Source organism: Acomys minous (assembly GCF_964271855.1).
Source record: "Acomys minous genome assembly, chromosome: 4".
NCBI lineage: Eukaryota > Metazoa > Chordata > Mammalia > Rodentia > Muridae > Acomys > Acomys minous.
In genome coordinates, this window is record NC_140486.1 from 87,095,054 (window position 1) to 87,383,411 (window position 288,358).

Consider the following 288,358-nt stretch of genomic DNA (forward strand, 5'->3'; position numbering starts at 1 on the left):
CTAACTGACCAAAGCATCGTGGTAAACCAGTGAGTTCATTGAGATGACCATGTGAGTGATCCCATGTTTACGAGGGCCTCATAAGCAGGCCCTTTACTGGCAGATCCCAGCAGCCCTGGAAAGCTGCGTCTCTGGAGCTCCCCTCAGGTAACCTGAGACCACCTGCAGATGGCAGGCAAGGAGGGGTTAGTGGAATCCCAGGGGGCTTCACCCCCCAACCTTCCTCAATGAACCATCAACACTGTCATTACCGTTACTATAGACTTAGCTATCAGTGTGTTGCTTTATTTAGTGCCGGGACAGAAGGACAAAGGTCACCATCAAAATCTCTGCTCCTCGCTGGCCCATGATTATGTCCTAAGAAGAAGAAAAGACTATATATAAAACAGAACAACAAGCCGGGCGTGGTGGCTCATGCCTGTAATCCCAGCACTCGGGAGGCAGAGGCTGACAGCTCACTGTGAGTTCAAAGCCAGCCTGCTCTACAAAGTGAGTCCAGGACAGTCAAGGCTACACAGAGAAACCCTGTCTCAAAAAAAAAAAAAAAACCTCTCTCTCTCTCTCTCTCTCTCTCTCTCTCTCTCTCTCTCTCTCTCTCTCTCTCTCTCTCTCTCTCTCCCTCCCTGCCTCCCTCCCCCCCTCCCTCTCCTGCCAAAAGCAGGATTAAGTATGTTAACTGGAAGGACGCAGAGAGAGATGGTGATGACACAAGTGCCCCTGAAGGGCTTGTGTGCAAGTCTGGACTCACCTTGAGAGTCAGTGAAGGAATTTAACCATCAGCTTTCAAAGCAGCTAGCCCTATGGGTAGTATAAAGAACGAGCTGAGAGGAAGGGCACTGAGTAAAGTCATGGAGACAAGCACGGGCACGAGCGAGACAACAAGAACCTGCCCCAAGCTGAGTCAGGGATGGGAGGGAGGCAGTTGCAGACCAACTCAGGGTCCATGAGATCAGAGGGACCCAGTGTCTGGGTTCTCATTAGGCAAGAGAATGACCATCCATCCCTCACCCCATCCCATAGGCGAGAGAAGTCTCAGAATGTTGAGATGACTAGCCTTAGAAGCTTGGGTGTATTATATCCTGTTATTACGTCATATGTTTACATTTTTGGCTGTACACATGCTTTTCTGAGTAAGCCATACAGAAAGTCAATGTGCTTTGAGAAGGCCTATTGTTTTGATAGATGCATGTCTTGATAAGTTACCTTGTTTCACATAGTACATTAAGCATGGGGGGGGGGTGCTCTATGCCCTGTTTTTTTTTTTTAGGGAGAACAGCCTTAAATTGGGAATGGTGGCACATGACAACCACCTCAACCCTTAGGATGCAGAAACAGGACTGCCAGGGCTACATGGCAAAATTGTTTCAGGAAACTAAAAGAAGAGCCAGGTGGTGGCACATGCCTTTAATCCCAGGATTCAGGGGGCAGAGGCAGAGGGATTTACAAATGTTCGAGGCCAGCCTGGTCTACAGAGTGAGTTCCAGGACATCCAGGGCTACACAGAGAAGTCCTGTCTCCAAAAACCACAACAGCAAAAATAAAAAAGGGAGCTGGCTATACACACCTGGTGACCTGTGTTTCACAGACACTCCCTAGAATTGTCCTCAAATGTCCCCAAGCACCTTGTGGCATGAGCCTCCCCACCACCATTTTCTTTTTTTTTTTTTTTTCTTTTTTTTTTTTCGAAAATGGGTCAGAGCACCGTAAAAAGAACAGCAAGGCTTGGCAGATGTGACTCAGTCGCAGGCGAGCCCTTTATATGCATGAGGCCACAGGACATAAAGCAAGCAAAGTTGTCATGAGGTGGAGATGGGGTGGTCCAGCATCCCTCAGTCACCTGCCCCTCCTCGTAACTGGGAAGGGAAAAACTCTGTTCAGGGAACGAACAGCCTTGGAGTGCTTGTGGGTTGGTTCTTTGTTTTGTAATAAATGGGACAGAAAAAGATGAAGTTCTTATCAGTTTTTCCAGTAATATTTAAATCATCATATATAATGTCATGGAAAATATGCTTCAGTTCCTAAGGGGGTAAATATTTAAGGAAATACGTTATTGTCTTTAGAAATCATACAGAATTTCAGAAATAATCCAGATCTGGGAACAGTATACATGTAGTACACGGGCATACACAGAAAAAAAAATTGTTTAATCAATGTCTTTTCACTTTTAGAAAAGTAATTTTTTAAAAAATGGGCATGGTGGTCCAAGGCCTATAATTGGGAGACTGAAGAAGAAATAGCAAGTTTGGGATAACCTGGGGAACCTAGTAAGACGGTGAAAACTCTTAAGAGATCTGCTTTTATAACACCGGATAAAGCTCAGAGGATCCAGATGCACTTCAGGAATGCTGACTTGACCATAGTAGCAACACAAGAGATGTCTTTAGGGCAACGGAAGGCCAACACATGTCTCATCTGTTACGAACCTGTAGGGGGAAAAAAAGACATACACACAAAAGGCATTGGAGAGATGGCCCAGCAGTTGAGACCACCAACTGCTCTTCCAGAGGACCCGTGTTCAATTCTCAGTACCCACATGGCAGTTCACAACGGTTTGTAACACAGATACATGCAGGCAAAACACCAGTGCACATAAAATAAAAATAAATTTAAAAGATACAAAAAGATCAGCCTTTCAGCGTCTCTGAGTGGCTTGTGTACTTCTTCCACAGCTTACGTGAATATGTGCCAGGAGAGTTGCTTATTTTCTAGAAACACTACCTTAGTGAAGAGCTACAATGTCCACAGTGGGGCATAAAAGATACAGGATAAATAAAAATAACACCTTTGAAAGCGCTAAGAGGTGATGATAGGATGTTTGCCTAGCATGTGTGAGGCTCTGGGCGCAAGCTCCCTGTACAACAGAGGGGAGAAAGTACAAAGATTATGTGTCTGTCTTAACTCTTACTGGTCTTAGTTGTGCTGAAAACTCAGTGTGAGAGCTAGTCTTCTCTCTAAGCCGTCCAATCTGAACTCCCAATTGTCTACCTGTGGTGGCCACACACATGTCCAACTCAGCCTTCCTTCACTCTTCTGAAGTGCTTGGTTGCTTGGTTGGTTGGTTGGTTTTTCCAGACAGGGTTTCTCTGTGTAGCCCTGGCTGTCCTAGAATTCACTCTGTAGACCAGGCTGGTCTCAAACTCACAGAGATCTACCTGCCTCTGCCTCCCAAGTGCTGGGATTAAAGATGCACACCACTACCCAGCTCCTTGCTGGAACTACTAGCTTTTGTAGGTAGTAGAGTCCCATCAATTTTCTGTCTCTGAAATAACAATGTTTAATTGACTGCTGTGCGAATGCCAAAAATACTATTCTTCTTTATTTCATTTTAAAAGCATGTTTTTGTTTGTTTGTTTGTTTGTTTGAGATAGGGTTTCTCTGTATAGCCCTAGCTGTCCTAGACTTGCTTTGTAGACCAGGCTAGCCTCGAACTCACAGCCATCTGTCTGCCTCTGCCTCCCAGAGCGCTGAGATTACAGGTGTGCACCACTGCACCCAGATAGTCCAAAAAAAAATTTTTTTTTTCTAAGACAGGATTTCTCTGTGTAGCCCTGGCTGTCCTGGACTCACTTTATAGACCAGGCTGGCCACGAACTCACAGAGATCCACCTGCCTCTGCCTCCCCAGTGCTGAGATTAAAGGTGTGCACCACCACACTCTGCTAAAAACACATGTTTTTATTTAGCCTCTACTAATCTGGCTTCTTGGGCTAAAGATGGACGTCAGTGGTGGAGTGTTTGCCTGGCAAATTCCAGTCCAAGTACCACCTAGGCACATGCATACATGCATGCACATGTAAGTCAGGCATCAATCCTTCTGTGTTATCCTGGGTGCCTGAAAGCAACTTAACTGCAAGTCATTTGTGAATTAGGAGGCATGGCGCATCTTGTTGGAGTCAAGTTGGACAGTGATCGGCACTGAAGGAAAGTGTGGCTGTGAGACTGCACCACCCACAGACTGCACCCAGCACTGTGGCTTTCAGAAGAGTAACTCTGGGTTTTCAAATGTTTCAAATGCTTTTATTTTATATTTTATTGTTATCATTTTTTCTCCCCTCCCCCATCATATTCAGTAAAATGGAACCCACGCAGAATCACCCACCTTGACAGATCTCCATGGATGTAGGAAAAGAAGGAAAATTCCTCAACCTTGACATAGGTCAGTTGCAACACCCAGTGGTGACTGGTAATCACAGGACCAGACTCCATTCCCGAGATAGTTTTACAAGATGTCTTCATCAAACGACAGCTACCCTCCAGGCCATGCTACTAAAACCACAGCAGCAAGTCTGTGTGTTGCTTGACCACTAGGTGGCGCTCTTAGTTCATGTTCTATTTGCTGGAGTGCTTTCAAAAGAGTACTGTCAAATTTTGCTTGTCGTGTTTTCTGCTTTGTTACATTTATTCATTGTGAGTGTGCCTCTAGCACACAAGTACTGTGCCTGCATATGGAGGTCAAAGGGCAGCTTGTGAGCTTGTGCTTTCCTCCTACCATGTAGGTCCCAGGAATGTTTTCTTTTTGATTATCAATATCCAGCTAGCGGGGCAGGCTCTGCGGAGCACAATGTACAGTTAGGTCCAGTGCTACGGTTTGAACTATGTGGAGAGCCTAAGATCTCTATGCCTAAATGCACACTTTAACACGATCTCATGGCTTCACTTGAGCTTCTCAGAGAAATGTAAATTACAACGTATTTATTTTTGTGCATGGATGTGTGTCTGTATCTGGCGGGGGGGGGGGGGGGCGCAAAGGTATGCTATGTCAAATGAAATACAGACAGCAACCTGGAGTGTCAGTCCCCACCTTCCAACATCAAGGCAACGTGTTTTTTTGGTTTTTTTGGTTTGTGTGTGTGTGTGTGTGTGGTGGTGGTGGTGGTGGTGGTGGTGGTGGTTTTTTGAGACAGGGTCTCTCTGTGTTACCCTTGGCCCTGGACTCACTTTGTAGAGCAGGCTGGCCTTGAACTCACAGACATCCCCCTGCCTCTGCCTCCCGGAATGCTGGGATTAAAGGTGTGGGCCACCACACCTGGCAGCAACAGCCTTCTTGTTTGTTTGTTTTTTGTTGTTGTTGGTGGGGGTATTTGTTTGGGGCTTTTGTTTTGTTTGTTTGCTTGCTTGCTTTTTCGAGACAGAGTCTCTCTGTGTAGCCCTGGGTATCCTGGACTTACTTTGTAGACCAGGCTAGCATTGATCTCACAGTGATCTGCCTGCCTTTGCCTCCCAAGTGCTGGGATTAAAGGTCTGTGCCACCATGCCCGGCTTGGCAACGTCTTTCTTGTCTGCACCTGCGCCATGTACTCTAGACAAGCTGGCCCATGGACTTCCGGAAATTCTCCTGTCTCTGCCTCCCATTTTGCCTTAGGCGTACTGGACATACAGACAGGGGCCACTGAGTCTGGCTTTACCATGGGTTCCAGGACCCAGAACTCGGGTCATTAGGCTTGCACAATGGGCACCTTGGCCAGTAAAGCCATCTCCCCAGCCCATAATTTACAATTTCTAGGATCTCTGACAAGGTCTTTCATAGAACCCTAGCATTTGGCAGAAATCTTATTGAAGTTTACCCAAGTTCCTGGGAATCATTTATAAGCAAATTAGTCCTGGCACTGTGGAGTACGATTTTAGTCCCAGACGAGGCAGAGGCAAAAGGGGCTTTGAGTTCTAGGCCAGCATGTTCTACAGAGCAAGTGCCAGGACTACATAGAGAGACTGTCTCAATTTTTTTCTGCTACTACCTTAAAATTACATACGCACCAACATCATGAACAGGACTGCGCAGGTAGCGCCTGCCTTGCAGGAATGAAGACCAGAACTCCTAGAACCTACATAAAGAAGCTCGGTGTATGGCGTGCACTTGTAATCCCAGCTGCGGAGGCAGAGGCAAGAGATCCATTCTTTGAGGCTTGCTGGACAGCCAACCTAGCTGGCCTACATGACAACCTACCACCCAGTCAGAGACCCTTCCTTAAAAAGTAAGGTGGGGGGCTGGAGAGATGGCTCAGAGGTTAAGAATACTATCTGCTCTTCCAGAGGTCCTGAGTTCAATTCCCAGCAACCACATGATGGCTCACAACCATCTATATTGTGACCTGATGCCCTCTTCTGGCCTGCAGGTGTACATGTAAGCAGAGCACTGTATACATAATAAATAAATAAAGTAGCCAGGTGTAGTGGCACACGCCTTTAATCTCAGCACTGGGGAGGCAGAGGCAGGTAGATCACTGTGAGTTCAAGGCCAGCCTGGTCTACAAAGCAAGTCCAGAACAGTTAAGGCTACACAGAGAAACCCTGTGTTGAAAAACCAAAAAATTCAAAAAAAAAAAAAAGTGGGCATGACTTAGAAGATAAAAGTGATTTATACCAATTTAACAACCTGGGTTGGAGCCCTGGGATCCTCATGGTGGAAGAAAAGATTCCGAATAGTTGTCCTTCCCTCTGCATGTTCACTGTAGCATATCTATACCCCTGTCTCCCCACCCCAGACACACTCAAATAAATGTAAAAGAAAAAATAGACATACATGCATGCACACACACATACATACATTCATATAGACAGATAGAGAAGCAAGGCAGAGGGCTAGCGTGCCCAAGGTTGCCCTCTTAGCCTCCACTTACATGACACAGGCACAGCACACACTCTCATACACAAAAACACACATGTGCGCTCAAATCACCGAACAGTGTTTTATCCGGCTTTCTATGTCTGCAACAGAATACCTGAGGCAATTAACTTATAAAGAGACGTGGCACCTGTTAAACCAAGACTCCTTAAATGATACCGTCCCCTCTCTCCATCTGGATCTGGCTCAGCCAGTAGTGACTTGTAACCTACAAAGAAAACTTCCCAAAGAGGTTTACAAGGAAATGTTTTCCATTTCCCAACCCAAGGCAGATTAGAAGAATCCAGACAGGACACTAGAACCTGGGCTCTTCCTTTCAGCTCGGATGGAATTCTTAGAATTAATTACTTTTAACTTTCCGTGTCATTTACATATGTGACATATAAGAGTGGACATGTCAGTGGTGTCTGTTCTTAGGAAGAGACTACCGTGATGAGCACAGGGGCGGAACTGGCCAGATGCAGTTTGTTTGGTCTGTAGAATATCTGAAATTTGTTTTTATTTGGATGCCTCTTATGTGGGGCCTGGACTTTTCCCAAACCCAGTAACCCTCTTAAGTTACATTTTATAAGATTTATTCATTTATGTTACTTCCAAAACTTTGTAAGCTTTTGGCTTGTACCTGCTCCAAAACCTTTATTCCAGACATTACATGAACACGAAACCCAGAGGAAGGCTTGGCATTTTCTTTTTTTGTTTTGTTTTGTTTTCTGAGACAGGGTTTCTCTGTATAGCAGCCCTGGCTGTCCTGGAACTCCCTTTGTGGACCAGGCTGGCCTTGAACTCACAGCGATCCACTTGCATCTGCCTCCCAAGTGTTGGGATTAAAGGTATGTGCCACCACACCCAGCAATACTTGGCATTTTAAGTATGCTGGAGAGGAAAGCCAGCTCTTTCTTCTTCACCCTTCTCCTTTTCCATAGGACACTTCTCTAGTCTTCCCTGTTTTCTCTGAAACCTGCATGTGTACAGGACACAGAACACCTTCATGAGCATTGACTAGTGAAAAAGAAAAAAGGACAAAACAATCACATTATCCTATCCCCAAATGGATTATCTTAAAATAAACATTCGGGGCTGGAAATGTAGCTGGGTCATGGAGTGCCGGCCTAGGAAGCACAGACCTCAAGCTCATTCCTAACATCCTAAACAAGCACCAGAAAGGACCACATTCACTATGTGAGCATCACCAAGCAGACGGGGCTCTCAAAAATCAGCCCAGCTGAGCTGGGAGTGGACATATGCCTTTACTTGCAGCATTTGGGAGGCAGACACATGAGGATCTCTGAGTTTGAGGCCAGCCTGGTCTGTGTAATGAGTTCTGGGATAGCAATGGCTATATAGTGAGACTGCCTCTAAGCAGGGAGAGGGCAGGGAAGCCAGCACATTTGCAAACTCGCCTTGGTTGTTTTTAAAGAAATTCCTCCAAAACATTAAAAACCATGGCCAGAGGAAACAATTGAGAAAAGCAGAAAGCCCAGCACTCAGGAGGCAAACGCTGGTGGATTGCATCGAGGCAAGCCTGGTCTATAAAGTGAGTCCAGGACAGGCAAGGCTACACAGAGAAACCCTGTCTCAAAACAAAACAGAACAAAAAAAAGGCTGGGCAGAGATGGCGCACACCTTTAATCCCAGCACTTGGGAGGCAGAGGCAGGTGGATCTCTCTGAGTTCGAGGCCAGCCTGATCTACAAAGTGAGTCCAGGACAGCCAAGACTACACAGAGAAGCTCTGTCTCGAAAAAAACAAACAAACAAAACCAAAAACCAAAAAATCTTAAAAACAAAACAAAGCAAAAAAAAAAAGACAGAAAGAAAGAAAGAAAGAAAAAAAAAAGCAGAAAAGGAAAGTCATTCTGGAGAAGGGAAAATGAAGCAAAGGCTTTCAAGTCAGCCTTGTGGAGAGGCTCAGAGATAAAGGAGGCCTTCAGAAACCTTGGCTCTAGGTTAGCCGCTGGCTTTATGACAAACTGAGCCAGAGCCATGAGGAGCTCTTTGCTGTCGGCCTCCCAGACTGCCGCATGCCCTTCACCTCCACAGCTGAGACCTGCAGTTCCTATCTGCTTATAGCTCTCTGCTGTTTAGTCTTAGAGTTGCCTCTGCCAAAGAAAACAGTAGTGATAAGCTATTTTTAAAATTAGGGGGAAGTCCCCCACACAGTGTTCTTCTCCAAGTTATGAAATCCTTCTGATTAGCCTCATTCTCGCACAGGGTATTTTCAAGACCAAAGTGCCAGGGTCTTCCAAAGGTGTGTCTTACATTAGAGAGCACCCAGGTGTGGCACTTTAGATAGATCTGCTATCTGAAAATCCCAGCTTTATACACAGGCGCAAGCTGTTCCCTAATACTTCTCTTTTAATAGGCTCTTCGCTGGTACAAATAGTCTTTTCACTAGGGCATTTCTCATGCAAATAAGCATGTTCTGGAGTAATGTGAGAAGAAAACTGAGTAATGCAGGGATGAGAGAGCTGCCAACTTCATAGAAAGCAGCAGTATGCCACACGCCGGGCAACTCCACTCCACCTGCCTCTGGCTTTCTGGGGGGTTTGCTTTTTGGGTGTTGTTGTTGTTGTTATTGTTGTTGTTTTAAGACAGGGTTCTTCTGTGTAGCCCTGGCTGTCTGAAACTCACTCTGTATTTTTTGGTTTTTGTTTTTGTGTGTGTGTGTGTTTTTTTTTCGAGACAGGGTTTCTCTGTATAGCCTTGGCTATCCTGGAGTTGGAACTCACTCTGTAGACCAGGCTGGACCTCAGAGATCCACCTGCCTCTGCCTCCCGAGTGCTGGGAGTAAAAGAATGAACTAACATGGCCCCTGCATCTTTCTTAATAATGCAAGAGTAAAACAGAAAGGGGCTTGTTTGTGATCCTCTACAGCCTCTTAAACATCTCTCCAAACAGATAGTGTGAAAACAGAAAGGAAATTAACTGTGCCACCACCGCCCAGCTTCAACAACTATTTCTTAAGTGTCTGTCCTAACATATTTAAAATCCAGAACAGGGAAAAAAAGAAAGAAAGAAAAAAGAAAAAAAAAAAGAGGCCGGGCATGGTGGTGCATGCCTTTAATCCCAGCACTCAGGAGGCAGAGGCAGGCAGATCACTGTGAGTTCGAGGCCAGCCTGGTCTACAAAGCAAGTCTAGGACAGCCAAGGCTACACAGAGAAACCTTGTCTCGAAAAACAAAACAAAAACAAAAACAAAAAAAGAGTTGGAAAGGATATCAAACTTCACCCTTGTAAAGTCCCACCCTACTGCCCTGGGGAAGATCTGCTCAATGTTTTGGTGTGTGTTAATGCTGATGGGCCCTTTCTGTTGTTTGACATAAGTGAAATGGTTTGGCTTTCGTTTCAGTGGTTTCAATGATAGTTTTCACCTGCCATATACCCAAGAAGTAATTGGCATACCGGTTAGTCATTGTTTTCCATTTGCCATGCTTCCCAAGAAATAGCTGCTCGATGGCTGAAGGGATCGGTGACTCAGCTCCCTCGGGGCTGTTTTGAAGATCGCAGGCCTCCTCCGCCCTCTCACCATTCACCCAGATCTGCTCTTCCTCTGCTTCTTATAGAGTTGGGAGAAGGGTCACCGGATCCTGAGATAAGGGGGAGGGGGGAGGAGGGGGAAAGCTGCCAGGGTGCTAACTCTGCTTCGGCCGAGGCCAAGAGCGAGCGGAGACCTCACACATCTCCCCCCTGCAGGGTCACTAAATTTGCACTGTCTGCAAAGTCCCCTAGACATGTCTTGGCAGCTTGTCCTTTGCCACTTTCCATTCTTCATGCCTACACACCCAGGAACGAGAGTCAAGAGATCAGCTTTCTGCCTCCCACTGAAAGGATGCCCTGTATGTCAGAAGCAGACTCCTGCCTGGTTCTGGAAACCACCCTGATGCGCAAAGCTGCAGGTTGCAGAATTACCTATTACCTGGACTTAAAGGAACCAGGGGCCAACCTTGGGTTACTTTACCCCTAACAGGCTTTTCTTTCTTCCTGTGGTTGCTCACACCATCAGTCACTAGACAACATTATGAAGCACTTGCCTTAAGCCTGGAGAAAAGGCTGAAGAGGAAGAGAAATCAACATCTCTGTCCTTGAGGCCTAAAAGACTGCTGTTGGGAGAGATTGCAGAGAGATACTAACTCTCTCTCTCTCTCTCTCTCTCTCTCTCTCTCTCTCTCTCTCTCTCTCTCTCACACACACACACACACACACACACACATTCACTCACTCACAGGCACACTAATGAAATCCAGAGGGTTTGCAGACATGTTCAGGCACTAAGTGGCATACTCCAACCTTGGGTGGAGCTCATCAGAGAGGCTGTGTTGCAAGAATAGCTCCTGCAGATTTAATTGAGCATATGAATTTAGGGAACCAAGCGCATTTAAAAAAAAGATATATTATTTGTTTTGTTTTATGACAGAGTTTCTCTGTGTAACAGAGCCCTGATTGTCCTGGACTTGCTTTGTAGACCAGGCTGGCCTCGAACTCACAGAGAACCACCTGCCTCTGCCTCTGCCTCCCGCCCAAGTGCTGGGATTAATGTTGTGTGCCGTTAAACCCAGATTGCTTTGTTTTTCAAAGACAAGATTTCTCTGTGTAGACCAGGCTGGCCTTGAACTCAGAAATCTGCCTGCCTCTGCCTTCTGAGTGCAGGGGATTAAAGGGGTGGGCCACCACTACCCAGATCAAAGGCATTTTTAAAAGGTGGATTGATTTAAGAAAGTACTATTGTGCCATAGTCTAGAAAGACAAATGGCAGAAAGTAAAGAATACATGGTAAATTAAATATGTAAAGAGTCATGAGTAGAAAGACGCCTCGATGCTAACCCGTGGAATCTATGACCCACACCTGAGTGGCACACATGTGGACTTGATAGAAGTATTGGTAGAGGTACTGGGGGCTCCTGAGTGTGGATGACACCTGTGGAAGTGCCACCTGCCTGCTGTGTGGGAACAACAAGGGAAGATCAGAGCCCAGGTTAGAACGGCAGCTATGGAGATGAGGCGAGAGGGAGCCGTGAGCAAGGCTCCATGAAGCCTGGAACTGGAGAAGCCAGCATCCATGGAGGACTTGCTATGTGACAAGCTTAAGCTTATCGCGTGAGTTAATGAGCCGCACCTCAATGGAATGCTATGAGATGGTGCGTAACAGGCTCCAGCTTATGTCGTAAGTATGGGAACAGCATTGAACGGAGACGCTGTGGCTCCAAAGTCATTTAGTCACTATGGTGGACTACCCCGCTGAAGTCAAAGAGCAAAGGCGGAAAACCACGTGAGTGCAGAGGTTCAGAGGTTGACCTCTAGAGTCAGGCTTCCTGGCAATTTCTAGTGTTTTCTATATACTCTTGGACAATCCAGTTAAAAATTGACCTCTCCTTTTCCTCATCCATAAAAAATGGTAAAAGTAGTAACTGTATAGTGTTTCTGTGATGTGTGGGATGGTGTGGGATGGTGTGGGTGGCGCTCAGCCCAGTGACTGGTACACAAGAGCGTTCAATAAATGTTAGCCACTAACAGAACCGTTGCCATCATCCTGTGTGCCTTAGAGGCTGGAGTCCTGGCAGCACAGGTTTATAACTGCGGAATAAGAAGGGAGCCAGGTGTGGTGGTGTGTCTGTGACGTCAGCAGTTAGGAGGTGAACAAACGGACGATGGCCAGGAGTTCAGGGTCATTCTCAACTGCATAGTGACTTTGAGAACAGCCTAAGCTATATGAGGCTAACTCCAAAACAAACACACCCCAAACATATACATATAGTGTGCGCGCTCACATACACATGGCCAATACTATATAGGCATATTATACATCAGAGGGCTGCTAAGCTGCCACTCCACTCATTTCAAGAGGCCATTATGCCTCTGTGTAATAATTACTTAGGGGCTGAGGCCGGGCGTGGTGGCGCACGCCTTTAATCCCAGCACTCGGGAGGCAGAGATAGGCGGATCGCTGTGAGTTCGAGGCCAGCCTGGACTACAAAGCGAGTCTAGGACAGCCAAGACTACACAGAGAAACCCTGTCTCGAAAAAAAAAACAAAAACAAAAACAAAAATAATTACTTAGGGGCTGAATCAAGCAGAGCTTTGCTTTGGTTTTCTAAACACACAGTCTGGGAAGGCCTTTGTTTCCAGTAAAAGGGAGGAATCAACTATAGTTCATACCCGCCTCAAGCCAGGGTCTCACTATGTAGCCAAACTTATCCTCCAACACTATGCTTTCCAGGCTGACCTCAAACTCAAAGCAATCCTCCTGCCTCAGTGTCCTGAGTGCTGCAGTCATAGACGTGTACCACCACGGCTAAGGTTATACTTTTTCAGTCGTGATAGTGTGAGCAGTTCCCTTTATTCTCATGTACTGGCCTAAGTCACTTCTTTGGGTACCATGGGTCAGGTAATTTCCTCAAGTGACAGCGGACAGCCTACTTGGGGGCTAAGATACACCTGTTGTTCATAACAGGAAGCTGTGATTAGACACTCTGCCCTTTTAATTCATTTTGTGTTCTGATTAAGTGACATTAAGAAAAGATGGGGTGAGGGGGTTGAGGGAATGGACACTGGAGAGATGGCTCAGATGTTAAGGGCACTGTCTGTTCTTCCAAAGGTCCTGAGTTCAATTCCCAGCAACCACATAGTGGCTCACAACCATATACAATGAGATCTGGTGCCTTCTTCTGGCCTGCAGGCTCACATGCAGACAGAATATGTATAAACTATATATATATATAATATATTTATATATTATATATATATGTTGTTGTTGTTTGAGACAGAGTTTCTCTGTGTAGCCTTGGCTGTCCTGGACTCACTCTGTAGACCAGGCTGGCCTTGAACACACAGCCTGCCTCTGTCTCCCGAGCTCTGGGATTAAAGGTGTGCACCACCACTGCCTGGTGTTAATTAAATAAATCTTTAAAAGGAAAGAAAGAAAGAAAGAAAGAAAGAAAGAAAGAAAGAAAGAAAGAAAGAAAGAAAGAAAGAAAGAGAAAGAAAGAAAGAAAAAGAAAAGACAAAGGGCTGGAGAGATGGCTCAGCGGTTAAGAGCACTGTCTGCTCTTCCATAGGTCCTGAGTTCAATTCCCAACAACCACATGGTGGCTCACAGCCGTCTATAATGAGATCTGGTGCCCTCTTCTGGCTTACATGCAGACAAACTATTATACAAATGATAAATAAATAAATATTTTTTTTAAAAAGTGGCTGGGCATGGTGGCGCATGCATTTAATCCCAGCACTGGGAGGCAGAGGCAGGCAGCTGTCTACAAAAATGAGTCTAGGATAGCCAGGACTGTTACACAGAGAAACCCCATCTTGAAAAAAAACCAGAGGCCCCACAAGATGGCTCAACTGCTAAAGGCACTACCCACCAAACTTGAGACTCTGAGCTTGATCCCCAGGGCCTGTGTGGTGGAAAGAGAAAACCGATTCCCACAAATTGTTCCGCACTCTTCACATACACGTCCTGGCACACCTATGCACCTATATACACAAACACACACCAAACAAACAAACAAATAAATGTACAGATTCTGTTTAAAAACAAAACCCACCTGGACCGCCTTTAATCCCAGCACTTGGGAGGCAGAGGCAGGTGGATCACTGTGATTTCGAGGCCAGCCTGGTCTACAAAGAAAGTCCAGGACAGCCAAGGCTACACAAAGAAACCCTGTCTTGAAAAAACAAAAACAAAAACAAAAAACAAAACCCAGCAATGGTGGCGCATATCTTTAATCTCAGCACTCAGAAGGCAGAGGCAGGCTGACCTCTGTGACTTCAAGGACAGAACCCGGTCTGGGGGTAGGGCAGGGACGGGACAGTACATAACTTATTGTAGTGTATACTGTCATTGTAGCAGAGACAGGAAAATTGCTGCAAGGTCAAAGGTCTCGCCCCTATATATAGTTGGTTCCAAGCCAGATAGGGCAACATAGTAAAAGGCTGAAAAAAAAAATAGTTCTAATCATTAGTGGGTGCAATTGTAGTAGTGTTCTGAATATCCTTCCCTCTCTCTCTAAGGAAACTTAGAGAGAAGTGCTTTGTTTTATTTATCTGTAGGAAGCTAAGGAATTAACAACTAAAAGAAAAAAAGAAAAAAAAAAGGTCTTAGCTGGGCAGTGGTGGTGCACCCCTTTAATCCCAGCACTTGGGAGGCAGAGGCAGGCAAATTGCTGTGAGTTTAAGGCCGGGACAGTCAAGGGTACACAGAGGAAACCCTGTCTCAAAGCCCCCCCCCCCAAAAAAAAGGTCTTTAACCTACAGGACCTTTGGTCACTGATATCTGAGTTTATGACTGCACTGTTTGCAGGGATCTGCCCTCGAGGTAATGAGAGGGCCACAGGCAGAGGCCCAGGTCAGCAGACTATAGAGCTGAGTTATAGCCAGGCCACAGCTGACCTGTCCTAGCTCACCCAACCTGGAAGTGAGGTTTTCCTTTCTTAAAGTTGCTGCTCATCTCACCCCCAAAAGGTCACTCCATGTTTGTCTTAAATTCCACATGACATAGCAGACAGTAAGAAACCCCATAAACTCCAGAGAGGCCAGGCCTCCGCCAGAAATAGACATTTCTTTTCCAAAACATTTAGAAGGAAGTCTTTACGTTTTCTGTCTCTATGGCGACAGTTGAGGACTGGTCTATGCAATAAGCCTTGCCCTTTCAAATTCTGTAGCAGCAGCTCGGAGAGCTCCCAGACACGGGGCCTGAGAGAGAGCTCCCAGACACGGGGCCTGGCTGTGCAGAGAGAGAGAGAGAGAGAGAGAGAGAGAGAGCTCCCAGACATGGGGCCTGGCTGTGCTGTAGAGAGAGAAAGAGAGAGAGAGAGAGAGAGAGAGAGAGAGAGAGAGAGAGAACACGAGCTCCCAGACACCGGGCCTGGCTGTGCTGTGGCACTCACTTCACCATTGCCAAATGGGAGCTGGGACTGACAAAGAGCAGCACGGAGGGAGAAGCAGGAAACCACATCCAAGCCACAGAGCGCCTAACCCAGTCCTCCTCCCTGATCCTTTTAACCTGTTGCAGACGCGTTTTGCTATGCAGTTAAATGCTGTGTGTTAGCAAATATACAATGGGACAGCATTTGAGATTCTGTAATCCCAGCACTGGACAGGCAGATGCAAGTGGATCACTGTGAGTTTGAGGCCAGCCTGGTCTACAAAAGCAAGGCAGGACAGCCAAGGCTACCCAGAGAAATCCTGTCTCAAAAACAAAAAAGAAAATAAAAGAAATAAGAGAGAGAAAGAAAAAAAAAAGCACTTCATTAAATTATACTGACATTTAAAGCTTATAAATAGTGTTTTCTTGGTTCTTTGTAACCACTTTAAACTGTTTTTTTGGATGCTTCCAAAATTGCATTGGAACCTATCAGATTTTAAAATGCATACCAGTGGCAACCACAGTTTCAACTCAAGGCATTTCTTCCAGAAAAATATTCCCATCCACTTTAGTCCATCTTGGCCTCGAGGGGCTAGGCCTAGCTCCTGTGTTTGGTCCTAAGAGCACTAGGCAGGAAAGTGGGAGGTGTTCTCCTGGTCAAATTCAACGCCAAAAACAAACACAACACAACACAACACAGCACAGCACAACAAAACGTCATTTGGAGGTCCTGGGTGAGTCGGAGGGACCCTACTTGATTCCAAAATTGGATTCCTCCCCTAGGAGACAAACCTCATCCGAGTAGTCAGGGTTAGCAGTCAACTGTTATGTGGGAATCCCTTGACATTTGAGGAATGCGTCCATCCTGAAAGCAGACACCAGACAAAGGGATTTTGAGAAAGCCGCCAACAATGCGGGGAAGACCAGTTTATCTCCATGGTGTGTGACTGGACGGTGGGGGAATGCTAGAGCAGAGACTCACAGGGGCCAGCGGGGTGGGTGGCTCAGCGGGTAGGGTGGCTCAGTGGGTAGGGTGGCTCAGCGGGTAGGGTGGCTCAGCGGGTAGGGTGGCTCAGCGGGTAAAGGCGCTTGCCGCCAAGCCTGCTGACCTGAGTTCACTCCCCGGAACCCATGTGTTGGGAGGAGAAGACTGACATGCACACGCATAGACACAGAACAGTATTATATGACTCTACCATGCCACTGATGGTTTCCAGGAACCTGAGGGAGTGGGGGTGGGGGTGGGGGTGGGGGGGTGAGGGGGATGTTCCAGGATTGTGAGATGGTTCCTCTGGAGAGCGCTGTATAGATAGTTATGCAAAGCTCACTGAACTGTAGATAAGATAGTATTTTTGAGGTGTCCTGGGTATCAAACCCATGGCCCCACCACACGTGGTAGGTAAGCGTTCTCTCACTGAGTCATCTCCTTTGCCCTAAGGCAATACATTTTTAAGATTATTTATTTATTTATTTATTTATTTATTTATTTATTTTATGTGCATTGGTGTTTTGCCTGATGTGTTATGTCTGTGTGAAGGTGCCAGATCATCTGGTACTGGGGTTAACAGACAATTGTGAGCTGCCATGTGGGTGCAAGTTATTGAACCCTGGTCGTCTGGAAGAGCAGCCAGTGCTCTTAACCACTGAGCCATCTCTCCAGCCCCTGGTGATACATTTTCATGTTACATGTATTTCAGTACGATTTTTTTAAAATCTGGAGAAAATCAGTGAATAAAAGAGATTTGGATATGAAAAAAAAAGTATGGTTGCTGAAATAAAGTCATGGAGGGTTTGGGAAACAACACAAGGCAACTCCTCACAAGGCTGACTCAAGAGGTGACATTTTGGTGGAAAGCAGAGGTCACAGATGAAGACTAACCTAGGTTATTCCCAAGAATAACCCTTATTTCTTGGGAAACTGGAGATGAAGGAGAGAGAGGCAGCTGGGGGAGACAAGGGAGAAGCAGATTAGATCAGAATTCCAACAGCAAACCTAATTCCTCCCACATGGCCGCAGGGAGGCTTTGGTGAAGGGACTCCTGAGAGCTGTGAGTGGGCGGGATTAAGGAAACAACCCAGGGCGCTGCTGCCTCCATGCCCGGGAGGGCCAGAGGGGAAAGGGAACACAGACTGAGTCCAGAAAGAATGAAGCCAGGGAACAGAGGCCTTTGTAGTGGTTACAGAGTGCCTGATGAGAGAAATCCATGGAAAGAAGGTTCGTTTTTGGCTTATAGTTCGAGGGGGCTATATTCCGTCGTGGAGGACTAGGCAGGATGGCAGGAGCAGGAGGTGGCTAGCATCCACGGTCAGGAAGTGAAGAGTGATGGTCACTATGCTTCATTTAGCTTTCTCCAGGACTCAGGCAGTGGGATGGCGCTGTCCCCCCCACCTCAGTTAACCTCATCCAGGCAGTTTGACACTGGGTGTGTCCAGAGGCTAACACCATTGCTACAACACCTCCCCCCCCCCCCCCCCCCACACACACACACACAGGCTTGTTTCTGAAGAGATTCCAGATCCGCCCAAGTTGTCCGTCTTGACCGTCTCAGCCTGTTGGTTTGAGAAGAAGCTAGTGCCTCTAGATGTGGCTGACAAGAGGGACACAGCGGGAAAATGGCTGTGCTAGGCAGAAGACATCAGGCAAGGCAGGGATGTTAGTCTGTAGTTCACAGGGTCGCTTGCAGGGCAGGGCAAGTATGTGACAGGAAATAAATTATCAAAGAGTAATACAATAACATTTTCCCATGAGGAAAACATCTGGTGTCCATCCCCGAAAATTAACAACAAAGCCATATTATAAGGTATAACACAAATATCTGGGGGGAAAAAGCTAACAAAGAAAAGATACTAAGAGCTTGCAGAAAGGAAAGAAAAGAGTATACGTGGATCAGAAATGGGCATGGTATTGGGTTAACCAATAGCAACCCAGAATTCTGTGTGGTCATGGAGATGTTCCTTAAACTATCTAAGGAAACATTATTTCCAAGCCAAAACCAATCCCATCCAGGCAGAACAAAGACTTCTGCAAACATTCACTGCTTACAAACTTTGACCTGCAAAGTCCTTTCTTAGGCGTCAACTGCAGAACAAGGATGCAAACAAACAGACAAAAAAAGGGAAGGCACTGGGCTGAGCGAGAACAGGATGTATGCTCAGCCAAGAAGGGAAGAAGGGAAATCCAGGCTGACAGCTGTGCAGACATCCGAGAACATGGTGGGAGGCTCCAGTACGATGCCTTGAGGAAAAAACAAACCACTAATCATTTTCAGAAGGCTCAACAATTCTTTGAGGGATTTTTAAAGGGCAATAAAAACAAAGCAAATGGCTATTTTTAAAAATTAGCTATTTCTCTCCCTTTCCTTTTTCCCTGAGATTGAGGACATAATCCGTGTGTGTGTGTGTGTGTGTGTGTGTGTGTGTGTGTGTGTGTGTGTTTGCATGCATGTGAGTGGAGGTCAGAAGACAGCTGGAGTTACAGATGATTGTGAGCCGGCTGGCTAAAGCACTTTCTATGCAAATGTGAGGGCTAGAATTTGGATTCCCAGAACCACTTAAATAGAGGGTAGGTGTGTTGACTTCCCTGTAATTCCAGGACTCAGGAAGTGAAGAAGAGGTATTCTCTGGGCAAAGTGGGCAGCTAAACTAGCCTTATCAGTTCAACGGAGAGCCTCTGCCTCCATGGATAAAGCTCAGAGCCACAGAAGAGACTCTGACCACCAATCTCTTGCCTCTACATACATGTGCATAAGTGGACCTGCCCTCTCACAGACATATGCCCACACATATGCAAACACACATGCCAACACACCACATACACACACACATTTTTTAAAAGCCTAAAAGGTTGAGGCTGGCCTTGGTTACATAGTGAGGGTGAGGCCAACCTAGGCTAGACCCTGTCTTAAAAGACAAGGCTTCCTGGTGGTGATGGTTCACACCTTTGATCCCAGCGCTGGGGAGGCAGAGGTAGGCAGATCTCTGAGTTCGAGGACAGCCAGGGCTACAGAGAGAACTCTGTCTCAAACAAAACAAAAACAAAACAAAACAAACAAGCAAGCAAAAAGACAAAACAGACAAATTAAGGAATAAACTCTGACTTTTTATTAGGGTGTGTCAATTTCCTCTATCATGTGCCTCTGCCTTCCCAGCCTGACCTCTGAATACCCTCACCTTCCAACACTGGCCTTCTTCAGCTTCTTTGAACACATACAGATTTTCTTTTCTTTTTCTTTTAAAAATGTATTTATTTCTATGTACATTTGCTGCTTGGTCTACATATATGTGTATGTGAGGGAGTCAGATCCACTGGAATTTGACTTACAGACAGTTGTGAGCTTCCATGTGGGTGATGAGAATTGAACTTGGGTCCTCTGGAAGAGCAACCAATGCTCTTAATTGCTGAACCATCTCTACAGCTCCCATATACAGATTTTCCTTTTTTTTTTTTTTAATTCCAAACAGAGATTTTGTCTGGAATATTCTTTCATAATAGCTCCATTTTTTAAGGTCTCACCTTAAAAATCATACCTTGTGAAAAAATTTCTTGCCTAGCTTAGCTATTTATCCACTGTTCTCTTATGCCTGTCTAATTTTCTTCATAGACGTTTGCCATGGGCAATCACTTACATATCTAGCTATATTTATGCACATGTTTTTAAAATTAAGTAATTATTTATTTTTTATGTTATATACATTGGTGTTTCGCCTGCATGTATGTCTGTGTAAAGGTGTCAGATGCCCTGGAACAGAAGTTACAGACAGTTGTGAGCTTGTGGTTGCTGGGAATTGAGTCTGGGTCCTCTCGAAGAGCAGCCAGAGCTCTTAACCACTGCACATCTCTCTAGTACTTTTTAAAATTGTTTAACTCTAGACACATGAAGCATGGAGCATGTGGTGCTGCCCACCACTGAAGTGGAAGTTTCTGGTTTCTTTAAAAACTCAGTTGGAAAAAGCTGAGTGTGATGGTGCATGCCTGTAATTCCAGCACTCAGGGAGGCAGAGGCAGCCAGATAACTGTGAGTTCGAGGCCAGCCTGGTCTACAGAGTGAGTCCAGGACAGCCAAGACTACACAGAGAGATCCTGTCTTAAAAAAAACCAAAAGACCAAAAAAACCAAACCAAACCAACCCAAAAAAACCAGGTCAGTTGGGTCATGTGAGGTTTTTCTGGAAGCTGTCTTATAAGAGGGCATGTGATGTTTTGCTGAAAACAGGCAGGTGAGAGGGCATGTGATGTTTAGAAAGAATATAAACAGAACCCCACAGACAGTGAGGCAAGGCTTTTGCATTGCTAGGCCATGCAATGCTTCCCTGGTCTTGGCTAGTCTTCACTTTGTAGAAGAAACATGGCATCTCGTAGAAAGAACTTCTCAGGATATTCTGCCTGTTTCTGCTGGGTTGTGCCACTGCTGCTGATTTGTGTTGCTGTTTGGTGTTTGCTATTGGACTGGACTGCGGCTATCTTGACCAGGAAGAGTGGAATTGCCCCATGGAACTACTTCTAAACAGGTACAGAATTCCTAGTAACCTTCTTTTTTCCCCTTCCTCTGCTTTTGTTTTGTTTTGCTTTTGCTTTTTCGAGACAGAGTTTTTCTGTTTAGCCTTGGCTGTCCTGGACTCGCTTTGTAGACCAGGCTGACCTCAAACTCACAACGATCCGCCTGCCTCTGCCTTCCAAGTGCTGGAATGCTGTGGGCTGACTCAGTTGGGTTATAGGTCCTTGGGGTTGGGCGTTCTCGAAGCGTTGGTGAGCAGAAGATAGGCGAAGTGACAGTCAGACTCAAACTCCCCTGAGTTGGTCTGTTTGTCATTTCGCCTAACTTCTGCCCACCGACGCTTCGAGAACTCCCAACCCCGAGGACTTATACCTGACTGGGATGGTCCACGGCACTGGAATTACAGGCATGCACCACCACGCCTGACTTTGGTCCGTGGGCTAGAACGTAGGTAGAATCATTTAAGAACCCCAAGTAAAGTAGGTTTTGAAAAACTCTAATTTGGGGAAATGAGGAATGTCTGCGGGGCTGGAAGTGACTGAGGATGAGTTAGGCAGAGGAAGGCCTTGAGAGGTATGGTGAGTCCCAGTTCTGGGTGCCTCCTCTGAAGAGAAACAGAAACTGTGCGGTGGTGTAAGGTATCTTGTGTGGGTTTTTCTGTTTGTTTTGTGGTGCTGGGAATAGGACCTGGTATCTGAACATGCTGGGAAAGCGCTATGCCGCTGAGCTATCCAACCTCAGCCCCAACTCTAGGCGTGTGTTGTTTCACTCTGTCTGCCTTTGCCTCCCCAACTCTGAGATTGCAGGCTTGTATGCATCACTCAGCTCAAGTTTGGGTTTCCCAAACCATGATAACAAGCTGGGAGTGGTGGCGCACACTTTAATCCCAGCACTCGGGAGGCAGAGGCAAGAGGATCTCTGTGAGTTCTAGGCCAGCCTGGTCTACATACTGTGTTCTTGGATAGTCAGAGCTACAAAATAGAGGTATTCTGTCTCAAAACAAAACAAAAGAAAGCACACGAGCAGTTCCTGTAGGTGGAGGGGATTAATTCTGGCTGGGAGGAAGAAATTTGAAGAAATGGGTGCTTGGAAAAGCAGGGCTCCTGAAATACTTTCCCAATTTCAAGATTAGAGTGCACAAGCCATCAGGGCTTTTTGTTTTTGTTTTGTTTTGTTTTTTCAAGATAGGGTTTCTCTGTGTAGCCTTCACTGTCCTGGACTCACTTTGTAGACCAGGCTGGCCCTGAACTCACAGAGATCCACCTGCCTCTGCCTCCTGAGTGCTGGGATTAAGGGCGTGTGTCACCACTGCTTGGCTTTCAGACAGACACATTCCAATATGTTGCTTCTTGCCTATAACTTCATGCGTTACATTTCAACCTTGGGAGACCGTGTAGAAGTGGAATCAGCTTCCGAGAGGAGTGGGGTTCAAGCAGAGGGGGCTGCCTACTTTCCTGATCCTTGACAAAAGGGACAAACTCTTCTGAGAGAAGCCACAACACTAAGACCGGTACGGCAAACACCTTAACAGATTGTTTCCTTTGAGGATTGTTTCCTTTGATTCTTCAGCAGCAGACAATGAAGTCAAGGACGAGAGTAAATGATGCTTTTATTCGTTTCCATTCAGCCTTAAAACTAGAAGCATTCCAAGGTACCCAACTGTCCAGTTCTAACCATTTATATTTTGATTGCTAAGATTTTCTGATGGTTTCATAGCTTTTATTTACAAAAAAAACAAACTACAATTATCCTCTGCAATGATGGATGCTGGTTAGGTTGATGAGTTATGGGGGTTTATTAAATGAGATGCAGGGATGGTATTTCTTGGATCTGCTGGATTTGTGATCCAGTAAGAAAGACAGCTGGAAAAAAATATGAACAAAGGAGGTGTCTGTTGGGACTCAGACCCAGGACAAGTAGGAAGCGCCTATTTAACATACCAAAGCTGAGCTGGCCGCCAGGTTCTCCCAGCATCCTTCCCTGAACTTTCCAGCCCAGGGGCTTATCACTATGTAACCCAGACATTTTACTTTCCGTTCTCTCTCCTCTCTCTTTGAACTCTCAATCTTTTTTTGTTTGTTTGTTTTTGTTTTGTTGGTTTTGGTTTTTCCAGACAGGGTTTTTCTGTGTAGCCCTGACTGTTCTGGACTCACTGTATAGACCAGGCTGGCGTTGAACGCACAGTGTTCTGTCTGCCTCTGCCTTCCAAGTGCTGGGATTAAAGGCGTGCGCCACCACTGCCTAGCTTGTTTTGTTTTTTGAGACATGGTTTCTCTGTGTGGCTGTCCTGGACTTGGTGTGCGCCACTGCACCTGGCTTCTATCCCTTAATCTTTCTTCCCCACTCTCCCACTTCTCTGCCTCCGTTGTCTGCATGGTGACTCCCCTGGTGAATCCACGGAGAGCGGCTCCCGATAAACCTGCCTTTATACTTTACATTGGCGTGAACTGGGTCATTTCCTCGGTGGAGAATACCTACCAGTGTTATTCGGTTTGGAGTCCCAGCACTGCACAAACTGCACGAACTGGTGGCACAGGCCTGTATCCTTAATAAGGCCATCTTGGGGGAATTTCAGGCTAGCCTGAGCTATATTCCACTCTACCCCAAAACAAAAACAAAACCACAACAACAACAAACTCAGTTCTTTAGCTTTAAAAAGCGGAGTGGTCTTTAGGCCAGTACTGTACAAAATATTATCAGAGAACCTAGGATAGTAGAATATTCCCCAAAAGGAAGTCATTGGTCATTTACACTTGAGTAAGACTGAAAGACTTAATAACAGACAGCATCCCTCATACCTAGCTGAAGAGTAAGTACTCACTTTCCTGAGGTTTTGTTTGTTGGGATGCACACATATCATAGTACAATGATGAATGAATGAATGAAAACTCGAAAAGGAGAACTGCAGTCAAGCAAGCTGGTTCACACACGCCTGTAATCCCTGCTCTCGGGAGGCAGAGGCAGGTGGATTGCTGTGAGTTCCAGGCCAGCCTGGTCTACAAAGCAAGTCCAGGACAGCCAAGGATACACTGAGAGGCCCTGTCTTGAAACCCAGGCACTCCCTGGACCGTACCCCTGATCCCACCCACCCCCCCCCCAAAAAAAAAAGAAAAGAAAAGAAAAAAAAAGAAAAGAGAAGGAGTATTGGGGACTTCCTGCCCAGAACATTCTCATCAAATGCTGGTTAATAGTCAGAACTGTATGCAGAAGATGGTATTGCTTAGGGTTAGGGCTAGGGAGATATTCTTAGAATGTACATCTATTAAAGCAGCAAAGGGATCAAGTACATGTGCGCGCAACCTGTATATCCTTACTGTGAGGCACGGTGTTTCTGCGTAGCTCTGCCTGTCCTGGTACTCAATTTTAGACTAGGCTGGCCTTGAACTCTCAGAGATCGCCTGCTTCTGTCTCCCAATTACAGGGATTAAAGGTCAATTTATTTTTATTTTTTATTTTTTGCTTTTTTCGAGACAGGGTTTCTCTGTGTAGCCTTGGCTGTCTTGGACTCGCTTTATAGACCAAGCTGGCTTCAAACTCACATAGATCCGCCTACCTCTGCCTCCCCAGTGCTGGGGAAGATTAAATTCTTGATTACGTGAGATCTATATAGAAGGGTAGTAGCAACACCATCTGATAACTGAACCCCACGACACCATCTAAACTTGCTTTCTAACCTGCAAATGTAATTGGTCTGAGATTGGGATCTTTGTGTAGAAAAAAAAAGAAAGAAAGAAAGAAAAAAGGAAAAATACTGTAAGATTATTATTTTTTGTTTTCAAGCCCTGCCTATAGGTAAATGGAATTATGACAGAACAAAAAGATTGCAGGGGTGAGGGGACTCCCCAAAGAGATGTGCTTACGTGTTAACTCACAGACAGCTACCACTGTTGATGAGTTAGAGGAGAGGAAAGGCTCCTTTCAAGACGGTCCCCAGGGACACCGTGGTCCCGCACAGTCCGTCCCCCTGGACATATTCCAGCCTTGAGTGTCAAGTGATTCCCTCCAGCGGGACATAGGGAACGCGCGTGTCCGGGCACGCGCCTACGCGTACACGCACGTGTATACACACACACGCGCGCGCACACGCACGCACCCACGCAACCCCCGCACAAGCGTCCCTACCCTTCCCGAGCTGCCCCTCCCGCCACGGCCGGCTTCCTCCCCCGCCAGACCCCTCGGGGGCGGGCCTCTTTCTCTTTAAAGAGCAGACGCAGCCTCGGGAGCCGAGCTGCACGCAGCCAATCGGCGAGGCCGAGCGGCTCGAGCGCGCTGACGCTGCACCAATGAGCGGCGGCGGGGGGCGGGGACAACGCAGGCGACACTATTGTTGATGAGGCGCGGCGGCGGCGGCTGCTGCACCACCTCGTCGCTGCCTGCCCGCCGCTGCCCGCGCGTGCCCCCCGGTCCCCGAAGTCAGGCTCCGTCACCCGCCGGCCCCGGCCTTCCCTCGGGCCCCGAGCACCCGGTTCCCGCCGCCCGGCAGCCCCCGGGCGCCCGCGCGCCGCCGTCTTTGGGGCGGGGGGAACCATGTCCCAGCGGGTGAGGCGCAATGGGTCTCCCACGCCCGCCGGCGCCCTCGCGGGTGGCGCGGTCTGCCCGGCCGGGGGCCCCGGGAGCCGCCTGCAGCCCATGAGGGCGACCGTGCCGTTCCAGCTGAAGCAGCAGCAGCAACATGGCAGCCCCACGCGGGGCAGCGGCGGCGGCGGCGGCGGCGGCAACAACGGCGGCTGCGGAGGCGCCTCAGGCCCCTCGGGTGGCGGTGGCGGCGGCGGCGGCGTCCCGCGCACCGCCTCGCGCAGCACCAGCCCCACGCGCGGCGGCGGGAGCGTGGCGGCGCGCACCAGCCCCACGGTGGCCACGCAGACGGGCGCGTCCGTGACGTCCACCCGCGGTACCAGCCCCACGCGCGGCACGACGCCTGCGGCCCGAAGCAGTCCTCCGCGACCGCAGCCGCCGCCGCCCCTGCTGGGCACCGTGTCGTCCCCCAGCTCGTCGCCCACCCACCTGTGGCCGGGCGAGGTGAGTGCCGCCCCACCCCCCGCCCGCGTCCGCCACCGGAGGAGGTCCCCAGAGCAGGGCCGGCCCTCGGCGGAGAAGAGGAGCCCCAGCGCCCCGGTGTGCAAAGCAGGTAGGTGGAGGGCAGGGGTCCCGTGTCGCCGAGTGGGGACTGCGGCGCTCCTGCGGGGCGAGGAGGGCGGGGCGTGCGATCCGCCACCCCGTTGTCGTGCCCGCGCCGGTCCTCGCGGTAGAGGTGCAGCCGCTAACCTTGGGCCTGGGCCCAATTGTGGAAATCATAAACCCGGGGGGTCTGGCCTTGCGTCGCTACTGCTCATGCTCGCTCGAGGGTGAGGCTAGGGCTAGTCTGTCACTTTTGTTTTAGTGACGCAGTTAATGCTTGCAAATAGCACATATGGGCTGCTCAGTTGTTTCTGTTCCACAAAAACAGTTTCTGATCTAGAGGACGGAATGCATCAGCCAAGGCGGATTTGGATCATTGAAGAGTTGTGAGGCTGGGAGCGGTTTTTTTGCATTTCGTAAGACTTAATGAATAGCAAGGAGGGAGAAGTTAAGCAAGATTGCTTTGGGGTGTGTGCATAAGTATATACCCATGCACACATGCGTTCACCCATATACGTAAATGGTAGATAGCTAGCCTGAGGGGCTGAGATACCGGTTTTATTTCTCTCTGACTTTGTCGTTTGTTTGCTTTTTATTTTTCCTCCCGGAAACAAGGGTCTCACTAGCCTTGGCTGGCTTGAAACTCTCTGTGTAGACCAGGCTGGCCTTGGTTGGTCTGCCTGTCTCTGCCTCCCTAGTGCTGGAATCAAAGGCATGACCATCACGCCTGGCCCCTCTTCCTCTTGTGTGTACCTGACCGTTTTCTTTGGGAAGATCCTGAACGGAGATGTTGGGTTCCCAGGGAATCAATTCAGAAAGTTATTTAAAGGAGAATTTGAAATTGTAGGAAGTGGAGAAGGATAGCATTTCTTATATGGCTGCTGCCATCGGTGTTGTGAAAAAAAGAATGAGTAGTCTTCAGTTATGAATTAATAGTGCCAATACATACCTTTGTTTTGTTTTCCTATCTGGAGAATTTTAGCTAAAACCTGACAAGCAGAATAATTGAGGTTTTCAGGAAACTTAGTCCTGCTGTTTCCTAGCCAAGTCAGTACGATGATGTGATTTAGTAAATGCAGAGTAATGTGAACCCTTCTTACGTTTGTTTTATGAAAGGTTTACAAGTTACTACATTTCATATCTCCATTGTGTGCGTGTCCATGGCCTGCAAATGGATGTCGGAACACTCTCTGGAGGAGTTGGGTCTCTCCTTCCATCGTGTGGGTCCTGAGAGCCGTCTCCTCACCCCTGGGAAGGGTTTTAGACAATGCCGCTTTAAGGAGGATTGCCCAGAAAAAAGATTGCTAGTGTTTTCTCATTAAAACCAGAGAACAGTGTCAAATCTTTTGGGACTACAAAATGCTTTAGGATGTTTTTTGAAACAGGGTCTCCTGGTCTGGAACTCACTTTGTAGATCAGCTGGCCTCACCAGCTGCCTCTGCCTCCCCAGTGCTGCAATCAAAAGCATGGACTACTTTATCTGGCTACAAAATACTTATTGGTTTTTCGAGACAGGGTTTCTCTGTGTAGCCCTGGTTGTCTTGGACTTGCCTTGTAGACCACTCTGGCCTCGAACTCACAGTGATCCTACTGCCTCTGCCTCCTGAGTGCTAGGATTAAAGGCCTGCACCAAAAAACTTTTTTTTTTTTTTGAGACAGGGTTTCTCTGTATAGTCCTGAATGACCTGAACTCTGCTTTGTAGACCAGGCTGCCCTCGAACTCAGACATCCACCTGCCTCTGCCTCCCAAGTCTGGGATTAAAGGAGTGTGCCACCATGCTCAGCCAAAAAACATTGTTAAGAGGATTCCCTTGTTTGCAATTATGGACAAGTGGTTTTCATGCAAGGCCTTGTTTTAATTTCACATTGGCCTTTACACAGGTTAAGGACAAGTGGTGACAGGTGAAATCTGGCTCTGCTTGCACTCCACTAAGAACATATCTTCAAATTATATCAAGCAAAGTTTTCTAATATATAAGACCATCTGGGAAGTAGATTTTACACCGAAATTACATGTATGTAGTGGTTGTATCTGCTGAACAGGATTTCTGCACTTCCTTTGGCTTTGTGGAGCCAGGACAGTGCATGTGGTGTATGGAAGATGAGCTGCCCAAGTGGACAGTAGGCAGGAGCCAGGGCCCCTCAGCCTGATCACAGATCTCAGCACACTGTGAGGAGAGCTTGGATAGGATAAATAGTCAGATGTGAAGGAGGCAGTCGTTACTCTTTAGCTACATGTAAGGGATGCTGGTTGTTACTAGAGTGTAAGTGTCTGATGGCTTCTTTTTGGAATATATTCTTGTTTCACTCTAGTTACATCCATACAGATGGAAATGCTTTCTCTTTCAGATTTTTCTAGCACAGACCACTATGATTAAATCATTCAGTGTTATAGGACCAAATCTAGAAAGAGATATTGTAGTTACCAGACCCCCTTTTTGGTTAAAGGGAGATTATCAGTAGTTTGCAGGCTTGGTGAAATGTAAAAGTTCTTCCTGTAGAGACAGGTACTTCTTTCTTTATACAGTTGAGTAACCCTCACAGGCCCCCAGTGCCTGCCTTCATCTTCAGCTGCCAGCTTCTAGGTGTCTTCGTGGGTGCACAGTGACCCACCTGGGCCAGAGCCCCAGCATTACAGTTGTAGAGTCCCGAAGTTGGAGGTTTTGGGATTGCTAGCTGGCTGATTGTTTCTCTGGGCTTGAGACCATTCTCTCTGCTGCAGAATGCCTTCCTCTCGACTGTGACAGAGTCACCACACACTCCTCAGTGGCAGCTGTTAAATGCCCGACTTGAGTACCTGCTGTGTTCACAGCAAAGTGGCTTGTCTGGGTAAGGTGCACTTTCAGAAAATAACTAGGCAATAGGGTTAATTGTGAAGCTTTTTGGTGTGCTTTCCTCTCCCCTCCCCTTTTTTTTAAATACTTGATTTTATCTTATTTAGATTAAAAGTGAAGAGGCAGCATAAGAACAGTTAGAATAAGCTTTGAGTAGACACTGAGTTTAATGCCTGTGTGTACTCACGCACGAGTCACGGGATATGGAGAAGTGAAGAGTCTCAGTTGGTGATAGAGTCCATGCTTGTATGGGATTCTTTACAGGGTCTCTCTGTGTAGCCTTGGCTGTCCTGAACTTGCTTTGTAGACCTGGCTGGCCTCGAATTCATAGTGATCCACTTCCCTCTGCCTCCTGAGTGCTGGGATTAAAGGCGTGCGCCACCAAGCCTGACGTTCTTTAATTTTTAAAAATAATTTTATTTTATAAACATTGGTGTTTTGACTGCATGTATGTCAGTGTGAGGGTCTCCTATCCCTGGAGCAGGAGTTAGAGACATTGAACCTGGGTCCTCAGGAAGAACAGTCAGTGCTCTTAATCATTGAGCCATCTCTCCAGCCCTCTTTTGACTAATACTTGTTTATCCTCATTAGATACCGTTTGTTTTTTAACATAACTGCATCGTAAAATGATCACATTCGGCTTGATATATCTACCATTTCATACTCAGTTTGTTGTTTGTTTTGGCTTTTTGAGACATGGTTTCTCTGTGTAGCCTTGGCTGTCCTAGATTCGCTTTCTAGACCAGGCTGGCCTTAAACTCAAAGAGATCTGCTTGCCTCTGCCTCTTGAGTGCTGGGATTAAAGGTGTGTGACCACTCACTTTTCCTAAACTTAACTACTAAAAACAGCCTGCAGTATTGGAAGGCTTACTAGAAATAAAAACATTCAAGTTAATTTACAGTTTATTACTTTTTGTTTGTTTTGTTTTTTTGAGACAGGGTTTCTGTGTAGCCTTGGCTGTCCTAGGCTTGCTTTGTAGACCAGGCTGGCCTCAAACTCACAGCAATCTGCCTGCCTCTGCCTCCCGAGTGCTGGTATTAAAGGCATGCACCGCCACACCTGGCTTGTTACATATTTTATATATAAGAACGTAGATAGCTTTTTACTGTCACAGGCAGTGTACCAGAGAGATGAAGGACTCACCAAAGTGGAGGTGACCACATCACTCTGTGTTCCAAAAACTTCAGTTCACTGCCATAGCAACAGAAGGTGGGAGTGCAGTAATGGCACGGCTGAGTGTATGTGGTTATGGTTTAGCCCTGCACACTCACTGTTATCTATACTGCTCTCGAGACTAGAGCCATGTCTGTTTGCATGGGCAGGGCCTGACAACTGTTCACTTTCTATAATAGATTTGTGTATATTTTATAACAGTGATAAAACAGACTATCACTTGTAGACAACAGTAAAATAGAGGATACACATATTTTAGGCATCTGTGATAAAAACCAACATTTTAACTATTGTGGTATTTTTAGGCCATGCAGTGGTTCTGTGAGCTTTTCAAACTGTTGCAGAGTCTCCACCAAAATCTTTACTTAAGTGGACCTGAGCAGTTCAGACCTGTGTTATTTAGTATCAACGGTACATTATTAATAGCTATAGCCACCTGCATATCTTGTCCTATGAGTCTCTGTCATCTGGCTGTGTCTATTTGTGTCCTTTATTATAAGTTGTTAATATGTGTAAGTAAATTATTATTATTTTTTTTAGTTCTGCTAACCACTCTAGAATATTTGCAAACCTTAGAAGTGTTTGTGGGAACCTGTGGTCTGCAGCCGGTTGATGAGAAGTTTGGGTGGCCGGGACTCGCAGCTAGCATCTGGAGGTGGAGGCATCTTCTGAAGCCAGGCCCTTGTTGTGTGAGTGTGACATGCTCCTAGCTGTGGTGCTGTTCTGTAAGAGCGATCTGGCTGGAGGAAGAGGTTGCCTTGAGCTGTATCTTTGTGTATGTCTTACTCTGACCCCTTCCTGTATTCCATTTTCTCTGCTTGCTGGCTGCCATGATATGGAATTGGGTGCTCTGTCTTGTCCTCCTTGCCACAATGGATTAATACCTCTGACACTGGGAGCTAAAACAACTTTAACTTCCCTTATTTTGTTCTGTCAGGTATTTTTTTTGCTACAGTGATAGGAAAAGAAACTGTGGGACCCCGTCTGTGCAAACTCAGGGTAGTTAGAATCAGAATTGGGTTGTTAAATTTCCATTTGGTGAACAGAGATTGGCTGATAACTTGAAAACACCCCCAGGGTGCTTGTTTTTGTTGTTGTTGTTTGTTTTTTGTTTGTTTGTTTGTTTTTTTAAAAATCAGTTTCCAGGTCTAATTTTAGACCGTAAAGTCTCTACTAGTGATGTTACTATACTCTGTATTTAAAGACTAGTTGCAGAACCTTCAAGAACACAGGACAAAAACAAACAAACAAAAAACCAAGCATCAATTTAGTATTTTTGTGACTTTTGTGGTGTGGCTGATCTGTTGATAGCAAGATGTGTTCTTGAACATTGCATGTCTTCTAGTGTGTAAATTTTAACTATTAGGTGGGAGAGTGCTAAGAACATCAACAAAAGATGCACTTCCTTACAAACATACATGTTAGATTATGCATAGCACACAGGGAGATTATATGCCTGTGGAGGCCAAAAGAGGATGTTGGATCCCTGGAGCAGGAGCTACGCGTGGCCACGAGCAGCCTGGTGTGGGTGCCTGGAGCTGAATGGAGCCTTCTGCTAGCCCCAATAGATGGACTTCTTTGAAGTTGTAGGCAGGCTCAGAAAGTAGGGCAAGTGTGATGTCTGTTTTCTAGTACCTTCTGAAGTAGAACTCTGAAAATTCAACATTTGGAAGACAGTTGCTGTTTTCACACCTTCAAAAGACTCCTTTTGAGCTAGGTGTGGTGGTGCATGCCTTTAATCCCAGCACTTGGGAGGAAGAGGCAGGCAGTTTGAGGCTAGCCTGGTCTACAAATCGAGTCTAGAACAGCTAAGGCTACACAGAAACCCTGTCTTCAAAAAACAAAACAAAACAAAATATTCCTTTTGGCTTGTGAGACAGGGTTTCTCTGTAGCCTTGACTGTCCTGGACTCGCTTTGTAGACCAAGCTGGCCTCAGACTCACAGAGACCCACCTGCCCCTGCCTCCTGCTTGCCCCTGTTACTGCTCTTGTTAAGAGTGAATAACTTGGGGCTGGAGAGATGGCACAGTGGTTAAGAGCACCGTCTGCTCTTCCAGAGGTCCTGAGTTCAATTCCCAGCAACCACGTGGCTCACAACCATCTGTAATGTGAACTGATGCCCTCTTTTGGCCTGCAGGCACACATGCAGGCAGAATACTGTGTATGTAATAAATAAATAAATCTTTAAAAAAAAAAGTGAACAATTCGCTGGACTGTGGTGGCGCATGCCTTTAATCCTAGCACTCAGGAGGCAGAGGCAGGTGGATCGAGGCCAGCCTGGTCTACAAAGGGAGTACAGGACAGCCAAGGCTACACAGAGAAACCCTGTCTTGAAAAACAACAAAAAAAGGGGGGCTGGAGAGATGGCTCAGAGGTTAAGAGCACTGGCTGCTCTTCCAGAGTTCAATTCTTCCTGAGTTCAATTCCCAGTAACCATATGGCTGCTTACAACCATCTGTAATGAGATCTGGTGCCTCTATTGGTGTGTAGTTGTACATGCAGACACAACATTGTTAGACATAATAAATCTTTTTTTATTAATTTATTCATATTACATCTAAATTGTTAGCCCATCCCTTGTATCCTCCCATTCCTCCCTCCCACTTTCCCCTTACTTCCCTCCCCTATGTCTGTGACTGAGGGGGACCACCTCCCTCTGTATATGTTCATAAGGTATCAGGTCTCTTCTTGGTAACCTGCTATCCTTCCTCTGAGTGCCACCAGGCCTCCCCATCAAGGTGATGTTGTCAAAAATGGGGCACCAGAGCACACATGAAAGTCAGACCCCATTCTCCACTCAATGGTGGAGAATGTCTTGTCCATCGGCTAGATCTGGGTAGGGGTTCAAAGTTTACTGCCTATATTGTCCTTGGCTGGTGCTATAGTTTGAGCAGGACCCCTGGACCCAGATCCGTGCATCATAATGTTCATCTTGTAGGTTTCTAGGACCCTCTGGATCCTTCTATTTATTTCCCCATTCTTCCATGCTTCTCTCACCTAGAGTCCCAATAGGATGTCCACCCCTCTGACCCGCTTTCCTGGTAAGTGAAGACTTTAATGGGACATGCCCCTTGGGCTAGCGTCCAGATATGAGTATATACCATTTGACTCTTTTTGCTTCAGGGTGAACTCACTCGTTATGATAATTTTTAGTTCAATCCATTTGTCCACAATTTTTGGTAATTCCTTGTTTTTAATAGCTGAGTAGTATTCCATAGTGTAAATGTACCACAGTTTCTTTATCCATTCTTCTACTAAGAGATACTTAGGCTGTTTCTATGTTCTGGCTATTATCAATAAAGCAGCTATGAACATGGTTGAGCATATATCCCTGTTGTGTGCTGGAGCATTTTCTGGGTATATTCCAAGACCCAGACACAATAAATCTTAAAAAAGAAAAAAAGAAAAACAAAGAAAAAAACAAAAACAGTGAATAATTCGGGGCTGGAGAGATGGCTCAGAGGTTAAGAGCACTGTCTGCTCTTCCAAAGGTCTTGAGTTCAATTCCCAGCACCACATGGTGGCTCACAACCATCTGTAATGTGATCGGATGCCCTCTTTTGGTGTGCAGGTGTGCAAGCAGAGCACTGAATGAATACATAATAAATAGATAAATATTTTTATTTATTTATTTATTTATTTTTAAAAGATTTATTTATTATGTATACAGTGTTTTTCCTACATGTATGCCCACAGGCCAGGAGAGGGCACCAGATCTCATTATAGATGCTTGTGAGCCACCATGTAGTTGCTGAGAATTGAACTCAGGACCATTGGAAGAGACACCAGTGCTCTTAACCTCTGAGCCATCTCTCCAGCCCCAGTATTTATTTTTTCCGAGACAGGGTTTCTCTGTGTAGCCTTGGCTGTCCTGGACTCGCTTTGTAGACCAGGCTGGCCTTGAACTCACAGCGATCCGCCTGCCTCTGCCTCCCAAGCGCTGAGATTAAAGGCGTGTGCCACCACACCCAGCTGGATAAATATTTTTAAAGAAGAATAATTCTGCAGGCATGAGTCTCTCAGAGAATGTGGCTTCTGACTTTGGTTGGAAAACAAAGAGCCAAACTTGTCTTAGAGAAGTGATAGTGCATGCCATGTTCAGTTGTATGTCACTTAAAATTACACAATCTAGGGGAGTATTGCAGTATGAAAATAGTAAAAGGCCATACTTCAGAATGGCCCTGTGTAGAATAATGTGAATTATTTCAGTGTGAACTAAAATCGATCAGAATATTGTCCACAGCTAATACTTGTTTTGGAGCCAGGCTTCCATGGTTCAGAACTTGCCATTGACATTTACTGACTAGGCTGGGCGTGGTGGCGCACACCTTTAATCCCAGCATTTCCAGGAGATGCAAAACGACAGATCTCTGAGTTCCAGGCTAGCTAGAGCTACACGCTGAAACTCTGTCTATAAAACAAACAAACATCCAACAACAGCAACAAAAATGAGTAAATAATCTGAGTAGAGTTTTTTCAAAAACTACAAGCAGTCATTAAACAAGTGGGAAAGATGTTCCATGTCATTAGCCATTAGGGAAATGTTAAAAGCACGTCTGTAATCCCAGTACTCTGGGAGGCAGAGTTCAAGGCCAGCCTGGTTTACAAAATGAGTCCAGGATGCCCAAGATAACACAGAGAAACCCTGTCTCGGAAAAAAAAAAAAAAAAAAAAAAAAAACCAAACCAAACCAAACCGAAAAAACCAAAGACACTTACTGACTAGGTGTTTAACTTAGGCAGGTTCATGACCTGTAAAAAGGAATACTTTGGTCCTGTAGAGGACTGTCACGAGGATGCAATCCTTGTAATCTGGGTGTGGTGGCTCATGGCTTTACTCCCAGTAGTTAGTAGACAGAGGAAGGAAGTTCTCTGTGAGGTCTGGTCAGCCTGGACTATGTAAGGAGTTCCAAGGCTACATATAGAGACATTATCTCAAAAAAAAAAAAAATCCTTGTAAACCGATAGGCCTATCTCAGTGTTAGGTATTTCTACATCGTTTTATTTATGTTCTTAGAGTAAGGCATGGGTTATATTGTAGGTTTAGGATGAATGAAGTAAGATGGAAGAATCTGGAGGTAGGAATTTACAGACATTGAACACATGAATTAAGATGTGGGCAAGTCAGCCTTTTGCTGTACTAATGCGTTGGGTGTAGGGATTGAGAAAAGGTGTTGAGGTGGTAGTTAGATTAGTTCTACAGGTTCTGCATAGTGGGGAAACAGATTTGGGGCAGAGAAACAAGTTCAACTCAACTCTTAGACATAAGCTTGTATCCTCAGGAAATCCATGTGATTTTCTATATTGTGACTGATAACACTTTTAGAACTTATGGATGACATTTGAAAATGAGTAAGAAAGTGGGACCCACTTATTTCGCTTCAGAATGCACCCACGAAACACTTCCTGTTAGGTATTTGCATATGGGCAGCACCTGAAAGGAAAGTGTTGGACTGTCTGAGATGATGGAGAGATGTTAGGAGTAGAACTCTGGGAGAGAGCAAGCATGGCGGGTGCTTTGGTTTTGTTTGGTTTCGTGTGACCGGGTTTCGATATGTAGCCCAGGTTTGCCCTTGAATCACCAGCCTCAGCTTCCCAAGTGTTGGGTAAGGTCATGGCCAGCTTGAGAACAAGCAATTTAAAGCTAGAACAGGCGGAGAGGAACTCTGAGGACTCGTAGGTTGAGAAGTAAATTAGTATTGAGAAAGTAAAAAGAAAGCCTGCATGTAAGGGAGGCATGTGACAGAGTTGTAGATGCTGTGAAGAGAGCAATTAGCCAGAGTTGGCAGAACAAGCATTTGAATTGGCATGGAGGCCAGTCGATGATGGCTGACAGTAGTTTGACCATCAGCGTTGGGCCACAAATCATATCAAAGTAGTGAGTGAGGGAATTGAGTTTGTCTTTTTCTTGTTACTAAAGTGTCAGAATACCACAGCATCTTAGGAAAGGAAGTTTTTTTTTTTGTTTTGTTTTTTTTGTGTTTTGTTTTTTTCTGGTTGTTTGTGCCCCTTTTTGGCTCACAGTTTGAGGGTATGCTCCATTGTGGGGACATTTTATGGTCTTAGCATATTTTATGGAGGGGACTAGAAAAGAATGCATCCTTGAGGTCCAGGACTGAGAAATGGGAAGTGCCAGAGGAAATAGTGGAGAGGAGGGGGTAAGGATTAGCTGTAACAGGATGGAGTGGGACCACCGCAGAGTTGAGTAGTCGGACATCTTGAACCAGGCCGTCAGTTCCATTTGGCTTCCCCCCCCCCCCCCATCTCTGTCTGTCTGTCTCTCTTTTGCTTGCTTTTGTTTGATTTTTGAGACAGCGTTTCTCTGGGTAGTCTTGGCTGTCCTACACTCCCTTTGTGACTAGGCTGGCCTCGAATTCACAATGGTCCACCTGCTTCTGCCTCCCAAGTGTTGGGATTAAAGGTGTGTAACACTCCATTTTGGAGTGTTAAAAGGAGAGGAGGTCGGGTGGAGGAGGTTTTTTCTTAGGAGTTCAGATATAATAGGCTTAAGTTCCCTAAGGCTCTCAAGGCTGAGTGAGTATTGGGGTTGGGTGACATACTGGGGTGACCACAGGGGGTGGTGTCTAGCAGTAGAGGAGTTTTGGCCATCCCAGACTTGGGGGTCCACTTGAGAGGCTGGTAGAGGTAACAGCTTCTTAGAGGTAGGCTGTTAGCTAAGAGAAGGAAAACTGAGGCTGCAGACAAGGTTGGGATTAGGCGGATTGGGGGAGCAAAGGTGATAAATGCTCCCAGTTTAACTAGACGGTCCCTTCCCAGCAAGTTGACTTTACTAAAAAAGGATGGGTTAAAGGAGTGCCCCTGAAAACACACTAAGAGGTGGAGTTTGGTGGGGTTGGCAAGGCTGTCCTCCTACCCCAACAATAGGGGAACTAGAAGGAGAGGTGGGTCCCCAATATTCTATCAGGACCAAGTAAGGGGCACCGGTGTCCAGAAGGAAGGAGATGAGTCGCCCAGGCACCATCGTAATTACCCGTGGCTCCCTATTGGAAATGGCAGTGGTCAGGTCAAGGGAGCCCGGGCACCTCAGTTGTCTATGTGAGGCCTAGGATATAGGCTGGAGAGTGATCTGGGAATGAGCCCCCCCCCCAACCCCCCCATCATGAGAGACATGGAGTCATCTATCAGCCCAATGTCCCTCTTGAAGGCACCTCGGACAAGGCTTCCGTGGCCTGCGGGGGTTGGGGCAGGCCCAGACCCAATGACCGTTTTGACCATATTTATAACAGGGACCCAGTGGTCCTTGTGTCCTTGGGCTGCAGGAGGAAAGGGAGCATGGGTAATTGCCTGAGCTGCTTGGATGGCCTGGGCCAGCATTTGGTATTTCTGTTTGCGGGCCTTTTCATCTCTCCCATGGTACACCTTAAAAGACAGTGCTAAGACTTCTGCCTGTGAAGTTAGGGGTCCACTCTCCAAACTTCTAAGTTTAGCCCTGCTGTTTGGATAGCTCTGGGAAAACAAATAGGTCATCAAGAGTCATTTGCCCTCTGGATTCTCAGGATCTAAATTAGTATATTGTAGGAGGGCCTTTGTTAGACGCTCTAGAAATTGGAGTGGGGTTTCATCTTTTTTGTTGAATGACCTCTTGGGGTTTTTTCAAAATTTATTGGCTTAAGGGAAGCCTTGTGGAGATCAGCCAGTAGGCAGGTTGTGAATTGGCCTCTCGCTAAATGCCTTCTGGAATATTATAATTACAGTTTGGATCTTGCCCAGGAACTGTCTGAGCTCTGACCCGGTGCCTTGTGTTAGTCTGATGACCTTCACCTGTGTGTGTTCTCACCTGTTCCCCAAACTCACCTGAGATCCTCATGTAGTAGGTTGTTAAGTATCATCTATGTATACATATTATCATGGAAATAAGGCTATAGGATTGAGTGATACATTGAAGCTGTTTAATGAAAGAGGTAGGGTTGGAGGTATAAGAACCTAGTTTATTTTCTATTTGAGAGAGTTCAGATAGTGAGAAAGGAACATGCACCATAACTAAGTCATCTACCCCGGCGACTTCCGGCAAAGGAAGAACTGAAGCAGGTTTAGGCTGAGTAGAAGGGAAGACTGTGTAGCTGCAGAGTGAGTGGGAGGAGTAGTGAATGCTGTTGGTGGAGTGAAAGTTGGTGCCAAGGTAGGCGGGTTAGTGTGGCTTGAGGTAGGAGTGGGGCTGAGGAGGCTGAGGAGGCGGAAGAGGAAGAATTGTCTTGGGAGGAAGAAGGGCTTTGAGGAGAGGAGGCCGGAGAAGGGGTGCCGATGGGTTGACTAGGGGATGAAGGAGTTTGAGGAGAGCCTCTAGGCAGACAGTGGAGAGGCCAGGGCTCGTCAGCAGGGTCAAAGATGTCTGAGGTTTAGACTTTATAGTTAGAGGGAGTTGTGTGGGAGAACAGGAAGTGCAGATGGAAAGTTTGGAGGACATAAGATAGCTCCTTCCATCATCCTGATTCTTGGCAGCAGTTAAAAAGATCCCATATAGCATTGGGATTTAACGTGCCATAAATTGGCCATTTTGGCCATTTTCTAGGGGCTATAGAGGCCGGGTTTGGTTACATAGGCATGTAAGCTTAGACGCCTTTAAGGCAGGTGCTGGATGCAAGGGTTTGAAGTTCTCTAAAAGACATCTCATAGGCGTGCGAGGAGGAGCAGGTGACTGGACCTTTCCCATGGGGAGGTGGAGCCAGTAATTCATTAGGGCGTACCTGACTCAAAAAACAGGTACACAGATCATCCCAGTGACTGGTCAGTACTGGACAACGACCAAAAGAGCACAGCTCAGTGCATGAGTGGTCCTGGGGACACAGCCACATAGTGCACTAGGATTTTTTGCAGGCCAGATGGAACTATGTTGGAGATCTCACCCAGTGGGGAAAGTCCTAGTTGCAGTCAGAGAAGAGGACCAGCCTAGACTGGAGGTGAGTTAGCTCAGCTCCCCGTGAATCAGAGAGGGCTTGTTCTGAGTAAGGGAAAACTCACCAATCAGCTGGTGTGTGTATGGAAGGTCAGGAAATGGATCTGTGAGAGGAGGAACTAGAGGACTAGCGGGCAGCTGGGTCCGTGATTAAACGGGAGGATTCCAGCAGGTCTTCTTTACCTGGGGCAATCCAGTTGAGATAGCCCGCCCCAGTGGTGGTGGTACCACTGCCAGAAGTGCCTCCCTGTCTGGGCCACAAAATATTAGGTGGAGCTGTATGGTGAAATGGAACTCACGCCACACAGCACGTCCACTTAAGAGGTTTATGGAGGGAAGGAGATACAGAGACAGTCTCTGGAGGCACACAAGGGAAGAAGAGAACGGGGGATGGGAGGAATTCCCTTTATAAGTGACCTAGTGCAAGCACAGAAGTGCACACACGTGCAGAGGGTGCACACATGACTTAGGGGACCTGAATCCTGCTGGCAGGCATAATGTGCTTCCAATACATGTTTCTGGAGCGACTTTGGTGTTGTTTCATCAGGGCCTTTAGGGGTGGCTGTATTGCTGTCTGTTTACTAACACTAGTGACTCTGAGACAAGATTCCATTCCCCACACTCTTAAATCTTTAATGTCTGCAAAACCATGTGCATAGTGCCGTGAGTTCTGCTCGAAGCACACACATTGCATTAGCCTTTGTCTGTCTTCCAGGCTGACTTTGGGCAAACACTTTCTAGGAAAGGGATTGCTGGCCAGCCATCTCTTCAGTGGCATTCTTAGTTTAGGCACTCAAGTGCATTTAATGAGATGAAACTTCCAGAGGTCTTGCCATCAGGGGGCCCCTTTCCTGATAGTCCATGTGTTTAGCATCAACTTTCTCTTGAATGAGGGCTAAACTCCTTAGCAAGACAACTGCTTTCAAAACTGCCTTGTCTGTCCTTTCATAGATACACTATTTCCTTGCTAAATTGCATGTTTTCTCATCTTTCTGTCATACCTGTTGCTCTTTATCACTATAGCCCTGAATGAGAGTAGTGAGTAGTGACTGTGACACAACCTGAATTCTATTCCTGCCTTGAAATTTCCTCTGCCAAACACAGTAGTTCACTACTTTTGAATTTAGTACTACTCAGTCTTAGGACATAGGCAGAATGTAGGTTCTTACCCATATTTTACCTGAATGGACTCTAGCCCAAATCCTAAGAGTCCTTATTCTCCTGTGCGCCTCATGAGCCGGGCCTTCATTGTCCCTGCTTAGCCAAGTTCCCATCAGAATGACTTACTGGGATCTCTGCATACAGCATTCGAAAGTGTTGTAGTCCAAGATTCTAAACTCTTTCCTATTCCTGCTTCAGATCAGTTAAAAGGTCAGTTGTGTCATAGGGGGACCCTCACCTTAACACACAGGTCACTTCCTCGTATTAGTCACTGGCTGCTGAGACAAAACACCTGACAAAAGCAACCTAAGGTGGGTGTGTTCTGCCTTACAGTGTGAGGTTCATTATGGTGGGGAAATGACAGGGCACCTGTGCGAAGCAAGTGGCCACATAGGGCCTGCTTTAAAGAAAGACAGAGATGAGTGCTACTGTCATTGGCTGCTACCTTTATTCGGTCCACGACTCCAATCCATGGAATTCTCTGACTCACAACTAGGGTAATTTTCCCACCCCAGTTAACTCACTCCAGACACTGCCTCATAGACATGCTCAGCTTGTCTCCTAGGTGATTTTAGATCTGTCGGGTTAGCGGTGAATACTAACTGCTATAAATGTTTCTGATGTCAGTGGAAGGAAGCAAGTTGAACAAAGCATTGTGCTTGGATCCGTGTATAGGATGAAGAAAAATTCATCATGTTTTTTTGGTTTAGTAAAAGTATTAACAGGAAAAAGTGCATGCAGGTCAAGGGAAATGGTTATGGAAAATGGACAGGCGATGGGTCCTACTACATAGAGTCTGAAAGTTTCAAACCATTAACAGCTCCTCTTTTATTTACTAAGGAGGGGAAATGGGTATGGGTGTGGTTCAAGATGACAGATAACAGCAATAGAAGGGAAGGAAGTTGAGAAAGGCAGCGACTTCTGTCTTTACTTGGAGAAAAAATAGCATGCTTGTGGTTCCCCCTTCCCCCCACAGGGTTTCTCTGTGTAGCCCTGGCTGTCCTGGAACTCACTCTGTAGACCAGGCTGTTCTCGAACATACAGGTCCACCTGCTTCTGCCTCCTGAGTGCTGGGATTACAGGCATATACCACCACCACTTGGCAGCATGCTTGTTTTAATGCTACACTTAAAAATCAACCTTTTGAGCCAGGCGTGGAGGTTAAGCCATGCCTGTAATCCCAGCACTCAGGGGAGGCAGAGGCAGGTGGATCTCTGTGAGTTTGAAGCCAACTTGGTCTACAGCGTGAGCTCCAGGACAGCCAAGGCTGCACAGAGAAACCCTGTCTGGAAAAATAAAAAGCAAAATAAAAAAATTAACCTTTTAAATCAGAGTACCTGTAAATAATAAAAAATTACACATAGTAGTATACTTGTAACCAGATCATACCTCTATTTGTTCTCACTCCTGTGGCCCCTAGAAATAATAATTTTCAACCCTTAGGGTTTTTTTAATGTTGAATATTCATACATGCATATAATGTGTTTTGATCAAATCTACTCTCATTTCCTCTCCTTGGGGTTTTTTTAAAGTGCTTATTTATTGATGCTTTAAGAAGATTCCCCCACAAAGTTTTATGTATCATGACCTAATTCTACAGAAAATGCAGGCTTGCCAGTGGTTACTTAGTATTTTTTTTTAATTTTTTATTATTAATTTATTCTTGTTACATCTCAATGGTTATCCCATCCCTTGTATCCTCCCATTCTTCCTTCCCTCCCATTTTCCCTTTATTCCCCTCCCCTATGACTGTTCCTGAGGGGGATTACCTCTCCCTGTATATGCTCATATGGTATCAAGTCTCCTCTTGGTAATGGTTACTTAGTATTAATGTAACTGTTTGTATCAGAACCTCGAGGTGTGCTGTAAGTATCTTTTCTTCCTTGATAACTTTTTATGAGCCTGGAGATGAAATGTGCTTTGTTTGTTGTCTTTGTTCTGTGTACTTACTTAACATGAATTTATTCTTTAAATTTGAAAATGAAAATTTTTTAATACTTTAAAATACACCAGGTTTCCACCTGTCTTGTCACTATCACTGTTCTGTTGCTGTGAAGAGACCCCATGACCAAGGCAATTCTTATCAAAGGAAGCATTTAATAGGGGCCTTGGTTACAGTTTTAGACCTTAGTTCATTACCATCATGGCAAGGAGCATCACAGTGGGCAGATACGGTGCTGGAGAAGTATCTACATCCTGATCTGCAAGGGGGGAGACAGACAGACAGACACAGAGACACAGAATCATATAGAGAGAAGCAGACAGAGCAACAGACAGAAACTGACTGAGAGAGACTGGGTCTGACATGGGCTTTTGAAACCTCAAAGTCCACCTCTAATGATACACTTCCTCCAACAAGGCCACACCCACTCCTGCAAGGCCACACCTTCTAACCCTTCTAACCCTTCTCAAATAGTGCCACTTCCTGATATATGAGCCTGTGGGGGCCATTCTTATTCACACCACACTACCCTTTCCTTCCTATATTATAAACTGGCCTGTGAATTTTTAGTCTATGACATAGTTACTATCCTGGAGCTTTCCTGAGAATTCTCTTTGTATCTTGTATTTGGATACTCTTTCTTATTTACTTACTTATTTTAGTATGCAGTGCTCTGCCTGCATGTTCACCTGCAGGCCAGAAGAGGGCATCAGATCCCATTGTAGATGGTTGTGAGCCACCGTGTGGTTGCTGGGAATTGAACTCATGACCTCTGGAAGAGCAAGCTCTTAACCTCTGAGCCGTCTCTCCACCCCCCTTGGATACTGTAATTACAGGTGTGTCCTGCCACTCATGGTTCATGCATTGATGGGATCAAACTCAGGCTTTCACGAGTGCTAGGCCATTACTTTGTCAATTGAGCTGCACTCCCAGCCCAGTAATACTCTTCTGCATTAAAGTTACTGAACTCATTTCTTTGTAATTAACAACAACAAAAGAGCTGGGCGGGTTGTGCACACCTGTAATCCCAGCAGTCAGAGAGGCAGAGGAAGTTGGATCTCTGTGAGTTAAAGGCAAGACTGGTCTACAAACTGAGTCCATCCAGGATAGCCAAGGGTACGCAGAGGAACCCTGCCTTGAAAAACAAAACAAAAAAGAAAGAAAAAAGAAAAACAAATGAACAAAAAAACCTGAAAATAATATAAATGTTCACCATTATCTTTAGTCTGTAATACACTTACGTGGCAGCCATGTTTGTACAAATACAGAATCGTCCTAGAATTATGAAAAGCAATAGTCAACTGTATTTCTATGGAAATCAAACAGCAGTATATGTTTGTTGTATTCTTCACTATTTATAAACTTTAACAACATGTAACTGTGAAGAAAGAAAAGGGGTGGATGAGAAAAATCAGAGAGAAGGAGACACTTGATAAGCAAGTTAAACTGCACAGTTACAGTGTTAGCTCTCTGGAAGCCAGGGTTCTAAAAAAACTTCATTACCCCTCCCCAAAAAGTATTACTTTAAACTCACATAGAAAGGGACCAATTTTTGTTTGTTTGTTTTCGAGACAGGGTCTCTGTGTAGCCCTCGCTGTCCTAGACTCACTTTGTAGACCAGGCTGGCCTCTGCCTCCTGAGTGCGGTGATTAAAAGTGTGCGCCACTGTGCTTGGCCCCCATATTTTGTTCTTAATTCTCCCTCCTCGCCCACCCCCATTCCTCTCCCCCAGATAGTTTGCCTATTTGCATATTTCCCAGTAAGCAGCCCTCACCCCATTTTGGAGACAGGGTTTCAGCCTTTTCTGGCCATAAACTCACTATGTAGTTAAGGATGGCCTTGAATGCCTTAGCTTCTGTCTCTGCCTCCTAGTGCTTGGGATTGTAGGTGTGTGCCACTAGCACTATATTTATGCACGATAGACAAGCACTCTGCCAGCCAAGCTGCATTTCCAGTCCACTCTCCACTTCTGTTTAGACAGGGTCTCAAGTGGACTAGGTTAGCCTTGAACTCAGCAGGTAGTCTCTGCTTCTCAAGTGCTGGGATAGCAGGTGTGCATTACCATGCCCAGCTTTATTATCCTCTTGTTCCTTTACACTGACTCTTTAGGGCTCTTTCTCCTTTCTCATAGTCCCCTTTATGTTGCCATGTCCAACATGTATACACATATTTGTATGCATATGTTATAGAAATGAGGGGATTGGAGAGATGGCTTAGAGGTTAAGAGCACTAGTTGTTCTTCCAGAGGTCGTGAGTTCAATTTCCAGCAACCACATGGTGGCTCACAGCCATCTATAATGAGATCTGGTGCCCTCTTCTGGTCTACATGCAGACAGAATATTATGTAAGCAATAAATAAATACATCTTTTAAAAAAATGCTGGATATAGTGGTGCACCCCTTTAATCCCAGCACTTGGGAGGCAGAGGCAGGCAGATCGCTGTGAATTTGAGTCTTGGACAGCCAGTGCTACACAGAGAAACCCTGTCTGGAAAAACAAAAACACAAAACAAACAAACAGAGGTGTTTTTCTTTCTAAATCTGGCTTATTTTGCTTAACATCTTTTTCTCCAGGTCAGTCTGTTTTCTGAATGTCATAATTTTATTTTTCCTTTTAGCTGGATGGAATTCCACATTGCATATCTACCACATTTTCTTTATTCATCTGGTGATGATCATCTACACTGATACTTCTTAGCTATTTTGAACATTGTAGCAAGAAATAAGGATGCACACATATCTCTGTGGTGTGCTGACTTAAAATCCTTTGGTTTGGAGCTTCCGGTCTTATATTAAGGTCTTACAGGTTTTTTTTGTCATTTTGTCTTTTTATCATCCTAATTTTATTAGTGCCTTTTTCTTTCAGGTAGATTGGCTGGTGATTGTAAAGTTTATTTGTCAAAGGACCAACTCTGGTCAATTGTATGTATTCTTTAACATTTTTAAAGAGTTGTGTTTATGTGCATTGATGTTCTGTCTGCATGTTTGTGGGAAGGTGCTAGATCCTGTGGTGGAGTTTCTGTCAGTTGCGGGCTGTCATGTGGGTGCTGGGAAGTGAGCTCTGGTCTTCTGGAAGAGCAGAACAGCCAGTGTTCTTAATGGCTGAGCCATCTTTCCAGCCCTGATTCTATGTCTTCTTCTAGTCTCCATTTCATTAATTCCCAGCATGACCTCGATTTTTTTTTCCTTTTCTTTTTTTTTTCCTACATACTGGTTTAAAGTTTGGCTTCTTTTTTGATTATGTGTGTGTGTATATATAAATATATATATATTTAAACCTAGAAATACATCATTAGGTTATTGTTTAAGCTCTTTTGGATTTTCAATGTAAGGGCTCATAGTAATAAACTTCCCTCTTGAAATTTTATTAGCTATATCCCAAGCATTGCATTGTGATTAAGATGTACTTGTATTTTCATTCAATTGTAGGGATTTTTAAATTTCCTGGTTTCCTTAATAACTTGTTGGTTATTCTAGAGTGTATTGTTTAGGCTCTTGAATATTTGCCTAGTTTCTGTAGTTTGTCTTTTTAGTTTTATTCTGCTATGGTCACAGTCCCTCATTGAAGGAAGTCATGGCTGGAACCTGGAGGCAGGAGCCATGTAGGGGACAGCTGCTTACTGCCTTGCTCAGTCTGTTTTGTTGAAATCCCAGGATCACCTGCGCAGGGCAGCCCCACCTACATTGGGCTGGATGGCAGCATCAGTCACTAATTTAGAAAATGGTCTACAGGCTGCCTACAGGCAATTTTTATGGAGAGTTAGTCTTCTGAAATGATTCTAGCTTATGTCACCTTGACCTAAATCTCCTCAGCATACTATCTACATCATTGTGCAGAGCTAAACTACATGAAACCTCATCTATTAGAAGTACATGTAAGAAATGTCATTTTTCAAAAAGTTTTGTCAGCCAGGCATGGTGGCACATGCCTGTAATACTAGCTCTAGGGAGGCAGAGGCAGGTGGATTGCTGTGAGTTGAAGGCCAGCCTGGTCTACAAAGTGAGTCCAAGACAGTCAAGACAGAAAACAAAACAAAACAAAACAATCCCCAAACTTTTGTCTATTAAAGTATATAGCAGGACTTTTTAGGACCTGCCAGTGGTAAAAATAATGACATGGTGGCTTATGAATGTTTAAAGGCTTAGATGGGCTGACCCTCAGCGAGCTCTTCTAACTTAACCAGGCCTCTCCAGCCCTCCACCAGCCACATGGCTAGTTCTTTACCTCTCTGCTGCTGTGCACCCCTGGTTCCTGCTGGCAAATCTCTGGCCTCTGATTTTTTTCTCTCAGAGTCTCTGTCTGGACGTCCCACCCCCTCCCCTTCCTGCCCAGTCATTGGCCACCAGCTCCTTATTAAAATCAATCAGTCTAGAATGCCTTAGGCAAGTGAGGAAGGAACAAATATTTAAAAAATATGTGACAGGTTAACGGTCATAACTCTCAACCCAGGTACAGAAGTAACAATTGAATATACAGAGACATACCTTCAGACAGTGTACTCCAACATAAAGAGATCAGTGGAGCTGGGTGGTGGCGGCTGCCTTTATTCCCAGCACACAGGAGGCAGAGGCAGGTGGATCTCTGAGTTTGAGGCTATCCTGAGTGAGTTCCAGGACAGCCAGAGCTACACTGAGAAACCCTGTTTGGGCGACCGTGGGGGTGGGGGTGATTGATTGATGAGTAGTAATTCTCTTTCTTCATGAGGATTTATTTTACAAAACACTTTTGATTGGCTGGAGTGGTAGCTCAGTGGTGAAGATTACTTCCAGTTCTTCCTAGGTGACCCCAGTTTAGTTAGCACCCACAGCAGGTGCCTCACAAGAGCTTGTAACTCCAGCTCCAAAGGCTTCGATAGGTTTCGATGACATCTTTTGGCCTCCTCAGGAACTTGCACACACATGGCATATATTTTCACATACAAATGCATACACATAGTAAAAATAACAACATAAAAAAGCTGTTTTGAAAGTGCTATATTGGGCCAGGCGTGGTGGCACATGCCTTTAATCCCAGCACTCGGGAGGCAGAGGCAGGTGGATCGCTGTGAGTTCGAGGCAGCCTGGTCTACAAAGCGAGTCCAGGACAGCCAAGGCTAACACAGAGAAACCTTGTCTTGAAAAACAAAAACAAAACAAAAAAAAACCAAAAAAAAAAAAAAAAGATATATTGGACAGTAGATTCTGAAAGTTTTCTGTATCAGCAAAGAACAAGAAGGGAAAAGGATAATATAATTGGATGTATATTTCTAAATTAGGCTCTCATTTCATAAATGAAAATACTTAGGACCAGAGATCTGAGTGGTAAGAATTCAGTATTACACAAGACTGGAGAGGTGGCTCAGTGAGTAAAGGCAGTTGCTGCTAAGTCTGTTGATCTGAGTTCAACCTCTAGGATCTGATGAGGGATTATTAATATTTAATTATTATTTTAGTGAAATTAGCAGTTACTCCAGCTTTATGCCCAAATACCCACACAGACCAGGATCTATTTAATTAGCCTATAGCACAGTGCTGGGCAGTAGTTACTCCGTCCTAAACCTCCATGCTAGTATAGTTTTTTCCCATTCTGATTTCCTACTTTGTACTTGTTTTTAAATCATCTCCTAGGCCTGGCTCATTTCTCCTAATGTTTCCCGGTCTTCTCCTCTTGGCTCCATCCTCTCCTTTTTCTCTTTCTCCTCCCCTCACTGGATCAGGATGTCCCACTCTGTTTTTGCCCAGCATTTGGCTAGCTTGTTTTATTGGCAACACAGAGAACAAATGGTAACATGTTTACACAAACGTGAAATAGGAGATACTTAGAATAAACATCACAATGCAATGTCCAGATTGATGCAGATAGTGGGGTAGAGAAAGCAGGATTAATAAGGGTAAACTGTACGTAGTCCGCATGCACATTATGCCAACAGGGATCCATATGGTGGAAAGAGAGAACTACCTCCTTCAACTTGTCTTCTGACATGTGTACACACATATTGTTTGTTTTTTACAAGTCTTAGATATATAGCCTTGGCTACCTTAGAATTTGCTGTGTAGATTACGTTGGCCTTGAACTCACAGAGATCCTACCTCTGCCTCCCAAGAGCTGTGATTAAAGGCATGTGCTACCATGCCTGGCTCAATTTACACCTTATTTTGAGGACTATTTCAAAACCTTAGAGTATTATAATGATAGAATTTGTCCATTATGCTCCTATTAAAGAACACAAAAATAAGCCAGGTGTGGTGGCACGCACCTTTAATCCCAGTGCTGGGAGGCAGAAGCAGGTGGATCGCTGTGAATTCAAGGCCAGCCTGGTCTACAAAGTAAGTTCAGGACAGCCAAGGCTACACAGAGAAACCCCGTGGGATGGGGGGAGAACATAAAAACAGGACATTCTATAATTCCTTCTTGAGTCTCAATTTCTTGTTGAAGCATAATAGTTAAGTATAGTGATAAATCAGGGCAGAATGATCGGAAAAGTTGGTAAACTTGGGAATGTTAGATAAAAATATTTTTCGGCCTTTTAAGTCTGCGCCTGTGTTTGGTAAACAGACTCTGCTGTGAGAATTTCAGAACAGCCTTAAAAAATAAAGTTGTGATTGTCCACCTTTGATCCTGGCACCTGGGAGGCAAAGGCAGGTGGAGTTCAAGTCCAGACTGTGTAAGTTCCAGGACATCTGGTGCTACACAGAGGAACTGCCTTTAAAAAGAAGAATGAAAGAAAGAAAGAAAGAAAGAAACTAAAATTAGTAAATAAAGCAATGGTAGCTGGTGTGGTGGTGCACACCGTTAGTCCCAGCAGAGGCAGTTAAGTCTCTGTGAGTTTGAGGCTAGCCTGGTCTACAGAGTGAGTTCCAGGACAGAGAAACCCTGTCTCAAAAAACAAAAAGAAAAAGGAGAAGGAGAAGTTGTTTGCTGCTTGTGCGTGTTTGTGGGGTTAAAGCAAAAGACATTTTCCTCTTAAATTCTCTAGTTTGTTTTTCCTGGAAGCTATTCTGTTAACTGAATTAAATTTGAATTAAAAAGATTATTTTTGGAGGTATTGTGGCAAAGATGGAACATAACTAAGGGAAATTTTTCCTTATATTGTTTTAGATGGAATTTTTAGGCATGTCATTGTGAAAGTATTTCCTTAAACCATCCTTGTGAAGGAGGGAAAACACCCAGAAACCAAACCAGCTGAACAGTGCCCCTTGTTTGTTCTGGAGCGGGCAGGGTGGGTGGTGTGCCTAGCTCTGAAGCTCAGGCTGGCCTTGACCTAGGATCCTTGTACCTCTCAAGGGAAGGGGCCTCAAGTGTGTGCTGCTGTGCCCTGCGCCTTTCCCTAGTTATTCTTTGAAATCTTGGACCTTGAGAGCTTTATTGGGCCAAAAAACGGAGCAGTGTTGTAGATTACCTTATGATTTGTTTGACTCTTTGTCCCTGGTTAAGGTGGTGGTTTTCCAGATCTGTGGTTGTGGATGCCAGTCTAGCCTTTAAACTCAGCAGTATGATAGGAGGATTGGAGACTGAGTAAGAGTGGGTAGATCTGGTGACAAGGACAAAAATGCTTTCTAGGATACTTTTACTGAATGAGTCATGTGCCTGTTTGCTTCATTCTGAACTACTCTTTAAATTCACAAGTATTTTCTGAGTTCCTGTTAAAAGTAACAGCATGAAAGATCCCACTTTTGTTGTCTAGGAAACAAATGATAAAGGCAAAGTCTCCCTTCTCAAGGAGTTTATTTTCTAACCCAGGAGCTTTTTTTTTTTTTCTCCAGAGAGGGTGCAGACGTTTGTAGGCTAGTGTTTCCATCTGTGAGTCCTGTGAGGCAGACACACTTGTAACCACTTCCAGGGAAGGCAGACTGTGTGCCAATCCCAGAGCCAAGTCCTATGCCTAGAAGGATGCAGTATAGTTAGCAACTGATCCTCATCCTGTTACTCACCCACTTGCTTGCCGGGAGGGCGAGGGGTGTGGGGGGGGGCAGGAGTTTGTGGGAAGAGCTAGGGGAAGAGAGTGCACTGGGCAGGCAATGCTCTTCTGCAAGGCTGTGCTTTGAAACTTGATTCATTGTATCTGACACTCCTGAGAGGGCTTGCTGAAGTCTGCCTCCCTCTGGCATCTTTCCTCTTCAGTTTAGAGCAGGGAGTTTCTCTTTAACACGCACAGTTTGTATCTCAGTGCTCCTTAGCTGCAACTTCAAACTTCATTAAGCGCTTTTCCTCAGCAAACTACAGGTTTTTGTTTGTTGGTTGGTTTTGTTTTGTTTTGGCCCCCCAACAAGGGTTTCTCTTGTGTAGTCTTGGCTGTCCAGTAGACCAGGCTGGCCTCAAACTCAGAGATCCACTTGCTTTTGCTTCCCTGAGTGCTGGGATTCCAAGTGTGTGCCACGGCTCTTGGCTAACTACAGTATTTTAAAAACTCTTTCTGCCATACCTGTTGCTCTTTTTCACTATAGACCTCAATGCAAATGGAGAGCATTAGCCATGACACAGCCTGAGTTTACCCTGTCTTGAAATTTCCTCTGCCAAACAAACAACAAAATATGAAATGAAAATAAAAATACAGTTATCAAGCCGGGCGTGGTGGCACACGCCTTTAATCCCAGCACTCGGGAGGCAGAGGCAGGCGGATCGCTGTGAGTTCGAGGCCAGCCTGGTCTACAAAGTGAGTCCAGGACAGCCAAGGCTACACAGAGAAACCCTGTCTCGAAAAACCAAAATAAATAAATAAATAAATAATACAGTTATCGAGGGTTAACCAAGTACCCTGTAGTTTCCAATATCTAGATAATAAGGGAATACTATAAGTTTTGTTAGTCATTTTTGTGTGTGCTTGTGTGAATGGGTGCGTGGGTGTGTGGGTGTCTGTGGAAGCTAGAGGACAACCTCAGGTGTCCACTGCCACCTTTTGTTTCGTTTTTGTTTTTTGGCCTGGGGTGGGGCCAGTGGGGTCCATCACTCACTGGCCTGGAACTCATCATCTGAAAAGCTGTTTGGCTGGCCAGTGTAACCTTTCTCTACTTTCTAGGTGCAAGGGTTATAGTGCTCTCCACACCCAGCAGTTCTACATGGGCTGATCCTTGTTGCAAAGCAAGCATTTTGACACCAGGGCTCTCGTCCCAGCCCTCTAGAAATCACATTGTTATCTGGGCATCATAATACATGCTGATAGCCCCTGTTCTCACGAAGGCTAAGGAAGGGAGGATCCAAGGGTTTGAGATCAGTGTAGGTGACATAACTAGGTTCAGCCAAGGCCAGCTTGTGCTACATGAGTCTCAGAGAAAAATATAAAATGACATTTCTTCTTCCTTATTGGTAGCTTAATCACAAATAGTAAAAGGCAGGTGTTCTTGTTAGTTTTAGCTACCCACTTGGGACAGCCTAGAATCACCTGAGAAGGGAGTCTGAATTGAAGGACTGCCTGGATCATATTGGCCTATCAGTGTATCTGGGGCATTTTCTTGATTGTTAATTGACTAAGGACTAGCCTGTTGTGGGCGGCATCATTCCCTGAGCTGAACAGGAGATACGTTGTTTTCTTGGTGGGTGTGGGTGTACAACTTTATGTGACCCCCAAGGTCAAATTTTACATTTAAGTGAAATTTTGTTATGCTTAAAAAAAAAAAAAAAGTACCGGTCACAGTAGTGCACGCCTGTAACCCTAACACTCAGGGAGGCAGAAGTAGGTTGATCTCTGTGAGTTTGAGGCCAGCCTGGTCTACAAAAGTGAGTCCTGGACAGCCAAGGTTACACAGAGAAACTGTCTCGAAAAACCAAAAAACAAATGTATATTTGCATAAACTGTCAAGAAGTATAGTTGTGATTTCTATGACGATCTACAGTGAACATAATAGGCGTTTTCATGTAAATAGAAAATTATATTAAGTATACATTCTTGTTCTAGAAAATGATATTTTCCTGCCACTTGCAAATTACTAAGGTAATAAGAAAACTGTTAAAAAGACAAAAAGCAAACCTTTGCTGGAAAGAATGTGATAGTAAATATTTTGAAATTGTAATTCATCCATAGTTTTTATAACTACTTCTGCTGTTTGTGGTAAGAAAACAACCATAGATGTTAAATAAATAAATGCACATGATCATGGCTGGCTACACAGTTTGCGGTGTAGCTAAGGTTAACCTTGAATTCCTGATTCTCTTGCCTCTGCTTCCCAAGTATGGCCCGCTATACCTGGGAACTGAAGTAAAGGCAAGGCATCTGATTCAGGAGGCTCAGGTATAGACGACTGCATGGTAAGCATTTTTATAGAAAGTGGGAACTGTACATTTTTCCTTTCTGTGGCATGATCTTAAAATAATATGCTAAAGTGACAGCAGTATAGACATACTTCTAAAATCTATTTTTATTTTGGTTTCTTATATCTCTTTCTCCTTTCTCCACCCCCCATCCCTTCCAGTACCACAACACCAGGTAAGAGAGAAAGAAGGTTAGTGGGAGAAAGGAAGTATTTCTCTTTGGCTATTTCCTGCTGTTTAGGGTCTTTGGGTTCTTTGAGACAACAGCCATCTCTGTTGTCAAGATATTCAGCCAGCAGCAGCACGTACAGCAGCGGGTTTCTCTTCCTCTGATCTCCTCCTTCAAGTGATCTTCTGGAAGCCCTCCTTCCCCCCTCTCTCTGTGGTCTTGTATTTATACCCTCTCAGAATCCACCCAAGGATATTTTCCAGATGGTAAAGACTATGCCCCTGCACGAGGTAGTTTCCTGCTGACAAAGGTCACTCACCCTCTGAAGAGGCTGTTACCAGTTGTGGACAAAGAGGAGCAGCCACCATATCCCACATCTAGGATTAAGCCAAAACTTCTTCTTTTTTTTTTTTTTCCCCGAGACAGGGTCTCTCTGTGTTAACCTTGGCTGTCCTGGACTTGCTTTGTAGACCAGGCTGTCCTCGAACTCACATCGATCCACCTGCCTCTGCCTCCCGAGTGCTGGGATTAAAGGCGTGCGCCACCACGCCCAGCTAAGAAGCCAAAACTTCTACAACATAAAAGATATCTTTTTCTTCAAGGATTTTAAAGGCCAGGACGAGGTCAGTATACTTCAGAAGTGCTTGAGTGTGTATACAGAAGAGATTCCTGCCTTGAGAGTCAGGAGAAATTTCTTTGAAATGATACTTGAATTTAAGAGTTCATAGGGCTTTGTCACTGGAATAAAAGGAAAGGGCACACTCTTTCTTTCTGTGGCATGATTATATTGCCTGTATTTTGGTTTATTGGGTGCTCTCTTCTGCTTATAGCCCTTTTACTCTCCTTGCTAGAACCACTTCCCTCAACTAACCAGCTCATCCCTGTCAGTTCTTCAGGTCTCAGCTATGACTTAAACTTCCAGGGCAGTCTGTATTTTTCTTTTCTTAAGACTCATGAGACTTGATTGCTGTTCAGAACCTGCCTATTAATTACATCAGAGTGTACATACAGAACATGAAATATTTCAAATAAGTTTTGAATTTTAGAGGATTTAAAAATACTAAATGTATTTGTGTGTATGCATGCATTTGTACACGAGTGTATGTTTGCCTCAGCATGTGTGTGAAGGTCAGAGGACAACTTGCCTAGTTATTTCTCTCCTTCCACTGTGTGGGTCCTAGGGAACATGCTCAGGTTGTCGAGCTTGGTAGCAGTCATGTTTACCCACTGAACCACCTTGCTAGCCTTTTAATTTTTAAAAAGATTTATTTGTGTATATATAAGCACTATTTGCATATATAACCACATGATAGAAGAGAGCATCAGACAGAAGAGGGCATCTGATCACAGTATAGATGGTTGTGAGCCACCATGTGGTTGTGAGGAATTAAACTCAGGACCTCTGGAAGAGCAGTGCCCTTTACCGCTGAGCCATTTCTCTAGCCCTAGAGCTTGTTTGGGATGAACTGTGTTTACCTTAACTCCCCCTTTTCATTATTGTGCTCATGCTGTCAGGAAGCATCCTCGCTCACTCTTGCACCTTACTCTGTGAGGCTGGCAGGGTTTGTGAGTGAAAGCCAGAGCTCTCCAATATGGCTGGTCTTGCTAGCCATCTTGCTCTAGGAATTCTGTCTTCACCTTCTGAGGCTGGAATTCCAGGAGGTGGCCGTGCTCTATTGGTATGTACATTGGTATGTTTCTGGGGATGCCCTCTCATGGGTATGCTTGCACAGCATGCACTTTAACCACAAGCCATCTCCTTAGTCCCTGTTTTACTTTTTGAGATATAAACTTAACAGAACAGCCTTTTTGTTTTTGCTCAAATTCTGTTTTCATATAGTATCACAACTGAATATATATTTAATATATAAGAAAGAGGTGAGAGGGAGGTATATGTATAGCTTAATATTTCAAATCACTTTTTGTGTGTTATGGCAGACAATTTTAATTTTCATTCATTTTAAACAGATTTTTATTACTTGTTTGCGTGCAATTGCATGTTTGTAGGTGCCCTTAGGGCATTGGATCCCCTGGAGCTGGATTTATAGGTGATGATGGTAAGCTGCCTGATTTGGGTGCTGGGAACTGAACTCTAGTCCTGAAAGACCAGTACGCCTCATAACTGTTAAGTCATCTCTCCATTTCCTAGCTGTATCTGGGGGTGGGGTCAGGCATGGCATGCTGTGCATGTGGGAATAAAAAGGCAACTTTGGAATCTATTCTCTCCCACCTATGTATGGGTTGCAGGGAGCAAACAGGTGGTCATTGTATGCAGCAAAGGCCTTTACCTACTGAGCCGTCCCCCAGCCACTGTGTGTGTGTGTGTGTGTCTGTGTGTGTCTGTGTGTCTGTGTGTGTGTGTGTGTGTCTGTGTGTAGGAGGAGGAGGAGTGCCTGTAAGTTTTTCAAGGCCAGCCTGATCTGATCAGTGACTTCCAAGCTAGCCTAGGCTACAAATGTAATAAGACCCTGTCTCAAACAAAATCTTAAAAACCTAAAACTCCAGAAGAAAGGACCACTGTACCACCTTCATCTTACAGTGGAGGAGACTGTAAGTGCAGGTAGAAGGTGCACACCCACAGCCAGGAACTTGTGTTCAGGATTAAATAGCTCAGGGGATTGCTTCCCTTTTATGTATTTATTTTCTCCTTTTTCTTCTCCTTCCCCCTTTATCCTTTTTTGGATATTATTTTCGAGACGGGTCTATAATGTAGCCTAGATTGTCTCATTTCTCCTGGGATGATTTTTTTTTTTAATCTAGTCTGATATTAGAGCCTGTGTTTTCACCACTGCATTCTATTGCTTGTTTGTAGGCGTACCAGTGGGTGAGGTAGGAAGGGTAAAATTGGTCAGGGCCAGATGCTGTATTAAGATAAACCATTTTTAAAAGATAAGTATGTTAATTAATTCTCTATAGGCATTGTGCAGAGTATAGACACTTTGTAAAATATTGTGTATGATAAATACACACTGCATTTTTTGAAAAAAGTGAAAACTGGAAAAGCAGCCAGTGCTGTTAAGCACTGAGCCATCTCTGCAGTCTCAGAACTTAAACTGTGTTGATTGTGGTGGTTGCAGGAATCGTGGTGGTCAGTGGTGGTCAGTGGTGGTCAGGCACGCTCTCAGGATGCTTGCTTATCATTTCTCAGCTGAGTCAGTCTGCAGTTACTTTTGCTTCATTTTGGTTTCTGTTCTTCAGTTCTTTTTGATATTACCATGTCAGATGCCTTCTGTCACATGTATGTAAAGTGACAACCCCATGTAGAATGCGTGTCCCTTCCTGTTCTGCTCTGAGTGTTAGTACCTGGCATATTTGCCGACTGTATGTATCTCACTTTCGCTGTTAAAACAGAAGCTTTCCAATGGCAGAAACCCCTTTCTTTCTTTATTTCTGTATCTTTAATAGATGCTCAGTGAATATTCAGTGGACGAATGCCGACGGACTTAGGCAACCCTCAAAGGTCTGATTGTGGCTTACCTCTTTAGACATACAAGGCAAGCAGAAGGTCTCATAGAACATAGAAGAGAGAAAGAATTGAAGCTAAAGATGTAGATATTAACATGCACAGTGTCACGGGTACATTGGCTGCCCCATTCTAAAAGTGCCTTTTGAAGTATGAAATTTAAGTTTTGTTGAAATTGCTGGGCGGTAGTGGTGCAAGAGCTTTCAAGCAGAGGCAGGCAGATCTCTCTGAATTCAAGGCCAGCGTGGTCTACAAGAGCTCCAGGACACACAGAAAAACTCTGTTTCAGAAAACCAAAGCAAAGCAAAGCAAAAAGTTTTGTTGAAATTGCACATATTATTTGTCTTTTGTTCCTTTATGATCATCTTTAACAACTGATGTTGACACACAGCTTTTTTTTTTTTTAGTGCTAATGGGTTTATTAATACAGTGTGTGTTTTAAATTTTATTTTTAATTCTTTGCAATATAGAACACAGAAAGTGGACTTGGCATACATGAACTAGGGTAGCATGTGCTTTGATTATATTTGGCTGAAACTGTGTGTGCTAGAGGGCTAAGTCCATACTTCATCATAAAACATTTCCTCTTACTATTTACTTTATGTTTTAATTAGTGAGAAAAACGTTGCTAATGCCTGTTGTACAGTGATGAATTAAGGGCTAGTCATTCTAGGTGTGATGGCACCACCCTGGTACTCTCTTCTGTGACCAAGGCAGGAGGCTCATGAGTTCCTGCCTGGGCCTCATAGCACCTAGGGAGCTAGCACCAGTTTTAAAAAGTCAAGTTGGGTAGCTCACATCTATAAATCCCAGCCCTTGAGAAGCTAAAGTTGGAAGAGTACAGCAAGTTGGGGGGAAGTCTGGTTTACAATTACAGACTAGTCAGGGCTGCATAGATAGACCGGAGGTCAAAAGAAATAAGCCAGGCCGGGCGTGATGGTGCACGCCTTTAATCCCAGCACTTGGGAGGCAAAGGCAGGCGGATCGCCAGCGTGGTCTACAAATCGAGTCCAGGACAGCCAAGGCTAACACAGAGAGATCCTGTCTCGAAAAACAAAACAAAACAAACAAACAAACAAAAAAGTAAATAAGCCAAAACAATAAAAGGGCTCATCATTGTAGATTTTGTTTTTTGAGACAGGGTTACTCTGTGTAGTCCCGGCTATCCTGGAACTCACTCTGTAAGCCATACTGGGCTCAAACTCACCTGCCTCTGCCTCAGGGTTGCTGGGATCACAGGCGTGCGCCACCGTCCCCCCACTCTAGATTTTTTAAAGCTTTAACTTCATTTCTTTCTCTTCATAAGAAACCTTGAAGAGATTATGTCTACCTTTTTTCTTTGCCCTTCAGATTACCTAGCTAATATGATTTCTACTTAATAATTTTTATTTACATCTGTCTTTTTTCTGTTTATTTGTATATATACACATACATGTGCATGTACATATGTGGAATATCTTTTGTTTATTCTTTGACAATTTCATACATGTAGACAATGTATCCTCATTGTATTCATCCCAACTACTTTCTCCTACCCCTTTCCCCCTCACAGAGCCCCAACACGCACTCTTCCCTTTGTGTCCTCTTTTTTTTTTTTTTTTTAAGTCCAGTTAGTGGTGCCTGCTGGAATGTAGATTGCTTTTGGTTAGGTAGCCATAGCTGTAATGAGTTCAGGAAAGCAATGGCCATGCATGTCCAGAGGACAGCATTTTACAGCTTCCCTTCTTATCTTATGTCCTGTCTTCTAGGATGTTCCAGGGTGCGTGCGTGCGTGCGTGCGTGTGTGCATCTTGATATAGATGTCTCAGGGCTAAACACTCAATAGTCACTTACTCTGAGCACTTGGATTAGTTATAAGTCTCTACATTAGCCCTGACACTGCAGAGAAAGCCTGCACACGGTTGAGGGCATCTCTAATCTGTATGTCAAAACATAAATATTTAGATGGTAGTTTGGTAGCTTGTCCATTTAACAAGACAACAGTAGAGATTCCCTAGTTATGGCTTACAACCTCCTAAGCCATAGTAGGATTTTGACCAAGTTTAAAGTACCAGACAAAAGCTGGCCGGTGGCGCATGCCTTTAATCCCAGCACTTGGGAGACAGAGGCAGGTGGATTGCTGTGAGTTCGAAGCCAGCCTGGTCTACAAAGAGAGTCCAGGATAGCCAGGGCTCAGTTACACAGAGAAACCCTGTCTCGAAAAAACAAGAAACAAAAACAAATAAAAGTACCAGACAAGAATTCTCTCCTGTGGAGCAGGCCTGTAATCCAATCCAAAAGTGATCAGTTACCCCATAACCTTCATGTGACTCTTGCACTGGTGAGTTCATCTTACCTGGCAGGCTGGCATTCAGGGTTTGCTGTTGGGCAGTATACCAGGTTTTTTTGTTTTGTTTTGTTTTGTTTTTTCTGTTTAATTATCACAGCAACTCAGCAAATCTGTAATTTCTCTTTAGTTCTCTGGAGGAGAATGTTTTTGTTTCTTATAGTTTCTTCCATTCAGTACTTTCTTTAGCTATGTCTGTATGTTTGCTTGTAGTTTCTCTCCATTTGCTGTCCAGTAACTATCAAACTGAGCTGATTCATTTAATTCATTTAATCACTTCAATCAATTTATTCATAATCAATCATTCTCTGTCTCTCTTAGACATGCACTCGCAAGCACAAATATACACCTCTGTCCCAGTCTAGTCACTGTTAAGTTTCCCATTTTAAAGGATGTTTGGATCAAGTGCTGATTTTCCGTGAATTGCGTTTCCTCCAGACACACCTCACCCCCATACTGGCTTCTCTGTTGTTCTCACTTCTTGGTATTTGCTTCCCTTTTTCATTATCCTCCCCTTGATGATGAGTTGGACCAGGTGACAAGTCTTCCATTTTGTTTTGTTTTGTTTTGAGATAGCATTTCTCTGTTACATAGAGCCCTGGCTGTCCTAGACTCTGTAGATTAGGCTATCCTTGAATTCACAGAGATCCACCTGCCTCGGCCTCCTGAGTGCTGGGATTTAAAGGCCCATGCCACTACACCTGGCTCAGATGACAGTTCTTATGAAGACTGTATCTTCATAAATGTGAGATGTTGCCTCTGAGATTAAATTGTCAAAGTTTTCTTGCCTCCTCCTTTTTTCTTTTTTGTTTGTTTTTGCATTTCAAGACAGGTTGAGGCTGAAGAATTTTGCCCACCATAGTAGACAAATTCTTTTGAACACAGACTACTGTTTAAGATCATACCATCCTGAATTTACCTAGTCTTGTCTGATTGCTGAAGAAAAACAGGGTTGGATGAGAGAACAATATTGTTGATACAGTTCTTTTTGGAATTTGAGGAAGATGTGTGTGAGGGCTTAAAGAGAAATGAAAATCATATTCTTAAAACCTGGAGGAAGAGGCGTATCTGCTATATGGATGCAGAAAGTTCTGAATGCCTACTCAAGTCACACAGCAGCACATTTGCCTTGGACAAGGCGGTCTGACTAAGACAATGTGTGGAAGTGTTAAAGGCATCGCTGGGTTTCTTTTTGATGCTTATAGCAAAATGCAGAAGTGCCCTGAGTCACACTGTGAACATACCCTTCCTACATTATTTGTCAAATTTATGTACTTAATAAGTATCTGAGCCAGGCATGGTGGTGCACTCAGGAGGCAGAAGCAGGTGGATTGCAGTGAGTTCGAGGCCAGCCCGCTCTACAAAGTGAGTCCAGGACAGCCAAGGCTACACAGAGAAACCCTGTCTCGAAAAACCAAAAGCAAACAAACAAACAAACAAAACCCTGTATTCTCATTTGGCGGTAAATGAACTTTAAACTTTTTTAAAATCTTGCAGTAAGTAATAGAATATAAACTTCTAAGGACATTGTTTGTTTATATTTGTGTACACTACTGTATCATCAGCACCTACAATAGTCTTTGTTCATAATAGATGCTTAATAAAGATTAGTGGGGTGTCTTAGTTTCTTTTCTGTTGCTGTGATAATGATTCCCTCCCTCCCCACCCCACCCCCCATGGGAAAAGAATCCTCAGGGAGGAAAGAATTTATTTATTTCAGTTTACACTTCCAGGGCACAATCCGTCATTAGGGAAGTCAGGCAGGAACTGAGGCAGGAACCAAGAAAACTGCTTCCTTGCTTAGGTAGTTACCTTTCTTTCTTTGTTATTTTCTTTTCTTTAATTAAGGACCTGGAAATACCCACTGGAGAAAAGATATCGTCTTCAAACTGATCAAATTGGATGGCCACATGTAGATGAGTCCAAAAATAGACTCTTACATATCATCCTGCACTAAGTCAACACCAAATGGATCAAGGACCTTGTAGTTTGAGTAGGACCGGCCCCCAAAGGCTCATGTATTTGAATGCTTGGTCTTTAGGGAGTGGTGCTACTTGAGAGGGATTAGGGGACGTGGCCTTGTTGGAGGAAGTGTCACTGCATGGGCTTTGAGGTTTTGAAAGCTCAAGCCAGGCCCAGTGTCCTTATCTTTCTGTTGCCTGTGGGTCCAGATGTACAGCTCTGAACTGCATACTGCCATGCTCCCTGCCATGACAGCAGTAGACTAAACCTCAGAAGCTGTATGTATGCAAGCCTTCTTTAAATGCTTCCTCTAAATAAGAGTTGCTGTGGTCATGGCATTTCTTCAATAGAACACTGACTAGACAGACTTCAACATAAGATCAGATACACAGAGCCAGGTACAGTGGCACAGCCTGTAATCCCAACACTGTAGGAGGCAGATGCAGGTGGGTTGCTGTGAATTTGACACCAGTCTGGTCCAGGACAGCCAAGGCTATACAAAGAAACTCTGTCTCAACCCCACGCCTCCCCCCTCCCCCCCAAGAAAAATCTAGTGTTTAGGAGGCAGAGGCAGGTGGATCTCTGAGTTCACGTCCAACCTGGTCTATGGAACTAGTTCTAAGACAGTCAAGGCTGTTACACAGAGAAGTCCCATCTTGAAAAACCAATAAATAAACAAACATATAAGTTTATTTGCAAATTAAATAGATGAAGCTGGCGGGGGGGGGGGGGGGAACATCCTGAGTGATGTAACTCAGATAAAAAAAGACAACTATTGTGTTTTCTCTTACGTGTTTTCTCTTTAGTGTGCGTGTTACAGCCCGTATAACCACAGAGGTCAGATAGCTAGTAAAGGACTAGAGGAGGGGAGGAGGATGTTCCAAGGAAGGGGAATGGAATATATTGTTGGGGGAAGACTGGAGAGAGAATGGGGAGGAAGATGGAGGAGAGGGAACGGGAGGAACAACTAAGGGCATTTGAGGGGCATATGGAACCTGCTACTATAGAAGCTTCCATCATTTATGCACATATGTGTGTGCAGACACATAACATGAATGAGTGAATAAATGATTGAATGAATGAATGAACGAATGAAATGTAAGTGGAGTCACCAAATAATGGGGAGACAATGCCTCAACTTGGCATCTTAAGTCACCAAGTGAAAGCTCTAATGCCAGGAATGGATTATATCTAGCTTGAGTCGTCAGCCAGAGGGGCCCCATGTAAGCCCCCAAACATCTCAAGTCGCTTTCCACAAATTAATGGTAAGGCCCTATTGCTGAAGCCAACATTTAAACAATTCATTCAACACAGAGAAGTCAAGCTGGTGTCTAAACAGAAGCTTCACTCTTACTGACTAGCCTTTGTGGTACTAGATGGTACTCGGTATACTACTAGAGGACAAAGGCAGTCATCAGCCTCCTGTAAACTCTGACCACAGCTGTGACCTGCCTGGGAGGCAGTCTGCTGCAGTAGTAGAAACGCAATGCAAACACTGTGGGAGTTACCGTCCACTCTGATTGGATTTAAGGATCACGCCTTGAGATGGGATTTATGACTGACAGTGCTTGGGTTGCCAAGAACCTGAGACTGGATAAGGGGAAAAGCGAAAGGTAATATTCCACTTAAAAAGCACAGCAAAAAATGACTCCCAGTGACCTCTGCCTTGCTCACCCATCATCAAAGAACCTGCTTCTTGCAAAAGATGGGAACTAACTCAGAGACCGACAGCTGGACAGTGAGTGTGCAGAGAGTGAGAGGACTTGCAGCACTCAGTCCTAAGTGGAATGTCTTTATCCAACCCCCTCCTCTCAGGGCTCAGGGATATATTTGGAAGAAGAAATGGAAAGACTGTAAGAGCCAGCGACGATGGACTCCCAAGAACACAGCAGACATGCTTGTATGAACGCCAAGATGCTGGCAGTGTGCGCAGATTCGAGCCTGACTAGGGTTCCAGTGCTGAGGAGAAGTGGATAAGGCTTCTCACCCCTAAACAAGAAGCTAGCTGTAATTGACACCCACTTGCAAAGAGAAAAATTAGTCTTTTCCAATTGGATATCATGGGTATATTAGACTCCTGTGCCTGGGAGTATTTAACCAACACAAAACGAACTCAGTGTGGTATTTTGTAGACTTTTTGTCTCATTGTTGTCTGCTTTGTTTTTTTTTTTTTTCGGGGTGGTGGTGGTGGGTGTCTTGATGGTCCTTTGATTGTATGTTTTTGTTTCTGTCCCTCATCCTGAGCCTCCCTCTCTGGCCCATCCAGTGTTTCTCTCTGTAGTCCTGGCTGTCCTGGAGCTCTGTAGATCAGGCTGCCCTCAAATTTAGGGATTCTCCTGCCTCTGCCTCCTGAGTGCTGGGATTAAAGATGTGCACCACTATACCCAGTTTAGTTTAATCCCAGCATTTGGGGAGGCAGAGGCAGGTGAATCTCTGTGAGTTTGAGGCTGGCCTGGTTTACACAACAAGTTCCAGGACAGCCATGACTACACAGAGCAACCCTGTCTCGAAAAACAAAACAAACATCTTAAAAAAGAGAGAGGATTTAGCTGGGTGTGGTGGCGCACGCCTTTAATTCCAGCACTTGAGGAGGCAGGGGCAGGCAGATTTCTGTGAGTTCGAGGTCAGCCTGGTCTACAGCAGTCCAGGACAGCCAGGACTACAAGAGAAAACTCTGTGTGGAAAAAATAAGAGAGAGAGAGGGGCAGGGTCGGGGTGGGGGGCTCGGAGCTGGAGAGATGGCCAGGCAATTAAGAGCACTCGCTGTCTGTTCTTCCAGAGGTCCTGAGTTTAATTCCCAGGAACCACAGGCGGTTTATAATCATCTCTACTAGAATCTGATGCCCTCTTCGGCCATGTGAGTGTACAAGCAGATAAAGAACTCAGACATAACATAAATCTTTTTTTTTTTTTTTTCAAAAGAGAAAGAGGTCTTAAATAAAAGGGTATGGTGGCCTGGGGTAGGTAGGGAAGATCTGGGAGGAGGTGGGGGAGGGGAAAGCATGATCAGAATATGTTGTTTGAAAAAATGTTTTCAACTAAAAATTGTGTTGGGGCTCCATGTGTGCCCACATGTAAGGGTTATCAGATAGCTTTGGGGAGTCTGCTCTTTTTTTTTCTTTTTTTTTCTTTTTTCTTTTCTTTTTTTTTTTTTTTTGTTGTTTATCATGTGCATTCTAGGGCTCCAACTCATGTTGGAACAACTCATGTCAGAGCAAGTACCTTGATCTGAGAATCATCTCTCTGGCTGGCCCTCAGCTCTCTTACCTCTCAGTTCAGGACCATCTGCCTAGGGATGCTAGACCCTCCCACATTGTCATCAATCAAGGCAGTAACAGATGGGCACAGATGTACCCACAGGCCAAGATGATTGAAGCAGAGTTTTTGTTTTTTTTTGTTTTTAATACTACTTCATGTAGTTCTGTCCTGGGACTTGCTGTGTAGATTAGGCTGGCCTTATGCTAACAGAGACCCTCCAATCTCTGCCATCTAAATGCTGGGTTTAATCTCGGGTACCACCACCGGTAGATTGAAACAGTTCTTAGCTAGGTTGTATCAAGTTGACAAAAACTAAGACATGATGTAATATCTTAGTTTAAGGTATTATTGTGACAGTTAAATGAAGTAATTGGTGGAAAGGAATTGTTTAGTGTCTAGTAAGTGTTAATTGTTCAATGTTGGTTGTATTCAGCTGTTTGTTTTGCTCTTTATTATATAGTCCCCGATTCTTAGAAAACTACGAGTAACACAATTCCTAAAGGGAAAGATTTGCTTTTAGCTTTGGATGATAAATCATAACTCAGTCAAATTTGAAGTACTTGGACATAAAGGTATTTTTGTTTCTGGCTATGATGGTGAAATTATCTCTCCTCCAGTAAACAGGGAGAAAACTGGACAAAAGATAGGAAGCAGCTGTATGTTTGCAGGTGTACAAGACAGCTTATTGCAGAGAAAAGTGGAACACGCTCAGGTAGGCGAGGGGGCAGTGTTTAAAGGGGATGCTGGGGAAGAAAGCTCCAAAGGACTGAGTGTGAGGTGATGCTTAGGTGACAGTGGCTAGAGAGACTGCTGTGCTAGTCCACATGCTGGGAGAGCTGTGTACTGTTTCTTAAAGCTTTGGACAGACTGGTTATCTGAGGGGTGATGAGTCAGCTGTTTTTAGATACTACATAACAGCCTGTAGGAATGTGATTCCTGAGAGGAGTGCAGCGTGTGGTAAGGTGAACTCTGACTGTCTGGATGTCTTCCGGAAGACACTTTGAGACTACAGTGTATGCAGGGTGTGTCGTCAGGACACGGTACCTGATTAGACTGATGAGATAGAAGGAGGTTTGAGGGGAGGGTGCGTTAACTGTAAAGCTCTGGACCAGGCTTCACAGGAGAAGAGAGTTGCATAAAAAAGATGCATTTTTAGAAGAGTCTCCTTCAGTGTTTGCTAAAGAGAAGGAACTCCCATGAGGCTGGACAAGGAGTGACTGGAGGGACCTCTAAGTTGAGTGATTTTCCAAGCTGGGTGTTGTTTAGACACTGATCAGACAGAGTGATATTTTGATCAACCACATGTTTAGTAGAGCCTCTAGAAGGACCCTGCCTTAATAGTAGGGTTAAATTCTAGAGAAAGGATTATTTTCTTCTTCTTTCTTCCTTTCTCTTTTGGTTTCTCAAGATAGGGGTTCTCTGTGTAATTCTGGTTGTCTTGGACTCGCTTTGTAGACCAGGCTGGCCTCAAACTCACAGAGGTCCACCTGCCTCTGCCTCCTGGAGTGTTGTGCCACTGTGCCCAGCTGCCATCTTTTTCTTTTCTTTTGTCAGTTTTTTTGTTTGGTTGGTTGTTGTTGTTGTTGTTTTTGGTTTTTCAAGACAGAGTTTCTCTGTCTCTGTAGCCCTAGCTGTCCTGGAACTCACTCTGTAGATCAGGCTGTCCTCAAACTCCCATTTTTTTCTTAAAATAAAACCAAAACAAGCTTTAAAAAATCAAACTGATCTACAGGTTTTGTAATCAACTGTCAGAATAAAGCCCAACAATCTAAAGAACATTTTACTGTTTTTGGAATCTAATAAAGTAATTTATTGAATGCAGGACATAGGTGAACCGCAATGAAGAGATGGTAGAATCAAAGAAATAACAAAATAAGCAAGATTTGTTTAGTGGTGTGTGCATGTGGGGGAGAGAGAATGGCAATGAGAGAGGTGTGTGTGTCGGGCATGTGTGCGGGGCTCAGAGGACAACTTGGTGGAGACTGATTCTTTAAAACTCAGCAAATTTGAAGGCATAATAATAGAAACTACAAAAAAGTAAACTAAATACGAAGACACAACATGGATGTAGCTGTACTTCCAGAACAAAGGTAGGAAAAGAGAATTTAGACAAAGACAGGTGAAAAATTTTCAACTTTATGAAAGCTGAACTAATTGATTCAAGAAGTTCGGTTAATCCTAAGAAGAATAAGTGGGATCTGGGGAGATGGTTCAGAAGCTAAGAGCACTGCCTGCTCTTCCAGAGGTCCTGAGTTCAATTCCTAGCAGCCACATGGTGGCTCACAACCATCTATAACGTGATCTGATGTCCTCTTCTGACCTGCAGGTGTACATGCAGGCACAATATCATATAATAAATAAATAAATAAATATTTAAAAAATTCTATTAAGAAGTGTACAGAAGATAATTTAAGGCAGATTGTAATCAAATAACTGAGAACATGTGAGAAAATGTGTTATTGAGGAGCAATGAAAGATGACAGATTTCTTGACAAAACCAATATAAGGCAGAAAACAGAATGGCATAGTAGGTAAAACTGTAAATTCGTATGTAATGCCACACACAGCCCAAATATCCTTTAAAGGTAACACACATTTTCATGTGTGGGAAATTGTCCAACAGGAAATAATACCTTTAGGTTCTTCGTGGGGAAGGAAATGATATCATATGTAACCTAACCTTAAAGAGGAATAAAGGGCACCTGAAGTGGCAGATGAGTAAGATAAAAGCATATTTTATTTTTTGATTTCCTTAGAAGATAATTGCTTTACAACTGAATTGTAACATACTGTGGCTCTATTCTGTATACATAGGATCTATGACAACTGTAATACAAAGGACAGAGAGCACTAGTGGAAATGCATAGTCTTAAGGGTCTTATATTGTATGATGTTGTATGTAAAGAGATATAATTTAACTTGAAGATATATTGTGATAACATAAATGTGCATATAGTAAAATGCCCTAGCGCAATTAAGCAGTTTCAAAGAAATACAGTTTCATGTGTCTGTAGATGTTTAACTAGCCAAAGTTATGAAAAGAATAGACAGGGCAGAGAAAAAATAAACAGCAAGGTCATAGATTGATATGACAGTGTATTAGTTGGTCTAAATATTTCAGTTAACATACAGATTATCAACTGCATGCGGTGGTGCATGCTTTATAACCCTAGCAGCTTGTAAGTGGACACCTGAGGGTCAGGAGTTAAAGGCCAGCCATTGTTACAAAGCAAGTGTGAAGCCAGCCTGGCCTACAGGAGACCCTGTCAAAGGAAGGAAGGAAATAACTTTAGTGTAACATTATCAGGCAGAGCGAGGACCATTTCTGCTGTAGTATCCTGTACTTGTATTAGACCTGTACTGTGACCTGTATTAGAGGTTCAAGTATAGGGCTACACCTTAAAGTCTTCATGTGTATGGATGTTTTGCCTCCATATTTGTGTGTGTACCACTTGCAGAGGTCAGAAGAGGCCATTGGATCCACTGGAACTGGGGTTAAAGGTGTTTCTGTGACACCTACTGGGTGCTGGGATTGAACTGAGGTCCTCTGGAAGAATAGACAATGCTCTTAACTACTGAGCCGGCATTGCTTCAGTAGGGCTACACTATTGAGAGGTGGGGGCTGGTGGAGCGTTTTGAATTGTTGGTGGTGTGCTCTCAAAGGGGATTGTGAAACCCTGTCCTCATCTGCTGAACTCTTCTTAGTCAGCACTTGGGCACCCACTGCCATTTGCTCCTACCAAGATCTCTCCGCTCTCATAGACATAGGGCGATAGATAATCATTCATGAACGGAAACCTCCAGAAACTGTGAACCCAATAAGACCCTTTTTAAAAAATTGACATATATAACATTTCTTACAGTAACAAAACTATTTAAGTAACATCAGCCTGTTCCCCTTATCCCCCCAGATTTCTTTGTATAGCCCTGGCTGTCTTAAAACTCACTCTGTAAAACAGGCTGGTCTCAAACTCAGAGATCTGTCTGCTTCTGCCTCCGGAGTGCTGGGATGAAAGGTGTGTGTCACCACTGTTCAGCAGTCTCAATAGAATTTTTTTAAAAAGAAAGAAAAAAAAAAGAAAAGAAAAGGCTATAAGAGGGTTAGGCATTCATGGTGCACAGACATACATGCAGGCAAAGCACCCATACATATAAAGTAAACAAAAATTGAAATTTAACCCTGGAAAGAAGTAATTGTTAAAGTGGTTGTTATCACTAGAGGATGTCCTGTTGGAAATTCAGGGTGTGGGCACTATTAGATTTAATTTTTACACTCAAAAAGAAAGTTTCCCATTTTCTAAACAAATGGATCTACTTTGTCCTTTCTACTTGTTGATTTTTGTTGACAATAGATAGCATGGCTTTGAAGCCATTGCTTAGTCAAGTTACACAGCTATTCAGGCCTAACACTGTGGCAAGGCCCCTAGAACTGTTTGAAGGGACATCTAGTGGCCATGATTTCAGAGCTGTGCTGGTGTCATTGAAGTTACAAGGAACCAGTTTTTCTGGAGCTGATAGGTGGGAGCTCTAAATTTCAAAGCCCAAGGCATTGATTGAAAATGTGAGTGCCACACCCTGCTTTGTTTTTTAAAGAACAAGTGAAGCATCTCTGAGCTGTTGTTTGGATCTACTTTGAATAGAAAGGTGTCTGAGTTTGTTGCACACACATATCAAATCCACCACATTTGGGATAAGTGATTTTTCCCTCATAACCAGGAGCATTAATTTCCCCCATTGGCCTTTTTTATGAGATGCTCTCATGTCAAGAGTTTTGGCACTGGGATGAAGCAGAATTGCTTATTTACTCTTGTTGTGTTTGAGACACACAAGACCTTTTCCTGGAGCCACCTTGCAGCAGCACAGGGGAGTGGGCGCTTTTGACCTAGCTTCTGTTTCTTGGCTTTGGGTGACCGTTGAAGGAAGATTTTCTAGAGGAATGACTTCTGAGCTGAGATTGCAAGGTTGAACATGAGTTAGCCTAACTCAGGAAAGGGAACTGAGGGCGATCGTAGCCGAGGAAAAACCCCAGAGGCATGGCACACACTGGGGACTGCCATGGACAAGGCTGCAGAGGGGATTGAGGCTGGAGAGAATCTGCCAGATGGTAAAGGGTCTTGTCAGCTGTCAGAGTCTCTTCCTCTGTGCCCACTACACATGCAGTCTTCGTTCGCCGAGGCTGGGAGTTTTGAGTCATCTTTCAAGATTCCCTACCCCCTCCCATAACCTCTTCATAATTATTTAGGGCAACAAATCTGTCAGTTTTTGCAACTTGTACTGAAAGAGAATAATAAGATAGATGTATAAACTGTTCTCAGTAGGCTGTGATTTATTTTCCAAATTTTCTAGGGGTTACCATTGCCCCATAGGCCTTTAGTAAATGTTAAATGAGTAGTTTAAGGAACATGGGATTCACACCAGAAATGTTTTTTAAAAGACTTATTCTTATCATTTTAAATTATGTATATGTGTTCAGTGTGGGGGTCTTGGCACAGGAGTGCAGATCTGGTGAAGGCCAGAGGCATCGGATCCCCTGGGGCTGGAGTTACAGGCTGCCAGGGGTGTTTTCTGGGACTTAAATTCAGGTCTCTCTAAGACAAGTATGGACTTTGACCTACTGAGCCACCTTCCCAGCCCCTGTTACAGCTATTTTTTCTAGTTACACTTATTTATTTGTGTGTGTGTGTGTGCATGTCGAGGTCAGAGGACAGATTGTGGGAGTCAGTTTCTGCCTTCTACCTTTTGAGTCTTGGTGTCAAACAGAGTCATCAGGCTTGGTGGCGAGCGCCTTTATATGATAACCACCTCTACAGGTCGAGCCATCTCATTGGCCACAAGGAAATGTTTAAGATCTTTACTTGTGATCATATGTAACTCTGTGATGCTATAAAAATGAAGATCCCAGTGATTTGGGGAGGTTTGGGTAGTTGGATATTCTTGAGTTGATTTGATTAGTGTGCTGCTGGGAACTGAAGCAGTGATTGGTAGTGTTGGTGAGGAAGTGTGCCAGACAACTTTAACTATTCAGCTCTCCACAAATATACACAAGTTTGCATAATTGTGATGTTCTTTTTGCTCCTGGATGACACAGTTTTCTTACAACTATCCCCTGAAGTAATTATCTAAAGCACACATGAACATGTGTATTTATTGCTTTTCATTTCTCATAATAGGTACATATTTCCTTGAATATATGGACATGACTTATTTCTAGTCTATCAAACATGCTGTAAGAGGAAGTTGAATTTACATGAAGAAATAGTTAGCCCCCCCCCCGCCCCGCCCCCAAGGGTTCTCTGTGATAGTTAGCTTTTTGGTTTGGCCTTCCTTCCTTCCTTCCTTCCTTCCTTCCTTCCTTCCTTCCTTCCTTCCTTCCTTCCTTCCTTCCTTCCTTCCTTCCAGACACGGTCTTTCTGTGTAGCCTTGGCTGTCCTGGACTTGCTTTGTAGAATAGGCTGGCCTCGAATTCAGAGAGATCCCCCTGCCTCTGCCTCCTGTATGCTGGGACTAAAGGCCGATAATTGACTTTTATAACAGGCCTTGCTTTAGTGAAATAATTGCCACTGTGTGCTGAGAAGTGGTGGCACACACCTTTAATCCCAGCACTTGGGAGGTAGAAGCATGTGGATCTCTGTGAGTTCGAGACCAGCCTGATCTACAGAGCAAGTTCCAGGACAGCCAGAGCTGTTATTCAGAGAAACCCTGTCTTGATCAATCCCCTGCACCCCCAAAATTAATTGCCACTGTGAAAACAAATTATTATCTGAGACGTGAGTGTTGAGGTAGCTCCTGTGGTGATCACCAACATAGCTGTAACTATTGTGTTGTTGGAGTTGAGTCTTTTGAAGCTAACTCTTATACTTAGAACTATGCAAGACCCTTATTAAGACAGTAGCATGAAACAGACTTGTCAGAAGTATTCTCACAAGTACATGACCTTAAGAACAAGGCCTAGAGTAAGAACACTGTCAGTATGTCTGTACATGGCTCCTTGTTTGTACCCATTTGTGTGTGTACACATGCATAGGGAGTAACCTTAGTTGCCCTCCGCCTTTTGAGACCATGTCTTTACTGAACCTGGAACTCCTTTGGCTAGGTTGGGGCCGCCAAGCCATAGGATTCTTCTGTCTCCTTCCTAGCTAGCACTAGGATTGCAAACACACGCCATCATACCAGGTTTTTACGTGGAGAGGTGAACTTGGGCCCTCATACTTGAATGGCAAGCGCTTTACTGCCGGCTATCTATTTCCCTACCCTTTATTTACTATTTAAAAACATAAGTATGGTGTACATCATTGACCTCAGCAGTGAGAAGCCAACCAAGAGGATAGCGTGAGCCAGTTGAGACCGGTTGGGCAGCACTGTATCTCAAAAAAAAATTTTTTTTAAGCCCATGTTAAAGTTGCACATAAACTAACCAAGCTCACCCTTTTTCTGAACCCCCCCCCCCAAAAAAAAAGGAAAAACATGATTTTAGATATTTCAGTATTTCTAAAGAAACCAAGACACGTAAAGTCAAGCATTGTAAACCAGGGACTAGGCAGAATCCAGAAATACTATTTGTTCTAGTTAGGGTTACTGTTGTTGTGGTGAAACACTGACAAAAAGCAAGTTGAGGAAGAAATCATTGAAAAAGTCAGGACTGGACCTAAGCAGGGCAGGAAGCTGGCGGCAGGAGCTGATGCAGAGGCCATGGAGGGTGCTGCTCACTGGCCTGTTCCTCATGGTTCTTATAGAACCCGAGGTGACCAGCCCAGGGTGGCACCACGCACAGTGGGCCGGGCCCTTCCGCATCAGTCACGAGACATGCTCTACAACCAGAACTTGCGGAAGCATCATCTCAATGAGTCTTCCTCCTTCCCAGTGACTTGTGTGACGCTGACATAAAACCAGCCAGTACCTTAATTTAATAATGTGGATGCTTACATGAAAAGAACTTCATGGAATTTCAGAATGTAATAATTAAATACATTACAATTTTACTTGGTGTCAGGGGAAGGGGGCTGTCAGCCAGAGTGTACAGGTTGTCAGCTTCTGCCAGTCGGTTTTCTCCATCAAGTGGGTTCCAGGAATCACATTTATCTGTCATGTTTGGTGGCAAGTGCTTTTAACCTGCTGAGCCTTCTCTGCAGACATTTTAGTAGAAAAGGGTTGGGGGATAGTCTTTAGGGGTAACGCTTTGCTTAATTTTGTTTCAGAGTTATGTATCAGTGGATCAGTTTTACTGTGCTCACCTGTTAAAACTGATCAAAGATAGCATTTCACTATTACCTTCTGTATTGGCTGCTTTTCTCATTGTTGTTAAACAGTGGGTAACGAAGTAAAGGGGAAGGAAAACCTGGGCACGGTGGCACACGTTTTTAATCCCAGCACTGGGGAGGCAGAAACAGGCGGATCTCCAGCCTGGTCTACAAAATGAATCCAGGGTAGCCAAGGCCACACAGAGAAACCCTTTCTCAAAAAAAGTGTAAAGCAAAGCTTCAACACAGCCTGCTATAACCTCAAGGAGAAAGACAGCTCAGTGAGAAACCACAGAGAGCAGGAGCGCCAGATACCAGTGAGCTTAACCCTTCAGTCAGCAGGAGGGTCAGAGCAAGCAGAGTGCAGAGAGAACAAGGTCCTCCCCTCCTCGACGTGGATCTCATCAACTGAGAACAGCCCTGGAGTTGGACAGCACTGAGCATGAGTTCAGCATAAAACCAGCCTCCCATTCATCAAGCAGTGTGCTTGAGACCCTCAGCTGCATTCCTCCGGGAGGTTAAGACTCAAGAGGTTGAGCTGGAGAGATGGCTCAGCGGTTAAGAGCACTGTCTGCTCTCCCAGAGGTGCTGATTCAATTCCCAGCAACCACATGGTGGCTCACAACCATCTATAATGTGACCTGATGCCCTCTTCTGACCTGCAGGTATACATGCAGGCAGAGCACTGTATACATAATAATAAATAAATCTTTTTAAAAAGTTGGTTTTTTTTTCTTCTTAACCATTTGAAAATGTACATGCAGATTAGTAGTATGAGGACCAGATTTGGCCCATGGCCTGTAGCCTCCCTAAACTCAGATATAAAATATGAAAAATCTCAAAACCTAATAATAAGTTTTATATCTTTTCATCATTTTGTTAGTTTAAAAAATAGTACTTAGGGCCGGGCGGTGGTGGTGCATGCCTTTAATCCAACACTGGGAGACAGAAGCAGGTGGATCGCTCTGAGTTCGAGGACAGCCTGGTCTACAAAGTGAGTCCAGGACAGGCAAGGCTACACAGAGAGACCCTGTCTCAAAAAACCAAAAACAACAAAACAAACAGCCAGGTGTGACAGTACATGCCTTTAATCCCAAGACTTGGTAGAGGCTGTTCTATAGAGTGAGTTTCAGGACAGCCAGGGCTACACAGAGAAACCCTGTCTTGAAAACAAACAGTCAAGCAAGCAAACAAAAATCACATGTGTGGTGCTAAAAGGCACTGAGGTTTATTTTGGTTTACCAAGGTTTGGTCTGTTGTGTTACAGAAAACAAAACATCGTTTTGGCTACCAACTGGAATTCTGGGATTTGCACTCTTGTAGGTTTCTTTATAGTGAACACTTTTCTTCTGTATGTATAGTGATTACATTTGTACACGTGAGAGAGAGAGTGTTTGTGTACACAGATGTGAAGGCCAGAGGTTGACGTTGGGTATGTTCAAGAAAAAAATTTGCTGGGCACCAGAGAAATAATCAGTTTTGTAGACAACTGCTGGGCTCACTCCCTAGAGATTTTGATTTGGTAGATTTAGGGTGGGGTCCAGGAGCGTTCATTGGTGGAAAGAATCCCAAGAAACCTGGATTCGCATCTCATATTACAGCAAGTAGTTAGATATTCAGCAACAGGTTACTGTCTCTCCTCCCTCTACCTCATGCCTACCATGCCATTCTTTTTCAGAAGAGGAGAAAATCCTGCTTAACGGATGCTAAATAAGTGATGCACAGATGTGAAAAAGGGGTATTAATGATTAAATTAGGGCTGGCTTTCTGTAATCCCTTTGATACCCTGAATGCTTTATGTTTATATATAAAAGTGATACTCTTTCCTTGTCTAATTCTCCCTTCTGTAGCCGTCCCATTACGTCTGTCTTCGGGTGTGCCCTATGATGGCACTCTTAGCACTTGCCTCCTCCCCCCTGCTCTGGCTGGCTCTCATATAGAACCACTGAGCCCCTTCAGTTTACTTGTGTAGCATTCTCTTACTTGTGATTCCAAAGAAACCCCAGCTTTGGCTTACACCATGGCCAAGGCCCTTTCAGGAAATAAAAAGCCGCTGAATTCTTGGGGCTAACACTTGGGGGAATTTACTAATGGAGTACAGTTTGAAGCTGAACCTTAGCCCTTGCTTGCTGTGTATCAGAGTTGGTGCTGAGAGTTGAACACTCCCTAGGTGGAATCCTATGTTTTGTGTTTTTCTTTATTCCAGAATCCCTCACACCCCCAGACAGGGTTTCTCTTGTAGTCCTGGCTGCCCTGCCCTGCTCTGGGCTCTCTTTGTAGACCAGGCTGGCCTCGAACTCACAGATCCTCCTGCCTTAACCCACCAGGTGGTGAAATTAAAAGTGTGTGCCATCACTACAGGCCCACAATTTTTTTTAAGCTTTATTTAATGTCTACATGTATTTATTGGGCTTTGGTTTTATTTATGTAGTTGGAACCAAAGCCTCATGCATACTAGGTCTGTGCTTCATTTACTACTGAGCGGTATTTCCCACTCCTGAAGCCCTTTGAAAGGTTTATTATTGTTATGTGTGTATATTGTATGGGAGCTATTATAGACATATATACGTCACAGCTTGTGTGTGTGTGTCAAGATCCACAGACAACTTTGTAGAGTTGATTCTTTCCATCTTTATGTGGATTTTAGGAATGGACTCAGGTCAGGCTTTTCCAGAAAGTACTTTAGCTGCTAAACCATTTCACTGTTGGTAGTTGATTGCCCTTACCTTTCCCCAGTTGGAGACTTTTGCACTATACTTTTAAAGAGCTTTTATTCACATTTGCCTTCTTAGAGTCAGACTTAGTGTTTGCATAGCTAGCTGATAAATAAATGCTTGGCTGAAGGCTAAAGGTTCTAAGCTAATAGTTAAACACTTTTCTTTTATATGCAGGTGACAAAACACGCCCGCCTTCCTCAAGTCCCTCCAGCATTATCCGGCGCACTTCCTCCCTGGATACTCTTGCAGCTCCATACCTTGCTGGGCACTGGCCCCGAGACAGTCGTGGGCAAGCAGCACCCTGCATGAGGGACAAGGCTACACAGGTAGGTTTCTTATTTGTTGTACTCTGAAGCATTGTGAACATCAGAATTTCCTCAGAAGTGCAGGTTCCCAGGCCTACCTTCTAGATGCTCTGCTGGATTCTGTTTGACCTGGGAGTGTACATTTGTAAAAATTCTCAAAAGTAATTCCCATAGTGATAGATAATAGTGGACATACTTTCCTGTTTATTACTTAGAAGCTGGGCTAGAATCTCACAATATTTCTGTACCGGGAATTTGGACTTGAAAATTTATAATAATAGGGCTGGGGTTAAGAGCACTGGTTGCTCTTCCAAAGGTCCTGAGTTCAATTTCTAGCACTCACATGGTGGCTCACTGCTATCTATAATAAGTCTGGTGCCCTCTTCTGGTGTGCAAGTGTACATGCAGGCAGAGCACTGTATACATAATAAATTAATAAATCTTTAAAAAAAAAACCAAGAAACCAACTGTAATTAGAAACTACATTCTACATACAGGAGTTATTCCAGGAAGTTGCATTCCCTTGGTTAGGACAGGATAGGCAGCTTTGAGAAGATGAAGTCTGGCCCCAGCCACTTCAGGAAGACTATTCTGTACTTGGAGTGTTTTGTGTGCCACAGCTGCAAGACTTAAAGAGTAACTAGCAACTGGCCTAAGTTAAAAAGCACCTCAGTGAGCCTGCGAGGATGGTGGGGCAGCGAGGCAGGCCCCGTGCTGAAGCCACCGAAGAACCACGGTGTGCTGAGGGAAGACTGGTGTCCCAGTGGTCCGTGGTCCCGGAGACGCCTCCATTTCCTTTTATTGTTTTCTGTAGAAGCCTTTTGCTTAAAGTTCAGGAACTTGAAGACATTTTGAGCCTTTTCATAAGGAAATGATTCTCCTGAATATTCATGAGTATATTCCTAGATACTCGTAGATCTGAATGTTCTCAGCAGTAGTCAAGTCCTGAAGTCTTTGCCACAGAAAGTGCCTGTGTGCCCCTAGTTCCAGTCCATGGAAGAATTCATGTACTAATTTTGCTTTAAAAAAAAATCATTTATTGCTTCTTTATTAAGTTGTACATAACTTCAAAGAGATGCTGTGTAAAGGATTGAATTGGAGCTTTTTTCATAACCAGGCAGTTGGAAAAGAGTTGTCAGGAGACAAAACTGTGTAACCCATCTCCAAAATAAGCTATTGTTTTGTTCATATTCCAAGACAGGGTGTCTTTATATAGCCTAGCTGACCTGGTCTCTCTGTAGACCAGGCTGTCCTAAACTTTCTTTTAGATTTTCATTAAAATACCCTGTGCCTATGGATTGTAAATGTCCAACATGAAATTTTCTGGCACCATTACATGAACTGAATTTAATGCAACCATCTTCTGGGGAGGAACAGAGAAAAATTGACTCTTTGATTAATATTTTGAGCTGTCTTCAATTTCTTGTTGTAGCAGTGCCTTTGGTAATAAATCTGTTGATTTTTATTTTGAGGTTTAGAGTCCTGGGACTAGCACTGGTTGCACTTGCTGCTGCATCACATTTAAGCTTTGCTGCCAGTGTGTCGCTTTGAACTGGAATATCTATCTGGTCTTTACTGGTCCTTATTGTTGTGTAGTAAGAAAGTCACAAAAAGCTGAAAAGATTGCATCACTAGAAAACACACAGATGGCGATCACTGGGTGCTGAATTCGTGCTGGTCTTACTCCCCTCTACATTTTCTACCCCTGTGCCAGTGTAGAATTTACGACCATCTATTCCTGGGCCAGGAAGATGGCTCAGTGGGTAAAGGTGCTTGCCACCAGAACCTGGTGACTTGAATTCAGCCCTCAAGACCCTTGTGGTGGAAGGGTACTATTCATGAGGTTGAACATATTTTCTTATGTCAAGAATTCGCTTATATTTCTATTTTCTGAAACTTAAATTCCAATTTTGGTATAGCCATTAAGGATTAATGTTTTTGAGGCTGTCCTCTGCACAGTCTCAGGTTAATATTTCAGGCTTTGTGCCAAGTTTGTTTCTAGACCTCTCTGCTTCCTACCCATGAGGCCTTCCTTTCCTTTCCCTTCCTTTTCCTTTTTTCAGACTGGGTCCCTCTATGTAGTCCTGGAACTCACTCTGCAGACCAGGCTGGTCTTGAACTCACAGAGATCCACCCGCTTCTGCTGGGATCAAAGGCATACTCCATGAATCCTAGCCTAAAAGCTCAGGAGTATTAACTACTGCTACTGTGCCTCTCTGTCCTATGCTCTGTGTACTTACACATTTAAAGAGATAAGAATGGCCTTACTAGTAATAGAGATGAAGGAAAGGTTAAATATTGACTATAATCAACTGGTGCTAAGCGACTTTTGGGTAGTTCTTGGTGTTTAAAATATGCTGGAGAAGCCGGATGTGGTGGCGCACGCCTTTAATCCCAGCACTTGGGAGGCAGAGGCAGGCAGATTGCTGTGAGTTCGAGGCCAGCCTGGTCTACAAAGTGAGTCCAGGACAGCTAAGGCTTCACAGAGAAACCCTGTCTCGAGAAACACAAAAACAAAAAAACATGCTGGAGAACTAGCTCAGGGATGAAGAGCACCGTTACTGAAGAGCACCCAGCTTTGTTCCCAGCACCCACATGGCAGCTCACGGCCATCATAGACACACGGTGCATATACATATATGCAGGCAAAACACTCACACACACAAAATAACAGAATCTTGACAAATTTAAAATATGTCTAGTATCTCTAATTTTTTTGTAGCATACATTTTTAGTAGAAAAGGTCTAGTGTGTTAAATGCTTTTTTGTTAAAATTACTTCTTTTCCTCCTCTACAATAGACGGAGAGTGCATGGGCTGAAGAATATGCTGAAAAGAAGAAAGGGTCTCATAAGCGCTCAGCATCCTGGGGCAGCACAGAACAGCTCAAAGAGGTCAGCAGAATGGTCTGTGGCAGCAGAAACTTGGCTTTTCCAGTTGGCTAGTTTCTTAAAGTTGTGAACTGCAGATATCACTTTTCTTGGCAGTATATAGTGTGCATGCATGTCTGTGTGAGGGTATGTGTGCCTATTCATGAATGTGTGGAGAGCAGAGGTCAATATGTCGGCTACTTTCACTCTGTTTCTGAGATAAGATCTCTGACTGACTGAACCTCTCACAGCTGTTCAGTTGTGCTGACTGGCCAGTGAACCCCAGGGATCCACCTGTCTTTCTTCCACCTCCTGTCAATTCCACTGAACAAGAGTAAACACCGTCACGCAAATTCTTTGGTCAAATTAAGCAAGCTTTATTTTCCATCAAATGGGGTTATCTCTTTAAAGTGAGCCTTGAGGGGGCTGGAGAGATGGCTCAGTGGCTAGGAGCACTGCCTGCTCTTCCAAAGGACCTGGGTTCAATTCCCAGCAACCACATGGCAGTTTACAACTCCAGTTTCAAGGGATCTGACACCTGTATACTAAGGCACATAAAGTAAAAAAATAAATAAAAAGTGAGGCTTGAAATATATTTGAAAATAAAGCATTGAACATAGGAAAAAGTGAGGCCCAAAAAACCTGCAAGGCTAGTGGGGTTTTCAAGGGCTGTGGGATTTCCAGAGCCTGTGGGAACTTAGCTGAACATTTCAAAATGATTTGGCAGAACATCAGGGTACAATCAAGGTGTGAGTCAAACTCCACAAGGGTGGGGAGCATGTCAACCTGAATTTTGCTGCAAACAGAAATAAACTTGTTCTGGCCTTATAACAAAACAGTTTGCCTGCTTATGAGGAAGTCAGGCTGGTCCACCCTAGCGCAGGGTGCACACCACCACACACCTACCCACTCAGGGCATCTCCACCTTCCCCTCTTTTACTAGAAAATAGTAACAGAAGAAGTTACTGTGTTGATTTGATAAACTTTTTAGGGCGTGAAGCTAGATGTTAGCATAGAGCATACTATAAGTAGTCAGGGTGTTGAGGCAGGAGGATTGGATTACTCTGAGTTCTGAGCCAGCTGAGCCAGTTCCCCATCACCACCACCACCACCTCAAAAACCCCATAAGATAAAAAGATTTGAATAGGACGTTAGGGATTTAGCTGAGTGGTCAAGCACAAGGCCCTGGGTTCAGTCCTCGGCTCTGAAAAAAAAAAAAAAAGGAAAAAGATTTGACTAGGAAAGGCACACCTTATAAACCTGATGCTGCAAGGCTTGTTTTAAATAGGAGAGTCTGTGTGTACTTAGAAATATATACACACATCAGACTCATAAAATTAGTGTGACTGAGAAACTGACATTTTTTCTGCATATGATAATATTTTTGCAATTTAGTTTCTTGGTTATGGATAACTCTGTTTATTGTTTTCTGTATTAATAGTTAACAGCATTGCAATTTATCGATAACAGAAGTAAAAGAGAAATTCAGTCAAGGATAATAACGAATAGCCATTGACATTGTATTTGCAGCCAGGCATGTTGGCACATGCCTTTAACCGCAGCTCTTGGGTGGGGAGGCAGAAGGGTCAAGAGTTGAAGGCTCCCCTTTCCGTGGTGGTTTGGATGAGATGTCCCCCATATTCTCCTGGGGACACTGCTGGGGGATAGGTTTAGGAGGTGTGGCCTTGCTGGGAAAACATCTCACTGGGGGGCATGGGATTCGAGGTTTCCAAGTCATGACGCCGTTCCCATTTTTTTCTCTGCTTCATATTTGAAGTAAAACATGTGAGCTCTTAGCTTCTCGTTCCAGCCACTGTGTTTTGCTCTGCCATCATGGACTCCCTCAAAGATGCAGTCCCACATAAACGTCCTTCTTCTATATTACCTTGGTCCATGATATTTTCTCACAGCAATACAAAAGTAGATAATACACTTGGCTGATGACATCCTGGCTCAGAAAACAAGAAATTGCATTTGCTACTTAAAGATTTTTATCTTAAGTGTATTTCATGGCTTGGTGTCCTTCTAGTTTCCTTCCTGTTGTTGTGATAAAACACTCTGACCAAAAGCAACTTGGTGAGAAGAGGGTCTTTTGTTGGTTTGTTTTTTGAGACAGGGTCTCTCTGTGTAGCCTTGACTGTCCTGGACTCGCTTTGTAGACCAGGCTGGCCTTGAACTCATAGTGATATACCTACCTCTGCCTCCCGAGTGCTGGGATTAAAGGTGTGTGCCACCACCTCCCAGCTTTTATCTTTATTGGTTTTGTTTTGTTTTATTTTTGGTGAGAAGAGGTTTTATTTGGCTTAAGGTGAGAGAGAAAGGAAGGGGAGGAGGATGAATATGGAGGCATGATGCATTTCATCAAAACATAGGGAGCAGAGAGATTGGAGTAAGCCTATAAAAGCTCTAGCTTCCTCCAGGAGGGCTCACTTCCAAAGGGTTCCAGAACGTTCCCAGACAGTGCCACCATCTTGGGACCAAGTGCTCAAATACGTGAGCCTATGGAGGATATTTCTAACCAGCACACTGGGCTTGCTTTGTACATATCATTTAAAATTTGTATTTGTAAAGGCAAGAAGAGAATAAGTTATTTCTAAGAGCATAATTTAAATGCTGAAAACTATATACTACTTGAGAAGCTTCAAGACTAAGGAAAATGTTGACTATACTTCTGTTTTTCTTTAAATCTATACATATATATGTGAATGTATGCATAAAATACTGTTCAATTAGATTTTGTAGTATGGTTTAAGTTTTCAAAGTACTAAGGATAAATATTCTTGGTTCTTATTAAGCAAGAATGTGTTTTTATTTAGTGTGGAAAACACTCTTTCCTGCTTGTTCTCCTTTTTAGATCGCAAAATTACGCCAGCAGCTGCAGAGAAGCAAACACAGCAGTCGTCATCATCGAGATAAAGAAAGGCAGTCTCCATTCCATGGCAACCATGCAGCTATTAACCAGAGCCAGGTGAGGAAGGAAACCGCTTTGCTTCTAGGTTGTTTGTGATTGCTTAGGACAGAATGTCCAGAACCATGTTTGAAACAAGGTTTAAGTACTAAATCACAGCCTTTTCCCTCCCCCAAGTGTACAGAATGGTATTTCATCTAGGAGACATAACCAGTTACACATTTTAAAGAAAGTGTCTTTATTTATTTACTCTGGGACCCTCCCACCCCCACCCCCCGCCAGGGTGTCCTGGAACTCACTGTGTAGACCAGGCTGGCTTTGAATTCACAGAGATCACTTGCCTCTGCCTCCCAGGTGCTGGGGTTAAAGGCGTGCACCTTGACCAGCTCCAGCTACACATTCTGGTTTAACCCACTTTGCTGGAGCAAGATGCTACCATATCATTGGCCATGGAACAAACCTCCTCTCATAGTTTCAGTTATATTACCTGAAGATTGGGAGTAATAATTTTTGTCTCAGTGTCTTTTAGGATGGAAAATGAACAGCTTTAGCCCATGGAGGGCAGTAAGTGGCTCACCCATAGAGCTTTCTCTGTCTGGATCATACTGGCTAGTGTTCCTTGGCAAGGAGAGAGCAGGTTTATTTCACATGCCATGATTAAATATTTCAAATCCCAAAAGCAAAGCTTTGGGAATACAGGCTCCTGCATCGCGTCTTTATGGGAGCAGTAAGACAGTGACCTGGGAAGGTGGAAGGAAACTAAAAGGTTAGTCCCGTGACTTCCAGATCATATTTAAGACCCAATTAGCATGCGGAAGCCAGCTGCCTTGCCACCTGTTTGTAAGTAAAGTTTTACAAGATGTAGACAGTCTTGTTCTTTATATACTGCCTTTGACTCCGTTCTTAGTACTAGTTAAAACCCCCTACTTAACCTCTCAAGAGCTGCAAGGTCTTACTAGAATGACTAGCTCTCAACACTCCTCTTTTTTTTCTCTTTTTCCTTTGCTTGAGACAGATTAAACTTTTGATAAATAGTGGCTGCTAAGGAGATATTATTAAGAAAATCTGTTTAACTTCTTATCCTGCTTCGAGATACAGAGGGCATAATCAATGTCTGGTCTTTTCTCTTTATCATGCTGGGTTAGCATCATACTTAGACGGAAGCTTATTAGACCTAATATTGATGTTCCCTGTCTGCTTTCGTTGCTTTATTCTTAGTTAACTATTGTAACTAGTTCTTTCAAAGTCTGTAAACAGTCATACTACTGTTCTAAAAGAATAAAGTTCATGTTGCTACTGCAAAAAAAAAAAATAAGAAAAAGAAAAAGAAAAAAAGAAAAAAGAAAAGAAAATATCATCAGACCAGGTGTGTGGAGTCAGCCACTTGACTGCCAGGTTCCTGGCTGTGCCTTTCTCAGCATGGCAAGTTCTTACACTTCCTTTACCAAACAAGCTTATTAATCATTTGTCTTTATGCTCCTAATATCAAAGGTCAGCATTTCGCAAAGACTGTGACACATTGTCTTCCTCACAGTCTCTTTCCCTGTTTCTGTAGCAGATGCATAGCTGAAAGCCCAGTGTGAGGTCTTGTTGATATTGTTATGGCAGTTAGAATAAGTTAGGAGAGGGAGGGGGGAGGAGGAGGAGGAGGAGGAGGAAGGGACTTGGTTTAGAACACATGTTTATAGTCCTGAGTCTTGAGATTGCTCTTAGCCTGCTCTGTTGTGTCACTGTGTCATCTCATTACACACAAGAGGAACCCTGACTTAGGAACGATGGCTGCATAACAAACACACACACACACACACACACACACACACACACACACACACACACACACACACAGAGAGAGAGAGAGAGAGAGAGAGAGAGAGAGAGAGAGAAGTGAGAACCTGGGAGGGAGACTGGTATAGGAGAAGAAAGAATGCAACAGTGAAGAGAAGACCCCATAGAATGGTAGTGTGTGGTCTTGCCAGCTTTGTGGGGCTTGTGACGCGTGAGGAAGGTTCTGTTCTTGTCAGTGACTGAGAGAATGTTACCTATAAGTCTTCCATCTGAAGAAGGAAGAATATAATGACAGATCTCTAATGTCAGCACTGAAGATGTTGAGGCAGGAGGATCATGAGTTTTACTCCTACCTGAGTTACATAGCTTAACTCAATTAACTCATAGCTTGTCTCAATTGTTGTGGGTTGCCCCACCTCACCCCCCCAAAAAAACCTCACAACTCACTATTAGCAACAACAATTAAAAAAAAAAAAGAAATTAAAATTGAGTAAATATTGAGAAGCCATAGAGTATAGTGAAAAGAAGACATGTGAACGGAAGGATTAAAAATAGGGAAGACAGCTGGGCATGGTGGCACATGCCTTTAATCCCAGCACTCGGAAGGCAGAGGCAGGTGGATCGCTGTGAGTTCGAGGCCAGCCTGGTCTACAAAGCAAGTCCAGGACAGCCAAGGCTACACAGAGAAACCCTGCCTCGAAAAACAAACAACAAACAAAAAAATAAATTAAAAAAAGGAAAGACTAGGCCGGGTGGTGGTGGCCGCACACCTTTAATCCCAGCACTGGGAGGCAAAGGCAGGTAGATCTCTGTGAGTTCAAGGCCAGCCTGGTCTACAAAACGAGTCCAGGACAGCCAAGGCTACACAGAGAAACCCTATCTCAAACCTCCCCCCATGCCCCCCAAAAAGGAAAGACTACTTAAGAAATAGTGTGTCCATTTTGGGAAGAACATGGGGCCAAGTACTCTTATCTCATTTCAAAAATCATAGATTAGGATGCTGAGCCCTTCCTTATAGGTGAAGAAAGGTCCCTGCGCAGGAGGTAGGATGCTGAGACCACCTTGAAGGTGAGGGCTCTACACTAACAGCCAGGAGTCACTTCAAAGATTGATTTTGGCTTCTTTCTCACAAATTTCCTGTTTCCCAAGGACCTTTGGGTCCCAAAGACTGTGCTTACTCTGGTTTGGTTTTGTTTGTTTATGTTAAAGATGAGCAGAAGTAAAAGAGAAGAAATAAAACTTGTACTACTTTGTATGCGACAGTAAGATCACCATTGACTGAAGCTGTAGGTCAATGACTGGAGACACGCCAGCCTTTGTCTCTTTGCCAGTCTCCTAGGAGATGAGAGTGAATTAGTCATAGATCCCTGTCAGGCAGCAGGACAGTGGACTCTGACTCGCCGTTGCTGTTAACTTAGACAGATAGCCCCATTAACCTTGTTCTGTATTTTATTTTGAGCATCTTATAGGGGAATAGGTAATAGTCTATATTCATTTAGTATGTCACTTTTGGAAAGTAATACTGTGACAGTGAAAAAACTTGTAATTAGAAAATTAAGAAATGGATATTGGAAAAAAGAGGAAAAAATTTTTTTTTTGTTTTTCTGAGACAAGGTTTCTCTGTGTAGTCCTGGCTGTCCTAGACTCACTTTTAGTTCAGGCTGGACTCAACCTCACAAAGATCCACCTGCCTCTGCCTCTGGAATGCTGGGATTAAAGGCGTGTGCCACTGCACCTGGCTGCATTTTATTTCCTGGACTGAACTTATTAAAACCATTATAGTAGTGGTTTAAAGGAATGTTATAGGAAATTTATCTGCAGTTATGCAGTCCTGTTGTTATGTACAGACTTGAGAATGGATCCTACCACGTGAATCTTGGGTGTCAGACTCCAGTGCCAGGCTTGGTGGCAGGCACCTTTGCACACAGCCAACTCTCTGGCCCCGAGAAAGCATTTCAGAGGTTGACATTCTTGGGATATTTGCTGTTTTCTTAGTAGCCTTTCTAGTCTGTGACAGCTATGGGCACATTTCTGAGAGTCTGGTCTTCACTGTTTGGGCTTTGAGGTTTAAATTACATTTCATACCCTAACATACAGATTTGGTTGTTCTTGACTTATGCCCTTGAAAACTTCTCATCACCTCTTCACCTTCACTTAAGGCTCCAGCTCCAAAGAGTACTCTCGTTCCCGCTGTCCCCATCACCAAGTCTTCAGGCTCCAGGTTCCGGAACAGTGTGGAGGGGCTGAACCAGGAGATCGAGATCATCATTAAAGAGACGGGGGAGAAGGAAGAGCAGCTGGTTGTAAGTAGTCTTCACCCTCACAGCAGCCTTGCTGTGAGCTCCAGAGCTCTGAAACAAATCCCTGTTTTTGTTGGCTATATTTAAATTTGTTCTTATTAAGAAAATGAAATTTTCATTTGTTTAAAAAAACAAAAACAAAAACACAAAACTGTGGCCATGAAAGTGATTGAAGAATTTTAATTTCTTTGTATTTCACAGAATGAACTGGCCTGACCTAGATTCAGATCCTCTAACAGAAACTGGTTTGGTTTGGTTTGGTTTTGTAGAAAATACCAGATGGGCGCCAGGCCCACACCTTTCAGGAGGCAGAGGCAGATGAATTTCTATGAGTTCAAGGCCATCCTGGTCTACAAATCAAGTCCAGGACGGCCAGGGCTACATGGAGAGAAACTCTGTCTTGAAAAAGCAAAACAAAAAAGAAAGAAAGAAGGAAAATAAATATCAGATGGGCAATATCCTCCTCCTTTGTTATAAATGCATATAACAAGTGCGATTAGTTCTGTGGTGAGTGGGGCAGTTAGAGCAGCAGATTGTTTCTGAAGAGGAGCCCGACTGCTCCATGTTTGTCATGGTGACTTGATTTGAATTGACATGCATCTTCATAAAGTGCGCTTAGAAACGCTCTATGAATCAGTGGAAGTTTCTTTATCTCAGCCTCTGTCCTTGTGTGAGGGGAAAATTAGTTTGGAGAAATACTTGACAGATGTGTGAAATTCTCTCCCTGAATGTGAAGACTGGTGTGCTAGCTGGCCTGTGATCCCAGTTACTCTGGTCTCCAGTTTGAAGCTGGTTTATATAACCGAAATCCAATCTCAAACAAACAAACAAACAAACAAACAAAAGATAAGAGCTTGGTTTAGCTGTATTGTTTGGTTTTGGAGACAGGGTTTCTCTGTGTAGCCCTGGCTGTCCTGGGTTCACTCTGTAGACCAGGCTGGCCTCGCACTCACAGAGATCGCCTGCCTCTGCCTCCCGAGCGCTGGGATTAAAGGCGTGTGCCACCATTCTTGGCTTGGTTTAGCTTTGAAAACACACAACTTTCCCACTCCTGCCTTCCATTCTACAGGATGGATAGAGTATGCTTTCCCTGACTAATCAAAGCTAAGGAAATCAAGGTTGTAGAGGGAGCTGGCTTGTCTGCTAAGTGAGCTTTCATACGTGTCCCCTTGATTCTACTGTAACTAGAGCTGCTGTCATCAGCCTTTCACTCATCAGGAAGAGTTGTGTGAGAAAAAACAGAAACTTTGAGGAGGAATGGGCATGAGGGCACAGGAATCAAGGGCCACCTAATGTCACTAATATCACTTTACCTTGCCTCTTCTAGGAACCGTGTGTGTGTGTGTGTGTGTGTGTGTGTGTGTGTGTGTGTGTGTGTGTATGTAATAATTTTATAAATAACAGTAAATGGTATCCTTCAGTGCAGTACAGTAGGAGAAGTGTGGATGCTTGCTTGTTTGCTATGTTGCCCAGCTGCCCTAGAAATCAGAATCCTTCTGTGTCGGCCTCCCAAGTACTAGGAATACAGATTTGTGACACCATGCCAGGTTTAGAATTTGATTTGTGAGTTTCTGGCCACACAGGAATGTTGACATTGGGTGCACTGCTAGTAAATTTCAAAATCAATGGTGTAAGCATCTATATTTAAAATTTTGTAACAGCCACAGGATATTCCAGATGGTCATCGTGCGCCTCCGCCCCTTGCACAGAGAAGCAGCAGCACTCGCAGCATTGACACACAGACCCCTGGGGGCGCAGACAAGGGGAGCAACAACAGCAGCCGCTCTCAGTCTGTGTCCCCCACGTCCTTCCTCACCATCTCCAACGAGGGCAGTGAGGAAAGTCCCTGCTCAGCTGATGACCTGCTTGCAGATCCCAGAGATAAAGGTACCGTGGGGCCGACTTGATCACTGGGTGATAATGGCATGCCTCCTGTTTGCTTCTGTTTGTTCTCTGTGAGACACACACGTTAGAGGAATGGGGTCAGAACAACAGGTCACAGGAACTGGAGCACAGTGCAGCTTTGCTGAGGTGTTCTGATGGTGTCTGCTTAAGTGGATGCATGGGCTTTCATTTGAATGTTTTATTTCTCAGCGTTTGTGACTAGAACAGTGGTTTTCAACATTCCTAATGCTGTGACCCTTTTATATAGTTTCTCATGTTGTGGTGACCCCCCAACCATAAAATGGTTTTTGTCATTACTTCATATCTATGATGGTGCTGTTATGAATCATAATGTAAATATTTTTGGAGATACGGGTTTGCCAGAGGGGTTGCGATCCACAAGTGAGAACCACTAGACTGATTATTTTTTCTAAAAAGCACTTTGTTTTAGTTCATTTGGCTAGTTGGAATTTTATTTTATTTTAAATACTTGTTTATTTATTTACTTATTTACTTACTTACTATGTATACAGTGCTCTGCCTGCATGTACACCTGCAGGCCAGAAGAGGGCATCAGATCACATTATAGATGGTTGTGAGCCACCATGTGGTTGCTGGGAATTGAACTCCGGACCTCTGGAAGAGCAGACAGTGTTCTTAACCTCTGAGCCATCTCTCCAGCCTGACTAGTTGGGATTTTATTACTTTAATATTTTCAGTTAAATGTGAAGCCTTCAATTTAGTGCTGTTTAGGATACTTCTAAAACAAAGCTTACCACTTATCTCTGAAAAATGAGTGTTAAGAGGCAAGCCTTCAGTCAACGGTTGGAGGGCACTGAGGCTGGAAGGATGGCTAGTGGGTAAGAGCGCTTGTTGCTCTTGCAGCAGACCACGGTTCAGTTCCCAGCACCCGCCGCCCATCAGCTGGTTCTTATCCTTCTGTAACTCTAGTTGCAGGAGACACTTGGGTTTTCTGCAGGTATTGCATGCATGCAGGTGCACATAGAAACAAGTGGGCAGACACATCCTTGTGAAAAAAAAATTAAGGTTTTTTAAAGGTTGGAGGTACTAACAGAGTAAAAATCAGCCTAAAGTCGGAAACAGTATGAATATTAAATACAAAGTCTTAGCCTTTTAAAAGAAAAACAATAATTTTTTGTTTTGTTTTGAAGACAGGGTTTCTCTGTGTATCCCTGGCTATCCTGGACTCACTTAATAGACCAGGCTGACCTTGAACTCACAACTCTGTCTGCTTCTGCCTCCCAGAGTGCTGAGATTTCAGGCATCTGCACCCCTTCCCGCCCATACTCATGGCACTAATCCTAGTTCTTGTGTGTACTTAAAAGCAGTGATGGAGCCAGTTGTGCTGGTGCGCACTTTTCATCCAGCAGCACTCGGGAGGCAGAGGCAGCAGATCTCTATGTGTTCAAAGCCAGCCTGGTCTACAAAGTGAGTCCAGAACAGCCAGGACCGTTACATAGAGAAACTCTGTCTTGGAAAAGAAAATAGCTGCTAAAATCTGCCTGTTGATATCTTATCCCTTCAGTTTTCCCTGGCTGTATGAAGTCTATAATTTTGTTTTTTTGATGCTTTTGATTTTTAGAAAGGAATGACTGATGGTGTCTGTCAACCTTTTTCATTAAGAAACAGGGTCACAACACTACTTTCAGTAAGGAATTTATAGTTTAGTGACAGATTGAAAATTTTAGTACAGTTAGATAACATACCAAGAAATTTAAATTACTGTAGTATGAACTGAGGACGGCAGCACTGAACAGACGTTAAGAGTAGTGAGATGTCCCCACCAGTGGGGTGAGTTGGGAAAGATTTCAGAAGCTTTGAAGTAAGCTTGGAGAACGTTTTGTAAAATGAGTAGAACTTAGTTCTTGTAGGTTATGGAAGCTTGTGGGCAGAAGGGAGTGTTTGGTGTGTATAGCAGCTTTGACCTAAAGTAGAGATCCAACAGAGGAACAGCAAGAAGAGATTGGGGACTTTGCAGGGCAGGCCAAAAGTTAATAGCAACCAGCCACTGAAGAGCATTTTAGATACATGTGTTGAGGAAAACAGATGTTGTCTGAGGGTATTTGCCGAGTACTGAGCATATAAATAAGGTAGTATGTGCTCAGTCTGAGCAGTACGGGACACAGGCCTAAGCTAGACGAATTCTAAGGAGAAAACAAACAAAGGTATTTTATTTATACATTTAGTTTTTCTTAAAACTAAGAATGTGGTAGCTATTAGGGTGATGTTAATGAAGAAAGCACTCTCCCTGCCTTCAAGTAGTTCTGTGCAGAAGTCCAAGAATATTTATGGTGGTTTGATGCATTTTATAATAGTATTTTTAGTAATCCAATGCTGTTTCTTACAGAGAATGGAAACAACTCTCCTTTGCCAAAATATGCAACTTCACCCAAACCTAATAACAGTTACATGTTCAAAAGGGAGCCTCCGGAGGGCTGTGAAAGGGTCAAGGTCTTTGAGGAATGCTCGTAAGTACCCCTCCTAAACACACAGTATTTAAGTTAGAGTAAGTTGAAAGAATAATGCAGCAATGCAGGATATCTGATCCCCTGTGAACCCCGAGATTGTGAACTGTAAAATCCTGTTCCTTGTTTGGTGTGGCTCCCCTTTAATCCAAGAACTTTCTGCTTATTGTAAACAGGTGGTTGTGGTGTGGCTCAGCACTAGCATACACCTTTATCCAAGAGCTTTCTGTACACAAGATTTAATAAAGTTAATCCCAAGTCAAGAGGTGGAGCAAGAAACCAGCTGACAGGGAGTAAAAAGAAAGGGGGGACATTGAGTTGAGGGTATTTAAAACTGTGGAGGAGAAGGGGCTTTTGGCCTTTTCCTTCTGGGTTGTGAACTGAGTAGGAAGGCCAGCTAGGTGCTTTTCTCTGCCTCTGAACTAGTAGGTTTCCACTCCAGCATTTCGCTCCTGATTGGGATTTTCTTTCTGTAAAACAACAGTGCAGTGATTACTTAGGGATCTCCACTCAGATTATATAACTGATAACTATTTTGCAGTGGTTTTGTTTGATTGTGTTTGTTTTTCAAGACAGGGTTGTGCATGTCACCCACATTTGGGGAGATCAAAGGACACTTCGTTTTTTTTTGTTTTTTGAGACAGGGTTTCTCTGTGTGTATCCCTGGATGTCCTGGACTCTTTGTCTTTGTAGAGAGGTGCCACCTGCCTCTGCCTCCTGAGTGCTGGGGCTAAAGGCATGCACAAAGGACACTCTCTGGGAGTTGGGGTTCCCTCTTACATGTGGGTCCTGCGGGTTGGGCTCAGGCTGTCAGGCTTGGCTGAGCCATCTCACCAGCCTCCCTAGAGCATCTTCTGTTTCTGCATCTGTAGTCATCAAGTTCACATGGTCGGGGTAGCCTCTTAAGGTGAAGCACAGATTTCACCCAGTGTGGTTCTTTTTCCCAAAGACCTCGTCATCCTTGGGGTTTGCCTACTCTTTTAGTCTCCAGTAATTTCACCCTTTTGGGGGGGGAGGGGTTATTTGCTTCTATTTTTTGTTTTTCAAGACAGAGCTTCTCTGTGTAGCCTTGGCTGTCCTAGACTCCGTTTGTAGACCAGGCTGGCCTCCAACTCACAAAGGTCCACCTGCCTCTGCTTCCTTAGTGCTGGGATTAACGGTGTGCACCACCACACCCAGCAGCTTCACATTCTTAAAATACTTTTGTCTGCCGGTACACTTTAGGCTCAGTCAAACAACTGTGAGAAGATAATTTAAGCAGTGGCAGATTTTTGTGTGTGTGGTACTGAGGAAATTAAACGAAGGGCTTTCTTCACACATGCTACATAAGTAGTCTGCTGATGGACTATTCCCCTAGTTCCTAGAAGCATATTTTTATTTATTAATAATTTTTTACATATGTGAGTGTTATGTCTGCACCATTTGGGTGCCAGGTGCCCACAGAGGCCAGAAGGAACAGGTTTGGACCCTATGGAACTTGAGTCATAAAAGGCTGTGAGCTAGGATGTGGGTGCTGGGAATGGAGCTTGTGTCCTCTGTAACAGCAGCCAGTGCTCTCATAATGTCTTAGCCATCCTTCCAGACCCAAGAAGTAGAGTTATTTGGCTCTGTTTCCCATTTCTGCTGTTTTGCTTAGAATGTAGGGTTTTCATTATGTGTCTCCTTACTTTGTAAGTGATGACTTCAGGGTTTTATATATATATGCAGTTGAACATTACTTGGAAATATGATGATAGTATTTAGGCCTCAACCTTAGACTCTTGGGGTATTTCTTGCCTTGGGGATCAAATCCAGACCTTGAGTATGCCTAGCAAGCAGTTTCCCACTAAGCTGTGCCCCTAGCTCCTTTTTGCTTTGCTTTGCTTTGCTTTGCTTTGCTTCCTTCCTTCTTTCCTACCTTTCTTCCTTCCTTCTTTCTGAGACATAGTCTTACTTTGTAGCACTTGGTGGCCTTGAATCACAGAGGCAGACCTGCCTGTGCTTCTTCCAAGCATTGGTGCTAAAGGTGTGTGCCACCACACCCAGAGCATCTTCTGTTTTCTTTTAGTGAAGCCTGAAATACCCTATGGAGATAGCCCTTCCTGTTTCACTCAGATTGCCTTGCCTTCTCATGAACGTCTTGGAGTGAGCTGGAACACGCTTCCTTTGGTTTCTGCTATGCTCCTTCCCATTGATGCTTTAAATTCTGAATAGCTCTGCTGTTAAAAGAGCATAGTCTCTAAGTGGGCTTGTTCTGCACTAGAGAGCACCATCTGTTGTTGCTGCCTGCTTCTATGCAGGAATTGAAAACTGTTGTTTTAGCAACTGCTTGTTGCAGGGTTTTTAACCTTGTCAGCTATGAGATTAAGCGATGGCTGCTGAGGGCCAGAGCTTCTGCAGATCTGTTCTTGGCCTCTGAATCACAATCACCCAGGGAGACACCAAAACTGCAGCTTCTATCTTCTCTGGGTCTAATCAATCAGTGTGTGGAGATAGGATGAGTTCGGACTCTTCACTAAGTTCCTTAATTAGTGCTCAATTTGACAAATGCTGGTTCCTGTGAAGAGACAGCAGGACCAAAAGCATCTAATAGGGATCTGGCTTACAGTTTCAGAGGTGCAGTCCCTTATCATCACGTGGAGAGCATGGGGCCATGTGTGGTCTTAGAGCTACATCAGACACAGACTGAGACAGGCTGACACAGAGCTGGGTGTGGGCTTCTGAAATGTCAAAGCCTTCGCCCCCAGTGACTTTTTCCAACAAAGTCACACCTCCTAATCCTTTTAATCATAGCAAAGAGTTCCACTCCCTGGTGACTAAGTGTTTAAACATACGAGTCAATGAGAACCATTCTTTTTTTTTTTTTTAAATATTTATTTATTTTTATGTATACAGCACTTTATCTGCATGTACACCTACATGCCAGTAGAGGGCGTCAGATCACATTATAGATGGTTGTGAGCTTAAAGTGTGTCGGGCATGGTGGCTCATGCCTTTAATTCCAACAGAGGCTGGCGGATCTCTGTGAGTTCAAGCCCAGCCTGGTCTACAAAAGCGAGTCCAGGACAGCCAGGGCTATTACACAGAGAAACCCTGTCTCGAAAAAACAAACCAAACAACAACAACAAAAATTGTTTAAGTGCATAGAGATGGTTGTATTTTCCTTTAGAAAGGATTTTGTAATATTTCATACATGGAGATGGTTGTGGTGGCTCACAAAAGTAATCCTAGCACTCAGGAGTCAGAGGTAGCAGATCTCTGTGAATTTGAGTCCAGCTTAGTCTACAAGGACAGTCCAGGACAGCCAGGACTCCGTGTAACAGAGAAACCCTGTCTTGAAAAACCAAAAAATAAAAATTTGATGCATGGGTTCGTGTCTTTCGTGTGTTGTTAGTTGGAGAGATCGCTCAGGACTCACTGCTTCGGTTACGTCTATCACACTGTTCCCGTGGGGTGAGGTGGCTAGTATATGGTTTAAAAAAAAAAAAGGTCAATTCCACTGATCCCATGGTTTTGTTTGGTCATTTTTATTCTGAAAGGAGCAGCAGTTACTCAGGGTCTCTGATGACTCAGAATGATGACTGGGATTCTCAAGGGTACTTTAGGGTCTTTAGCGTCTGCATTTTCTTATTCTTTTACAATTTGTTTTATATTTTATATTTGAGATAATATATTATTTCCCCCTTCCCTTTCCTCCCTTTAAACCCTTTTCTACATCTCTCCTTCAAAGTCATAGCTCCTCCTTTCGTTAACTGTTGCTCATTATGTATGTGTATAGATTCTTACATATAAGCTGCTCACAGAGTATGTCCCCTGTCTGTGTCTGCAGGGCTGACCGGCTGAGGTTGGGTAGCCAGTTCTGGAGTGTATGTCCCCTGTCTGTCTGGGTTTGCAGGGCTGACCAGCTGAGGTTGTGTAGCCAACTGGTGAGCTTTTTCTTGAGGAGGATGCATTCCCTGCACTCAGCTTTCCTTTGTGTCCTGGAATTCTTTGTGTGGGGTTGGACCTTACGGTCTTTCTCCTGTGCACTTTGGCATGCCTGTTAGTGCCATCTTTGTTCAGCTTGTGCTTATATAGTAATATATATATCCACAGGCAGTAGGGCTAGAGCATGTGGTTCTGTGAATAATGTTTGAGTTCTTTGAGGAACCTCCACACATTTTTTTATGGCTACATTTGTTTACCTCCCCACCAGTCCTAGGTTAAAATCATGCAGGGCCCGTCCTCTTGCTCAGCATTCCTTGTTTTCTTGGGAATAAATGTTCTGAATAGAGTGAAATAGAATCTCAATGTAGTTTTGATTGTCATTTCCATGATGGCTTTTAAATTTCTGTCATTTTTAAAATATATTTTCTAGAATTAGAACTTTACAGAAGGGTGGGAATTTTGTTGTTGTTATGTTTTGTTTTAAGAATATTCTTTGACAACTTGATACTGTGAGCAGTGTGTGTTGATCATGTCCACCCCACCTCTGGCACCCTAGCACTGCCCCTTCTCCTTTTTTTAGAACTTTTTTTTTTAAATAAAAGTTTCAGCTTCAGGAAGCACATATCTTACTTAAGCCATTTATTTATTTTAAACTAGAGATAGCACAAACATCCCTAGCCCTGTCTTAAATAGCTTTAAATAAGGTAACATGAGGCAAGTAAATTAATGACAGGCCCAGCCCTTTCTGCTAGGGATATGGCTCAGTTTCTAGAATGCTTACCAATGTGAATGAAGCTCTGGTTAAGTCTTAGCACTCTGTAAGACCCGCACAATACCCATACCTATGATCCCAGCACTTGGGGAAGCAGAGGCAGGTGGATCTCTGTGAGTTCAAGGCCAACCTGGTCTACAAAGCATGTCCAGGACAGCCAGGGCTACACACAGAAACCCTGTCTCGGGAGGGAAATTAACTGTGGTTCTATTCATAAAATACCCAGGTGCATTTGTAACACTGCTAGTTCTTGACCTGTTATTTCCATTGGTTAAATACTGTGCTTCTCTCTGTTCCTTGGCTGTACTGCCCAGTGTCTTTGGAGGATGTTCAGTGTCAGTCAGTGGAGTCAACTTTGAGGACTGAGATATAACTCGTTGGTTAAGGTCCCTGGGTGTTTTCAAAAAGGAAGAATGTCAGCTCAGGATACCCCAAGACCAAGTTCTCAGCACAAAGAAGAGTTATTTGCCCCAGAGGGACAGAGAGCAGGGAATACACAGAATACAAGACAAAGATAGGAGATAGAGGATGAGGGAGAAGAGGAAAGGAACAAGGGAGGGGAGAGGGGCATTTGTGCTGGAGTGGGGACAAAGGATTGCCTCTGGATAGAGAGACAGATGTGGCACATAGGCCAGTGACAGTTTATAAAGAAACCCCATTTTAGGATGACGTGTTTAATTTTTTTTTTTAAGATTTATTTATTTGTATGTTTGCTTATTGTGTATACAGTGCTGCCTGCATGGACACCTGAGGCCAGAAGAGGGCACTGTATCTCATTATAGATGATTGTGAACCACCGTGTGGTTGCTAGGAATTGAACTCAGTACCTCTGGAAGAGCAGTTGGTATTCTTAACTTCTGAGCTATCTCTCCAGTCCCTGGGGTGTTTAATTTTAATTAATTGGCCATATTAATTAAATGAGCCACAGGGACTTTTGATTGCTGGACTTCAATGCTTTGATAGCTGGACTTTGGTGGTCAGCTTCGGGATGAGGAAGTGGCCAAATAAGGGAAAAGATCTTGGTGGTGGCTAGCTTTAGGAATGCAGTCTAATAGGTGTTTGTTTGTTTGTTTGTTTGTTTGTTTGTTTGCTTTCGATTTGGTTTTTCGAGACAAAGTTTCTGTGTGCAACACCAGGCTGTCCTCGAGCTCAGAGATCTACCAGCCTCTGCCTCCCTGAGTGCTGGGATTACAGGCATGTGCCACTATGCCCAGCCAGGCTTAATAGTTTCTAGGAAGGCAGAGGGAGTGGGGAGAAGAGCGAGGCCTGCCAGAGCTGTGCTTATCACAAGAGTCCTTTCAGGTTCCATTCCCAACATCAAAAACTTGAAGCAACCCCACAAGCTCTCAATTATTTGTTTGGATTTCACATTTAACTTTTGTTTTTCTGAAAATCTGTATAAGTGGCTTAGAAGGATACCTAAGAAATTTTTAATTGTATTTGAAAAAACCGGGTGTGGAAGTGGATGCTTTAAGCCCAGCACTGTAGAGGCGGAGGCAGGTAAGTCTCTGTGAGTTCAAGGTCAGTGTGGTATACATAGCAAGTTCCAGAACAACCAGGGCTACATGGTAAGATCCTTTCTCAAAGAAAACATAACAAAAAGACCCCAAAATCAAACAAGCAAAAAAGAATACCTGAAAGCCATTGGGCTGGAGAGGTGGCTCAGCGGTTAAGAGCACTGTCTGTTCTTCCAAAGGTTCTGAGTTCAATTCCCAACAAACACATGGTGGCTCACAACCATCTATAATGAGATCTGGTGCCCTCTTCTGGTGTGCAGGTGTACATGCATGCAGAACACTGTATACATAATAAATAAATCAAAAAGAAAGAAAGAAAACCATTGCTTATCAAGGCATAGTCCTGTAGGGGTGGAGTTTAGCAAAAACAAAACCAGATGCTTTATATAGTTGATTTCTTAATCTTCTGCCTTATAATCTTGAAAAACTCATCTTGGAAAGCATTTGCCTCCATGCATGTGGGTTTTCCTTTGCTTTAGGAAATCCATATTCCTGTTGGCTATCTTGTAGATCCTGTTAAAATGCAGCCATGTAGCTGGGCGTGGTGGCACACGCCTTTAATCCAAGCACTTGGGAGGTAGAGGTAAGAGGATCTCTGTGAGGTCAAGGACAGCCAAGGCTACACAGAGAAACCCTGTCTCCAAAAAAATCAAATCAAAACAAAACAACAACAACAACAACAAAACAGCTGTGGCTGTGTCAGCCTGAACCTAGGCTTGGTCACAGGGCTCTTGAAGGGAGTACTTGGCAACACTGAATCAGATGTCTGATAGCATTTTGGTGACATAGCTTCAGTTGTAGTCCTTTTATAGTATCTCTCATGTACTGTTTATTTATTTATTTATTTATTTTTGAGACAGGGTTTCTCTGTGTAGCCCTGGCTGTCCTAGATTCACTTTGTAGACCAGGCTGGCCTTGAACTCACAGCGATCCGCTTGCCTCTGCCTCCTGAGTGCTGGTATTAAAGGCATGTGCCACCATGCCCAGTCCTTACCTTTTTTTTAAATGATAGGTTTATATCCAGTATTAAGTGACTTACAGTACTGTGTTGTCTGTTTTGTATCCAGGCCAAAACAACTTCATGAGATTCCAGCCTTTTACTGTCCCGACAAAAATAAGGTGAATTTCATTCCTAAAAGTGGCTCTGCTTTCTGCCTCGTGAGTATCCTCAAGCCACTTCTCCCCACGCCAGAGCTAACCCTCAAGGGCTCTGCTCACAGCCTGACCGTCAGCACTGGCATGGCCACCACCTTGCTCCAGCCCATCTCCATGGCCTCCCTGTCTACAAACACAGAGCAAGAGCGTGTGTCTCGAGGAACCAGCACAGTCCTGCCGTCCACCTCCCTCCATGCACCGCCAGAACCCATTGAGGAAGCTGAAGGATAGGGCCCAGGTCATGTGCTGCAGGTCCTGGAGCTGAGAACCCTGCAGATCACGTGACTGTGGTGGTATGGTGTCCTCCTGGTCGGCCGCGAAGTGCTTTGGCTGATGTATGACGTGAGGCTGCTGGAAGAACGCGTCCCCTGCGAGTGCTCTGCCCTGCGCATGAAGGCCACGACAGTGCTTCACCCACTCGGCCTTGAAGCACTGGCTGCAACATGAAAAGTCTCTTCTTTGCTTTTGGAGGAACAAAATTACATTTTCATTTGTTTTCAAATTAGACTTGTTTAAAAAACACACACACACAAAACCTGATCCCTGCAAACATGATTCTGAAGGGAGATGTGATTGATGCTGCAAGAAAACCATCTTTTATATGAAAATGACTATTTTATAATACCAATGTTACATTTTCTGAAAGTAGCAAGCAGGATGTTCAAACGATCCTTTGGTGGCCTCTGCTTCCTGTTTCCCTTTTCTAGATATTGCTTTTCTCGGCTGTTTTCAGCTTTGGGACCAAAGGGATTGTTGACATTTCCCCAGCAATGTCAATCTCATGACTGTGTTCTTCTCCCAAGTAAGAATTGATAGGTAAATGCATTGAACCAAGTATAGATAAAAGGTAAAAAGCAATATTCGTACATTATGTGATTTATGTTTCTTGATGTCAAAAGTTTGTGATTTGGGTGAAGTATTTGTAAAACTGCTGTTTTCTGAACTACTCCTGTTCACATTTCACCGTGTGCTCAGTTACAGTCTGAAGACAGGTTGCTTTAACACGAGAACTTGGTTTAACAGTCAGTGAGCCAAAAGAAACTCTGAGGTGTGGATTGTTAGCTAGGAGTGTGGCGCTCTCTGGTTTTCTGTGAACTGTGTGTCCCGTGGTTACTCTCCCTCGCCGGGTGTCATTCCTACCTTTTATCATCACTGTATCATAGCCCCCAGAGACCCTGACGTGGCTGTGCATGGATTTCCTCTTCTGCTTTTGTGGTGGTGTTGTCTTGTGGACTTGGTCAGGGTTCGTAGTTTGCCGGGAGTGTGAATCCATTGAGTAGCAATTGGGAGCTGCAGAATCTTGAGGACTGACTTTCTTTATCGGTTGGCGCTGAGATTTGCTGCATATAGATTTTGCTAGTTTCTTCTCCAACATTCCACACACTGGGGGAAACGGTAAGAGGTTTGGAACTTAAACAACAGGTACCTTTGGAAATAACTATACAGTTTTGGATTTGGGCTCGTCTGGTAACCATTGCCACTGTCACATTACAGTATTTAATTTCTAGGTGGGCTATAAGAAAATTAAGGAGCCACTCTTTAGAAATAAACTCCATCAGTGTTGGTAAAGCATTGTTTTAATACATGCTAACTTAACACCGGTACATACAGCAGGCAGACAGTTTAAACCCTTTTTAAGAGGGCCACCATTTTGAAGGCTAATTCCATCCACCGGTCAGTCCAGTCGGTCCATCAAGGGTACGTCTCCTGCATGCTGTTTGTTACCTAGACTGCCTAGCAAGTTAAAGTAGTCCCTACTTAATTTTAAATGAGGGTAATTTAGGCTAATTGGATAAATTTGAACATCTAAGAGAATCTATCAGTTTTTGGTTGGGAAGACTGATAAATTTTAGTATGTTTGCAACCCAAAGCTTACTTCTTGGGAACTGGTAAATCGTAGCTTCTAAGTTAGTGTAGACTTTTTGGTTGGTGATTGGGTTTTGTTTCTCAGTTTGGGTTTTGTTTTTGTTTTTGTTTGTTTGTTTTTTGTTTTGTTTTGTTTTATGTTGATACCTTTTGACTTTGCTATTTTACCAGTTTCAGAAGTATGAAGAAAGGCAATGGCAGTCCATTGAGTTGCTCGGAAGGGAGAAGGAGGCATCTAAAAGCAAGGGTTCTTGGTTGGTTGGTTGGTTGGTTGGTTGGTTGGTTGGTTTGTGAGAAGGCTCTTGTGTAGCCCTGGCTGGCCTGGAACTTGTGATGTAGACCAGGCTGGCCTGGAACTCAAGAGATCCACCTGCCTCTGTTTCCCAAGCGCTGGGATTTAAGGTGTGCGCCACCACGACTTACTTGTTGTCTTCTTTTTAATCCTGCGGGTTTCCACTCCCAACTTGAATTCTGTTCTATTTATGTTGTTTTCCCTTTGTCGTACACCACCTCCCTCTGGCTTTACAAGTAGAGTCACTCTGTCACAGATCTTCCCTGTCCTGTGACTCTTGTTTGGCATCCTTGAAGTAACGCAGAGATAGGGACAAATTTCAGGTCAGCATCTGCTCCTAGAAATAGAACTTTAGTCTGAGGTTTGACTGGAAGATGTGAATTTGCAAATAAATGAATTGTATGGTGACCAAACACTTTTGAGTTTTGGAGAAATAGAGCCTGAACTCTCAACTGCCAGGGCCAAAGGGCTAATTTTTTAAGTATATGAGCTTTATTGCAGTCTTAAAATATATTAACCATAGGTCCACCTAGCTGTTTTTATTTAACTCTTTAATTCCCAGGTGGTTGGTTTTAAAAATGGTCTGTTCTCAGTAGGGTAGGTATGATTGCGTTGACAAACCATACTCCATAATTATGGTTACTCTGTAGAAAGTGTACAGCGTAGAGTAGCTTCAATAGAAATACAGGTTGGGTTTTTTTGTTGTTATTGTTGTTTGTTTTTTGTGTTTTGTTGTTTTTTTCTCCCAGTGCTGGGGGTCAAACCCAGGGCCTCTGTGCAAGTGCTCTGTCACTGGCTTCTTTTCCCCAGTCCCTAATTTAAATTTTTAATTAAAAGAATTTTCTTCATTGTAGTAAAAGTGGGTGGGGTGTATTTTTGGCCAAAGGAGCTGTTCTGCTAGTTACTTGTTTGTCTTAGTTATTCTTTCCCCTTAAGCAGTGTCTTCCCTGCGATGATAAACTGCAGGCTTATTGCTTCTGCTGCTTATCACTGCTTTATGGACAGTTGTGTTTAAAAAAAAAAAGTAGTTTTGCTTTGGTTAAATACAGCGTGGATGTCAAAATTCTTTGTATACCAGAGTCTTTGTTTTGTTTACAGTGTTTCCTAGACGTAGGACCATAACCAGGTCTGCCTCTCAGAATATACTGTTGCTGACTGGGTGTACCGGGCAGCAGGGAAAGGCTCCTTTTTATTTTTCTTTTTTGTGTTTTGATTAAAGAAACAGTTGGCTTTTCCTAGAAGGTCTTTTTTAAAAATGGCAGAATGTATAGCTTTCTCTGTGTCTGGGATTCAAACCGAGATGCTATGGTTTTCTTTCAAGGAAAGTAAAGTGTGTCACTACTAAATTTGTAAAGTTGAGATTCATTCCTTAGCATTGGGTTTGGGGTGTGTCAAAACTGGACCAATGGAAGTGCTGACTTGCAAAATAAAGCCAAGATACTTAACTCTGCACTTTAAGGCTCCTGGATACTGTGCCCTCATCAGCGACCTGCTGAGTGGCTCTGGACAGTATTTTGTTTATACAGTCCTGTTGGAGATATATAATTTATGTTTTTTAAACTCTGCATCTTTGTCTCTGTTGATGTAAATCTTTTTTAATGCAATTTTTTAAAGTTATAACAAAATTCTCCCCCCAAGACAGCATTTCCAGCGATGGTCAGTATTGTTGTGGACTGTGTCCCTGCACCTGAGCACTTCCTGCTGTGTCACAGGGAGTAGGACTTCCTATGCTCAAATAAAGTCTGTTGTTCTTGAGTTTTTTCCTGTGTATTTTTATGAATATTACTGCAAATTGAACTTTGATTTATTTTTGGGCATTTCCAGCCTGATGTAGCATATGAATAGTATTTCTTCCCCACAAGTTGGTCGATAGATACGCTCACACAAGGCTGTTCTCTGCTGCCCCTGACTGCCCTAGAACTGGATGTAGCCAGTCCTTGTGGTGGACTCGTGGACAGAAAGAGCACACTGGCAGGCTTCACTCGGAAGCAGTCCACTAATGCAGTCTGCTTTTGTAGATTATGTAGCTGGAGAAGTGAGTGCTCTGTGGAACATGGAGGTGACTGTTGCAAGATTGTGTGGTCTCAGGATGTTGAGTCTGTGTGGAATAGAGCCGGCCAGGTCAGCCTTAAAGCTTATATTTCTGATACGGGCATGGTGGCACGCACCACAATCCTGGCACTTGGAAGACTGATACAGGAGGATTACAAATTCATGGCCAGCCTGGGCTGTGTTGTGAGAGTATTTGAAAAGATAAATAAGTGTTAGAAGCACTGAGTTCCGTTCCCAGCCCCACATGGTTTGCTCCCAGTCACACTAAAGCTTCATAAACCTGTTATTGACCGCTTACTAAATGTTCCTTTCTGCCAAAAGTGCTAACACACACCTTTAAATCCCAGCACTCAGGAGGCAGAGGCAGGTGGGTCTTTGAGTTGAAGGCCAGCCTGGTCAACAGATAGAGTTCCTGGACAGCCAGGGCTACAGAGTGAGACCTGTCTCAAAACAAGAAGATAAGTAAATAGAGAACTCTGTGTCTGTGCGTGTGTGTGTATGTTGTTGCAAATTGAACCCTGGATCTTGCACACACACCCCACTTCAGTTTAAGACACACCTTACTAAGTTGCCCAAGCTAGCCTCAGACTGACTGTGCAGGTCAGGCTGACCTCAAACTCATGATCCCAAGTATGTGCCACTACACCCACGAAAGATTTGTCATGAATGCTGTGATGATTCAAAACTAGTTTGTCTCAGCCTGCCTGAGGGTTCAGGTGGCCTGGAGAGAGACAGTTTGCGTGGTAAGCTCCTCCACTAGTGCTCAGTGGTCATGGACCTGGAACCAGCAGTCACGTTTTTAACCTCCATTTTTACTTGTACGATTAGGAAACTGCCTTCTCCTCAGTGGGATAAGGGAACTTTAAGTAAGCATTTTGCTGATTTTTTTTTTTTTTTTTTTTTTTTTTTTTTTTTGTCAGATAAGTTTAATCTTCGTAAGAAAGCCACGAGGGAGAGTTCAGTCATGGAGATGAATGGTCTCAGATTCATTTTAGCTTGTCAAGTATAATCTAGTCAGAGCATGCAGCTCAGAGAGTTTACTAGCTCCAAACCAGTGCCAGAGGCTGTTACTTCACTCTGATCGCCCAAGAACTGTTGTGCGGATGACTAGGTTGGAGTTAAGTAAGCAACCCAAATCATACGTGGGAAGTGTCAGTCTGTCTGTCTGCTGTGTCTGTCCCCAGAACTCACTGTGCACCGTGCAGCCTGCCAGTTCCAAATCACCTAAGTGAGGATGTCTTGTATGGCAGCCTGCTTCAGAGTGCCGGGGAAAGAACGCCACCAAGATACCAATGCATGACCTAAGGAGTTAGTGACGCATTCTTTGTCATAGCCACAAAAAAATGAGACATTTTTCTTTAATTTGGGGAGTTTGCCTTTCAGAGTCTGAAATTCAATCACATTTTACTTGTTGGAATGCTTACTCTAATGGTGCTTGTACTGTGGAATGAGTACAGCCCCCTGAGCTAGCCCAGCCTCAGAATCACACCGTAAGAGCCAGGTGTGGTGGCGCACGCCTTCAATCCCAGCACTGGGGAGGTAGAGCAGGCAGATCTCCGAGTTCAACACCAGCCTGGTCTACAAAGTGAGTCCAGGACAACCAAGGCTATATAGAGAAACCCTGTCTTGAAAAACTAAAAATCTCTACTTGGTCTGTTATAGGGAGAGATGACAGTAAAATGGTTCGTGTGTGTGTGTGTGTGCGCCTAACATGGTAAAGACATGAATAATTTTTCTCCCTTTAAAAAAAGTTTTTTTATTTTTAGATGGATGAAAGTTCTGCCTACGAGAACAGAGGGTATTGGGTTCCCTAGAACTGGAGTTATGAACAGTTCAGAGCAACCTTATAGTTACTGAGAACTGAACCTGGACCCTATAAAAGACCAACTGTAGCTTTTAACCTGAGTCATCTCTCCAGCGCCCAGAGTAGGTGAGTCAGAATCTTACTCTGTTGACCAGGCCAGCCTCAAACTCACAGACACCCTCCTGCCTCCGCTGGGATAAAAGGTGTGTAGCCACTTTTTTAGGTGGTTATTTGAGGCTCGGTCTCAAAAAGAGATGGGAAAGACATAGGGCAAAGTGTTCACTAGAACCAGGGCAGTCGCTGTACACTGAGGGGAGGCAGGATGGAATAGAGCACCATGGGTCTTACCAGGCTGTGGGAACTGTGCACTGGCTCCTGAGCGCATCAGCCTTGGGGCCAGTGAAGAACAGAACAGTGAGATAGATTTCTCACCTAGGCATTTCAACCTTTAAGGTCATGGATTAGAGTAGGAATGGACCACACTGGTATACCTAGCTAATGGGGAGTTTTAAGTGTACAATACAAGGGCTGGAGAGATGGCTCAGCAGCTAAGAACACTGTCTGCTCTTCCAAAGGTCCTGGGTTCAATTCCCAGCAACCACATGGTGGCTCACAACCATCTGCAGTGTGATCTGATGCCCTCTTGTGGTCTTCAGGGGTACAAACAGGCAGAGTACTGTATACATAATAAATAAATCTTTTTTTTAAAGTGTACAATACAAAACTAAACACTTAAAATCTTAACTGTTTTTGAAGACCTTATTTAACTATTTTACCTTATGTATCTATAGAATCATATCTATCTGTTAGACCTAGGATATATATTCTTGTGATAAGATTAGTGTTTGACATGACCATGATTTGCGTCAATACACAAAATTCTATACCAGTGAATTAAAAATGACCTTATTTGTGAGTAATAATTGAGGTCTCGGGTAGATTCAGTAATCTACCTTTTGTTCTATCCTCCCTCTATATTTCTGTATCCCCCCTTTCTTTTCAGCTCCTATCTCCTTATCTACGAAAGAAAGGTAAAGGAAAAGAGAGATGTCCTTGAGTCCAACCTCACTTCCTCTCTGTATAAGATCAATAATAACTCAGAACCAGCTCCTGATGAAAATAAGCATCTGTAGACCAAGAGAGCAAACCTCAACCCCCCTTAGAGGAAATAGGATATCGTTCTCTTAACATTTCTTCAGGCTGATTTAGGACAAATAATACTTTTGAAGGCCCCCACCCCCAAAATTGGGAAAAATGGTTAAGCAATCCAGGGATAGCATTGTGGTCCAGTTTCTAAATGCTGAGAAATTCCAGGCTTAATAGGGAGTCCTGTGTGGGACAGTCTGAAATGCTGAACCAGTTGGGATCATATGCTTTCTACAACGCTGTCCTGGAAGCTGTCCAATTCTGATGGGTGACAGCAACTGAGGCGCCTGGGGCTGGAACCTGGTGGATGCAGGATGTTATAAGGGCACAGCATGCTGAGAGGAATTAATCCTGTCAAGTCTGATCCAGCGTCAGTGTCCAATTCTTTGGTTCTGAAAACATAATTTCTCACAAGCGTTACATAGTTCAAAAGCCTCAGAGACCTACAGAATATGGCAGATTCTTTGACAACAAGACAAGTTAACTCCTGGCAACGCCCAGCCTAGCTCAAAGAAGATGGTCAACATCAAAGAACCTCTTTATGGAGTTGGTTTCAAATGAGGCAAACAAGCCACTAAACAAAATGTCCTCATTTCTGCTACAGACAGAATTCTGCCTAAAAATGGGCAAGCTTAGATCCAGGCAGAGTCGACAGTCCAACTCTGCCAAGACAGGGTAAGCAAGACCTGCCTTGCAAATATGTCTGTCAGAGATGTGGGGCTAGAAGGCCGAAGATGATGCTCCTACGTTATAGAGAGTGTTGGGTGCCTGTTCAGGCAGCAAACTGTCCAAGTCATTTTTTTTTTTCACTTTGGAAGGCGCTAACCTGCACTTCTGGTTCACTCAGGTATTTAAGTTTTATTTCTTCTCAAGTCTCTGATGGGGCTGAAGACCAGATAGTTTAGTCTTACAATTAAGCTTAGTTGGTTAGGGGTTAAGATGTGTTTAGATCAAGATAGATGTTCTAAGTTAATAGAGATATTGATTTTTTTATTCAGAAATTTAGACCCGACAAGATAGGAAAAATGCTTTCTTCAAGTTTGACAGATAAAAATAGCCAGATCACTATGAATGTAATATTTATATAACTCCTGATTGTCTCATGGTTCTTTCTGCTGTATGTAGTTTGTTTTATTCATGTATAGTAATAATAATTTTAAAATCTTAAGAGTTAATATCAAGCAGACCTTTTAGTTTGATTTTGTATTTACTCTGGCTAGGAGCTTGTTATTTTACACCAGTGAGTGCAGAAGTGTGGTGTTGACTAAATGCCAAAGACATGGGTGGTACCATACCCATGGTGCATGCAGAGTCCATGGGTGCCGTGCTCCCTCAGCACCAGGAAAAGGATGGCCATGAGTTTTCACTGTGCTTTGTAGCCTTTTAAATGGTTCATAGGAGATGGAAAAGTTACAACTCGTTTTACCAAGCATTTTCTCCTTAGCCTTTACATAGCACTGTGCTGTTTTGTTTTTGTTGTTTTCATTTTTGAAACAGGGTTTCTCTGTGCAGCCTTGGTTGTCCTGAACTCTAGACCAGGCTCACAGAGATCCACCTGCCTCTGCCTCCCTGAGTGCTGGGATTAAAGGCAAGCACCACCATGTTCAGCAAAAACTTTTCTTTTCTTCTATATTTTGATTAATTTTTTAAAAGATGATGTAGTCAGTACTTTTGCCTGCATGTACGCCTGCAAGCCAGAAGAGGGCACCAGATCTCATTGCAGGTGGTTGTGAGCCACCTTGTGGTTGCTGGGAATTGAAAGTAGGACTTGGGAAGGGCAGTTGGTGCTCTTAACCTCTGAGCCATCTCTCCAGCCCTGTTTTAATCATTTTTTACTTTCTGGTCTTTTACTTGTTTTGATTTTCACTGTTGTGCTTTGTGGAGTTTTGTGCTCCTTCCTTTATTGTTTTTGTCTTCAATAAATGAAGCTCAACATCATGACTAACATTTCACATATTATTCCTAGACTGAAATTTTGATAATTGATTCTCTTCTCATACTTTAGAGGACTCTCTTCCGGGTTTGTCTCACAAATAAATTGTACTTTTTATTTTCATTTTAAGGGTTTGTGTCTGACACAGGGCAGGGGGCTTGAGGCGTAGGGCTACATGTTGTGTCTACCTCTTACTCTTCATCTGATACTTATTTTTTATTTTTTTTTCTAGACAGGGTTTCTCTGTGTCGTCTTGGCTGTCCTGGACTCACTTTGTAGACCAGGCTAGCCTTGAACTCACAGAGATCAGCCTGCCTCTGCCTCCCAAGGGCTTTGATCAAAGGCATACGACACCACACCTTTATTTTATTTCAAATTGTGTGTCTGCATGTGTGAGGGCAGATGCCCGCAGATTACAGAAGAAGGTGTCCGATCTCCCCGTAGCTGGAATTTTAGGCAGTTATAAGCCACTTAATGTGGACTCTGGGAGCCAAATGTAGAGAGAACTTAGATTTTTCTGGAAGAACAGCCAATTAAACTTAACACTGGGCCATCTCTCTAGCCCCCGTTTTTGAGATGGTGTCTCACTGAACCTAGAGCTCTTTGCCTGGACTAGGTAGCCAGGGAGCCCCCGGGGGCTGGCGGTACAGACAGGGCCTTATGTTTGCGAAGCTAGTCCTTACGGTGCCATCGGCCTCTGTTGCATTCTTTGACTGTGGTCCAGAAGTTAAAAAAAAAAAAAAGAAAAGAAAAAAAGAATGGTTGTGTTTGGAGTGAGCACTTTAGAAAGCACATTGCTTTATACCATCTGTAACCTTTATTTTTAAAAAAGCCCAGGAGAGAGCACATTCAAACTAACTCTATCCTAATGCTGTAAACCCTGTAAGATAGGGAAAGTGAAATAAATACCAGAGCAATAGGTAATGTGAAGTCAACAAATACCGAGATTGGGGATATATTTTCTTTCAGTGTACAAATACTGAAATTATTCTTTTTTAAATAGTTTGTTTCTAATGATAGTAAAGCTGTATTGTACAATTAAAAATCTCAGAAAATACAAATTATACCAATCTGATCTTATAACCTGGCATTTGTGTTTCTCTTGAGGAGAAAGCAAATGTGGCTTCTGCTGGGGTCTTTATATGGAATGAAATAAAGTAGAATACAGGTATTTCCCCATTTCAATATAAAAGATGGCCATTTTGGCAAAGATGCTGTCATCTTCCCTTGTTGGGATAGTGTATGCCCCCCCACCCCCAGCAGCTGTCTTTCTGGATAGTGTATGCCCCTCTCCCAGCAGCTGTCTTTCTGGATAGTGTGTGCCCCTCCCCCAGCAGCTGTCTTTCTGGATAGTGTATGTCCCTCCCCAGCAGCTGTCTTTCTGGATAGTGTATGCCCCCCCAACAGCTGTCTTTCTGGATAATGTATGCCCCCTCCCCTTAGCAGCTGTCTTTCTGGATAGTGTATGCTCCTCCCCCAGCAGCTGTCTTCTAGAGAAGGCTTGCTGCTTTGCCTTTTCTTGCTCTCTTACCAGTGTTGGTTCAGAACAGCAGAGTGTTGACTGAGCCTCAAATTACTTCTCTGAGAAAATAATATAAATAACTTTAAATAAGCTATTAAATGGAATCATTTGACTTGAAGTTACAACTAGACGTGGTAAGGCAGTTATTGTGGCTTCCTGGTTAAATAGGAATTTAAACCATACACTGTTATTGAAAGGTAACCAAAAGCTGAGTAGTAATAATTGTACATATATTGATTTGTGGTGGCTTTGATCTGGGAAAACTGAAGGTATTGGCCCTTCGTTTTTGCAGTTGAGAATTCAGCCTTTGCCTGGAGTGAGCATGATTTTCTACTCACTGAGCCTTCTGTTTATACCTGCTAGCAGGCTGCTTCCCGTGCCTATGAGGAAGACAGGCAGGCAACTGAACTCACCCATTGGGAAGGATACTCTCATGAAGAAATATAGAAAAAAATAACACTCAACATGTAAGTTTTCATTCCTTAAAGTTGGTGGCAGTGGTTGCTGTGGGCATTGGACTTGGACTGTGTTTCATAATCTTTTTTTTTTGAGGGGGGGGCGGTTTGTTTTTTTATTTTTGAGACAGGGTTTCTCTGTGTAGCCTTGGCTGTCCTAGACTCACTTTGTAGACCAGGCTGACCTCAAACTCCCAGCGACCCGCCTGCCTCTGCCTCCTGAGTGCTGGAATTAAAGGCATGTGCCACCACGCAGGCCTGGCCTGTGTTTCATAATCTTAACCCTGGTGATTAATCTTGGCAGGACACTGACGGTATTGTATTCTGGAAATCCTAACTGAATAAAAAGAAAAGTGCTTTTGAAGGGAAAATAGTCCATTAAGAGTAAATATAGTAACATGGCAAAAAGATATTCAGGACCAAGTTTGTGACCCTTTGTCAAGTCTTTGCAGCCTTTGCTGGCTTCCTGAAGAACCCAGGTTGCCAGGACAGGTTGCTGAGCCCGCGGAGTGGATGGTCTTGCCCCACTCAGGTTTACTCCTTCAGAAAAGGTCGATACATCCCTTGACTTGGACATCACATGTAATTCCACCTGCTTGTGACTAGATGCCCATAAAAAAAAGCCACAGTAAACAACTTCATTAAAATGTCCCTTGTGGAGCTGCAATGGTGATAGAACACATGGGAAACTACCCCAAATCAAAGGGTGGACAGGAAAGGACAGGAAACTGAGCAAGTGGCACATCCATGAGCTGTGATTTTTGCCAGTTCCCCAACTGCCAGTTAGTTAGCTTTCCCTCCCAAACCTAGACTGTCAGCTGTCTGCCAGTAGTTTCTGCTTAGTTATCCAACAGTGCCTTGGGAGTTAGACCAAAAAGAACATGAGACATTTCAAATTTTCTGTAGAGTTCTCCGTGTTAGAAAGCCTAGTAGGTGATAAGAATGCAAGTATATATAAAGACAAGGTGTTCGGAACTGTCTTGCTTGTTTGCATGGAAGTTTCTGGAGGGTTCAGGACAGTTGCTGCCCAGGTAGGCAGTGTGCTCACTCACCGTTGATGGAAGGAGAAGAGTGTGTGTGAAGCAGGGCCCTGGATTCTTACTTCTCTCCATTCCATAGAGGATGGATTTTATATCCTGCTGTTTCCCCATGATAACTTAATAATGACTAGGTGTGTCTATGATTGTGCATCAACGAAAGGTGACAAGTGTGCGTCCCGAGTTCTCTAGTCCTCTTCTACACTGTAGTCAGGAAGAAAGCTTTCTAGTTCTACTGCTGTTTCCCCTCAACAGAAAACACCTGCTGCCATAAAAACACAAGGAAAAAACAAACAAAACCCCAAACTATAGCTGCTTTATATCCCATTCTTTATCCCTTACAGCAAAATAAATAGTAAAGCACCTTCCCAAGAAATACGTCATGCTCCTGTGATTCAGACATAAGTTTGGTTTCTCAGTATTACAGACTCGGGAGTTTCTAAAAGTTTCCACATATGATCAACAGCTTGCAGAGCCAGCCTAGTAAAATACGACAGCCTGCTCAGACGGCGCCCCAACCCTCTGACGAGAATCGGCTGGCAGACGTTCTGTCCTGAGCACATGCTTCTGTGTGTGGTTGCATAGGGAACTCCTTTCCAGAAAGGCAAACGTTGCACAGTTGATGCCTCAAGACCCCTGAACCTGTGATGTCAGTCAGGCGTTCAGAAGCTCGTCGTCAGAGTGTCCGATGGCATCTGGGTTTGAGAGTGGATCCAAGTCTGCAAATAGATTGAACCAGGCTGACATGTCTTGGTTACCATTGTTGGGGGCTATTAAAAAAAAAAGACATTAAAGAGTTTCACCTTTTGGAAATAATATTTTTGTACTATTATGATTTTCAAGGAGATGCTTTTTAATAAAAATGCAATTGGCTGACAATGATTCATTATAACCCCTTAAGAGTAATTTTTAAAAGCCAATGCAATTCCTCCTAAGAAAACTTAAACTCTCCTTTAAAATCTCATTATTATAAAATTACTACTTCGAGCTGGGCATGGTGGCGCATGCCTTTAATCCCAGCACTCGGGAGGCAGAGGCAGGTGGATTGTGGTGAGTTCGAGGCCAAAGACAGCCAAGGCTACACACTGAAACTTTGCCTCAAACAAGACAAAAATAAAGTTATTACTTCAAAAATATCCCTAAAGGAGAAAAATCCCTCCGAACCCTCTCATTGTACACATTTGACAGTTGTTTCTCTAATTTTTGTCTTTTTGTTTGTTTGTTTGTTGAGACAGGGTTTCTCTGTGTAGCCTTGGCTGTCTTGGATTTGCTGTGTAGACCAGGCTGGCCTCGAACTCAAAGCGATCTGCCTACCTCTGCCTCCTGAGTGCTGGAATTAAAAGCGTGTGCCACCACGCCCGGCTTAATTTTTGTCTTTTTAGGCAACGTCTTGCTGTGTATCTCAGGTTGGCTTCAGATTTGTGATCCTGCCCCACGCTCTTAAGTTTTGGATTACCAGGTACACAGCATGAGGCCCAATGCTTGTCAACATGTTGACTAACAAGGGCTGGGCAGATGACTCGCTCGGCAAGATGGCAGGCTTGATCCCAGGGCACATGTGGCGGAAGGAGAGAAACACATTCTCTCCCTCTCTAAAGGTAAGATGACCAGATGTTGAGACATTTTGATAGCATTGTCTGTACTATCACTCTGATCACAAATCCTTAGAAACGTGATTGTTACAGGGTGTGTGTGTCTGTCTGTCTGTCTGTCTGTCTATGTCTGCATACATGTCTATGAATCACATGTATGCCTGGGACCCTATGGAGGCCAGAAGAAGGTGTTAGATCCCCTGGAACTAGCGTTACATGGACTGTTGTGAACTACCATGTGGGTGCTGTGAATTGAACCCGTGTGTCCTGGACAAGCAGCCAGTGCTCTTAACCACAGAGCCACCTCTCCAGACCCTCAGCCTACCTTATTAATGTTTCAATCTCTCATTTCCCTCCTAGGATGAAAATTTTTGCATGTCAGTAAGCCTGGAGTTTTTACTGTAACATAGTCAAGGATACATGTTTATACTGAGGGTTAGGACCAACATGACACACGGTCATAACAGTGGGTCACTTCTTAAGGCTACACCATGACTAAAAGCAAGGTAGGGAGGAAAGGGTTTATTTGGCTTACTGGTCCACGTTGTAGTCCATCACTGAAGGAAGTCAGGACAGGAACCTAAACAATGCAGGCGCTGATGCAGAGGCCATGGAGGGGTGCTGCTTGCCAGCTTGTTTCCCATGGCTTGCTCAGCCTGCTTTCTCATAGCACCCAGGACCACCAGCCCAGGGACAGCTCCACTCACGACGCTAGGCCCCTCTACCTTCAATCACTAATCACTTCAATTAAAGCAAAGACATTTTTTCTAATAGTAAGACATTTAATTTTTCTATAAGCAGTAAGGCTGTCATTCTGCCATATCCTTGTGAGCACCGGGATTTTCTTCTCATCTTAGCCACAGTGTTGCAGTCTTAGGTTTTTAGTGTTTTGTTGGGACTGGGTTGTTTTCCTGTAACACGGTTTTGCTTCAAAGCTTAGGTTGGCCTTCAACTAACCATGCAGCAGTCCAGGCTGGCCTGGCTCATCCTCCAATTTCTGAATGCTGGAGACTGGGTGTTAGGTCCCTACCTGCTGTAGGGCATGGCTGGAATACCCTGCCCTCTACCCTGAACTCTCCAGTCCCGCAGTGGGACTTCCCTCCCCCAGAGGCTCTTCACTATACAACCCAGACATTTGTCTCCTCTCTCTCCTCCTCTCGTTCCTCTCCTTCCCTCCCCCTCCCCTGCTGCTCCCAATAAACCTGCATTTATCTAATATAATTTTGTCTTGCCATTAGCTCATTCTGTTATAACTTATCACTGGAAATTAGCAGCATCTTCGACTGGAGCCTCAGCTACTCCCCTATGTTAGTATAAGCAGCTTCACAAGCCTGGCTCCAGGTCACTTAGCAACCTCTGACATCATCACTTGTTGCCTCCACCATTCTACAATGTTCTACTATATTGCCAGCCCTGGAAACTGATATATTAATTCTAGAGACACTCATTTGTTTATAATATTACAATTTGGTTATCATGCCCTGTACCTTCTCAAAACCTTAAAAATCACTGCCTTAAAAATGTTTAGCCTTAAAAATGTTTAGCCTTGTTTTCTGACTATGGTAATGTTATTAATCTATTAATATACCTTTAGACTTTTATATGCTATGAAATTTTTATAAACTAAATCATACAGGAAACTTCTGCTCTTTTTATGGACTGTGTTTAAGATTTTTGTTTTGTTCTTTGAGACAGGGTTTCTCTGTGTAGCCTTGGCTGTCCTCACAGATCTACCTGCCTCTGCCTCCTTACTGCTGGGATTAAAGGCATACACCACCATGCCCAGCTGTGTTTATGATTTTTAAGGCTTCAATTGAACAGTGATGAAACCTAAAGTCCTATCTTATAAATGATCAATTCCTTTAACATGTTCAAAAATATATTTAATCATGCTAAGAACCAATGTGACATATTTTCAAGTTCAAACACAGAATAAGATCGTAACATTCTGTTTTATGTTTGCAAGATGTAGTTTAGAGCACTAGAGACAGACTAGGTTATTATGTACTTTAAGTTCTGATGTCCTGTCTAAATGTATAAACGCTGCTCCCCGATTGTTCCCCTGTTATGTCAATAAAGCAGCTTATAGCCAATCTATGAGCAGGGGAGAGAATAGGGCTGGACTTCCTGCCATCCAGGAAGAGGGGGAGGAGTTAAAAGAGGAAGAGTGAGCCTCAGGAGAGAGGAAGGAAGGTCAGGAGGAAGGAGCTGAGGCCTAGGAAAGCTGCAAAGTGCAAGTATATCATTGGGATGTTTGCTGGGAGTAAGATAGCATAGAAGGTTAAAACAGACTTACACTACTCAAGATTGCGTTGTGAAACTTATTTTTAAACAAGTATAAAAGAGTCTCAATTGTTTGTATGATAGCTGGGTTAAGAACTGCTAAGAGCTAGCTAAGAGAACTGCGCAGTGGTGGCGCACGCCTGTAATCCCAGCACTCAGGGAGGCAGAGGCAGGCAGATCGCTGTGAGTTTGAGGCCAGCCTGGTCTACAAAGTCCAGGACAGCCAAGGCTACACAGAGAGACCTTGTCTCAGTAGAGAGACGGGGTGGAGGAGGAAGGAGAGACACAGAGACTAAGAGAAATAAACACTCATAAATGACTTCAACACAAATATACTAACTCTCAAACTTGTCAGAGATCTGCTGAATGTGGTATTTAACATATGTAAATTTATTATGAAAAACAGACATTTACAAATCCTACCAGTAGTTCCCCCAAGGTCTCAGAAGATTTGGACATGATGGATGACTTCAATTCTGGATTGTAGTATGCTAACCATTGGGCAAGGCTGCCTCCAGCATCTCACCCTCTGCTGGGGCCCAGCCTGAACTGAGGACAAACTGTGGACACCTGGAGAGTTATTGTCTCATGTTGCTGAAAACGAGGTGAGGTCATTTTCTCCATGTTCTTCTTCCACAGAAAAAAACACAGATCTTCTGCACCTGATGACCAGACTGCCTGCCCATGCTGCTACAGGAGCCTGGGACAGCTGGCAAGGTACTGTCATCTCTGTCATTTTAATTGATACCTAAATTCATTTAGTTTACAATTTATCCTTCTCAGGTCTCTGATCACATTGACTGTTAAGCTAATGGTTGCTTGATAGCTAGAAAACAGGCTTCAGATACCTTCTCAGTATTCTTCATACGCAGGTGACCAGGCCTTGAACTTCACTCCTAGAGCTACTGTTGTCAGATCTAAGTACAGTCCACCTTGTTACCATACTCAAGGCACCCTTTTATTCACAAAGATAACCCAGGGTTCAAATGAATCTTTCACTGACTTTTTACAAAGATCAGCTACAGCTCTAAATAGAACAATATCAGATCTAAATGCTGGAGAAATTTTAACTGAATCTTTAGCTTTTGAAAATGCTAATGCTAGCCGGGCGTGGTGGCGCACACCTTTAATCCCAGCACTCTGAAGGCAGAGGCAGGTGGATCACTTTGAGTTCGAGGCCAGCCTGGTCTACAGAGTGAGTCCAGGACAGCCAAGGATACACAGAGAAACCCTGTCTTATGCCCAAATATATTTACATATTCAAAAAGAAAAAAGAAAAAGATAATGCTGAATGCAAAAAGGCTATTAGATCTTTAAGGGCCAGATCCACACCTCTTTATGAATGGATTAAAACTACTTTGAATATTGAATTTAATACCCACAGTTCAGCTGTGGTTGGACAAACAATTATAGAAGATGAAAACAAACAACAAGAAAAAAGTAAAAATGCCTATTTCTCTGTCAGTGAAAAATCAGATCACTCCCTGAATGACTATGGACAGACAGTTCCTAAGGATGAATTTTTCTCTAGTAATAATTCTGGGGGAAATGTAGAAGATGTGAAAAGAATGAACATAGGGCTCATGAATGTAGGTCATCCAAAGATATTAAAGGAAATACTATAATGTTGGAAAACTGAGTAAGGGGCCTCCCTCGTGGCTTAACAAAAAACAATATGAGCCATTCATTTCCTGTCAACCAAGGAAAAATTGTTCTGGAGAGCAACTAGAAAAATTAAAGCCTGATAAGACAAACAGCTGCTCAAAACTTACACAAGCCACTTAACAGAAATAGAGCAGCTCCTATAGATAAAACAAAAGATTCTAAGATAACAACAACAACAACAACAACAACAAAAAACCAGTAACATCAGCAACAGAAAACACAGTGGATATCTTGGCAAATACTATAAATTATAGGAGACCAAACTTAAAATTACTGTTGGATGGAATTGAGCTTGAAGGCTTAGTGGACAGAGGACCAGATGGAACAATAATCTCACATGATTCCTGGAATCCAGTTTGGCCACTTTAAAAGGTGTCTACACAGCCCCTAGGAAATGGGACATTGGCTCAGGTAAGACAAAGTCTAAACTGGATGCAGAAGGTCAAATAAGGAAAGTAAGGCAATATGTGTCTATTATAGCCAATAATCTATGGGGAAGAGATCTATTGCAACAGTGGGAAACACAGATTATCATTCCTCTAACTTCAGAGAGGTTGTAAAGGAAATGTTCCTAATAAAGATATATTTTAAAAAAATATTATCAAAGACAGTTGCAGACTGTCCAGTCTGTCCATAAGCAGGACACAGCAGAGGCTGACTTCAACTTTATATGGGGAGCCACTGCTGGTAGAACACCAACTGCCATAGCAGTAACGTGATTAACTGACAACCCAGCCCTTGGAATTCTATATTTGTCATTAAAAAGAAATCTAGAGTGCCAGACGTGGTGGCACATGCCTTTAATCCCAGCACTCTGGGAGGCAGCGGCAGGTGGATCTTTGTGAGTTTGAAACCAACCTGGTCTACAAAGTGAGTCTAGGACAGCCAAGGCTACACAGAGAAACCCTGTCTCAAATAACAACAACAACAAATGAAGAAGAAGAAGAAGAGGAGGAGGAGGAGATGAAGAAGAAGAAGAAGAAGAAGAAGATGATGATGATGAAGAAGAGAGAAAGAAAAGAAAAGAAAAAAGAAATCTGGAAAATGGAAGATGTTAACTGATCTGAGAGCAATCAATAAAGTCATTCAGCTTATGGGTTCCTTACAACCTATATCCCTTCAACTTCTTTATTACCCTAAGGCATAACCTATTATATTAACTGATTTAAAGGATTGCTTTCCCACCATCTCTTTGTGTGAGCAAGATAGAGAAAAATTTGCTTTCACAATGCCTACTTTTAATAAATCTCAACCTATTAAAAGGTACCATTGGAGGGTCTTGCCACAAGGAATGTTAAACAGTCCTACCTTGTGCCAATATTTTGTATAACAGCCATTAGAAATTATTTGTAAACAGTTTCCTCAATCTATAATTTTATCATTATATGGATGATATCTTGCTGGCTGATTTAGATGCAGATACCTTAGAAAAAAGGTTTGATGAAGTAAAGAGAAATTTTGCCTTGTTAGGCACTATAAATTGCTCCTGAAAAAAACACAAAGAGGAGATTCTGTTAATTATCTAGGATATGATAGGTCTACAGAAAATTGGACCACAGGAAGTACAAATCGGGAGAGACCAATTATAAACTCTTAAAAATTGTTGTGATATTAATTGGCTAAGGTCCACAATTGGATTAACTACTCAATCCTTCAATCCTCACAAGGAGATAAGGACTTAAATAGTCCAAGAAAATTGTCAGCTGAGGCTGACAGAGAATTGGCTGTGGTAGAAAATAAATTATAGGATGCACATGTGGATCACTTGGATCCAAAGCTTGACTGTGTTTTACTTATTTTGCCTTCTACTCATTCTCCCACAGGAATTCTTATGCAGAGAAGATACTATCTTGTGGATATTTTTATGATCCAAGACCTAAGGAGAAAAGGTTTCTGAATGGATTCTAAAAGGAAAAATGAGACTTCGTCAATTAGTAGGAATAGGCCCAGCAGATATTATGGTCCCTTTTACTAATGTTGAAATTACCTCATTATGGGCATAAAATAAACATTGGCAAAGGACATGCAGTGTTATTTTTGGAGAAATGAATGACAAATTCCCCAAAAGCAAGAAACTTCAGTTTATAAAAAGAGCTAATTGGATTTTCCCTCATACAGTAAAAGAGACAGAAATTTCTGGAGCCCCTACATTCTGTACCGATGCAAATAAGTCAGAAAGGTAGGCTATAAGTCAGGAAAAATAAATTCAAAAATCAGCCACAGGGCCTGTAATCCCAGCACTCAGGAGGCAAAGGTGGGTGGATCTCTGAGTTCGAGGCCAGCCTGGTCTACAAAGTGAGTCCAGGACAGTCAAGGCTACACAGAAAAACCCTGTCTCAAAAAACAGAAACAAAACATTTTTATGGTATTATGTGATTTCCCAGAATCTCTCAATATAGTTGCTGACTCACAATATGAGAAAGAGTTGTTTTGCATGTAGAAACTGCTGAAGTTATTTTGGATGATTCAGAATTAACTTTGCTACAATAAATAATGAGAAGCTGAAAGCATCCATTGTATATAACACATGTCAGACCCCATATGGGCCCTCTAGTACAAGGTAATGATGAAATTTATCAGCTATTAATAGGAAATGTACTAGAAACTTCTGAATTTCATAAGAAACACCATGTTAACAGCAAAGATTTGAAGAAAGATTTTTCTATTACTTGGCAACAAGGAAATGCCCTACTTGTTCTTTGTAAAACCAAACTCCATCACCTGCAAGAAGTAACCCAAAAGGTACACAAAGAAATGAAATCTGTCAAATGGGTGGGCTGCATTTTGTGGAATTTGAAAAATTAAAAGTATGTGCACCGTACTAGAGATACATATTAGAATTTCAATGGGCAAATGCTAATTTTAGCTCTGAAAAGGCTGATTCTGTAATTATACATTTATTAGAAGTTATTTCTATTATGGGGATACCTGTACAAATTAAGACTGACAGTGACCCAGCACATGTCTGCACAGCACTACAATGGAAGCTTATTCACATTACAGCATAAAGCACAACCCTACAGGACAGACACTTGTAGAATGACCTAATTGTACTTTAAAAGAGCTTAAAGCCCTTTGGGGGCCTTAATTGGATTGGAGAGATGGCTCAGTGGTAAGAGCATTGTCTGCTCTTCCAAAGGATTTGGGTTTAATTCCCAGCAACCACATGGCAGCTAACAACTGTCTGTAACTCTAGTTCTAAGCGATCTGATACCTTCACACCAATGCATATAAAATAAAATTAAATAATTTTTAAAAAAGAAAGGGTCCTGCCTCTAAAGGCAGTAGTTGCAAAGAGGAGACACTAACGTGGCTTTTTAAAAAGGAGAGAGAGACAATAAACAAAAAGGGGTAAGGAAGACCCCAAGAGATAATGTTTTATACATAATGCTTTATTAATTTTAATTTTTTTGTTTTGTTTTGGTTTTTGGTTTTTCAAGACAGGGTTTCTCTGTGTAGCATTGGCTGTCCTAGACTCGCTTTACAGACCAGGCTGGCCTCTAACTCACAGCAATCTGCCTGCCTCTGCCTCCATAGTACTGGGATTAAAGGTGTGCACCACCACACTTGGCAACTTTAAATTTTAAAAAATGCTAACGAGTAAAAAAACAGCTGGTGAGAGACATTGGATTATGGAAAAAAACTGTTGAAGATGCCTTAACTTAAGAACGGAAGGCAGGAAATGTTTGCACTGGGGAAGAGGTTTTTGCCTTTGTTTCCATGGGAGAAGAAAAGCTATGGATTCCTTCAACATTAATAAAGATTAGATTTGACCAGGGAAGACCTCCTGAAAACCTTGGCTGCAGAAATGAAGGAAGATCTAGAACAACACCAAAACAGGTAACATGAATGCTGATCCTCTACTTGGATCCAGCTCTGCGACTGGCTGAGGCATGAAATTGTCTCTGCATGGCCAGTAAATCTTGCTGGCTACAGAGTCCTCAGGACTTCTCCTGCCGTCCTTCCATATGGCATGGATGGAGATTTATATGTCAGTTGGTTATGCCGTGCGAACTGACTTATAAAGATGGGTGCCTTTCACCTGCTCAGACAAAGAGCAGAGAATCATCTTTGGCTGATTGGTGCACACTGAACATTCTGTACATGCAGAAATGTGTATCACCTTTAAAGTTTAGATGTCTCCAGAGTAAAACAACCAGACACCAAGGAAGAGCAGGAGCCAGGTGATTGAGCCTCATCGACTGTCTCAATAGCCCCGCTCTACCCCATCACAGATAATGAACAGCTAATGTGACAGCCAGCTCTTAGGGTTTGGACATTATCCCAGATTTCTTAGGGACCTCCAAAAAAGATACCATTGCCCCCAGACAGCAGGAAGCAATTTTAAGAGAATGATGCCCCATTCCCACGAGCTGGTCGTTTGTCATCATTTAGGGGAGCTTGGTCGGGGGAAACAAAGTAAAGGAGGTTCAGGGATTTCTGTTTCTCTTTCCTCCGTGCTTTTTTCCTTTCTAGTGGAGGGGAGAAGAAATGAAAAGGGAAAAAGGAGGATACAAGGATGATAGGGGAAAAGGGAAGATTATTGAATTCACTTTTAAACTAACGATATCAACAAGACAAATATTTTACACTGGTATGGATTTTGTATATTGATACAAACTTAATATATTTTGGCTGGGTGTGGTGATGCACGTCTGTCATCCCAGCATTTGGATGACAGAGGCAGGCGGATCTCTGTGAGTTTGAGGGCAGCCTGGTCTACAAAGTGAGTACAGGAGAGCCAAGGCTGGCTAATACAGAGAGACCCTGTCTTGGTTAAAAAAAAAAGAAGAAGAAGAAGAAGAAGATAATAAATACATGTTAAGAGTCACTTGTGGTCTTGTTAGGTACTACTTTAAATACAGAAATAAGCTTTATTTAACCTCCTGTAGATGTTTTCAAAGTTAATCAGATAGTAAATAGCTAGAAACAAGATTTGCCTATTCAGTATAGTGGGGTGGTGGTGGCACACACCTTTAATCTCAGTACTTGGGAGGCAGAGGCAGGTGGATCTCTGTGAGTTCCAGGACAGCCAGAGCTGTTACATAGAGAAACCCTGTCTAGAAAAAAACAAAACAAACAAACAGACAAAAAACTCTCAGAGATAGAGCTCTTTAAATGCCAGAGCATTTTTCTTTCTTTCTTTCTTTCTTTCTTTCTTTCTTTCTTTTCTTTTCTTTTCTTTCTCTTTCTTTTCTGACAATGAGACATGCTCCTGGCAGCAACCCCATTCTACTTCAAGAAGATGATGAGCATCGAAGAACCTCTTTATGGAGTTTGCTTCAAATGTGACAAGCTGTCATTGGGCAAAAAAACAAAAACAAAAAGCTGCCCTTGCCTTAGCTGCAGACCACACGCTGTCCAAACTGTGGTCAAACAGTATGCGGGGAATTTGCCACATGTGCAGAAGCAGTGACCAACTGACCATGACCTGAAACTCTAAAGCTATGAGCCAAACCAGTAGAACGCTAACGAGCACATATGCAGGGAGGAGGGAAAAGGGGTCAGCATCTGGGCTGAGGGTAGGGCTAGCAGGGTGTCCAGCATGTGAAGGCCCTGGGTTCCACCTCAAGGAGAGAGACATGGAAGAAGGAAGGAGGGAAGGATGAGAAAAATTACAGTTAATCAGCAACTATAATAATAAACACTATGTAAGAATTACCAATGAGGGCTGGAGAGATGGCTCAGAGGTTAAGAGCACTGCTTGCTCTTCCAAAGGTCCTGAGTTCAATTCCCAGCAACCACATGGTGGCTCACAACCATCTGTAATGAAATATGGTGCCCTCTTCTGGCTTGCAGGTGTACATTCAGGCAAAACATTGTATACATAATAAATAAACAAATCTTTTTTTTTTTTAAAGGATTACTAATGATTGAGATGCTGGTGAGCTTCACCCATAATCCTAGTTCTGAGGAGGTTGAGGCTGGAAACCCAACAGTTCAAGGCCAGCTTGGCTACACCATGACATCCCTGTGTGCCATTTAAAGTATTTCACTCTTTAATCCCAGCACTCGGGAGGCAGAGGCAGGCAGATCACTGTGAGTTCGAGGCCAGCCTGGTCTACAAAGTGAGTCCAGGATGGCCAAGGCTACACAGAGAAACCCTGTCTCGAAGAACCAAAAAAAAAAAAGTATTTCACTCAGAACACACAGAATACAGAACCTAGGTATCATTGGCAGAAATTATGATTACCAAATGTGACAATACGTTACAAAATCCTCTCAAAGAACACATGGGGATACTTTATATTGATTTTTTAGTTTTTCTATGAAGCTGAATTTGTTGAAAACTTTTTAAAGTATTGGTATCATAAGAATTTAGAAACCTGCTCAAAGACTTCCACAGGCAAACACTCAAGCAGTTTGAACACAAAATGATTAAATATAGGGAGGATTATAAACCACAGAAAAATAAGAATGTAAATGGATAAATAGATTATGAAGGGTAAGAGTCAAGTCTGCTTAGAATTTCCTCTTGTTTATCCAGGAGGACACTGTCTATCCTTACAAAGCAAATGCTGTGGTGCTTGCTGCAGGATGAATATCCTCTGGGGTCATTATGCTGAATGACGTGCCCTCTCACCAAAGCCCAAAGCATGTCAGTGGTACGGAGCGTCTGAAGTAATGAAACGTACAGACGGGAAGCTGGATGGCAGCTGGCCAGCGTCTGTACACACCTGGAATGTCACAGAGATTTAGGATTGCTTCCTGGGGCCCTGGATGCATTCTTGTCAACAGGTGTCATATAATCCAAAGCATCTTCTGAGCTGGGGGTGGCTCAGTGATGGAGTGCATCTACCACAGGTGAGGCCTGGTGTGTGTTTGTTTTTCTTCTTCACACTATGAGGCAAGATCCTTTTCTAAATTCTCCTGAATTTCACTGATTATTAATGCGATGGGGAAAAGTGACTTACATTTTAACTTCTTTGGGTGCTGTGAAGGCACTGGCAAGGTATGTGAGTTTTCTGATCCCTCTTGGGAGGCCCAGCCTTGGGGGTGAGGAGGAAAAATAAAGAAACAAGAAAGAGTTAAAAAGCTAGATTCTCCTGTGTAGGAGAGAGCAAGCATTTGACTGACCAAGCCATTTCCCTAGTCTGTGCCTTTTAATTGGAGAGTAAAGACCATTTACATTTAAGAATATTGAGAGGGGTCTGCAAGTTTCTATAGTGAAATTTTCCTGGTTTGCCAGATTCCTTCCTTACCCTGTCTGTTCTAAGGTTTATTGGCTTACCATGCTAGGCATGATGAACTAATATTACTTATTCTTTTAGGATAGTCAACAAATCCTCAATAATTGTTTAGTGCCTTCACACATGCCTTTGGTTTGCCTTTAAATACAGTACGAACAGAAAGGGTTTTACCATAACACACAACCCATTGACTGCTGCTGGGTGCCGTGAGAATCTTTCAGAAAACATATGAGACACAGGGGTATGAGGGAAACGACACGAAGATTACAGATACGAAAACAGGAAGCAAAGCACTGAGGTCTCAGGAGACATGGAGACCACCTTCATGTGCAACAGAGTAAGTAAAAGGACTGGATTAAAAGTCCGAAGCTCAGACTCGTGTCTGAGTTTATGAAGACAGAACATCAGGAACCTTAAAAAAAAAAAATAGGTGCTGGGTGGTGGTGGTGGTGCACACCCTTAATCCCAGCACTCTTAACAATGCAGAGGCAGGAGGATCTCTGAGTTCGAGGCCAGCCTGGTCTATGGAATGAATTCCAGGACAAATACACAGAGAGACCCTGTCTCAAAAAAAAAAAAAAATCAAAAGTGGGGTGGGGGACACTGGTGCTCTCAGGGATCTGGGAGTACCCAACACTGTAGTGGAAAATGGTGTTCAGGCGCAAGCAGATTCTTATCCTGCATTGCTTTTGTCTGTCTGTTTGTTGAACGGTTTCTTTGTATAGCAGCCATGGCTGTCCTAGACTCGCTTTGTAGACCAGGCTGGCCTCAAACTCAAAGAGATCCGCCTGCCTCTGCCTCCCGAGTGCTGGGATTAAAGGTACGTGCCACCACACCCAGCTATTTTTTTTTAAAGATTTATTTATTTACACAGTATTCTGCCCACACGTGTGCCTGCACACCAAAAGAGGGCACCAGATCTCATTATAGATGGCTGTGAGCCACTATGTGGTTGCTGGGAATTGAACTCAGGACCTCTGGAAGAGCAGATACAGCTCTTGACCTCAGAGCCATCTCTCCACCTGAGAGGTCGAGAGCCTGTTGGACTGTCTTGCAGGGAACTAAAGGTTAAGTTCTGGGTGGAACCGGAATAGGCTCAATGTCATAACCAGCACAGAGTCAGGAAAAACACGAGTCCTAAGGTGCAGCCCTGGACACAGGATGGTGAGGTGGCCCTTCTCTAGGACAGCCCTGTGGCCCAGCGTGCTCTTGTATCCTCTACTCCTGCTGCCTCGTTTTCTTTTTCTGGCTAATTCTGAACCCATGTGAAAAACGACACCAAATTTTGCTTGGGGTGGTGGTAGCACACGTGGGCTTGGTGAGGTAGCAAGGAGACAGGCAGCTTTACTGACAACTGCGGTGCGGTTAGATTTGGTATTTTCTCAGTTGGCTGTTGTGGCTGCAGATTGTATGAAGCAGTGTTAATGTTAAAATCTATTTCCCTGGATTCTGGTGTCCCACAATAGATTTGCTTAGCAAACAAAGCACACGTCCCAATGTCTCATCGACACTTACTATTGAACGCTCCATCAGCATGAAGGCCAAGGTCAAAGAGCTGTGAAGGGAGGAACTGGGAGGAGAGAGTGAGAGGCCGGGGTCCCACTGACGGCTCCTGGGATGTGAGGCCAGCACTGGGGCTCCCACAGGCCGGCTGGCATTCCTGGGTTAATTCGCCAGCACTTGAAGAGGTGGGGCTCAGAAGGCTGTTCAGAAATGAGAATTCCTTCTCAAAATCATCTCTTTCCAGCGAGTCTCTAGGCAGAGCTCTTGCAGCTAGCAGGTGAGAACAGAAATAGCAAAGGTTTTATTTCCTTTTGCAGAAATAAAAGCAGGGCGTAGGAAAACGATTTTTCCTTTATGGCACTAACATAATTTTAAAACAACAATATTGATTAGACGTCTATAACTATTTGTAGTAAGGATTTAGAGCAAAATGGCCATTTAGCATTTTAATAAACAGTTATGAATGCCTATGTAGTAATAATTTACTGCCCATGCAAGACTCAGAGACACCGGAGGAAGACACAGGCCTGCGAGGTGAGGAGCTGCAGACAGGGAAGTGAAGACGCGGCAGACAGACAGCAAGGCAATGCTCTATCCAGCAGCACTGTCTTTCCATGCGTGCTGGGAATCCATAGACACCATGGAAACTCACGTGATACTTGTGCACATAAAACTGCAGGGAGTTCATGACATCAGTGATAAACAAAATGTGCTTTGATTACAGTATAAAAAATAAATTTAAGCTGGGTGTGGTGGGGCACACCTTTAATCCCAGCACTTGGGAGGCAGAGGCAGGTGGACTGCTGTGAGTTCGAGGCCAGCCTGGTCTACAAAGTGAGTCCAGGACAGCCAAGGCTACACAGAGAAACCCTGTCTCGAAAAACCAAAACCAAAATAAATAAAGACTTCATAAACTGCAACTCTTCTTTGAAGGGCCACACACTTGCTCTCTGGAAGCTTGCATTTTCAGCACCTTCCAGTTTGTGCTTGTCTATGTTCAAGTACATGTGTACAGGGTGTGCACACCCATGTAGAAGGTGGAGACTGATGTCAGTGTCTTCCCCAATCTCTCTGCACCTGCCTTATTTTTTGAGACAAAATAGCTCGCTAAACCTGAAGCTTGCTGACTGGCTGTGTTAGCTGGCCACCAACCCAGGGAGCTTCCTGTCTGCTTTCTGCAACTGGGAATTACAACTACAGTTAAGGGCTGCCTTACCCAGCCCTTTGGTTGTTGGTTGCTTTGTTTTGTTTTCTTTTGTTTTTTGTTTTGAGACAGGGTCTCACTATTATGTAGCTCTGGTTACTCTGAAAACTCTCTATGTACACCAGGCTGACCTTGGAACTCACAGAGATCCATCTGCCTCTGCCTCCTGTGTGCTGGGATTAAAGGCAAGTGCCACTATGCCCAGCTAGCCAGCTTGTTTGTTTGTTTGTTTGTTTTTGAGACAGGCAGCTAGCCAGCTTTTTTGTTTGTTTGTTTGTTTTTGAGACAGGGTTTCTCTGTGTAGCCTTGGCTGGTCTCCAATTTATACCAATCTGCCTGCCTCTGTCTGGGACTAGAGGTATGCATCACCACGCCAGCTTTTTATTTTTAATCGAGTGTATTTAGGTATTGGTGTGTGTGTGTGTGTGTGTGTGTGTGTGTGTGTGTGTGTGTGTCTGTGGTATGTGTGGGGTGTGCGCGTGCAAGTTCAGGTCCTCATGGTTGTGATGAAACCATCTACCCAGTCCCTGTCTTGAGCGCAAGTGTGACTGGTTTGGTCTGTGGAACGGTTTGTGCTGTAGCATTACTGAAGTCAGGGGAGCGATCAGCTGGGAGTGAGAAGAGCTGGCTAGTCTGGTGTGGTGGCTCAGGGGGAGGTCAAAGCTCTTATAAAGCTGCCACCACCATGGGGTGTTTGAGTCCTGTAAGGCATCCTACCCTGAGGTGGGGAGAGGGGAAGATGACGACTAGACCCCATTAAAATAATTCTACACTAAAAACCAAGTAGTTAGGCTGGGTGCACTGGCACACGCCTTTAATCCCAGCACTGGGGAAGCAGAGGCAGGTGGATCTCTGTGAGCTCAAGGCCAGCCTGGTCTACAAAGCAAGTCCAGGACAGCCAAGATAACACAGAGAAACCCTGTCTCAAAAAGCCCAAACCAAACCAAACAAACAAAACCAAGCCGTTAGTAGGTGGGACCAGCACCCAAAGTTACTAAGGCACATTTACAATATCCAGTTTTCAGTGAATGCTGTGAGGCATGCACTGGCAAGAAGGCAGTGTGACACTAGAGGCCTTGTGTGACACTAAGTGCCATATTTAGTGCTTAAACTTTCAGTCACTTAGCTATTCAGAGAACTAAAGGAATCCATGGTAGGAAAATAGGCAGGGAGCAAGATGGTGGCCTCTGACGGGATGAGGGAGTGGCCTCCTCCCATAGAGACACCAAGCCTTGCACTCTTGACCTTTCCAAGGGCTAAGGAAGCCAAGGTAAGTCCTTGCGTGTAGAATAGCAAGAATACACTGAGGAAACCAGGAAGGCATTTCTTGCCTCAGCCCTCCCCAACTCAGAGCGGCACAGTGGGGAGGAAGACCCCCGCCTGTAGGAGGGAACGCATTAGGGGGCAAGCCTTAGCTTGGAATCTAGTACTAGGCTCACTAGGTAAAACCCAGACAGGGCCTCGCAGCCTCTACCCTCACGCCACCAACTGATGCTCTAGCCCTTAGCCAGATGCCAAGTAACTGTCCACCAGCCCCTCCCACCCAGACGTAAATGCTGTGGCTAGAAAAAGAAGGTGATCCCAGGACTTGACCTAAGAGCTCAGTCAGCATGCGCCCCACCAGTAGGCAGACCCGAGGACTGTAACCTCTAGGTCAGTTCTCGAGACGTTGCTTCCTGATCCACAGGGGCATCATCGGGTGAACACCCGACTCTGGTAGGCTGCATAGCTGTGAGCACACGCTCCACACTGCACAGGTCTCTAGCTGTGAGACCCCAGAGGGAGAAGTTATCTTACTTCTCCCAGCGTTCCCAACTGGAATACGTAACAAGCAATGCTGTTTGGGATTTGTTTGCTGCTGGGCAAAACCAGACACTGGGGCAGCCCTGATGGTCCCTGTCCCCAGGCCTGGGCTCATGTGATCAGACTTACATTTCTCCTGGCATCAATGAGTCTTTTGCAGTAGTCTTGACAGTGAGTTTACCAGCAGCAGCATTTGGGTCCTACCCTGCTCTACCCCTCTGTGATGATCTTAGGGTATAGGACCCAACTATGGCCTAGCACTGCAGTGTTGGTCGTGGTCGCCTGGAGTCTACACACACACACACACCACACCACACCAGCCATCCCAACACAGTGCAACTGCTTGGGGACAACAAGAAAAGTAGATGCCCACTTACTGCGTAAGAGCCAGGGTGGTGGCAGCTTACACCTTTAATCCCAGCACTTGGGAGGCAGAGGCAGGTGGATCTCTGTGAGTTTGAGGCCAGCCTGGTCTACAAAGTGAGTCCAGGACAGTCAAGGCTACACAGAGAAACCCTGTCTCGAAAAACAAACAAAAAGAGCCAGGGCTGGTGCCTCCATGTGACATCCCTAGTAAGAGAGAACACCATACTGTCTGACTACGGCCCAGTGACAGTGGTGGAGTGTCTGGGCCCGTCCAGGCCCAGGGAAGGCTTACAAAAATCAACAAGTCCTCAGACACACCTCCAGTTATTTCCAAATAACACATCGGCTATGGGTTGAACAAACATGGGCTGGGGAAAGTGCCCTTTTTAAAATTATTGAGACAAGGTCTCATACTGTAGCTCAGGATAGCCTCAAACTTGTGGCAATCCTCCTGTCTCAGCCTCTCAAGTGCTGAGATTTCAGCTGTAAGTCACCATGTCCTTTCACGGTGCTCTTGAGTTCTGAGGGCCATCTTAAAGGAAAACTAAGACAAATGGGTGTAGGGCGCCATCTAGTGCTCAGACAGTGGAAATGTCCACAGGCAGAGATTACAAACTACTTCCTGGAAGGGCAGCTACAAACAAAGGCTTTCAATGGATAGGATAGGAAGGAAAGATAGGAAGGAAAACATCTCAGAGGAAGGAGAAAATACGAGAACTGGAAAAAAAACAAGAAATGTAGTACAGTATTAAAGAGTAAACATCTAGTCATTACACTTCAAGAGGGCCTTGAGAGGGTCAAATAACTGAAGACTTCCCAAACCTAGAGGAGGCTATCAAAAAACAGGAAGTCAAAGGTTGCCAGCCACTCTCATCAAAGAGTAAGATATACAGTAAGCTCTCCAGTGTTAAAGCAAACATACATAAAGCTGTTCAATTCTGCTTGGGCCAGAATATGCTGTAGAACGTTTACAGGTCAAGAGACAGTGGCTTGAGGTGTTAACAGTGTCTAAGGAAGCTGATAGCCAGGAGTAGCCCAGAAAAGCTGTCCTTGGCTGTCCTAGAACTCACTCTGTAGACCGGGCTGGCCTTGAACTCACAGAGATCCGCCTGCCTCCGCCTGCCTCTGCCTCCCAAGTACTGGCATTTAAAGGTGTGTGCCTGATGAAAAGCTGTCTTCTAAAAACAAAGTAGAGCCAGGTATGGTGGTGCACACCTGTAATCCCAACACTTAGGAGGCAGAGGCAAGTGGATCTCTGTGAGTTCCAGGCCAGCCTGGTCTACAAAGAAAGTCCAGAACAGCCAGGACTACAAGAGAAATGCTGTCTCGAAAAAGAAAAAAACAACACACACACACCACACAAAAAATTTCTCTCTACCAGATCTGTCCTACAGCACTCAGGAAGCAGAGGTAGGCAGATCTCTGAGTTTGAGGCCAGCCTAGTCTACAGAGTTGAGTTCCAGGACAGCTAAGGCTACATAGAGAGACTCTATCTCAAAAGGAGAAAGAAAAAAAAGGGGGGGGGGGGGAGAGAGAAAGAGACAGGAAAAAGATGCTAGTGAGAAAAAATACTACCCACATACCCAGAAGGCATAAAACTCCTAAGTAATATTGACATGATACACTAACTATCTGTGTCTTTAGTAATGGCCTAAGCAACAAAGTAAGTAACAGCAACAGTAACTACATTGTGTTATGAGGACAGCAACATAGAAAGGTATAAATGAGCTCAGCAAGGTGGCTCAGCAGGTTATGGCACTTGCTGCCCAACCTGACAAGCTGAGTTTGATCTGGAGGATACATGGTAGAAGGAGGGGACCCAATGGCCTCTTACCTCCACTATGGTATGCATGGTATGTGGCATGCATGCACCCACATGAACAGACTTTTTAAAACTAAAAAAAATGAAGGCTGAAGCCTTGTGTGCTGGGATTAAAACTATAGGCAGAGACAGGTGGATCTCTGTGAGCTCTGGGCCAACCTGGTTTATATAGAGAGATTCTATCTCAAAAAAATGTAAGATATGAGACATCAAAAATTCAAAGTGGGCCTGGGGCTGTGGCTTGGTTGCTAGTGTCTTGCTGATCAGACAATAGCATCACACATAAGAGAGACATGATGCCGCATCTCAGCTCTCCTGAGGCGGTGGGCGAAAGGCCTTAAGTTCAATGTCATCTTTGATTATAGAGCCAGTGTGAGGTTAGCTTGGACTACAAGAGACCCTGCAAATATAGAGGGTCTTAAAATTTTTAATCTATTAGTATGAATGTTTCCCTATATTTATGTGTATATGTGTGTATGTATGTTTGTGTGCGCGCGTGTGTGCGCGCGTGTGTGTGTGTGTGTGTGTGTGTGTGTGTGTGTGTGTGTGTGTACACCATATGTGTGTCTGGTTCCTGGAGCTCAAATTATGCCGAGTTGTGAGCTGCCATGCTGGGTGCCAGGAACCAAACTCATGTCCTCTGCAACAGCAGTAAATACTCTTTAACTGCTGAGCCATATCTCCAGCTCCTAGAGGATTTTTTTTAATATAAAAAAATGTATTTACTTAGAAGCATTCAGAATGTCAACAAAACAGCCACTTTTTTTTTTTTTTTGCAATTACAGAGTGGTATTCGGTTAACAGAACAATTATCTTCATATAAGCTGCATCACAGACTACTGAAGATGAAAAACAAAACAAAACCAAAAAATAAAACAAAAAACCCTAATTTGTGCTGTGCACCAACAAGAACCTGCTTTAAATTTCCATGCCAACTTACAGTCCCCAGACTGTACCAGGCAAGATTAGTAGACACTGAAAATACCATCAGGAAGAGGTTAAAGACATATTCTGTAGTATGTTAACTATACGAAAGAAAGAAGGGAGGAAAGAAAGAAAGAAGAGACACTGTACAGTTTAGAAACAATATGCACAGCCTTACATTTCAATTTTTTTTTCTTTAGGAGTGAGTTGTGTACAGGGAGGTTAAATGCTTTATAGACAAGAAGAAAATGCATTAGAATCAACTTATTCACTATCTTCTTCCTCATCTTCATCTTCTTCCACCTCTTCCTCTTTTTCTTGCTCTTTTCAGCCTTGACCACCCCCTTTCTCGCTGCGTTGAGCTTTCCTTTAGCTCTGTAGGCAGCTGTATCCTTTTCGTGCTTCCCTTCAGCGTGGCTGCCTTCTTCTCACAGGGCTGCTTGGCATCCGCAGGCGTGTTGTTCCACATCTCTCCTGGTTTCTTTGCAGCATCACCAATGAACCAACCAGGGTGTTTCCCCTTATTTTGGGGGCGGTACTCAGAAAAGAACAAGTAGAGGGCCGAAGGAGGCCTCCTGGGTGCATTGGGGGTCCTTGAACATCTTGTTGGTCTCCCCTTTGGGGGAGGATTTTCTTTTCTTTTTTTTAGACAGGGTCTCTCTGTGTAGCCTTGACTGTCCTGGACTCACTTTGTAGACCAGGCTGGCCTCGAACTCACAGCGATCCTCCTGCCTCTGCCTCTCGAGTGCTGGGATTAAAGGCGCGCGCCACCACCGCCCGGCTTGGGGGAGGATTTTCATTTCTCTTTCATAGCGAGCCTTGTCAGCCTTTGCTATGTCTTCAAATTTCCCCTTTTCTTTAGCAGACATGGCCTTCCACCTCTCTGAGCACTTCTTGGAGAACTCTGAGAAGCTGACAGCAGCATCCGGGTGCTGCTTCTTGTGCTCCTCCCGGCAGGTTTGCACAAACAATGCATATGAAGACACTGTGCCTCTCGGCTTCTTAGGATCTCCTTTGCCCCTCCAGGCTGAGTCACCGCTGCCGGTCGGGCTCGCGCTTGCCCCAGCGCTGCCTCTATGGAGCTCAATGTACTGCAACGGCTGTGAGAGCGGAGCCAGCCCGCATCCTCACTCTCTCCACTCTGTCCTAGAGGATTTTTTCCCCCCGAGACAGGGTTTCTCTGTAGCCTTGGCTGTCCTGGACTCTGTAGACTAGGCTGGTCTTGAACTCACAGAGATCTGCCTGCCTCTGCCTCCACAGTGCTGGGATTAAAAGTATGTACCACTATGCCCGGCTCCTAGAGGATTTTTTGAAAATAGTGTTTTCATTTTTTGAGTTGCCACGATTACAAACCAAGAAAAAAGTTTTTGTTTATAAGATGCTCTTGTCTTAAGTTAATCCACAAAGCAAAAGTCTGGAGTTGACACACCAAAATTAGAAAGGACTTAAAGTGTAAGGGTTAGGTACAGTTGGTGGATGTCTGTAACCCTCTTATTTACTTCCCTGAGGTCTTGCACTGATCTATAGTCCTTCCCTCCTGGGTTTTTTCACAGGTAGTAAAGGAGTATTTCAAATGGATTTATAAGGGCGCAGCACCCGTTCTTTTGATAGCCTTAATATGTGCGGCCTAATACCCTCATGAGCTTCTTTAGACATGGGATATTGACGTACCTGAGCTGGCTCTGCTCCTGGCTTTAATTCAACAAATACTGGAGGTCGGCATTCCGCCAGTCCCAGGCCTTGATTTCAGCCCAGGCTTGTGAGCACTGTTGTAAGCAGTAGTCATTAGCACCACCTTTGGAGGATGATTCCTCAAACGGCCGATATTCGTCCATTAATTGTAGGGTTAGGACTTGAATAGGCTGTCCTTTAGAGTCTAGTAGATGAGTTCCTTGAGTGTCAAAATGAATCTGAGCCTTCATTTTGGATAGCAGGTCGGTCCCTCCCAAGGAGGGGGTAGGGACATTCAGGAATTACCATAAATGAGTGGGTTACCCATCTCACTCCTAGGTCCATCAATCTTCAGGTAATCCATGAGTATGATTTGGTGCCAGTTGCTCCCTGGACCAATGATCGTCTTGTGGACATTGGTCCCTAGGGATGTGTAAGGACTGAATGCTGGGTCTGTGTCCACTAGAAAGTCCAGGGGTTTCCCCTCCACCTTCAATGTTACCTTGGGTTCTGGGAGGGGGTCCGAACCCTGTCCCCTTCAATCACTGTCCTCTCTGGTAAACAGTGCCCTTTGGGGGGGGCACTCTTTCACCCAGTGTCCTTTTTCCTTACAATAGGCGCATTGATTTTTATCCAGTGCAGGCCTCTTACCTTGACGTTTTCAGTCTCTATCCTCCCCTTTGACAGTCTTCTTCAGTTGTCAGTGCCATTCCTGGGGTGAAGCCGTAGCCTTTGGGGTGCAGCCGCAGCTGCCAGCAAGGCTCGAGCCAGGTCCCTATGTTGTCTCTTTTCGCCTTGACTTGTTTTCCTTCAGGGCTGTCTCTATTATTGTAGACTTTTTCTGCCACTGCTACCAGGTCTCTAAGGGACATTTTTCCTAATCTTTCTACCTTTTGTAATTTCCTTTTAATATCTGGTGCTGCCTGATTAATGAAGGCCATGGCCAGTGTGGACTTACGGTCCGCGTGCTCCGGATCGAAGGGGGTAAACTGGCGAAAAGCCTCCATGACCCTCTCCAGGAAGGCAGCTGGCGCCCCATCTAGATCCTGCCTTAGATGATAGATAGACCTTAGTCAAATTAGGGGGTCAGCGCTGCCCCCCGGAGACCCGCCTATATAGAGTCTGGCGATAGACTTTGAGGCGCTCCCTACCTTGTCCCGTGTTGGGTCGTATTAGGGGAAAGCCGGTCAACTTCAGCTGGATTTGGGGTCAGCACTCCGTGGTTCCTGGAACCGGCTTCTTTGCCTCTAGAAGAACTCTTTCACGTTCCTCAGTGGTGAAGAGGACCTGTGAAAGCTGCTGGCAATCACCCCACGTGGGTAAGTGAGTAAACAGAATAGTTTCTGAAGGATTCTCAGAGACGCGGGGAACCTGAGTTTTCCAGTTATACGTATCTGAGGAGGAAGGTGGCCAACACTGGTGTGGCTGATTGCCGTTTTCTGCTATGGCTTCTGCCGCTCAGAGGGGCAGCACAGTAGGATCTGCTTCAGGGGTGGCCCCTCTTCGGCTTCTGTTACTCTGAGCAGGTCCTTCGGCCAGGCGAGGAGAAGGAGGCGGCAGAGAGGGACTGGGCTGAGGTTCAAGAGGGGGTGGAGCAGGAGGCAGAATAGGGAGGTCACAGGGGGGTAGGGGAAAGAGAAGTTCTTCTTCTGTTCCCCTGAAGTACCGGGTAATCGGGATCCTCCTGATCCAGCCTTAGTTTTAGTAGCCACTATCTGAGGGGGAGAGGTGGACGGCGGATTTGCTGTTGTCTCCTTGGTACCTGGTTCCGCCGTCTGTGGCTCCAGTCTAGGGGGAAGAAAAGGCTTTACCCAAACGGGTGGATGTGTTACCAGGTCCTTTTCATACCAAAATATAGGCTACCTGGTCTGGGTGACCATGCGCCCTCTGAAATACCTTCTCTTTCACTGCTTCAGTAATAGGCAGGTGAAATGTGCCTTCCAGAGGCCACCCAACACGGAGGGAGGCCATTCAGAGGCACAGGAAGTTGTCGTCTTTTCTTTCTTAATGTCTACTGACAGATCGTGTGCCCTAGTTCTCACTTCCTTAAAACGAGTCAAGACTAGGTCCAGGGGGCTCGAGGTCGTCTGTCCCATCCTTCAGTCCAGCAAAGTCTCAGTCAACACTACACAGAAAACAGTCGTCAGGGGCTGGAGAGATGGCTTTAGCGGTTAAGAGCACTGGCTGCTCTCTTCCAGAGGTCCTGAGTTCAATTCCCAGCAACCACATGGTGGCTCAAAAACCATCTATAATGAGATCCGATGCCCTCTTCCGGCAGGCAGGCACACGTGCAGGCAGAACCTTGTAAATGTAGTAAATAAATAGTTTTTTAAAAAACAACTTAAAAAAAATAGTCGTCAGACACATAAACACATACGAACACTTTCAGCTTGCCTATTTGACAGGAAACGAGTGCCAGTTAGGCCACCCAGGAGAGCGTTCAGTAGCCAGATCTGGTGTGAGGCTTTAAGTTCTTCTGGTGGGGACCTGAGTGCCCCCATGAGGCTCTAAGGCCTCCCTGACGGGAGTCAGAGACTCCCTCCTAATGGAGACCGAAGTTGTCCACCCCCCCTACCCCCCACCCCATGAGAATCTAAAGCCTCCCTGACAGGAGTCAGAAACTCCCTCCTGATGGGGACCTGGAACGTCTTCACAGGTTTCCGCAGCCGTGACTATACAGCACGGCTGCTAAGTCACAGATACAGGTGTCCCACCTGGAAACACAGAAACACAGAGCCGAGGCACAGACAGACAGTGCACTTAACATAGTAACATGGACACTTACCGGCCGGTCTAGGACCCTCGGTTCAGGGTCCTGGAGGCCTGGGGGGATCCTGGAAGAGCCCCCAAATGTTATACCAAGATCGCTCAGTGCAATACTGAGATCACCCAGATTAGGAGACCCCCAAAAAGATCACCAGGACTCGATACCGATGCAACATACACAGGGTCCTGTATTACGGGCTCAGAGCTTCGGATCACAGTCCTTCCTGATGCAGCAGGACAGGAGAGTGACCCCGAGCTTCAAGGGCAATGGGCTTATAAAGGGAGGCGGGGTTTGTGGGTCCCAGGAATGTTGATCTTTAGGCAGGTTGGGTGGAGACTGAGTGTGGAGGGGAAGTCTTCTTATCTCAGAGGAACCTTGGGATCTAATTGTATGTAATCGCTCCAGTGGAGTTTCTGGGGACTGCTGGCAGGTGTCGTTCCCAGAACACAGGGAGAAGGGTCACCTAGGGGAAGTTTTCCTAGAGACCATCATTAATTGCGGAATATACATTACATATGGAATATGGCATTAATTCTGTCCTTACAAAAGCACAGTGATGAAGAAGCACCCAACCACTTAGGGAAACTGTAAGATGAGAAGAAACTACAAAGTTTTGTTTGGTTTGGTTTTTTGAGACAGGGTTTCTCTGTGTATCCTTAACTATACTGGACTCACTTTGTAGACCAGGGTAGCCTCAAACTCACAGTGATCCACCTGCCTCTGCCTCCCAACTGCTGGAATTAAAGGCGTGCGCCACCACGCCTGGCCAGAAACTATAAAGTTAATGTGATGCCTGGATCGCTAGATCCCCAAAGACCACCAGGAGTCTGAAGCCATATGCAAAAGCAAGGGTCTTTATTTAAACTCCAGCCTTTGGGCTCTCCAACCTCACCTAGGCAGCAGATCAGTAGGCGAGCCCTGAACCACCAGTAGGCAGGGTTTTTAACGTGGTTATGACAAAGAACACGAGTTACCAGTTCGGCAGTTACAAGAATTGGTTGAGATTTAGCAAGGTTGGGTGCGTACTAGGGGATTGGCCAAGCCTGACCTTGAGATGCTTAACATCTGAGGACGTTAGGTACTTTCCTGCTGTCCCCTGATTGGCTCAGGCATAGGGTAGTTCTTTTCCTGGAACAGTTTGTAGTTTTTACAGTAACTGGGGTGACCTTGAGGACAGGCTTAAGATGAAGTCTAGCAATAAGATGGGGTTGCAGTTGTGGGGTTCTACAGCTAATATTGCGGGACTCTGCTGGATAAGGTTGAAATTAAAGCAGACTCCCTTCCTTAGTGGGGTTCTCACTCTACCTGATCTGGTAACCCCAGATTTTGCCCTCAGGGAAGAGTTCAAGCCTGGCCCTTTCCTGATGAGGAACTTGTTCAGAAAGCACAGAGAACTCCTGAAAGTACCCCACCGTATGCTGAGCAAATGCTAGCCTCCAGCAAATGACTTTTAATTGTACCTAGAAGTCATCTCCTCACACACAGGATAATTAAAGTACTGTTTTCACCTTCTTGTGATACCCTCGCCCCCACCCATGTTACTGCATGTAAATTAGCTATTGTACTACTGTATGTAGATTAAGTATCCTGGAGCGAATCAGACATATTCATCCTCTAACCCCTCCCCACTGCCCAAAGTTGATAAATAAGTGCACATGCTCAATCATACTCTCTGGCTTGCAATTCCTCAACCATGACCATCTGAGACTCCATTTATTGGGGGAAGGGGGGGGGGCAGACTGCCATTGGATATCAAGTGGTCAGGCAGCAATGGTAGAACTGCCTTTGCTGCTGCTGGGGCCTGCTCTGCCACCGCTGACAGCTCAGTGCTGATGGCCCAGTGAAGAACTAACTGCTGGGCCTGTGTCTTACCTAGTCAGTCTCTACCCCCAACCCCCTCCTAACCCCTGTGAGACTGGGAACCTGCCCTAGTGCCCAGGCAACAGGCTTCACCCTAAAGTGCCCTAGCCACCCCTGAGTGAGAAACGTTCTCATCCAGAGGCAAGCAGTGCCTGGACCAGCCAGAAGGACATGGCAGCAGCAAGGAAAGGCATGCGGGCACACAGCGTCAATCACAGCACTCAGGAGGATGAGGCATCTCATCTCTGAGTTTGAGGCCGACCTCGTCTACACATCAGGGCTTGGGAGACCCTGTCCCAAAGGGGGTGTGTGGCAAGACCCCATCTAGCAATAATCAATAAATGTAAATGGATTAAGTTATTTAATTAAGAGCTAGAGTACTGGTGACTAGGTGTATTTTTTAAAAGTCTCCATTATATGTGGCTTAAAAGAAACTTGTTTTGGCCTCAGTCTTGTTAGGGAAGAATGTACAGTGGAATTATAAAGTGATAACATTTTTAATGTAATTTGAATCAATCTTTTAGAACATTTTACATTTTTGAAAGACTATGACAAACTATTTTGACATTAAAATGTGGCCATTTCCCTCAGTGGTGGTAGTGCATGCCTTTAATCCCAGTACTCAGGAGGCAGAGACAGGTAGACTGCTGTGAGTTCGAGGCCAGTCTGGTCTACAAAGCGAGTCCAGGACAGCCAAGGCTACATAGAGAAACCCTGCCTTTAAAAAAACAACAAACAAAAAAGAAAAGAAAAACCCACAAAGTGGCCACTTCAATTTAATGCATCTACCATCTTACCTGGTTCTCTCTCAATTCTCTCTTCTTCTTCAGACAAAGCTACCCTAAAGTTGAAAACCAGAAAGTACAGAGATTTTGGTTAAAATACATTTGAGGGTCAAGCCAGGCACAGTAGCACATGCCTGTAATTCCAGCATTCAGGGAGGCAGAAGCCGGCAGATGTCTGTGAGTTCAAGTCCAGGACAGCCAAGACTACACAGAGAAATCCTGTCTTGAAAGACAAACCCCCTCCAAAAAATATTTGAGGTTGATAACTCCCAGTTTCATATAATTAAAATGTTAATTCAGGTGGTACATAAAATACTTGTCTGGTAGATCAAGTCTGTAACGGTATATTCCACTTCTATAGACCTGCATAGACTTTAAAAACCCCTTATTCATATTTTCTTTTTGTTGTTGTTTCTGTTTTTGTTTTGGAGACAGGTTTCTCTGTGTAGCCATGGCTGTCCTGGAATTGACTCTGTAGACCAGGCTGGCCTCGAACTCACAGTGATCCTCCTGCTTCTGCCTCCCGAGTGCTGGGATTACAGGCGTATGCCACCACCACTGAGGGAAATGGCCACATTTTTAATGTCAAAATAGTTTGTCATAGTCTTTCAAAAATGTAAAATGTTCTAAAAGATTGATTCAAAGTACATTTTAAATGTTGTAAACATTTAAACATGTAAACATTTAAACGCTAACTCAGGGTCTGTACCAGCCTGGCCTACAAAGTGAGTCTAGGGCAACCAAGGCTACACACAGAGAAATCCTGTCTTGAAAAAAAAAAAACAAAAAACAAAAAACCCTTACAGAGAAAAAAAAAAAAAAGACAGGATTTGAAATGAAATTTCCAATGCATTTGGTCCCATTCATGACTTTGAATGCCAACATAATGCTAAGGTAAGTTTAACTTACGCATTTCATACACATAGACATTTAGATTGGATTTCCCATAGAGAAGACTATGCTTGGATCCCATCTACCACCAGTTGCTACTTGGGACAGCGGGTTTGTTGCAATTGTTGTTGTCAGTTTGGTGGAGGTTAGGAGGAGCAAAGCAGCAGAGAAGCATCCACAGCGAGAGCCAGGGCAGCAGGCCCGGGAGACCCTTAGGTCCCAGCCTCCTGACAGCGCTGTGCCTGCCGCTGTCCCCACAGCTGACTGGTCCTTCTGTCAGCTCCTTTGCCTACCGTGTCGACGGGCTGGGTGGGCTTGGGGGTGGGTGGGTGGGGACGGGGGATGGAATATAGCAAATGTCTGTGCCGTGTTGTTTAGAAAAGTGACATAGGCATAGAATAAGCACTTGGTGAGGCAGAGGAGAAACCGACGAGCAGTCTCACGTCTGTCGCAGGATGGCATGCTGGCTTCAGCTTGGTCCTACTTACTTATTGAGGTTTGCAGTTAGACAGCTGCCGTCTGCTTGTTCTTCTTTGTGGGCTGCAGTGGGATTGCCTGGGGTGTCCTGTAGTCGCTAAGGATGTGAAATTTAATGTTAAGGAAACTGAAAAAAAAATCTACTCTTTTTACAATCAAAAGGAAAATAAAAACTTCGCTGGGCGTGGTGGCGCACGCCTTTAATCCCAGCACTTGGGAGGCAGAGGCAGGCGGATCACTGTGAGTTCGAAGCCAGCCTGGTCTACAAAGTGAGTTCAGGACAGTCAGGGCTACACAGAGAAACCCTGTCTCGGAAAACAAAACAAAACAAACAAAAAAACAAAAAACAACAACAACAACAAAAGAAAACACCCAGAACTAGTTCTGGGTGGAGAGTGAGGGCCGTGGGAATGTGAGTCGACTGAGCACCACACACACGGTTCTTCACCCTGGCTGCCCGTGGAACCACACATACTGTGATCTGCTTCAGAGAAAAGTTTGCAACTTGTGATAGGTCCAGAGAAAACCCATTGCATTGCTGGCCAGTTCTGTAATCTCATCATACAGCTGAAGATGATTCTGAGTAGGAATCAGGCACAGATTTACCTAAATACATAACACAGGATCCACTGGAACATCTTTAATCAAGGGCGGTTTTGGGGCTGAGAGAGAATGTCTCAGAAAACGACTTAAAAGATGTGCATGGTATGGTGACTTGTGCCTGAGCACTCTGTGAGTTCAAGGCCAGCCCCAGGCAGGGCCACAGTGCGACCCAGTCTCTAACAGGAAAAGGCTTAAAAGGAGACTGAAGTGATGACTTAGCAGTTAAGAATATGTACTGTTCTTCCAGAAAAACCCGAGTTCAATTCCCAGCACCCACATGGTGGCTCACAACCATCTATAATGTGATCTGACGCCCTCTTCTGGCCTGCAGGTGTACATGCAGGCAGAGCACTGTATATGAAAAATATACAGGGGGGAGGGGGTAAGGGGCAGCTCACAACCACCTAACCTCCCATAATTCCAGTTCCAAAAGGATCAGACACCTTTGACCTTTGCCTCTGCAAGCACCTCCACACGTGCGCGTGCACACACACACACACACACACACACACACACACACACACACACACACACATACAGATATGCACTCTTCAATTTTTTGTCTGTTTATTCACTTTACATCCTGATCATAGTCCCCTACCTCCTTCTTCCCCTTTATTATGTATACAGTGCTCTGCCTGCAGGTGAGCCATCAGGCCAGAAGAGGGCGCCAGATCACATTATAGATGGTTGTTAGCCATCCCCTGTGTACATATTTAAAAAAAATGTTTTTGAGACAGGGTTTCTCTGTGTAGCCCTGGCTGTCCTGGACTCACTTTGTAAACCTGGCTGGCCTTGAACTCACAGAGATCCTCCTGTCTCTGCCTTCCTGAGTGCTAGGATTACAGGCATGCACCATCAAGACCAGCATATTTAAAAATGTTTATTACTAAACATTACATTCTAGGATCTTTTTTTTTTTCTAGGATCTTTTTTTTTTAAGGGCTTATTTTTAATTGTGTCCACAGAGCCCAGAAGCTGGAGTTTCAGGAAGTTGTGAGCCACGCAGCATAGGTGTTGGGAACCAACCTTGGCTCCTCTTTTTAACTCTTTCTTTCTTTCTTTTGTTTTGTTTTTTGAGGCAGGGTTTCTCTGTGTAGTCTTGGCTGTCCCTGCTTTGTAGTCAAGGCTGGCCTGGAACCCACAGCAACCCACCTGCCTCTGCCTCTCAAGTGCACCACCACACCTGGCTTGGGTCCTCTTTTTTTTTTTTTTTTTCAAGACAGGGTTTCTCTGTGTAGCCTTGGCTGTCTTGGATTCACTTTGTGGACCAGGCTGGTCTCGAACTCACAGAGATTGGCCTGCTTTTGCTTCCCTGAGTGCTGAGATTACAGGCCTGGTGGGTCTTCTGTAAGAGCTAGAGCTCAGCTCTTACATTCTGAGTCATGCCTCTGGCCCACATCTCTGCACCTACTTTCCTTTTTTTTTTTTCCGAGACAGGGTTTCTCTGTGTAGCCTTGGCTGTGGGGGAAGTGCTTCAGGGTTACTGATGGGGGCCTGGGACCTAGAAAGCACTGGTCCTTAAGAGTGGAGGAACATGCCCCCCAGTGTTTCATGAGTTTGAACCTAAGCCCAGAAAAAGACAGTTTCAACATTATCACCTCTCTGAAGTGTGATCCAGTTATACAAGAGGACCTGGGAGACGTACCTTGAGAGCTATGAAGTCATACGGATGCAAACCAGTACAGGCCTCCTGGATTTGAGACATCGTTTGAGCTGTTTTCTCCCAAAACCCAAGCAATGTTCTCTGTGGAAAATAAAAGGCAATGCTACAGTTCTGCCCATCCAAGATCTGATCCGTCTTTGTCCTCACTGCTGTGGTGCTCAGAAACTGAGCCAACTGCCCAGGTATGGGGAGCCAGAAAGAGCTTTGGATCACAATTCATCATGGAAGTTAGCATGGAGTCTGCATGTATGTCTGCGCCTGTCTGTACACAGCACAGGAGACCCACAGCACTGGAGACTCAGCTCACAGGAGGAAAGAAAACCAATGCATCCAAGTACCTCGGAATCCATATCATAGGCATCAAAGGCATAAAAAACACCAGTCTCTATAGAAGAAGGGACACGTGTGTAATCTGTATGTTAGCATATGTAAGCTCTGTGTGTGTACACATGCATGTTATGGAGTGCCTATAGAGGTCAGAGAACAACTTGTGGGAAATGGTTCTCTCAATCCACCATGTGGGTCCCAGGGACCAAGTTCAGGTCACCAGGCTCGATGGCATCTCCATCTGTTTTGCCCTCACACTGGCCCGTTAAGAATCTTTTTTTATGTTTTGTTTGGCTTTGTGAGACAGGGTCTTACCATGTAGCACTGGCTGGCCTGGAACTTGCTATGTAGACCAGGATGTCCACAACTCACAGGAATCCACCTGCCTCTGCCTCCTGAGTGCTTGGATTAAAGATGCGTGCCGCTATGCTTGACCCCTAAGTGTCTTTTCATTAAAAAAAATACTTACTACTATATTTGGCCTTTCTTTAAGGGCTCAAGAAAGACTTGGACCTAAAGATGTGTTATTTAGCTCACTCGGGGATTTTGTGCCCTTCCTTGGTGCTTCAGGATTCCTGTTCCCGGCCACGGGGTGAGTGGATGGAGGAGCCCTGAGCCGCAGGTTGACACTCCCTTAATTTTCAAGGACATCTTTTCTTGAATCGTGGATTGCGTAATACCAAACTGCGTTGCATATGCTGCTTTAGGACAGCAATGAACAGCCACCTCCTTTCACCAATTATTCGTTCCTTGTTCAGTATGGTTTTACAGATACACACTAGAGTCAGCTGCTGCTGCTTGTAAGTACCTAGCATCCACTGTGGAGTACTCACATGTGACTTGAGAGCAACATAAGTGAGGTTACAGTACAGGGTGGCAACCTTGAAATCAAAGGAATACATGGCCTAGATTTGGAAAACTTGGGTTTTTAAGCCCAAATTACCATTTGCACAATTATCATTGGCTTCATTTTTCTTAATTCATTGCTGGACACAAAAGTTTTCAAACTTTCTGGACCATGTATTCTCTTTAAAAATTATTTATTTATTATATTTCATATACAGGACTCTGCCTGCATGTACACCTGCAGACCAGAAGAGGGCACCAGATCACATTACAGATGGTTGTGAGCCACCATGTGGTTGCCAGGAATCGAACTCAGGACCTCTGGAGGAGCAGTCAGTGCCCTCAACCTCTGAGCCATCTCTCCAGCCCTGGACCATGGTATTCTTTTTGTTTAGTTTGGGAACAGAGTCTAGACTTGAACTCTCAGCCCTCTTGTCAACTGAGTGCTGAGATTAAAGGTGTGAGCCGACACACCTGGCCTGACTAGACAGCTTTCAAAAGGGAGTCTCACCGCTCATTTTTACCGCACGGGGGACACGGGGACCATGGGGTGGGTACCTGATAAGTTGTGAGTGAGTGAGATAGCATGTTGCAGCGACTAGCTCCAAGCAAGTCCACTTTCTGACAGACGTCCATCTTTAACTTGTCGAAAGAACCTTTGCTATTTCTCACTTGGCTCTGCACCTGCAATTACAAAAAAAATGGCTGTTATTATCAACACCAAAGATGAGAATCTGAAGGGGTCTGAAATACATTTTTTTTTGTTTCTTTTTTTTTTTTTAGTTTTCTGAGACAGGGTTTCTCTGTGTAGCCTTGGCTGTCCGAGACTCGCTTTGTAGACCAGGCTGGCCTCGAACTCACAGCGATCCGCCTGCCTCTGCCTCCCCAGTGCTGGGATTAAAGGCGTGCACCACCACGCCCGGCTCTTTTATCCCTTTAAAACATTTCTTATTTCTATAGCAAGGGGGTGCAGGGCGAGGCTCACACGTGTGTGGAGGTCAGAGACCACGTGTGGGAGTCAGTTCTCTCCTTTCCCCATATGCAGTCATCAGGCTTGGTGGCAAGTGCCCTTGCCCTCTGCACCATCTCACTGCCACTCCGACAGCTAGACATTCAGGTGAGAAAATCTGGATGAAATATGAAAACTGTAGGCCGGGCATGGTGGCGCACACCTTTTATCCCAGCACCCGGGAGGCAGAGGCAGGCGGATTGCTGTGAGTTCTAGGCCAGCCTGGTCTACAAAGCAAGACAGGGACAGCCAAGGTTACACAGAGAGACTCTGTCTTGAAAAAAAAAAAAAAAAGAAAAATGTTCCAGACAAAAACAAATATCTGAAGTGTTTAGTATTTGAAAAATGTACAGTATCAGTGGCAAAGGTACTTGCCCCCAAGGCTGGTGACCTGAGTTTGATCCTTGGGACCCACATGGTGAAAAGAGAGAACCAATGCCCAGAAGTTGTCCTCTGTCAATCACATGTGTTCTGTGGCATGTGCTCACACACATAAAATAAATGAAAAAATATAATAAAAAATGTAGCTGGAGCTGGATGCACAGCCAGGAAGGAATCTGTTTTTTGTTTTAATTGAAATGAAACTCATATGATGTACATTGAACCATTTGAAAACATTGAAGCATACAGAATTCAGTGGCACTTGTGCTCTCAGGGCCTAAATGCTATTGCCAAGGATGATACTGGGGTAGGGCAGGAGGCTGCTCTGACGGCAGGCAGCGTACGCACCTGATTTACAGGGCTGCTAGGAGGAACCAGTGAGCTGTGCTTGTTAACGTTATGTCACCTGACACAACTAGAGCCATTTTGGAAGAAGGAACCTCAATTGAGAAAAGTCCCGTCCCGTCCCGTCCCCCCTACCACCACCACCACACACACACAGATGGCCTGGAGGTGAGCCTGTAGGGCATTTTCTCTCTCTTTTTTTTCTTTTGGTTTTGTTTTGTTTTGGGGGGGGGTTGTGTTGATAGTGGTGGTGGGTTTTTTGTTTTTGTTACTGCTTTTGTTTTTGGAGACAGGGTCTCTCTGTGTAGCCCTGGCTGTCCTGAACTCGCTTTGTAGACCAGGCTGGCCTCAAACTCACAGTGATCCACCTACCTCTGCCTCCCAAGTGCTGGGATTAAAGGTGTGTGCCACCACACCTAGCTATCTTTTTTTTTTTAAGGCTAGTATTTTATTATCTGTGTTAAATTATTCCGTATTAGTTCTCTATGCTACTGTCAAGCAAAGGAGGGGGCTGGCAAGATGGCTTAGTGGTTAAGAGTACTGGCCACTTGCTCTGCTCTTCCAGAGGTCCTGGGTTCAATTCCCAACAAGAACATAGTGGCTCGCAACAGTTTATAATGGGATCCAATGTCCTCTTCTGGCATGCAGACATACACTCACCCATGTACATAAGAGACATAAACCAACCTAAAGAGAAGGGAAGGACACATTTCTTACCTTTTTAAACTTCTCCATCTGTTTGAGGGTGTCTGGGTCAAGCTCCTGCGATGCATCCTTCATCCATAGCAGGGCCCCTCTGTACTCCGTGCGTGCCCGCTCCATACGGTTAATGGTCACCAAAGTGTCAGAAATCGCCCTCTGACTGAACGTGGCTACTTCTTGCTTAAGACGAGATAGGGGAGTACACAATGCCAACCTAACAGCAGAGAGGTAAAGGTCAGAGGGTTGTACACCCATAACCAAAATTTTAGACCCATTGGGACATGTATTTACCATGTAAAACATTCTTGACAAGCACTGAAGATTTAGAAAGCAGTTACTAGCAAAGATGTTTCTACAGATTATCTTTTTTCTTTCTTTCTTTCTTTTTTTTAATCTTTTCTTTCTTTCTTTCTTTCTTTTTTTCTTTTGGCTTTTCAAGACAATGTTTCTCTGTGTAACAGCGCTGGCTACCCTGGACTCACTTCCTGGATCTGCCTGCCTCTGCCTCCCAGGTGCTTGGATTAAAGGTGTACGTCACCACGCTCAGTTCAGGCTGTCCCTTTTTATCCTCAGTAAACATCTTTGGGTGTTCATCCAGATATAAATAACCTACCAGGCACATCTACCACCTAGAAAAGAGTTCTGGGGCAACAAAGGGGCCTGAGTGCCTAAGTCATGGGGTCATTTACAGGCAATGTTTCAGTTGGCAAGTGTAGGGAAAACTTGGGTTCAACAGATTAGAAAAAAATGCTAGGAACACTAATGAGGATGCAGTTCTTAGCAGCAGAGGTGAGTACAGAGGTGTTTAAGGGGCGCAACTCAAACCTAGCCTCACAAATGTGGCACTACAGAATAAAGCCACCCGGGCCAGATGGCACAGTGTACACATTTTCCTGCCATACAAGGATTTGAGCTATATTTACAGTACACACACATACATTACATACATGATAGTCTTTATGACACAGAGCTTTATGCTAAACACTGTGAAATAATAAGAGGAAAATACGTAATTAAAAAAGAAAGCTGGGTGGTGGTGCACACCTTTAATCCCAGCAGTTGGGAGGCAGAGACAGGTAGATTGCTGTGAGTTCGAGGCCAGCCTCGTCTACAAAGCCAATCCAGGACAGCCAAGATAACATAGAGAAACCCTGTCTCGAAAAACCAAAAAAGAAAAGAAAAAAAAAAATCAGGCTGGTTATGGCGGCATAAGCCTTTAATCCCAGCACACTAACCTTTCTAAGAAAATAAAATTTCTATTTAAAAAGAAAAATTTCAGTTTAATCATAGTACAGTGTCAAAACAGTGAGTGACTGGAGGAAGTGTAGCTCAAAGGCAGGGCACCCACTAAGACGCATGAGGCCCCAGGCTTGAGTGGTCAGCATCACAGAAGAAAACAGGAGAACAGAAGAAGAAGAAGAAGAAAAAATAGAAACACATCTTACATACGAGTCATTCTGTGACTCTATTACTGTAAACCATTTGAGAAATAGAAATCTAGTCCCAAATGCTACTTTTAGGAATTAGGCAATCAAGAATATCAACTTTTAAGTAATTGTTTTGAATGCAAATGAACAATTAAAAAATGAGTAATTAAATGAATAACTAAAATGAAAAAGAAACCTATCCCCAAACACACTTGCAGGACAGACATTTCACTGCCTTATTAGAAGAGGCGGCGGCCCTTCTTTGCTACACATGGGAACTGAACACACACGTCAGAAGCATCACATGATGTCAGACCAACGGAGGATGAAAAGCTGCGGTGAACCTTTGCTTGGCTGAAGAACACAGTGCCTTGCCAGCGGCATCCATCACTTTGCCAGCTTGAGTTGCGTCCCGTTCTGCTTGACTCTTTAGAAAGAGCCCTAGTTCGTTTTCTTCCTCTGATATAACTAGGGGGGGAAATGACAGTTTAGTCAAATGTTTCATTTCATCATTTGTTTAAAACATACAACAGGCAGGAGACGGGACTCTACAGGTAAAGGTGCTGGCCTGCCACCAAGCCTGACAACCTGAGTTCAATGCTTGGGACCCACACATGGAACGAGAGAACTGACCTCCACACATGTTCTATGGCACTTGGGTGTACACCCACACCCACACAAATGTAAGTTACAAATTTATGCTGGGTAGTGGTGGCGCACGCCTTTAATCCCAGCACTCGTGAGGCAGAGGCAGGAGGATCTCTGTGAGTTCAAGGCCAGCCTGGTCTACAAAGTCAGTCCAGGAGAGGCAGGGATACACAGAGAAACCCTGTCTTAAAAAAAAAAAAAAAAAAAAAGAACTGCAAGGGAAAAAAAATTCTCCTGTGCCCACCATGGGAAGGCTGACTGACAGTCTGGAACACACTGTGGGTAGTTTAGATCCTGACCCAGCAGAATGTCTTGGAAAACTGGTAGTAACAATGGACAAACCCACCAAGGAGTCAAGCCATGAAAATTGTCATCTGGTACACCAAGAGCCAGTGTGGACCAGGAAGAGATGGCTCAGAGTGTGCTGCCAGCTGTGAGAAGAAATTAAGGAAAAACAAGAGACTTTGACTAATTCCACTCTTTCATAACTGTCATAGGTAATAAAAAAAGACAAGCAGGACTTGGCTTGGCTTTACACGTGTGAAGCCCCGTGCACATGCAGAAGTAAGATTGTGTCCTGTTTGTTCGTTTTGCTTTTTGCTGAGACAGTATCGTAGCATGCATAGGATAGCCATGACTCCCTGTGTAGCCCAGGTTGGCCACCTAGGTCTTAAGCCTCCTGCCTCAGCCCCTCAGTGCTAGGATGCACACAAGTACCATCACACCTGGCTGGCATGTCATTTCTATTTAGTTACTCTAGGAACTTACTCCTCCTCCTCCTCCTCTTCCTCTTCTTTTATTTTTAAGATTTATTTACCACAGACTGCTTCAGGAACCCCAGGCTAGTCCCTGCCTGTAGCTTCTACACAGACTACATAGAGAAACCCCGTCTCAAAAAACAAAAACCAAAACAAAAGTGCTTCTTGCTGTGCTGAAAGCATCTCCATCCAGTCTATAAACCCAGCCCCTAGTCAGAGGAAAGAGTGTTAATCCTTTTAACCCAGAACCATTTTGTTTGGGTCTCCAAACATTAATGATGACTCAAAAGCATGAGTCTACTGTGTTTTCTACATGGAGAACTTCAGTACAGATTACAGACAGTGGTAATGCCAACACATCTAAAATTTTTATCTGTTTTTATAAACAAAAAATGTTTTCTAAGTTTTCGGGAGTCATGAGCCTTGGGTCCACCTCTCACACGTTAAAGAGCTCCAGATAAGTATTCCTGCCAATCTACAGCCTAAATGTTCCCCGCCTACTGCCTACCCCTGAGGGTGGGCTCCCCTTTCCCCTGGTCTTGGGACTCCTCCCTTCCCCCCAACTACCAGGACCACAGGCCTGGAAGTCTCAAGTGTACACCTAAGATAAAAAAATTCTGCCAAGAGCGCTGGTGCATGCTTGTAATCCCAGCACTCAGGAGGCAGAGGCAGGTGGATCTCTGTGTGTTCGAGGCCAGCCTGGTCTATCAGGAGAGTCCTAGACAGCCAGGGCTCTGTGTAACAGAGAAACCTTGTCTCAAAAAACTACCATCACCTCCAACAACAACAAGAAAAACCTTTCCACTAAACTCCCTAACTTGACCTTCTGACCCTCCTTCTCTGTCCGTCCCAGCAGATTTCCAATCAACTGATGACTGCAAACTGCTCCAAAACTGACTGCAGTGTGCCAGCCTCAGGTGCTCCCTCAGAACCTGTTAGCATGTAAGTAGCTTCACTAGCCTGCCTCCAGGCTGCCTAGCAACCTATGACATCATCACAGGTCACCCACCAGGATATAAAATGGCAAACCCACCTCATCTCCCTTCCTTCCCCACCCCCTCTCTGTCTCTCTGTACCCCTGGGGTACCCCTTCCCCATTTCCTCCTCTCTCATGTTTCTAAAACAAATCTGATATCACGCATGTTGTGCGGCACATATTTTATGTTTAACAGAACCTGCGTCTCAGCCGCTCCAGAGCAGCCTTCCCTTCCCAGCCAGGTCCAGCAGAACCTGGCAACAAGCAAAGCAGATGCCCTCCAGCCTGCACGCCCCTCTCCCTTCCCGTCCTCTGACCAACATCCCAGCCTTCCTGGGCCCCAACAACAACCATCCTCCAATTTCAGCTCAGTAGTAGTTACGTCAAGATTGTGTCATTCCTTTTCATCAACAAAAGGCTGGAATGGTAAGAAACCCAGGACAAATGGCTGAGGTGCCCAGTAACATATCAAAGCGATGCTGGCCAGCCCTCTCACACAGCCGCTGCCCTAATCCTCTCTAACCCAGGGGTGGGTGTGGGGGTGTGGGCGGTGTGGCGGGTGGGGGGGCAGGGGGGAGAGGGGAAGTGGGGGGGGGCTGGGCTTCCATTCCTCTCTCCCAGCTTCTTTTCCTATGTAAGTCGGCCATTTTGGCTACTCGCTCTCTTGGGTCTTCTCTTGGCTCCGCCTCTGGACCTCTCTTCATCATTTGCTCTCTCTCCTCTTTCCTCTCTCTTCTCTTCCTTTCACATCCCGCCCCCACACAGCCTGGTTCAGTCTGGTGCCTCTGGCTGTACGCTCCCTCATCTATACAATAAAAACTCTCTCAGTCGTATCCAGGAGCGGCCGCGCCCCCATTTTCATTCAGGAATCACGTTGACTTAATACTGATTGCTTGGGAGATGTGCGTTCCCTTTGGCTCATAGCTTTAACATTAGGTAAACTCCATTTCTGTGTGAGGATTTACAGCTCTCTGGGAACATGGCACAGACCGTCACTGAGGCGGACCTTTACTGATGCTGAAAGGGCAGGTGAGGGCCAACCTGGGGCCTGTCTGCCACGGTGGCCGGATACGCCACGCTGACAGGCTCACCCCTGGGCTACTGAGTCCATGAAGATGCACAATACTGCTCAGTGACACAGCAAACACCAAGCTCACACAGCTCAGCACTCTGTCTCTATTACAAAACTAACTCACTGTATTGGTCTGACAGCATCAGCAGCAGATAAAATATTAATATAGTATGCATGTGTATGCATATTCTACTGTAACTGAAGTGGGGAAAGCCGTCCAAGGGCTAAGCTCCAACAAGAAGAGGTCAGGGTCAGAGAAGAAGCCACCAAAGGCAGGATGCTGAGAAGTAACGCGGTTAAGGAGGAAGCGTCACTCCTTCATCCCAGGGTGGGCATGTGGAGGCAGGATAAAGGAGGAGAGCCAGGAGGACCTGATCGGCTGTGGGGTGAGAACTGGTCACTGGCTTTCCCTTCTTGTGACCCTGACAAAAAATACTTGGAGGAGTGGAAGTAGGCCATAGTGAGCATAAGATAAAGTGTTAGTAAGGAGCCTGATGCGGGGCTGCATCTGTATTCCTAGCAATCAGGAGGGTGGGGACAGCAGGAGTCCAGGCCAGCTTGGGCTACACAGTGAAACCATCTCCAAAAAAAGAAAAGGAAAAAAAAAAAAAGGGAATAAAGTTCCTTCATGACACACAAACAACCCTGTCAACTGTTTCTGCGGGAGAAGGAAGGGTCTGAGGTGCTGGCTGACTGCAGAGCTGCAGGGGTCAAAAGAGGTTTGAAATGATGGAAGCAAACCTTAAGACTCACCAAGATCACTGTGAGTTCGAGGCCAGCCTGGTCTACAAAGTGAGTCCCGGACAGCCAAGGCTACACAGAGAAAAAAACAAAACAAAACAAAACAAAAGATTCACCAAGAAGACCAGAGTAGAAAGTGTATCTGTGGTGGTGCACGCCTTTAATTTCAGCACTTGGGATCTTTGTGAGCTCAGGGCCAGCCTGGTCTACAAAACTAGTCTAGAACAGGCAGGGATGTTACACAGAGAGGCCCTGTCTTGAAAAACGTAAAAAAAAAGAAAGTGAATCTGTGCCAAAGGATTTAATAAACTAAAGAAGGAAAAGATGGACACTGGAGATTCTGAGAACAAAAATACCCATGTTTTGCAATAAAAACTTATGAAATAATTTTATAAAGAACTACTTTCTCATTAGATGGTTCATATCAAAAAATGCACACAATATTTATTTTGAATGGGAACTGTGAGATACTCTGGTGTCATACCATTGAGTCTTAGCTGGTATTTCTCAACTGTCTTCAGAAGTTCATTGCATGTCTCCTGGATGGAGTGAAAAACCTTGAAAAATAAATTTTATTATGACAATTTAAGGAACGATAAGCAAGTACAACTTTTAGCACTTCAAAGGCAGAACATTTGCATAAAAGTATCTGTTGAGAATATTTCATAAATTACGCTCATTTTACTTAGTTGGAATGTATGGTTTAAACATACATTTGTCTATTTTATAAATATCATGTCTATTTTCCTTGATTGGGATGTACTGTGCAGGCTAAGTTATATTACTGATATAGAAAGCACATTTCAAATTTCCCTGGGAATGCAATAAATGTGTGGAATTCATCTATATAATTTGTTATTTCCAACTCCCAAGTATCTAAACACTAGAAAGTTATATACATTATAAAATGCATCAAATATTGTTAACAAAACATGAAAAGAGAATACTTTAGAAACAGTTTGATGCTCCATATGGCTTTTCCTAATAATATTAGTCAAAGCAAAACAGCTCAAGAAGTTTACTACTAAAAATAATATACTGCAAGCCACTTGTAATCCCAGAACTGGGAGGCAGAGGCAGGTGGATCACCATGGGTTCGAGGCCAGCCTGGTCTACAGAGTGAGTTCAGGACAGCCAAGGCTACACAGAGAAACCCTGTCTCGGAAAAGCCAAACAAACAAACAAACAACCCAAAACCAAAGCGAACAACAAATAACTGCACCGGAGCTGGGCCGTGCTGGCACATAACCTTTAATCCCAGCACACAGAAGACAGAGACAGGCAGGCAGGTCCAAGACAGCCAGGGCTACACAGAAAAACCCCGTCTCAAAAAATGAAATAAAATCAATCAATGGGTCAATTAAAAAATGAACGTACTAAGCAGGTGTGGTGCCACTAAGGGAGACGGAGCCAGGAAGGCTGAGTTCAAAGCCACCTACATTGTGATCATACAGAGTTACCGCATGTAAAGCAGGACATGGAGGCTTTTATAATAATTTGTTTTGCTCGGTTTTGACACAGGATGACCACAATGTAGAGTAAAATTCAAAAAGTGGTAAGGATTCTGAAAGGTTCGCCATAAAGAAATGACAAAGGTTTGAGATGTGTTTAACCTAATTTAAACATTATATAGCATATATGTTGAACATATATGATATATATATCCATACACATACACACATATATGTTGAAGGTTTCATGGTATCCCACTTTAAAAAAAAAGATTTATTTATCCTTACTGTTGTGTGTTTTGCCTGTAGGTATGGCTCTATACCACGGGCATGCCTGGTGCTGCTGGAGAGCAGAAGAGGAAGTCTGATCCTCTAAGACTGGGGTTGCAGACAGTTGTGAGCTACCACATAAGTGCTGGGAACTGAGCCCTGGTCCTCTGGAAGAGCAGCCAGTGCTTTTAACTGCTGAGCCGTCTGTTCAACCCCTATCCCATTAATGTGTGCTTTTTTTTTTCTTTTTGGTTTTTCGAGACAGGGTTTCTCTGTGTAGCCTTGGCTGTCCTGAACTCACTTTGTAGACCAGGCTGGTCTTGAACTCACAGTGATCCGCCTGCCTCTGCCTCCCAAGTGCTGAGAATTGAAGGCATGTGCCACCACGGGCGGTTGGCGCACTCCTTTAATCCCAGCACTCGGGAGGCAAAGGCCAGCTAGATCTACAAAGAGAGTCTAGGACAGCCAAGGCTACACAGAGAAACCCTGTCTGGAAAAACCAAAAAAGAAAAAAGCTGGAAAAAGAGGGCTGGAGACGTGGCCTAGTGGCTTAGTGGCTTAGCTCCTGACAAACCTGAAGAAGGGCATAGCTTCAGTCCAGAACTGCCAAAGGGAAAAAGGAAAGAAAACTATTTGAAAATAATTAAAATTACAAAAACTTGCCTTTGGGTTATTTTTGTTTGGAATTTTTTCTTTTCTTTTCTTTTTGTTTTTTTGTTTTTTTGTTACTATGACTAGTTAGCAACAGAAGACTAGGAAAGCATCCAGTGGCCCCTGACTTCCAAGCCAAGCACACCAGGTGAGGATGCACACCTGACATTAAATCAATGGAATATTTATAATAGGCACCAAAAACCTGCTGGAGGAATAATAATCAATTTTCCAGGTAAATTCAGATGTGTTTGAACTGCATTTAGTGACTGATTATGGCATTTAAAACTCAGTTTCCATGGGCTGGAGAGATGGCTCAGTGGTTAAGAGCACTGGCTGCTCTTCCAGAGGTCCTGAGTTCAATTCCCAGCACCCACATGGTGGCTCACAGCCATCTATAATGTGATCTATACCCTCCTCTGGCCTGCAGGTGCACATGCAGGCAGAGCTCTGTATACAAAATAATACATAAATAAATATTTTTTAAAAACAAACTCAATTTCCAGGGGCTGGAGAGATGGCTCAGTAGTAAAATAAATAAGTAAATACGTAAACAAACAAACAAACAAACAAACAACACAGACTTCTAAAGGCCCTGCCTTCAATTCCCAACACCATCTGTAACTCCAGTTCCAGGGATCTGATGCCCTCTTCTGGCTTTCTTAGGCATAGCACACATGTGGTATAAAGATAACTTAAAGGCAAAATACTTGCACATCTAAAATAAATAAGAAATAAAAATAAATTTCCAATGCATATCAAAGATTACAAAATAATACAAAAATAGTTCTACTAAGAGAACGTGATTATGATTGTTTTTTCCCATATGTCCTTTAAAGATTTACTACTACTGCATGTTATTTTTACAATGAAATTTATATTTTACTTCTTTTTTAAGTTTTATTTTTACTACTTTTTTTTTTTGAGATGATGGTCTTATGTAGCCCAGGATGACCATGAGCCCACTAGGTAGCCATGGATGACCTAAGCTCCTCTCCACCCAACTCCACCTTCCCAAGTGCCTAGGATTGTATATAAGCTATGAAGCCCAGCTTTTAAAAAAGTCTTTAAGAAAAATAGTATAATTGTGGGGGGAACACATGGCTGATTCTAAATATTTGTGTGTAATGGGTAACTTTACGATAAAGTGTTATAGATTATGCAGCCATGTAAAACAACACAGAAATATTTTTGTTCTGTGGAAACAGTGACAAGCTCTCCCAGTGCTGAAAAATGCAGGTTACTTGTCTCCAAAGATGACTGAGCCAGAAGGATTACTTGGCAGCTCAAAGAGTAAGAGCTCTTTTCCCCGCCCCCTGGGTTTTTGAGACAGGGTTTCTCTGTGTAGTCCTGGCTGTCCTGGAACTTACTCTGTAGACCAGGCTGGCCTTGAACTCACAGAAATCCTCCTGTCTCTGCCTCCAGAGTGCTGGGACTAAAAGGGTGTGCCGCTACTCCTGGCATATTCTTCTCATTTTTAATAGCAGGTGTAAAATTATTTCAGGACAATGGGTTCATTTTACCTAAAATTAAAAAGGAATTTAAGCAGGGCATTAGAAAATGTTTCAATAACTTCGTCTCTTAATAGAAACAAGCCAGGAATGTAAGTGGAGATCTGCAGTCTTGTCTTATGAAACAGAGATAGGTCTGATCATTTGAGCTTAGGATACACACCCAGGTTATTTACTTTTGTTTATTTATTTTTATTTAATGTGCATTGATATTTTGCCTGCACGTGTGTAAGGGTGTCAGATCCCCTGGAACTGGAGTTAGAGTTGGTTGTGAACTGCCATGTGGGTGCTGGGAATTGAGCTGAGGTCCTCTAGAAGAGCAGCCTGTGGCCTTAACCACTGAGCAACCTCTCCAGCTTAAAGGTCAGCCCAAATATACATAAATAGCAGGATGTCTTTAAAAAGAAAAAAGTGTGGTCTGCAGTGGATCTAGGGACAGAGCTCAATAGTAGAGTGCTTGCCTCGTAAGTACAAGAGCATGGGTTTCGAAGGGTCATGGTAGCACACACCTTTAATTCTAGTACTCAGGAGACAGAGGCAAGCAGAGCTCTGCAAGTTCAAGGCCATCCTGCTCTACACGGTGAGTCATCCAGGTCTGCAAAGTGAGTTCAGGCCAGACAAGGCTATACAGTGAGACTCTGCCTAAAAAAACAAAAACAAAACCAAACAAACAAACAAAAAACAAGGAGGAGGAGAAGGAAGAGGAGGGCCAGGCTTGGTGGCACACACTTGTAACCTCAGGACTCAGGGAGGCAGGGGCAGGAGGAATTCTGAGTTCGAGGCCAGCCTGGTCTACAAGCAAGTCCAGGACAGCCAAGGCCACACAGGGAAACCCTGTCTCAGAAAAAAGAAGAAGAAGGAGGAGGAGGAGGAGGAAGAGGAGGAAGAGAAGGAGGAGGAGAAGAAGAAGAAGAAGAAGAAAAGAAAAAAAGAAAAATCCCCTGGGGTCATTCCCAGTACCACAACACATAAACAAATAATAGGGACAAAAATGCTAATGTCATTTACTATTTGGTGTCTACTAATTATTTCAATGAGGTAGAGACAACATGAGAGGACTACAAAATATTATAATATATCCTATAATGAGTGTACAGTTTAATTGTTAAAATTACTCAATTCATAGTTTTATTACCAGTTATGCAAATGAACTGTCATGATAATTGATCTTTAAACAGGTGTCTCTGTATGACAAGCACAGCTAAGCACCATGTAGCAAAGCTACTTGCCCTGTGCTGCTAGTTTATGCCAACTTGACACAAACTTGAGCTATCTGAGAGGAGGGAGCCTCAGCTAAGAAAATGTCTCCCTAAGATCAGGTGTAGGCAAGTCTATAGGGCATTTTTCTTAATTAGTGAGTGACGGCAGAGGGCACAGCACATTCTGGGTAAAGCCATCCCTGGGCTGGTGGTCCTGGGTTCTGTAAGAAAGGCAGGCTGAACAAACCATGAGGAGCAAGCCAGTAAGCAGCACCCCTCCATGGCCTCTGCATCAGCTCCTGTTTAAGGATCCCACCCTGTTTGGGGTCCTGTCCTGATTTCCCTCAGTGATGGACTACAAAGGTGGCAGTGTAAGCCAAATAAACTCTTTCCTCCCCAACTTGGTTTTGGTCATGGTGTTTCATCGCCGCAATAGTAACCCTAACTAGGACACCCTTAAACTCCTTGGTGTAAAAATTTGCTATAGCCCCCCCCCACACACACCATAACCAGTTCCATGCAGTGCAAGTCCCCCCCAATAGTAACCAGTTCCACGCAGTGCAAGTACTCCCCAATAATAACCAGTTCCATGCAGTGCACAGCCTTCACATTTACCTCAAGCTTAGCATCTAGTTCTGCGTCAGATGCAACCACATGCTCATCCTCCTTTTTTCCTGTTGCTTTGATAAAGACCTGTTTAGTTTTCCAGTATTTCTTCTGCATTCTGCTCACAACTGACTGATTGTCTTCTGGTCTGAGTTGCCCAAAGGAATCCATGGAGTAACTAAAACAGACTGAAATTAAGCTTCTTTTAAAAACTTACCAATAGATTAAAAATATATTTAAAAAACTATATAAAAACGTATAATAAAGCAAATGTGTGAGTATTTAGTTGACAAACCAAAATATTAAATGCTTGCTTTATATGATCTAGGTTTTTAAAAAAATATTTATTTATTATTTACATAGTATTCTGCCCATATGTGTGCCTGCCCACCACAAGAAGGCACCAGATCTCATTACTGGTGGTTGTGAGCCACCATGTGGTTGCTGGGAATTGAACTCGGGACCTTTGGAAGAGCAGACAGTGCTCTTAACCTCTAAGCCATCTCTCCAGCCCCTAGGTTTATTTTATAATTACAACCAGGGAACAAAACGAAAGAGATAAAGATTGCTGCTACTTATATTTTTGTTATGAAGCAACGATAATAAAATTGTTATGATTCTATACTTATGGCTGAAAATAATTCTATTTGAAGTTGGGAGTGGTGGCCCACACCTCTGACCCCAGCACTGGGGAGACAGAGGCTGGCAGATCATTGTGAGTTCAGCCCAGCCTGGTCTACACAGTGAGTCCAGGACAGGCAGGGCTACACAGAAAAACCCTGTCTCCAAAAACCAAAAACCAAAAACCAAAAATAAATAAATAAAATAAATTCTACTTGATCAATATCTACTGGTAAACATGTCTTAGTTTATATTTATTTATTGAATTTTTTTTTTGAAAGAGGTGCTGTCCTGGCCTCATTCTGTAGACTAGGCTGGCCTTGAACTCACAGAGATCTCCCTGTCTCTGCCTCCCGAGTGCTGGGATTAAAGGCATATATCACCACCCCCAGCCATGTCTTAGTTTATTAATCCCTCTAATTTTTACTTTACAGTATACTGAAAAATGAAGAACTTTATACAAATACACATACACATGTTACTATCACCTCTTTACAAAAATGTTCTGTACCTATTGTTATGTTACATAGATATAATTTAATAAACATTTTCAGATAAATGCACTTTTTAAATAGTAAGGAAATACTTTATTACCCAGTAAAACAATAAAAATGAAACCCTTAGATACAGAACAAACATGTTATGAAAGAGACAGACACTGTAAACCTTAGAAACAGAGGAAACATGTTATGAAGGAGACACACTGTAAGCCACCGTCATAAAACTGATGTCTAGTGGTTGCTTTAACATAGTTGACACAGTTACATGTAAGGAAATGAAATGGGAAAAGTTTTTTGTAAAGATGTTTTAAACAGAAACAATAATAATTGTTTGATACTAAAGCCCAAATTATTCCTGTGAACTGGGGAAACAGAACAGATGTATTTTGTATTTTCCTTATTGGAAACACACACACACACACACACACACACACACACACACACACACAAAACCCAAGGTTCATTTCCCTTTTATTTTGAAGGACTAATTAAGTTAAGTTAAAAGGAGGCTAATTTCTACATTTCCAGAGCCAAATAGGAGCAAAAAACCCCAGGAAAAGAAAGAAAGAAAGAAAGAAAGAAACCCCAGCAAGATGTAAAAGGCAGAGGAGAGCAAAGAGTAAGGCAGACTGACACCAGCAAGTACCAATATTCTAGAGTAGGACTGCACAATTTAAAATTATTCACACACACACACACACACACACACACACCAGAAAAAGAAAAGAAAAGGAAAAATTATTCACAAACTTCATTTTGAGCACAAAGAATCCAATGCAAAAAAAAAAAGGGGGGGTGCTAAGACTCAGTATCAGAGTGTTTGCCTGGCACGTATGAAGCCCTGGGTTCACCCCCCCCCCACTAATCCACAAATCAAACTCAATTAAAAAATAAAATATTGAAAAGCTAAAGGTCACAATACAACCCAAGCAAATACTATGTGATAGTCACCTAAAACAAAATGACACAAAAGGAATAAAAATAAGGAGAAGCCATAAGCAGATCTTACTAGCAGACACACGAGTCAACATGTGTACATACAATAAATCTATAGAAAACACTGAAACAAGTCAGAGACCCCAGTTGCAAAGTTCAAGTACTTTAATTAAAAACTAACTAGATGTGGCTGGAGAGACGGCTCAGCAGTTAAGAGCACTGGCAGCTCTGCTGGAGGACCTGGGCTCAGTTCCCAGCCCGCGTGGGGCAGCTCACAAACAAATGTAAATCCAGGTCAAGGGAAGCCAATATCTTCTTCTGATCTCTGCCGGCACCAGGAATGCACACAGTACACAGACATACATGCATCCAAAACATCCATATAATTTTTTAAAGGAAGAAGAAGAAGAAAAGAAGAAGAAGAAGAAGAAGAAGAAGGAGGAGGAGGAGGAGGAGGAGGAGGAGGAGGAGAGGGTATAGAGAAATGTTCCAGTGGTTAAGCGCCCTGGCTGCCCTTCCCAGGACTCAGGTTCAATTCCCTGCACCCACATGGTAGGTCACAACTGTCTGTCTGTACCTCCAGTCCCAAGGGAACCTGATGCCATCCTCTGACCTCTACGGGTACCAGGCATGCACATGGCACACATAAAAACATGCAGACACACATGGTGTGCATAAATACATGTAGGCAAAACATCGACATGGAAAAATAAAGAATTTTTAAGAAACTTTGACTAGATGGCTAGTGTGGCGGTGCACACCTAGAATCCTAGTACTTGGGAGGCGGAGGCAGGCGGATCTCAAGTTTAAGGCAGCCTGGGATACAGGGTGAGACTCTGCCTAAATAATTAAACAGGTAAGTCAAGCTGGCTGAAATGGCTTAGGAGCAAAGTGAAATCAAAATGAAGCCATAAGAATTTAAGAACAACAACAACAAAAGAACAACAACAACAAAAGAACAAAAAACAGAGAAAGAATTTAAGAACAGCTGGGCAGTGGTGGCGCACGCCTTTAATCCCAGCACTCGGGAGGCAGAGGCAGGCAGATCGCTGTGAGTTTGAGGCCAGCCTGGTCTACAAAGTGAGTCCAGGACACCCAAGGCTACACAGAGAAACCCTGTCTCTAAAAAAAAAAGAAAAAGAAAAAGAAAAAGAAAAAAAAAAAGAATTTAAGAACAGGGTTGGTCGGGGAGGGGAAAAAAAGAACTTAAGACCAGGGCTGGAGAGATGGCTCAGAGGTTAAGAGCACTGGCTGCTCTTCCAAAGGTTCTGAGTTCAATTCCCAGCAACCACATGGTGACTCACAACCATCTATAGTATGATGTGACCCCCTCTTTTGCCCTGCGGGTTTATATGCAGGCAGAGCACTGTATACATAATAAATAATAAATCTTTTTTTAAAAACCTTAAGAACAGAGATATAAGCAGATAGTGGGACAGAGAAAGACTATTAAAAAAAAAAAGACAGAGTGGGACAGAAAACACTCTAAGAAATATGGAGTCCAGGGCTGGAGAGATGGCTCAAAGGTTAAGAGCACCGTCTGCTCTTCCAGAGGTCCTGAGTTCAATTCCCAGCAACCACACGGTGGCTCACAACCAACCATAATGAGATCTGGTGCCCTCTCCTGGCCAGCAGGTGTACATGCAGGCAGAACACTGTATACATAATAAAAAGAAAGAACGAACTACCATGTCCTTCAACTGTGTGAGTGACAGTCATGATGTATAAATGCAATGAGGTGGACAAGCCCAGGAAGGACAAAGAAATAAAACCATAAACGACAGGAAACAAAGATGACAAAGAAAATACTTCAAAGGCAGAAGAAAAGTATTTTTTGAGAGAGAGATTTCTACTCTGTAGCTCACTCTGATCTGGAACTTACTAACTCACTAGTTGGCCTTGAACTCATGGTGATGCTCCTGTCTCAACATCCTAAGTGCTGAGATAGCAGACAGGAACCACCAGACCAGAATAAGAAAATCTATCTTGACAAGCACAATGAAGCCAAGGCGGTGGTGGCGCACGCCTTTAATCCCAGCACTCGGAGGCAGACACAGGAGGATCTGAGTTTGATGCTAGTCTGGTCTACATAGCAAGTTCCAGGACAGCCAGGACCATACAGAAAAGCCTTGCCCTGTTCCCCTCCACTGCCCCACACACACACACACAAAAAAAAAAAAAAGAAAGAAAGAAAGAAAGAAAGAAAGACAAGAAAAACACAATGAAACAAAAATACTGATGTGAGTTTTCAATAAAATAGCAAAATTAAGTTAAATAGAAAGCTATACTTAAAATATTAGGAGAAAATTTTTAATCCATAATTTTATATTTATGAAGCTGTCCATTAAAAATAAGCCTAAAGTCAAAGAACTAAAGAGGTTAAGGCAGGATTATCATACGTTCCAGGCTATCCTGGGCTACACAGAGAGGCACTGTCTTTTTTTCTTCTTTGGTTTTTCGAGACAGGGTTTCTCTGTGTAACTGTCCTGGCTGTCCTGGACTCATAGCAATCCCCCTGTCTCAGTCTCGGGAGTGCTGGGATTAAAGGTGTGGGCCACCACATCGGCTCAGACAATCCATTTCTATCACAATCTTTTTTCTTTTTTGGTTTTTCAAGACAGGGTTTCTCTGTATAGCCTTGGCTGAGCTGGACTCGCTTTGTAGACCAGGCTAGCCTCGAATTAACAGAGATCCGCCTGATCTCTCTCCCTGAGTGCTGGGTCTATCACTATCCTTAACCAATCTGTAAAGTCTCTCTGCCACAGAAGGCAATACCTCTTTCAGGCACAATACCCTGGTGACTACATACTATCATGAGAGTTTTATCCCTGTCTGGCAGAAGAAACAGCTCAAGTAATTTGCTTGGGAAAAGGAACCTGGAACATAAACTTTCTATGTCCCTGGATGTCTTAAAATAAAATCATTTTGTTCTGATCTGCCATTAGAGAACTGGAACGGGGTCTTTGGTCTCCAGTTTGTAATATTACACTCCCACCGCCCCTCCCTTCCTCCCTCTTTTTTCTGAGACAGGGCTTCTCCGTGTAGCTCTGACTGGCCTGGCCTCACTTTGTAGACCAGAGCGAGACCAGGACAGCCAGAGCTACACGGAGAAGCCCTGTCTTGAAACAAAAACAAAAACAAACAAACAAAAAATCCACATCTGTCTAAATCCTTTCATTTTAACCTCAGGATTAAAAAAGGCAAGCAGTAATGAGCACCCTAAAATCCAGGCGATTTGTGGTACATTTAAGATTAGTTTTTGCACCGGGCATGGTGGTGCACACTTTTCATGCCAGCAATCTGGGAGGCAGAGGCAGGCAGATCGCTGTGAGTTCGAGGCCAGCCTGGTCTAAAAGGTGAGTCCAGGACAGCCAACGCTCAAAAAAACAAAACAAAACAAAACCCGAAAACAACAAGAAAAAAGCTTGTTTAGAGACGAGGCGTGGTTGTGTAGAAAACAGAAACAGGAAGCACACCCATCCACCAAAGTGAACCAAGCCACCACCAATCAGCCTTGCCGGCCTCTGGAGCAAAGGGAACCGCAGCACCCAGCGGCCACTTCCTGCAGAGACTAAGCTCACCAGTGCCCTGCACTGCAGCTCTTCCCCAGGTGACCAGGGAGGGCTTATGTGGGTCTGCTTATACTATTCTCAGGCAAAGATCAGGCTAGAGCAATAAATAATGCACAAAACAAATAACAAGAAAAAGCAGCATTACATGAAGGGGGGGGTTGAGAGGAAAAACTGCTACAACATTAAAAAAAAAAAACCACTTGAAAATTAGTTCCATAAAACAGAAGTTTCAAGAGCTGGGTGCAAATACAAGGTAATTCCACACAACTGATCATAGCAGCAGAAAGAAACAAGGCAGCTATTTCGTGGTTCATCTTGCTCTACGTAAAAAATTAAAATTAAAAGAAAATACACAAAAAAAAGAAAGGAAGAAAGAAAGAAAAGGCAACGGAAAGAATCTCAGTTGGGAGACAGAGGATGGGGGGCAGCCTGGTCTACAGTGTTCCAGGGCAGCCAAGGCTACACAGAGAAACCCTGGCTCAAAAACGAACAACGAAAAAGGAAAGAGAAAAACATATTGATTCGAAGGCACATTACAAACAACTAGAGGCAGAGCGGCTGCGTGAAGAACCCATCTGAGGGGCTTTGAAAGAATGCAAGTCCAGGGCAAGCATGGCTTGGTTTGAACACGGGTGACGCATCTAACAGAAGCAAGAATTCCGGATGGAGAAGCACAGGTACTTGGAGTAACCAAAGCAAGGGGGGCACAAAACTAAAACGGAAAGGCCTTACCACACACACTCCAGGACAAACTGATAATGGGCCAGACTGAGATGCCTCCTGAGCATTCTTCAAGTTCAAAGAAAAATAAAGAGTGCTTTCAGCACCTGGACAGAGACACCGGCGCCGCCTCCAAAGTGCGTGATCTATACCGCCTCAGGCACTCACTCTCAACGTAAGACGGTAAAAAAGAAAAAAAGGTGAGGGTTGAGGGGGAACCTCTCCCGCAGAGGGACTGCCTGGCATGTGCGCGGCCGAGTTTGAGACCCAGGACTACATGGAGAAAAAGGTAAACACCGTGTTGGGTGCTGAGGGGCAATGACTGCCACATGGAATCGTCTACCAGCCAGAACAGGACAGCAATGTCTACACGACACTCCGTCGTACGCATTGTACTGGTTTATTCTTGATGGATAGACACTGTTTTCAGACTTCGCGTGACCTCAGACAACAACACAGAGAAGACTTAAGATACATACAGGCGTATCTGTTGGAGAGCCTTATCCAAGAAGCAGAAAGGCACAGACACATTTTAAGACATTCAGGTGGGCTAGAGATGGCTCAGCGGTTAAGAGCACTGCCTGTTCTTCCAGAGGTCATGAGTTCAATTCCCAGAAACCCACAATGTGATCTGATGCCCTCCTCTGGCTGTAGGTATACATGCAGGCAGAGCACTGTGTACATAATAATAAATAAATAAATCTTAAAAAAAAAAAAAAAGAGACGTCAGGCTTTGCTGCGCTGGCCTCCATATCGTACCAACCAGCACCATTTCCCCAACAACACGTGCTTATGCTGTCCTTCACATTTCAGTAAATCATTCACTATTTAAAAAATTCTGCTATTGTTATACATTATGATGTTATGGGATGCTGTCCTTGCCCACTGTCATCAGAGCAACTGTGATTACCCTCAAGAAATCCCCGCAAGGTTAGTCCTGCGAATACTCTCTTACAGAAGATGAGGGGCGTTCACAGGGCTCACGAGGCAACACACAAGACTCAGGAGCCCTTCCTCTCCCCAAGAAGAAGCAGTTCATTCTCAGCGGAGAAGCTCCCTTCTGCTGGCGCAGGGCCTGTACACAGCCTCAGTTAAACTCTGGGTCACTCGAGGTCAGCCTGGTCTACTAAGGGAGTCCAGGACAGCCAAGGCTATTACACAAAGAAAATGTCTCAAAAACTAATCATCATCATCATCATCATCATCATCATCCTGTGGTGATCACCAATCCTTCAAGCAAAAGAAGAGTAGCTTATCTCTCACCTTAAGTCAAATGCTAGAAGTTAAAGTGAGAAAGCTAATTTGAAAGCTACAACAAACCGAAAGTCTGCTCCTACACTGACCAGCTAGCCTGACTGTGAATGAAAGCAAACAGTCTCGAAGTAAATTCAAAGTTCCATCCCAGTGACCACACAAGCAGTGAGAAAGCAAACCAGGATTACAGAAAAAGGTTTGGTGGTTTGGACAAGATCACACCGTCAGGCATCTCTTAGCCAAAGCCTAATCCAGAACAAGGCCCTAACTGACTCTCCTCAGTTTGATAACTATATAGAGAGGTCAAGACGGTGCAGAGAAAAAAAAAAAAGACTGTGTGAACACAGCGTGGCCCATGGGGCTGTCTTATTCAGGGCTGGAGCTTTTTGTCTGTTTTTGTCTCGTTTTTTTGAGGCAGGATCCTGCTTTCTACACTAGGCTGGCCTGAATTCGCTTGCCTCAGTCTCCTGAGTGCTGGAAATGCATGTGATGTACCATCCAGCTCTGATTCATGAGGATAGGGAAAGATACCATCTCTATAACCTTGTCCTGGTCAGTTTCAATTGTCAACTTGCAAAATGGGAACCTCAACTTAAGAAATGCTTCCATTAGCTGGACGCTGTGGCCTATACCATTAATCTCAGCATTCAGGCAGCCTGCTCTACAGAGTGAGTTCCAGGACAGCCAGGACTACACAGAGAAACCTGTCTAGAAAGTCCACCCTTCCCCCCCTAACCCCCATGTTCCCTCCAACTGGCCTGTTGCTGTGTCTGGGAGATTCTCTTGATTGGTGTGAAAGGGCCCAGCCCACTGTGGGCAGCACCATCCCTAGGCAAGTGGGTCTAAACTGTATAAGAAAGTTAGCCAATTATGAACTAGTGGGTAAGCCAGTAAACAGTGTTCCTCCATAGCTTCTGCTTTAGGTTTTCTTGTGTTCCTGCTGTGACTCCCTTCAGTGATGGACTGTGACCTGAAAGTGTAAGCCAGATAAACCCTTTCCTCCTCTGAGTTGCTTTGGTCGTGGTATTAATCACAGCAACAGGAAGAAAACTAGAGCAGACATGACAGGCAGTCGAACCACCCAGTGCTAGCGCAGAAGCTGCAGCAAGTTACCCAGAAGACCCAGATAAGATGAGGTGGCCACACATAAACAACAGATTTTTAAGGGAGATGAAAAGGCCTTCCGATGGGAGAAGACCCATCTAAGGCTTCCCACAGCCAGAGAGAAGTCAATGTTGACTTCAAAGGACAGGTTGACTCTCTTGTCAGGGGCTCACGCAGCTGATGACTTTAGGTTGGAAGCAGGAGGGCCCGGGGCCCATGGATTATTCTGAAAAGTGTAGGTTACTTAGGAAACAGCGTGACCATCTACCACTTCTGGTTCTTCCAACCTCTCCACTTCCTCCTCTGCAGTGATCGCAGAGCTGACGTGGTGGGGCACTACAAGGAAATAGTGTTTTCTATACACAGCAGGGCAGTCGCACACATGACCTCACAGAGGTTGTGACGGCATGCACAACTCCCGCAAGACACAGTCCCAGCACTTAGAGGAGGAGAGGTGGGCATAAAGTCCCACCGCTAACCGCAGAGCCTCGGGCAATCAATAGCTTTAAGGGTGTGCCCCCCCCCACCCGTAGATCTACCATGCTCCATTGATTGGACTTGGGTGGGGTTTGTTTTGGGAGGGGGGAGGGCACAAAATTGGACAGGTAGATATGGGAGCGTGATCTGAGAGGAGTTGGGGGAAGAGAGTGAACATGGTCAAAATATACAAAATTCTAATACACTGTACAAAAGAACTAATAATAAAAGTGGCTGCATTTCTGTGCACCAGCAATGAAGCATCCAAAAAGGAGTGTTGAAAATTCCACGTGTGATAGCAAAAAGAAAGATAAAGTAGAAACACATGTAACCAAGGAGGTATAAGAATTGTACACCCAGAACTACAAAACACTGAAAAAAAAAAAGATCTAAAAAAAATTGCTTAGGAGACTCCTGGGGTCATCTAGAGATGGACAGAGTTTCTGTCTGGGGTGAAAAAATGTTCTTGGAATAGACAGTAATAGTTACATTGCTGGACAGTGGTGGCACATTCCATTTATTTATTTATTTATTTTTAAATTTTTTGACTTTTTTTTTGAGGCAGGGTTTCTCTGTGTAGCCTTGACTGTCCTGTATTCACTTTGTAGACTAGGCTGGCCTCAAACTCACAGTGATCACCTGCCTCTGCCTCTCAAGTGCTGGGATTAAAGGCATGCACTCAGGAGTCAGAGGCAGGCAACTCTCTGAGTTCCATACTAGCCTGTTCTACAGATCACCAAGACAGGCAAGGCTGCACTGAAAAAAAAAAATCAAAAACAAAACAAGATAATTGTCATACATACATACACAATAATGTGGATATAGTTAATGCTGCTGAACTTAAAATTGCTTAAGTGGAAGATGTTGATATAGACATAAATTTATCATCTATATAGCATATGCATTATAGTCAAAATAAAAGCAAAGATATTCACATCACACACGGAGAGTCACAGTAAATCTTCTGTGCCTGTGTGTCTAAGTTCAATAAACCTGGATAACAGTGCCTCTGTTCACAGCATTGTTTATCGACTGTCTTAATCCTACCGCTGAGACCCACTGCTCAGGAAAGAACGGTCCTTTCATCAGAATATCACTAAGATATTCTGTTCCTGGGTCCCAGCTGCTGAGGCAGAAGGATTGCTTGAGCCTGAGCAGCATAGTGTCATACCACCTTATATTTGAAACAATAACAACAACAACAAAAATGAAACAAAACTTTTTCAGTGGTCATTAGCCACACACCGACCGAGTCACCCAGGATGTCTGCTGGAGACTCACAATGAAATGGATGCTGTTTTCACAGTTTATAACACAGCATCTGTTCTGCATTCAGTAGACCAAGGAGTGATTTCAATTCTTAAATATTACTATTAAAGAAATGCACTGCGCAGATCCACGGCATCCACTCCTAGGACAGACCCAGGAAGCTACATAATGACCTTTTTGAAAGAACCAGCATTTCAGATGCCTTGATTCAGGGTTTATGAGAAGACAGCAAAGCATCAATATTAGCAGGTGAAGCCGGGCATGGTGGCGCACGCCTTTAATCCCAGCACTCGGGAGGCAGAGGCAGGTGGATTGCTGTGAGTTCGAAGCCAGCCTGGTCTACAAAGTGAGTCCAGTACAGCCAAGACTACACAGAGAGACCCTGTCTCAAAAAACAAAACAAAACAAATATATATATACATATATATATACATACACATATATACACACATATATATATATACATACATACACAGGTGTCTGGAAGAAGCCAGCTTGAACTCTCAGCTGACTTTGATAGAGAAGTAACTGCAGATGTGGTGAAAGTAGCAAGAAAGTAAGGACTCGGTGTGGAGCCTGACATGTAATCTCATGACAAAACAGTGGATGAGGAGTGGCTTTCTGAGATGCAATTTATTAGTGAAAATACAGTGAGCAGGGTGGGGTACGGGGCCGGAGAGATGGCTCAGTGGTTAAGAGCACTGAATGCTCTTCCAGAGGACCCAGGTTCAATTCCCAGGACCCGCATTGCCATGGGTCACAACTGTCTGTAACTCCAGGATCTGACACTCTCACACAGACATACATGCAGGCAGAGCACCAATGCACATAAAATAAAAAATTAAAATACAGCGAATGTTGATGAAATAACAAAGATGTAGGGTATTACATAAGCTCAGCTGATAAGGTAGATGCAGGGTTTGAAGGGACCAGATCCATTTTGAAAAAAGTATGCTAGGCTACCAACCAGTATTAGTATTGCAAGCTACAGACAAATCATTCCTAAAAGAGTTAATCGACACAGCAAACTTCAACGGACGTTACAAACAACAAACAAAAAGCCAAAAATTGTCACAGCAACTCAACCACCACTATCTAAACAGCCTGCAGCCGGGCTGGAGAGATGGCTCAGAGGTTAAGAGCACTGGATGCTCTTCCAAAGGTCCCAAGCTCAATTCCCAGCAACCACATAATCATCTATAATGAAATCTGGTGCCCTCTTCTGGCCTGCTGGCACACATGCAGACAGTATACTGTATAAATAATAAAAATAAACAGTCTGCAGCCATGGAGGAAAGACTTCTCCCAGCAAAACAACCGTGCTGGATAAAGGTCCAGATGGAAGCACTTTTTTTCCATTTTTTTTTTAGACAGGGTTTCTCTGTGTAGCCATGGCTGTCTTGGACTCACTTTGAAGACCAGGTTGGCCTTGAACTCACAGAGATCCACCTGCCTCTGCCTCCCAAGTGCTGGGATTAAAGGCATGCGCCACCATGCCTCTCTTTAATAATGTATTTTTAAATAAAAATCTGTGTGGCTTTTTAGACAAGTGATCACACACTTTTAGCCGGGCCTGGTGTGTGCGCCTGTAAAGCTGGCATTTAGGAGAAGGCTGGAGGAGCAGGAGTTCCCGTCTCAAAAACAACAACAAAATAACTTCTATACACACTGGGAAACTACAGTAATTATGTAGCTACTTTACTGTGGTGGTGGCTTGTAACTGAATCGTCAAGATATCCAAGTTATGCCTGGCCAAAGTCGACTTGGGGCAATAATATCAAAATACAAATCCAAACACCATCAGCTAGAATGCTGAAATCCTGAACTATCACAACCCCCAAGCTACAAGTCCAGAAATGATCATATAAAACACATATTTGGGCTAGGTATGTAGTTGGTATGCTTGGAGGCCCTGCCTTTATTCCCCAGCACCATAAGCAAGATTTTAAAAAAATAAAATACCAAAGATGTAACAAAATGTTAACAGTTGCTAATGTTGGCTTTTGTTGATGTTGCATTCGTCTTTTACCTTTTAAGCTTTTTGCTTAGTGCTATTCAAATGGGCCAACAATGGTAAAATAAGACTTATATAGGTGGTCATTAACTCTTGGTATAGACCTGGATCTAAAAAGAAATCTGAAAGACTTACTACAGAAAAAAGGCAAAACTTAATGTCAGCTAATTAAAAAAAAAAAGCCAACTTGGAAAAAAATGAAAAAGAACAAATGACAAAAAAGGAAAAGGGATATTTAACAAAAGCAGTCTACATACGGTAAACTTCCAGTTTTAGAAATATTTTAAAGTCCTTTACACATCCCACCTGTTTCTAAATAATATAAAAATAATACAAATTTAAAGACATAATGTTGAAAAAGTAAAAAACAAAAGATTTTGCTCAATTTGTATGTATACATTACGGAAAACCGAAGTTTGTTAGTATAAAACAATATAGAATATTATGTTTCACATTTTGATAGGTCTTCAGTCACTGGACATTTTTAATTTTATGATAAACATCTATAACGAAAATATGTCTTCCCTCTTTACCCATCAGTCTCATGTTTACAATTTTGCCATTTGAACTGGGATCTCAGCACCCTTTCATGCTGCGATTACAATAATTTCCCTAGCAATTACAATTGCTGGTAATTAGTGCTTTGCCCAAGAGGTACACGTGCAACCATTTCCCATTATTAAAATAAGTACAAAGAGTCCAAAGAAAACTGGGAATGTTTTGCAGTGATAATAAATGTAAGATGATTTTTAAACTTTGGCTATATAAAAACATACACCCACCATTAGGAGACGTTTAACTTGGCCAATACATGTATAATTGTAATATATAATTAATTCCCACTAAAGAATGAGGTACCTGTAGCTGCTAAGTAAATATTGATGTGAAGACGATTAAAGTAATATCACTTTACAATACATCGCTTGAGCCAGAATCAAATAAATCAATACCTAAATACTTAGAATTCAAAGCACAGGGAAACATCATCTCCCCACAACTGCTAAGAGGTTCTATGTTTTGTATATAAAGAGCATATATTACATGACAGACACACACACACACACCCCACACACACCGCTGGCAAGCCCACAGCCTCACTGGTAGGACGCCAAGCAGGATTGTTTTTCCCTTCTCCATCTTTCTTAAAGCATCAGGTATCGGCCTCTGGCATCGTCCCCAGGTGAGGTCAGTGGTCAGAAGCACATGGCCTCCTTTTCCGCGGCCGAATCCACGCGGGGATGCGGGGGTCCCCACCTGGGAGAGGAGGCTTTGTGCACCGACACCCTCGCGAGGCGATGCATTCCGTCCTTGCACGGCCGCACAGCCTTGCTCGGGTTTTGTTTTTACCACGCCGATCCCGCAATCGGTATGCCAGGAAGACATCCCGTAACAGGACGGTAATAAAATCAATTAAGCTCGCAGTACAAAGGCCGCCCTGCGGGAAAGCACGTGAGGCTGTGAGCACCTGCCCCTATCGGGGAGCACCCGCCCCTATCGGGGAGCACCCGGGGCCGGTCTCAGGCCGCCGCTTCTCCGGGAGGGAGCGCGGGAGCCGCCCCCGCCGCGGAGGGGCCAGGCCCCCCGCCGCCGCCGCCGCCGCCGCCCGAGGCCGGCCCACCGAGAGCGCCGGAAGCCCGGCGGGACCCCGCGACCCAGCCCTCCGTCGTCATGGGAACCAGCTTTGGCCACCGCCGCCCGCCGCCTGGAGGGGAGCGGTGGGCCAGAGCCCCGGACGCTCACCGCGCCGCCGGAGCCGCGCCGCTCCTCGCCGCTCCGCCTCGCCGAGCTCACCCGCCCCAGCCGCCGCCCGCGAGCCCGCGCCCTTCGCGCCGGTGCGCCGAGGTGCGGGGCTCCGCGGCGGGAGATTTAAACCCGCGGCCCTGCGCGCACCCGCCGCCCCGGCGTACCTGTCTCTGCTGTCGCCTGTCCGTGACAAGTGGCCGAGCCCCGGAGCCAGCCCGGGTGGGTGCGTGGAAGACCGGCGTGGCCTTGCCTCCAGCCCCCCACCGCCTTCCCCGCGCTGCCCTGGCGCCCTGGTCGCCACTTCGTACTAGAGCTGAGCGCGCGGCCGAGGTTCGCGCGGGGCTTCACACTCTGATTTTTAAAGGTTTAAAGAGGGACAACTGTTAATAACTGATTTCAAGTGCCATATGCTGAACTATAGTTCCCGAGTGTGAGGGTGAGTGACAAACAGTTTTCAAGAGTAAAAGGCAAATTCGGAGGCTAAAACCCTCAGGAAAGGATGGAAATGAGGCAAAAGGAAAATTGTTATTGGTAGGGAATAATAAACTCAAAATGCTTTAACTTTTCAAGTTGATGTCCAAGTTCAACTTTCCTAAAATTGAGCTTAATATACAACTATTGTATATAGGATACATAGGCTAGCAATGAAAAACAAAAACAAAAACCTGACTTGTGAGATAACTACTGTGAGGGATCACAGAAAATCACATGAGGTAAGGATCCATATTGAATATTAATTACAAAGTAGTCGCTGTAAAAATTTTAAATTTAGACTAGAAAAAGATATACCTCTTCTGTAAAGGGCTGACTTGGACTAAAACTTTTAAGATGAATTTAGATTTCTACACAGCTACTTGGGTAAATACTTGAAATTATATACAGTTTGCACCCCACCGCGCCCCCTCCCTTAGGAAGTGTCAATAGCTTCTCTTGCTCTCGAAATCCAAACCATTGAAGGAATATTAATTAGCAGGCACTAGTAGTTCTCCACTGTAGTTCTCCAGATGTTTCCTAGGTCGTACTGAGACGGTAGTTGGGAGCCCAGCTTTTTCTAAGGCTCCAGAAACTTCTAAACAGCCAGGGGCAAAGAGTTAGTGGCGGTCACTTTAATCTATTGAATGAATCCACGAGTCAGCGAAGCACCAGGTGAGCGAAATGAAAGCCTCTAGTTGGGCGGAAAGTGATGTGAAGGACGCCTGGTACAACCAAGGCAGGAGTAAGCTGCAGCCCACGCTGTTTACCATGTGTTTCTTGGAGGCTGCTGTGATTGAGGCGGGAAAGCTGGCAGATCGCTGCAGCAGCTTCTGTGGGAATGATTGAACCATCCCTACCCTCAACCCCGCAGCAGCTAGAAACTGACAGAAACTCCCGAGCCCCTTAAGAAAACAAAAAAACAACAGCAACAACAGCTCAGAACCTGCTTCGCCACCCCCGCAGTGTTGCCCCTCCGACCTGGCGGAGAACGCTTAGGTGGCTCAGTGCCCTTCTCCAGCTCCAGGTTTATCAGCTTTCTGATTGATCCCTTTTTACGCATCTTTAAAAATCGGAAAGAGAGGCTGGGCGTGGTGGCACACGCCTTTAATCCCAGCACTCGGGAGGCAGAGGCAGGCGGATCTCTGTGATTTCGAGGCTAGCCTGGTCTACAGAGTGAGTCTAGGGCAACCAGGGCTGTTACACAAAGAAACCCTGTCTCGAAGTCGGGATGATTGTTTTTTTTTTTCAAGAGAACCCTATGTAGCTCTGGCTGTCCTGGAACTAGCTCTGTAGACAAGGCTGGTTTCAAACCCAGAGATCTCCCTCTGCCTCTGACAAATAACCCCACCCCACCCTCCCCAGTTCTTTATGAATATATAACTTTATACTATTAAATATTTGCCTTCATCAGATTCCCACAACTAAAAAGAAAACCAGATGACTTGGGATGCAGGGCTCCACAAATGCAATCCAAACTGGTGGTAATTTGTTTGTTTCTTTTAAGATTTATTTATTATTACGTATACAGTGCTCTGCCTGCATGTACACCTGCAGGTCAGAAGACATCAGATCACATTACAGATGGTTGTGAGCCACCATGTGGTTGCTGGGAATTGAACTCAGCACCTATGGAAGAGCAGTCAGTGCTCTTAACCTCTGAGCCATCTCTCCAGCCCCTTGTTTTTTGTTTTTTGTTTTTTCTTTTAAAATCAAGATCTCACTATGTAACTCTGGCTGGCCTGAAACTCACTGTGTGCATCACGATGGCCTCAAACTCTGTGATCCACTTGCCCTGGGCTGGACTGAAGGCATGCACCACCACACCAAGAATGATCTTTCCTCATTAAAAGATATTTTGAATATTTATTTGTGCATGGCTGTTTTGCCTGCATTTATGTATATGCACCTGATCCGAAGTTGTCATCAGAGCCCCTGGAACTGGAGTTGCAGATGGTTGTGAGCTCCAGATTGAATGTGTTGTAAGTTGCCTTGGTAGTGGGATCTCACAGCACTGAAAAAGCACCCGCGTGTGTAAGGATGTGTACGTCAAATGAAGCACTCACCCTTCCCTCAAAGCTGGAAGCATGCAGCTGTATGACCGCACAGCTGGTAACAGTTCCACATGAACTGTAATTCCAGAGGAAGCGGGCAGAAAAGCAAGTATTTATGTTAGGACCCTCCCAATGGGTCTTCTCCAGGTAAATCACCACGGCAAGGTTTCCATGTTTTCCAACATAAAATTCTATGTAAGAATGTAAAGGCGGCTTGAGAAAAGTAGTATTTCTCGGCGTATAAAGTATTATGCACATTTCTTTCTCACGGTGTTCAAGCTGTTGTTTAGGATGTTTCTGTGCCGCTCTCTCAGTTGAAAACAACCTAAATCTTCCTTCACCTGCCCAGAGGTGGCTCAGCTGCCACTCAACATAACATTCTCTACCCCACCCCATTATATAATCACTCTACAGCCCCCTCTCTCCTCCCCTTCCAGAGAGAACGGGAGGCCCCCAAGGGCACCAATCCACCCTGATGCCTCAAGTCACAGCAAGACTAAGCAACCCAGCTAGCGGAAAGGGACCCAGCAGCAGGCAACAGAGGCAGAGGCATCCCTACTCTATTGTTAAGGACCTGCATGATGACCAAGCTGCACATCTGCCACCCATGTGTAGGGGGCTTAGGTTCAGCCTCTGTGAGCTGCCATCAACATACCATTCTTTTTCTTTCTTTGACAGGGTTTCTCTGTGTAGCCCTGGCTGTCCTGGACTCACTTTGTAGACCAGGCTGGCCTCAAACTCAGTGATTTGCCTGCCTCTGCCTCCCGAGTGCTGGATGAAAGACGTGCGCCACCACGCCCAGCTAACATACCATTCTTGACAGCCAGTTTGCTTTCCACATTGCTGATGACACCTTGCTTTTTACTACCTCTTATTTTCTTTGTGCTTGGCATACAAGTGTGACTAAATCCTTAACAGGTGTCTGTTACCTTCTTGGAGTAATGTTGACATCTTACTTTGTGCTTTTCCACTTTCCTACCCCTAAAAACAGCCTGGAATTTAATATTTCCATTTTTTCCTTCCATTAACTTAATTAGGTATAGTCTAAGTTTTTGTGTGCATGCACACACATGAGCACACATATTTAACATGGGGCTTTGAACATGCTAAGTAACGGTATTTACCACTAAGTTATACCTCTAATGCCTACACCTAATTTTAAATTTAGGAAGTTTACTATAAACACCAGGAACATACATTTGTTAAGTAGGCGATCTCAACATGTTTATAAATTCCATTCTGTAAGACAGCATAAATAACCAACCCCTGCACACCAACTTATTCCAGTGCTGGGCAAGCAGGCCCACTCCACGTGAACCTCAGAAACAAACATGTAAAAACATAGGCTTCTGCTGGAAGGGACCACAGAAAGGAAGACAATTCTTGAGAAAAAAAGAAAAGCATGTTAGAGCTGGATAGACGGCTCAGAGGTTAAGAGCACTGTCTGCTCTTCCAAAGTCCTGAGTTCAATTCCAGAAACCACATGGTCACAACCATCTACAATGAGATCTGGTGTCCTCTTCTGGTGTGCAGGTGTACATGCAGACAGAGCACTGTGTACATACTAAATAAATACTTTTAAAAAATAAAGAAAAAAACATGTTAAAAATGGCTAGATCATTTTTAACTTGCACTGGCCTCTTGTAAGTTCTAACCACTTACATAGCCAAGATCAGATGGCTCAGATACAGTCTCTGTCAGTACCTGGCCAGGATTGAGACTAAGACTTGGCAAAGGTTCAGTTTCAGACACCACTTCCTTTTTTCCATTTCCTCTGATATGGAGGCCCCTTCTCTTTTTTTAAAGATTTGTTTACTTATTTATACAGTATTCTGCCTGCAGGCCAGAAGAGGGCACTGGATTCATTATGGATGGTTGCAAGCCACCATGTGGCTGCTGGGAATTGAACTCAGGACCTATGGAAGAGCAGACAGTGCTCTTAATCTCAGAGCCCTTTGTTCTTTTTCTTTCTTTCTTTTTTAAATAAAAATGTAAAAACGAGTGCCTAAATGTATGTATATGCACCATGTGTCTGGTGGCCCTGGACCTGGAGCCCAGCTGTGAGCTGCCGTGTAGATGCAGGAAATGGAGCCCAGGTCCTCTGCAGTAGGAAGTGCTCTCAGCTGTGGAGCTGCCGCTCCAGCTCTGGCCTCCTCACCCGTAGTTCACTCGTTTAGAGTCTGCACAATTAATTTGAAAGATTTTAGGGAAAGATGCTATTGTTTTGCTTTTTTAGACAGTCTGGCATATCCCTGGCTGGCCTGGAACTCAACTCTATGGACTACGCTGGCCTTGAACTCAGAGATTACCTACCTCTGCCTTTCGAGGGCTGGGATTAAAGGTGTACACCACCACACTAGGCTGATCAATAAATTCTTTTTTATTTTGAGACAGGGTTTCTCTGTGTAGCCTTGACTGTCCTGGACTCTCCTGTAGACCAGGCTGGCCTCGAACTCCCAGCAACCCGCCTGCCTCTGCCTCCCGAGTCCTGGGATTAAGGCATGCACCACCACTGCCCAGCTTAAGTCTCCATTTTGATCCTAAAGTGAAATTGAGTTCCAGTTCTCGGGCTCTGCTTACCTGGCGCGTGAACAGCCTCTTACTTACAATTCAATCCCTGTTGAACCTTCTACTTGAATGAATGATGTATGTTCTACTTAAAGGAAACCACAATACCTTGTTATGTTCCTTTCCCCCAGAACTGGAAAGTCCTCCAGCTTAAAACGCCTGGATAAATTGTGCTCAGAACAAAATAAGAGGCCAGGCGTGGTGGCGCATGCCTTTAATCCCAGCACTTGGGAGGCAGAGGCAGGTGGATTGCTGTGAGTTCGAGGCCAGCCTGGTCTACAAAGTGAGTTCAGGATAGCCAAGGCTACACAGAGAAACCCTGTCTCAAAAAAAAAAAAAAAAAAAAAGAACAAAATAATTCTTGTGTTTAACTAGTCAAAATGTTATAATGCCTTCCTCCTCGTTTCCCACCTGGTTACCTCCTTGTTTCCTGGTCAAGGTTTTTCTTATAAAAGGCCTTAGAAACAGGCTGGTGTTGGCCACTCGGAGGCGGCATTGGGTAGAGTATTCAGGCCACATTTTTATTGTATTTTATAAACATGAGAGACAAAAGTAGTAAAATGTAGCTATTATGAAAGATGAACCACTCAAATAAAAAGCATTATTCAAATGTTTCTTGTCTCTGCACTGACATGGTATCAGAGGATTATCCATTGATGTCTTTCTTATGGAGACAGAGCCCATTGTAACCATGGCTGGCTGCCTTTGAGCCCACTATACAGCTGAGGATGATCTTGAACTTCTGATTCTCTTGCCTCCAGCCTCTTCAGGTTTTGGGATTATAGGAACATATGCTCTACCATGCCCGTTTTTTTGCGCAGTGCTGGAGATAGTATACAAGCTTTGCACATTTTAGTCAAGCACTCTACCAACAGAGCTGTCTCACTGGCCGCCTCTCCAATTTCATTCACAGAGTTTAAGATATTAACAGTCAAGCTGGACATGGTGGCACACACCTTTAATTTCAGCACTTGGGAGGCAGAGACAGGTGGATCGCTGTGAGTTCAAAGCCAGCCTCGTCTACAAAGTGAGTCCAGGACAGCCAAGGCTACACAGAGAAACTTTGTCTCGAAAACCCAAAAAACCAAAACCAAAATCAGAACAAACAAAAAGGACATAACAGCGAGACACTAAAAACCACAACACAACGCAACAAGAAGTTCTCTTTTATCTGTCATTCTCAAGCCCCTACGTGGGAAGAGGTAGGGGAATATTTGTAGGAATATAATTTATTGTCTGCTCCTCCACTCAAAAGTAGCTGTGTAAAAAGAGAGAAAGATGTAAATACAAATAAATATACAGTAGCTAGACATGATGAAATATGACTTTGACCCCCCCCAAGACAGGGTTTCTCTGTGTATCCCTGGCTGGCCTCAACTCAGACACTGACATCTTCTGCCTCCCCGGTGCTGGGATAGAAGGTGAGCACCACCGGCCCTGGCTAGGCCGTCTTCATGCAAGTGCTTCTATCACGAACTGTGACCACACTTCTCGACCAGACCCTCCTTGGCTTCCGTCCTCTCCCTTCCCAACAGTCTTGCTTCTACACTCATGTCACATTTAGAATTTGGGTTCCGTTCTAAAATATTTCATATATGTGCAAATATTCCAAAATCCAAAAAGCTTCTGGTCCAAAGCATTTTAGATAAGGGATGTGTTCTGAAGACAGGTTTTCACACTACAGCCGAAACTGGCTCACAGAAGCCATCCCTACCTCAGCCTCCTAAGTGCTGCAGTTTCAGGTATATGCTACTGTGCCCAGCTAGGAATATTTTACATAATAAATATGGATTATAAAATACTTAAGGAATTACAATCACTTTTATGGGCATATATAAGTTTTTGTTGTCTAAGAATCCTTTCCAGATGTAGGTCCTTGAGCCACTTTGATGGTGTCTCACAAAAACAAACACAAACAAAAAACTTTCTAAAACAGATTTTCAAAATAGAAATACCGTGACACCATCAGTCTGAAGTAGTGAATTTATGGACCTAATGGGATTTGTAAACAATGTCTTATTAAGATATTCATGAGGTGCCTGGACCAGCACAGGCCTGTAATACAAGCTACTGAGGCAGAGGACCACAAGCTCAAGTCTGCACGTGCTGGGTAACTGTCAGGCCAGCCTGGGCGACTGAGTGACAGCCCAGCATGGTGAGCGCCCTGGGACTCTGCAGATGGTCAAAAGAAGTAAAGTGATAATCACGTGGGGGGAAAGACCTGTTTTAAAATGTCAATTTTTATAATTCTTTAAATTATTAAAGGGCATTTTTTTTTGTTATGGGACATAAAAACAACTTTAAAACTCAGAAATATTAAAACTGCTAACTTTAACTTGGGCAGTGGGGTGGTACGGGAGGCAGAGACAAGCAGATCTTTGAGTTCTGGGCCAGCCAAGTCTACACATGGAATTCTGGGACAGCCAGAGTTACAGAGTGAGACCCTGTTTTGAAAAAACAACAAAACAACCCCCAGCCCCAACTTTAGACACCTTATTTTTCCCTTTAGTGAGTAATTTGTAAACTCTTACCCCTGTGTCTGTCCAGTCCACACTGAGAACTTTATCTTCATGAGCAGCTAGATCATACAGTGGAGCCTTACAGCTGCAGATGGAAACATACATGTTACATGCATTCACTGTTTTAATACAAACAGATAGTAATCACTAATACTTTTCTCAAAATTTTACTGGATTTATTACAGATTTATTATAATAGACACTCAAGGAAAATGCTATTCAGTTGCAAAAACTTATTCATAATAGACCCATTTTCACACTTTTGTACTTTAATTTTATCCCATATTATGGGTTTATATACTCTTTGTCCAGCCATTTGTATAACTCCTAAATATATATTTCTAGCCCAAACCTTTTTCTTGAGCATGATATATATGTGTATGTGTAAAGCTGTGTGGGTAAAAGACAGAACCAAATCAAAACTCTCTAATTTCCCTCATAAACCTGTTCTTCTAAAAATTAAAACTATTTTATATTTTGATATATATTTTATATTTATTATTATTAAATAACTATTTTTACTTTAGTTTGTGTATGAGAGTTTTGCCTGCATATAGGTATGTGCACCATATATTCATACAGTGCCTGTAGAGGCCAGAGTTCCAGATTTAGACGCCCTGAAACTGGACGGCTGTGAGCCACCACGTGGGTCCCGGAAGCTGAGCCCAGGTCTTCTAGAAGAGCAGCCAGTGCTCTTCTTAACTACTGAGTCATTCTCATGCACCATGTTTTCCCATTTTTTATCACAGTAAGTAGCATTACCCGATGCAGAAATGTGGGCAATATTCCTTGATGCCTATTTCTGTATTTAATCCATAAGAAATTAATCTTGCCAAAGACCCACATTCTAATACAGTTAGAACAAAATCGCTTCTCTCCTGACTAACAAAGGTCTTTCAGCTTCTGTGTGGCTTTTTTTTTAAAGAGGTAAAAATAAGCAACAAAGCAGGCGCCTTTAATCCCAGCACTGGGAGGCAGAGGCAGGCAGTTCTTCATGAATTTGTGGCCAGCCTGGTATAAAGTGTGGCCAGGACAACCAGGGTTACACAGCGAAACCCTGTCTCAAAGAAACCCAAAATATCTCGTCCTCAAACCAACCAACCAACCAACCAAAAAGCAACAAACCCTACCATCTGGGTGTGGTAGCGCACACCTTTAATCCCAGCACTCAGGAGGCAGAGGCAGGTGGATCACTGTGAGTTCGAGGTCAGCCTGGTCTACAAAGTGAATCCAGGACAGCCAGGGCTACACAGAGAAACCCTGACTCAAACAAACAAAGTTTCTTTGTTCCTGGGCTTTGTGTGTACATTATGTACAGGTATACATGTATGTAAGGACAACCCTAGCGACGGGCATGATGTTACATGTTTTGTTTTTTTGACAGGGTTTCTCTGTGCAGCCTTGGCTATCCTGGACTCACTTTGTAGAACAAGTTGGCCTCAAACGGACAGTGATCCACCAGCCTCTGCCTCCTGAGCACTGGGATTTAAGGCGTGCACCACCATGTCCGGCAAGGTTGCATGCCTTTATTCCCAGGCAGAGGCAGGCAGATTGCTGTGAGTTTGAGGCCATCCCAGTCTACAAAGAGTCCAGGAAGACAAACGTACACAGATAAACCCTGTCTCCAAAAAACAAAAACAACTTTAATTAATCCCAGCACTTGTGAGGTAGAGCCAGCCTGGTCTACAAAGCGAGTGCAGGACAGCAAAGAGAAACCATCTCAAAACATAAAAAACCAAAAAACTAAAGAAAAGCAAAACACCCCCCAAACAGAAAAAAAAAAGTCAATTCTCGGTATTATTCCTCAAGTGCTGTCTACTTGTTTTCTTGTTCTGAGGCAAGATCTCACCAAGCAGGTGCGGGTGGCTAGCTGGCAGTCCCCAGCGTCTCCCCAGTGCTAAGATTACACTTTATTTACTGAACTGTTCCTGTGGACTATTTCTAGGGTTTTTTGAGGATTAGTATTTGAGTACTGAGTATTAGTATTTGTCATAACAAGTAGTATAACCCTCCTGCAATTCTGTAAGTGTCTCATTAGTCATTACATTCTCTGTATAGAACAGTAACTGATATATTTGTTTTATAGATTGTAATCACCGTTTACTTTTTTAATTTAAGATTTACCTTTTTTTCTTTTTTAAGATTTTTTTTTTTAGTTATGTGTCTGTGTGGAAGCATGTACACGTTAGTTCAGTGCAGGTCCCCTGGAACTGGCATTACAGGTGGAGGTAAGCTGTCTGACTCCTGTGTGCCAGGAACCGAAGCTGGTCCTCTACAAGAGCAGCGAGAGCTCTTCACTGCTCCCAACACTTACCTTCTTGTGTCCCACAGCTTGACAATGTTATCTAAAGAGCCCGAGATCAGCTGCTGCTCGTGGGTAGGAGACCACGACACTGATGTCACCCAGCCCGTATGTGATGTGAGGGACAGAGACACCAAAGAACCATCTGAACGAAGGAAAAGAAAATGTGATGAATTTTAGGAAAGAAAAGCAGAACATACCTAAAGAGTATTTGTAGAGACTTATCTTTTAAATTACTATTTTTTAAAGATTCCACACTGGATACAACATACCTTTAGTTCGGGGATCCCACAGTCTAATATGCCTATCTGTGCTTCCAGATGCCAGACGTTTACAAAGGGGAGAATAGGAAATACAATTAAATACTTTATTTCCTGTCTGAAAATAAAAAGAAAGACCATTTAGCCACAGTGAGCTAAAAGTACCTGCCTTTAGAAACTTACTACTGAAAAGACTATTAATCAGAAACGCCAAAATTAAGTCTTACCAGAGTTGATTTAAGCCCGCCAGACTCAACATCCCACACTCTGATTGTGTGATCCCAGGATGCACTGCAGATTTCTTCAGCATCTGACCAAAGAACTGAGGAAACTGCTTCTGTGTGGCCAGAGAGGGTCACCAGGGGCGTCTATAAAGGAAAGGTCCCCAAAGGAAGAAAACATTTTCACCACAGAGTACCTGAAGCAAGAGTGGATTTTAGGGTCCGGTGTGGTGCCGCACACCTTGTTCCAGCACCCAGGAGGCAGAGGTGGGCAGGGCCCTGAGCTCTATGCCAGCCAAGGACACATAATGGTGCTCTGCCAAAAGAGGAGATGTTAATGCGGCAATTTTTTTGCCCACTGGCTTATTTTGTTTTTTATAGCAATTCTCCAAGATAATGATTTCTGTGTTTGTTTTATATATATGAAGGGGTCAGAAAGATGTGACTCAGAGGATAAAGGTGCCAGCTGTCAAGGCTGATGACCTGCGTTTAACCCAGGGACCCAGACAGTAGAAGAACCAGCCCCCAAAAGTTGTCCTCTGACCAACACACACACACACACACACACACACACACACACACACACACACACACACACGTCAGGAGGCCAGAGGGATAACTGAAAGGGCAAGGGTTCTTGCCACCAAGCCTGATGACCTGAGTTCAATCCCCAAAACTCACACCATGGAGGAAAGAGCTCATTCCCTCAAGCTGTCCTCTCCTCCCACACATGTACCTGGGCTCAGACCCCCACCTCAAATCAATATAAAAGCAAAACATAAAAAAGCAATGGTTTAGTGCTGGAGGGATGGCTCAGTGGTTAAGAGCACTTGCTGTTCTTCCACAAGACTCATGTTTGGTTCCCAAACCCCAGATAGGCTGCTCATCACCACCTGTAACTCCAGCTCCAGGTAACCTGATATCCTAATGGATCAGCCTGACTGCACCTTAATACAAGGTCAAAATACAACTTTAATCCCAGCACTTGGGAGGCAGAGACAGGCGGATCGTTCTGAGTTCGAGGCCAGCCGGGTCTACAAAGGGAGTCCAGGACAGCCATGACTACACAGAGAAACCTTGTCTTAAAAAACCAAACCAACCAAACAAACAAACAAAATAAAAAAAAGCCCACAAAATAAAACAAATCAAAGCTTACTCTTGTTAGTCCCAATTGCTCTGTTTTTTGCTTCTTTCTTGGTCGATTTGTGGATTCTTCCATCTCCTCCTCTTCATCTGTAGGGACTGCAGCATAGAGAATAACAATCAAGTACCCACCCACCCCCCTTTTTAAAAAGCATATTAAAACTCAGAATTAACCAGTTACTCTGTCTTTACAGCCATTGTTATGAATACAAACCACTTTATCATAACTATAAAAAACTGCTTCCAGCTCAATCCAGATTAAGTTATGGCCATATTGTATTTATGCCATGCAGGAAACAAGGCAAGCACAGGTTAGACGACATATTTCAGCCATGTTTACTCTTATTAACTATTCCCTTTTGTAAAAAGAAAAATGCTTCATAGTTGTTTTGCACTTCTAGAGATCAAAGCCAGAGCCAGCCAAGTCCCTTATCAGTAAAGTTACACTTCCAGGTCCTTGAATTAAAGAAAAAAAAGTAACTTTCACGAATATCAATTTCATGAATATTGATTGATATTCATGAAAGTTACAAAATATTAAAATCTATAGTTTTTCAGTCTGAGTGTGCTACTTGGCTAAACGATATACATGAAAAAGATGTCTTAAAATTAAAAACAGTAGCAGGATGGTGGTGGCTCATGCCTCTAATCCCAGCATTTGACAGGCAGCGGCAAGTGGATCTGTTTGAGTTTGAGGCCAGCCTGGTCTACAGAATGAGTTCCATGACAGCCAAGGCTACACAGAAAAACTGTCTCAAAAAAACAAATATAAATAAAAAGAGTAATAGCTGGTACCAAACACTGTCTCATTTACCTGATACTATTGAAGATTAAGACAACAATTTAAACTAAAATTTCTTCTTTAAAAATTTGGTGGGTTCCCCCCCTCCTTTTTTTTTCTTTTTTCTTTTTGCTCCCATCAGCATTTCCTAACTTCTTTCAAGAACCTCCAATTGCGTTTTTTAATCTGTATTTTCAAAGTGGTGCATGATTTCAATCCCAGGATTTGGGATGCAGAGGCAGGAGGATCACAAGTTTGTGGTCAGGCTGGTCTACAGAGCCAGTGCCAGGTTCCAGCACAGTGAGGAATATTTAAAAGATGTTTTGCCAATGCATGCATGTGCACATGTGGACCTGGTGCCCGGGAGCCAGCAAAGACAATCAGATGCCTAACTGGAGCTGAGGATGGCTGCGAGCTGTCGTGTGAGTGCTTGGACTAAGTCTGTGCCCTCTATAAGAGCAACAAGTACTCTTAATCACTGAGCCAGGGCTCCAGCCGCTCAAAAATCATTTTAAAGTGACTTACAGTGAGTCAGTATCATTCAAATGACAATTTCCAAGTTTTTTAGTAAATGCATTCTGAGATCTAAGATAATTTGTAATGTATGTGGAAAATCAGTGACTGTCAAAGAGGTGGTAGGGTAGGGTGAAAAAAAAAAGAAGCAAAAAACTCAAAGCAGAAATTCATATTACACTAAAACACATTCGTCTATTTTATAGCAAATATGAGGTATAAAAAAGTCCCTCACTGAAACTCTAGAAACATCATTAATAAGTCAAAGTACAAAAAATATTTATACCTGTAGACCAGATCTTTAGCATCTTATCCCAGGAGCCACTGCAAAACTAAATAGATACATACAAAGGAAAAAACATATGTAATAGCTTACAGTATTTAAATAGATACATACAAAGGAAAAAACATATGTAATAGCTCACATTATTTAAATAGATACATACAAAGGAAAACCATATGTAATAGCTTACATTATTTAAATAGATACATACAAAGGAAAAACATATGTAATAGCTCACATTATTTAAATAGATACATACAAAGGAAAAACATATGTAATAGCTCACATTATTTAAATAGATACATACAAAGGAAAAAACATATGTAATAGCTTACATTATTTCCCCCGCCCCACTTTACTTTCAAAGTTTTGCTTTGCTTGCTTCATCTCTCTCTGTACACAGGCTCTAAAATCATTACTACTAGATACTCATATATTTCTAGTCTTTTGGAAGCTGTGGCCTTGGTCTCCATGGTAACCAGCTGCCATTCTTATGTGTCCTACGTAGCTGTTTAGATCAAAGCTGGCAACTGACCCACACTACACTAATACGGCTGTTCTGCCTCTGGAAAGTTTACAAATAAATCCTGTGACATGAACTTAGACTTCTCCTTCTCCTGTCGCAAACAAAGAAGACTTTTTTCCAAGGGACAAACAGTACAGCGTATAAAAATTACAAGATGTTTCCATGTAGAGAAAACCAGAATAAGGTTCAAAATCAACAAAAGTGATTTGTGAACACAGAAGGCTGGGGTATGCCGGCTGCATTCAGCCTCCATGCTCTAACAAGTTGAAGATGAGTTTTTACCTATGTATGAGCAAAATACAGGTCTCCTAACTTCCCAGCCAAAAGATAAGAAAGGTTAATTCATTTAAATTTGGACTCAACAGCAGATACTCTCTGTGACTCAAAGTAAACCTTTATCTTTGAGTGCATCAAACATTCTTTGTTACTCCAAGTTGTAGAATACTTTTTTGGGGGTGGGGGTGGGGTTTGGAGACAGAGTTTCTCTGTGTAGCCTTGGCTGTCCTGGACCCGCTTTGTAGACCAGGCTGGCCTTGAACTCACAGAGATCCACCTGCTTCTGCCTCCCGAGTGCTGGGATTAAAGGCGTGCGCCACGACGCCCGGCTGTAGAACACTCTTAAACCTGGAATTGTTCAATGTAGCAGAGGGAACTTTTGAATGCTAAGAGGGTTTGAAAACCTTCATAAGTCAATGCAGTTATTACTCTCTGGTTTGTATGCTTACCTATTATCATTTTGTTATAATAAGGAGTAGGGCAGGCTGGGCATGGCGGCTCATGCCAGATTGCACTATATGAGATTTCCAGGCTAGAGTGATAGCCCATCTCAAAAAAACAAAAATAAGGGACTGAGGATTTCAGTTCAGGTGCAAGGACAAGACGTTTGTCAGCACCGATGGTAAAATAAATGGTTAATATTACTTAGAGCATGTAAGGCTTGGGTGTCAACATTTTCAATTGATGATGGTACCATAAGAGGATGTGATGAATTAAAAAAAAAAAAAAAAGACCTATCAATTTCCATCATTTAAGGCTCTAGTTTACTTGACTTTTCTTTTAATCTAATATTAAAAATATAATTTATATGATAAAAGCAGACAGATACCCAAGCTAAAGTAAATCTTTATTATATGACTGGTTACTTTGGGTCTAAAAATCTTAAGTGTTTTTTAGCCTCTGACTGTTATGCAACTTAGATAACCACTAAGGATGCATATATAGGGGACTGGAGAGATGGCTCAGAGGTTAAGAACACTGGCTGCTCTTACAAAGGTCCTGAGTTCAGTGAACCACAGGATGGTTCACAACCAATGAGGTTACTCTTCTGGTGTGCAGACATATGTGCAGGCAGAACACTGTATATATACTAAATAAATCTTTTTTTAAAAGAATGCATATATTAAAATATTTTTTCATTTGCTTAAAATTCCCAACTCAACACAATAGTGACAGCACAAAGGCTGCTTACTTTAGTTCCTGAGCTATCGACTGCTATGGAGTCCACACTCCCAGCATGCCCTCTGCAGCAGTGTAGGGCCTTCACTTTGTTCCTCTCTACATTCCATTCCCATAAGAGAATAGTCTGATCCATCGAGGCACTCAGTAACAAGCAGGACAAACCGTCTGAAACAAAAAGAAAACAAGAAACAAATTAGTACAAAATCCTAACTGCATTTTACTCTTTATCATTCAGAATTTTGTGAATGTTTTAGTAGTAATCAGATGTGTAGAGGAATGTTAATTCAGAACATGGCTGCTCTGGCAAGAGATCACATCCAAAGACCTTCTAGGTCTGTGTGATTCAGCTGGAACACAAACACGCCTTTAACGCAGGTGACAGGCACACAGATCTGAGTTTGAGGCCAGCCTGATGTAGAGCAAGTATCGTTAGGTCCATGTGTGGTGGTACAGGCCTTTAATCCCAAGCAATGAAGGTGAAGTTAGTTTGTAGAAGGAGCACCTGTTTTAAAGTGATGTCTAATTGAGTGGCAGAAAAAGTCAAATCAGAGAAAGATTTGACAGAATAGGATACGCCCAACTCTCACAGGAAGAGAGAGGAAAGGGAGCTACTTAATGGGCAATGCAGAGACTGAGAGGAGGAAGTTTTACCAGAAGCGTTTTATATCAAGAGGTTGAATGAGAAAACCAGCTAGACACAGGTTAAGACAGAATGAGCCAGAGAATGAGAAGCAGCCAGATTAGAGCAGATTGCTGACGTTAGTTTGAGGCCGAAAGAAAAGTCAGGTGGGACAGGAGTGTGAGCCAGGACAGCTGAATTGAACCAGCCAGCCAGAGTTCAGTAAGAACAAAAAAGGTGAGCTTATGAAGGAGTGAAGAGGCTGAAAACATTCTAGGCCTAGGTTAGACTGTACAGAGGCTAGAAGTTTCCAGGACTAGGCCTAGGTTAGCAGAAGAAGGCAGCAATCCTCCCAGACAACAACTGAAGCAGGCAAATAAAAGTTCCTTTTACACAGATGGACTGCTTTTAAAAGAGAGCTAACACGGTAAAAAGGGAAAATTCCTAATCCAGGCCTAGTAGTGTGCCTCTGTAATCCAGCCCTCAGGAGCCTGAGGCAGAAGGGTACAAGTTTTAGGCCTGCCTGAGACGTAGAGCAAGGCCAGCCTAGATACAGTGAGAACCTGCACCCCACCTGTATCCCCCCCCAAAAATGCTTTAAAAACAGGAAAAACGTGTTCAATACACTTAGTAACTTGAAAAGGCACACTGATAGTTTTGTTAAAGATTTTCTTCCATATTTGATGCTAGGTATGTGGGTCAGTGGTTGAGTGTGTGCCCAGCATGCACAAAACCCTGAGTTCAATCTACAGGACCAGGGGGAAACAAACAGCAATCTATGGAGTTTAAAAATCTAATTCTTTCTTCCTTGAGTACCATACTTCTGAAAGACCTCACAGCAACTGAGGAGTAAAGCATTTCTTACCCAATCATTCTGCTACACTAAAATTAGTCCAGTTTTAAACGCTTAAGATTCTTCTGCCAGGTATGGTGGCACACACCTTTAATCCCAGCACGTGGGAGACAGAGGCAGGTAGATCACTGAGTTCAAGGACAGCCTGTTCTACAGAAGAGTCCAGGACAGCCAAGGCTACACAGAAACCCTGTTCTTTTTTTTTGGGGGGGGGGGGAGATTCTTCTTAAACTGGGTGTGGTGGCACATGCCGGCAATCCCAGCACTTGAGGAAGCAGAGGCAGGTTGATCTCTGTGAGTTTGAGGCCAGCTCAGTCTAAAACAAACAAACAAACAAAATTCTTAAGTAGAATTTTACCTTTTTTCACCCAAGCCACATCTTTCACAACATCTGTATGCCCCACAATTGTCATTATTGACTTTCCTTCCAATGACCAGATCCGAGAAGTCTTATCATAAGAACCAGACAGGATCCTACAATGAGGAAAAAAATACTATGAAATAAAAAAAGATGACTTTTGAAGCTCTGAAAATCAACTGTTTCTATGGCAACAACAAAGTAAACTTTGGACAATGAATTCTTCTTTTTATGAAGAATAAGATTTCAAAGCATAACAATAGCTCAAATGTTACACTAATTTTCAGAATCCCTATAAACATGAGATTTCACCTTTGTTGTTGTAAATACTGTACTTCACCAAAGCAATGCAAACTGCTTATAAAGCCTAACAGTCCTTAATGAGCCACTGAAACTATTAAAGAGAAAAACAGGGATGGGGATGTAGCTTAGTGGTGGACACCTGCCCAGCAAGCAGAAGCATCTGGCTTTGATGCCCAGCACCACACAGACACACAGACACATACACCAGAGAAAAATACTTAATAATAAATAAAAGTAAAGAGGCCAAAAAATTAAAGACAGAAGTAAGCTACCCCTCCGACCAGCCCCTAAGGCATTTACTCTTAGATCTGCATCCATACCTCCTTGCCTCCAGGCTGCCCATGTGAGCCCCAGAGTAGTGTCTGTACCTTCATGGTAGCAGCTAGGGAGATCTTTAGCCATAAGAAATTAATTTTTCACCTCTATGAAGCAGTCTCTATCTCTGAGTGCTGACATATAGAATACAAATGTCACAACACTTTGAAACAAAGAAAACCTAGTACTAAACACTGTTTTCTTCTTGAATATACTAACTGCAAAAGCCTGTCTGGTATGGTCACCAATATACACAGCACAAGTTACCTTTATGGAGAAAAGAGAATCAGAGAGAAACAGCTCCGCCGAGGATGGCAAAGACGGACGGAAGCACATAAGAAAACAAAAGTGAGCCCACTCCCATGTGTACCATTCCTCCGCCCCCTCAGCGAGCCCACCCCCATGCGTACCATTCCTCCGCCCCCTCAGCGAGCCCACCCCCATGCGTACCATTCCTCCGCCCCCTCAGCGAGCCCACCCCCATGCGTACCATTCCTCCGCCCCCTCAGCGAGCCCACCCCCATGCGTACCATTCCTCCGCCCCCTCAGCGAGCCCACTCCCATGCGTACCATTGCTCCGCCCCCTTAGCCAGCCCACTCCCATGCGTACCATTGCTCCGCCCCCTCAGCGAGCCCACCCCCATGCGTACCATTCCTCCGCCCCCTCAGCGAGCCCACCCCCATGCGTACCATTGCTCCGCCCCCTCAGCGAGCCCACCCCCATGCGTACCATTGCTCCGCCCCCTCAGCGAGCCCACCCCCATGCGTACCATTCCTCCGCCCCCTCAGCGAGCCCACCCCCATGCGTACCATTCCTCCGCCCCCTCAGCGAGCCCACCCCCATGCGTACCATTGCTCCGCCCCCTCAGCGAGCCCACCCCCATGCGTACCATTCCTCCGCCCCCTCAGCGAGCCCACCCCCATGCGTACCATTCCTCCGCCCCCTCAGCGAGCCCACCCCCATGCGTACCATTCCTCCGCCCCCTCAGCGAGCCCACTCCCATGCGTACCATTGCTCCGCCCCCTTAGCCAGCCCACTCCCATGCGTACCATTCCTCCGCCCCCTCAGCGAGCCCACCCCCATGCGTACCATTCCTCCGCCCCCTCAGCGAGCCCACCCCCATGCGTACCATTGCTCCGCCCCCTCAGCGAGCCCACCCCCATGCGTACCATTCCTCCGCCCCCTCAGCGAGCCCACCCCCATGCGTACCATTCCTCCGCCCCCTCAGCGAGCCCACTCCCATGCGTACCATTGCTCCGCCCCCTCAGCGAGCCCACCCCCATGCGTACCATTCCTCCGCCCCCTTAGCCAGCCCACTCCCATGCGTACCATTCCTCCGCCCCCTTCACCGAGCTGACCCAGTCATCGTGGAACATGCACTGCTCTGGCTGGGGTGCGCTGTATTTCTCCACGTATTCTAGTTCCACAACCTCTTCCTAGTCACACAGAGAATAGGAAAGAAATCAGGAAATTTTAAATTATTACTTTGAAGAAAAAAAATTGAGAGGCATTTGAAAGTTAAGATTTCAGCCTGGAATGGTGGTGTACCCATTAACCCCAGTACTCAGGATGCAGAAGGATCTATAAATTTAAGGCCAGTCTGGTCCACATAGCGAGTTACAAAATATCCAGGGATACACACGCCGTGCCCCACGATCTGGCTGCAGTCCGACACACGCATTGTCATGATCATTGATAAATGTTGTGCGACACTGCTCCCCCAAATCTCTGATTGGTCAATAAAGAAGCTGGACAGCAATGACTGGGTAGAGAAGACAGGAGGGCTGGACTTGGGTTCCCATGGAGGCTCAGGGAAGGATCAGGAGGTGGAGAAGAGAAGAAGAGAAAGAACGTGGCCATGAGGCCTGGCCTGATGGAGCAGCAGCAGCCCAGGCAGGACCAATATGTCAAGTAATTCGGGGGGTGTGGCTGGGAAGTAGCCAGACTAGCAGAGGGGGTTAGAAGATTATCTGCCCAGTTATAGAGCTTAAGACTTGCTGAATAGGGGCCGGGCGTGTGGCGCACACCTTTAATCCCAGCACTCGGGAGGCAGAGGCATGTGAATCGCTGTGAGTTCAAGGCCAGCCTGGTCTACAAAGCAAGTCCAGGAGAGACCCTGTCTCAAAAAACAAAAAAACAAAAACAAAAACAAAAAAAGTTGAATAAATATAAAAGATACCTGTTTCATTATTGGGAGCTACAGCAGGTGATTAGAAAAGGCCCCTCAAATTATACAATGACTCAGGTCATCAGGCTCTGTGGCCAGCACCTTTACTCAGTAAGCTATCTTGCTGGCTCCAAATCACCCTCCTCCCCCATCAGTCTTACTATACAACCCTGGTTGGCCTAGAACTTATAATGTAAACCTGGCTAACAAGGAACTTTCAGAGACCAGCCTACTACCTCTGCCTCCTGAGTGCTAGGATTGAAGATACGTACCACTACTCTTGGCTTTTTGCTTTACATTTTTTTTGTTTTTATTTGTGTGTATTTTATTTGTCTGCACGTAGTTTCTGTACCATGTGTATGTAGTGCCCAAGAAGGCCAGAAGAGGGAGTCGGAGTCCTTGTGAGCCACCATGTGGGTGTTGGGAATCGAACTCAGTGCTCTTAACCACTGAGCCATCTGTCTAGCTACTAGTGATACTATTATTATTTTTTTGGGCGGTGGGGGGAGGCAGAGGGGATTCGAGACAGGGTTTCTCTGTGTAGCCTTGAGTGTCCTGGAAGTTGCAGACCAGACTGGCCTCGAACTCAGAGATGCACCTGCCTCTGCCTCTCTGTAGTGCTGTGATTACAGGCGTGTGTCAACGCTTCTGGACTGATAATAAAAATGAAATCTGTTCTGTTTGTATTTTCTAATTATGACTGAACTTGTAACCCTGGACATGTAATGAAAAATCAAACACATAATCTGTACTTCTTGGATAATCATTAGTCTGTCTTTGTTCTGTGAAACACGTATAAATAAAGAAGCAATCTGATTACTAGCCAGTCAGAGCGGCAGGATTCCCTGGACCATCTGAGCCTGATTCCCTCCCTCCTTCCCTCCTTCCCTCCCCACCCCCCTCGCTGAGACTCCTCATCTCTGCAGGATGGTCTTGTTAACAGTCAGCATGACTGGGGAAAGACCGCCGACAGAGAGTTTGAAAATTACAGGGAGAGGTAGCACAGCCACTGCAACCTGCCCACATTTTGTGAGATGTGTGCAATTATGCTGTCCTCCTGTTTATTAGTATACCTTTACTTGTTATTCCTTCTCTTACTTATGCTGTTACAATTTAAGTCTATATTAACCCATATGCATTTTCTTGAGTAAAATGCTCTTGTGGGGGGTGACTATATAGAAACATAAGTTCAAATTTCTGATGAGTGGGCAAAGGAGCTTGCTAGCAAGCCTGAGGTCCTAAGTTCAATCCTTGAGACCCACAGAACTTAACTGCCTCCCACTAATTGTCCCCTGACCTTCACATGCAGGCCGTGGTACCTACATGTACCACACATTAAATAAGTAATTAAACACAATTTTAAAACATTTTCTGAGACTCTTGGGTGAATCAATTTAAATAGATTCTATAAGGAGTTACTCAAAATACTTTGCAATGCATTAAGTCAAATACAAGCAGCACTTGGACTTACCGATGAAATGTTCTCCAGTTCCATGTGTTTGACCAAGGGCATTCGAAGAAACTGACCCTTGATAAGGAAATCGAACTCGACACGTTTGTGGAGCTCTGAAAAAGAGTAAGGGACGTAAGAACGTTGGTGCGCAGGTATGAGGACCCCAAAGCAGTCAAGGTCACAGTGCACACTGCTGCCTCTGCTACTGCACAACTCGCCATGGCACGTCAGGCAGATGTTATATCCCAGCAAACTGCCTGCTCTCTGGTTTTTTTTTGGAGACTGGGTCTCTGTCTTAGTACTCAGAGGTCCACCGGACTCTGCCTCCTGAGTGCTGGGAACAAAGGCATGTGCTACCACACCAGCCAGCTACGTGAATTTTAAAGAATCAGCATACTTTGTTCTGCTGGCTTATTTGTGTTTTTATGGTTGGTGTAATTATTTTAGGGAGGTAGAGGCTAAATCCAGGCTGTACAGTGCTCAGCACATGTTCTACCTGTGCACTAACTACATCCTACTGATTTCTTTTTGTTTTAAAAGAGTGGGTTTATTGTGTACACTACAAGAAGGAAACAGGCTAGACATTACTGAAAGTACCACCTGGAGCCCATTACCTGCTGTGGTTTTCATTATTTATTTATTCTTTTTGTGTTTTTTCAGGACAAGGTTTTCACTGTGTGGCCCTGGCTGTCCTAGAACTCACTCTACAGACAAGGCTAGCCTCAAACTCACAGAGCTCACCTGCCTCTGCTAGGATTAAAGGTATGCACCACCACTGCCTGGCGATTACCTGATTTTTAAAAAGCTTTTTGTTTTACAGAAAATGTACAATACACACACACAAATATAAATACACTGAGCATCCATATCCTATTCCAATACCAAACAACTCCTGAATAACTGTTTCTATCCTTCTCCATTGTCTCACCAGCTTGTTTTAAAGCAAACCTCAGACACCATACCATTTTGTTTGTAAATGGCTTCATTTATTATACATTTCTAAAATATAAGAACTTAAAACATGTTAAAATCTTAATTATGTTACTATCAGATACTCTTTACTCTTCCTGAAGTTTTTATTAATTTAACTGTGTGTTGAAGCTCTCACTGGCTTCAAACTCACTACACAGGCCTTGCACGCTCCATCCCGTTGCTTCAGCCTCTAGGGAGCTGAGGAGTGACCATCGTGTGCAGCTATTCATGTTTTAGAGTAAGCCTAAGTCCGTCTCCTTTTTCTTCTTGTCATTTCTTCACTGAGGAAAGTGGGTTAGCTATCTTCCATTTCTTACATTCTGGGCTTGGTTAACTACATCTCCAAAGTGTCTTTTTAATTTTTAAGTTTTTTTTATTATCGTCTTGGATATGTATGTATGATGGGTGTTTGTGGCAGTGTGCCACGGTGCCCAGGTGGAGGTCAGGTGACAACTAACTTTGTGGAGTTGGGCCATGAGGGTTACACTCAGGCCATCGGGTTCACAACACTGGACAACAAGTGCCTTTAGCGCTCTGAGCTATGTCATGGCCCTACAAAGTGTCTTTTAATATGGTCCTCTGATCCCTACCATATCCTAGAAACCAATGAGCCTTAAATGACTGGTTTCTTTTTTGCAAAGTTTTCATGGGGAGTACTGTATGTACCACATCAACAGGATCCATCAACTAGGTTTAAGGTTTTTTCCCCCATGTGTTGTGAGCACATGTGTGTGCGTGAGTGTTTTTCAAGACAGGGTTTCTCTGTGTGTATCCCTGGCTGTCCTGGATTCACTTTGTGTTGGGAATAAAGGCGTCCACCACCTTGCCAAGCCAGTTTGGTTTTTCAAGGCCCGGGTCTCTCTGTGTAGCAGCTCTGGCTGTCCTAGACTCGTTTTTAGACCAGTCTGGCCTCAAACTCACAGATATCTGCCTGCCTCTGCCTCCTGAGTGCTGGGATTAAAGGCTAATTCTGTTTTTTGTTTTTTTTTTCAAAGATGATGCTTTACATGGTTTTCAATTTATTGCATGTTTATGAAATCTATTTATATCCATTACTTTTTGGGTACTGTTTCACAAGAAACACCACTATTAATAATGACATTTTGTTATTGCATAAAATAAATGCTAAGATATACTGTTAATTTGTTTTGTACATCTCTAGCCAAAATGAGGCCTAAGCATCAAGATCCTTGTTTCACTCAGCATGAACACAATCTTTGATTACCATAACTGGCACACACTAAAATCTCTACTCCTAAATTATACTTTACCTCCAAATTGTCTTTTAAAAGCAGACTGAACATACACTTTTCCAGAAAATTTTCTCTCAAAGCATTCACCAGAAAAATATGTATATTACAATTGATATATTTTATTATAAAACTGACGTATTGCATACAAAAGTGGAAGTAAAAAAACGTATTTAAAGCCAGGCAAGGTGGCCTAAGACTTTAATTCCAACACTCAAGAGGCTGAGGCAGGGAGATCTCTAAGTTTGAGGCCAGCCTGATTTACAGATCAAGTTCCAAGACAGCCAGGGCTACACAAAGAAACGGTCTCCAAAATAAAAAACAAAATAAAACATATCTAAGTATAGCAGATGGCACTGTGCCATCTCCTAACTTCTTGGAGCATATATACTCACCATTTTTGGTCTCCAGCAATTTATTGATGATGTTACTAAGGTCAGCAACTTCGGAGGTGGCAGGGATTGAGAAAGGAACATCATCTACTGCGAATCTATAAAAGGAAATAATGTCAGCATTATGTCTACACATATCTTAACAAATCTGCATTTACTCATTCGACAACTATTTATTGGGTACTTTATCCAAGACCTTTACTATACAGAATAAACAAAATGTGATCTATCTCTCCTTCTCTCCCCCCCTCTCCCTCTCTCTCTCCCCCTCTCTCTCCCTCTCCCTTCCCCCCCCTCCCTCTCTCTCTCTCTCTCCCTCCTTCTCCCCCCCTCTCTCCCCCACCCCTTGCTTTTTGGGACAGGGCATCTCTGTGTAGTCCTAGTTCCTGGAACTCTTCTCTGTAAACCAGGCTGGCCTCAAACTCATATTTTATTTTATTTTTTTTGTTTTTGTTTTTTGAGACAAGGGCTCTCTGTGTAGCCTTGGCTGTCCTGGACTGGCTTTGTAGACCAGGCTGGCCTTGAACTCACAGAGATCCACCTGCCTCTGCCTACTGAGCGCTGGGATTACAGGCGTGCGCCACCACGCCTGGCCAGCAAAATGTCTCTTAAAACAATGAAACCACATGAACAAGGAAGGTGTCATACATGATGAGTTATCAGACAAGTCACTCCAATCAGAGAACAGGGTGGAAGTTCAGGACCCAAAAAGATGCACAAAACATATCATTCTTGGGTCTAGAGAGATGGCTCAGAGGCTTTTCTAGAGGTCCTGAGTTCAATTCCCACAACCACACGGTGGCTCACAACCATCTATGAAGTGATCTGATGCCCTCTTCTTGCATGCAGGTGTACATGCAGATAGAGCATGCATATACACAAAATAAATAAATAAACCTTTTTCAAAAAATCATTTTTAAGCCACAACTACAAACATGATGTTGGCCAGGGAAGGGAAGCCTGGAAAGGAGAGGGTGGGAAAGCAACCACAGCAGACCAAAGGAACCTGCTCCTGTGTCAGGCACTGATTTTGCGTTAGGCAAAGATGAGACAAAAGAGAGCTTTAAATCCCATATTCTATGAAATTGTTTTTGATCCTTTGTGTAGGCAACACGGAACCATTGTAGAGTCCATGGTAAGGACAATAGCCGGACCTTGCTCACATAGTGCTTTATAGCTGCTCAACAGGCTGAACTAGAAGAATACATGACCAGAAGCAGAACAGGACTCAAAGGAAAGCAAGAAAACAGTTGTAAGCCGGGCATGGGGGCACACCGATGCCTTTAATCCTAGCACTCAGGAGGCAGAGGTAGGCGGAGTTCGAGGCCAGCCTGGTCTACAAAGAGAGTCCAGGACAGCCAAGGCTACACAGAGAAACCCTGTCTCAAAAAAACACAAAAACAAAACAAAACAAACAAACAACAAAACAACAACAACAGAAAAGAAAACAGTTGTAAAGTATTTATCTGGTAAGGAACTTGTATCCAGTTCCTTGTATAAAGAACATTTACAATTCAGTGTTAAAATGTCAAATTTTTTTTTATTGAGCAAGAGATCTGAATAGATAGTTTTCCAAAGGAAAGAACAATGGCCAACAGGTAAAGGACCAAACCACAGTGAATATCACTTCACATCCATTAGGGTGCAAATTAAGTGTTGGGGAAGATACAGAGAAAGAAGAATCCTCATCCATTGCTGGTGGTACTGTAAAATGGGGCAGTTACTTTGGAAAACTGTGTGCCAGTTCCTCTAAAAGCTAAATGTGGTCTTACCATTTGGCCCAAGAACTACATGTTTTAGGTATATACCAACAAGAAATGAAAACACAAGTTCACTGAGCACGGTGCCAGCCGCCTTTAATCCTAACATTTGGAAGGCAAAGGTAGGCGGATCAGGAAGTCTCAGGCCAGCCTTGGCTACACAGTGAGATCCAGGCCAGCCCGGCCTACGCTTGTTCACATAAAAACTGTGCATTAATGCTTACATGGCCACTACCCTCAGTAGCTACGATGGCTAATTTGACAATTAGAGAAAATGAGCCATATGACGGACCATTTGGACACCAAGTCTGGTGAGAGTCTGCCTTGTGAATAAACCATAAAAAGCACAGTAAGCGAAAGATGCCACCCACAAAAGACCACATTATTTCGTATATTTCACTATACAAAATGCCCAGAATAGGCAAATTTACAGAGACAGACGGTAGGAAGACAAGTAGTTGACTAGGGTGGGGAGCACTTAAGGGATGGAGTTGCAATGGAGAAGCTTGAGTCAGGCGGTGGCAGCACATACCCTTAATCCCAGCACACGGGAGGCAGAGGCAGGTAGTTCTGAGTTCGAGGCCAGCCTGGTCTACAGATGGATTTGAGGATGGCTGTATAATTCTACTAACATTATGTGTCTGAATCCCACACATACTATCTATGTGTCACTGGTAAAGTCAGCTATGACTTGTGTATATATAAATATGTAAGTACATACATATAAACATACATACACACAGACCTGACTAGTCATACAACCCTGGTGGCGCTGGCAGGCTTCGCTAGCCTTGGGGAGAGCAAGCTTCCATTCAGTGGCTTTTCTCCATGGTTTCTGCCTCAATTCCTGCCTTGGCTTCCTCTGAAGATAATTGTATCCTGTAAGCCAAATACACCCTTTCCTCTCCAAGTTGCTTTTGGCCAGAATGTTTTATATCAGCAAGAGAGATGTAGGTAGGACAGGCACACATAATACACCCAATCAAATCGGTAACTGAACTGACTTCATTCTAAAAAAACAAAAAACAAAAAAACCTCTACGAACTGAACCTCATATTTAGAGATCCAGTTTCTAGACTGGTTGGAAAAAAGCAAACGAAGGTGCGCTTTCAGACACCGTGAGCCACCGTTAACAGCCAGCCTGTAAACAGAAGTGCCAATGTTCATTCCTAAAATTATGAGCACGTATGAGCATCTTTCAGAAACCAAACTCGATGCCCTTGTCCTCTCCACAACAATTAAATTATAAAGAGCTCAAGCACGAAGGTGGGTAGAAAAAAAACGTTGGTTCAGGAAACCGGCTAAGACGAACCTACCGCTTCCAAAAGCGGTGGGGGCACATGACGACCGGAGGACAAGTGACATCTTTTTTTTTTTTTTTTTTTTTTTTTGAGACAGGGTTTCTCTGTGTAGCCTTGGCTGTCCTAGACTCACTTTGTAGACCAGGCTGGCCTGGAACTCACAGTGATCCACCTGCCTCTGCCTCCCGAGGGCTGGGATTAAAGGCGTGCGCCACCATGCCCGGCTTGCAAGTGACGTCTTGTTCATATTCCTACCCGGCAGTCAGGTTATTTCATTCGCATTAAGCCATTTTTAATTCCAGCCACATACGTATTAAACTCCCTTCAGCTTTGATTCCCAGTCAAAGCCGCAAAGATGACCAGGAACTACAAGGTCCAAACCGAAGGAGTATTAAAACCAGATCGGCTCCGGGGTGGCAGGAACAGGAGCTGGGACCCTTACTTACTTCTTGTCCTCCGTGTAGAAACGTGCCTGGAGTTGCGCCATGGCGGAAAGTACACACGAGATTTCTCCACAAACACGTATGCGTTGAGAACCCCAGTAGCTTCTACAGCAGACAAGTACGCCGCAAGCGCTCTCTTCCCCAGGCTCCTCAAACCGCACCACGAGGTTCTCTTCCTACAGGCGCCCAGCCCGCACACATCAACTACCTATCCCCGAGATTTAGGAAACATCGATCAGTAAAGCTCAGGCTTAAAAGCAGCCTGTCAGTCCCCTTAATATTCTGATGCTTCTTACTAGCTATCTAGATCCATAATCGATTCGGAAGATAGGGAAAAGAACTAACCTGAATCTCTTTTTATTTTTTTATTTTTTAAAAGGTGTCTTTAGGCCGGATGCGTTAGACTCAGCTCTCGGGTACTACAAACCCCAGAAGGGAGCGCGTTTCAGACTCGGAATGCTGGGAGTTGTAGGCTTTACTTATTATTTTGCCACACTACACTCGAGTTCCCATATTTGCTTCCAAAACTACATTCCCCGGGAAGATATTACATTTCCTGCTTCTTAACTTGGAGCGACAAAGGTCCCGTCTGTCTGACTTTAATCCATAGTTCTGACAGCCTGATGCAGGTGAGACCACGCGTTCTTACCTCAGGCGGCAGAGCGGAAATACGGAGAGCGGGGCGGGGGGGACCGAGTAGAAAGGAGACTGCGTGACGGTGGCCGAGAAGGGTCCAATCTTACGGGCCGCATTGCGCCTCCCGGAGGGGTGCGCCTGCGCGTTGTGCTGGTCTCCATGGCGGGGCCTCGGAGCCAAGACGAGGTTGAGTAGACTCGTTTTGAATTTTCTCCCTTCTGCTCCGGCGGACTCTCCTCTCGCGTTGTGGGGCTCACTGCGGCGGCAGGGCTGGGGGAGGGGGGAAGCCGGAGGTCTAGCAGAGCTGTCTGCGCCCACGGACCGGACGCTCGCTCCCTCCCTCCCTTCTTCCTCCTGCCTCCTCCTCCTCCTCCTCCCATCACCTCTTGACCCTCCCCGGCTGGGAGCAACCGCCGGCCCCCGCCCTCGATCGCCGGACGCGCCGCTGCGTGCTGGCCCTGCGTCCCCGCCTGTCTCCAGGGCGCGTCCTTCACCCTGGTCCCGGGAGGGGGCCGGCGGCCCGGAGGAGGCAGGCTGCGGCCGGGGGAGGGAGGCTAGGTGTCCTGCGGAGGATGCTGAGCCCCAGAACGAGCCACCGCCGCGCAGCGCCCGCCAGAGAGGGACCTCTCCCCTCCTTTCTGAGATTGATGTTTAGAAAATCCTCCTTTGCTTCCAGTCCCTCTCCCGCTACCCTTTTTAAAATCTTGAAGTAACTCAAAGGCTTGTCTCGGTTTCAGTGGTCCCTATTTTAACTCTATTTTCCTGAGCGGAGAATAGATGGGGGTGTAGTACTCTTAAGATCCCAAAGTCGCTTTTTAAGACATTCGCCTGAGAACCCCTCCGGGGGAGGTTGGGAGGCAGGCGGTACACGCTCTTCCGAGACAGCAATTTACAGCCCAGCAGAACTGGACTGCAAAATGTGCTGGCTTAGTGGCATATGCGTGCAGGTGAAGACAACGCAAGCTTTGCTCTTTTGTTTGCCGCCTAATATTTGAGTCCTCTGTAGAAAATTGGAAGTGACTTAAACTACCGGAGGCGGAAAACAATCATTTAAGTGAGCAGTGACAGAAAAAGCATGACTGTTTTCAATGTATGCACCCTACAGATTTGCATGCCCTGTAACAAGAACGCCTGAATTTAATTCTACCTGTGCTACTTAACCTCTGTGCCACACTTTGATCAGTTGTGAGAACCGAGTGTCACATGAGAAGACTCAGTAAATGTTAACTATTACCCTTATAAGAATCAGCAGTAAAGTTTTTACTAGAAACTCTACTGATGTAGGTGGAGGCATAACATGAGAAAACCTCTGAGAAAGTTCCAGTTAAGCTTTGGCTTTGCGTTTGGTGGTGGTGACGCATTAACCCTAGCACTAGGGCAGCAGAGGCAAGTGGGTCTTTGTGAGTTCGAGGCCAGCTTGGTCTACAAAGTGAGTCCAGGATAACCATGGCTACAGGGAGAGACCTTGTATCGAAAAACCAGGAAAAAAGAGAGAAAAAGGTTAGGTTTGCTGATAACATGATAGCAGTGAAGTCCTTTAAACGTGAGCCATTTGCGGTGCTGAGGATTTACATTACGTAAGCTGGGACATTCTTACTTACTGCTAGCACATAATTGATCAAAACAGCTTTTTAAAACTTCCTTTAATTTGGATTTTACTAAGTTAGCAATACTTGAAAGTCAGTAAATTTTTATCTTAATTTGAATGGAAAATCTATAATGAGGAAGATACAGAACACGAATTGCTCAAGGAAAGTCTTCAATTTGCAAAGCAAAAATATTGAATTCACTAAAATATACTTTTATTTGGTGAAGATGTTTAGTTAAGGAAAAGTTAGTTAATAAGAATACCTAGTATGGTTGTTGTTTTTTTCCAACAATGACTTACTCGTCTTGTCTAGTGTTGCTTCCAGGCAAATGCTTTTTTGAGTCTTGGTTTTCTTAAGTTTTGTTCATATTAACTGCAAACCTTTGGGATTTATTTATTGTGGTCCTCATGAGGACTCACTCTTATCTGGAGAACCCCCAACATCAAATATTTCTTTTTGTTACAGCCTTTTTTTTTTTTAAGACAGTGTCTCAAAAAAAAAAAAAAAAAGGACAGGGTCTCTATGTACTTCAGGATGTGATTTGAATTGGCTGTCTTTCCCCAGATTAGCTTTGAACTCAAGCCCACCTGCTTGCCACCACACCTGGCTGTTGCTTGTTCTGAACCGGAATCTAAAGTTTTGAAATTAATCTCAGGGCTTTGTGCGTCCTCAGCAAGCACTCTACTGCTGAGCTACGTGTACCTCGTAGCCCAAATTCTGGGATCTTAGGGAGTTTTTTTGTTTTTGTTTTGTTTTGTTGTGTTTTTTTAATCCCTTTTATCCATAGCTTCGTGTCCCCCTGCTTCAGTTACCTGCTGTCAATATTAAATGGTAATCCTAAAAATAAATCATGAGTTTTAGATTGTATGTCTTTCTCAGCAACATAATGTCTCGCACTGTCCTACCTGGGGCATGAATCATTTATTTGTCCAGCACGGTATCCACTCGACAGACTGCCCACCCAAACAGAGTTAGTAGTCTTTCAGTTATTAAGCCAGTGACACAGTCTCTGTGTGACAGTAATTGCAAAAGGAGTGATAATGGCAGTTCACCTATGCCAAAGAGAAGTTATAAAGTGCTTTAAGTATAAATGAGGAAAATCTTAATTTGGAGAGAGAAGCTGTAGGCTGGTTTAATAACATCTACATAGCAAGCTATTTCAGAGGCCACCGTCACTAAAGTATATTGTTAAAACTGGTTTTTAATCTCCCTGCTTAATTATAAATAAACCATCATTGGTTTGTATGTACAGAAAAAGCATAGAATATTTAGCTATTCTTGATTTCAAGTAATCATATGAGCTCAGATTGTATCCCCCAAAGATAAGAGGGCAGGGCATCACTGTACTCCACTTACCTTTAAACAGATAGTAAAGTCACTTTAGAGTCAGTATAAAATTTAAGTAATTTTTAAGCTCTCAAAGAACAAAGAAATAAAAAGGTAATTCGTGTGCAGGGTAAGAGCTATAGAAATTGCCTGGCAGTGGTAGCAGACAATTTAATCCCAGCACTCAGGAGACAGAGGCAGGTGGATCTCTATGAGTTCAAGGCCAGCCTGGTCTACAAAGTGAGTTCCAGGACAGCAACAAAAAACAAGCCATGAAGAAAAAAAAAAAGCTATAGAAATCAAGATTTTAGAGGTGTTTAGGGAAGAAAACCCTTAAATGATATTGTAAACATGATCCTTAACTTTTCTCCTAAAAAGTAACAAGTTTAATCTGCCTACCTCTGCTTCTTCAGTGCTGAGATGAAGGATGCGTCCCACTCTGCTTGCCTTGGATTGTTAGTCTTAAAGGATATATTTTAATCTATAAAGGTTATGGTGGAAATATGACAAGATTGGTATTGATAGTTTTTACGAAAGTATTTCTGAGAAACTACGCTTAAAGTTTTGAACAAATGTATTTACTGTTGATCAAAGTCAAATATCCATAGCCCAAATATTGCCCTTTATAGAGAAAAATCCATATATCCTGACTAATTGCTAACCCTCTGCCATGAATTCACCATGTGTAAACAGTCAGACAGCCTTTATAAAGTAAAAATCACAGAAGCACCCATTGTCAGTCTCTGACAAACCTTTTTTTAAAATTGATTTTTAAGTATTTGTATGTGTTTGTGTTTTGTTTGTGGTTTATGCCCATGAATGCAGTTCCCACAGAGGCCAGAAGAGGGCGTTACGTCCCCTGGAGCTGGAGTTGCAGGTGTTACGAACCACTTCACGCGGGTGATAGGAACCGTGTTCTGGTCCTCTGGAAAAGAAAAACAATATATGTTCTTTTTTTTTGTTTTTGTTTTTCAAGATAGGGTAGCCTTGGCTGCCCTTGCTTTATAGACCACTCTGGCCTCGAACTCACAGAGCTCTGCCTGCCTCTGCCTCCCCAGTACTGGGATTACAAGTGTACTCCACTGCCACACTGGCAGCATGTGTTCTTAACTACTGAACAATCTCTCCAGCCCTGTAAACTTTACCTTTGATAGAGAATAAAATCTACCTTTCTATAGTGATATAAACATCCTAGAACACAATTTCTCAGAAAACAAAAGGGGGCTTTCTGAAATTTATTAAAAAGACCCATCTTCAACGCTTCTTTTTCTCTGCTTCTAATAGCCAGACCTGGTACTTCCTGCTTGCAAGACACATTTGTCTGTTCTAGGATTGAAGGGTGTAGGTATGGAAACTTTCTTTTCTTTGTTTGTTTGTTTGTTTGTTTGTTTTTAAGGTGTTTAGAGACAAGGTTTCTCTGTGTAACAGTCCTAGATGTCCTGGACTTGCTTTTGTAGACCAGGCTGGCCTCGAACTCACAGTGATCTGCCTACCTCTGCCTCCTGAGTGCTGGGATTAAAGGCGTGCGCCACCACACCCAGCTGGAAACTTTCTTTTCTTTCCTTTTTTGGTTTTTCGAGACAGGGTTTCTCTTGGAATCTCGTTGTAGACCAGGCTGGTCTCGAACTCATAGCGATCCACCTGCCTCTGCCTCCCAAGGGCTGGGATTAAAGGTGTGCACCACCACCGCCCGGCAGAAAACTTTATTTTCAAAGATGCTCCACTTGTAATTATTTCATTGAGGGGGGAAAAAAGATATATGGCTACAGAAATCTTTGCTTCTGTGATAACCGTAGACTGTTGGGCCTGAACTAAATCTAGTTGTGGAGGAGGAAGCAGAGGACAAAGGTGAAGTCATTCGGGGACACAAGTCCTGGACTTCAGCTCTTACCAGCTGAGTGGAGTTAGGGTCTGGCATGTTAGCCTGGTAAGAAAGAAAACATATACAATGACACTCAGCACTTATTTATGTGTAGAAGAGTAAAATATATATTGGCTGTCATTTCCTTACAGAGAGCATGCTACCGTGAGCACACAGTTACAGCTTTCACATAAACAAAGCCGACACTGTTGTCATTTAGTTCCCCCAAAGGAAGCCGGTCAGTGAACATAAAAGGACATTCCTGAGGCCAATAAAATGTAGGACTCTGGACTTGAAACTCGAGCCACTGCCTGAAGGTAATAACTTCTTCAGCTTTGTTTCTTTAAAATTCATCAGTTGTTGTTGTTGGTTTTTTGTTGTTGTTGGTTTGTTTGGCTGGTTGGTTGTTTGGTTTTGTGAGACAGGGTTTCTCGGTGTAGCCCTGGCTGGCTTGGAACCCACTCTGGCCTTGAAATCTGCTTGCTTCTGCCTGCCGAGTGCTGAGACAAAAGCCACCACTGGGCCACTGCTGCCTGGCCATCTTTTTATTTTTGTAATTTTTATGTTTTAACTAAAGTAAATTACCAAGTGCACTCTGCATTCCTCTCTGCTCTAATGTCTGACCTCGCTCCACCCCACACACTGCTCCCTCTCAATTTCATGTGCCGCCCTTTCTTCTTCTTTTTTAACCCACTGAGTCCGTTTAGTCTGGCCAGTATGTGCGTGGCGTAGGGTCATCCACCTGCGCATGTGCAAGCCCTCAAGGGTCGGATCCCTGAGAAGAAAACTAACTCTCCCACCCCTAGGAGCCACCCGCGGCCGGCTGTTTTTCAGGTGGGAGTGGAACTTTATGACTTCCCATTTCTTTCCATTCTTGGACTTTGCCTAGCTTCATCTTGCGCAGGTCTTATGCTCGCAGTCAAAGCTGCTATGAATTTATGGACAGACTATATGTTAGACAGGGATGGTGTCTGGAATATACAAATAACTCAAAACAGTAAACACCAAAAAATGAACAATCCAGGGGGCTGGAGAGATGGCTCAGAGGTTAAGAGCACTGTCTGTTCTTTCATAGGTCCTAAGTTCAATTCCCAGCAACCACATGGTGGCTCACAACCTTCTATAATGTGATCTGATGCCCTCTTCTGGCTTTCGAGTGTATTTACATAATAAATACATATAATAATAATATAAAAATGAATAATCCAATTAAACATCTTGGAATAGAACTAAGCAGAGAATTCACAAAGGAAAACAAATTAAGATTGCCAAGATTTTTTTTTTTAATGTTCAACAAGCACATTTAGTCATCAGGGAGATTCAAATTAAAACTACTATGAGATTTCATATTATTCCAGTCAGAATAGCTAATGTGAAAGCAAACAAATGCTGGCAGGGGTGTAAGGAAAGGAGAAAGATGATTTGCTTATTGAGGTTATATGTTTGGTGTTCAAATCTTTGAAAACAATGAGTGTCCATGGCTTAAAGACTGAAGGACATTCTGAGTTCACTGAGACCTAATAGGTATAAGGAGGAGTTTCAGATGGATGGAGGGAGATTTCAGCCGTGTTTTATCAACCCATCAGAAACAGGGACAGGAGTATCTGTTCGACCCACAGCAGAAATGACTATAAGGTGGGTACCAGAGACTCTGAGGTGAACATGGCCCCAAGGAATGTGATTCAGAACACAAAGGCACAGTTAGGAGATGTGTTTAGCATATACTTTTCTTTTTATAAACTTGTGAGTTTTATGTAATAAAAATCCATTTAACTTTAAACGACTTACGGGCGGGCAGTGGTGGCACACACTTTTAATCCCAGCACTCAGAAGGCAGAGACAGGTGGATTTCAGAGTTCGAGGCCAGCCTGCTCTACAAAGCAAGTTCCAGGACAGCCAAGGCTACACAGAGAGACCCTGTTTCGTAAAATCAAACCAAACAAAAAAATTTAAAAGACTTAAGTATGGAACAAAAGCTTTAAGTGAGGAAAGCACATACATCATGGTTTCTTTTGTTTCTCTTTTTTAGTGGCACATAAGTTAATTGAATTTAGTTGATAACAGGCCTTTATTAGACTGATGATTTTTATTATGTGCATGATGTTTTGCTTGCATGAATACCTGTACATTGTGTGTACAGTGCCTGCAGAAGCCAGAGGAAAGTGTCCCCTCTGCTGGAGCTGCAGTCCTGTGGGTGCTGGAACTGAACCTGGATCCTCTCCAAGAACAGCAAGTGCTCTTAACGTCTCGATCATTTTTTCCCAGCTCAATATCAGAGACTTTAATAATTAAATTTCTTATTTATCTACTGTCTTACCTGGTGTGTGCACCTACATGTGCAGGCACACACAAGTATGTGTACATGTGCTTGTTCAAGGACACACCACTATGCACATGTGGAGGCCAGAGATTAGCTTATAGGTCTTGCCTCTCCCCTTTCACCATCTGGTCCCAGGAATCAAGCACAGACCGTCATGCTTGGCAGCAAGCCCCTCACCACTGAGCCATCTCATAGGTCCAGTCAGGGGGTTTTTGTTTTTTTTTTTTTTTAAAGACATTGCTGAGTTTTTTCACTGTGATTTTATTTAGGATTTTTGTGTTCATGTGTTCATGATTTTTTCTTTTTTAGGTATGGTGAGCCCAACAGATGAAGAAGCGATTGTCTTAGAAAAGATAGCCTGTTGTTCACAGTTCTCAAAAGGAGTGGGGCATGCTAGACCACGAAGTACCACACAAGACGTAACACCAAGGTTGGTGGCAGGTAGACATGGGGTAGAAGACTGCAGAAGAACCTTGCTTGTGGTTTTTGAGGGAAAAGATGGTGAAAGAAGCCTAATCAGACTAAGCTGGCTTAAGATCAGGTAGTTCAAATGCGCTTTCAGGACTCTGGCTGGGACTGGCCGATAGCTGGCCCTCCAGTGGTTAGGGCTGGAGACGGATGCTCCAGGGCGTCAGAGCCACAGCAGGGCTGGCAGTCGGTAGCCTGGTCTTCTCATTCGTTTTCACGGGAAGGATAATATTGCAGGAGCATCTTTTATGTCTCTAGGAACCGATTAATCTGGATCAGAGAGGTTCTTCTGTGGCCCATAGGACTCTGGAGGTGGCAGAAAACATGACTGGTAGACCAGTTAAAATCAGTTAAAAGTTCTTCCTTGTGTGTCCTTATAGAATGAATTAAGAGTAATCCCCTCTACTATCAAAGATTTTATGCAAGACTGTACGTAGTTGGTTTCTGAAAATTATCCTTATATAATATCTTGCCTTGATACTCATTCTGTGAGAATTTTAACTTTTAATTTTTAAAAATACATAGGACTGTTCAGCCATTGTAATCCTGGGATTTGTTTTGGTAAGTTACTTTTCTTTCTAGGAACATGTCCATAATATCTTCAGCTTAATGTCTACCATAATTAGTACACTTTTATTCCCGAGAGTAATTTGTGCTTCTTTTGCCTCATTCTTTTTTTAAAAAAAGATTTATGTATTCATTTATGTATATAAGTGCTCTATCTGCATGTGCATCTACATGTCAGAAGAGGGCATCAGATCCCAGTATCAATGTTGTGAGCCACCATGTGGAAACTGGGAATTGAACTCAGGACCTCTGGAAGAGCAGATAGTATCTTAACTGCTGAGCCATCACTCCATCCCTTTTTCCTCATTTTTTTCTTCTGTTTTTTCAAGACAGGGTTTCTCTGTATAGCCCTAAATGTCCTGGACTCACTTTGTAGACCAGGCTGGCCTCAAACTCACAGTGATCCACCTGCCTCTGCCTCCCAAGTGCTGGGATTACAAGTATGTGCCACCGTGCCCAGTTTATATTTGTCATTTTAAAAAATGTTTTTCATGTATAAAATGTCAGCTATATTTACTACCTGTTTGTCCTTTTTGTTTACTGTTCTAGAGGTGGTGGGGCCTGGGAGAATGGAACCATTAAATGAGGCAAATTAAAGTCTCATGCAATAGCAAAAAAGAAAAAGAATGTGTTTTATTAGAAACTTAATTGGTTCCTTTTTCATAAATTTTTATTCATTGACAAAAGTTGTATATATTTATGAAGAGGAACATATTTCATGTGTATACATTGTGGAGTTAAATCAAATGAATTAACATATTTATGACTTTTATTTTCTTCGTGCGTGTGTATATGAGAGGGGGGGATATTGATTTTGAAGGTTACACCAAGATCTTTATGCATGCTAGCCAAGTGCACTGCCACTAGGCCATGCCCCATCCCAACTACCAGGCTTTTTTTTTTAAATAGTATTATATATTTTTAAAATTAATTTAAAAAATTCTATGTAACACACACACACACACACACACACACACACACACACACACAGACTGTACATTTATGGCAGGTACCCTAAGAGATCAGAGGCATCAGATTCCTTGGAGCTGGTGTTACAAGCTACCTTGTGCAGATGCTGAAAATGAAAATCAGATCCTCTGGAAGAACAACAAGTACTTTTAACTCCTGAGCTATTTCTCCAGCCCCCATTAGTCTTTTTTATTTTAAGAATAAGACCACAGCCAGGTGGTGGTGGTGCACGCCTTTAATCCCAGCACTCGGGAGGCAGAGGCAGGTGGATCTTTGTGAGTTTGAGGCCAGCATGGTCTACAAAGTAAATCCAGGACAGCCAAGGCTACACAGAAAAACTCTGTCTCAAAAAACAAAACAAAACAAAACCAAAAAAAAGGAATAAAACCACTTTGAAAAAAAAATCTGTATTGTCAGATAATACACAAAATTCAGAAAAGTAGACAACAAAATTCCTATTCTAGTGCTCGCTTTGGTAGCACATATACCAAAATTGGAACTATACAGAGAAGATTAGCATGGCCCCTGCGCAAGGATGACACGCAAATTCACGAAGCGTTCCATATTAGAAAAAAAAAATCTCTATTATCCAAGAAATTAAATAACTATAGGCTATAGATTTTGTTGAATTTTTATAGTAAATGAGGTTAGGATATATGATCATTTAAAATCTTAAATGAGAAACAATTTAAAGGTATTTTATAGCTATACATGAAAGTAGTACTGATTTTATTGTCACATGAACTCATCTCAAAGACAGACATGGCCCAGCACTCGGGAGGCAGAGGCAGGCAGATCTCTGTGAGTTCAAGGCCAACCTGGTCTACAAAGTGAGTTCCAGGACAGCCAAGGCTACACAGAGAAACCCTGTCTCAAAAAAACCAAGAAAAGAAAAAACAAAACAAAGACAGTCATGTTACTAGGCCTAAGTGCCTCAAAGTTTATATTATTCATAATTTCTCATTTTCCAAGCTTGTCGAGCTAATATGAGATAGTATGCATGTTTAGCTTTGAGTTTGAGGTAGGTCTCATTTGATGACCAGGCTGATAGATGGTTCATGTTTAATCCTAGAACTCAGTGCTCCCACCTTAGCCTCCTAATTACTGGGATTATTTAAGCATATACACCTGTGCCCAACTGGTAAAGACAGGAAGATTGGAAGGGTAAGGTTATCATTGTCTACTTTGGGATTTTAAAAATTTGTTTTTTATAATTTCATACACATATACAGTCTATGTTGATCATAACCAACCCAAACCCACTTCCTCCAGACATCCCCAGTACCCATCCCTCTCACCTTCACAATCCACTGAGACCAGTTAGCACTTCCTGGATGCACTTGGGCCCACAGGGGCCACAGCCCTGGAGAAAACTTACTCCATTTTCCAGGAGCAATTAATTGCCAGTAGCTCCTCAGCTAAGGACAGAGCCTTGTGAGCCCTTCTTCCATCCATGCTAGAATATTGACTAGCTTCAGTACGTGTGTGTGTGTGCGCGCGCGCGCGCGCGTGTGCATGTGTGTGTGTGTGTGCGCACGCGCGCGCGTGTGTATTACAGGTAACCATAGCTGCTAGAACGGCACAGGACAGAATGGCAAAGTAGAAGGATCCAGAGGGTCCTAGAAACCTACAAGCAGAACATTATGATAGGCAGATTTGGGCTCAGGGGTCCCGCTCAAACTAAGGCACCAGCCAAGGACAATACAGGCCGTAAAACTTTAAACCCCTACCCAGATCTAGCCAATGGGCAGAACATTCTCCACAGTTGAGTGGAGAGTGGGATATGACTTTCTCACATACTCTGGTGCCTCACCTTTGACCATGTCCCCTGGAGGGGGAGAGCTGGTGGCACTCAGAGGAAGGACAGCAGGTTACCAAGAAGAGACTTGATACCCTATGAGCATATACAGGGGGAGGTAATCCCCCTCAGGAACAGTCATAGGGGAGGGGAATAAGGGGAAAATGGGAGGGAGGGAAGAATGGGAGGATACAAGGGATGGGATAACCATTGAGATGTAACAAGAATAAATTAATAAAAAAAGGAAAAAAAAAAGAAGTTCACAGGACAATAATTATCTTATGTCCAAAAGACAAAAGACATTTCATAACACTCCCATTCCCTGGTTCCTACATTCTTTTGCACCCCTCCCCTTGGTGTGTCTTGAGCCTTGGGGGATAGCTAGGATGGTATAAACACCCCATTTGGGGCTTAACACTCCATTTTTAAAATCTGAGCACTTTGACTGGTGCCCACTGCAGAAAGAAGCTCCCTTGACCAGAATTGAGAGCAGCACAAATCTCTGGCTATAAACATAAATATTTAGAAGACAGTTTGCTATGTTCATTAGCAGAACAATAGGTTTCCTTTTAGTGCCTGTGATCTCCCTAGCCATGGCTTAGAGTACCAGACATTCCCTTCAGTACAGGAGGTCTCAAATCCAATTAGGAAGCAGTTGGCTACCTCCTTAGCAATTGTGCCACGATGTACCAATGGGCACTGTTGTAGCATACAGAGTCTACTACTGAGTCCTTTGATGTCTTTTCCTCACCACTGGCCAGAATAGCGCTTTCTAGCACTATGGAAACCAGCTTGTAGCTAGGCGTGCGCCACCACGCCTTTAATCCCAGCACTCTGGAGGCAGAGGCAGGCGCATCTCATGAGTTTGAGGCCAGCCTGGTCTACAAAACAAGTCCAGGACAGCCAGCGCTGTTACACAGGGAAACCCTGTCTCAAAAAAAGATCTTTCTTTTGAGACAGGGTCTCTCTGTGTAGCCTTGGCTGTCCTGGACTCACTTTGTAGACCAGGCTGGCCTCGAACTCACAGTGATCCACCTGCTTCTGCTTCCTGAGTGCTGGGATTAAAGGTGTGCGCCACCATGCCCGGCTGGAATAACCTTTATTGTAGTATGGTGCAATCACTCTACGTTGTTCTTGCTATCACTCCCTGACAGGCCTAGTGTAGAAATGCACAGGAAGGACGTGGTCCTTCCCAAGGTTGTGGATGCTCACTGGAGTAACTGGGCTGTATCTCGTAGGACACGTATTCCTCTGTGTGCATAGTCCTGTCAGCACCACGGCGTTTTCTAAAATTATGCAAGCTATATAGGTTACACCCAACCCATAAAATTAATCTTTTATTTCATTAAATAATTGTGCAGTGAGGGTAACATAATTTTATAACACAAATTCAATTTTAATGAGCCAATATAGAGTGTAATTAAGGAAAGAATGAGGGAACTATGTAGTCCTAATATTTAATTTGCCTTACATGCATTCTGGTGCCTTGGCAAGTTAATGAAAAAAACAACAGTAATTATCTATCTATAGAAAGGAAATTACCTAAATTGTGTAAGGTACCACAGTATAGAAGATGAAATTTTTGCTTAGGATTTACATCCCCATAAAAACGTTAATTGCTACAGTTGACCAGATGTTTACTCTCTCAGCTATTAACCAGTGGGAGAAAATGGGACTGAATATGAAGCCAGCATGGAGCAGTGTCATTCATTAGGAGTCAGCCGTGACGATGGTGAAGAGTCAGAAAGAGACACTCAGGAGTCTGAGGTAGGGATTCAGCGGGAGAACGTCCTAATCTTTTTTTTTTTTTTTTTTTTTAAAGATTTATTTATTATACAGTGTTCTGCCTGCGTCTGTACTTGCATTCCGGGGCACCGGATCCCATTATAGATGGTTGTGAGCCACCATGTGGCTGCTAGGAATTGAACTCAGGACCTTTGGAAAAGCAGCCGGTGCTCTTAACCTCTGAGCCATCTCTCTCTAGCCCATAATGACCTAATCTTAAGAAGAACACCATGTCATTTAACAACTTTTCATGCTTAAAGAATAAAATCCCAGCACTCGGGAGGCAGGTGGATTTCTGTGAGTTCGAGACTGGCCTGGTCAACAAAGCAAGCCCAGGACAGTCAAGGCTACACGGAGAAACCCTGTCTTGAAAAACCAAAAAAAAAAAAAAAAAAAAAAAAAAGAATAGCTGTTTCCCTCAGTGATATGAGGTGTTTTGATATGCCGGGATGGAAGTACACACTTGTTTTTCCATGACTCAGAGGCACAGGCCTCTAAAGGGTCAAGAGTTCAAGATCAGGCTTGGGATACATAGTTGAGATGCTGTTTCAAAGAGTTTTGATTACATATCTATCACATATTTAATTTTATTATATAGAATTTTTGTATTAACGGCTAGATACAGCCATAAAATTTGTGTACTCAAATGCGTATTTTGAACCATTCCACTTAAGGCAGCCTTTCTCAGCCTGTGGGCCACAACCCTCTTCAGTCCTTCCACAGGGGTCACGGTAGACCATCTGAAAACGGATATTTATGTTAGGATTCAAAACAGTAGCAAAATTACAGTTATGAAGTAGCAACAAAAATAATCTTATGGTTGGGGTTCCCACAACACGAGGAACTAATTTAAAGGGTCTCAGCATTAGGAGAGTTGAGAACCACTGACTTGAGAAAACTTTGGTCTGGAACATAGTTCAGTGTAAATAGTTTGCCTAGTGTATAGAAGCTTCTAGGGCAGAGTGGTTCACGCCTGTAATTTCAGCACTCAGGAGGCGTAGGCAGGCAGATCTCTGTGAGTTCAAGACTAGCCTAGTCTGCGTAGTGAATTTCAGGTGAGGCAGAGCTATGTAGAGACACCCTGTCTAAAAAAATAAAAAAAAACCTTGCTGTAAAACTAAAATGAACAATTAACTGAAATATAAATATTTCTATGTTTATTATATACAATCTTTTTATAGAAACTGTAAAAATATAGTATTTCTTCCAAAGACTGAAGTAATTTTTTCCCTTTCAAAAGCGTCTAGCCTTTATGGACTCTGGGGAGCCTCCCTTTGGACAAAATGATTCCCCTACCATCTTGCCCATTACTGCTCCTGAGACAGATGCTTCACTCACAGCACAGGGTGTACCAGGGGCACTGACTGACGCACAGGCCCTTCATGCAGAGCAGTGTCATCTTTCGGACCAAAATGGACAGGCTGTTCAATATGAGCCTCAGTCGCTGAGAGATTCTAATATACAGATGGTGAGAATATTTTATACCTAATGAGTATTATGCTATTATGGTATTTAACAGTATGTATTAGTCATACTAAATGACCTTAGTTCTTTTGTTTGTTTGGTTTGGTTTTTGTTGTTATTGTTGTTGTGGTTTTTTGTCTTTGCTTTTGTTTATTGTTGTTTGGTTGGTTTGGTTTGGTTTTTCGAGACAAGGTTTCTCTATGTTATCTTGGCTGTCCTGGACTCACTTTGTAGACCAGGCTGGCCTCAAACTCACAGCGATCCACCTGCCTCTGCCACCCGAGTGCTGGGATTAAAGGCGTGCGCCGCCACACTGGGCTGTTGTTTGTTTTTTTGAAGCAGTGTTTCTTTGTGTAGCCTCTGCTGTCCTAGAACTCACTCTGTAGACCAAGCTGGCCTTGAACTTGAAGATCTGCCTGCTTCTGCCTCCGGAGTGCTGGGCTTAAAGGTGTGCGCCACCACTGCCCAGTGACCTTAGTTTCTTTTTTAAAGTTCTCCCTCCCTTCCTCCTTCCCTCCCCTCCCCCCCCTCTGTTTTTCCGAGACTGGGTTTCTCTGTGTGGCTTTGGCTGGCCTGGCTGGCCTGGAACTCACAGCAATCTGCCCACCTCTGCCTCCCGAGGGCTGGGATTAAAGGCGCGCACCACCACGCCTTGCTCAAAAAATTCTCTCTTATATCACATCCTGACTAGTTTGTCCTCCATCCTTTTCCCCTCAGCGTCTCCCTTCTCCTTCAGGTCCACCAGCCTTCTTCCTTCCCTCAGAAGAGAGCAGGGCTCCCAGGCATCAACCAAACACGGCATAACAAGCTACAATAAGACCAATCATGTGCCATCACATCAGGGCCAGACAAGGCAACCCAGTAGGAGGAACAGGGTCCCATAAGTAGACAAAAAGAGTCAGGGACAGCATCTGCTCCTACTGTTAGGATTCCCACAAGAACACCAAGCTACGCAGCCATAACATCTATGCAGAAGACCTAGCTCAGCCCCTACAGGATCCCTGTCTCTGCGAGCCCCGTGAGTCAGGTGGTTCGGTGGCACTAGGTTTCTGCGTTGACACTGCAATGCCCACCAGTTATAGTTGTCTCTCCCAGTGTAGTCTCCTCCCCAAGCCCTCCTGTTTGTTCTTGTGGTGTGTCTCTGGCCTCTCTGGTTCCTCTGATCCCCCTTCCCTCGTCAGGACTCCCTGAATTCCGTCCAACGTTTGGCAGAGATTCTGCATCTGCTCTGATCAGGTGCCAGGTGAAGTCTCTCTGATGGAGATTATGCTAGGCTCGGGTCCCAGAACACTACAGACAGGACAGACTGTAGGTGGAAAGCTTTGTGGCTGGCTGGTGTCCCAGTCCCTCCGCTTGAGACCTTGTCTGGTTACAGGAGATGGCCTGTTCAGGTTCCTTGTCTTCCATTACTAGGAGTCTTTGCTAGGGTTACTCTCGAAGACGCCATGGAGCCTCCGTTGCACTAGGTTTCTGCGTTGACACTGCAGTGCCCACCAGTTATATTTGTCTCTCCCAGTGTAGTCTCCTCCCCAAGCCCTCCTGCTTGCTGCCCCACCTGCCCCCAGTGCACGAGTGAAGTCTCTTCTATCCGCCCCCCATTCTGTAGGCTGCATTATGTCCTGTTGACCATGTCCTTTGCCTTACAGAAGAATATTTTCAGTTTCATGAGGGCTCATTTATTACTTGTTGATCTTAGTGCCTAAACTGTTAATATTCTGTTCAAAAAGTTGTCTCCTGTACCAATGAGTACCCACTTTCCCTTGTATTAGATTTAGTGTGTCTGGTTTTATGTTGAGTTTTGTGCATGGTGACAAATATGGATCTATTTGCATTCTTTTTTTTTTTCTTTCTTTCTTTTTCTTTCTTTTTTTTTTGGTTTTTCGAGACAGGGTTTCTCTGTGTAGCCTTGGCTGTCCTGGACTCACTTTGTAGACCAGGCTGGCCTCGAACTCACAGCAATCCGCCTGCCTCTGCCTCCCGAGTGCTGGGATTAAAGGCGTGCGCCACCACACCTGGCTCTATTTGCATTCTTCTACATGCAGACATCCAGTTAGACCAGCACCATTTGTTGAAGATACTTTTTTTTCCCATTGTATATTTCTGGCTTGTTTATCCAAACTCACGTATTCAGAAGTATTCGGATTTACACCTGGGTCTTCGATTTGATTCCATAGATCAATGTGTCTGTTTTTATGCTAATACCACGTGGTGTTTATTACTACAGCTCTTTACTACAGCTTGACTGAGGGATGGTGATACCTCGGGAAGTTCTTTTTATTGTAAGGTTTGTTTTTGCTATTCTTTTTTTGGGGGGGAGAGGTTCTTTTCTTTTTTCTTTTCTTTTTTTTTTTTTAAACAGGTTTTTTCTGTGTAGCCTTGACTGTCCTGGACTTGCTTTGTAGACCAGGCTTGGCCTCGAACTCACAGCGATCCGCCTGCCTTTGCCTCTCGAGTGCTGGGATAAAAGGCGTGCGCCACCACCGCCTGGCTCTCTTTTGTTTTGTTTGTTTGTTTTTCCATTTAAAGGTGAGAATTGTTCTTTCAAGATCTGTAGAGAATTGTGTTGGAATTATGATGAAGATTGCATTGAATCTGTAGATTGCTTTTAGTAAAATAACCATTTTTACTATATTAATCCTACCAATCCATGAGCATGGGAGATCTTTCCATCTTCTGATGTCTTCTTCAATTTTCTTCTTCAAAGACTTGAAATTTTATCATATAAATCTTTCACTTGCTTGGTTAGGGTTACCCCAAGATATTTTATATTCTTTGTGGCTGTTATGAAAGGCATTGTTTCTCTGATTTCTTTCTCAGCCCGTTTGTCATTTGTATAAAGGAAGGCTACTGACTTTGTGTGTGTGTGTGTGTGTGTGTGTGTGTGTGTGTGAGAGTGAGTTTATCTTGTATCCAGCCACTTTGCTGAAGGTGTTTGTCAGCTGTAGGAGTTCCCTGGTAGAATATTTTTAGGTAGCTTATTTATGCTGTCATATCATCTTTGAATATTGATACATAGATTTCTTCCTTTCCAATTTGTGTCCCCTTGATCTCCTTTAGTTATTTTATTGCTCTAACTAGACTTCACATACTACATTTAATAGATGTGGAGAGAGTGGACAATTTTGTCTTGTTCCTGGTTTTAGTGTAATTGCTTTGAGTTCTATTTAATTTGGTGTTGGCTGTTGGTTTGCTGTAGATTTCCTTTGTTATGTTTGGGTTTGTCCCTTGTATCCCCAATTTCTCCAAGACTTTTATTATGAAGGGGTGTTGGATTTGTCAAAGGCTTTTTCAGTGTCTAATGAGATTATCATGTGCTTTTTTTTTCTTTCAGCTTGTTTTTATGATGTGTTACATTGACAAATTTTCATATATTAGATCATCCCTGAATCTCTGGGATGAAGCATACTTGATCATGGTGGATAATCTTTTTGATGTGTTATTTTGTTTGCAAGAATTTTATTGAGTATTTTTGTATCAATGGTCATAAAGGAAATTGGTGTGTAATTCTTTTTCTTTGTGAATTTTTGTGTGGTTTGTGTATCAGGGAGACTATGGCGTCATAGCATGAATTTGGCAATGTTCCTTCTGTTTCTATCTTGTGGACTAATTTGAGGAGTATTGGCATTAACTCTCCTTTGAAAGTCTGGTAGGATTCTGTGCTAAACCTTCTGGCCCCAGCTCTTTTAGGCTGGGAGACACTTAATGACTGCTTCTGTTTCCTTAGGGGTTATATGACTATTTACCTTGTTACCTGATCTTTATTTAACTTGGGTAAGTGGTATCTACCATTGCTTTTAGATTTTCCAATTTTGTGAAGTACAGGTTTTGAAGTATGACCTAATTGTTCTTTGGATTTTCTTGTCATGTCCCCTTTTTGTTTATGATTTTGTCAATTTGGGTATACTCTCTGCATCTTTTAGTTTTGATAAGGGTTTATCTATCTTGTTGACTTTCTCAAACAACCAGCTCTTTGTTTCATTAACTCTTTGTATTGTTCTCCTTGTTTCTATCTTATTGATTTCGGCCCTGAGATTGGTTGTTTCCACTTCTCTTGGGTGTGTTTACTTCTTTTTGTTCTAGAGCTTTTAGCTGTGCTGTTAAGTTTCTAGTATGAGATCTCTTAGTGCTGTGGACTTTCCTCTTAACGTAGCATCCTTTGTGTCCCATAGCTTTGGGTACATTGTGCATTCATTTTCATTGAATTCTAGCAAGTTTTTCATTTCTTTCTTCATTTCCACCTTGACCCAGATGCCATTGAGTAAAGAGTTGCTCAGTTTCCATGATTTGTGGCCTTTTGTTGTTGACATCCCTGGTGGCCTGTAGCTGACGTCTGCTGCTTTATGGGCTCTTCTTTCTGCCACCCTTTGTCCCCACCTGGCACTAGATAGGAGAGAGACCAGGAGAGAGAGGAGAGGAATTAGAGAAATCCCTGAATCTAATTTCTTTCCTTTTCTGTTTTTTCCTTTGACCATGAACTACTAGCAGACCACAGCCAGCCTCCCTAAACAACCCTCAACCACCAACCCTGCCTCTCAGGGCTCTAGCATTTATATACCCTCTGAAAACTTCCCAGAGTTCCAAATGTCACACCATTGTAGAAACTATCTGCAGCTGGCATGAGGCAAATCTTAGTCAGCTGCTGCAGACAGTCTAAAGTAGCCCCATATCTTCACAGCTGGGATTAAAACAAAACCATAGTCTTATAATATTTCTGTGAGGTATTTTTTTTAAAATGTTGTTGTTTTGCTTTGTTTTGTTTGAAGACAAATCCTGGCTGTCCTGGATTCACTTTGTAGACTAGACTGGCCTCGAACTCACATCAATCTGCCTGCCTCTGTCTCCCTGAGCACTGGGATTAAAGGCCTGCGCCACCATGCCCAGTTTATTTCTCTCTCTCTCTCTCTCTCTCTCTCTCTCTCTCTCTCTCTCTCTCTCTCTCTCTCTGTGTGTGTGTGTGTGTGTGTGTGTGTGTGTGTGTGTGTTTTAAAGAAACCAAAATTCCAGAATTGTCAATAGTGGTCAGATAGGATACCAGGGGTTACTCCAATTTTCTTGTATTTGTTGAGACTTGCTTTTGTGACCCAGTATGTGGTCAGTGTTGGAGAAAGTTCTGTGATGTGCTGAGAAGAAGTTATATTCTTTTGTGTTTGGGTGAAATGTTCTGTAGATATCTGTTAGGTCACTTCTTTTATAAGGTCTGTTACCTTCATTGTGTCTCTGTTTAGTTTTTGCAGACAAACTGTCTATTGCTTAAATCTCCTGCTATTAATGTGGAGGTTTGATGTGTGATGTAAGCTTTATAATGGTTCTTTTACAAGTGTGGCTGCCCTTGTGTTTGAGTCATAGATATGTTACTTGCCCTTTTCCCTTGCAGCTTTTAATATTCTTTTTTGTTCAGTGTGTTTAGTGCTTTCGTTATCTTGTGGTACTTCCTTTTCTGGTCTAATCTATTTGGTGTTTTGTAAGCTTTATAGATAGGTTCCTAAAAAAAAACCCACTTTTTTTCTTATCTTGGTTTTTTGAGACAGGGTCTCTCTGTGTAGCCTTGGGTGTCCTGGACTCACTTTGTAGACCAGGCTGGCCTTGAACTCACAGAGATCCGCCTGCCTCTGCCTCCCACGTGCTGGGATTACGGTGTGTGCCACTGTACCTGGCCTCTCTTCCATCTCTTGTATTCTGTTGGTGTGCTTACCTAGATTTTTCATTTCCAGAATTCCTTCAGATTGTGTTTTTCTTATTGTTTCTATTTCCATCTTCAGGCCTTGAACAGTTTCCTTCACCTGTTTGTTTGCTTTTTCTTAGCTTGCTTGGCATTCTTTAAGGAATTTATTGATATCCTCCAATTTTTTGTTTGTCTTCCTTGATTTCCTTAAGGCATTTAAAATTATCTCTTTAAGGACGTCTGTCAGTTTCATAAGCTGCAGCTGTGTTGAATTACTCAGGTCTTGTTGTCACAGGACCGCTGGGCTCTGGAGGAGCCACATTGCCCTGGCTGTTGGTGATTGTGTTCTTACTCTGGTGTTTAGACGTCTGGGTTTGGGATGATTACAGATCTAGGCGCTGATTTCTGAGTTTGCCTTGGTTGGACCGGTGTTTTGTTCTTTGGTTTCTGCTTCTTCTTTGGTCTCTGGTCTTTGTGGACTGGATTTCTGCCACTATAGTGACCCAGTAGGGATTTCTCTCCAATTGGGGACTGGACTTCCAGGGTCTGGCTTGGCCTTTGGTGCAGCAAGGAGCCTCTACCCGAGTTGAGAGGTGGGGTAAGGTGAGGAGGAGGAGAGTGCAGATTGGGGGACACTGAGTGGGGGAGATCCACTGGCAGACCACCTATCTGTGGTTCTGGCACTGGTGTGGTGTCTGATCCAATAGGGAGTCTCTGCCTCAGTTTGCCTATCTGATTTTCTGGCCTGCTCGGCCTGCACCTATTCTTCTGACTGTCATGGCCTGCTCCTTGGTAGCAGAAGTTCACCTGAGTTTTAAGCCAGTACTTAGCTGCTCATGTCTAGGCGCACTAGTATTTGAGATAAGCTGGCTATGATCTGTAACTAGTGTTATATACTAAGGTTTACTTGTAAGTTACTTTTTGCTTTTGAGACAGGGTTATATGTAGCTCAAACTGGCTTTCACTCTGTGTTACTTAACTTCATGCATGTGCTATCATGACTAATGGCAGAGTGCCTAAAACCATAGGCTGTGTCAAGCTGGTTGTTTTGAATCTTAGCTTCACCACTTGTCAGTGGTGGGACCTTAGGAACAATTGGCATAGGTCTCATACTGGTACTACAGAATGAAGTAATAAGGACCATCATGGAAGTAGGTGTGTACTTAAAATTATTAATTCTGATAATCAGAATGGCATATGTATTTCTTAATGCCTCCAAGATGATCTCTACCTGCCTTTCAGAAAGCTGACAGGTGCTTCACATTATTCCATCTCCCCAGACAGGAATGGCACAAGTGATTCTACCTCAGGAGCCACTTGTGGATGTGAACTGTCCTCAAGGTGAGTCAAAATGGAATGAGTGCCTTGAAGATTAAGGTGATGTTCTAGAACATTCCCTATGGAAGTTTGTATTAAATGCATCTCTAGATGAGATTGTGAACTGAGTAATTAGAAAAAGTTTTTAGTCCAAATAAATCTTTGTTTTGTTTTGTTTTGTTTTGAGACAGGGTCTCTTTGTGTAGCCTAGGCTGTCCTGGACTCACTTTGTAGACCAGGCTGGTCTGGAACTCACGGTGAGTGATCTGCCTGCCTCTGCCTCCCGAGTGCTGGGATTAAAGGCGTGTACTACCATACCCAGCCCAAATAAATCTTAAATTCGCTTTTCAACTCCTGTCTAGGTTAGTTGTCTATTTCACTTTGGAATTCTGTGAAGCTGGTTGACTCCTGCTTTTTCCCAAATGACCAATAAGCATAAATAAACTCTTCTAAATTATAGCCACAATAGCACAAGTAAAGTACTTAGCTACAGAAGTTTTTATATTTGTGTTTTATTAATATTTTAGTTAGCTTTGTGATCTACTCCTTCTCTTTCTTAAAAAATCTTTTTAAAAGATTTATTTATTTATTAGGTATACAGTGCTCTGCCTGCATATATACTTGCACACTAGAAGAGGGCATCAGATCACATTATAGATGGCTGTGAGCCACCATGTGGTTGCTGGGAATTGAACTCAGGACCTCTGGAAGAGCAGTCAGTGCTCTTAAACACTGAGCCATCTCACTAGCCCTATAAATAGTGGTTTAAGATAGTTACAGTTACCTTTGTTTTATAATTTATTTATTTAGGTTTTTAGAGGCAGGATTTCTCTGTGTAGCTTGACTCTCTTTGACTTACTTTGTAGACCAGACTGGCTTCAAAGTTGTTTTATAGTTTATTATCTTCATTAACAGTCATTAAAAGTTAAGCATAAAGTATGATTTACAGAAGCATTATAAGCACAATATATAAGTGATTTCTTTGTTTTCATATTACATGTGGAACTCTTTAATATAACAATTTATTTCTACTGTTTTAAAATCATACCTGCTAAATGTAAGTATACAAAGCTAACTACAGAGTTTCAACAATCAGTATACAACTTAAAAGTAAACAAGCTCATCAGTGACAGTCTCAATAAAGCATTTAACATTTTGGATTTTTGTTTTTTTAACTTCAGAACTATTCTTCTTTTTCCTACTAAAAAAGATTTAAATTCTAGTTAGGTAATCTTCATAGTGTTACTCCAGATGCTGATGTTTCTTATTTTTGTTGTTAAGATCTCTCTGAAGAGAAATCCCCTGGCAGAAGCTTACCAGCTGCAAGAACAGGTGCTCTGGAAGACAGCACCAGTAATTACACTCTGCATTCACAAGCATCCCTTGTGGTACCCAAAAAGCCAGGGACCAGGTAAGTCATGGGGAAGAGAAGCTTGTCTTTGGGGCTACAGTGGAGTATGTTTTCAAATGATCACATCTAAAGCTGGCAGACCATAGAAAGGTTAAGAAGTCCAGAAAGAGGAAACTTTCACCAAATACATCTGCATTTATTTTAATGCATCTTGACAACAAGGATGCCTTCCTGCTCTTTAGTGCATCTTGACAACAAGGATGCCTTCCTGCTCTTTAGTGCATCTTGACAATAAGGATCTTTCCTGCTCTTTAGTGCATCTTGACAACAAGGATGCCTTCCTGCTCTTTAGTGCATCTTGACCACAAGGATGCTTTCCTGCTCTTTAGTGCATCTTGACAGTAAGAATGCCTTCCTGCTCTTTAGTGCATCTTGACAACAAGGATCCTTCCTGTTCTTTAGTGCATCTTGACAACAAGGAACCTTCCTGCTCTTTAGTGCATCTTGACCACAAGGATGCCTTCCTGCTCTTTAGTGCATCTTGACAACAAGGATCCTTCCTGTTCTTTAGTGCATCTTGACCACAAGGATCCTTCCTGCTCTTTAGTGCATCTTGACAACAAGGATGCCTTCCTGCTCTTTTGGAGCAATGTGAAATGCCGATAGTATGTTTTAGAATACAGACATCCAATCTGGATCCTAAAACTTCAAAATGGTTTAATCATGTTTATAATTCCTATATAAGGGTCTTAAAATGTTTTTTTCTAGCAGTGTGTGTGTGTGTGTGTGTGTGTGTGTGTGTGTGTGTGTGTGTGTGTTAGTTCTGAAAATTGAACACAAGGTCTTGAGCATGCTAGACAAATATTTTCCCACATAGCCACAAAACACAGCCCATTTTTTTTTTGCTGACTTCTACTTCAGTTTTCCCTTTTTTCTAAAACTAACACTTCTCATGACAATTTTAGAAAAATATTTGAAGTATCTTTTTGTAAATATTTTTGAGATTTATTTGTTTATTCTAGGTATATGGATGTTTTGCCTGTATGTCTGCGCACTGTATTACAGTCCCTTGTAGGGCAAAAAAGGGCATCATATCCCTGGCGCTGCAGGTACAGCACCTTGTGCTGCTGGGAATTGAACCTGGGTTTCCTGGACTCTCTCTGTAGACCAGGCTGGCCTCGAACTCACAGAGATCTGTTCTGCCTCTGCCTCCAGTGCTGGGATTAAAGATGTGCGCCACCACTGCCTGGCATCAAGATATTTTTTAAGAGGTGGTCTGGGAGCTGGACGGTGGTGGTGAACACACTTAATCCTAGCTTATCTCTAGTTTAGTCCTTAAACCTCAGTCACAGAGAAACCCTATCATGAAAAACAAACAAAAAAGAGGTGCTCTGGGAGATGGTTTAGTTAGGAAAGCAGTCAGCAGGCCCGTTAAGGACCTGTGTTCAAACAAGGTATAGCAGTTTTTGTCTGTTATCCTGTGTGTGGAAGGTGGGGCATGAGGGAAGACGAATCCTGTGGGCTCACCAGCCAGCCAGTTTGCAGAATTGGTGAGCTACAAGTTGAGTGAGAAACCCAGTCTCAAAAAATAAGGTGATGGGCTGGAGAGATGGGTCAGTGGTTAAGAGCACTGCTGGCTCTTCCAAATGTCCTGAGTTCAATTCCCAGCAACCACATGGTGGCTCACAACCATCTATAATGTGATCTGATGCCCTCTTCTGCAGATAAAGTACTCATATACAATAAATAAATTAATTAAAAAATAAGGTGATGCTTATCAATACACATACATATGTGCCAATATAGTACAATATTATACAACACACACATACACAAAGTAAAGAAAAAGGCAAACAAGTTGAGTGTGTGTGTGTGTGTGTGTGTGTGTGTGTGTGTGTGTAACTATTTATATCTATTCCTCTCCTTTTCCAGAATGCTTGAAGAGCCTTTGCTGGCTCCTCTTCAGTCACGCTCTTCTAACACACCCACATGGGCCTGCCGTCTCAGGAGTTGTGAGGTGAGTTTAAGATAACCCTTACCAGCTGGGAGTGGTGGTGCACGCCTTTAATCCCAGCACTCAGCAGGCAGAGGCAGGCAGATTACTGTCAGTTCCAGGCCAGCCTGGTCTACAAAGCAAGTCCAGGACAGCCAAGGCTACACAGAGAATCCTTGCCTTAAAAAAAACAAAAAACAAAAACCAACCAATCAACCAAACAACCAAACAAACAAAAAGATCATCCTTACCTAGAGTCATTTACCTGGTTATGGCCACATTTCATCCCCAAATGAACACTTTTGAATACAAATAATACAGTCAATATCTGTCATATTCTGCATGCATTTACACTAAATAGAAGCTCATCTGTTGTTGTTGTTTTAAGATTTATTTATTACTTATATTTTTGGTTATGAGCCTAGTCTTTAACAGCTAACTCTATTTATTATTTATACAGTATTCTTTCTGCATGTACACCTGCAAGCCAGAAGAGGGCACCAGATCTCATTATAGATGGTTGTGAGCCACCATGTGGTTGCTGGGAATTGAACTCAAGACCTCTGGAAGAACAAGACAGTGCTCTTAACCTCTGAGCTATCTCTCCAGCCCTCATCTCATCTTCTGTTTTATTCTTTAAAAATACACACCCTGATAAATCAGAGGTTATATTTAATGTGGTGCACATGCCTGTAACCCCAGCATCTGGGAGGTGATCATCCTGGATCAAGAGTTAAAAGTCAGGGCCTAGAGAGATGGCTTAGCAGTTAAGAGCACTATCTGCTCTACCAGAGGTCCTGAGTTCAATTCCCAGCAAGCACATGGTGGCTCACAACCATCTATAATGAGATCTGGTGCCCTCTTCTGGCCTGTAGGCACACATGCAGGCAAAATGCTGTATACATAATAATAAATAATTTTGGGGTTTTTTTGGTTTGTTTTGTTTTTTGAAACAGGGTTTCTCTGTGTAGCCTTGGCTATCCTGGACTCACTTTGTAGATCAGGCTGGCCACAAACTCACAATGATCTGGTTGCCTCTGCCTCCCAAGTACTGGGATTAAAGGTGTGTACCACTACACCCAGCAATAATAAATAAATCTTTAAAAAAAAATTCACCTCAACCAGTAAGCTCCACTTGCTAAATTCTTTACCTGTTTCATTAATAAACATATTTTCCTTAGATATCCAGGAAGAAAGTTTTAAACTACTTTCTTCGTTTCATTCAGATATTTATCTGTCTTTTGTTGTTATCTTTGTAGTTTTGAGTGTCTGTGTCTTTATTGGAAACACAGTCTTGCAGTGTAGCTGTGGATGGCCCGATACTCACTATGTAGACAAGGCTAGCTTTAAACTTGTTTCTGTCTTCCTGCCTCAATCTCCCACGTGCTGTGGCTGTAGGTGTACACTACCGTGTCCAAGTCACAATTAATTCTTTTGAACGTGGTCAAGAGCCCTTGTTGCTCTTGCAAAGGACCTGAGTTCAATTCCCATAGCCCACACGGTGGCTAGCAATGGTCTGTAACTCCAGTTCTGACGCTCTCATCCGACCTCTGCAGGCACTGTATACATGTGGTGCACTGGCATATATGCAGGCAAATCATCCATATACATAAAATAAAATAAATAAAATCTCAAAAAAAATTCAATGTTATAAAAACGAATATTAATATAATGAAGTTCTTCCGCAACATTTTTAGGACATATAGTTACAGTTTTCATAGGGGTTTTTGTTGTTTTATTTTGTTAGCTTTGAGACAGGGTTTCTTTTATATATGAGAATAAGATAATGATAGATACCAGGTACCAGATATTATGTTATATGAGGTTTATTACATGAGCATGGGGGGGGGAGCAAAAGACAGAGGGGTACCCCAGAGAGAGAGAGAGAGAGAGAGAGAGAGAGAGAGAGAGAGAGAGAGAAGAGTAAGAGGGAGTAGAAAACTCCCCACCCCCACCCCCCCCAGGCGGTTTGGCCTTTTACATGGCCCTGGGCAGGGCCACACACCCGTGGCAGATAAGCAATGACATCATAGGTAGGCCGACTGAAGCAGACTCCTGACAGTTTCTATGTGTAGCTTTGCCTGTCCTGGACTCACTTTATTTCATAGGTTTTTAGATAGAGTCTTGGCATCATATTTTTAAAAAATCTACAAAGAACTAGCACTCTGCGGCTAATTTTGTGTTGGCCTGGATTTGATTTAGGGGTAGAATTTTAGATACTCAAGAGAATGGATATATTATATATTCTTTGAGCTCTCTTCTCTAAAACCTACCTATACTATGGCGTGAATGTGTCATTGTGTCCCCTTGCGTCTGTTCAGTGATGCTGCTTGAGTTCAGACCAGACCCCACCAGCTGTATAGACCGGCGGTAAGGACGTGAACAAGCATCCCTTTATTTAAATAACCATCTAGTTAAACTTACTGTTCACTGAAACACATTTGCCAATGATGTTCTTACTTAATTCCTCCCTTACAGAAAATTGGAGATTCCTACCGTGGCTACTGTGTGAGTGAGACAGAATTAGAAAGCATCTTAACTTTCCACAAGCAGCAAACACAGAGCGTCTGGGGCACTCGCCAGTCTCCAAGCCCAGCCAAACCTGCCACACGCCTGATGTGGAAGTCCCAGTATGTCCCCTATGACGGAATCCCATTTGTCAATGCAGGTACTTCTTATCAGCTACTTAATGGCTCCCCAGCAGCTGCACACCACTGTGAAAATGTACATACATTTCATTTTGGTAGTGAGAATTGAATATTAATTCCTAAAAATGAATAGTAAACTAAAAAGAAAACTTACAGCAAATACAACCAGTTACTTTATGTCATTAAGTTATGTTTTGAGGGGCTGGAGAGATGGCTCAGAGGTTAAGAGCACTGCCTGCTCTTCCAAAAGTCCTGAGTTCAATTCCGAGCAACCATATGGTAGCTCACAACCATCTATAGTGAGATCTGGTGCCCTCTTCTGGCCTGCAGGCAGAACATTGTAAACATAATAAATAAATAAATCTTTTTAAAAATGTTTAAAACAAACAAGCAAACAAATACATAAAGTTATGTTTTGATACATGACACTGAATAAAAAAACACTTCATTTGTTAGTATGCTAGTAAATAGAACTTTGAAATTCCAAGTAGACCTATAGACAATATCACATAATCAAAAATAATTCTTTATAAATAGTCACACTAATGGGAAGAAATCACCCCTCAGATAAATAGATGATAGATATATAGGCAGACACATAAAATTCCATTGTTTAGATCAAGTTCTGTAGCCAGGTGAGTTCCAAAAAGCATTGTTTTCTGAGGTTTTTTGTTGTTGTTTTAGATTTGCTCATAAAGAATTAATGTTATAGAATTAAATAAAGAATTAATAAGAATTAATTGCTTCAGTTGGCAATTACTTCTGTTATAAGCTCCTATACATTCAATTCTTGATTTAGTATTTTTATTTTTATTTTTTGGCTTAGTGTTTTTAGACTTTAAAATCCCTGTGAGTTTGAGGCTAGTTTGATTTACATAGTGAGTTCTAAGACAAGCAAGGCTACACAGAGACCCTGCCTCAAAAACAAAACGAACAGATATACTGAGGGAACACACCTTTAATCCAGCTCTCTGGACACAGAGACAAGAGGATCTCTTATGAGGTAAAGGCCACCCACGGCTACAGAGTGGACCCTGTCTCAAAAAGAAAAATAAATCATGTTGCTCAGCACAGTGATACACTCCTGTAATCCCAGCACTTGGGGAGGCAGAGGCTGCCAGATCCAAACAAGGTGAGTGCATGACATCCAAGGATACACAGAGAAACCCTCTCTTGAAAAACCAAAAAGAAAAATAATAAAAATAAAATAATTAACAGATAAGGACTTGGTGGCATAAGCCTACAAACCTAGCACTCAGGAGACAGAGGTAAGTTCAAGGCCAGCCTGGTCTACATGGTGAATTCCAGGTCAGCCAAAGCTACTTAGTGAGATCCTTTCTGTAAACAACAACAACAAATAAAATAAAAAACACTATTAATGTATTAGTTTATATTAATGATATACAGTCTCCAATGGTTTCCTTTAAACAGAGGTCTTACATTTTAGTGTCAGCCTTATAAAATTTTAATTAATTAATTTTTAAAGATTTATTTATTTATTAAGTATACAGTGTTTCACCTGCATGTGCCCATGCCCTCCAGAAGAGGGCATCAGGTCTCAGTATCTGGGAATTGAGCTCAAGACCTTTGGAATAACAGGCAACATTCTTAACCTCTGAGCCATCTCTCCAGCTCCAAATATTTAATTTATAATAAACAGTTTTATTTTATTTTATTGAGGTTTTTTTTATGTATATGGATATATTGCCTGCATACTATATATGTGCAGTGCTCACAGTGGCCAGAAGAGGGCACTGGATCCTCTGGAACTGGAGTTAAAAACTGCTGTGCACAAACAAAACAAAAAAAAAAAAAGAGCTGGGCGTGGTGGCGCACACCTTTAATCCCAGCACTCGAAAGGCAGAGGCAGGCAGATTGCTGTGAGTTCGAGGCCAGCCTGGTCTACAAAACGAGTCTAGGACAGCCAAGGCTACACAGAGAAACCCTGTCTCAAAAAAACCAAAAACCAAACAAAAACAAAAACAAAAACTGCTGTGAACCACCATGTGGGTGCTGGGAATTGAACTGGGTCCTCTGGAAGAGCAGCAGTGCTCTCAGCCACTGAGCCATCTCTCCAGCCCAATTTTATGGTTTAAAAGTTGACTGTATCCTGCAGTAAAGTTGACTATTCAGCTCTTATGCAGCATGGCTCCATGTATTTGTAATCTACTGTAATGTAACAAATTCTCCCAAACTTGAAGACTGAGAATTACAAACGTTTATTGTCTCAGATTTCTGAGAGTCAGAATTCCAAGTGTAGTTTAGCAAGATAGCTGCGTCTCAGGTTCTCACAGAGACTGAGTTTGTAGTGGTGACGGGAATTACCGCCAACTTGTGCCTTCCTAGGAGAGGAAGTGTGTGCTTACCTTTGCACAGAGTCCCCCACTGTGTGCTTGCCTTTGCACAGAGTCCCCCACTGTGTGCTTGCCTTTGCACAGAGTCCCCCACTGTGTGCTAGCCTTTGCACAGAGTCCCCCACTGTGTGCTAGCCTTTGCACAGAGTCCCCCACTGTGTGCTTACCTTTGCACAGAGTCCCCCACTGTGTGCTTACCTTTGCACAGAGTCCCCCACTGTGTGCTTACCTTTGCACAGAGTCCCCCACTGTGTGCTTGCCTTTGCACAGAGTCCCCCACTGTGTGCTTGCCTTTGCACAGAGTCCCCCACTGTGTGCTAGCCTTTGCACAGAGTCCCCCACTGTGTGCTAGCCTTTGCACAGAGTCCCCCACTGTGTGCTTGCCTTTGCACAGAGTCCCCCACTGTGTGCTTGCCTTTGCACAGAGTCCCCCACTGTGTGCTAGCCTTTGCACAGAGTCCCCCACTGTGTGCTAGCCTTTGCACAGAGTCCCCCACTGTGTGCTTGCCTTTGCACAGAGTCCCCCACTGTGTGCTTGCCTTTGCACAGAGTCCCCCACTGTGTGCTAGCCTTTGCACAGAGTCCCCCACTGTGTGCTAGCCTTTGCACAGAGTCCCCCACTGTGTGCTAGCCTTTGCACAGAGTCCCCCACTGTGTGCTTGCCTTTGCACAGAGTCCCCCACTGTGTGCTTGCCTTTGCACAGAGTCCCCCACTGTGTGCTAGCCTTTGCACAGAGTCCCCCACTGTGTGCTAGCCTTTGCACAGAGTCCCCCACTGTGTGCTTGCCTTTGCACAGAGTCCCCTACTGTGTGCTTGCCTTTGCACAGAGTCCCCCACTGTGTGCTAGCCTTTGCACAGAGTCCCCCACTGTGTGCTAGCCTTTGCACAGAGTCCCCCACTGTGTGCTTGCCTTTGCACAGAGTCCCCCACTGTGTGCTAGCCTTTGCACAGAGTCCCCCACTGTGTGGCATCTTATGCCACTTAGAAACAGCAATCCAAGTGAAAGTAAGAGAGTACCCAAGATGGAAATTATAGTATTCTTATAACCTAAAAGCAACAATGGCATATTGTCACTTCTGTAATATTTTAGGAGTCGGTAAGTCCAGCCCATGATGAAGGGAAGTGACACACAAAGAAACAAATGGTAGGAGACCAGTAGTGCTGTGTGCTGTCTGAGAGGCGGCTCACCACATTCTCCTAACAAGTCAACTAGAAATCAGAAAATACATAATTTTTTCAAAGGCAGGAAGGTGCTAAAGAAGGGTCAGCAGTTAGAAGCCTCTGCTCTTAAGAGGTCTGGGCTCAGTTCCCAGCTTCCACATCAGGCAGCACAAGTCCATCTGTAACTCCAGGTTCATGGGCCCTGCATCCGCTGGCCTGCATAGGCTCCTGCACATACTTGGTGCACATAAACTCTAGCAGGCACACACACAAACACATAAATAATATTAAATCTTTCTTTTTAAAGGAAATTAGGGAACAGAGATGACTCAGTGCAACCTCACACGTACTGCTCTTGCAGAAGACCAGATTCAGTTCCCAGCACCCACATGGTAGCTGACAACCGTTAACTCCAGCTCCAGGTCAGACACCTTGTCCTACCTCTGTGGGTACCAGGCATGAACACATACACATACGCACATGCAAGCAGAACACTCATATACAGAAAATAAATCTAAAGAAAATTTAAAGAGAAATAAGATTTTAAATAGTATTAACTATTAACCAGTATAACATTTGTTAATTTCAACTTATAAAGTAGTTCATTTAGTATTATTAAAATACATATGTCTTAGCCAGACGTGGTAGCACACGCCTGTAATCTCAGCACTTGGGAGGCAGAGGCAGGAGGATCTCTGAGTTTGAGGCCAGCCTAATCTACAAAGAGAGTTCCAGGACAGCCAGGGCTCTGTTTTTTACACACACACACACACACACACACACACACACAAACCTGTTTTGAAACACCAAAAATCAAAAATAAAATTAAAAAGTGTTTAGCCAGGTGGTGGTACACATCTTTAATCCCAGCACTTGGAGGCAGAGGCAGGTGGATCACTGTGAATTCAAGGCCAGCCTGCTCTACAAAGCAAGTCCATGACTGCTAGGGCTACACGGAGAAACCCTGTCTTGAAAAAAAAAGCAACTCCCCCCAAATATATTCTCTATGTATCAGTGAATGTGATATTTATTAATTCCTTACCATAACTAGCTGGGCAGTGGTGGCGCATGCCTTTAATCCCAGCACTCGGGAGGCAAAGGTAGGCGGATCGCTGTGAGTTCGAAGACAGCCTGGTCTACAAAGCAAGTCCAGGGCAGCCAAGGCTACACAGAGAGACCCTGTCTCAAAAAACCAAAAAAAAAAAAAAAAAAAAAATTTCCTTACTATAACTATGGCATATTTGGTAAATTTTATGTCTGTCTTGCATTTTAGTAAGAAATACTCATTATTTTGTCCCATAAGCTTATGTAATTAAACATAGATTTTGAAATTGTTATAACCAAGTATGAAATACATAAACCAAGTGTCTAGAATATATAAACACATGTTTTACTATTATGGGTTGGTTTGGGTCCATAGGTAGTCGAGCTGTGGTAATGGAATGTCAGTACGGACCAAGGAGAAAAGGTTTCCAGTTAAAAAAAATCAGTGAGCAAGAAAGTAGGTCCTGTCATCTCTACAAAGCCACTTGTCCGGCCAGGTAAGCATATTTTACCTTTTTAAAAATCTTATTTCAAAGCCAGGCATAGTGGTGCACATCTTTAATCCCAGCACTGGAGGCAGAGGCAGGCAGATCTCTGTGAGTTCGAGGCCAGCCTGGTCTATAAAGCAAGTCCAGGACAGCCAAGGCTACACAGAGAAACCCTGTCTCAGAAAAAAAAAACCTATTTCATTTTTATATGCCAAAGTTTTACTTTTGAATAGCACATAGAAGCATATTTTTTAAATATATATTTATTATTTATACAGTATTCTGTCTGCATGTGAGCCAGCAGGCCATAAGAAGGCACCAGATCTCATCATAGATGGTTTTTAAAGCCACCGTGTGGTTGCTGGGAATTGAACTCGGGACCTTCAGAAGAACAGCCGGTATTCTTAACCTCTGAGCCATCTATCCAGTCCCCAAGTAGAAGCATTTTTATTAAGTTTAAACAGTTCAAAAACATATACAGTGAATTCTTAAGTTTTCCTCTCATTACTGTTTTGTATGTTCCTAATTAAAGCCTCAGGATAACCAGGGCTACACAGAGAAACCCTGTCTCAGAGCACAAAACAAAAACAAAACCAACAAAACCATACACTCTATGGATCAGTGAATGTGATTTTATTAATTCCTTACCATAATTATGGCATATTTGATAATTTTTATATAACTTTAAATTTTTGTCTGTCTTGCATTTTAGTAACAATTGCTGTTTTTGTTCCATAAGCCTATGTAATTAAAAGTGTAGATTTTGAAATTATCACTTTTGAGTCATTTTGCAAAGATTTTCTATCTATGCATTTGTATGTGTATGAATACACACATATTCTCTACCCTAAAATGCTAGTAAAGCTCACTAATGTTTTTTCCTTAAAGTTCAGTAATAGTTCTCTCTTCCCTGCTATGACTTTATATTTATTATTGTTGTTGTTGTTGTTGTTGTTGTTGTTATTATTATTATTATTTTGTTTTATGAGACAAGGTTTCTCTGTGTAGCCTTGGCTGTCCTGGACTCATTTTGTAGAGTAAGCTGGCCTCGAACTCTCAGAGATCTGCCTGCCTCTGCCTCCCGAGTGCTGGGATTATTGGCGCATTGATTTATTTTTAATGAAAGCCTATAGTGAGTATTCAATGCAGAGATATCGAATTGCTGACTAGTATGCACATGACACGTACTTACTAAGGACTCTGCTGTTTTCATCCCTAGTATGTCTTCGAAGTGGCTTTATATGGATATATGAATATTCTCTTTTATATTATATAATATTACATTTGGAAGAATAACATTAATCCTCTTACATATGCAAGTTTGGAAAAATTGAGTTTTTGAGATAGATAGCCTCATGCAATCCCGGCTAGCCTCACACAGAGTATGTAGCCAAGGGTGTCCTTGATTCCTCATCCTCCTGCCTCAGCCTTTTCAATGCTGGGATTTACAGATGTGTTCCTAGTGTATTCATGTATGCATTACAGTGTATTCCAGCATGCCTAGTGACAGATTATGTTATTGTGCTCAAACTCACAGTTAATAACCATTTTTTAAGTGTATTAGGATAAATCCCTTGAATGGTAATTGTTAGAGAAAACGTTATATACTTTAAAAATGTTAACAAAGAAAAATTGCTTTTAAAGAGATTTTACCAGTTTACATTCTCACCAACAATGTATGAGATCGATAGTAATTTTTCAATAGAAGACTAGGTTATCATTGATCTAGGTGAGAGTGAAAATGTGAACCAGTGAAAGATTTTTTTTTTTCAAGACAGAGTTTCTCTGTGTAGCTTGGCTGTCCTGGACTCACTTTGTAGAGCAGGCTGTCCTCGAACTCACAGCGGTCCGCCTCCCTCTGCCTCCCGAGTGCTGGGACTAAAGGCGTGCTCCACCACCGCCCGGCAAGATATTTTTTTAATGTTCTATACTACTATTCTTTTAGACATTGAAAATGTCCAAAATTAGCCGGGCGGTGGTGGCGCACGCCTTTAATCCCAGCACTCGGGAGGCAGAGGCAGGCGGATCGCTGTGAGTTCAAGGCCAGCCTGGTCTACAAAGTGAGTACAGGATGGCCAAGGCTACACAGAGAGACCCTGTCTCGAAAAACCAAAAAAAAAAAAAAAAAAAAAAAAAAAAAAAAAAAGAAAATGTCCAAAATTAGACAGGCATGGTGGTGCATGCATCTAGTCCCCGTTCTCAGGGAGGCAGAGGCAAGCGGATCACTGTGAGTTCGAGGCCAGCCTGGTCTACAAAGCAAGTTTAGGACAGCCAAGGCTACACAGAGAATCCCTGTCTCGAAAAACAAAAGGAAAAAGAAAAACAGAAAAGAAACATTCAAAATTATTATTAAATTTAAAACTGTTGAGGGCATTATGGGCTGGGAACAGGAAAGTAGTTCAGTGACTCAAGCCCTATCTAGCATGCACAAAGCCCTGGGCCAAATCAACAGCACTTCAAAAGGCTCAAGTAGCAAGTGCTGAGTGTGGGGACTCCTGCCTGTCACTCCAGATGCTCGGGAGTTTGAGGGGAGAGAATGGTTTGAGCTCAGAAGTTTCAGTTCAGCCTGAGCAGAAGGGACCCTTTGCCAAACAAAGCAAAGATGTTTTATTATGGTTGGACTTAGTTGATAACTGAAACATGATATTTTAGCATCACATATATCAATAACTTGAGCATTCTCATGTTTTAAAAAGACAGGTGTGGAGGCTGGGGAGATGGCTTAGTGGCTGTTCTTGCAGAGGACCTGGGTTTGGTTCCCAGCACCCACATGGTGACGTGCAAACGTCTGTAACTCCAGCTCCAGCGAATCTGATGTCTCTTCTGGCCTCCACAAATTCCTGCTCTTACAGGGTACACATACATAGGCTAAGGCATACACTCATACACACAAAATATACATTTTTAAAAGACTGGTGTGATGGTACACACCTGTAATCGCAGCACTTGAAAGGCAGAGGAAGGTAGCTTGAGTGCACAAAGACAGACAGACATAAATAGACACACACAAATAAAATATAAAAAATTTAAGGAACTGAAAAATGGCACAGCACTTTAGGAGCACTGACAGATCTTCCTGAGAACTTGGGTTCAGTTCCAACATGGTGATTGACAGCCATCCTTAACTGTGGTTCCAGGGGACTTAAAGTCCTCCTCAGGTGGTTCACAGACATGCATGGAGGCAAAACACTCAAACACAAAAAAACAATATATATATATATATTAATTATAGGATTTCATGAGATATCTAGACTATTGCCAAGAAATTTGTGCTTGATTGTAAGTACAGAGACCAAAAAAAAAAAAAAAAGGCCATCCTGGTTTACAGAGTGAGTTCCAGAATAGCCAGTACAAAACAGAGAAATCCTGTCTTGAAAAACAAAACAGAAGGAAGGAGGGAGGAAAAAAGAAAGAATGAATACAGGAGTATAAATGTGAAGAATTATTGTGTCCTTTTTATTTTCAAAGATTTATTTATTTATAATGTATACAACATTTGCCTGCATGTGTGCCTGCCCGCCAGAAGAGGGCATCAGATCTCATTATAGAAGGTTATGAGCCCCCATGTGGTTGCTGGGAACTGAACTCAGGACCTCTGGAAGAGTAGACAGTGCTAGTAACCTCTGAACCATTTCTCCAGCCCCCCCCCTCCTTTTTTAATGAAACAATCTCTCTGACTGTCCTGGAACTTGCTATATAGATTATGCTGGCCCTCAACTCACAAAGATCCTGTTGCCTAGGATTAAAGGCATTAGCCACCCCAAATGGCTTAATTATGTAACCTTGCTGGCCAGGCTGTGATGGAGCTTGCCTTAATTCTACCACTCAGGAGGCAGAGGCAGGCGATCTCTGTGAGTTTGAGGCCAGCCTGGACTACAGAATAAGGTCCAGAACAGCTAGGGTTACACAGCAAAACCCTGTCTCGGATTTTTAAAAAAATGTCTTTGTTGTATCAAAATGGTTTGTTGTATTTTGTTGTTGTATGAATTTCAATAATGGAAGTTTAAAGGCAGTCAGCCTGGTAGGTGGCCCTTAAATTAAAGTAAACCAAGTATAAGGTAATTATGGCTTCTGGGACAATGAAGAAGAGGAAATTTCAGAAAAGGTATCTATATTTAGATACTTATACTCAATTTATGATAGTTGTAATTTTCTAGGTATCATGCACTTATGATGGCATCTTTAAGATGCTTCTGAATACTAAATTAAATATTCTCTTGAACTCCTTATTGAGGTTAGAGATTTCTTGAGATTATAATAGTTTCTTCTTTGTCTTGTGTAAAGGATTTACATTAAAAAGGTGCAGAAGTTTCCTGAATATGGAGTGCCCACAGACCCACAGATTGACAGGAAGATAATCAGAATGGAGCAGGAGAAAGCCTTCAGCATGCTAAAGAGGAACCTCGAGGCTGCTGGTGCTGTCCTTCGGTACGCGCTCGCACAGCGCTTTCACTTCTCGTGACCATCACTAGCAAGGGCTCTTAATTATGTTCCTCAACTATTCCTGAAGGAATGGTTTTATAAGGAATGGTTTATAATACCTCCCAAGTATTAACCTTAGTTGCTATTGTATATGATATTGACTTTATTACCTACACGCTGTATATAAGGCTAACCATACATTGCAGATTACTGTGACAGCCACCAGTGAACATTAGGCCTGAAGTAAAGTCCATTTTAGGTTCATGTTTTAATTAGAAAGAACTATAATACTTCTGGCTTGTCATCCCTTATGAGTCAGTTCAGCTGAAGAATTTATTACTGTATAATGAGGTCAAATATAAGGAAAACTTTTGTATGACCTTTTATAAAATCTTAAAAACAAGTCAATAATTAGATTCTCCAAGTTTTAAAATGTTTAACTATAAAATTATCAGATTTCTTTATTTTACTTTGTGTTTAAGAGTTTTGCCTGCATGTGTGTATGTGCAGCACATGCATGTTGGATGGCACTGTTGTCAGGAGAGGGCACAGGATCCCTTGGAGCGTCAGCTGTACATGGCTGAACCACCACACGGGTCCTCTGCAGCTGAGCTATCTTTCCAGCCCCAAACCATACACATTTTACTTGCGCTGTTTTGTTTATATCAAGCGAAGTACAGGGGCCAGCGAGATAGCTCGGTCAGTTCAGCCCCCAGGACCCATGTGATAAAAGGAAAGAATTGGCTCCTCTAAGTTGTTTTCTGACCTCCTCATACTGACGCACACGTGCCCCCCCCACACACACAAATAACAGAATGTACATAAATGTAAAAGGACAGAGCCTTGATGTGTAACTCAGCGATGGAGCACTTTTATAGCCAAGGGCTTAACCCAAAGTTAAATCAACAACAACAACAACAACACACACATGTACAAAAATATCTCTTAATCTGGGCATGGTGATATACACCTTCAATTGTAGCACTCACAAGGCAGATGCTGGCAGATCCTTGAGTTCAAAGCCAGCCTGGTCTATATGCCAAGTTCCAGGCCACCCAGAACTATACAGTGAAACTATCTGGAGAACAGAAACAACAAAAAGAAAGGTCAATTAAAACACGATTGCCCAGATTGATTTTCCTCGCATCAGCTCCTGCACTACTGTATATGACATGTGTCCACGTTTCACTTGATCCTCTTGCTCACTGGGCCAGCAGGAGTTTACAGTGCTTTGTTTGTCTGTTTATTTTATGTGTTTTTCACGGATATATGCATGCATATCATATGCATGCCTGGTGCTTACGTAAGTTAGAAGGGAGCTTTTTATCCACTGGAGTTACAGATAGTTATGAGCGTCCATGTGGGTGCTAGGAATCTAATGGAAACCCAGTCCTCTGCAAGATCAACAAGTACGCCTTTTTTTTTTTCCAGACAGGGTTTCTCTGTGTAGCCCTGGATGTCCTGGAACTTGCTCTGTAGACCAGGCTGGCCTCGAACTTACAGAGATCTGCCTGCCTCTGCCTTCCAAGTGCTGGGATTAAAGGTGTGCGCCAGCACTGCCTGGCTCAACAAGTATTCATAAGTCCTGGTCCATCTCTCTACCCTCACATATGTGTAAATCCCTACAGTGCTTTACCTTTGGGGTCAGAGTGAAAGTTTATGAAGTTACATTTTTAATTGAGTATAAAGTCAATCTTAGAAGAGTTGAAAAGAAGACATTTTAAATTTTGTTCTACGTGGCATAATCATATATGATTTTTACTTAAAATATGATTCCTTCTCTTGATATAGTTATATAGTTATGATCCCCACCTTTGTCTACAATTGTCAAATACTTTTAATATTTAATTTTTAATAATCTTAAATGTTTTCTCTTATCAGATGGTATGTGCAGTTACCTACACAGCAAGCTCATCAGTACCATGAACTAGAGACTCCTGGTCTCCCTTTGTCACCACCGCCTTTTCCTATGTCTTCTCTTGAGGAAGAGGAAACTGTGGTCAGAGATGAGAATTGTGCGTTGCCCTCACGTCTCCACCCGCAAGTAGCGCATAAGATTCAGGAGTTAGTGTCACAGGGCGTAGGACAAGTGTATGCAGTAAGGAAGCAGCTAAGGTACAGGAGAAGCAGTGTTTCCTTTTACAGCTGTTGCTTAAGTAACCCACTTAGCATTGTAGGCGCCTTACAGCCACTTCCGCGTGCTTGGAGGGGCACAGGGTTTCTTCATCTTCCCTGCAAATGTCATTTTCGGCAAATGCTTGCCAAGCTTTCATACAGTATGTCTCAATACAATCCTAAAGACTCATTCGAGATACTACATCTTTGGCAGATTGGACTATTTCTAAATGATGACTTTTATTTTGCTTTATTTTATATTTTATTTTAATAGCTAAGGTCTCACCCTGTAACCCAGACTGGCCTATAATTCATTATATAGCCCAGGCTGGCTCCTTCTGTCTCAGCCAACCAAGTGCTAGGGTTATGGGTGTGAGCCACCTTCTCTGTAAAGAATTGAAGGCTGTGATATATATTTCAAAGAGAGAAAAAACTTACAGAATCAAAAAATTAAAAATCTAGGCTAAGGTATTTGTTTTAGATTATTTGAAATGAAATAGGATTTTATTAAGATAATATGGGGCATGAGAATACATGCATGTATGACATTTTCAAAAAATTAATAAAAATATTAGATTTTTTAAAAGATGGTAAACTATTTACTGTAACAATATGTAATGTTATATTCAATTATATATATGTTATGTGTCACTACAATATTAATTAAACAAATTATTCTAACTATAATTAAAGTTAGTCCAAAATATTACAAATAAGGTTTTATTAGATGAAGTATCCAGCTTAACTACGATAATAATTATTATAATAAGGCAATTACTTATTTATATGCCATATATTTGATAAAACCTTAAATATTTTGTTTCTCAAAAAAAATTTGCTTTTCAACATCTTAGTAAAGCTGATGCATTTATCCTCACTTTACACATGAGAAAATGAAAATTCAAAGTTGCTAAAATATTGACTTGAAAGACAGACTGAGAACTGAAATCTGGGTCTTTGTCTACAGCCTGTGTGTGATGGTGTGATGCTAGGCTCCTCTTGGTTATTGCATAGTGAAATCTGAATAACAAAATGAGTACTTACAAGATTGTTTTTTTTTTTTTTTTGAGATTGGGCCTCTCTGTATACCCCTAGCTAGACTGGAACTCATTATATAGACCAGGCTTACCCGGAACTCATAGAGATCCACCTTCCTCTGCCTTCCTACTGCTGGGATCAAAAGTGTGTACAACACAGCTGAAGCCAGCAGACAAAGCATTAGTTTTTAGCATATATATATATATATGCTTATATATATTAGCATATATATATATATGCTTATATATATTAGCATATATATTTATATTTAGAAGCTTTAACATTTGTTTTTACTGAAGGACCTACAGAACAAAGCTAAAATTTAGTAAAGCCACCCACTGTTGACTAAAATTTGGCCAATATACTTAGTTCAATTTTATTTTTAATTAATTTTTTTCAAGATAAGGTTTTTCTGAATATCCCTGGCTGTCTTCAAATTATTTAAAAAGAGGGTCAATGAGAACAGAAAACAAATGCAACTTTGTGCACATGTGTTAAACTGTGATTTATGTGTATGGTATCTTACCTTCTTACACCTTTTGAACCATCGACTGTCACCTAATATTACTTGATGCCTTTGGGAGAAGGATAACGTGGTGCCTATGTACACAAACCGGAAATTGGCGCAAGTCTCTTACTTACTAAGAAGGTGTGTGCCTCAGGGCAGCTTCTGTCCCTGCTGTCTGCAGCTCCCTCATCTGCAAAGTGGGGTTGATAATTACATCTGCTCACATGATCACAGTAGTAGTTAAAGGAAATAGCTGTAGTGTGCTCAAGACTGTGTCTGGCTTGGTAAGCGTTACAAACAATGTATTCAAACCGAGGATTGTGGTTCAAGGTTAATCATAAAAACGTCACAGTTCTGTCATATGTGAGCTTTGAACCCATGGGAGTAGCACCTCCTTTAACCTGCACGAGTGCTACACTCTGATGAATGGAGACAAACCTAGAGTGACTAATATGAATTCCTTACAGAAATATGAGTCATACGTCACAAAAGCTGATATTAAAAGAGAACCTTTCTTTCAGTCTGTAAGTGTGTATTTTTATTTTAAGTGTAAGTTATATTTTTATTTTATATCTTCCACAGAAAATTTGTGGAAAGAGAACTGTTCAAACCTGATGAGGTACCTGAAAGACATAATTTATCTTTTTTTCCAACTGTAAATGATATAAAAAATCATATCCATGAGGTACAGAAATCCCTGAGGACTGAAGATGTGGTATATAACTCAGAGATTATCCCAGCAACGGTATGATCACACCCACTTCTTTTTTTCATTAGCATCGTTCTCAGTTCCTGTTAATTCATTAGAGAGTCACCGGCTCCTGTTAGTACTTGGCCTGGTAGAAAGGGCTGTGTTACATTTTCTCAATTACTGTGACTCGAGAAAGCACACCAGATAGCTTTCTAAAATGTGAATACTACAAGCTCTCAGATGATGACTCAACTGAATATTTCTTGCTACTCTCACAAGGAAAAAAAAACTAGATTTCCAAATCTGAGTATAATGGAGAAGAATCAGTATTTTTCTTTATGAGAATCATTTCGTCTTCAGTTTTCAGGCATTTACTGAGCACATACTCCCTGTGTTTCTCCCTCCCTCCCTCCACTTAGATGGTCACAGTTAAGTAGTTCAAGTTCAAGTGCTCAGAGTGCTGATGCCATATATGAATATCAATTTCACCCCATATTTTTATGTTGTCATTTTCCTGTCAATGTTAGCAACTTCTGAGACCATTTTACCATAATTTTGTAGACCTTAGTGATTGTATGAGGTAGTGACTTTGGAATGAAGATCTGAGTGGACTAACCTTTCCCTCCTGACTTTTTACTTTCCAAGTTTTAGTATCTGAACATTTTTGTTTTTAAGTATTTTTTATGGATATGAATATTTTGCTTGCATGCCTGGGGCCCGTGGAGGCTGGAAGAAGGTGTTGGATGCCCTAGGCCTAGGGTTTTTGTTGTTGATGTTCTTGTTGTTTTATGGTTGTGAGCCTCCATGTGGGCTCTGGAAATTGATCACAGGTCTTCTGGGAGATCAGCCGGTACCCTTAACCACTGGAGCCATCTCTCCAGCCCTAGTACTTGCATATTTCAAATGCTAGAACTGCTTGGATGGTGTTTGCTTGCTTGTTTTGTATCCAAACTCTTAATTATTTCTGTCCAGAATTCAAGAAAATAGATTTGTCATCCGCATTTCCTATTTCAGTTGTTGGTATCTGAGCTCAAGCACCCTAATGTAGTGAGGCACACTTGAGCTTTGCGAACATACCTAGAGGGTGGTCACGGAGCAAAGCACAAGTGTAAAAAATAAAACAGGAGGCTGGGGAGAGAACTTGTTCACAAACATGATGATCTAAGTGTGACTCCTCAGAACCCACATCAAAATGCTCACGTGGTTGGTGTGGACTTATAATCCCAGTGCTAGGGAAGTGGACACAGGCATGGATCTGGCTGACTGGTCACTCTAGCCAAAATGGTGAGCTCCAGGCCAATGAAAGGGTCCATCTCAAAGGAAATAGGCTCATTGTTTCCTCTAGCATCCTCAGGCACATGGGGGTGGGGGGTGGGCAAGGAGGGAGAGAGAGGCAGGGTGGAGGGGTGGAGAGGTGCTTGTCACCTAACCTGACTAAGCTGGCTTTGAGTAGAACCCACATGGTAGAAGGCGAGAACTGATTTTCAAGAGTTGTCCTCTGACTTTCACATGTATGCCAAGGCATGTGTGTACACATAAGTACACAACACAGTGTGCACACAAATAAGTACATTTTGAAAACAAAATATGATAGTTATATGAATGTTTTAAGATTGTTTTCAACTTAACTACTTTGTTTTTACTGAAACAAATGTTCTCACTCCAGCTTCAGTGGACGACAGACAGCGGGAATATTCTCAGAGAGACGGTAACAGTTACCTTTGCAGAAGGTAGGTTCTTATGGAGTTTTTAATTTTGTGTCTTTGTTTTTCAAGAAAAGGTTCTCTGTATAGTATTGGCTGTCTTGGAACTTTCTGTAGACTAGGCTGGCTTCCAATTTAGAAATCTGCCTGCCTCTGCCTCCCGAGTGCTGGGATTAAAGGCGTGTGCCGCTACCACCTGGCTTATTTGGGATATTTTTATAATATAAAAATAAGTTGGTATTATGTCTGTAAGGAACTTTGGGTATCTCATATAATGAAATTATACATATGCTATGTGTACAGGTGGATATGCGTATGTGAAGGGCAGAGAGCAACATCAGGCGTCTTCCTTCATTACTCTCCCCATCTTTGGTTTATTTATTTTGAGACCCTGGAGCTCACTGCTTGAGCTGGCCAGCAAGCCCTGGGGCTGCCGTCCCGCTCCCCTGGTGCTGGGGTTGCACACTCACACTCAAGTCCTCATGCCTGCACATCAAGTCCTTTACTCACTGAGCCATGTCCTTGACTCATCATGCAATCCAGTGTTATAGATAAGGAGACCGTGACTCTAAAGAGGGAAAGAGTGGCTATGTTGGAGATCATCAAAATATTTCTAGAACCTTTATGCTTCCTTATGACTGGAAACAAGTTGTTTGTTGCTGAGTGATAGGGCCTCGCTGTGCAGGCCAGGCTGGCCTAGGAGTTGGGGGCCTCCTGACTTAGCCCCTCAAGCGCTAGGAATACAAGCATGCGCTACCATAGCTGACTGTAACTGAAATTTTGCAGTGGGATTAGCACGGTAAGCTAGAATAGTTGGTGCCAGGTGTAACTGGCACCTTGAGCTGCGAACTGTGGTCTATTTTGGATTATTTGCTTTTCTTATATGTTCTTTTTTTTTTTTTTCCTGAGAGAGTGTTTCTCTGTGGGTGTCCTGGAACCCACTCTGTAGACCAGGCTGGCCTCCAACTCAGAGATACATCTCCTGTGTTAACTCCTATGTTCTTGAAATACTCGAAGTTTCTTTGTTTGTTTATATTTTCTTTTTTACATGTGTTCTGTCTCCTGGAAATGTCTTCTTTCATTTTCCATCTAGAGAATCCTCTTCTCAGTCAGAGCAGACTCTAGTTTTGAGTGTCTTTCTAACCTCATCTCTTCTATTGAGGGAGCTCTGCATCCTGTTCATTAGCCTCCCTGCCTACTGTGGTTGGCTGCCGCTTACACACTGTAGTCTGGTTAGTTAGGCTCTTCAGAGGCAAGGATTATAGTTAATCAAACCAAGTTCCGAGGATAGCATCTGCGAAAGCGTTAACACCATAATAATTGCTCTAGAATCAACTAATAAACAACTGTATACAAAATACTTTTGCTGTCATTTGTTCACCTCTAAACGTCACTTCAGGGCTGGTGTTAGTTCTTGTCATCACCTGCATATTTTATTTTAAGAAGTTGCTTAAGTGCAAAGTGCGGGCAAGTTCCTACTCCATGCACTTAAAAGTTTAGCAAAGAAAAACCGCTCAGCAAATGTATTCTAATTAATCAATGTTGTGAAAAGTGCAACATGAGAGTTGTGCAGAATTATGTGGGAGGTTGGCTAGAGACCAACACTTAGATGGGGGGAGGTTACTTAGAAGTAACTCTTGAAAATGTCACCTTTGCAGCTAGAGAAATAGCTCAATGGTTAAGAGCACTGGCTGCCCTTCTGGAGGACCCAGGTTCAAGTCCCAGCACCTACATAACCATCTGTAACTTCAGTTCCAAGAAATCCGACACCCTCACATAGACATACAGGCAGGTAAAACACCAATGCACATACAATAAAAATAAATAAATATTTTTGAAGTTTTTTTTTATTATTATGTATACAATGTTCTGCCTGCATGTACACCTGCAGGCCAGAAGAGGGAATCAGATCACATTATAGATTGTGAGCCACCATGTGGTTGCTGGGAATTGAACTCAGGACCTCTGGAAGGGCAGTCAGTGCTCTTAACCCCTGAGCTATCTCTTCAGCCCAAAATAAATACATCTTAAAAAAAAAAAAAAAAAGGATTCCTGACAACTACTAATGAAAAAGAAGTCATGAATATAAAAAGGAGCAAAGGGGCATATACAGGTTAAAGGGAGGAAATTGATTATATTGTAATTTCAAAAAATTAATGTTTACAAATGGATCAATAAAACAAAAATGTAGCCCACTTTGCTCTGCCAGTGGGAAAAAATGATAGTGGTTTAGACTTCAGTTGAAAACATACATTCTAAAATTAGACACATTTAATAGTTTATTAATTAGCTATAGGAGGTAAAAGAGTTAGAGCTGTCTAGTATGATCTTGGAAAATTTAGTGGCCTTTGTAATTGAGATCCTCAAAAGTTTTCACACAGCTAGAGAAATTTAAAATGTAGTCTAAGGCAGGACGTGGTGGCACACACCTTTAGTCCCAGCACTTGGGAGGCAGAGGCAGGAGGGTCTCTGTGAGTTCGAGGCCAGCCTGTCTACACAGTGAGTCTGGGACAGCCAAGACTACACAGAGAAACTCTGACTCAAAAAAATCAAAAAAAGAAAAATGTAGTCTTAGTCATATAGCCTAGGGAATAGGTTAGGAAAAAACATCTCTAGATCTATGGAATTAAAATGTTTGGGTTGATGAGATGGCTCAGCCATCAATAAAGATATTTGCTGCCAAGTCTGAGAACTTGAATAAAATTCATGGAAATTAAGGACTGTATTGTAACACAGTATAGAGTGCTGATCTAACAAGCACAGGTCTGGTTTAGTCCCTATTACAGAAAGAGGAAGGGGTGGAGGGAGGGAGAAAGGGGGGAATCTATCCTCTTTTGCTTTCGGTTGCTGTGATAAACACCATGACCAAAAACAGCTGGGAAGGAAAGGGTTTATTGCATGCTACAACTCCCAGCTCCTAGGTCATAGGGCATCACTGAGGGAAGTCAGGGCAGAAGCGGAAGCACAGACCACAGTACTCTGAGTACTGAGTTGCTCTTTGTGGCTTGTCCTTTTATCTTGGCTTTTTATACAACTCAGGACCACCTGCCCAGTGGTGGTCCTGCCACAGGATGCTGGGCCTTCCCACATCAATTAGTCCAGAAACTCTTCCCCAGACAGTCCTGAAAGCCAGTCTCGTGGAGGTGTGCTCTCTTTTCACCTAGGACTCTAGTTTGTGTCATGTTGACAAAACAGAACAAGACAAAGACTAAGCAGGACAGAAAGGAAGGGAGGGAAGGGAGGAGGAGAGGAAATGAAGGCTGAATCTAGAAATCTATATTTTTAGAGTTCCCTTGGAAGTTGTAATGATCTGACTGGCTCCAGAAACAGTGAAGTGGATATCTGGTCTGTTTGTGGATGTGTGCTATGTTTCTGTGTGTATTTTGTTTTGTTTCTTGGTTGTTAATTTGAAACAGGATCTCACTCTGTTTCTGGTCTGGTCTGGAATATTTTAGGCTGGCCTCAAACTCATGATAGTATTCCTTTGTTAGCCTCAAAAGTGCTAGGAATTACAAGCATGAGGCACCATGCCAGGCTAGCTTGGAGTTATGCATTATTGATTGGTTGGTTGGTTGATTTTGAGGCAGGTTCTCACTATGAAGCCCTGGCAGGCCTGGAACTCACGATGTGGACCAGGCTGGCCTCAAACTAACAGAGATATACCTGTCTCTGCCTTCCATGTGCCGTTATGCCTGCCTATGTGTTTTGTTTTGTTTCTTTTTTCAAGACAGGGTTTCTCTGTGTAGCCTTGTAGCCTTAGCTGTCCTGGCCTCACTTTGTAGACAAGGCTGGCCTCAAACTCACAGAGGTCCACCTGTCTCTGCCTCCCAGAGTGTTGGGACTAACGGCATACACCACTGTGCCCAGCTTTATGTTTGTTTGTTTTTTTTTAAATTTATTTATTAGTTATACAATATTCTGCCTACATATATGTCTGCCCACCACAGGAAGGCACTGGATCTCATTACAGATGGTTGTGAGCCACCATGTGGTTGCTGGGAATTGAACTCAGGACCTTTGGAAGAGCAGACAGTGCGCTTAACCTCTGAGCCATCTCACCAGCCTCCTTATGTTTGTTTTTTAAGTGATGATTTTGTTTGTTTTTCAGACAGGGTATCAAATAGCCCAGACTGTCCTTAAACTCACCTCTATAGCCAACATTTCCTTGAACTACTTATCCTCCTGTGTCTGCCTCCAGAGTTCAGGGCTTTGTGCCTTTGCCACCCTTGCCTGTGTCACTGATGAGATTTTGAAGTCTTTTGCAAATCTTTGACTTTGTCTTATCCTCTGTTCTGATTCTAATAGTACTGATTGTTATAAAGCTCAAGAAAATAATTTTGCTTGTCTCTTGTTGAATTTAGGAAATTCATTAGGAGAACCAATTGCAAGCAAAGTGGGGACAAGTCAGACACAGACTTCCCTGTCCGCAGAGCCAGGTCCCTTGCTCTCCCCACTTTCTTCACTTCAGCCCCAAATATTTACACACCTACAGGTAGGTGCCCATTAAACAGCTGAGTCTGGGGACCGCCTTCCATGATTCCTCTTGTAGGGATTTCAGAGATTTGCTATGAAATTATAATAATGGCCACATGTTTCTTCATTATTAATTTCCAGTCCTGTGTGCTTTGATGAAAGATAAAAGCTCAGGTCGTATGGTTTGGAAAGTCTGAGGGAGACTGTGGTGGAAGGGATGTTTGTTGTGTTGCTTCCTCCTCGGCCCTTGTTTCTGTCTTTGTGGAATATTTGTTAGTACTCACGTGTCTATTACTTTTGTTCCATCTTTATTTACTTTTTTGTCAAAAGAGTATCCTCCAAGAATGTAGTATGTACTAAATCCAAACATTGTGATCCCACTCCTTCTCTTTGGAAGGCTTTGAAGTTACAGCCAAGACTCTGCTCTCCTGATGGATCACAAGCGCTGATGTCAGTGAGCAGCCATCCCTCCTCCAGTCACTCAGGACCCGTGGGTCCTGTAGGAGATGCTCATGCGCCACTGCTTGGTCAAAGTCAAAGCCTTGGAGCAGAGGTGTGCCTGCCCCAAAGCAACAGCACCGTGTCTACAGTGGGGAATCTCCCAGAATCCACTCAGAACCTCATTGCAGTGGATCAGCTGGAGAGAGGAGAAGCAGCGGAGGATGCGGGGAACCTGGAAGGAAGTGTGAATAGGATTCTGTTGGGAGATGTGCAAACTGGTCCAATACAAACCATACACAGCCATCCAGCTCTAAGTAAGTGACTGTCAATTTATGATTCTTTTTAACCTTTTATAGCCTGGTATACATAAAAAAAAAATTGGAAACATTCATTTCTACCCAGTGGGTTTATAATATTATGTAGATCAAACAAAATTATTAGAGGAAAAAAGATTTTGCTAGCTTAATATTTTTCTTATTATTTTCTATATTATTAGAATTAGAAATTCTTATATTTCTAATTATTTAATCCCAATGAAATTATTCATTGTTTATCCCAGCACTTAAAAGGTTTAGGCAGAAGGATTGCACGTTCAAGGACAGTCTCAGCTACAAAACAAGTCCCACACTAGCCTGAACAACTTAGGAAGACTCTATCTCGAAATACAAAGAGGGCTGGGGTGGTAGAATGCTTTAGTTCCCAGCAGGCCCTAAAACTGGGCTCAGTCCCCGGTACAGACATGAAAAGAAAGAAGATGAGGAGAGAAATTATTCATTCATCTTTAATTAATTAGCTAACTAACTATTTATTTATTTGTATACAGGGCTCACCATGTAGCTCTGGCTATCCTGGAACTTACTATGTAGGGCAGGCTCATCTCAGATCCCTGCCTGCCTCTGCCTCTCAAGTGTTAGAACGAAGGCACGTGCTGCCACCGCCCAGCTAGGTTTATTTTATTATGCAGACGAGTGTTTTTCCTGTGTGTATGTATGTACCCAGGGATGGCAAAACAGGGTTCTCCTAATACTGAAGTTACAGGTGGTTGTGAACCACCTTGTGGATGTTGGGAACTGAACCTAGGTCCTCCACCTTAACTCTTAACCTCAGGGGCCGGGCGTGGTAGTGCACGCCTTTAATCTAAGCACTCAGGAGGAAGAGGCAGGCGGAATGCTGTGAGTTCAAGGCCAGCCTGGTCTACAAAGCAAGTCCAGGACAGACAAGGCTAACACAGAGAGACCTTGTCTTGGAAAAAAACAAACAAAACACAAACACAAAAACAAACAAACAAACAAACAAAAAACCAAAAAACTTAAACCTTGGAGCAATCTCCCCAGCCCCATACTCATTTCTTTGATATTTGTTTGGTTTTCGAGACAGAGTTTCTCTGTTTAGCCCTGGCTGTCCTGGACTCGCTTTGTAGACGAGGCTGACCTCGAACTCACATTGATCTTCTTGCCTCTGCCTCCCAAGTGCTGGTATTAAGGGTGTGCACCAGCACACCTCGCCCATAACTCATTTCTTAATTACCTACTTTTCTACAGAAAATTTATGGTGATATAAAATCAGGAGATTATTTTAGAATGCATAAGATGTACTAGAAGAAAGTAATGTCAGGAAACTGCTTTAGTGCAAAGATTATGAAAAAAAAGGTTGATAAAGTCACACACAAAAAAGGATGGAAATAAGTAGTAGATAAAAGATTTAATAAGAAGAAGTTGGGTTAAGCCGGCCATGGTGGTGCACACCTTTAATCACAGCAGTTGGGCGGCATAGCAGGTGGATTGCTGTGAGTTCAAGGCCAGTCTGGTCTACAAGGCGAGTCCAGGAGAGCCACAGAAACCCTGTCTCAAACAAAACAAAAAACAACAAAAAAAGAAAGAAAGAAATTGGGTTATGAATTTAAATATTGGGTTCTATGGAAAATTACAGAAAGCCAGTCTTTTAAACTTATGGGAAACACACATGTAAGAAACTGGCCTGAGCTGGGCAGTGGTGGCACACACCTTTAATCCTAGCACCCAGGAGGCAGAGTCAAGTGAATCTCTATGAGTTCAAGGCCAGCCTGGTCTACAGAGCAAGTTCTAGAATAGCCAGGGATATACAGAGAAGCCTGGTCTCCAAACAAACAAACAAACAAACAAAAGTACAAAAAAATTATCAGAGAATTTTGTAACTATAGAGTAACTTTATACATGACAAGAAAGTTAGCAGGCAGGTGTGGTGGCACACGTCTTTAATCCCTGCACTCAGGAGGCAGAGTACTCTGGTATTTCTTGCCTTCTAAGGCTTCCTCTCTAACATGCTTTCCCCCTCTGTGTTGTCTCATAGTATTTCTGGGAGCATTAATCCAAATTGCCAATCCAAAAAAGTCCTTTTTAATCCAAATTTGTACCATTTATCTAGTGAGGTCATCATCTGAGGGGTCACTTCACCCAGATGTGAGCTCTTGGGGTCTTTCAAATCCATCTTCTGTGGGCCCGCATGTCCCTGGCTGAACTCCAGTATACGTGTATATTACAGTATTTGATGTGTTCAGCACATTGCTAATCGAGTCAGTCCCTCTAACCCTCTGCTTTCTAAGAGCAACTGAATTGTGGAGATTCTTGGTAAGGTATGATGAAGATTTAAGGCCTGGTGTGCTGGCACATGCCTTTAATCTCAGCACTGAGATTCAGACATGCTGGGCTACATAATGAGACCCTGCCTCAAAAGTCAACAAACAAAAAGATGAAGATGCTAGGCATTGCATTGGCCAGTTGACAGTGTTACTGCTGTTCTCCATCCATGTGGTTATGCATGATGGGGAAGGCTTAGGTGTTCTGAAGAGTTTTAGATAAGCAAACACATAGTTCACACAGCTGAGACAAAGCTATTACTTTATGATGTGTCACTGAGCTTTCAAATATATATATAAGATAGAGCATGCCTGCCTTGTTTTGGGTGTGCCACTAAGAGTGGCCTTGAACCCCTGATCCTCTACTTCATTACTCTAGTGCTGAAACTATAGGCATACACCACTATGCCTGGTTTTAAGTTTATATCATTTTAAAGATCAGTGTCATAAAAGATACTAACCATATTGGGTTTTTTTGTTTGTTTGTTTGATTGATTTTAAAGTTGAAGAAAGTCTAGAAGATACCCTGTCTGTGAACCAAGTTAAACAAGAACCCAAAGAGCCAACACTGTCTGTAGAAGCAAAAACTTTTCTGGACTATAAAAAATTATCTGCTACATAAAAATTTTAAAAGCTTTTTGGATTTACAGCTCTAGTCCCTTCTGATGTCCTAGAAGGTGAAGATTGTCAGAGCATGGTGAGTCAATCACTGGACCAGACTAGATGATGAGAAGCTTTGACTTAAAACTCGAATATTTGTTGCCAATTCCATATTTGTATTTTCCTTAAGAAATATTTTACTTAATTTTGTATTCCTATAATTTTTTATTACCTAGTAAGGCAAGTGTTTCAAAAGATCATCTGGACTTATCTACAGTAATTTGGTGTGAACACAAATAGTTATCTCATCCCAGAAATACCCAATTTTGGTTTTTACAAGACAAAAAAAAAGACAACAATAAAAGCAGTGTGTGAGTGCATGTGTAGGTGTGTCAGAAAACTTAAACTTGTGAGGAGAGTTTTGATTAGTCAACAGATAAGAGAATATTCGTCATCTGTTTATGGAAAGATAGAGCAATAGCTTTCTGTAGTAGCTCAGAGATGCCAATCATATCCCTATAGAGTCACATAGCCCAGAGCCCCAATCACACCCTATAGAGTCACATAGTAACATAGAGCCCCAGACACACCCTATAGAGTCACATAGTAGCACAGAGCCCCAGTCATACCCTATAGAGTCACATAGTATAGCATAGAGCCCCAGACATACCCTATAGAGTCACATACTAGCACAGAGCCCCAGTCACACTCTGTAGAGTCACACAGTAGCTCAGAGCCCCAGTCATACCCCTGTAGTCACATTATATAGCATAGAGCCCCAGACACACCTTATAGAGTCACACAGTAGCTCAGAGCCCCAGTCATACCCCTGTAGTCACATTGTATAGTATAGAGCCCCAGACACACCTTATAGAGTCACATAGTAGCATAGAGCCCCAGTCATACCCCTGTAGTCACATTGTATAGCATAGGGCCCCAGACATACCCTATAGAGTCACATTCTAGCACAGAGCCCCAGTCACACTCTGTAGAGTCACACAGTAGCACAGAGCTCCAGTCACACCCCTATAGAGTCACACAGTAGCTCAGAGCCCCAGTCACACCCCTATAGAGTCACATAGCCCAGAGCCCCAGTCACATCCTATAGAGTCACACAGTAGCCCAGAGCCCCGTCACACCCTATAGAGTCACACAGTAGCACAGAGCCCTAGGCACTCCCCTAGACACTGCAGTTGCAGTTTACCTTTAACTGTAAATGAATGGCACTAATGGTCATCGGTCAGAAATGTCAGTGACTTGGTAAGTATTGAAAAGTTTAAGTTGAATTAATCAGATAATACAAATAAATATATATGACATATATTTTGTATGGGATTGGAGATAAATCCTTACTTAGGAATAGAAAAATGAAAAATTCAGAGAATGGAGGGGAATGTTAGAATTCCCTTCTACTTACAGATCATTTGGGGGAACTTTTGATGATGGCTAAATTTTTGTTCTTGTTGGTTTTTTTAAATTTTAATTTATTTTAATTATTTTATTAATGTATTCATATTACATCTCAATGGTTATCCCATCTCTTGTATCCTCCCATTCCTCCCTCCCTCCCATTTTCCCCCTTACTCCCCTCCCCTATGTCTGTGACTGAGGGGGACCTCCTCCCCCTCTATATGCTCATAGGGTATCAAGTCTCTTTTTGGTAGTTGTTGGGTTTTTTAAGATTCAGTTTTAACTAAAAAATAATTTAAATAGTATTTACATTTTTCTATACTAGAGTTCTTACTGAATTGATAGTATTGTGATTTATTATATTTCAAGGTAAGTATAGTTTAAATTTTAGTTCATATTTGAAACTTGAAAATGTCTGATCTGATATTTATTCATTAAATAAGTATATTTATATTTAGTATTAATTAACTAGTAATCAGTATGTTCATTATAAGCTTATTTTTTTTATGAAAGATTGGGTATCTAGAAATTTAAAGTAGAACTGTCATAAAACTAACCTAGCTGAATGTAGTGGTGCAAACCTATAATCCCAGCACTCAGGAGGTAGAGGCAATCGGATGGTAAATGTAAGTCTAGCCTGGGCTACATAGCAAGACCTTACTAAGAAAGAAATAGGGGATCACCAAGATTGTTTTTCCTAGAGACTCATTTGTGAGTATGTTTAAATTTTAATTTTAGCCAGGCATGGTGGCACACGTTTGTAATCCCAACACTGGGGAGGCAGAGGCAGGAGGATCTCTGTGAGTTCGAGACCAGCCTGGTCTACAAAGCAAGTCCAGGACAGCCAAGGCTACACAGAGAAACCCTGTCTCAAAAAAACCAAAAAAAAAAAAAAAAAAAAATAAGAATCATAAGGCAGCCGGGCGTGGTGGCACACGCCTATAATCCCAGCACTCGGGAGGCAGAGGCAGGTGGATCGCTGTGAGTTAGAGGCCAGCCTGGTCTACAAAGCGGGTCCAGGACAGCCATGGCTACACAGAGAGACCCTGTCTCGAAAAACCAAAAAAAAAAAAAAAAAAAGAAAGAAAGAAAGAAAGAAAAAAAAGAATCATAAGGCTTGGGCATGGTGGCGCATGCCTTTAATCCCAGCACTCTGGAGGCAGAGGCACGCGGATCAAGGCCAACCTGGTCAAAGTGAGTCTAGGATAGCCAAGGCTATACAGTAAAAACCTGTCTCAAAAAACCAAAAATAAATAAATAAAAAGAATCTTAGCCTGGCGCGGTGGCACCTACCTTTGATCCCAGCACTTAGGAGGCAGAGGTAGGTGGATCTCTGTGAGTTTCAGGCCAGCCTGGTCTACAAATCAAGTTCTCTGTATAACAGAGAAACCCTGTGTTGAAAAAAATAATAAATAAAATATAAACATTTTAAAGAATTTCAAGTGGATATTAAAGTTTAATAATCAAAGGATAACAAATATGATATGATATTTGACCTTAATATTTTACATGAATGTCCATCACTTTTCCCTTTCCTAGGTCTAATTGCCCATATTCACTTCAGGTATAGATAGGACCTGTGTCTTAAGTATAAAGCACTGCTATTTTTAAAGTAGAAGGAACTCTAAAGTTCATTATCAATACATCTAAATCCTAGTCAACATAACGTTTATTATTTATATCTTGTTTAATACAAAGGTCATGTTTAAATATGTGTTTGATTGGTAGCAAGACCTGCTTTTCTTTTTCTTAAGAACTGAAGATATCTTGTGCCAGTATTATAGAGGTGGGCTGCTAAATCTGAGGATGTTATGATAAGTTTAACACAACTTAAAGTCACTTCAAACCCAAGTTCTCTTAGTCAGTGTGTACTTAAGAAAATTGATTTCAAATTAGTATGTAACTTAGAGCTGAATTATAGGTAATGCTCTCTTGTTATCCTTGTTATAGAAGCTGTTTTTCAGGAACTAATAGGTTTTCACCTTCCAATAGTGATTAAGGTTAATTATTAAATATTTCACTCGTTCATCTGTATTCTTTTGGAGACATTCCTTTTTTTAATGTTGAATTGCTAAGGAGAAACACTTGTTTAGAAATAAACTAGCACACTGGGTGTGGTGGCGCACGCCTTTAATCCTAGCACTCGGGAGGCAGAGGCAGGTGGATCGCTGTGAGTTCGAGGCCAGCCTGGTGTACAAAGTGAGTCCAGGACAGCCAAGGCACAGAGAAACCCTGTCTCAAAAAACCAAAAACCAAAACCAAACCAAACCAAACCAAACAAATAAATAAATAAACTAGTTTTCTCTGAGGATGAAAAATAGCAGAGCGTTTAATATTTAATCAGGAACAAATATCATATATTTCTATTACTTCATTCTGCCAGGTGTAGTAGCAAAGACCTTTAATCCCAGTGGATCTCTGAGTTTGAGGTCAGCCTGGTCTTTATAGTAAGTTCCCGGATAGCCAGACCTACATAGTAAGACCATATCTTGGAGGGGGGGGGGTGAGGAGGAGGAGGAAGAGGCAAGGGAGGAGGATGAGGAGGACAAGGAGGCGGTCGAGAAGAAGAAGAAGAAGAAGAAGAAGAAGGAGAAGGAGAAGGAGAAGGAGAAGAAGAAGAAGAAGAAGAAGAAGAAGAAGAAGAAGAAGAAGAAGAAGAAAACATATTCCTGTTACTTCATTTTGTATGAATGGGTCTTATGTTAATATTTTTTATCACGAGTACAGAAAGATACATATATTCTTCCCACAAACAAAAACAAAACAGAAAACTGAACCCTTAAATCTATAATTGTATTTTTTTAGATAGAAGCTAGAACTATTAATATTTTTATGTATTTAAATGAGTAGTTCTTCAGAAATGATGTCTAAATGAGTTTAAAAATTCATTTGTCTTCTAAACTCATGTGTAGTCACAGCATGTCAGTGTTGGCTAAAGGTGCTTAGCATCAAGTTTTGAAAACTATGTTTACATATTTAAATGTTTAATTCTTTCTAAATGTGCCAGCTCTTACACATGTGTATAAAAATTTTGGCATCTGTATTTGGCATTCTCTTAAGAACTCCACAGCAGGGGTAGCCGTCGTGGTGCCTTTAATCCCAGCACTCAGGAGGCAGAGACAGGCAGATTGCTGTGAGTTCAAGCCCAGCCTGGCCTACAAAGTGAGTCTAGGACAGCCAAGGTTACACAGAGAGACCCTGTCTCAAAAAACAAACAACAAAAACAAAATAAAAAAGAACTCCACAGCCACCCCTGTCAAATACTCTTTGGCCTGTGTATTACAGGATGTCCTGTCTGTAGTGGAAGCTGGACATTTAAAATGAGCAGCTGGGAATTCATAATCACAGCTTGGCTTGTTTCATTCTAGTTTTCATGTTCCAAAGCTTCAAGTAAACTTCGTACATACACCAGTAAATTACAGAAAAACCCACAGTAGACTTTTCCCTCAGTAGTAATTTCCTATATGAGCAGCCAGTGTCCTTAAAGAGCTTTAACATGTTATGCAGAGTAAATGTTCCCTAGCCATCACAGCAGTGACGAGAAACATAAGCTTTGGGACCCGGTCCTGAAGCTTTTCATTTTAAGGCCCACCAGCCCTTGCTTTATCTTCTTTATATCCTGTCACACTATTTACTTAATCATGTAGGTATGACACAGTATTTACTTTGTACCAGATTTTTAAAGAGACTTTAAAATATGTGTGTATACTGTAACTTGATGTACAGTGTTCTTTATTATAATGTAATTTTTCATTAAAATTTTTCATTAAAATTTTCATTAAAAATTTTTATGTGTGTGTTTTTTAAAAGATGCTTTTTTGGAGATAATGAAAGTTTTGTTCGTCTTATATAAGATGGTGCTAAATGATTTAGTACCTGAGAACTTTAACTAGATATTTATGGCAGTTTGAAGACTGATAGTTTTTAAGGATTAACTACTACCATTAGCATATACATACATGATATATATATGTGTGTATGTATATATGTGTATGTATGCATATATATATGTAAATACACATGCCTACATACATACATAAAGGCAACAGATCTACAATCATGTACTGTAGTGTAGTGTTGTAAGTATGGTTGACCTAACATAGGACAAATTAGGTCAAAGAAGACATGGTTGTCTGAAGTGCTGCTGCTGCTGGTGTGTGTGTGTGTGTGTGTGTGTGTGTGTGTGTGTGTGTGTGTGTGTGTGTATGTTTGTGTATGAAATGGCTTATGGTAGAGGTTCAAGTGTGATGACCTGAGTTCAATCCCCCAAAGCAGCTGTAAAGGTGGAAGAAGAGAACCAACTCCACAGAGTTGTCCTCTGACCTCCACACGTGCATGCCCATACAGCAATAATTTATAAAACAAAATTTAAAGGGTAGCAAAATGGCTTAGCACATAAAGCCACTTGCCGTTAAGCCTGATGGCAGTGGTTTAGATTTCCTGGACCCACAGCGAAGGAGAGTACTGACTGTTTCCGGTTGTTCTCTGACCCCCTGTAGCCATGCATGTTGTGGGACTTATGCACCTACATATATGGGTAGTGAATAAGTAAGTGTTAGCAAAACTTAATAGAACAACATGTAAGAAAAGAAACAAGTAATTTCTTGACTCCACATTTGGTACAATGATAATTTCAAGTACTGCTTCATATATTTAGAGTGATAACAGAAGTATATGACTGAAAGGGAAGAAAGATCATTAATCCTTCTCCCTCTTTTTTGATTTTTCTACTCTTTAGAACAACAGAACACCCTGGGCTAGGGAGGGGTCTCAGTTGATCAAGTGTGAGGGCTGGACTTCAGCTCCCACACCCCACATGAACACACACACACACACCATACAGACAATAATAATTTGGGGGGAAAAAACCCAACAACCAAAGGAAGAAAATCTAATACAGAACATGCATAAAATGAAGATGGCTGGGTGGGGTGGTGCACACCTTTAGTCCCAGGCAGAGGCAGAGGCAGGTGGATCTCAGTGAGTTTGAGGACAGGCTGGTCTACAAAGTGAATTCCAGGGCAGCCAGGAAGACACAGAGAAACCATGCCTCAAAAACAAACAAACAAAAAAGATTTATCTTTTTTTAAAAAGTGAAGATGGTTTTGGGAGAGGGGCCTTGGAAAGAGTCTGTGTGGGTAGTTGAGCAAATAGAGTTGTTCAGTACAGTACCTCAGCTGCCCCTGCTGGAATAAGGACTTGAGTTTATTTATGTTAATAAACAGTACTAGTCAGTATATGTTTTGTTCCAATCATGATTAGCAGTGATGTGGGGTTTACTGAGAACTAGATAGTTTTACTTGTTGGATACAGGACGATTAGTTAGACTTGCTCCTACCCATGGAGAGCACGGTGCAGGCAAACAGATCTGCAATCATGTGTGCGGTGTAGTTGGTTGATCTAAGTATGGTTGATCTAACATAGCACATGTTAAGTCAAAGAAGAGGCTGCCTGAAGCATAGAAAATAGGGAGGGAATAGCAGATTAGTTCTGAAAAAGGCAGGAAAGTGTGAAAGTCATTTCCCTCTGTCCATTCCTTAACTATTGTGGCAAAAGTTGTGCCTGCTCTTTCTCAAGTCCTCCCAGTGAGACTGATCTTCACCCAGATCCTGGGGCTAGAGAGCTGACTCCTCAGTGGGTAAAATGATGAGACAAACTCATTGAGGCCGGTCTCTGATTTCTTATTTTTAATTGAAAACCTCAGATGTTAAGTTTCCTTTTTGAGTGTTCCCTAGGAATATGAAACGCCTTCCTTACAGAGAAACAGAGCATGGACTGGTGGTTCGGAGTGGTTGGAGACGAAGGAAAGGGACAATGTAGGTCAGAGTGCGAAGCTGCCGTTGCATAGGATGATAAATTCCGAGGTGAGATGAACAACATGAAGTTTATGCTTAGAATATTGTATCCTGCTGGTCTGCTACAAGAGGAGACTTAGGTCCTGAAACATAGCAGAAAGAAGAATGGAGTTGGTTCAGTGGCTCAGCCAGTAATGGTGCTTACTTTCACGCCTGAGGACCTGAGTTCCATACATCCCTAGAAGCACATGGAAGAAAGTAAACTGATTCCCAAAGACCTCCACATATATGCCTTGGTAAGACACGCACACACACGCACACAGAACACATACACACAGAACACACTCTTTTTTTTTTTTTTTTTTTTTTTTACAAAAACTAAGGAAGAGCCGAGCATGGTGGCATTCGCCTTTAATCCCAGCACTTGGGAGGCAGAAGCAGATGGATCGTTGTGAGTTCGAGGCCATCCTGGTCTACAAAGTGAGTCCAGGACAGCCAGGACTGTTATACAGAGGAACCCTGTCTCAAAAAACCAAACCAAAACAAACCGAAACAAAAAAACAACAACAAAAAACAAAACTAAGGAAGTAGATGAGAAAGAATGGGGGTGGCTAGAGAAAAGAGGAGGAAAATAAGTATAGTAAAACATCATGTTTTCACCAACAATGAACATTCTTAAAAATCCAGTTATAACTGATTAGGCTTGAAAACGTTTGCTCGTGTCTGCATTATGGATGATACTACAGTTCACCTGTTTTTCTTTCTGTGTTGTACATAGATGAAGGTGGGTGTAAGCTTGGATGGTTATAAAGTTACACTTCAACGTGCTTTGGACGCCTTTGTAACAGGACTTTTTCTTTTACTGTTTTTTTTTAATTGAAAAATAAAATCATTCATATTACATCTCAATTGCTATCCCATCCCGTGCATCCTCCCATTCCTCCCTCCCTCCCGCTTTTACTCCATTCCCCTTCCCTATTACTGTGACTGAGGGGGACCTCTTCCCCCTGAATATGATGCTAGGGTATGAAGTTTCTTCTTGGTAGTAACAGGACATTTAAAAAAAACTCTTTATAAATAGATTATTTAAATATGTGTTTATTTTATGTATATGTGTGTATGTGTGCGCGCGCGCGCGCCTGAGTGTATGTATGCATATCACATGCATGGAGAGGTCAAAAGAGAGTGTCAGATCCCTGGAACTGTAGTTATAGGTGTGTGTAAGCCCCCATGTGTGTACAGGAACAAAACACTGGGCCTCTGCCAGAGCATCAAGTGCTACTAACTACTGAGCCATCTCTCCAGCCCACATTTATAAATATCTTTTTAAAAGTTGCCTGACTGTGGTGGTGCACGCCTTTAATTCCAGCACTCAGGAGACACAGGCAGGCAGATCTCTGTGATTTGAGAACAGCCTGATCTATATAGTGAGTTCCTAGACAACAAAGGCTACACAAAGACTCGAAAAAAAAGAAAAGAAAAAGAAAAATTATTTATATATACATATATACATATATATTTAAGGTGGGTGTGTATGCGCACGTGTGCACATGCACATCGGTATTTAGGTGGTAGCAAATATAGATAGAGTACAAAAAAGCTTAGGAAGAGGCCCCTGAGACTGGAAAAAGGAAGGGCAGGGAAGACAATAGAACACAGTGGAAGTGGGAATACTAGGGACCAAAGGGTACTGATGTGGAGGGTGGGCAAGGAGACAAGAGGAAGGGAGAAGGAATAAATCAAATGAAATACATATGAAAATCCTATTATTATTTGCAGGCCAAATTTAACAAGTAGAACTAAGGGCTGAAAAGATGGCTTGGTGGTTAAGAGACTATAACGTGCTTGTAGATGTGATTCAGGTTTCAGCACCCACATGGCAGCTCACAGCTGTCTACAGCTTCAATTCTAGGTTATGTGATACCTTCAGACCTCTGAGGTCTGAGGGCACCAGGCATGCACATTGTACACAGACATGCAAGGCATGCAAGGCAAAATACTTACATACATATGGTAGAAGAATGTTAATTTAGACCTTCTACATTTATGTGAGCTGGCTGGCAGGAGATCACATCCAAAGATCTTCTAGGTCTGTGTGATCTGGCTGGAGTACAAAAACACCTTTAATCCAGGAGACAGAGGCAAACAGATCTGAGTTCAAGGCCAGCATAGTATAGAGCAAGTATCAGGTAAAGAAAAGCTGAGGTCCAGGCGTGATGGTACTTCCTTTAATCCCAAACAAAGGTTAAGTTTGTAGAAAGAAGCGCCCATGTTTGAAAGTGATGTCTAGTTGAGTGACAGAGAAGATTTGGGAGAAGATGATACACCCAAATCTCAAGAGAGGAAAAGGAAGCTACTTAAGAGGCCATTTTACAGAGAGAGGAGGCAGTTTTACCAGGACAGTAATAGAGAGATGGGTTGCAGAGAGAGAATTCAGGTAAAGATGGAATGAGTCAGAAAATGAGAAGAAGCCAGAAGATTAGAGAAGATTGCTGAGTTAGTTTGAGGCTGCAGAGCAATTCTAGGCTGAGAGAGAGAGGCCAGATTAAATAAATCAGCCGGGAGAAGAGTTTGAGCCAGAACAGCAGACTTGAACCAGCCAGCCCAGAGCTCAGAAAGAACAAGGGTGAGCTTATTAATTAGGAGAATAAAAGCTACTGTTACAACATATAAATCTAAAATGTTTTTAAGTAAGCACTTTCAAAATATTTTTAAAATAAAATATTTTACAAAAAGGAGGCTGGAGATGGTTCTGTGGTTAAGAGCATTGTCTACTCTTTCAGAGAACTCCCCACCCCCACCTCATTAAATCCTCAACCTGTTCGAGGCCAGCGTGGTCTACAGAGTCCAGGATAGCCAAGGATAACACAGAGAGATGCTGTCTCAAGAAAAAAAAAAAAGTCCTCCACCTGAAGAACATAGTGGCTCAAAACTGTAACTTCACTTCCATTGGGATCTAATGCACTCTTCTGGTCCTTGCAGGCACCGGTCACTCAAGTGGTGCCCAGGCGTGTTCAGACAGAGCACCCATGAAATAAAGTAAAAAAGTTCTCAAGCTAGGAGTACGCCTTTAATCCTAACACGTAGCAGAAGCAGGTGGATCTCTGTGCGTTCAAGGGCAGCCTAATCTACATACCAAGTTCTAGGGTAGTTAAGACTACACAGTGAGACTGTATCTCAAAAATAAAAGCAAAAACAAAAAACAAACTAAAATATTTAAAAAAATAGAAGAAGGAGAGAGAGAGAGAGAGAGAGAGAGAGAGAGAGAGAGAGAAACCCACCAAAGTGGTGCTGCCTATTTCTAATTCAGCATTCCAGCGGCAGAGGCAAGTGATCTCTGTTGCAAAATTTTAGCAGAACCTTTGTGTCTGACATGAACCTGGAGTGATGGCACCCAAACTTTGACCGCCCCCCCCCAAATGTTGCTTTGTTGCAGGTTTTTTTTTTAAAGTTCTTCAAGACAGGGTTTCTCTGTGTAGCTTTGGCTGTCCTGGACTTGCTTTGTAGAGCAAGCTGGTCTCAAAATCACAGAGATCCACCTGCCTCTGCCTCCGTTAGTGCTGGGATTACAGATGCGGGACACCACACCAACAGTTGCAGGATATGCCATGTGAACCCCGAGACTGTGAACTGTAAAAACCTGTTTCTTGTTTGGTGTGGTTCAGCCCTAACACACACTTTAGTCCAAGAGCTTTCTGTACCCAGGGTTTAATAAAGTTAACCTCAGGGCAAGAGGTGGAGCAAGAAAACAGCTGGCAGGGATTAAAGAGTAGGAGGGACTTGAGTTGAGAGCCGGGCGTGGTGGCGCACGCCTTTAATCCCAGCACTGGGGAGGCAGAGGCAGGCGGATCGCTGTGAGTTCAAGGCCAGCCTGGTCTACAAAGCGAGTCCAGGACAGCCAAGGCTACACAGAGAAATCCTGTCTCGGAAAAAAAAAAAATAGGGAATTCTTGGGGGTTTAGCTCTTCAGTCCTTCACCTTTGGCTTTTTGGACTTTTTGAAGTTGGAGCTAGCGAGACTTTAGGCTTCAGTTTTTTGCTTTTTGTTTTTTGTTTTTGTTTTTGTTTTTGGCTTTTTTTTTTTTTTTTTGCCTTTTTCTCCCTGGCTGCCAGCTGAGCTAGTGAGCCTTTTGGGACTTTCCCATCAGGGCGTGAGCTGAGTAGGAAGGTCAGCTGGGTGTTTCTCTGCCTCTCTGAGCTAGCAGGTTTTCACCCAGCATCTGGCTCCTGAGATTTTGTTGGTAAAATAGAATGTTTGGGCTTATAGTTTAAAACAACAAGGGTCTCTCTGTCCTTAAAGTGGTTTTTATTACTTCTGAAATCTTGATCTATAAAAAAAGTAAAATCCTATGAGTCAGTTTTACAGATTTACTCCCCAAACTCCAGGTCTCAACATTTAAACTCAAGGTTGTTAGCATACTAGCCCCAGTCTGCCTAGCAACCTATTACATCATTATCTGCCCAACACTAGGTGTGCCAGATGCCCAGGAGCTAAAAAGGGAAAACCCGCCACCTCATCCCCTCACACCCCTCCTCTTGCCCCCCTCTCTCTCTTCTGTGCCCCTCTCTCTTCCCTGCTCTCCCATGCTCCTATATTAAACTTCTCCATGTCACATCTGGTGTCTGGCATCTTAATCATTACAAAGGTAATAATAATTAATCTACAGCATTAATAAAATAGACAAAGCAGAAGGTACTAAAAATCAAACAAAGATGTCAAAACAAGTATCTGAAAAAGTGAAGACAGTACCAGATGCAGGGCCTAGGAATGCTAACGGAAGGCTGGGAAGCAGTAGATTAGGTCAGTGAGGAAAGGTGCAGGTCCCCAAGCCTGGAAATCTGAGTTCAATCTTGGGATTCCAGTGGTGGGAGGAGACAACGACCCCTGTAAACCACCTTTTACTGTCACACGTGTCCTGCGGCACATGCACAGTCACAAAACAATGGAATAAGTATAATTTGAAAATTTTAAAAGTGCTGGAGAGATGGGTAAGTGGTTAAGAGCACACACTACTCTTCTAGAGGATACAGGCTTGGTTCCCAGCATCCATATAGTCACCCCCACTTACAGGGCATGTGTGCTGGCCAGTTTTATTCAGGTTACAACTCAGTTGTTATCCCATCACTTGTGTCCTCCCGTTCCTCCCTCCCTCCCACTCTCACCCTATTCCCCTCCCCTAGGTCTATGACCGAGGGGGACCTCCTCCCCCACTATATGGTCACAGGCTATCAAGTCTCATCTTGGTAGCCTGCTTATTCTTTCTTCGCGTGCTACCAGGCCTCCCCACCAAGGGGAGATGGTCAAATATGGGGCACTAGAGTTCATGTCAGAGTCAGTCCCCGCTCTCCACATAACTATGGAGAATGTCCTGTCCATTGGGTAAATCAGAGTAGGGGTTCGATGTTTACTATTGTATTGTCCTGAGGACATCCTATTGAGACTCTAGGTAAGAGAAATATAGGAGATGGGGAAATAGAAGGACACAGAGGGTCCTAGAAACCTACAAGAAGAGCATCATGATGGGTGGATTGGGGCCCAGGAGGTTCTGCCCAAATCGAGAAGGAATCTTAATTGGGAAAATATCTCCATAGCATTGGCCTGTGGGTGTGTCTATGAGGTACTGTCTGGATTAGTGATTAATGTGAGATGGTCCAGGCCACTGGGGCCTATGGTCCTGGGTTGTAGGAGAAAGCAGGCTGAGCAAGCCACGGGGAGCAGCAAGCCAGGAAGCAACACTCCTCCATGGTCTCTGCTTCAGTGTCTACTTCCAGGTTTCTGCCTTGAGTTCTTGCCCTGACTACATTTGATGATGGACAGTTGTGCAGAAAATAAGATTAAATAAACTCTTTCCTCCCCAAGTAGCTTTTGGTCAGTGTTTATCACAGTAATAGAAATCTAAACTAAGACCCACCTCTCGCCTCCTTAGGCACCAGGTACTCCTGTGGTCTACATATTTACATCTAGGCAAAGCACTCATATACATAAAATAAAAATAAACACCTCGGCCGCCATTTGAGGGCCACGATGGGCTAGAGGCCGCTGTGCCGCCCTGTCTCACCCGCTTCCTGAGTGGGACCGGCCAGCCGCCGCAGTGAGTACTGAGGCGCAGAAGGACCCGGCGTGGACCGCGGAGATGCCGGGCGTGGTGGCTGGGATGACCAACAGCAACATGGCCAATGCCTTGGCCAGCGCCACATGTGAGCCCTGCAAGGGAGGATTCGCATCCGTCAAGAAGATCGTGAACAGTAGTGGTGAGCTGTACCATGAATTCCATGGTTTCCAGATGCTCTTTGCTCCCAGCTGCCACCAGTGTGGTGAATTCATCATTGGCTGGGTTATTAAAGCCATGAACAACAGCTGGGTTCCTGAGTGCTTTGGATGTGACCTCTGCCAGGAAGTGCTGGCAGACATAGGGTTTGTTAAGAATGCTGGCAGACACCTATGTCACCCATGTCATAATCGTGAAAAGGCCAGAGGCCTTGGAAAATACATCTGCCAGAAATGCCATGCCATCATCGGTGAGCAGCCTCTGATCTTCAAGAATGACGCTTACCACCTAGACCACTTCAACTGTGCCAACTGCGGGAAGGAGCTAACTGCTGATGCCCAGGATCTGCCATGTCATGGTAAGATGGGGTCCCTATCTGTGGTGTGTCGGAGGCCCACCGAAAGACAAGTAGTGAATGCCAGTGGCATGTGGAGCATTTTGTTTGGGCCAAATGTGAAGAGCCATTTCCTGGACATCGCCACTATGAGAGGAAGGGCTTGGCCTACTGTGAAACTCACTATAATCCGCTGTTTGGTGACATTTGTTTCCACTGCAACTGTGTCATGGAAGGTGATGTGGTCTCTGCCCTCAACAAGGACTGGTGTGTGAGCTGCTCTGCCTGTTCCACCTGCAACACCAAATTAACGCCCAAGAATAAATTTGTGGAGTTTTGACAGGAGGCCAGTCTGTAAGAAGTGCTATGAGAAATTTCCTTTGGAGCTGAAGAAAAGAAACTAGCTGAGACCTTAGGAAGGAAATACCTTCTGGTTTGGGTTTTGGTGGTTTTTTTGTTTTTTGTTTTTCTCTCTCTTCTAACCAATATTACTTAATTTGATCTGCCCTTGTCTAAAGATATATCAAAGCATTAGAGAGAACAGTTTTCTGCATTTAAAAAGAAAAAAAATGTTTATTTCTATGTAAAACACAGATGAAATCACGACTTTGATTTCTTTAGCCATAGTACCCTGTGGACATTTAAAGTTATATAGTCAAACAAAAAAAAAGTATGTTAAAGAGTAGTTTTGTTTAATAAGCCTTGCCCTCCAAAAAATAAATTTAACTCTTCGAAAAGTAAAAACAACACCTCTTTTAAAACAGGGGCCAAGGAGAGATGGCTCAGTGGTTAGCGGTTAAGAGAACTTGCTATTTTCAATTCCCAGCTCCACATTGGGAAGCTCAGAAGTGTCTGTCACTCCAGTACTAGGGACTGTGCTGCCTCTGGCTTTCCTAGGCACGTGTGCTCATACACACACTTACTTAGTTAAAACAATAAATATTTTTTAAATATTTAAAGAAATACAGCAGGATGTGGTGGCACACAACTTTAATCCCAGCATTTGGGAGGCAGAGGCAGGTGGATCAATATGAGTTCCGGGCCAGGCTGGTCTACAAAGTGAGTCCAGTACAGCCAAGGCTACACAGAGAAACCCTGTCTTGAAAAACCGAAAAAAAGAAAGAAAGAAATGGAAAGAAATGTTGTACATTCTTTGTTTCTTACTATAGAAAATGTAGGGAGAAATTAATTGAGATGTGAGGCAGGACAGCAGACAGTAATAGAAATCACACAAAAATATTTCTCCTCTGCGTGTGTGTGTGTGTGTGTGTGTGTGTGTGTGTGTGTGTGTGTGTGAGGTCCAAGGGCAAGTGTGTGTGCACATGTGGAGCCAGAGGAAAAGGTCAAGTGTTCCATTTTATCACTACTCCTCTGTTCCCTTGCAGCAGGGTCTCTCTGAACCTGGAACTAGGCTGGCTAGCCAGCAGGCCCCAGCGATGCCCCTGCCTCAGCTCCCACACAGTGCTGGGTCCACAGGCATGCTCATGGTAATCCCCGGCCTTGAAACCTGCATGTGGAGGATTTGAACTCAGGCCCTCAGGCTCGTGCAGCCAGCACCACCACCCACCTAGCCATCCCCCAGCCCAATTCACAATAAGGGTTCTTAGAATTTGAATCGCAGCAGTTGACCTTCAGAGAAGTGGCTTTCTTAGAATAAAAAAAGTGTGACATCAAACTGTTCCATTCTTCATATCTTTTTTTGTTTTGTGTTGTATTGTTTCAAGACAGGGTCTCTCTATGTCGCCTTGTCTGTCTTGGACTCACTTTGTAGACCAGGCTGGCCCCCAACTCACAGTGATCCGCCTGCCTCTGCCTCTGGAGTGGTGGAATTAAAGGTGTGTGCCACTGCGCCCGCCTCCACAAAAGCTAATTCTTAAAATTTCCTGTAATTTCCTTTCTTTTTCTTCTCCATCAATTTCCTGTAATTTCCTTTCTTTTTCTTCTCCATCAAAGATATTTTCTTTGCTGTGCAAGGTGGAACTGAAGTCTTAGCTTTTAATTGACTTCCCTGCCACCATGGGAAGTCTTACAGATAGAGGGGTTTTTGTTCATGTCTCAATCAGCTTTAATTACTTTGTGTGTGTGTGTGTGTGTGTGTGTGTGTGTGTGTGAGAGAGAGAGAGAGAGAGAGAGAGAGAGAGAGAGAGAGGGAGGGAGAGAGAGAGAGAGAGAGGGAGAGAGAGAGGGAGAGAGGGAGAGAGAGCATGAATATGCATGCACATGCATGTTAACCTGGGGGGCAACACATCATACGGTCTGTTGACACACAGTGGCAAACCACCATCCGGAGGGGATGCAGTGCCCGCTTCTGGAGGCCCTGACATCACCTAGCCGGAAGTGCGCGCTTCTCCCTCTGGAAGGTCCAAGTGCTGTCGGCATTCTGGGCAGAAATGGATGGAACTCGGAGTCTCAGGTTCCATTTCCTGTGCGGATGGTCAAGATCCATGTGACAAGACACCCAGTCTCACCTGGGATGTGGGAAAGTTCTTTCGCCATGTTACAGTTAGCTCTTTTTAATGAGATTGCTGGTACCAAATGGCAGTGGACACTCTTGAGTTCCGAAGCCAGCGGCAATACCTGTGTGGCAGCCCTTCAGTTTAACCATCATATTAATGGCAAAGGGTGTGCGTGAACACCCGTGCCTGATCTGGTGACTGCTGGAATGCAGGTTCTGGGGCTGATCCAAGTGCTGGGAGCTCAGGGCTCCAAGAGATTCAAGCTGACCTGGACGAATGGGGCAGCTAGACCTGCTCCAGCGGCGGCCAAAGCGGTTCCCTCAGGGAGGAGGGGAGCCCTTCCTTCCAAGAGTAAACAGCGAGTCTCAGGCAACCATTGATGAAGTAGATGGTGCTGGCCTATTTATTTCATGTGAAACAGAGACTTATAAACCTTGGGCTGTGGGAGGGGTTTTGAGGATGACTGTGCGTCATTGGCTGGGACTAGGATGCTGGCAATGCTGTGTTTGCATAAGAGAAAGAACAGGAGGCAAGCTCGTGTGACTGACCACCTGTATGTAATCCTGAGTGCCTGTGGTCTTGGGGGCTGTGTCAGATGCTCCTGAGGCACGCACAGAAAACAAGGAGGAAGCTTTGTTCCGTGCCTTCCTTTCTCAGGATGAGATTTCTGGGGTTTGCACATGCTCCAATCTCGCTAGTCCCAAATCAATTCCCCTGGAGGCATGGTCCATGAGCCCAATAATTCTCTGCAGCGTTCTTTCTTTCTGGCCACGGAATTCCCTACATTTATTTTTTTTAGGGCCCTACTTAGGCACATTCTCCATGGGATCTTTCTGAATCATAGTGGTTACTTGCTGAACCTCTTTTTATTAAACCAAATTTCCTCTTTTATGAATCTCTTATTGGGCTGGAGAGATGGCTCAGAGGTTAAGAGCACTGACTGCTCTTCCAGAGGTCCTGAGTTAAATTCCCAGCAACCACATGATGGCTCACGACCATCTATAATGTCATCTGATGCCCTCTTCTGGTGTGCAGTTGCACATGCAAGCAGAACACTGTATACATAATAAATAAATAAATCTTTAAAAAAACAAACCAGTTTCTTGTTAGATGGTGGTAACACGTGCCTTTAATCCCAGCACTTGGGAGGCAGAGGCAGGTGGATCGCTGTGAGTTTGAGGCCAGCCTGGTCTACAAAGCAAGTCTAGGACAGCCAAGGCTACACAGAGAAACCCTGTCTTGAAGAAAAAAAAAAGGGGGGGGTACTTTTGGTAACACCCATATTCCAAGCTTTAATCCTAGCACTCATAGTGAGAGTGTTCAGGAGCTTGCCTGACCACTGTATGGAACCTACTAAAAAAGAAGGGCCAGACCTTCCAGTGAGCAGACTATTGTAACACTAAATAAAAAGCTAAACTTACTGGAAGAAAAAAAAAAAATCAACAGCCATTCTTAGCTCAGGAACCTCTCCGCAGGAAGCAGATCAGAGCAGGAAGAAGCGAACTGTAATTAACACGTTGGGGGAAGCTGGCAGCTGACCTGGGACCGCCTTCTCCGGTAGGAGCAGTGTGCAGGCTCTCTTCTCACACCCGAGAGACCGCCCTCCAGGAGCGTGATCAGACTTTAGATCTTCTAGCAGAAGGTGGGAAAGAAAGCAGCCACTGTGAAATAAGCAGAACACTCTGGTTGGTGGTGTTTTGGATAAGGCCTGCTATCAAGAGAGACTGTTGGCTAAAAATCCCAGTTTTCTAGCCAGGCTTGCTGATGCTGGCCTTTAGTCTCAGCACTCAGGGAGGCAGAGGCAGGCAGATCTTGTGAATTTGAAGCCAGCCTGGTCTACAAAGTGAGTCAGGACAGCCAAGGCTACACAGAGAAATCCTGTTTCGAAAAACCTAAAAGAAAAAAAAAAATAAATAAATCTGGGTTTTCTGAAAGGCCAGTCAACCTGCGAGAACAGAATTCCCTGGCTCCCACCAGACCTTGGCTTCTAAATGAGAGAAGGAAAAAGTTCGACTCTATTCTATTCTGGTCTTCCTGTGCCCTTTAACTGGGGGCACACCAAGAATACTTGTGAATTCATCAGACTCACTGAAAGACCAGACTATTGTAACACTCCCCGAGACCTTAGCAGGCCCTCAGACCTTAGCACAACTGACTCCATGATGGAAGTACCACTCAGGCGGGAAAACTCAGCATGTGGACAGCACCACCTGTCAAATGGAAACAAAGGCCTAATCCATCAAAGTTGTTTGGCTTGTGCAGGTCTGCTTCTGCCTAACTTTTTTTGTTATCTGAAGTGTGTCAATCAGCTTATGGTTCAGCGCTTATATTGTGGCTTTCTCTCCCTGAGAAAGGCCCAGTGCCACACGGGGATCCTGAGTACCCGGTGTAGTCCACAAACTGGCTAGGAAAGATTTTTCTACTGGATTAAACCCACGCCCCACTAGTCTTCTCTGGCGGATACACGGTGACACTATTCCACGATCTGACTTCCCTTGCTCTCTCTCATTCCTGTTCAGCACCCTGCTGAAGCTATACATCCTGGGGTGGGCATATGGCCTGACATGTAAAACAGCCAGTTGTGTGAGCCTAAGCCCAGAGTTCAAGTCTCAGAACTCATGGAAATGGAGTGTCTTGTATCTGTAACAATATCTTCCTAAGGCAAGATGGTGTGGGCAGAGAGAGGAAAAGAACCCAGCCTTGAGAATTCTGCAAAGCAACAAAAACAAGAGACTGTCCTTCAACAAAGTGGAAATCGAAATAGACTCCCCAAAGATGTCCTCTGATTTTTTTCTCTCTCTTCTCTCTCTGTCTCTGTCTCTGTCTGTCTGTCTGTCTGTCTGTCTGTCTGTCTGTCTGTCTCTCTCTCTCTCTCTCTCTCTCTCTCTCTCACACACACACACACACACACACACACAAACAACAAAAAACCCAAATTAATCTTTTTCGTTGTTTTTGGGGGTTTGTTTTGTTTTGTGTGGTGCACAGATATACATGCATGGAAAACACACACATAAAATAAAACGGATGAATCTAATTTAAAAATTAGATAATAAAGATTTTAAAAGAATAAAAAAAGAAATGCTATAGATCAAAGGCATGCTAGCAAAAATGAATAATTTTTAGTAGGCTGAATGAAAACAGGCTTGTTAATCCACTGGACATGGCTGAAGAAACAGTTTCTGAGCCTGAGGGAATGTCCACAGAAACTTCAAAACTGAAAAACAAAGAGGAAGAAGACCGAGTAATTGGATCAGAACATCCATGAACAATGGCCGTATTGCAAAACTACTCTATACATGCAGTAGAAATCCCAGGAGAAGAAAGGAATAGAAGCACATTCGGAGTAATAATGGCCAAGAATTTGCCCTAAGTTGATGACAGACACAATTCTACCTTCCGGGAAACTCAGAAAACAGAGACAGGGTTTAGAAAAGAGACGCTCCAAGAGCAAACACAACCGCTCTTCCAGTTCTGCCTTATAGAGCTGAGCATCTGTTTGTGTTGGCAAGCTCCCATAGTGGATGTGGTTGTATACAGGCGGGTGTACAAGATGATGCTACATATTACATAATCCGATCAGTCTTACTTGTTCTGAACATGAACCGACTACCTGAAGAATATAATTTGACACTTTATACAGCTTCCTTTTTCTGGCCCAAGGCTTCATGCATGTCAGGTGAGTACTCTTGCACTGAGCCCTTAGTCCTCCTCCTTATATAACCTTTTCTATATGGAGACAATGCCATGAGCAAAAGATAGGAATAGTCCAACTACCTTATTAGATGTATTTTTCATCATGTGTTGAGTTAATAAATTATTTATTAGGTTACATGTTATAAACTGAGACTTACTGACATGAATTGAACTCTCTGGTCTTGCCAACTGAGAAGCATTTTTTTTCCCAAGACATGTTTCTCTGTGTAGCCTTGGCTGTCCTGGACTCCCTTTGTAGACCAGGCTGGCCTCGAACTCACAGCGATCCACCTGCCTCTGCCTCCTGAGTGCTGGGATTAAAGGCGTGCGCTGCCACGCCCAGCACCATGGCAGTTCTTATAAAGGTAACATTTAATTGGGGCTGGCTTACAGTCTCAGGTGTTTAGTCCGTTATCACCATGGTGGGAAGGTAGCACAACAGTGCAGCGTGCAGGCAGACATGGTGCTGGAGAAGGAGCTGAGAGTTGACAGCCAAACTCTGCCAAGACAGGGTAAGCAAGTTCTCAATAGTTCCTGCCTCACAAATATATCTGTCAGGTATGTTGGGGCAGAAGGCTGAAGATGATGCTCCAACATTATAGAGGTTTTGGTGACTATTCAGGTAGCAAACTGTCTCTGTCATCTTCTCGTTTGGAAAGCTCCTAACTTGTACTCCCGGTATACTAACGTAATTAATTTTATTCCTTCTCAAGTCTCTGATGGGGTTGAAGACCAGATGGTTTAGTTTTACAATTAACCTTAGTTGTTTAGGGGTTAAGATGTTTTTAGGTCTAAATAGATGTTTTAAGTTGAAAATGACAAGATATGATAGATACTGATTTACATTCAGAATTGTAGACACACCAAGATAGGAAAGACATTTTCTTCAAGGCTGTCAAATAAATAGCCAAAGTACTAAGAATGTAACATTTATATAATTCCTCATTGTCTCATGATTCTTCTTGCTATAGGTAGTTTATTGTATATATGTGTAATAATATACATGTATATGTAAAAAAAATTAAAAATTTTTCATAAAAAAATTACCCAGCACAACACTGTTGGCCTTTGTGTATACATCAGGAATGGAAAGTGTTGTATGTAAAATATTTCAAAGTTTCGTAGCCTTCTTCATATTAATCTTTGTTAAATTATTCATATATAAGTTTCTTCTATTGATTTTCTTTTTAATGACATTGATGTTATATGGATTACTTCCTATGAATTTTGTAATTAATTTTTGCTTGATGGGCATTCACAACATTGACTGTTTTCCTCCATTGGGAATCAAGTGTTTTCTTTTTTCTTTAAGACAGGGTTTCTCTGTGTAGCCTTGACTGTCCTAGACTTGCTTTGTAGATCAGGCTGGCCTCGAACTCACAGTGATCCACCTGCTTCTGCCTCCGAAGTGCTGGGATTAAAGACATGTGCCACCACAGCCAGTCTAAGTGTTTTCTTAAGATTTTTAGAATGTTAAGTAGCTAATTAAATCTAGAAATTATGGTAACACATGCCTCTTCCCCCATGTCCCCAGTTCATATATTATTTCATTGTCTCAAACTTATTAGGAAAATATTTAAGTAATATCTGACAGCTAAAAAAAAAAAAAAAAAAGAATTAAACTCTCTGCAGCTGGCAAATATCACGTCCCTCTCGGACCAAGAGACAATCATAGTTAACAGCTGTGGACAAACTAAAGCAGCACCGTATCCCACTCCTAGGATTAAAACAAAAGTGTGTTTACATAACATAACTGAGTGGTTTTTTAAAAAAAAGATGTTATTTATTTATTTTATGTATATGAGTGCTCTATTTGCATGTACACCTACATGCCAGAAGAGGGCATCAGATCACATTAGAGATGTTGGGAACTGAACTCAGGACCCATGGAAGAGCAGACAGTGCTCTCAATTGCTGAGCAGTCTCTCCAGCCCCACATAACTGAGTTTTTAAAGAGACCAAAACCTTCCACTACAGAATTAGACCCTCATAATTGCTCAGTAAACATATTACCCCCTGAACCACGCCCCCCCCAGCCCACTTTTGCTAATTTCCACTACATATTTCTGAGAACAATATTCTCAGCATGGATTATAAAATTAAAGTATAAATCAACTTTCAACATAAATGCTAGCCAGGTAGTGGTTGCAAATGCCTTTAATACCAGTGCTCTGGAGGCAGAGGCAGGTGGCAGCCTGGGTTTGTGGCCAGCCTGGTCTACACAGTGAGTTCTAGGACAGTCAGTGCTACCAGAGAAATCCTGTCTCGAAAACCCAAAATAAATAAATAAATAAACAAATGTATGTCGAAGATGCTGTAGTATTTAATAGTCAAGTAACATTTACTTTTGTGTAAAACATACAAAAATCACTTTTGTTTTTAACAAATGGTAAAATTATGTGTATATCAAAGTGATTTAAAGTAATTTCCATTATTATCATCAGTAAATGTTTGACTTGCATATCTATTTTATGTAACTGCATGCCCAGGGTCATATAAAAAGTTCTCAGACAAAAAAGGGTCTAGCATTTACCGGGCTGTGGTGGCACAGGCCTGTAGTCCCAGCACTCAGGAGGCAGAGGCAGGTGAATCTCTGTAAGTTAGAGGCCAGCAGTCTGGTCTATAAAAGTGAGTCCAGGACAAAACCTTGTCTCGAAAAAGCTAAAAAAAAAAAAAAAAAAAAAAAGATCTAGTGTGAAAAGATTTTGTTTTGTTTTGTTTTTTTGAGACAGGGTTTCTCTGTTTAACAGCCCTGGCTTTCCTGGACTCACTTTGTAGACCAGGCTAGCCCCAAATGTACTCAGATCCACTTGCCTCTGCCTCCCAGCGTGCTAGGATTACAGGCTGAGCACTACCACACCTGGCTTTTCTTTTTTCTTTTTCTTTTTTTAAAAGATCTATTTATTTGTTATGTATACAGTGTTTTGCCTGCACACCAGAAGAGGGCACCAGATCTCAGTATAGATGGTTGTGAGACACCATGTGGTTGTTGGGAATTGAACTCAGGACCTTTGAAAGAGCAGACAGTGCTCTTAACCTCTGAGCCATCTCCCCAGCCCGAGCGAAAAGATATTTTAAGAAGACCTGTGATAGGCAACAAAGAAGAAAGTACAAGGACCATGCATGGAGAGGACTCAGGCCTCCTGCTCAGATGTAGCTGATAGGCAGCTCAGTCTCCATGCAGGCAACCTAGTAATGAGACCAGGGAGTGTCTCAGCCATGGACTCTGTTGTCTGCCCTTCGATCAGAGGAAGAGGATGCAGGCAGCCCTGAAGAGACTTGAAGATAGGCTAGAGTCAGTTGGTAGTGGAGGAGGGCTCCCCGTTTCTGAGGACTAGGGGACAGGGATGGGTGAAAGAGGGCGGGACGGGGCTATGATAGCGATGTAAATAAATGGCTTTCTTTTTTAAAAAAGGAAAAATTTAAAAAAATTTAAAATTAAAATGTAGGTTTTTGTACACAAAAGCAGAGGGGAGGGGTGCTGGAGAGGTGCCTGCTTTCCAGAAGATCTTTGTTCAATTCCAAGCACCAATATGGTGGCTAATACCTGTCTGTAACTCCAGTCCTAAAGGACTGGACACCCTGTGTAGGCACTACATGAACATACGTGGTACACAGGTATATGTGGTACACAGACATACATGTCACATGAAATAAAATCTAACACACAAACAAGCTGAGCTGGGTGTGGTGGTGCACATTTTAAATTCTAGCACTCAAGAGGTTTGAGGCATGTAGATCTCTGTGAGTTCAAGACCAGCCTGGTCTATAAAGCAAGCTGCTACAGGCTAGCTAACGCCTGCAGTGAAAGCCTGTTTCCCGGCAAGCAAAGAAACCCTGAAGGTATAGTTTGCAAACAACTGTTCTTAACTCTGTCATGATTGAGGGAAAGTAGGTAAAGGCAGTATTGAGGGTATGGTAGTGGTAAGAACACTTTCAAACAATGGAAACTGAGTCACTTAGGGGAGAGGAGGGACAACAGACAGGGGCTCTTTCAAATCCTATTAAGCCTCATTTGTACTTCATGTGGAAGACGGGAATCCTCAAGGCCATATTGTAAATAGTTAGCTCAGCACTGCTAATGGTTTGTTTGTTTTGTGTTAACCCTTAGCCCAGGTGATCCTAAGGAAGAATAAAAGGCTTTGTGGCCTTGGGAACATGCAGCACAGAGAGGGAGAGAGAGAGAGAGAGAGAGAGAGAGAGAGAGAGAGAGAGAGAGAGAGAGAGAGAGAGAGAGAGAGAGAGAGAATATGATGAGGGAAGCATAAAGCACAAGAGACACACACAGAGAAGCTACAACACCGTAAGTCTCAGAGACAAGGCTGACCAGAGCAGGAAGAGTAAACTTTTTTTTTTTTAATACTAAACTTTGAAATGAATGGCTGCTTGTTTCCACTCCAATTAAGCCAGCTGGCTGGAGATGAGAAGGCAAATAAATAGGCTGTTGTTAATCAGTTGTCTCCTTAGATCACAGGGTTTCTAATTAAGTGAAGCTTAATGGTTCAGTTTCAGTCTTCTACTCAATGGCTTTGGTTGTGAAGGGTAAACTAACAGGAACTCCGCACTTCGGTGACAGTATCACAAAATTTATCTCCAACTTTGATAACCAAGCTGCAGTATGGGCTGCAAAGCTGAAACATCTATTTGTGGTTTTTTTGTTTTTTTGTTTTGTTTTTTGACAACAAAAGCTTGTAGATTTGTCATTAGATGAAAATAGATGACAGGCTGGAAGATGGCTCAGTAGTAAAGAACACTTGCAGCTCATCAGCGAATGTTCCCAGCACCTGTGTCAGGAGGTTCACGCCTTCTGTAGCTTCAGCTCCCAAAGGTTCAGAAAGCCTTCTGGCCTCTGAGGGTACCCAAACATATGTGGCAAAGGATACCCAAACAGCAAAATGGGGGTCAGGGGGCTGGAGAGATGGCTCAGCGGTTAAGAGCACGGGCTGCTCTTCCAGAGGTCCTGGGTTCAATTCCCAGCACCCACATGGCTGTCTGTAACTCCAGTTCTAGAGGATCCAATCCCAGCACTCGGAAGACAGAGGCAGGTAGATCTCTGTGAGTTCAAGACCAGCCTGGTCTACAAAGCAAGCCCAGGACAGCCAAGGCTACACAGAGAAATCCTGTCTCAAAAAAACCAATAAAATAAAATACAATTAAAATAAAGGGTGAGACCCCCCCCCACGTTGGCACTGGTAGCTTTACATTTATTCATTTATTTTTAAATTTTGCACGTGTGTGTGTCAGAGGATACTATTCAGTAGTAGGGTTTTTCTTTCCACCGTGTTGACCCAGAGTCTCTTATTTGTCAACTGGTTACTACCTGCTAGCTGGCCTTCCTGTCTCCCCATCTTACACCTCAGGAGGTCAGGTGGGTCTCACGTGGCACAGGTTGGCCCCAGACTTGCTATGTTGCCAAAGCCGGCTTTGAACTCCTTATCTTTTCTGCCTCTATCTCCTAAGTGCTGATCCTTCAAGATGACTTTGAATATTTCTGAAGCTGAGTGCTTACGAATAGAATTTAAATTTACTACTTTGTGTTCTCGCTAGGAAGCAAACAAAAGGCATCTCCGATGCTAAGCTCAGTTCTAACACTGAATTTTGTATATGTTTGAAAATCTTCGCAATGGTTTCTTAAGGTAAAGGCAGGTGGATGTCTGAGTTTGAGGGCATCTTGGTCTACGAGTGAATTCTAGGACAGCCAAGGCTACACAGAGAAACCCTGTCTCGAAAAACCAAAGCAAAAAAGATGGTTAATCTTACGCTTAAAACAAAAATCTTATGAAAGTTGTGTGCAGCTAATAAAACGCAGCCTTCCCTTTTGCGTCTTTTTCTGAAAGACGGATCTTGGTAATCCATTTGGCATAGAAACAGAATGGCAGTGCCAGGACAAAGGCACCAACACAAGTACAGGAAAAAAAATTTTTTTTTTCCTTTCGAGCTTTGTCCCTGTCCCAGGACCAATCCCATTTCTACAAAGAAGTGAAATCGGAATCCTCTCTAGATGTCACCATAGGGTCCCCGGCCCTCAGCAGATTCGCAGAGGCGACGGAGTTCCGTCCGCCCCACCTAGCAGGGGCGGGGCGCGACGTCAGCATGTCGGTCCTCACGTCCAGCTGGGAAAAAACTGACCAGAGTCCCCCCCAAGCTGGCTCGGACCGCTCCGCTTTCAGTGCCCTGGAGCTGAGTGCACTGCGGCTGCGCAGGCATGCCGGGGGCGGGGCTTCGGGGCTGAGCGACCCTACGGGAGCGGCTGCCGGAGGGCCGGGTAAATCCCGAGAGGCCGGAATGATTAGCCGAGGGGCTGCTCCGCCCCAGGCTCCTCCCGGCTCCGCCTCCGCCTCCCGCTCGCTCGGCTTCGGGGTGACACGGGGCTTCGCCGCGGCCAGGGCGGAGGGCAGCCAGGCGGCCCGCGGCAGGGTGGCGGCGGCCGGCCTATGAGCGCGGTGAGGGACGCGGAGGTCGGGCGGAAGCCGCCACCGGGCGCCGAGCGGGAGGGCCGGGGACGCGGGAGGCGCAGGGCTGCAGCCGCAGGGGCGGCGGCTGCGGCCGAGGGGGCGCGGCCGGCCCGGGCGGGTCTGGCTGAGGCCGGTTGGTGTGGGTCCTCGGTTGGGGGTCCCCCCCTTGGGGGGTTCCCCCCCCCCGAGCGCTTCGGGGTGGCGCTTCTGAAGTTGATTGGCACGCCTGACGTTCGTCTGACTTGCTCTTAATGGGGGCGCTAGCAGGGGATGGAAAGGTTCCCCGTCCCGCTCTGGGTTGGGGTGCGGGGGAGGTGGTCGTCGCTGCCGCGGGGTGCGAGCCTCCTTTCTTCCGGGGTGCAGAGGTTGAGGCCAGGTAGGCTGGGTGACTTTCACTGTGTGGATGGTTAAAACAAACAGACCAGGAATTCCTCGGGCCCTCCTCCCCCACGCCCTGCCCTGCAACGCAGCAAACATTCCCAGCAACTTTTAAGTAGCAGGCCAGAAATCTCGGGGAGTTGTTGTGTTCCGTCCCGTCGGTGTACCCGGCCCTTTCATGTTAAGGGAACACGTGTGAGTAAGGAGTCGTGTTCCTTCCCGTCTATCGATCCATCCCAGTTTTGGTTGTGAATCTGCCTGGAACATTTTAATACTTTATGTTGATGGTTAGTAGCGTTTCGACAAAAAGGAGTTGCTGGGAGATCAACCGCATTAAAACTGTATCCCTTTGATAGAAATATCTGGATTTAAAAAAAAAAAATATATATATATATATATGGCTTAAAAAAAAACCTTTGGGTATTTTTGTATTTCACAGACCTGTTTACCAGCCCAGCTACCACTGATGAAGATGTGTTTGCTGGAGTAGTTGCTGAAAGTGACCCTTATTGACCGAGACAGTATATTTGTTCCACATACTTTTTAATTTATCCCACTGCTCCGAGCTTTACTGTAACAACGGCTTGAGAAACTTGGAAAAATAAAATAGCATGCTGTGGTCCTGAACCTTCTTTTTGAGGAAATTAAATTAAAGTGCCAGAGTGAAAAGCCAGAAATGGCAGCCAGAGAGAGGCTCTTTGAACTTTGGATGCTTTATTGTACAAAGGTAATTGCTTTCCTTTTTATTTCTGTACTTGAAAATACTTGATTATAAAAATTTGTATCCAGCATTATGACCTTCATGGGTAGTGTGCCTGTGTATATTAGTGACCGTGAATTGGCAGGAGTGGTGGCCCGTGACTTTAGTTCTAGAACCCTAGAGGCATAGGCAGGTGGAGTTCTGTAAATTTGAGTCCATCCTACCTGACATAGAGATTTCCAAGACAGCTAGGGCCGCAAAGAGAGACCCTGTCCCAAAACAGAACAAAATGAAAACAAAACCCCAAACAACTCCCCCGATCCTGAATTAAAAAACAAAAAACAAACAAACAAAAAACCCATGTAAGAGATCTTATATTTCCCATGTTTCGTCACATCTGAGTATGCTGATAATATTGGCCTACTATTAAAAACTTACAAATTTGTTTTTTGGTTCTCTTCACTGATCTCAAAATTATATAGGTAGATTTCATCTATAAAATAAAAATAAAACTCATTGTGTATAGGATGTGCCTTGGCGCCCCCCCCCCTTTTAAAAAAAGATTTATTTTATGTGTGAGTGCTTTATCTGCATGAACAACTGCATGCCAGAAGATGGCATCAGATCCCAGTATAGATGGTTGTGAGCCACCATGTGGTTGCTGGGAATTGAACTCAGGACCTCTGGAAGAGCTGACAGTGCACTTAACCTCTGAGCCGTCTCCCCGGCCCTGCATTGGTACTTTTGTAGAGGTCAGGGAACAACAGCTTTGTGGGTTTGGTTGTCTTTTACCTTTCTATAGATTCCTAGGATTGTCGGGCAGGTGCCTGACCCACTGAGCTGTGCCCAGAATACTTTATTTTTATGCTGTTTTTTCCTCCCTCAATTGAGGATAAAAACAGTTTTGTGAAGACGTTAAGAGTTTTTTCATCATCCTTTTAAATCATTTCTGAAGGTCATTGATTGAGGTGGTGATTATGTGATTACCATTATGTCAGCACACCCGGCATCAACTCATTTTGATAGCAAGGTCTGGTGAAGGGAGTCTTGTGATTAGCCTCCCTTGCTTGTATGAGAGTGGTGTAGGTCGAAGTTCGGAGTTTAAAAGTACCTGATTCAGGTCCCAGGCTTTTTTATTTTTAATTTTTTAAAATTAATTTTAAAAAATAATTTATTCAGATTACATCCCGATTGTTATCCCCTCTCTTGTGTCTTCCCATTCCGCCCTCCCTCCCTCTTTCACTCTATTCCCTTCCCCTAAACCTGTGACAGAAGGGGACATCCTCCCCCACCATACGGCCACAGTCCATCAGGTCTCATCCTGGTAGCCTGCTTCCCCTTCCTCTGAGTGCCACCAGGCCTCCCCACCAAGGGGAAGTGGTCAAATAGGGGGCACCGGGGTTCATGTCAGAGGCAGTCCCCGCTCTCCACACAACTGTGGAGAATGTGCTGTTCATTGGCTAGATCTGAATAGGGGGTCTAGGTTTTCTGCATGTGGTGTCCTTGGTACAGCAGTGTGTGCAGGCCACCCTGGGTCAGATCTGCCAGCCTTGATCGTCTTCTTGTAGGGTTCCTGGACCTTCTGGGTCCTTCTATCTCCAATTCTCCCAGACCACTCTCACCTCAAGTCCCAATAGCAAGTCCCAGCATCTGCCCCAATCCCCCGCTGAGTGGAGACTCTCAGAGGACATCCCTGTTGTGGTAGTCTCCATTTATAAGAGTACATACCATGTGCATCTTTCTGAGTCTGGGCTAACTCACTCAGGATGATCATTTCTAGTTTCATCCATTTGCTTACATTTGGCATTCAGAAATAAGTTTCTTCGACCTCCTTGATAGGGATTTTTGCATAGTAAGTTTGATTTTTGGTCACCGAGAAGGGTGCTACATGAAGGGTGTTCTCAAGTGAGGATCCGTATTGCTACTCTGAAGACATGGCAGTGGTCTGAGAACCATCCTCAGTCTACCATTTAAGTTAGCTTAGTTCTGTGTGCTTAGGTTCTCAGGTCAAGGCCTGGAGTTTTACCTGTATATAATCAGGGTCTTTTTTTTTTTTTTTTAAATATTATTTCAGCTCTTTAAAAAGCAAATTATCCCCGAAAAAATCATCTCATTTTTACTGGAATTTATATCTGTACATATATATCTACACAAGTGTGCGCATACACACATACACACCTTGAAATGTTAATATGAAAATTTAAAATAGCTTTTAGGCTTATGTAATTGAAAGAAATATCTTTTTAAAAATAGATAACCCTTCTAATAAAAAAGGAATCCATTTCTTCCAGACACTTTTGAAAGTAGTCACTAATATGTTAGCCAAAAGTTAAGATGAAATTTTAGTGTGAATTTGCAATAATTTGAAGATGGTTTGTTAAAAATATATTAAACTTACTGATTTTTTCCAGTTTCAAAATGAGGAATGATAAATGAAATTACATTGTTTTACTAGTATTTTTCCAAGTAAGTTGACAAAATGTATTAAAAAGACAGTGTATTATTTTTTAAAATTTATTTTCCTGAATATAAATATGAATCCTTTTGTCATGAATTCTTTTTCTCTTTCTTTCTTTCTTTCTTTCTTTCTTTTTCTTTTTTTCTTTTTTCTTTTTTTGGTACTGGGGATGGAATTAGGGCTTTGAGTATGCTAGGCAAGTGCTGTGTCCCTGAGCTGCATTCAACCCCTACTGTAAAATTTTGAAGCCTCTTCTTGGACAGAAAGAGAAATCTGATTTTTATGATTAAAATTAAACCATGTTTGTTTTTTAATAAAATTTAACTTCTTCTTGTTTCAAAGAGTAGTTGTTTAAAAATGTGAATAAAAAACATATTCTCTTGGGTCACGGATAAGAACCAGGTAATAATCATGTAGCTACCAAGTGTATAGCACTCAGGTTAAACTCACCTCCCTACTGAGGATGCTAACTGATGCATCGCTCATGTATGAACTTTGTAGCCTTTATCCTATTTCTGACAACCTCCCCATCAACTCTTGTTTTGTTTTGTTTTTTTTTTCCCAAGACAGAGTTTCTTTGTGTAGCCTTGGCTGTCTTGGACTCGCTTTGTCTTGGACTGGTTTGGAACTCAACAGCCATCTGCCTGCCTTTGCCTCCCGAGTGCTGGGATTAAGGGCGTGCACCACCATGCTCAGTTTGGATACTTTTTAAGATCTGTTTGCTTTGGGTTTTATACTTTTGATGAACTTTCATACGATTTGAAGACTTCTCAGATCTTTTAAAAATGTTTTCTGCAGCTGAATTCTGAGAGCTTTTTAGACTTTGTGGCTTACAATTGTGAAGTATAGTTTTGGCTCTCCTATTTTGTTTTTTGACCCTGAGCAAGACTTACCTTTTTGTGTCTATTTTTTTCATTTGCTAAGTAATATTGTGTGTTTAAGGAGGATACCTGTCAAACTATTGAGTTTTTGTTTATTTGCTTGCTTTGTTTCTGTTTTTGTTTTTCCAAGACAGGGTTTTTCTGTGTAGCCCCGACTGTCTTGGAAGTTTGTTCTGTCGGCTAGGCTGGCCTCAAATTCATTTTTTAAATTTCATGTGTTGTATGAATGTTTTGCCTGCATGCGTGCCTATTCACGTTTATGCCTGGTGCCCACAGAGTCTAGAAGAGGACTTTGGGTCCCCTGGGACTGCAATTATGGACAGTTGAGTGCTGGGGATTGAACCTGGGTCCTCTGGAAGAGCAACCAGTGCTCTTAACCATTCACTGAGCCATGTCTTAAGCTTCAGATTTTATTTTTTGGTTTTGACCTTTGAAAGATTTGAGAGTCGGTTGGTTTCATTTTTGGTCTTCATTCTGTGAATTATTATATAAGATCTTTTAGTGCTCCTCCTTAAAACTTTTATTATGGAAGGTTTATATGCACAAAGTAGGTAAGACACAGTAAAGCTTTGTCATTCATTTCAACAATGATCAGTGTATAGCATAGTTTCTGTAGCTTTCCATGTGCCCTATCTCTACCAAATTATTTTTAATCAAGTTCCACACAAATGCAGACGTTGCCTATAGATATTTAAAAGAATATCTGTACAATAATTCTTTAAAACTATCACAGTATGATAATACTTAATAAAAGGTGCATTTATATTCAAACTTCTCTGCTAATCTTATAAGACTTTATTTTCTTTCTGTGTAAGTCAATATTTATTTATTTATTGTTTTGCTTTTCGAGACAGGGTCTCACTGTGTAGCCTTGCCTGTCCTGGCCTTGCATTGTAGACCAGGCTGACCTCAAACTCACTGGGATCCACCTGCCTCTGCCTCCTGAGTGCATAAGTCAATATTTGAACACAGTATATGCACTGTATTTCATTGAAAGAAAGTGTGAAACTTTAAAGAGTCCTATTTACCACACTTTTCTTTTGCTATTTATTTGTGGTAGAAAGCAGTTTTTGACCCTAAGAGTTTTCTACAATCTGGATTTTGCTAATGTATCTTCATGAGTTTTTGAAAATTATTTCTCTTTGGGTTTGGGTGCCTGCAAACTGGCAAGTCTAGAGCTTTGATTCAGGTTCTAGATTGGGTAGGGAAGGTATAATAATTCATAAATGTTGCTAGTATCAATGACTTTACCTATTTTATGAGGATTTTGCATTACTGTTATGTTTTAGCACTTTCTTGTTTGTTAGGATATGTAGAGAAATGACCTTTCGTCATTTATTGGTGACAGCTTCTTAAAAGGAAGTCATGCTGGATAAATGTTTGATTCTCTTTGTCAGTTTCCAGAACAGTGACTTGATTAACAAAATGACCGGTTTTTCTGGAGTACCAAGTTTATTTTTCATGATTAAATGTAAACAGTGTTTACCATATTGCTGTCCTACTTGATTTTTTTGAGGACACAAAACATTGTATACATACCTGATTAAAGAAGAAATCTCTGTGATCATGAAGGTCAGTTTCAGGGCAGTGAAGTTTAAGACATTATTCCTATTTGCCACAGTGGGAAACTGACTTCAGAGCATGTATCTCAGTGTGTCAGTAGTAGACTGCTCTTGTAACGTTTGGATACTGTCACTGCTTGGTTAGAAAGGTTACTGCATGGACCCTTGGTTTATTCTGCCTTGTAGAGGAGTGCAGTGGGGAGTGTCTTGTACTTCTTCATCCGAATTCAGTTGTAAGACTAAATACTAGAGATTAAACGTCTTCTGAGTAGAAGCTTGTATCTTAGCAAGTGGATCATCACGTTAAATTGAACATTTGGTAAAACACTTGGTAATTGTTTTCTTTTTGATAACCTTTTTTAATTTTTTAAAAGATTTCTCTATTATTATATATACAGTATTCTGCCCCCATGAGTGCCTGCACACCAGAAGAGGGCATCGGGTGACATTATCGATGGTAGTGAGCCACCATGTGGTAGCTGCGAATTGAACTCAGGACCTCTGGAAGAGCAGCCAGTGCTTTTAACCTCTGAGCCATCTCTCCAGCCCAAGTTGTTTTTTTTTTTTTCCTTAAATTAACAAGTATCTATGGAGTGTGCTCTAATTTTTAAATGGATGTGCATATTGAATAATCAAGCCAGACTGATAAAGGTATCCCCTCATATAATTACTTTGAGGTAATTTTGTTACTAAATGTTTCAGGCCTAATTTTCTTACCTTGTCCTTCTAGGAATAGGGTTCACTTGCATTGTTAGAAATATGACTCTGCTGGGCGTGGTGGTGCATGCCTTTAATCCTAGCACTCGGGAGGCAGAGGCAAGAGGATCTCTGTGAGTTCGAGGCCAGCCTGGTCTACAAAATGAGTCTAGGACAGCCAAGGCTACATAGAGAAACCCTGTCTAGAAAAACCAAATTAAAAAAAAGAAAGAAAGAAATATGACTATCCATAACAGATTATTTGTTAACTTTATATAGTAGTTATTACATAGAAAGGATGATAAGAAGGAACAATATTCCTGTTCTCTGAAGATTATTATAGTACTGGATATGACCACTAATTCAAATTACATGTAGTCTGAACTTTCTTGCTTTCAAATAGTCATCCCCACCCAGGGTCAAGGATTTGATTGACAGTGCATTGCATTTCATATAGCTCTTAAAAGTTAAACATTAAATTCGAACAGCTCTAACCTAGTTTCTGATTTTAATTTATTAGTTAGCAACTACTTCTCTGGATATATTTAAAAGTAGGCAGTTAAAAGACAGCTGTTTAGTGTCTTCTGACATCATTTCTTTGCTTAATCTTAAGACAGGAGCAAAAATAGAGGCAAGTTTTATATAACTGTATACCAGCTTGGGTAATTATTAAGCATCCCTGGGAATTTATATGCTTGTGCCTTCTCTCCCTTTTCTTCTTCAACCGCTGCCCTTGGAAAAAATGCTGCTGCTGCTGTGGCGGCTGCTTCTTTCCCTCTTTCTCCTCTTCCTCCTCCCCTTTTATTTTTTAGTGTTGCTGATTGAACCTAGCAATTTGCACGTAGTAGGCAGGTTTGCTGCTGAGCTGTATCCTCAGCCCTGTTTTAATTTTTATTTTCTGAGGTAGTGTCTTACCAAGTGTGGCCTTGAACTCACTCTGTAGCCTGTGCAGGTCTTGAACTTTGACCTTTTCCTGCCTGAACCCAAGTAGCTGGGATTACAGACATATACCATCAGGCTTGACTAAGATATATTTCTAGCAGACGTTTATGCATGCCACAGCTAGTTACTAGGATATGTAGAGGAGAAATTGAGCATCTCAAATTCCTCAGTAAGATTTACGTATATTTTGTAGTCGGAGAGATACCTCAGTGGTTAAGAGTGGATGCTCTCCAGGAGACCCGGACTGGATTCCCAGCACCACATGATGGCTCTCAAATGTCTATTACTCCAGTCCCAGGACATTTAGTGACCTCTTGTGGCCTTCATGGACATCAGGCACACTGCGGTGCACAGACATACCCAGAGACAAAACACTTACACATAAAGTAAATGAAAAGTTTAAGTGCATTTTTGTTCTTGGTGGTATACATTATCACAAAGTGATAGAAAGGGGACATTTTGAAGTGTGCAGTATAGATAGAAAGGCAGAGTTCACTAGTAATTTTGTTTTTCAGACAGGATCTCAGTAACCCCAGGCTGGCCTAGAACTTTTAAAAAATTATATTTATTTAATTTTAAGTGTGAGTGTTTTTGGCTACATGTGTGTGCTTGGTGCTGTGACGGTCAGAAGAGGGAGGCCGTTGGAGTCTCTGGGACTGGAGTTGGGGCTGATTGTCCTGCGAACAGCAACAAGTGCTCCTGCCGGGCTAGGACTCTTGAGTATTGCAGCCTTACCCTCTCACGTGCGGATGCTGTGGGGGTGTTCCATCTTTCTCTGTTATTGTTGAGATTCAGGTTACATTGAGAAATTAAGTGGAGCTACTAGAAAAGGATCCAAAATGTAGATCTAATTCTGCTTTTCATCTTAAGTACCTCAAATCAGGTCATCTAGTTTCTTTATATTTCTATCTTCTCATCTGTTGGGAGAAATAAAGTAGCTTTTATTTCTCTCAAAGTTGTTAAGGAAAAAATGAATTTGTTTTATTTACATGTACATTAGAAGTAAGAAAATGCAATTATTAGTATTTTATATCATAATTTTCAATGGCCTATTTGCAGTCAAGGTCAGTTTTTCTCCTTTTGCTAGGAGTGAAGCTGAGCTAATCTTCAGAAGATTGGTATTCAGCTAGTCCTTAGCCATCTTGACTAATGATGTGGATTTTTATTTTCATCAACTTAGAGCCGAGTTTGTTTTGGACCTTGGTGATGCTCCATTTCCTGCTCTTGGCCTTTGTCCTTCTAAATTTGGAATATGACTGAAATAAATAGTTCTGCAGTGAGCTCAGAGTAAAGTTCCTTTTCAGAATAGAAGTTCTGCTTTATAATGAAAGGATTTAATCATGTTTCATATACATAAAAAGTCATGCATCTCTTTTATATGGACTTGAAAAATTGTACTGTTGACTCTTAATTAATGTTTGTTTTAGGACATTAGATGTGAAAGTAAGAAATGAATATTTTGTGTCAGTAAACCTGAAGGTTGTCTTTAGGAAGTGTACATGAGCTGTGTGCTTTGCTTTGTGCTCATTGTGCGCTGCTCTTAAAAAATAGTAATAAGATGGCATGAACATTTTTTTTTTATTATTGGGCTGGTCATGGTGGCATGTGCCTTTAATTTGTGCATTAAGGATGCAGAAGCAGGTAGATCTCTGAGTTTAAGGCCAGCCTGGTCTCAGGTTACCTTGGCTGTTTAGTGAGATCCTGTCCTAAAAAGTCACTTTTTTTGTTGTTGTTCATTTTTTTGAGACAGGGTTTCCCTTTGTAGCCTTGGCTGTCCTAGACTCACTTTGTAAACCAGGCTGGCTTTGAAAAAAAAAAATCACATTTTAAAAAGTTGTTTTGATGATCTAAATGTCCCTGGTAGTTGGTTGGTAGTGTAAGTATCACTTAGTCTATGTAGCATTATGGTTCGCTGGAGAAGAGCCTGAATAGTCCCACGTGGGCAAGCCATTAGCAAGCTAGTACAAGATCACTAGGGTTTTCAGGTACGCATTCTGAGTTTCCAGTCCTGGAGGGGCGTTCAGGTACTTCATATATAGACATGGAGTTCAAAAGCGAGGCCTGTGCTAAAAGGGAATACTTGAGAGTTATTTGGAAATTATAGGCATAAAAGGAAGTCCTAGAACTAAAAAACTTTTATTTAGGAGGAGAGAGAGGCCAGATGTTTCTACTCCTACACATACAAAATGCATGTTAAGGGACAGCTAAGAGTATTGGTTCCTTAGTAAGTAGAATGGTGTTTGAAAAGGGAATAGTCCAGAAGAATGCAACATAGCACCCGAGAAAAGCATGGCAAGGTTGGGTGTGTTAGTACATATATTTGCTTCTAGTACTCAGGAGGCTAAGATGAGAGTTCAGAGTTCTAGAACAAAATGAAAAAACTAGGGCTGAGGAGGTGGCTCAGTGGCTACCGTGCTTGTTTTGAAAGTCTAGGAGCTAGAGTTCTGATGCGGTCAGATACCAGGTGCAGTGGTGCACGTCTGTAATTCTAGTCAGCCTACAGTGAGAGAGGAGTTGGAGAAGCTCAGGGACTAGCAAGCCTGAGTGTGCTCAGTGGTGAACAAGAGACCGGGCCTCAGATGAGGTGCAAGGGAAGGGCCAACACCCAAGGTCATCCTCTGACCGTACATGGGTTCTAGCCATGTGTACATACATTCTTTCTCTCTCTCCCTCCCTCTCTCCCTCTCCCTCCATCTCTCCCTTTCTCCCTCTCCCTCTCTCTTTCCCTCTGTCTCAAAGAATACTTCCCCAAACATACATTGGATTTACTTTTCAGAGGTTATTAGTAGTGTCAGTAAAAGCAGTCAAAAAGTGTGGTAATGAAAGATGCTAAAAATAAAATTTATTTATTCATTCATATTAGGAATTGAATCCAAGCCCTCATGCATGCTAAGCAGGTGTAGTACTATTGAGCTATAAAACCCTTGTACTCCCAATTTTATTTTATTTTTATTATTAAATTTAGACTTGAATTTTTAAAAAAGATTTACTTACTTATTTTATTTATTTGAGTGCCCTGCCTGCAGTACATGTGCATACCTGAAGAGGGAATCAGATCACATTAGATGGTTGTGAGGCACCATGTAGGTGCTGGGAATTGAACTCAGGACCTCTGGAAGAACAGCCGGTGCTCTTAACCTCTGAGCTGTATCTCCGCAGCTCCTAGACTTGAGTTGGTTACCATGCTGCTTTTATCATGTAAAAAGGTTTTCTCTTGTTGTTTTATTAGTATCAAACTGGTCAAGAATATTGGTCTATAGACAACACTTTGCAATCTAGAACATTGGAGCAGTCTCAGATTTCCAAAAATCCATCTGTAATTCTATAGAATTACACATGTGTGTTTGTATGACATATGGTACTTACTACTCTATGAATTGAATAGTGGCACTCCCCTCATATGATCCCTTGATCATTTAGAAATAAATATGAATAACACAACTTCAAAGTTTCTTTTCTTTTTTTTTTTTTCTGAGAGAGGGTTTCTCTGTCATACTGACAGTCCTGGACTAACTTTGTAGACCAGGTTGGCCTCAAACTCGCAGAAATCCACCTGCCTCTGCCTCTTGAGTGCTGGGATTAAAGGTGTGCGCCACCACTGCCCTGTTAGAAATAAAGGTTTGATCAGTTATTGTATCTGCAAGTTGATTTGCCCTTGTTATGTTTTCCTTTACTGTGAAATTATGGGGCAAATTTACTATAATGGAACTGGGAGGGTGGCACACACCTTTAATCCAAGCAAAGGCAGATTTGATCTCCAAGTTCTAGGCCAGCCTGGTCTACAGAGAGTTACAGGTCAGTCAGAGCTACATAGATCCTATTTCAACAAGCCAGCCCCCCAAGAACCTCCCAAACCAAAAACTACAACAGAAAAGCTTTTACTGTAAAGTAATGAAGAATTGGGACCAAGAAATCCATTCTGTCACAGCTTTCTGGATCATAATTTTCATAGCCTTCCTATACGTAACATGTACTTTCTGTTAATCTCAGCTGAAAAACTTAGGTTCAGTCCTGCTGAGACTTGAGGTGCTGGAGTTGGTTAGCACTCCCCTTCTGAGGGGTAGGGGAGGGACGATAGGGGAAAGGGAGGGAGGGTGGGACTGGGAGGGAGGAGGGAACGGGCTACAGTTGGCTTGTAAAGTGAATGAATACATAAATGAATTTTAAAAGACTCGTTATCCACTCAGCCTTGAATCAGGATCTTGTGATGTCCATTGTCAACTGCAGTTGTACTTCTCTTAATGCTGAAGACTGGATTCAGAAGGCACCACCATCAGCGTGTGTCCCTCACAAAGCCCACAGCTAGAACTGAAATCAGAGTGCACAGTAAAGGTTTTAGGAAAGGGAAGAAAGGTGCATGTAAGAAAGTATGTGTGGTTTTTGTATATAGTTATAAAGTGTGGCTTATAGGTCAGTATAATTTATAATGGTAGTTTTTTTCTCTAGATCTTGTGGTGCTGTTTGCAATGTTGCATATTTGTCACTATTAGAATATATTATGCAATTACTGTGTAGTTTTGTATGAATACATTTAGATTGAGATATTAGGTTACTCTTTAGTTTTCTATTTTTTTATGTTGTTGTTGTTTTGTTTTCTGAGACAGGATTTTCTTTATGTAGCCTTGGCTGTTGTGGACTTGCTTTGTATGACAGGCTGGCCTCAAGCTCACAGAGATCCTCCTGTTTCTGCCTCCCACGTGTTGGGATTACAGGTGTGTGCCGGCTAATATTAGGCTACACGTAAATTTCAGAAAAATGATAATCGAGTTATAAACCTTGCTTATTGTTGGTATTTAGTAGTTGCCATCTTATTTTTGACTTATATTGCTATGTCAAGTTTTAAATTAAAATTTATTTTGTTTTTTAGAATTTTATTATTACTATTTTTTTAGACAGGGACCCACTTTGTAGACCTGTGGGATTTAACATTGAATTGGCCCTAGCACTCTTAGAATACTCACTACATTTGTGTTGTGTTAATAAATATACAGAGAGGGAGAGAAGACCATGCTATGATGTTTCAGTATACGGACTTAATCCTGAGACTAAGAGCTAATATTCTGCTCTCTTAGACAGTTTGGTAAGGCGCGCTCGGTGATTGCATTTTTATCATTCTAACTGAGGAGAAGTGATGCAGTTACTGCTGTTTCTGAGGGAGGGATCATTCTTTTTATGGCCTTTGATAGTAAGGTGGTGTTCTTCTATAGATTCTTCCAGGCTGCATGAGATAGGATTATTTTGTGAGTTAACTTTTTATAGCCTTGACATATCTTACTGAACTCATCCTATCCTTGTTTTTAATCAACTAAATCTCTACCTTGTCTCCAGTGTAGTGTAGCAGAACGGGTACCTGCTGGATTTAATGCTTCTGACTTTGGGCAGGTTGCGTACCCTTTTGTAGTCTGCAAGGTTAGGAAAACTAAACCTGTTCTGGATAGTTGTAAGGTACAAATAAGACAATAGGTTAAAAATGTGTACTATTCCAGGTACTTTAAACTTTAAACAACAGGTACTTTATACATTGTGCTTAACTTCTTAAATGAAACACAGTACCTTTCTTTTTTGTAATTGTTCGGTTTCCTAGGAGAACTCTATGCTTGCGAAACACTTGGTGTAGTACTGACCTTTGGAGTCTGAGTGAGGGCTTAGAATGTAGATCAGACCTACGGTGTTGGTGTAGAATTTGAACCAGATACTAGAGATTGTTAAATAAAAGATGAAGAGAAATGGCATTAATTTTTTATAGTGTTGTGCAACTGTTTTGTGTCTTAACTTTTACCAAGAAGTAATCCTCTGCTTTTTTTTTTTAAATACAGAATCTAATAAGGAGAACCCCCGTTTACTTGTATTTTTGGAGTTTATCTCTAATGAGAATGAATTAATAAATAGATAAATGACCAAATTTGAAACATAAAAAGCAAGTGATGTCTTAGAAAATTTCTAGAAACCTAGAAAATAGAATAGATGCTATTCTTTGCCTAAAATAGTTCTCTCTTCTGGTTTCTCTTGAAATTTGACTGCCATAAAGAAGTGGTGCTGCATATCTTTAATCCTAGCACTTAGTCCCAGCACTTGGGAGGCAGAGATAGGTGGCTCTCTGTGTTTGAGGCCAGCCTGGGCTACAGAGTGAGTTTCAGTATAGCTAGCACTACACAGAGAAACCCTGTCTTAAAAAACAACAACAAAAAGTATTGAGGAGACAAAAGGAGGACAAGTGCTGAGATGTTTTTCTGATAAATAAATTTATTATTATGATATTTTTTCATTTCAGAAAGATCCAGATTACCTGAGACTATGGTTGGATAATTTTGTTTTAAGCTATGAACAATTTTTAGATGTTGACTTTGAAAAGCTGCCTACAAGGTATGTAGAAACACTCTGGGTGAGGTTGTTAATTTGGCAAAAGGATTTGATTGAGGTATTACAAGAACAGCAGCTATGCTGACAGCCTTTATACTCCTGCATGACTGTTCTCATGACAGATGCTGCTCAGTGATCATAGCAGGGTTGCTGGGCAGTAACATAGCTGCCTCTCAGAAACCTCTGCTTTCCTTTGGTGAGCTACTACCCTCTCAGTGGTATGAAATTCACTTAGTTTCTGACACCAGCTATTCAGTGTAGCCCTAGAGCTGGCAAGTGGAAGACAGGGGCCTCCACAAGAATGCTTTTACTTCACACAGTCATCCACATTTTTTCCCCTAGAGCTGAGGACCAAACCCAGGGCAAGCCCTCTACTACTGAGCTAAATCCCCAACCCCCAAATTTTTTTATTGCATCTATTTATTTTCCTTCCTTCTTTCCCTCCCTCCCTCCTTCCTCCCCTCCTTCCTTCCTTCCTTCCCTCCCTCCCTCCTTCCCTCCCACCTTCCTCCTTCCCACCCTCCTTCCGTCCTTCCTTCCTTTCCTCCCTCCCTCCCTCCCTCCCACCTTCCTTCTTTCCTTCCCTCCTTCCCACCTTCCTTTCCTCCCT

General features: G+C 43.3%; 5 protein-coding genes and 1 pseudogene across 23 annotated transcripts in view; 4 read left to right on the top strand and 2 right to left on the bottom strand.

Annotated features, from left to right (window-relative positions):
* Positions 1-25,343: 25,343 nt before the first annotated feature.
* Positions 25,344-100,268, top strand: FAM117B (family with sequence similarity 117 member B). Of its 2 annotated transcripts, none has more exons than XM_084778680.1 (8): positions 25,344-26,098; positions 74,643-74,794; positions 77,574-77,666; positions 80,497-80,610; positions 84,495-84,638; positions 86,297-86,522; positions 88,888-89,008; positions 96,268-100,268. In XM_084778680.1, the coding sequence occupies exons 1-8, from the start codon at positions 25,498-25,500 to the stop codon at positions 96,584-96,586; spliced, it is 1,770 nt and encodes a 589-aa protein (XP_084634806.1). In that variant the 5' UTR covers positions 25,344-25,497; the 3' UTR covers positions 96,587-100,268. The 2 variants fall into 2 exon arrangements, with proteins under 2 accessions (XP_084634806.1, XP_084634807.1); XM_084778681.1 differs by having other exon boundaries at positions 25,364-26,098; positions 77,574-77,678.
* An 8,053-nt stretch (positions 100,269-108,321) lies between these two features.
* On the bottom strand, positions 108,322-169,503 carry ICA1L (islet cell autoantigen 1 like). 7 transcript variants are annotated; one of them, XM_084778701.1, is made up of 12 exons: positions 168,829-169,503; positions 154,464-154,642; positions 149,251-149,305; positions 144,916-145,039; positions 143,160-143,358; positions 141,266-141,391; positions 139,517-139,615; positions 137,277-137,362; positions 135,910-135,953; positions 122,708-122,965; positions 120,917-120,991; positions 108,322-109,232 (listed from the first exon to the last, which is right to left on the bottom strand). In XM_084778701.1, exons 2-12 carry the CDS (start codon positions 154,623-154,625, stop codon positions 109,117-109,119), a joined length of 1,344 nt encoding a protein of 447 aa, XP_084634827.1. In that variant the 5' UTR covers positions 154,626-154,642; positions 168,829-169,503; the 3' UTR covers positions 108,322-109,116. The 7 variants fall into 7 exon arrangements, with proteins under 7 accessions (XP_084634827.1, XP_084634828.1, XP_084634823.1 ...); XM_084778702.1 differs by having other exon boundaries at positions 108,322-109,181; positions 149,251-149,323; positions 168,829-169,502; XM_084778697.1 differs by having other exon boundaries at positions 149,251-149,323; positions 168,829-169,502.
* A 5,404-nt stretch (positions 169,504-174,907) lies between these two features.
* WDR12 (WD repeat domain 12) lies at positions 174,908-196,737 on the bottom strand. 5 transcript variants are annotated; one of them, XM_084778712.1, is made up of 14 exons: positions 196,600-196,737; positions 195,954-196,158; positions 192,450-192,544; positions 189,851-189,945; positions 187,542-187,648; positions 185,594-185,709; positions 183,774-183,928; positions 181,783-181,828; positions 180,216-180,301; positions 179,066-179,206; positions 178,851-178,956; positions 178,591-178,723; positions 176,289-176,361; positions 174,908-175,015 (listed from the first exon to the last, which is right to left on the bottom strand). In XM_084778712.1, exons 2-14 carry the CDS (start codon positions 195,992-195,994, stop codon positions 174,938-174,940), a joined length of 1,272 nt encoding a protein of 423 aa, XP_084634838.1. In that variant the 5' UTR covers positions 195,995-196,158; positions 196,600-196,737; the 3' UTR covers positions 174,908-174,937. The 5 variants fall into 5 exon arrangements, with proteins under 5 accessions (XP_084634838.1, XP_084634840.1, XP_084634839.1 ...); XM_084778714.1 differs by lacking the exon at positions 196,600-196,737 and adding an exon at positions 196,296-196,447; XM_084778713.1 differs by lacking the exon at positions 196,600-196,737 and having other exon boundaries at positions 195,954-196,270.
* Positions 196,559-247,737, top strand: CARF (calcium responsive transcription factor). Of its 4 annotated transcripts, none has more exons than XM_084778677.1 (17): positions 196,559-196,579; positions 201,515-201,679; positions 203,992-204,112; positions 209,134-209,251; positions 210,510-210,737; positions 217,676-217,736; positions 218,994-219,123; positions 220,996-221,080; positions 223,535-223,724; positions 228,641-228,761; positions 233,037-233,180; positions 235,056-235,289; positions 237,418-237,580; positions 239,193-239,256; positions 243,591-243,721; positions 244,100-244,457; positions 247,261-247,737. In XM_084778677.1, the coding sequence occupies exons 4-17, from the start codon at positions 209,177-209,179 to the stop codon at positions 247,377-247,379; spliced, it is 2,103 nt and encodes a 700-aa protein (XP_084634803.1). In that variant the 5' UTR covers positions 196,559-196,579; positions 201,515-201,679; positions 203,992-204,112; positions 209,134-209,176; the 3' UTR covers positions 247,380-247,737. The 4 variants fall into 4 exon arrangements, with proteins under 4 accessions (XP_084634803.1, XP_084634801.1, XP_084634804.1 ...); XM_084778675.1 differs by lacking the exon at positions 196,559-196,579 and adding an exon at positions 196,657-196,772; XM_084778676.1 differs by lacking the exon at positions 196,559-196,579 and adding an exon at positions 200,503-200,846.
* A 12,937-nt stretch (positions 247,738-260,674) lies between these two features.
* LOC311595687 (LIM and senescent cell antigen-like-containing domain protein 1) lies at positions 260,675-261,706 on the top strand (annotated as a pseudogene). Its single transcript has one exon. The product of its transcript is annotated as an LIM and senescent cell antigen-like-containing domain protein 1 (transcript).
* An 11,818-nt stretch (positions 261,707-273,524) lies between these two features.
* NBEAL1 (neurobeachin like 1) overlaps positions 273,525-288,358 on the top strand; it is a 148,732-nt gene continuing 133,898 nt past the window's right edge. For 2 of the 4 annotated variants that reach the window (XM_084778643.1, XM_084778645.1), the window contains exons 1-3: positions 273,525-273,759; positions 274,589-274,876; positions 287,660-287,751. In XM_084778643.1, the coding sequence (XP_084634769.1) occupies positions 274,826-274,876; positions 287,660-287,751 (143 nt within the window). In that variant the 5' untranslated portion in view covers positions 273,525-273,759; positions 274,589-274,825. Of the gene's footprint in view, positions 273,760-273,938; positions 274,148-274,588; positions 274,877-287,659; positions 287,752-288,358 lie in introns of those variants that run through there. The other 2 variants (XM_084778644.1, XM_084778646.1) reach the window with 2 other exon arrangements.

What these genes read in the sequence shown, in the direction of transcription:
- FAM117B (XM_084778681.1), top strand. Translation starts at nt 25,498, where the DNA reads ATGTCCCAGCGGGTGAGGCGCAATGGGTCTCCCACGCCCGCCGGCGCC. An exon ending in TGAGGGACAAGGCTACACAG is followed by an intron (nt 74,795 to 77,573) that starts GTAGGTTTCTTA and finishes CCTCTACAATAG; the next exon opens with ACGGAGAGTGCATGGGCTGA. An exon ending in CAGCTATTAACCAGAGCCAG is followed by an intron (nt 80,611 to 84,494) that starts GTGAGGAAGGAA and finishes CCTTCACTTAAG; the next exon opens with GCTCCAGCTCCAAAGAGTAC.
- ICA1L (XM_084778697.1), bottom strand. Translation starts at nt 154,625, where the DNA reads ATGGATTCCTTTGGGCAACTCAGACCAGAAGACAATCAGTCAGTTGTG. An exon ending in ATACCAGCTAAGACTCAATG is followed by an intron (nt 145,040 to 149,250) that starts GTATGACACCAG and finishes TTCCCCCCCTAG; the next exon opens with TTATATCAGAGGAAGAAAAC. An exon ending in TGTTCTTCAGCCAAGCAAAG is followed by an intron (nt 143,359 to 144,915) that starts GTTCACCGCAGC and finishes CTCTGCTGTTAG; the next exon opens with GTTGGCATTGTGTACTCCCC.
- WDR12 (XM_084778712.1), bottom strand. Translation starts at nt 195,994, where the DNA reads ATGGCGCAACTCCAGGCACGTTTCTACACGGAGGACAAGAA. An exon ending in TTCTACACGGAGGACAAGAA is followed by an intron (nt 192,545 to 195,953) that starts GTAAGTAAGGGT and finishes TTCCTTTTATAG; the next exon opens with ATTCGCAGTAGATGATGTTC. An exon ending in TCGATAGCTCAGGAACTAAA is followed by an intron (nt 181,829 to 183,773) that starts GTAAGCAGCCTT and finishes GTATCTATTTAG; the next exon opens with TTTTGCAGTGGCTCCTGGGA.
- CARF (XM_084778677.1), top strand. Translation starts at nt 209,177, where the DNA reads ATGGAGCAGTGTCATTCATTAGGAGTCAGCCGTGACGATGGTGAAGAG. An exon ending in GCAGTAAGGAAGCAGCTAAG is followed by an intron (nt 235,290 to 237,417) that starts GTACAGGAGAAG and finishes TATCTTCCACAG; the next exon opens with AAAATTTGTGGAAAGAGAAC. An exon ending in AACAGTTACCTTTGCAGAAG is followed by an intron (nt 239,257 to 243,590) that starts GTAGGTTCTTAT and finishes TGTTGAATTTAG; the next exon opens with GAAATTCATTAGGAGAACCA.